Source organism: Pomacea canaliculata, linkage group LG1 (assembly GCF_003073045.1).
Source record: "Pomacea canaliculata isolate SZHN2017 linkage group LG1, ASM307304v1, whole genome shotgun sequence".
NCBI lineage: Eukaryota > Metazoa > Mollusca > Gastropoda > Architaenioglossa > Ampullariidae > Pomacea > Pomacea canaliculata.
In genome coordinates this window covers 6,252,526-6,540,883 of record NC_037590.1, presented here as the reverse complement: position 1 = coordinate 6,540,883, position 288,358 = coordinate 6,252,526, and the positions used below count along the sequence as shown (strand labels likewise).

General features: G+C 39.5%; 11 protein-coding genes and 2 long non-coding RNA genes across 36 annotated transcripts; 9 read left to right on the top strand and 4 right to left on the bottom strand.

Annotated features, from left to right (window-relative positions):
* Nucleotides 1–58,340: 58,340 nt before the first annotated feature.
* Nucleotides 58,341–91,025, top strand: LOC112563964. Of its 8 annotated transcripts, none has more exons than XM_025238491.1 (6): nucleotides 58,341–58,623; nucleotides 58,945–59,104; nucleotides 74,217–74,313; nucleotides 75,659–76,373; nucleotides 76,794–77,000; nucleotides 79,950–91,025. In XM_025238491.1, exons 4-6 carry the CDS (start codon nucleotides 75,780–75,782, stop codon nucleotides 82,113–82,115), a joined length of 2,967 nt encoding a protein of 988 aa, XP_025094276.1. In that variant the 5' UTR covers nucleotides 58,341–58,623; nucleotides 58,945–59,104; nucleotides 74,217–74,313; nucleotides 75,659–75,779; the 3' UTR covers nucleotides 82,116–91,025. The 8 variants fall into 8 exon arrangements, with proteins under 8 accessions (XP_025094276.1, XP_025094253.1, XP_025094235.1 ...); XM_025238468.1 differs by having other exon boundaries at nucleotides 58,341–58,797; XM_025238450.1 differs by having other exon boundaries at nucleotides 58,341–58,845.
* A 3,169-nt stretch (nucleotides 91,026–94,194) lies between these two features.
* LOC112563375 (solute carrier family 15 member 2-like) lies at nucleotides 94,195–114,327 on the top strand. Of its 3 annotated transcripts, none has more exons than XM_025237309.1 (24): nucleotides 94,195–94,433; nucleotides 95,177–95,272; nucleotides 96,692–96,757; nucleotides 99,053–99,123; nucleotides 99,409–99,502; nucleotides 99,909–100,050; nucleotides 100,756–100,833; nucleotides 101,056–101,155; nucleotides 101,469–101,559; nucleotides 102,021–102,098; nucleotides 102,648–102,730; nucleotides 103,607–103,690; nucleotides 104,140–104,229; nucleotides 104,611–104,655; nucleotides 105,932–106,056; nucleotides 106,682–106,763; nucleotides 107,734–107,856; nucleotides 108,389–108,538; nucleotides 109,116–109,162; nucleotides 109,614–109,751; nucleotides 111,180–111,315; nucleotides 111,792–111,923; nucleotides 112,337–112,444; nucleotides 112,707–114,327. In XM_025237309.1, exons 2-24 carry the CDS (start codon nucleotides 95,209–95,211, stop codon nucleotides 112,890–112,892), a joined length of 2,313 nt encoding a protein of 770 aa, XP_025093094.1. In that variant the 5' UTR covers nucleotides 94,195–94,433; nucleotides 95,177–95,208; the 3' UTR covers nucleotides 112,893–114,327. The 3 variants fall into 3 exon arrangements, with proteins under 3 accessions (XP_025093094.1, XP_025093112.1, XP_025093104.1); XM_025237327.1 differs by having other exon boundaries at nucleotides 96,653–96,757; XM_025237319.1 differs by lacking the exon at nucleotides 96,692–96,757.
* On the bottom strand, nucleotides 114,325–123,514 carry LOC112553505 (nicotinamidase-like). The gene is made up of 8 exons (XM_025220784.1): nucleotides 123,260–123,514; nucleotides 120,648–120,777; nucleotides 119,836–119,995; nucleotides 119,061–119,085; nucleotides 118,583–118,793; nucleotides 117,175–117,328; nucleotides 116,207–116,293; nucleotides 114,325–116,014 (listed from the first exon to the last, which is right to left on the bottom strand). Exons 1-8 carry the CDS (start codon nucleotides 123,274–123,276, stop codon nucleotides 115,881–115,883), a joined length of 918 nt encoding a protein of 305 aa, XP_025076569.1. The 5' UTR covers nucleotides 123,277–123,514; the 3' UTR covers nucleotides 114,325–115,880.
* Nucleotides 123,515–127,668: 4,154 nt separating this feature from the next.
* Nucleotides 127,669–135,648, bottom strand: LOC112557234. The gene is made up of 5 exons (XR_003097923.1): nucleotides 135,522–135,648; nucleotides 135,183–135,282; nucleotides 131,354–131,496; nucleotides 130,335–130,471; nucleotides 127,669–129,515 (listed from the first exon to the last, which is right to left on the bottom strand). It is a non-coding gene; the product is annotated as an uncharacterized LOC112557234 (long non-coding RNA).
* LOC112557221 (cleavage and polyadenylation specificity factor subunit 6-like) lies at nucleotides 135,567–154,245 on the top strand. 2 transcript variants are annotated; one of them, XM_025226954.1, is made up of 8 exons: nucleotides 135,569–135,865; nucleotides 139,484–139,714; nucleotides 141,050–141,203; nucleotides 141,983–142,143; nucleotides 143,247–143,300; nucleotides 146,418–146,462; nucleotides 149,165–149,614; nucleotides 150,076–154,245. In XM_025226954.1, coding segments are annotated over exons 1-8 (1,164 nt in total). In that variant the 5' UTR covers nucleotides 135,569–135,798; the 3' UTR covers nucleotides 150,078–154,245. The 2 variants fall into 2 exon arrangements, with proteins under 2 accessions (XP_025082747.1, XP_025082739.1); XM_025226962.1 differs by lacking the exon at nucleotides 143,247–143,300 and having other exon boundaries at nucleotides 135,567–135,865.
* A 546-nt stretch (nucleotides 154,246–154,791) lies between these two features.
* LOC112557213 (pleckstrin homology domain-containing family A member 8-like) lies at nucleotides 154,792–167,781 on the top strand. Of its 2 annotated transcripts, none has more exons than XM_025226941.1 (12): nucleotides 154,792–154,939; nucleotides 155,714–155,830; nucleotides 156,504–156,662; nucleotides 156,794–156,936; nucleotides 157,204–157,344; nucleotides 158,134–158,174; nucleotides 160,215–160,610; nucleotides 161,366–161,451; nucleotides 161,827–161,885; nucleotides 162,549–162,688; nucleotides 162,992–163,124; nucleotides 163,600–167,781. In XM_025226941.1, exons 1-12 carry the CDS (start codon nucleotides 154,900–154,902, stop codon nucleotides 163,795–163,797), a joined length of 1,653 nt encoding a protein of 550 aa, XP_025082726.1. In that variant the 5' UTR covers nucleotides 154,792–154,899; the 3' UTR covers nucleotides 163,798–167,781. The 2 variants fall into 2 exon arrangements, with proteins under 2 accessions (XP_025082726.1, XP_025082717.1); XM_025226932.1 differs by having other exon boundaries at nucleotides 157,201–157,344.
* Nucleotides 167,782–179,109: 11,328 nt separating this feature from the next.
* Nucleotides 179,110–187,714, top strand: LOC112553498 (platelet binding protein GspB-like). The gene is made up of 9 exons (XM_025220775.1): nucleotides 179,110–180,041; nucleotides 181,427–181,489; nucleotides 182,553–182,989; nucleotides 183,210–183,214; nucleotides 183,306–183,831; nucleotides 184,635–184,859; nucleotides 185,281–185,412; nucleotides 185,772–187,613; nucleotides 187,679–187,714. Exons 1-9 carry the CDS (start codon nucleotides 180,008–180,010, stop codon nucleotides 187,712–187,714), a joined length of 3,300 nt encoding a protein of 1,099 aa, XP_025076560.1. The 5' UTR covers nucleotides 179,110–180,007.
* Nucleotides 187,715–189,092: 1,378 nt separating this feature from the next.
* Nucleotides 189,093–195,470, top strand: LOC112573449. Its single transcript, XM_025253836.1, has 8 exons — nucleotides 189,093–189,143; nucleotides 189,521–189,556; nucleotides 190,163–190,329; nucleotides 190,978–191,144; nucleotides 191,789–191,956; nucleotides 192,155–192,233; nucleotides 192,885–193,004; nucleotides 193,246–195,470. The coding sequence occupies exons 4-8, from the start codon at nucleotides 190,996–190,998 to the stop codon at nucleotides 193,291–193,293; spliced, it is 564 nt and encodes a 187-aa protein (XP_025109621.1). The 5' UTR covers nucleotides 189,093–189,143; nucleotides 189,521–189,556; nucleotides 190,163–190,329; nucleotides 190,978–190,995; the 3' UTR covers nucleotides 193,294–195,470.
* A 2,439-nt stretch (nucleotides 195,471–197,909) lies between these two features.
* On the bottom strand, nucleotides 197,910–208,539 carry LOC112573302 (A-agglutinin anchorage subunit-like). 3 transcript variants are annotated; one of them, XM_025253543.1, is made up of 14 exons: nucleotides 207,855–208,538; nucleotides 206,121–206,196; nucleotides 204,354–205,223; nucleotides 204,026–204,290; nucleotides 203,198–203,283; nucleotides 202,747–202,802; nucleotides 202,226–202,243; nucleotides 201,469–201,650; nucleotides 201,011–201,182; nucleotides 200,486–200,674; nucleotides 199,944–200,025; nucleotides 199,459–199,602; nucleotides 198,594–198,647; nucleotides 197,910–198,424 (listed from the first exon to the last, which is right to left on the bottom strand). In XM_025253543.1, the coding sequence occupies exons 3-13, from the start codon at nucleotides 204,990–204,992 to the stop codon at nucleotides 198,597–198,599; spliced, it is 1,884 nt and encodes a 627-aa protein (XP_025109328.1). In that variant the 5' UTR covers nucleotides 204,993–205,223; nucleotides 206,121–206,196; nucleotides 207,855–208,538; the 3' UTR covers nucleotides 197,910–198,424; nucleotides 198,594–198,596. The 3 variants fall into 3 exon arrangements, with proteins under 3 accessions (XP_025109328.1, XP_025109337.1, XP_025109320.1); XM_025253552.1 differs by having other exon boundaries at nucleotides 204,026–204,255; nucleotides 204,364–205,223; nucleotides 207,855–208,537; XM_025253535.1 differs by having other exon boundaries at nucleotides 204,026–205,223; nucleotides 207,855–208,539.
* A 361-nt stretch (nucleotides 208,540–208,900) lies between these two features.
* Nucleotides 208,901–212,411, top strand: LOC112567616. Of its 2 annotated transcripts, none has more exons than XR_003099847.1 (2): nucleotides 208,901–209,840; nucleotides 212,277–212,411. It is a non-coding gene; the product is annotated as an uncharacterized LOC112567616 (long non-coding RNA). The 2 variants fall into 2 exon arrangements; XR_003099848.1 differs by lacking the exon at nucleotides 208,901–209,840 and adding an exon at nucleotides 210,026–211,110.
* Nucleotides 212,412–220,159: 7,748 nt separating this feature from the next.
* LOC112556233 (fatty acid desaturase 2-like) lies at nucleotides 220,160–245,410 on the top strand. 8 transcript variants are annotated; one of them, XM_025225239.1, is made up of 15 exons: nucleotides 220,160–220,408; nucleotides 223,485–223,734; nucleotides 227,702–227,854; nucleotides 229,221–229,373; nucleotides 231,865–232,011; nucleotides 232,221–232,367; nucleotides 234,704–234,808; nucleotides 239,303–239,362; nucleotides 239,928–239,993; nucleotides 240,248–240,308; nucleotides 240,636–240,712; nucleotides 241,060–241,154; nucleotides 241,661–241,837; nucleotides 242,157–242,282; nucleotides 242,765–245,410. In XM_025225239.1, the coding sequence occupies exons 3-15, from the start codon at nucleotides 227,816–227,818 to the stop codon at nucleotides 242,823–242,825; spliced, it is 1,314 nt and encodes a 437-aa protein (XP_025081024.1). In that variant the 5' UTR covers nucleotides 220,160–220,408; nucleotides 223,485–223,734; nucleotides 227,702–227,815; the 3' UTR covers nucleotides 242,826–245,410. The 8 variants fall into 8 exon arrangements, with proteins under 8 accessions (XP_025081024.1, XP_025081195.1, XP_025080938.1 ...); XM_025225581.1 differs by lacking the exons at nucleotides 220,160–220,408; nucleotides 223,485–223,734 and adding an exon at nucleotides 226,029–226,301 and having other exon boundaries at nucleotides 242,765–242,869; nucleotides 243,942–245,410; XM_025225410.1 differs by lacking the exon at nucleotides 223,485–223,734 and having other exon boundaries at nucleotides 220,160–220,403.
* Nucleotides 245,411–246,826: 1,416 nt separating this feature from the next.
* LOC112556592 (cyclin-Y-like protein 1) lies at nucleotides 246,827–258,484 on the bottom strand. The gene is made up of 8 exons (XM_025225781.1): nucleotides 257,833–258,484; nucleotides 255,909–255,986; nucleotides 255,037–255,095; nucleotides 254,439–254,654; nucleotides 253,454–253,573; nucleotides 252,608–252,774; nucleotides 252,096–252,258; nucleotides 246,827–251,610 (listed from the first exon to the last, which is right to left on the bottom strand). Exons 1-8 carry the CDS (start codon nucleotides 258,032–258,034, stop codon nucleotides 251,488–251,490), a joined length of 1,128 nt encoding a protein of 375 aa, XP_025081566.1. The 5' UTR covers nucleotides 258,035–258,484; the 3' UTR covers nucleotides 246,827–251,487.
* A 72-nt stretch (nucleotides 258,485–258,556) lies between these two features.
* LOC112556098 (ubiquitin carboxyl-terminal hydrolase 37-like) lies at nucleotides 258,557–277,349 on the top strand. 3 transcript variants are annotated; one of them, XM_025224978.1, is made up of 21 exons: nucleotides 258,557–258,685; nucleotides 259,370–259,549; nucleotides 260,840–260,990; nucleotides 261,309–261,510; nucleotides 262,373–262,447; nucleotides 262,856–262,984; nucleotides 263,185–263,331; nucleotides 263,695–263,829; nucleotides 264,037–264,166; nucleotides 265,040–265,332; nucleotides 265,897–265,962; nucleotides 266,515–266,646; nucleotides 267,042–267,203; nucleotides 269,103–269,162; nucleotides 270,258–270,402; nucleotides 270,627–270,804; nucleotides 271,628–272,824; nucleotides 273,271–273,407; nucleotides 273,609–273,678; nucleotides 274,119–274,257; nucleotides 275,447–277,349. In XM_025224978.1, exons 2-21 carry the CDS (start codon nucleotides 259,385–259,387, stop codon nucleotides 275,508–275,510), a joined length of 3,777 nt encoding a protein of 1,258 aa, XP_025080763.1. In that variant the 5' UTR covers nucleotides 258,557–258,685; nucleotides 259,370–259,384; the 3' UTR covers nucleotides 275,511–277,349. The 3 variants fall into 3 exon arrangements, with proteins under 3 accessions (XP_025080763.1, XP_025080589.1, XP_025080677.1); XM_025224804.1 differs by having other exon boundaries at nucleotides 270,258–270,411; XM_025224892.1 differs by having other exon boundaries at nucleotides 258,585–258,685; nucleotides 259,373–259,549; nucleotides 270,258–270,411.
* Nucleotides 277,350–288,358: the final 11,009 nt, after the last annotated feature.

The following is a 288,358-nucleotide window of genomic DNA, read 5'->3' as shown; positions in this document are numbered from 1 at the left end:
ATCAAATAGCTTATGTTGGATAATGAATGTTAAGACTTCTTTGGGGTTCATGTTAGGCTTGGGAAATCTTCTAGCCACAACCTGTAATTCAGAACAGAGTTCCTCCGCTTCAATGTCTTTGCTGTCTCTGTGCATTAGTGCCTTTGCCAAGACCTCGCAAGATAGTAGAATGTCCTTCCTTGGTTTTTCAGAAATGCTTTGGATATCATAAAGAAATCCAAACAATGCACTGTGCTCCTGAATCTGTTTAAATCTGTCTTCAATGAACGCAGTTCAAACAAGAAAGCTAGGCTGAAATATCACCAGCAATGATTGCGGCGGTCTGTCTCAGAACTCAACTCGCTTGTGATGTGATAAAGACCACCAGACTGTCACGGACCCGTTTGTGCAATGAACAGTTTTGCAAAAAGTTACACCAGCGCTATCGCAACCCGTTGCATCCACACAATCAAAATAAGCACTATAAGAAATAAGGAAATGAAATTAATGTAAAGAAAGACATAAATCGTGTTAATAAAATATATACAGCTATGTCACAGTGTATAAAATTCATGCGAACTTATCTTTACAAACTCTCATGAAGTGGCTGTAGACAGTAGCTCTGTTCAGTCTGGCAGGCTAAATGCAGTTCACAACCTTTACTGACTCAGCTGAGGAAGGATGATAGCTCCAAGCACCCGAACAGACGATTACAAAGTCAATTCAAACAGCAGCACGAGATGTCTGCAGCCACTCAGAAAAGGTTTGTACATCGTCCAGTGAGTTTTAAGTTCAAAGTTACAACTACCTCTTCCCCACTCTGGCTGTCCAGCCCTGGTAATGTGATCTGACTTTCTTTACAGTAGTAGAGATTTATCTCTACCCTTCTCCACCACCCCACTGAGGTCCTTTCAATCTTTCTCATCTCTCTTTCTTCTCTCACGGACAACTATCAAGTGACATCGCACCACCTTCTTTGTCCAGTCTTCTAGTCTGATCCGACTGGTCATTAACTGTGACAGATTTATCGCTGCCTGTGGGCCTGTCCACCTATAGCACCTCCATCGGCAAGTGCTTTCAATGGTTCTCTTCTTTCTCATCTTACAGACAAACTAACAAGTAAAAGCGAACTGACTACATGCTTGCTGCTTAAAAATAGTAGAAAAGTGGTTTTCTACAAGAACTCATTACGACCAGAGGCGTTAGAACCCAGAAGTGTCAAAGAATGGCTTACTAAAATTAAATCTTTTTCGAGAATTTGCTGCAGATTTGATTAATAACTTATAAGTAAGAACTACTTTTTGTCAAGAAAAGGTACGTCTGTTTTTCAATTGCAGGCGTGCATCAAACACACATGGATGCTTGCATGCCTCCCAAATCAGACCTACACTTATGAGTAGGGGATTTCAAACACTCGTGTAAAAGGTTTTATGGAGTGCACACTGATGGAGACAAGAAATGTGTAGCACCTTGCTCTGGTCTTATTTTGCTGTGTGGTCTAAAACTCAAGCTATCACAGCTTCCAGCCTCTAGACCACCCTGATAGCAGCTACTTTGTTCCCATCCAAAGTCACACCACAGTCACACCTCACAGGTGGGCGGGGAGCAAGGTCTGTCAAGAGAGAGTCTTCTGGACGCTAACAATGCAAAGTTGTAAATCATGGTGTCAGGGCAGCTCCCCAAACACAAGCCAGTGATCAACACTGCGTGGTGTCCAGCACAGGGTTTGTTGAAAACAAGAGAAGTATGTAGACTGTAGGTCTTAGTACGCATTATCTCTTAATAACCAATTTCAAATATTCTGTCAATGGAGCATAACAACAAGCTAGCCATTCAAACTGTAGACAAACAGATGCACTCTTAGATAATTAAAATAAACATTACAAATTGACAACGAAATTAAGCGTAATACACCAATCGAACAGAAATTTAATAATTAATAAGAAAGTTAAATATTCACGACCATGAGTCACAACAGTAAGTACAAGACTATAGGCCATCAGTGTCAGTAAATAGATATGCTATAAACTTCAAATGGCTCTACCTTGATGTTTGTCTGCTAAAGACTTTAATACTCTTATTAATTAAGAACGCGTTGGTGACATTAGCTAAGTTCCTTCGGGTTGAAAGTTCGTAAGTGTAAAGAATACTGAGCATAAAACTGTTGTCATAACCACAGAGAAACTCGCGTAGCAAACTCAAGTCAGTGTTGTTGTCCCTGATATCAGCTGCAGTGTTTTCAATGCATAAGTGTGGAACCTCTTCAATAGTAAGATAGAGGAAAGAAAGGTGAGCTTGGAATTAGTGGAATGTGGTCCACTCCATCCTAGGGGTCCGCACTGAGCCCCATCCACCAACCAGCCCCTCTATTGTCTATTCTCCGCCCTCTTCTTCCCCGCTGGTTAGCTGGTCACTTCAAGTGCGCCCTGTAATAATGGGCTTTCCTGTACTACATCACTACATGAACTGAGAAACTTGGTGGTGAAGTCAACCTACAAGCAGAGGAAAAGGTGCCTTCCACCAACGCCGCCCCTCTCAGCGCCCCTCTAACCGCCCTTCCCAGCCCCTCTCCCGCCCTCTACTTGCCTGCCGGTTAGCTGTGGTCACTGCAGGTGCGCCCTGGGATAAGGCGATAATGGGGTTTTCCTGTCATACATGTACTGAGAAACTAGCGTGGTGGTCAGTCTACAAGCAGAGGAAAAGTGTCCTGCTAATATCATTTTGTGAAAATGACATTTTTCCCTAAAATTATTCATTAAAAAAAAAAAAAAAACAGCAGGCCATTTTTTTCCGCCCCCCCTCGGTCGCTGCGCCCTAGGCGATTGCCTAGTTCGCCTAATAGGTAGAACCGGGCCTGACCCTACTTTCAAATATAGAAATGTAACCAGTAAATTCTTTTAGTCTTTAGGTTTCGCTAAAGATTTTTTCTACCGATTTCAGAAACATTTTAATCTATTAAAAAAAATCTTTGTGCTTTTATTATATTTGAGCAAGATATTTATTGTGCATTCAGCTCTTCAACAAAACTTTTACTCCTTCAGTGATTAATAATGGAAGAAATCACATTATTTTCTGTATATAGGTAATGTCAACAAGGTAAACATTGTTTAATACTTTCTAATCCATTTCCGTTTGACGGTACTATATGATGAATAGCACCTACATACTAAGTAAGGAGGTGTACACGTAAACCAGTGCATTTCAGAGAAAAGTTAGAGAGAACAAAGGGTTCCCGCCATCCTCTGGAGATATTAACAAAAAGAAGGGTGTGAGGACTAGCTAAGTTTAAAACTTTTGAAGAACATCACTTCACGGTATTTATCAATGACGCCTCTGTAATTGTTTTTTCTCCATCTCACCCAGAACTGAAACCAGATTACTCGCTCGAGTTGTCTGCTCTGAAGCTTGCACGTCCCTTGGAAGACAGGAAGGACTAATTGAGACAGGTGCCAAGCCCCTCACACCTCGTCACCTGCATCAAAAGGAGCCTGTCCTCTCTGCTGTTTGATGCCGTCGACAGAAGGCGATTCTTGTAGGGAGGGGGAGACTGTGAGGGAGGTGACCAGGCGGCTCTGCGCATGCGTAATGTATGCACGCCACACGAGACGTGACGTCGCTGTGCATCCGAAGCCTTGTGATTAAGCAAATTTAAAGGACATTGTGGCCGTTAATTTCGGTTGATTCAGCGGTCAACGAGCATCGTCTTCCCCTTGTCTCGAGTCGCGAGCTTCTGACGTCAGTCTAGAGGCTAGCGTGGAATTTTTTTTTTTTTTTTTTTTTTTTTTTGCGTTTTCTTTCTCATCCTCTCTCTCTCCTTCCCTCTCTCTCTCTCTCTTGATCAGTATTCTGAAATCTCGGGCAGTTACTACTTCCGTCGCCTACTGCGCCAGTTACCTAGTTTGAGCAGAAAGACAGCCCACCTGCCAGGTTCACTGTTTCTTATGCCCACTTCAACGTTTCCTGGTATAATCTGTAATTTTGTTTGTTCAACGTGAATTTTTAACCTGCTGCTTCTTATTAAACTTTGTACCTTTCTTCAGTGCACACTCTTTCTTCCTTCTTTGATTCAACACCGCTTTCGCTCTTCAAGAATTATTTCCAGTGAATCTTAGTGATAGGTTTTTTGAAACCTATACTGAGTGCGGCTTTCATCTTTCATCACGGTCTCATGCAAACTTCTTGCAGCAATGACAACAGTAACAACAAACATGTAACGCCACTCCAGCACAGGTGTGCTTGTCCATTATATCAGCTATAAAATGTGTTGTCAAGCAACTTTGGTCAGATTATCAGAGAGAACGTTACAAGAACTTTGTGGTAATTAAAAGAAGAAGGATGTAGTGCAAAGTATTTTGTTTCACCCAGTCTGAAGTTTTCCTTCTGCAGGACAACACAAGGTAGCACTGTGACCTCCTCACTCGGCCATCACTAAGTATTGTAAGGTAAAGGTCGTCCCATGACCATTTTCATGTCTTTTAGAGACTTCACTTTTCTCATCTCCTCTCCTATCCTGTCTTACCTTCCCCAACCCTCTATGGTGTCAGGTACCCATAGTGCCAGCTGGGTCGACTTGGGGATGTAAGCTGCGCGACACGGGCATCGAACTGGGGAGAGAACACAACGTTTGTGTCTGGAAGGCAGGTGGCGAATTAATTTATTCATTACCCTGCAGAATCAGAAGCGAAAATCTGCCAGGTCTTACGATCTGCTGGCTGAACTGCTGTCAAGCCGAGTGGAACGGACGACCAGCGAATAGCTTACAGTACTTCTTGGTTCTCGCTAATAATGAGTTATGGCGATCAGACAATGCAATGAAGGTGATTGATACTCGGGTGGGGAAGAGAAGTTAGAAAGTTGAAAGAGTTCAAAGAAGCAGAGGATTTATGCAAATTGCTAAGTCTTTCTTTTTTTTCCATCTCTGCTTTGGTTACCATCACCCTGTTCCCCCTTACCCTCCGTTTACGTCACATATGAAAATTTCTCACTCTTTCCATCCTTACCAGAAATAGTCATTCTCTTGTTTTTTCGTCCCTTAAAATATCATCTCCCGCTCTTGTCATTAGAGCAGCTCTTTCATTCATTATAACGACCACTCTCCACGTAAAAATCTTCTCACTCAACTTTTTAAGACCCATAGGATGTAACTCTTCGCAGTTCAAGGAGTGAAAACTCAGTACTCATCGTGCACTTCTAGTTTCTGCAGACATTTTATTGGCTTTTCTCCAAAGAATTTAACATTTTCTGTTAAAGTCGGACGATATGAATATCAGACCAATACGTGCCAGACCCAGACGTGTCATGTAATATGCTGTTCTAAAGAATAACAGAAGGGTTTTATTATCGTAGTTGGGTACAAAGGGCTTAAAATAAAATATTCTCGAGGTCTGAGTGAGAACGTGACGATATCGGAACTTGCGAGCACTCAGAGATTCATCGTCGTTCTTCTATGTCCCGCCGCGGCCTCTAAATGGCACATGTCTCATTAAAGTATGATTAAATATTCAAGATTATTCAGCGATTGAGGAATGAGAATCGGGATTATGTGTGGTTTGTATATTTTTATAGTATGGATTTCGAGACGGATGAATGAAAAATCTTGATTATGTGGCTTAATGTGATGAAACTTTCAGGGGGTACACGCCCATTTGCACCTTGTAAAAAATATTAGTTAATTATTAGTTAGCATTACACTGAAGCAAGATGCCTCTTAAGGGTCGAGTTTAAATTAAGATCATAGAACTGTGGACTAATCACTACCAAGTTGCAAGTTCTTTCCAAGAAATGCATAGGGCCCACGTGCATGACCCCGTGTTAAGATAGGAAAAGCGTATTGTCGTATCCAAAGTCCTTCGTCTAGGAAGCTTACATTACGACCTGGATGGTCGAAAAAGCAATCGTTTTATTGTTGGCGAGAGAGGACTCGCGTGTCCTTAGTGAGCGTAGTTTGGAGACACCGTGACAATGAACTGCAGCAAACTTTCTTACTAGTTTCTATGAGAAGTTCCAGACTCTTTTTTTAATTTTTTTTTATCAGACGATGCGAGAAGTTATATGTCTGGACAGACGACACCAGACTGTACACACCAGGGTCATACACGGAAAGAAAGTCAATGCTTTTTCTACATCCTACATACATAGCCTCACAGACTATATAGCCGCCATTAAATTTTTACAAAACGCGGGAGTTTTTTTGTTTTTTTTAAATTTGAGAAAAGGACACGTGGAATTGATCTAAATAGTAACGGGGACATGACTAAAGACAGCACCCAGTGCTAGCGCTTAGTTCACATGCTAATTAGGCATTGCCCAATCAGAGATCCTACTTTTGTGACGTCACAAGAAATGTGGCCTTGACCTCTTTCCGTTACCCAGCCTCACGAACGGCAGCAGAGTTCTCTCAAGTTCTTAAAATTTATGTCCTGTGCTAAATTTATCTCAATACTTCGAAGAAAAGAAAACGTTTTATATAGGTAACTCCGTAGTCAGACTAACCTGTAAAGGAAGTTGTCTGCGCTTACTGGCGTGGAAAGCAATCAGCTGCTGAAAAGGCAAAGATAGTATGAGAAGGATCTGTCATTATTCAATAGCTTACAACTTTGTATTTTTCCACTTAGAAAGTGTGCTATTACTGATCAAACGTCTCCTTGTCTCATTAGTTCTGAAAGGTTACCTTGATAGTTCCCGATGTCCTCCCAGCTGACTCGCACATAGAAGTGGAATGACTTTTGCATGCCTGTATAGAAAAATAACCCATTCGTGCAATTGCACTCATATTAACATGCTGATTGTGTTTGAGACAGACAGTTGGATCAAGGTACTCGTCTATGTCATCATCATCACAGTATTTCTCTGTGTCACTTTACCAGACAGACGCACAAACGCACGCATGAGCCATTGACCAAACATAAAGTCGATGTAGTGGCGGCGGTGAAACTTAAGACCAGTCTTAAATGATCAAGGCCAACAAATGACAACAAAGACTAATTTCTGCCCCCGCCCATTCTTGTTCATGCAGTCAACAAGCCTCAGGCCGTGGGCGTTCACAGTAGATATATTCACATAGATACACACAACACACGTGGAAGACAGGGCTTCGATCTTAATTAGGGTTTGTGCGCGTGTCTGCGTGCAGGAGAAAATTGTTTATTTACCTAAATGTATTATAACTACTTTGTTAAATAAGACATCAAAACAATGACAGCAGCACACAGCGTACATAAAAACTTATCCTATCTGCTTATGTCCAAGTAACATAAGTCTTACCTTCATTCCGATCATGTGTCACTTGTTTATTGGTTATCTTAGTCCAAGCTCTTGTCTAACTAGAACATGTAGAATTGTAGATACTAACATGTAGACATACCCAAACAAATCTTCACTTATATAGAGAGTTGTTGTCCTGCTCCATTTTCATCGCACATCATGAGAATATCAGGTAGCTTCTGAGATTTTTCCTCCGCCCCTCTTGTCTGACCTCCCAACTTTTCATTGCAGTGTGGAGAGGGAGGGATGGGTAGGGAGGGGGAGGAGAAATGGTACAGGAAGAAAGCAAATCACAAAGTTCAACTTCAAAATGAAAAAAAAAAGCTGAAAAAGGTGAGAAGGCACTAAAGAGGTTAACGTTTGTGGAATTATATCTTTGTTGGCTTTTTTTAAGAGAGAAAATAAGCGATCAGTTTTCGGATTGAAGTTGGGGTTGTTTTTTTTTTTCTTAGATGCCCACAGCAAGCTGTGAATGTTTGCTGATTTGTAGACCATGATCTGACATTTAAGACGAACGATTTTTTACAAATCTTAAGTTGAGTACAAACTGGTTTTGTCTGATTAACTTGACTACTACGAGGTGTGTAAATTGTCGCAAAAAAATAAAAAATAAAAAATAAAATAACCCAAAGGAGCTAAACTCTTTTTGGTGAGGCCACAGAGAACAAGGTTATTTTTGTAAAGTTGCTGTGTACTTTAGATGCTTCAGAGAAAGAACAGCTTTGAACTTTAAAGGATTCGTGTAATCGGACACTGATAAACAAGTAAACAGGACAGATAGCAAGCTGACAGACCAAGCGATAAACATAAAAGTGGTGAAATACTTTGTAAAAAGAAGCTATCACCTGGATTACTCTTTTTAAATTTCTTTGCCATGTTGTTTTAAATGTATGCAGACACAAGATATCTATATTATTTTAGTAAAATATTTTACAATCTGTGTGTAAACGTACGCACATAGAGGCAGCAAAATAGAAATCAGTAGATAACAACACATAAGAGAGATAAATGATACACATGAAACATGGACAAATGGACTGGGATTATTAGAAACCTTTTCCGAGAATATTTGAGTGAAAGAGTATGGGATGATGGTGTAAGGTCAGAGTTGACACTAGGTGATGATGGGTGAGCAACTGATAAGCACACAGTGCAGCGCAGCTGAATAATGTTACATGCATATCACATGAATATGGATAGATACACAAATAATTTGCTTATTTTTTTCACAGCTGTTTCAGTTGTGCGGACAATGACACCGAATTTTATTCTCAGTGATTTTATCACATAGTGGGTTTCCTGTATTTTTTTTATATTTTCATACTGCATGGCTCATTTTTAGCTCTGGCTTCGTCGACTGGCTCTTTGTAAATGTTCTTATTCTTACTTTGCTCCGGGGCAGGATTTCAAAAAGTTAAATATCTTATTCATACGAAAAAATATGTTCCCGATATGAACATCTAATTCTGTAGAATACATGAGGAGACTTTACATAAAAGTGAAGATGAGACACGGGAAGGAGAGGGGAGCTCATTCAATCCTGCCTACCACGGCTTATCGTTCTTGCTCTACAGCTTGGATCTCATGGCGATAGGAGCAAGCTCAGTTCTAGGTTTTCATTACACTATATTAAAGGTCTTGAATGTTGCAATTTTTAAAAATATCACTCTATACTAAGGTATTATTTTCCCAAATGTGAATAAATAACACTCCTCCATTCTCGTTTATACTCTTCATCATACATAGAGAGAGCAAACTCATGACGTCACCATTGTCCATAGATAGACTAATATCTAATGTCTCGCACTGTAGTAGACCTTTACGGGTGTTCTTATCTGTCGAATAGAGTTGGCCATACCACGTGACTAAAATTTGCATATCGCAAAACTACCAGACAGAGTCGCATCTTGAAAAGTCCGGTCCACAAGCGTCCTTTAAAATAAATTATCTTTATTATCACAATCTATGTGTTCTCTGCACTACCAGGATTCAACTGGTAACTGCTTGTCCTCATTCCTTTTACCCCAGTGACGTACAACGGGGCGACAACCTCTTTGACTTATCGAAAAAAAAACATCTGTCTCTTGTGGTGATTAGGATGATATCTTTCTATAGCCATGTGGGTGACGGAGGCAAGAAAGGAAGATGTGGTAGATGTTGTGTCGGTGAGGATGACAGGTGGTAGTGGTGGTAGTGATGATGGTTGGTGAGAAGGACCTAACGTGTGGGTCCCACACTTCACCTCCCCCACCTCCCCGAGCATTGGTAACATCCCTCCTTCATCCCTCCTCTTCTCCAAAATCTTTACTTGCAGGTGAATCAATGTCTCAAGCCGCTGACGCCACTCGAACACGTAGGAGTTCCCTCCCTCTCCAGGATTTCTCAGGTGTAGGAGGCCAGGATGCAGAGTGCAGGGTGGCAGTCGGGAACACCTTGGTGTGGGCGTGTTATTAATGACTTCTCCCGCCACGGCTTTGCAATGAGTTCTTGACATTCAAGCATCGTTAATTATCTGAGACCGGGGCTTGCTCCATACAGTTCGCAACTTTTCCCTTTTCTTCTTCTTCTTGAGAACATCCAGTTGTTGATATATGTTATAAAAAAATGGTGTGTTATTTTTGAAATTTGAAATATCTTTTGTGCCGCGCCAGGTCAGGAAGGCTAAGAGCTTAAACATGCCCTGAACTGGCATCTTCTTGGCTTCTTGGGAAATGGCATGGTGAGGTTTATGATTATGTTTTGTCGTTGCTTTGTCAAGGCTTAAGAAATTAATAATAATTTTTTTTAAAAATATGATGTATACATATGGTGTCTTTTTGTTCTGAGTTAATAGTATCTTTATGCCTCTATGAGTTGGTTTTACAATTTTTTGTCTGTGTGTAAGTGTGTATAAGAAAGAGGGTTTCGTCTGTAGATTATTTAAACCTGTGTCTTCTCGAATCTACAATGGAAGTCAAAGTGTTTTCTTAACAGCTGTGTCGACCCATGATTTAAAGAGTTTTATTGCGATTCTGTCAAAATTTAAGGCAGTTGCTGTGATGTTAATACCCGCACACCACAGCACACGTCCCACCCCAGTAAATTCAGCAGCTTGGCCGGCCATCACCTTCACCTGACTTTACCATCGACTGGTGCATGCTGGGACCTGGCCTCGGGGCCTACCACCCACAGAGTAGCATGGTGAGTTAGAGTATTCGGTATGACTTATCTATGCAAAAAATACTTGTCTTGTGTAAGGCTATTATGATCTCCCGTTCATTACCTTTAACCTTTACCTAATTAGGTGTTGTATGTACCTGCAATGCCAGTTCCACTGTGATTGCGTCAGCGATAGTTTTATTTTGGGTTAGTTACTTTGCTGTAAGTCTATAAATATTGTATTCTCTTTGCAACTTCAAAGCTAATGTTTCGCGAACAATATACAAATACATCATGCACTTGGAAAAAAGTTAGGTTTGACCTAGTTCGAGTTTACGTAATCTCCACTTTAAAGATCATTATTCTGATTATTGAAGAGGAAAAAAAGGTCTTAATGTGGCTTGGTCAGTTTTTTGACCAGGTGGTATTTAACTCCGTGAAAAGTTTGCTAAAAGGCAGTTGTGATGGCAATAAAGAACCAAAAATGCAGCAAAGCTTGGATTCTTTCGTCTGGCTCGACGATAAGAAATTTTGCGAGCGGGTGGTTTGACAACGCACGGGGTCAGGTGGGCCTGCACTGGTTTGTCCTTTTTAAAACTGGAGAGACCTTATGAGTTTCATGACTGCGAAAGAGGATACCTTTTCTTGTTTTCTTGGACTCGATATTTTTGTGAGATGGGCATGTTAAATGCACAGAGGCGTGCATGCGTGCACATGTGGGTGTTTGACGGGCCCCCAAAGCAAACGCCCGCCGGGAGGATGGATGATGCTCGGGTTACACCTGCGTGGCGAGCGCTTCTGACTCCAAATGCCATCGGTTCGTCGCTGCTCTCGAGAGAATCACCTGAACGACATCGAGATCGATGATGATGACAGAGAAAAGACGCCTCCACCAGAGGCTTTCGTTGGTGTCAGCACCTGTGTCTGGGTGCGCGGGCGGAGCATGTGTGTCGAGTTGTAAACAAACCCAAGTGTTAATGGTCTGGTAGGTAGGTAGCAGTATTTTTATCTAACGACTTGGTAAAGGTCAGGGCGAGACATTGTTTCCTAAAATATGGATGAATGTTCCCCTCTTGTTCTCGAGAAAACACGCCTTCAAACTCGTGACTGTAAGTTTGTACAGAGACAGGAATAATAATAATAATGAAGGTTGCTCGAAGAGTACCATGTCCTTAAAAACTCGCAAACAAAAAAAACAACAAAAAAAAAAACAACAAATAAACAAACAAAAACAACAACAACAACAACAACAACAACAACAAAACCAACAAAACTGAAACATTCAAGGACTGTTCAGGCACAAGAACAGTATAAGACAGTGAAAAACATGACCACAAATGTTTTAATTCTAATAATGATGATGCATTTGTCGGTTTGTAGGGAAGTGAGTTCAGACGGTTGGAGTAATGAAGACGGGATATTAGCAGGTCATCCTAGAGACTGAGCGAACGCACTCACAGTCGGATTAAAAAAAAAGTCACAAAAGCATTTTGTCCCAGCTCTCTCCTCGGAGGTAGTCTTGAGAACTATCCACGTATGATCTTGATGCCTTTGATGTTGAATTATTTAGGTGCATGGTGATGTTTGAATATGTGCATCTCTAAGATGGAGATATGCAAATAAGAAAGGCAGGGCAATCATCAGGGTTTGGAAAAATAATATTATCCACTTCTGTTGAGTATTATTTAGTTATCATCAGAAAAAGTTGTATTCCACTAGGTCTTTAAATTATAAAACAGTGATTGCGCTAAACATGCATGAAGTTTTCTTGTTTCTTATTTGAATTGAAGTGTAATGCTAAGCTACTCCTGGCCTTTGAGGCGAAATTGCCATTTCCTTCTGACCTCATGTCAACCAGAGATTCGCTGAGACTGCGTTTCTTGAAACGAAAAACTGGCAGAGTTGGAAAAACATCAAAAGACGTGTTTGGGCAGTAAATTCAACGAACAAAAAAATGATCGGGGAGCTTCCTGGAACCGAACTCGTCAACTCAAGATGGCGGTGTGGGTGGAATTTAAAGCCGGCAAGAAAAAGCCGAGGTGTTAGACGGGAAGAAGCTGTGATGTCACCAACTGGTCTGTCGGGTGATTTTAGACAGGAATTCACTCCAAAGTCATCCAGTGAAGTATAGTGTCAGGTCTGAGACAAGTAGCTGTATCGTCTTCAACTGAAGAAATGAATCTACGGCTGTGAAAAATTCACTTGATAGCATAACCTAAGTAGTATGGAAGGACAGGTGTGAATACAAAAATATGGGGAGGACTGAGTGGGAGAAAGAGAAGGTACGTGTTTTGCATTCTTTTTTGGCCTAGCGGGTTTGTACTTATTTGTTAATTGTGATTTTGTATTGATGAGTTTCTTTGTGGGCGTATTTATGTACTTTGTGTGAGCACGCACTCCGTGTATGTTTTGGGCTTCAAGACTACAGGAAACTGTTCATACTGTCTGATTAACACAAAACAAATCAAGAAAATTCTTTCAGATTAACCGGAAGACTAAAGACTGACATGAAAAAAAAAAGCAGACTGTTCTCAGGTTGATCGAGAAACTTTGCCTTCAGGAAAACCGAACACCAGTCGCGTGACCTTTTTATTAACTTTCCTTTTTTCCTTCCCTCTTTCCAACATCCCTCACCCAACAAATTTGTTCTTGACCTCTTTACAATAATTCCCCCCCCAGCCACCAAAACGATAGGTGTCATACCCTAGTATACCCTTTGATACTATGCATCTGTGTTTCTGTTTCACTTTGTCCCTGACACTTTGTCCTCCTCCCGTCTCTCTCTCTCCCCCTATCCTTGTTAACGCTCCTAACCCTCTAAATGACCAAAGTTCCCCAAGTACAGCAGCTGAAGGTCAGGTCGTCTCCCTTGCTGGAGGGCGTTGTCGACCCTTAGTTGTCGCTAATGCCTTACATAATCAGCAGGCTCACCTAGACGACGTTGCTCGCAGCTGTTTGGATCAACAACGATGACCTAACAGGTCAGAAGCTTTACACCAGCAATAACAACGACCACAAATGTCAAATATTGCCATCGATGAGGGCCGAGGTCTTCGAAAACAACTCACTCTTGGTGTATGTCCTTTATTTTGCCCACCGATAACAACTTGCCCCCGCTTTATGGATACGGCACCAAACAGAACCAACAGGTGTCACGTGACAGGTAAAAGCTCTTGCGAAGGCGGTCACATGTCGTACACGCCCGTTTGAGCACGTTCTAGTACTTTCAAAATCTGCCGCGGTGTTCTATGACATGACATATAGGACACAGTTGTGACCCCTGGGGCATGACCTCGCCTGAAAGGCGAAAAGAGAGGAGGGCTGACACCGACTCTTAAGCTCGAGTGGTTTCCGGGCAAAGTCTTGGGTTATTTTAGTCGCCATACTCTTGTCACGAGTGCTGCTGGTAGCAGGACTGTGTCTACAGTTTATGTATGTATGACTGGACCTTGCAAGTCTGTGGGCTTGTCCCTCACCGACTTTGTCCTTTGCCCTTGATATACAAATACAAGTCATTAGGACCTGGAGGTGTCACTGATACTTTATAGTCACCGCCGCTTTCCTTTCGTTTCCTGCAGACTATGGTGCATACTTCTGGGTGTTCTTTTTGGGCATTTGCCTTGATGTTGAAAATTCTCTACACCCACCATCGCAACAGCTGCCCCGCCCTCACCAACGTGTTCGTGTTTTTCTCTCTTTCCTTAAATATCCTGGCCTCGCTCGTCTTTGGTTTCTCTGGCGATTCAACAAAAGAGAAGAACAGGAAATAACTCATCACTGTCCTCTGCACGATTTTATTGCAAACTTGCATTGTTGTTGTTGTTGTTTAATAAACACGATGCAACCTGCCGACAATTTTTTTTTCCTTGATGTCTTCGTCAGCCGAGTGGTATGCAGTGACCAGGATCTGTTTGTTGTAACAGACAGCCACAACCTCTAAGCCCATTGGTTGGCTGTGACCCGATGTCACTTCAGAACCATCTAAGATGATTACATTTTGTCTGTATTTCTCATCACAATTTAATAAAATCTAGCATTTAAAATATACACACACACACACACACACACACACACACACACACACACACACACACACGCACTCGCGCGCGTCGAGGGCTTACAGATTATGTAAAACTAAATAAAATTTGCAATTTTAAACACATTGTAAAATCGAGGAATGTAAATCAGTTTGATATCAGCAAGTCAAGGATCTTCTGACACAAGAAAAGTGAACAGTGAGCCCAGCAGATCATTTTGCTGGTTCACGGATTTACTGATGCCACAAGGAAACACTGGGGTTCGTTCCTCGCCCATCCCACCTCACTTGTGCTCAAAGCACACAAAGCGAAAAAGCTTCTATGACTCCAACCTGCAGACGAACCTCGATTTCCTGTGACTGTTTTTGGGAACATGTTACCCATATTTCTAGGTAAAGGACAAATTCACCGACATTGCTGAAAAATTGTCCCGGTTCGGCTTTGAAAATCTTAATAAATTTGTAGGATTAACTGCATCTTGTAACCGTATTTTTCATCCTTGACGGTCCTTCCTTTATCGTGGATTGAATATTGTAGTTCTATAGGTATAGAATGCATTTTACAATGCATTTAATGTTATAATTATTGTATACAGAACGAGGCTTTAGACATGTCAAAGGTCAGCCATTGGGAACCGTCATACATCATCGTCGCTTGACGACACATTCACTAAGTTTCTACACTTGTATAACGGGAGATGGCGGGGTTGGGTTTTTTTTCCTCTGAAAGATAGATCGAACACCACAGGAAGTGACGATGAATTTATTTATGATTTTATGATAGTATCTAACTGCTGAAGATCTTGCTGTACTTGCTAATAAAAACTATCAAAAGGACGTTGACGTTTGTCTTCAGCTGGAAGTGGAACAGGTCTTATCAATATTCGGTATGTCGATATTGAGCATGGCTGTTATGGATGATTGAGTTCTTGTGGTAATCTGTCTTGATGAGGGTGCTTAGTAGTTGGTAGGCTGTTTGACTGTCACCTCGTACCTTTCCTTTCATTTGTTCCGTTGCTGGCTGTCAATCCAATGTCCCCTAGCTGTCTACGTCCCTTTCTTGATCGCACTTTTCACTTCTTTGAACTTGGAATGTGTTTCGGGTTTGCTTTTTCTTTTTAAGGCCTTTCTGTGGTCACAGAGGTCTAGGATGTCGTTCATGACCTAGGTTTGTTTCTCCTTTCATCTACGCCCTAACACTTCCTAAGCCGTTGACAGCAGCACCCCTTTGATGTTTCCAGCGAGGGTGTTTAAATCACAGTCCACAAGGTCAGTGAGGCGACTTTACTCCAGCTGTGGCCTTAAATACTTCTGTAATGTGAGGGATATTTTGTGTAACATTTTTTTCTCACCATATAAATGGATAAGCTTTTTGTAGGACCCTTCAGTTTTTAACTTTAGATTAGATAGCTTGAGATACCATGTGGTTGTCTCTTTCCGCCATTTCACTTGATGTGGGAAGTGCTCGACAGTTACCATTTCCTATCCTACCACAACCCTAAGCAAGGTAAAATAGCCCCACTGTCTTGTGGGTAATCTTGAGAGATATAAAAGCTAAGGGAGTACGGGCCAGAGCCCATTGCTTACTTGTTGGTGACCAGGCCCACTCGTGGGTTGTAGTTCACTTGGAGAGAAAGATGGCCACCACCAAGTGTACTGGCAGGACCATGGACGTTCACCGCAAACATCATGCGATCGGGCGAGACCCGGATCAACATCAACCGCTCTGCCTGCCGGAGGGTTCCAGGGTGTAGATGGCCAAAAAATGCGACTGGAACCAAAGAGAATATAAGTTGAGAGAAGAAACATCCATTGGTATGGAACGTACACACATTATGGCAACAAGGAACAACTCACCCGTGAGCTAGAACGGTACAGGTGGAACCGACGGAGGTCAGGTGGTCAGGATTTGGGGAGACAGACAGATAAAACAAAGAACAGAAGAGACATAGAAATGAAGACAAAAACTGTAAAGCTTTGTGTGATGAGAGGAGTGCAGTTTAAGCCACAGGAAGTAAGGATTATCAAGATGCAAGAAAGGCGTTCTATGGCTGTCATTTGTCTAAGTGTTAGCCGAGAAATGTGGAACTTGAGAACACCTTAAAGGGCAGAGTCAGGGGATATTTTGCAAAAAAAATATATATATATATTCCATTCCAAACGTCTGTAAAATAACGAAAGGTCACATTTCTTAAACAGCTTAAACAGGTTTCGTAGCAGGATTTTCTCGAAGAAACAAGAAGACAGTACTCAAAGGTCTTGCAGGGAGTTCTTTGGAATGGGCGAGAAACTTTTTTTTTAATCGATTTTGATATCTCACCATCTTTACTTTTAAAAAATGCAACAGCAGCTGAGTAGATACAACATTATCGAAAACATGTAAATATATTAGAGATGGAGAACCTTTTTTTCTAAGAGGGCCATCTAGATAATTATCATTTGTGGGCCATACAAAAATTAATTATTGATTAATTAGCCTACAATACTTGGTGAAGCTTCCTTGGCAGGGCCAGACCAAATGATGTTCAGATGTTCTCCACCCTTGATATATATATATATTTTGATATTTTGTCGACTTAAGTATGTTTTAAAACTATTTTATATAAACCGTCCTAAAAACTAAGCCAGACCTAAAACGTATTTCTGTTGAATAACTACCAGCACACTACTAAGATTTTGTTGCAGACGACCTTAAGTTAATAGAATCTGTTTACAGAGATTGTCCGTGGAGAAAGTTTACAAAACGAACTTAAGGATTTGGATTAAAGAATTGAGCAATGTTGCAATGACTGTGACAATCGTTCAGAAAGATGAGCACACAGGCTTCTGTCGGCAAGACTTCTTTCACTTCAAGCCTCAACCTCATGACACTAGAGGAAGTACTAGCGTGTTTACATCATTATTATTGTTGTTGTTGTTGTTGTTGTTGTTGTTGTTGTTGTTGTTGTTCTTTTTCTTATTGAAACTATCCACTTCCCCTCTCATGAATATATTCAATAATGATCACCAGAACCATTTTGTATTATATATAATACTAAGAAGTAAATTAAATAAGTATTCTAGTGCATTAGAAAAGAGCAACAAATAATCGCCAGATCTCAGAAGTGAGTTTGATGACATGATCATCAGATATCTACATATACTAACCAGTATTGACTGCATTTTCATCCGATGCTATTTAATATTGACTACAAGACCATCGGATACTTATTATTAATTCTGCAAATATTCGAGAATCCCACACACCCTGTTTTCATTGTCATTGAGTCTAAAATGTAACTATACCAGGGCGGGGGTAGCGAGTATAAAATACATCGACAGTTCATGTTTGCTTTAACTTACCTCCTTCTCCCCTCCCACGTGTCTGCACAACCCTTTAATCAGGTTCACAGAAAAACTTTTTTTTTTCGTCAAGTCAGGATTGCCTTTTTTGTCCGCCCCCAAGCAGCACCCGTATCCCAGGCGGAGCTTGTCCCAGGTAATTACGCGATTGTTCGATTGTCTCCGCTGCACGCGCCGCCTTGAGACAGGAGCACACGGTGCTCGCGCACTTAAAGGGCGAGGTGCACCCCGAGTGTTACCCTCATCCTTTTGAACCACCCGCCAGCTGGGACCTCCGTAACGGCGGCTTGGCTACCCACCAGACACTAGGTACGTGGCAGGGGAGGGTCCCTCCTCCTCCACCCCACCAAACTTCTCCCTTTTGTCTGCATGTGTTGGTCGGGCAGACTTTTTGAACCCCAGCGCATGAGTGAGTGCGTGGATGGGTGAGGGTGTATAAATGACAGATTGTGCGTTCATGCATGCTTTTGTGTGTGTGCGTGCACACATGAGTGAGAGACAGGAATTTAAGCTATTGCAGAATACATTTATATCAGCCCCTGGTGGCTGTGGCTGCGGGGAGGTGGTGGTTGTAGTTGTGACTGTGTTGTAGTTGTAGTAGACTGTGACTGAGTGGAGGTTCACAAATATCATCAACAGCAGTGGAGAATGAATTAAGCTTTGAGTGCTGGTAGTTAGGGCGCAGAAATCACTCCTGTCTCGACACCATCAAGCTGCTGACGATGGCTTTGGCTAATCAGTAATCAAAGCACAAAAAGAACTCATTTCGCCTCACACTCATTCTATCGACGGTGGCACATTCACTATTTCTGCTACAAGCTATTGCCAAAGTTTCTGCTGCTTTCATTCAATGACTTTATTTAAAAATTCTTTGATTATTTTGCTTTATTATTGACGAGACAAGGAGAGACTGCACTCGTGTCTCTATCGGGGTAGAGGGGGAAGAGGGCGTGTTTGCGTGTGGAGGGAGATGGGAACTGAGGGAGAGATCATTTATATTATTTTAGGAAAAAAACGCGATATCGTGAGTATGGCGACAATCAATAGCCAAATCTCTTTCCTAATTTTTTTTTTCCAGTGACAAGCAGAATGCTTGTCTCACAAACCTGGCTGGTTTTCGATGCTTGGTCCTCGACTAAATGTCAGACATATTCATACACCTCATGTAAATCTTTTTACTACAAAATAAACTTGCTCCTTTTTCTTGAGTTAAGGCCTGGCGGCGATGATATCTTGTTTTTCAACCTAACAAATCCTCAACTCTTTTGATAGTCTTTCCTTTCCGCGTGGCGAGGCGCAATGGCTGCTCGTTCAGGATGGACTCACGCATGCATGAAGACAGCCGACGGTTGACCGACAAAACTAAACTGTGTCAAGGTCGGAGAATGCACCCTAGCCCCATCCTGTGAGTGAGGCTGGAATTTCCCGGAACGCCATAATATAGTTGCTGGAAACGTGATGCTGTGATTGCGTGATGCCAGAGCCTCTCACAGCCGCAAAATACAGGAGGGCGATGGGCTCAGCCTCCCGGCGATCGCCATGGTTGTGCCACGATCGTGAGGCGTCGAGGAGGAGGCTTTGGTGAGGAAAAAAATAATAAACAAAATGTGTGTGTGTGTGTGCGCATGCGTGACCGTGTCCAAGAAGCAGCAAGGGCAACGCTCTTCCTGTGCGGGTGCCGCGGTGGCGTGCCATCGAGTGACGTCACTAACCCTGTCCGGCAGGCTTTGACTTCCGGTTCTATTGTTCCGGAACAACGCTGAAAGTGGGTCTCCGTGCCCTGCAGCAAGCAGCTGACAAGGTAAAACGCTCACATTGTTTCCAGAAATCTGGATGACCAGGTTCTAAACACAAAAAGACTTCAGAAAACGGAACGTCGATGTTGCATTTGTATATACAAGAGCTGCTCGTAGATGGTACCCACCCCTTCCCTCTACTCCCTGAACGTTCATGGTGTTTCTAGTCAGTCCGACCTTAACCGTGAAAAATGTCCGAGGGCGCAAAGGTTGTCAGTAACAGCAGGATTGTGGGTCATGGGTTGCAGTCTCCTTTCCGGCTAACATAATTTCTGATCGCAAAACTAGATTGTGTCCCAGGGGTACAGCTTCATGTTCTCACGCTCAGTAAAACTCCGACATCAAAACCTGACCGATAAATGTTTATCTATCGTTTGATCTAAACAAGAAAAGTGCAAACAGCAAAGTTACAGCATGGCGAAACACTTACACTTAAAGGAAAAGGCAAGTGAAAGGTCTGTTGGGTTGAAATTATATTCAGACATTCTGAATCTTTTCTGCTCAAACTTTCGGGCTGCAAAGCAATCCCATCTGAAACTCAGCGATGAAGTGGTGCAAAGAGGCTGTTAGTTTTGTTACCATGGCATTAAAGCCATCATGCATTAATATCAGTTTCAGAAGTGAGTTTATCCAAACGCTGGCATCGTGAATCTGGCGATGGTGCCATACAATCACAAACTTGTATTACTGGATTGCTGGCAGACGATTTTTTTTTCCAGTTAACTGCTAAAACGAGGCATTAGACGACAAAGCTTCCGGTTTATTCACATTCTTTGTGTACGCTTGCCGAGACTAACAGCGGAACACTTCCCAAGAGGCTGAGCGTTGGTCTTGGCAAACAGACAGCAGTCCACCTAAACACGTCCATCGTACAATTTTAAACCCGTCTACAATGAGGAACAGCTGAGAGAAGTGGAGACAGAGTTGCTTTTTCTTGTCACGTGGTACCTGCTACATAACAATTTTTTTGTACTTTCAATATGAGAACAAAATACCGCGGTCTTTGAGAAAGAGCCCACAGTTATGTCTTGGACACGACGGTTAGTAAGCTTCCCGTTTGAAAGTCGAAATTTACAGCAAAAACTATTCTGAACGCCAACACTATATATTGTTATAACTATATAACTATAGTTTGCTTGTCAACTCACTTGCCTTTCCCTTTAAGCACCAGGAACCTGCATCACAATATCCACAATGCAGTCATGACTGATAACAGTTCATATTTTCATCATGTGAAAAAAGAGGGGAAACAATAGCATGGGGATGCCCTTGAGGACTAATATTTAACCCCGGGCATAGGTAGCCGAGCACGAAAGGTTTGCACACAAAACAATCAAGCCAGAAGCCTGCTCAATGCATATGTATGAGCATGAGTAGCTATTTTTGTCCATCATTTCGGTAACATAATTCCTTCGAGGAATATCCATTTCTTGTGGATGGAAAGCGTTTGCATGCAGACTTTGTCCGCGTTCACCGGGCGGTTATTTCGATATCCTAGTGGGAGCCGGTAATTTAATAGATGGCACCGATTCCGTTAACGAACGCCTGGCGCCCCGGATCTGTGGTGAAGATTTTGCGAGTTGCGAGGGCTTTCATGTAGATAAATCGTCGAAGTCCTGGCGAGGTCGATATTCCCCGAGAGTATTGTGGGGGCGGAAGAACAAGGGGCGCGGCGGTTATCTCCCTTGTCCGCATCTATCGCTGCATGGGAGGAACATGCAACCAGAAATGGGGGATCTAATTGCTTCCTCCCACTCATTCCTCTCAGCGGGCCGTTAGCAGATGAGAGAGGGTTAATTTTGTTTCATTGGGTCCATATCCGTAATCACCTGCTACCCACGTCTGACTGATGGTTGGTTTGAATTCACGTGGGACCAGTCTGGCTCCGGTGTGTCGATTGTGATGAGGTGGACTGAGTTTTTGTCAATGATGTGCAATGAAGGGTTGGTTGTCTTGCCAAAACTTGTTAACGATAAAATTTTTAAAAGTTACAGAATTTCACAAATATAAGCACATCCTATGTTTGCTTGCTGTTTATGTGTATCTGCTGCTGACTTTCATCAGTGTCTGCTGAAATTATTTTCTATCGTTCCCCCTTCCCCAACCCTACCCATTCTCTCATCACACATACAAACACACGACTGTACTCGTAAGAAGGTGCATCAGCCTACTTTCTATGCCTACAGAAAAGTTTGCAGGCCTGTATTCTAAAAAAAATGGAAGTGTTCGCCGAGATTTTGTGAAAGACTGTTGTGCTGGACTTCAGTAAACCATTTGACTTGTATTTCTTTTGCGTCCCTTGTATACCTTGAAGGAAGAATGTTTCATCAATCAGTCGTTCACGTTCTTCAGTGTCCAGGAAGGACATTAGCATGAATTTTCATTTTACAATGAAACCATCGTAAAATGAAGTGAACTGAGTCAATCAAGGTTCATATGATTGTCATCTACTTCTTTCAAAGATGCGCGTGTAAGACTACTGAGCATTCTTGAACTTATTTACGCCAGTCTGACGCTCACAAAGATGTAAGACTGAGACCTCAGAGAGCAAGTTAGTCACGACAGTCTGACGTTCCCCATTCGACAACTGACCGAACATATGTTAACGGATTCTCTCGTTAGTCTGAAGTTCTTAAGGGTGTAAGACTGAGACAAAAGAGGATCAGGTCAACCCCCCCTATGACGTCTTCGTGTCATACTGATGTTCCCAAAAGAAAAGTAAGTTTGAGAGTATTCAACCAAGCTGAATTGTTGTCGCGTCAGTCTGGCGTTCCTAAAAACGTCAGGCTGGAGGCAACAGATCAGTCAACCAGTCTTTGACCGCAGTCTTGGCCGCGGAGGACTGGAAACATCCAGTCTTGAGAAATGTCTTTCGTGGCTGGCACGACCAGCGGCACTTTGCGGCACCAACAGCCAGCAAAAGCATCAGCAGCTTCTAGTTTATGTATTTTTTTTTCTTTTTGCCGGCAATATGAACAGCAGTCGCGCGCGACGGATCGACAGCGCCACCACGAGACAGCAGACAGACAAGCAGTGACGACCGCTGGCGACCAAGCGACGACTGCCGCAGGTTGTCAGCCGCAGCAGCAGCAGCAGCAGCTCGTTAGAACCAGCACGCGGTGTCGCCGCGGCCTGCGTCACGCCAAGAAAAAAAAAATGTACGTGGAATAGGGGTAGGGGAGGGTGGTTGGAGGGGGAGGGGGAGGCCCTACGCTTAATGACTGTCGCTATAAAATGGCGGGAAGCAGAACCGTGTCACGCACACACGGCCTTGCGGAGCTGAGGGCACGCGTTTCTCGATGGACAGCAGTCTGTTCAGCACGTGCGGCTCGTGATTACGGGAAATAGAAAAAAGGGGCGTCGTTCCCATCACAATTTTTGTTTTGAAATGTGAACTCCCCCCTCTCCCATTTGTGACCTTCATTCTACGTCATTCCACTACCACCACCACAACCTTCTCAAGCCTCTTTGCACTGTTATACTGAGCGGATAAAGAGTGGAACACTTGGACAGACAGGTTCCCGAAATGGAACAAACGTACAGCAACTGTGGAAGGAAGTTTCAGGGAAGGACACTATTCCAAAATATTTGAGATCCACTCTCTGAGAAGGGCGACTTCGTCACGGTTTTAACTAACTAACATTGAAGGAAACCTCGTCCAGAATCACTTTTCACGTCTGACGTGGCAAGTCTCTGCTGTGTTATCGCCATCTTCTTCACCATCTGACAGAAGAACACCTTCGAACTTAAGAAAGGTACGTCCTGTACATATTTTATTTGTGTTGTTCTGAGATGTTGTTACTGTCGTTTTATTCAGACGTTTTAGTCCATGCGGGTCAGATGTACAAGCCTGTTGCTCGCTGAAGATGCTTTGTTTGGGTTAAGGGCTAAAAGGTCACACCGAGTTGAGAGAAGCTCATGAGGAAACCAGTAGAGTGGTGGTTAATAACTGAAGTGGGAGACCCTGAGTTCAGATCTCGTCTCTCTGCACGTGATACCTGTTCACGGGGCTGGTCATCGGGGTTTTGTTTCGGGTACTTCGGGTTTCTCCTGGCTCCCTCTCCGCTTATCATAAAAGCAATTTCCCGTCAACCAACCAGAAAAGGTCATTGTTGGTCTCTGTTCTAATAGACATCGTTTGTAAACCTTTTGTACACGGTAAGCAAGACGTGAACTAGTTGAGGGACATGGTGACTCTCTTGTAAGAACACATGAACACGGTTGATTTCCCATTCCCGTCTGGTGGCGCAGTGGTAGCACATGTCACCAGTACAGTGAGGGTTGGCTGTCCTGGGTTCAGCTCTCGTCTTCGGCACACTGTTTTTTCTCTGCATGTAGCATCTGTTTACATGATTGGCTCCTTGCCGTGAAAAAGCCTCGGTTGCTGGCTCGACGGCAAACACCAATGTCCTCCCACCCACCTTCTCCCTCTCTCGGATATGTGATTGTGTGTTTGCATTCCTAATATACTTCCAGTTAGAGTATAAATGCATGATGGCTATACATAAACTGTTTGTACCTGGTGAACGCAGATATATTCCTTGAACGGAACGAAAATATTCATTCTTACATGTTAGTTTCTATGTTCAACTTTGCTTTGTTAATACTATGCTTGAATCGCCGCCATGCCATATTAAGTAAGTTAATGACATTCAAGGTATCCAGTATCAAGTATCTCTCTCTCTCATATCTGCAACATGTTTAGAGAAAACTAGGGACTGTCTATCCATTTAACGGTTTTCTAAAATATAGAATGTATGGTTAAGCACAAACATAAGCACACTTGACAGACACCTTGTCCAGTATACCCACTCCTTGTGTTTTTATATATTTTTCCCCCTTGCTTCCTTTTCCTTTCTTTGTCGTTCTGCTTTCCATATTATCAAAGGTTGACCTCCAGATATAAGTCTTTTCACTTACGATGTCACAGAGTTTATTTTGTCTTGCATCCTTGATGGCGCATACTAACACCATATGATTTTCTGACTGGTTTTTGTGACAGCGTCTTCATCGATCTGCTTGATTTAATTTTTTTTTCATCCTAATTTCTTGTAAAAATTCTTATTTTATAGACAAATTTCAACAACCAGACCAGGAATAATAGTAAAGAGTGAGATAAAGACTCGTTCAAGGAATGAAAAAAATAAGGCCAAACCATCATCCTAAGGGTGGAAGCGACTCAGGGACGTTCTTATTGACGAGGCCCATATGCATCACTAGACTGCTTGACAAAGACCATTGGCCTAGATAACCTGGACCACTGACGACTTTTTGCCCATTGGCCTAGATAACCTGGCCCACTGGCCCACTGACGACTTTTTGCCCATTGGCCTAGATAACCTGGCCCACTGGCCCACTGACGACGTTTGGCCCACTGGCCTAGTTAACGATCTGTCCCGACGGTCCGCTTTGACGATCCTTGGCAGAGGGCCAAGCCTTTGTCCTCGCCCAACCCACGCCATCTGAATGGAAGAATTACATGATGTGAGTCATTTAACTCTGTGTATATGTCGAGCACAGCCGAACACATCCACGCACTCATCCATGCACGCACACAGACGCGCACGCGCACACACGCAGACTCACGTGCAAAGTTCCTCAGTCGGATACACAAGCGCGCAAACGTTTACATCATGCAAGCCCCCAGTTCATTCATCTTTTCTCTTGACGAGCAGGTTACGAGACTTGGATGAGTCTTGCGAAGAGAAACAATTGTCATCCTCTCTAACAATCAGTTTAAATTAGAGCCCGGATGACTTCTAACTTGACTGTCATGCTGTTGCAGAAGAAAAACTTTCCACGTGAACGACTTCTGTTGCGACAAGAGAGTCGTCACGCAGGAAATATTGACAGACTTAACAAGTCTCAGCTTTTTTTTTCAGACACCTATTTCCATACGATGACATATGCAAAGTCAAGTGTGACCTGCGACCTACCTTTGTCCGCCTGTTGCGGGATTGCGACACGTGACCTGATGTAGACTGTCCGTGGATTGCAGTCAATTGACCAGATGCTGATGACCACCGATGCTCTATCTCGCGTTCACCAGCATCGATGAAAAGAAAACATTCCGACCATCCATCCGTCGTCTGCGGCGGGGATGGGGGATAGGGGGCGGTGTCGCGAATGACGCAGCTGTCGGAGTCTGGATCGGGGTGGGGAGTGAGGGGAGATGATGGGAGGGAGGTAGGAGAGCATGGGAGGGAAAGTGTAGGACTGGCGCCCAGCATGCGATGTGAAGGTCAAGGTAGGGTTTTGCATTTTCACGATCGAGACGCACGTGCGCCGCGTGTTGTACGTCGTCTCCAGTGCGTGCGCAGGTGCTTGCAGGTCGAGAAAACGTTCTTGTGTGTTCACGCGTGTGTGTACCTGTGCGTTTGTGAGTGCAAGATTGTATGTATTTGCAAGCACGTGTATGTGGCAACGCGTGCACAGGTGCACAAATGTGTGTATATGTTTCTGTACAGGTTTGTCTGTGCGTACGTATGTATGTCGCACGGCAGACGGAGCTAAAGGTTCGTACCCCCTACTGATATTCTAAACTGCTCTTTAGAACAATGGCGCTGACCTTTCAGTCATCGCAACTCTCACGTTGTCGACAATCGTTCACCGTTGGAGAGGTAAGAGGCCGGGGGAGGGACAGCTTACTGTCGTTCGTCAGCAAAAATATGCAAAGTGACGTAATCACTGCATTTTTCTTTCTTTCTCTCATTCTCGCTCACACTTTCTCATTCCACCAATCTCTCACTTGCTACCTCTCTTCTCCTCACGCTCTTTTTCTTCGATATTTTTCTCTTTCTCGCAGTCTCTTTCTCTCATTCTGTCCGCCGTTCTCTCGTCGTCTTTCTCTCACACTTTTTATTTCTCGATTTTATTCTCTCTTTCTTCCCCTCTTCCACATCTTCTCTATCTCCATCTTACTTCGTCTTTCTCAATCTGCAAGTGTGTGTGTGTGTCAGAGAGAGAGAGAGAGTACCGGTATGACAGAACGGGTCAATGGTTGTCCAGATTCCAGGCGCTTTGAAAGCCTTGATGAAACCTGCATCCCAGGTCACGACGGACGGTGTCATCCTCATCCAGTGTGACGAAGCCCTAGCAGTCCGGCTCAGCCTCGCGGTCTCCTTCTTCAACGTCACAGCACGTGACAAGTGAGGCTTTCTTAATGACCATCTCCTCGCACGATGAAACCCGTCCAAAAAGGCAGAGCAAAAATATAAATCCCCTCTGTGTAATAAACAGTGAAGCGAAAGACAAACACAGTCCATTCAAGGAGGGGATAGGGAACCTTGACAGTCCCAGGAGGGATTGGGGAACGTTGACGGTCTGTGTTTAACTGCAGGTCAACTGCCGACCAGTCTTCTCCTAGGAAACAGTGGGAGGGAAGCGACATGAAACCTTTTACACTATCTTTGCTTATTTTGCTATTTTTTAAAACCACAGACATATTGCTGCTTGGACTTCAGGGATTACTTTTATGCAATATTTTATAATATTACTGAACTTTTTCTTGGGGTGATCCAAGCAGTTCCAACACGCGTTTTTCAGGAATGATATGATTTTGCCGGGCATATCTCATGTGGTAACCTGACAGTGGGACACAAAAGTCTGCCACTATTAAAGTCTAGACTCAAAATTTCAACGCCTCCGCACCCAGAGAAACTGAAGTAATGAGGAGATTTTGTTAATTATTCAGCGCATGCGTACTGCACATCATCGGTGGTTAAAACGGAAGTGGGGGGGAGGCAGTTTATGAGCCACTCAGTTACCTTTACCGAGACATACGAACGTAAAGATGTAGGTGGTAAAGATGATGGTTGTTTCATAAGCTGTTGCAGCGCTAACTTTAGAAAAAAAGTCCAGAGAAAAGTTAGTTTTATTTGCTTTCCTGATGGCAAATGGCTAAAAACTCGGAAGACGAAATGTATGGTGGCGAGGAAAACAGTATGAGGTCGAAATTACACATCAGGATTTCAGATAAATGACCCTTGTTTGATCAGCTATATTACATCGTGGGCATGAAAGTCAGTGAAAACATACAAGCATCACCGAGACGAACAAAACAACCGCCTACAGTGTAACTACAACATCTTGGACAGAAGTAGCAAGGAAGAGATCATGTTGCAGCATCGGGCATTGATTGCAAAATAACACCTTGTGAAGACAGCCTTGTAAGTAATAAATTATCACTGTTTCAAAATATACTTTAATAAATATCCAGGAAGATGTCACGCAATAAATATTTTTGTGACAGAAACAAACACTTGCTGAGACAGAGAAATGTGTAGGGCTACTTTACTTACTGTCTTTAAATTTCACCGTGCTGTGATTGCCAAACTCACCAAAAACATATACAGAAAAAAATATATTACTTTTATGACAAATTTTGTTATCAGTCCCCCCCCCCCTCTCTCTCTCTCACACACACAGGTGAAAAGTAGTTTTTTTTTCCTAGCATTATGTAAGTACATTTAAGTGCATAAAGGTACTGCACAAAAATAAAAAATGTCAGCTAATTAATGTTGTTTTAAACTAGTTGCTTATTAAAAGCCCTTACATCTATTATTGTTCATCCCGACGAGTACCACCTGTGTAACATGCTGTATATTCGGTTTGACAAGCAGTCGTTGAAGAAGTCACGTGACGTACCTGGACTGGAACAGCGCTCGGTATCCGTGTCGCCGGCAAAGAGAATCGTCTCTGGCGTGGCTGGTGGACAGACCTGGGGACGTGACAACAACAACAGCAGACAGTTGGACGTGGCACTACGAGATGACACTCATCGGCATGCTGCTACTTTCCGGTTTAGACCTGCTACTCATCTTACCACCAGCATGAACTCGCAACGTGGAAAGACTGAGACGTGAGAAGAATGTTTGATACAAGAGCAGATGTAACAAGTGCCAGAGCTAATCTGAAGTACGTGTGTATGTTAGAGTGAATGGTGGATGTAACGGGAGCTTGTGAAAGTATTGATAGACTGATAATGCACTGTGTCCTCCTTTAGATGAACCAAATTCTTGTATTTCGCAAAATTTGTACGTTTAATAAATCCTTCCTTGTATTTTGGTTCGCACGTGGTCAAGTCTTTTGTTCTGGGAGGGAACAGGGGTGGGGACTTGTGAGCCGCCTGCTGTAATTCTTAAGTGAATGGTGTGTGTACCACTGGGGTATTTTGTTAACCTTAGTGGTCAGAATTATGTTGTAACCGTTACTCACGTGCCCAGTTCCCCGGGGCCAATGTCTCGCATTTGACGAGAGAATGCGGAACCCTGTATACCTCCCAGGAATCGTTTAACCTTACATTACAGTCAATCTAAGAGTAACTGTATATAAATCCAATGCCAAATTATCTTTATTAATCGTGTTCATGAAATTATTGTGTCTGTCAAAGGTAACACACAACGTAACAAAACATCAAATGTCTACATTTCAATTCTAGCTCTCTAGTCATATAACCTTATAGATAAATGTCAAGAGACTGTCCTCCTTTCGGTAGCCGCCTAATCTATGCAAGAGAAAGAGGTGAACTCGGGTAGACCTTTAACCTTCTCAATGTTTTACTTTATTTTCAATACTGTACTTAACGTCGGTGTAGAAGATAAAACGGCAATCTACACCCTACCTGTGATTTTTCCTAGCTGTGATCGTCTTTCTGCTACCTGATTCGTTCCTTTGTTCGCGTATATATGCAAAAAGGAACCAAAAGAAGCGATAATTTAAATGCACTGTTTACCTAGTGATCTCCCCTTTAATTTCACCCAAAAAGGTCCCCCTGTCCACAGGGTACCTCCTTAGATGATAGTTGGTGTACACTAGAATCGATTCGCATGTTCCAGTTGAGATTTTTAAACATATACAGATGTTATAGTCACCGGAGGAGCAAGTATATAAAAATATTTATTTCACAAGCGAAATCTATACCTGTTCCTGTCTGCCTCTCCCCACAAATCTTTAGAACAACAATTAATTGAGCTTTCACGTCCTCCGTGTTTGTGTCGCCTACGCAAACAGATCGCAGCCAGGGTGCGTGGGAGATTTAAATTTTGTTGCTGTTGTCACGAAGCGCGTGCTTCTCCTCTTTCTCTTCTTTTTTATATTTCTTCTTTCATCCATTTATTTCTTTCCTTAATCCCTTCTTTCCTTTCTTCTTTGTCTTTCATCCCGCCTAACAGCCTGAGCGTGTACACCGAGTCCAAATGCAAGACTCTTCTTCCAGAGCCACTGCAAAAGGTCACTCGAGCAGGTCAGCAAGAGATGAAGAGAGCCTCGGCGATGACGCAACAGGTCCAGCAGTTTTTCTTCTTTCCTTCTTTCATGCAACTCTTGTGTCTCCATCAAGTGTTGGCTTCAGTTGACCACCGCGTCTCCTCCGTGCTTGTCTCTTCGTTGCCTTCCTTGACGCCGGCATCTTGAAACTCAGAAGGGGTTGGGGAGGATGAAGATGGAAGAGAAGAGAGCCACCTGCACTAGCCTGACCTCAATCCTTCTGCGATAGATCGATAATTTGGGGTGGGTTGGGGGTGACGAGGGTTGTCTTTAAATCGAAACAGATCGCGGCGCTTGACGTAAACGAGACGTCAGTGACGTAGATGCATAGCCATCCTTTTACAAGACCTCCGCATCTCTCGGCTTTTTATTGGGAGGGCGAACTGGGCTGGAAGGGGGTTGTAACCAGGGCAGAAGGCTACTGGAGAAAAAAAAATTGCAAAGTTTACGGTGCGTGTGTGTGTGTGTGTGTGCGTCACGTGACGTGTGTATGCTCTTGAGAAAAGCGTGCGTACGTTTACTTGATTATGCGTTTGTCTATTTGAAGAACGTACAAAATGTAGTTTAATAATGCATGCATGCGTACGCCTGGTTGTGTATGTGTATTTGCTAAAGATTGTGCGTTGGTGTATGCGTGCGTGATTGAAAAAGCGCGTGCGAGCTTGTGGTTGGAGTCAAAGCACTCGCTCCAGAAAGAGGCTGTGAGTATTTCGGAAATTGGGCCTGCGTGGGTGAACGGTCTCGTGAATACTGACCCCAAACTTCGATTCCCTTGCACTTGGATTATTTGCCGAAAGTTCAAGACCGCCCACGGCCTATTTGGTGGATTTAGACGACCTGCTAACCTCGATTGTGGATACATTCATATTGGAATCTTGTGTTCAGCTCTCATCAGATTTCTTCCTTCTTCTCGAGTGTTTATTTTGGGAGAGAAGAAGGAAGTACCACCTCTTGGACAAAATTTAACCGACTCCATGAACAGCAAAGCGCTTCAGAGGGTCAATTAATTGCTCCTTCAATCGACCAGTGATGTTTCTGTACATTCATCACAAACGAGAGTTCCATCACTGGACGATATTTTCTAGGTTCTGTAGAAAATACTTGTTTATTTGTCACGAGGCACCAAACGCTGTGGTTTGGTTTTCTTGCTGTTATGTGCTGACGGAGCACGCGATTTAAAAAATAAATTAACTAAAAGGACTAATTATAAAATCTCTTGTGCAGGATCTTGAAAACTGCAGGACATGTCTCAACGTTCTCAACACGTAGTGCCTGTTGTCTCAATTTTCCAGAAAACTTTCTACTGAATGCAATGAACACCTCTCTGTGGTTAAAGATATTCAGACCTCTGCCGTTGAGAGAGAAAGAAGAAATCTAAGAGATGAAAAAAAAAAGTGGTAGCCGATTTATGATTTGGTCGAAAACCTCGAGCGAAAGACTGAGCTCAGAAATAACCTCGTAAGCGGAAAGTCGATGGTGGGACGAGTCTGGGAAGGTTTCACGCCATCAACTAAGAATGTATCAAAGAAGCCAAGCATCCGGCACTGTAAACAAGTGCTACATGCAGAAAAACAACAGCTTGCGCGCTGTGAAATCTGAACACGGAACAGTTGACCATTCGATGGGTAGACCACAGTCTTTCGGACAAACTTACTAGGGCGTCTTGAATACTTAAAGAACAGTTGGACAGTTTGGACAAGTAGTTAGGGATACGACCATGACGGCGACAGAAGCAGGTGCAGATTCCGGAGAATTGTTTTGTTTGTTTTCTTGCCTTGCTTGTAGATGTTTAACTCGGTGTCAACACACAGGGTTTTATCAGGGCGATAAATGGCAGAGAAGCGGAGAATCGTTTTTAGAAACAGACGGCACATCGTCTCACTCAATCCTGTACGAGCAAACCCACTGTTTCCAAGGCAACGATGTCAACACAACGATTCACCACACAGTGCTACTTGATTTTTAACATCCCTCTTCCAGTATCCAACACGTACTTCCCTCCACTACCCAACCCTCTCCCCACCCTACAAAAAAAACCACCACCACCACCACGGTTACCCGGAGAAACTGAAGATAAATACCTCCGTCTTCAGAATTCACCGTATTATGTTTACCTTCAGGGCATCGCCCGCTTTTTCTACCACCCATTACCTACTGGGTCACGTGAGGCAGTGGCGTCATTGAGTCTTTCTTTGCGTCATGGGGTGTCATCTCCATCGACGAGTCTCGGCCGTGACGTAACGGTAACGTCACGGGCGCCCAAGATGGCTTATTATTTTTGTAGGTTTCGCAGAGCTCGGCGCCACCAGTATCGAAAAACAGATCCATAGCAGCTCGCTGGCAATAAAATGGCAATTATGTAAGCTGAAAAATACTCCTTCCCCGACCAAAAAAAAAGGGTTGGGGTCCCTGGTTTTTTTTTCTGCCGGAGATTTATTGTTCGTCACACGACTGGTGCTTCACTCGGCAGAACAAACACCTTGTCAGTGTAACAAACTCCGTTACAGTCAGGATGTATTTTTAGTAACGTTGGAGAGACTGCATTTGCTTAAATTGCGAAGTTTCTATCTCGAGGGATTGGCGTTAGGAACGCAAAGCCAAGGGTTAACCGGGGTAAAACCAAGTATTGTCAAAGGACAGGAGAGCAAAAGATTTGCCGGTCTGTGGCTGAATGATGGCGGGTACACGAGAGCAGGGATATAAATAGCAAAAAATGTTGTATCAGCTGTCTTTTCCGGGTGGGGTTAGGGGACAGAGGAGCAAAGACGCAGATTTGTAGACGAAAAACAATCCCCCAAAAGGGCGATGATAAAAGCATTTGTGTGCGCTTGAAGACAATGGCTTTAGAGGTTTAGAATTTCCTAATGGACAACACCACAATAATGCAGTCTAAGTCTTTATCATTAGAGGTGGAGCACAGGGCTGTGTTACTACCCTGCAGGTAGTCATTTTGCTTTCACTAACAGAAAATCTCCTCGACGACACTGCATTATCTACCGTGACTGTGCTCTCATTTAAATGTAGGTATGCAATGATAACAAAGGGAATTTATTTAAAGTTTCTACCTTATAAAGTCCCAGTGCACCTTACAATAAAAAGGCAAATTGAGAAAGAAACAAATATTTATATAACATACAGACAAACCAAAACATGAAGGTAAACCAACGACACATCAACAAACATAACAAGACAATAAAACACAAAACATGCCGGGACAGCTCAACATAAATAAGGACCGGCAAACAGTGTCAGCAGAAAAAAGAGGGTTTTGAACATGAAACTGGGAGAAAATACAGAGCAGACACAGTGTACACGAGCTCAAGACTCCACAAGGTAACGCACGTTTCAACAGCGATAGAGAAGACCTACAAAATCACGTGACTGTTCATTCCGACTCTAACACGACGTAGCAGTACAAACGTGACGTAAGTTGAATCAAAACAAATTCACTCAGCACCTGCAAAAAAAGAGATGAGAGAGGTACACCTACGCTGCTCGCACATAGATAAAAAAGCCAAACAGCGATAAGACGAGGTAGATGTGACCGTTAGACAAGGAAGTGGTCCTAAAATTCCCCCACCCAAAAAAAAAAAAAAACCCCAAAAAAAAAAACAACGGAGTGCGGACATAGATAAACAATCCACAAGATAACAGAAGCACACGTCAGCCAGTAGACACACGCCGTGAAGGAGACCTATCCTCATTCCTCTCGGCTGTGGTTTTGTCGACAATAAAAAGTGGTGGTCACAGTTGTAAATATAATCGAAACTCTTCTAAATTTTGAGTCCCACAGCTTATTAATCTAAGACCAGTAAACTGGTCCATCGTGACTAGGGCCCGATGTGCAAACAAGATTTGAGCAGGTTGTGCCGGATGAACTGCACGCCACCTAATCCCTGTTAACCCGTAGCAGTCAGCTAGAGTGTTTCTCCCTGTCCATACCCGCCATCTACCCGCTATTGAATCCTTTACACGTCCACTGAATACGCACCTCTTCCGTAAACATCACTCCTAACAACCTTTCCCATAATGCTAGTCCTTTGTCACATCCTTCCTTTTGTAATATCATGTTACTCTCAGCTCTTGTTCTTGTTAGTCGGTTCATCTTTGTGTTTTCTGTATTTCATTTTATTCTTCGTTTTAGAATGCTGTTTATTATTTTATAGTTCATATGTTATTTATTTGTCTTCCTGTCCCTCGTATGCTGTCCATGTTTCGTTCTTGTTCTTAAGTGTTAAGATCATGCTCCTTAGGAGTGAGTGCGCGCTTTACAAATTTTACATTTATTTTTATTATTTCCAAACTATGAACCTATTTAGCTGATTGCTATAGTCATTAGCCATCCAGCTAACGTCCGAGAAATTCATTCAACGTTGAGAGTTTTACGAAGGCAAGTTCTGCTGAAAGTGGAAACTTTTTTTCTAAAACCGACGAGATTCTACTTTGTTGGCTCTTTTGTTTCTTGCTTTGTTTTGTGTTTTTGTTGTTGGTGTTTTTGTTTTTTGTTGTTGCTTTTTTGTTGTTTTTGCTGCTTTAAGAGGAATTAAACAATTAGCCATCATCAAAAAGAAAGAATTTACTATTTTGTGTGTTGTCAGTTTTAAAGAAGTAATCCTCAGCCATTAATTTTGCTTGTTCTGATCGTGCTAGAAATCAAACCAGACATAATAAAAATAAAAGCCATGGAGAAAGTGTGTCGTGTGGTCTACATAGCTTTGACTTCACCTCAAACTTTAAAAGAATTCATGACCTTTCTGGTGAAAAGGCAACCACTCCGCCACAAGGTGAAGGTCCGTGCAGAACTGCACAGATTGGTGCTTCTTTGTGACGGAGAGATGGACCGTGGGCATAAACCAATGCCATGAACTCTACAAGAACTGTTACACCACGTGACCTGTGTGTGTGTGTGCACGTTCGTGCGTTAGGCCGGCAGCAACCAGAATCAGTTTCTCTTGTTCCAGATTTTTCCCTCGCAACCATCATGTAGTCATTCAGTAACAGACTGCATCTAACCCAGAATTTTGCGGTTAGGCAAAACTTTCGTTTTTTGAAAAAAAAAAAAAAAATCTGTCTCTGGCAGTTAGTAAACGTAAAGGTTATCTGCACCTCAACTCCGAGTTCGCAAGGTGTTTTTTTTTTAATTTTCCTCCTATTGCCATAGACGCTTCTCCAGTGAAAAGCGAGCTTCCGGTGCTTTCCGCGAGACAATCGCGCTAATGTCGCCAGCACCAGCCGAGAGTCGTGATGACGTCAATGGGCAGCCAAGCCGCGCAAAACACGTGACATGAAACAGCGTCGTGATTTGATGTTCTCCCGCGTTTCCGCTTCCCAGCGGTGCCAGAGACTAGCAGCATCTTTCGCGACCTCCTTTTCCATTCTCTCTCTCCCTCCCCCCACTCTCACACCTCCTCCCTTGCCGGTGATCATCGACAGCAGGAGAGGAGGAACAGCTGGCTCCACCACGTTACGCTGGAGGTAGGCTAGGGGGTGGGGTAAGGGAGGGAAGCGCTGCTGTTGACATCTTCATACTAACATCAACTTCCAGTATTTTTACTGCCGGGGGTATGCAAGAGTGGGGTGAGGACCTTGCAATGTTTATTGCAGTGGGTTATACTTTATCAGCGCAGACACAACAACAATGACCAACACACAAACACGAGGGTCGTTCATAAAGTTCTAAGCCTCAAGAGAAGAGCCATGGCTGAATATTTTTGTTGTAGCAACACGCTACTACTTCTTATAAAACTGGAAAAACTAATAAAGATTTCTGTTTTAATTTGTGTGCGGGTGAGGCCCTTAAAAATGTGAAAGATAGTGCGACAAAGCTAAGAATGGACAAAATAGACCCAAGCAAAGAAGTGTCTTCAAAAGAAAGGTATGACACGCAAGGAAATCCATGAGGACATGGTACAGACACTTGTAACCCTTCCTATGTAACTGTGAAGACGTGGGCTGATGATTTCAAGAGAGGCAGGGTCGGTACAAAAGATGGACCTCGGTCAGGTCGTCCAAAACCTTAACCACTGATGATCAAGTTGATGCCCTTCACCGTTTGGTTTTGATGACAGACGTCTTACTGTCCAGCAGATACCTAAGTCCATAGGCATTCGTTCTGATTCAATCCACACTGTTTTAACTGATTTGGGGGATTAGCAAGCTGTCTGCAAGATGGGTCCCTAGAATGCTGACGTCGCAAAGGTTTGACATTTCCAGGACACTACTGACTCACTTTCAGGTTACCCGAGAATTTCTATCGCTGATTAGTAACTCAAAATGAAACCTGAGTTCATCACTTTGCACCTGAATCAAAGATTCGAAGCAAACAGTCGACACACTGTCGTTCTACATCCCCGAAGAAATTCAAGCAGGTATCATCGGTTGGCAAGGTGATAGCTTCTGCTTTTTGTGATTCTGTAGCCGTAATCATGAAAGACTACCTGGAGGAGGGAAAAAGTATTAATGGAGAGAATTAACACACCTTAAGGAAGCAGTCAAGTTGAAACCCAGAGGGTAGCTGAGGGCAGATGTGCTCTTGCTCCAGGATAGCTTGACCATTCACTCTGTCAGGTGGCAGTAGGAGAAACAGCCAACCCTGGCTTTGAATTGATACCTCATCCCCAATCAGACATCTCCATCTGACTTTTACCTGTTTCCTAAACTAAAATTCCACCTACGTGGTCGCCATTTTGGAAACAATGATGTGGTCATATGTGGTGTGGAGGATATTTTGTTGGTCCAGGACGCCACCTTCTTCCATTATGGAATTGCAATGCTTGAGCATCGTTGGATCAAGTGCATTGATGTCAAGAGGGACTAATTGTGAAAAACTGTCTTGTCCGCTATTTCCGGCATTTAGATCGAGCTGAGTGGAGTAAAATTACTGAACAAATAAGCTGAATGGAAGCACGTGGACATTAACCAAATGAACATCAGGGTATGCATTACTCCGGTCAGTAGTTACACCCGTATCAATGGCCACCGCTGTAACTGTACAAAATACTCAGGGTCTCTATATCTTCAGTCATCCTCTCTAGTCTGTCTCCAGGACACGCAACAGTTCCTGTCCGTACCTATCCCTGGGGTAGCGTTACTTCCCAATCATGACTACCTCGGAGTTTCCTTGGAATAAAACCCAGACCCTCTAGCCACCCCTACGCACCAAAGGGTAAAAGACAATAATTTTACAACCCTTAATTTTAAAAGCCCTCGCGTCTTGGTGTCGGGTACAAACTCTGCAAACATGTCGGGTGGTTGAGTCCTCGGATTAAGAGCCAGCGTCTCGTTATTAACCCCGGGGGCAAGGCATGCATGGTCCATGTGTGCTCCTGGAAAGCTTAAGGGCATCCATGCTGCTGCTGCTGCTGCGGGAACCGAACTGCGTGTAGTGGTCGCCCCTCGCCTGACTTCGATCAGCTGGGAGACGAAAAGGGTCAAGGACGGTGGGAGGAGGAGGGAGGAGTGGGTGATCGATGACGTAGGTGGACCCTGATATTTCTCCGCGGAGTGTTGTGTCTGCTCGCCTCTGCTTGTTCGTGTCTTTCTTATTTCTCTCTTTTTTCTTTCTTGTTTTTGTTGTTTTCTGGAATTGTTGTCCTGTTGTTGTTTGCTTGCTTTTTCTTTGTTTTGTTGTTGATGTTCTTCAACCATATAATCTTTGCCGCCTTTAAGTCACAGTTTTGTTTTTAAAAAGTCGCACACTTTATTTTCTTCGGTGGATTTTCAAGATGTACAGATTTAATAATTTAACTTTTTCTGTCGGGTGTCTTGTGAGTTTTGAGGTACATGGGTGGGTAGGCAGCGCGAACTGACAGATGGAGGATCATGCAACACCTGATTGAGAATGTGTTTAAGCACGCTCCACCTGAAATGCCAGAAGCCGGGTTTGCAAACTGTCTCTAAACTTGTTTTTGCTTCACAACTTGTAATTTTTGTCGTGACAGCCACAGCTCCTCCTCACCACTGACACTGCATCACCGTCTGTCACGTCAATCATTGCATACCTGCCTCTCTGCCCTTCTACACATCGATCTCTCTGTCGAATGGATGTTTCTCCATCTTTCTCTCTCTCTCATCAATATGTCCTCTCGCCTATGCTGAGTACATCACCGCATTACATCCTGGGTAGGAAAGAGATCACCGGGGTAGTCACATACCTACAAAGAAGTGCAGACAAAAAAGACCTTGACATAATTATCGGTTAAGGAAGCGTCCTCATAACTCCCGGTACTGACGTCACGAGTCTCCTGCCCCTCAGAAAGACGATACGATTGTTTACCTTTCTTCCGGCCATTGGCTGCTTTTTGTGCCACGTGAGACGTGCCTAGTACGTCATTGGCTCAGATTATCGGAAGGCCGCATCCTTGAACCCGGCTGACTGTTTAGCTGAGTCAGTCTTAGAAAAACGCCGATCGGAGCTTGCTGGTCCTGCTGCGACTGCAGACCGACGGGCCCGTTATCTCCTGCCATCGACCGGCCGGCTGGCCGGCCAGCAGGGCGACAGATCGATAGCGTGCATAGAAGGTGTGTCTGGACTTCGAGCCTGGCGTGCGTAAGCCTGATCGCTTTGATTTTTTCCCCTCCTCCTTTGTTCCTCGCCGGCTCTCGTTTTTTCAATGAAGGTAACCCATTTGTTGTTGGCGATGCCACGGCGGTGTGAACCTCCACGCATTTATGTAGTCAAAGGGATGTAAGGTAATCAAAAGAAGTATACATGTAAAGGATATTTACCAAATATTCATTTACATGGAACAACTGAGTTGGTTGGAAGGTGGGTGGGATGAGGGAATGATTGATTGAATATCGCCAGAACTAAGTTACTCGAAGGAGAAGTAAAGGAAATGAACAAACACAAACAGATGAAGGCAGCACGGGTAGGCGCCGACGTCAGATCAACACCGGTGTTTGTCTGCTGGTGGAGGGCCCCACACTTGGTGTCGCAATCCCTGTTTACCTTGCGGTACAGGTGAGCGCCGCCATCACTTCAATTGACGCATGACTTGCCAGACAGTTATTTATATCCAGGCAGGAGCCAGAAGTCACAAAGTCAAAGAGTTTGATTTCGAAATGTTTAATGGCTAAGAAGCTGACACGTGGTTTCCTTTTCTCTTACACACACACACACGTCTTCTCGTCGTCCTCGTCTTTTTGAAACCCACGCTCGTCGTATTAGCGAAATGTCACGATGACGACCTGTCGAGTTCTTGGTGACAACCGGCAAATGTCAAGGTCACGTGATCTCTACGTCACGAACATCATACTATTTGCACATTTTCAACATATCACGACAGGAAAAAAATATCTACAGACTGAACATAAAAGAGTTTAATTCACCGCGGTTGATGTGAATGACAGTTCGTATTTTCTTTCCCTGAACGTTAAAGAAAAAAATTAAAAGCCTCACAAGTTTTATAGGACATGTAATATTATTTACAGGGGAAAAAGTGAAAGCACAAGAACACAGCCAAACTCAGCGCAAGGAAAAGTTATTACAAACTATTGCAATGATGATACATGTCGGGTGGTTTTTTAAAATTTTATTTCAGGCGAGACATTATCTGTTACACGCAACACCCTACATTCAAATGTGGTTTTTTTTAGGACTCACGTGGCGAAAAGAGTGCTGTCTGAACTGCAATGAAACTTTGAAACATTGGCAAAGAAAGATCACGAGAAAGTAAGTCCATTGAGTGAATCCATTGACGCGCCTTGACCAAAGCTTGTTTTCGCTCGGTCCAGTTTGCTACTACAGACAACTGGCCATGGATGGCTTACCTGTTTGTCTAGAATACCAAATAAAGCAAAGCCGTCTTCTCTCTCTCCTCTCTATTTCTATAAGTGTGGCACAGCAGTTAACCCTCGTATCTACATTTCGCGATCCGACGGCAAGAAAAATGGACTCATTGGGCATCGCGCAAGCTTTCGAGCCGGCGGCGGTGTTCAAAGGTCATCCAGTCACGTGTCGCTATGACGAAATCACGTGCAGGTGGCTTGGCTTTTCGCTAAAGTGCAGTCCGCAAACGCAGCGAGCTTAAAATCGAATTTCTGATAGTGGAAATGGATAACTCTGGATGAAAGTGCTCTCCCCTGTCTGTGCTTAGAACTAGTATCCGGGTGGCCGGTTGTTATACCTCTGGGTATTACTCTTTCGTGTAAATGCGCCTCCTGATCCTTTCCTCAAGATGTAAGTGCATTTCAAAAAGAATGATTTCCCAAAAGTCTTTGCATGCGACGCAGAGGAACTGTTAATTGAATCGAAGAGATGATCAGATGTTAATTCATTTGTGATCCACGGATTGGCGCGCCACACTACTTCACTGTGTGATGTGAATCGAGGGCGCAAGAGATCGAATGTCATCGAAGCTTTGGCAAAGTCACAGGTAAACAGTGGTTTGGGGGCCAAAGTACTTTTACAAGGGAAATAATGGGTAATTCGAAGATTTGAGGCTTCGGCACTTTGCTTGGTTAATAACCTTTGATCTCGGGTTCGTCTTTCTTACATGGACATACGTACAAATCGCGCATCAACAGATTCTCTTTCTTTTTTTTCTCTTTATCTTTCTCTTTCTCTCTCTCTCACACACACATGTTCGAGTGCATAGAAGCTTTCGCAGACAAAATTCCGACAGTCTTGTGACAAAACCTTCCTTGGATGTTTGTTTGGAGCTATGTGACGATGACCTGTTCCATACATATATGTTACTATGTACATAGAATAATCACCTGTTGCCAGTCTAACTGAGGTCACAAAGGACTATTTCCTGACATCCATCGCCGTGTGGGGCTTCCTTGTGCAGGAGAGGACACCATTGTTGTCTGCGTCTCATCTCTCCTGTCTAAACTATAATTTAGTGTTGCTGTCTCTGCCTACACTTCCCTGTAATTTAGCCTTGTTGTCTTCGTCTTATCACCAGCCTGCATACACCTCACTGTAATTTGTTGTCTTCGTCTCCTGGGTAACCTGGCTGCAAAACAAGATGTCACCGTTCTCATATTTCCGTATCAAAATTCAAACTAAAAGATTGACCCAGACGGCGCAACTACGTCAAACGAAACACGTGATTCAGGAGTACTATTATCATTTAGCAGGAAAGCTGTGATTGGATTTCATCGAAGTCAGATTTTTCACGTGAAGTCACGTTGCAGTCTCACTGAAGAAAGATCGTGGACTCCGCGAAGCGCTGCACTTAGACTCACAGCCCTCAAGATGTGTTTTCGTGCTTCTTGAGAGGCTGTTATTATTGTTATCGTTGTTCATAACTACTATTACAAACTGTACCTGTTGATTGCATGATGAAAACAAATTTTATTTACCCTGGCTAGCAGTAAAGTCCCCATTCAACTGGGTTTTGAATCATACCGGAAGTTACGTCAACGAGCATGCGAAGTAAACAATACTGTTCGGCTCAATGAAAATTGGTGACATATGTTTTACGGTTAGGTTTGTATGATTATGGGCTTAGGTTTAAAGTTTAGAGATTTTAAGTATAAACTTACGACACATCAGTTCAGAACGACTTCCCTGTGACCCTGTCCTGACCCTGAGCGTACATCACGTGTGTCTGTAATTTATGAGTAATGTCTGTAATGTATGAGTGGGTGTGCTGTAGAAATGAGCGTGTCTGTTGTATGTGAATATGGTGCATGGTTGTTGATTTAGTCTGTGTGTTATTTATATAAAGCGCTCTGAGCAAATCTTTGGAAAAGACCTATTATTATTATTAAATGAACTGCTCCAAAGATTATTACACGCTCGTCTTTTTTATTGTCTTTTCACTCAACATAATTATACACATCGGTTATAAACATAACAGTAACATGTCAATATTTACAGTATTTACAGTATTTACAGTAGCTGTTCTATAAAATTATAATGCGAAGTATACTACTCATAAAATGCCGGGACACTAGCACTATACCGCTCCATAAAATGTTTCTAGCAACAATAAAAGCAGGTCAGCGGCGACCTTGTCGAGGGATAATTAAGTAATCACCGAGGAGGAGTGAGTAGGTTGGGCGTAAGATCAATGTTGTCTGTACGTCTCGACCGTTACAGCGCGCTGAGCAAATGTTGCCTCCCAGGAGTAGGTTTGCCGGAGGACATTAGGGCCGGTGTAGGTGGGCTGAAGCAGCAGTCAGCCACCCGACTGCACACAATGCGCAGGCAGCACCGATACGGGTCGTGTCGTGTGGGCAGGGGATGTAATCGAAGGCCGCCCTCCCCCTCTCCTACCCCCGACCGTGCGACACGGTTGGCTGGCGTGGGCTCCGCAGTGGGCAGGAGTGGCAAGTCCTTGATTTTTCAGAAAGCGGGGATGGGGTAGGAACTGGGTCAATAGGTCAGGGAGTGTCGATCAAACTCCTTCAGATCAAACTCCTCCGCATTTTTTTAAGTTGATTGTCGGTTCGTTTTATTATTATCATCATCATCATCATCATCATCATCATCATCATCATCATCATCATCATCATTATTATTATTATTATTATTATTATTATTATTATTATTAAAGAGTTCCGGACTATGTAAGCACAGAAGGACGGCGCCCAGCTTCCTTCATCCGAGTCAAAAGCAGGTACTCATTTCTGCTAAGCAGATTCTGGGTGAGGAGGAAGGGAGGGCTAGATTTTCAGGTGCAGGCAGGCTTCGAGCTATTGCCAGACTGCTTCAAGTAAGCGGATCACTGGCATCCGAACCTAGAGACATACCGGTGCGATACCCGTGTGGCTCAGTCGACCCAGCTGTCGAGAATGGGTATGTGACTCCATAGACTAGAGGGATGGAGAAGGTAAGACAGTGAGGGAGAGCAGATGGCGCTCCTCAACTTAAAAAATGGGGAAGGGGAATGTTAGGGGAGTCTTTACGATTTTCAACCTCCTACTTTACAGTCAAGCGCTACAGACGTTGCTAGTCTGGGTGTTTCTCTGATTTTTTTATTTTTCTATGATCAGCTGCTGACCTGTCGGGTTAGGCGTCTTTGATTTGTTCAATATCCAGCGATGATGTTTAAATGTCTTCGCAACCATCCACAATTCTGGCCGAGCTTTATGTTCGTTATGACAATTTAGTCGTGGTAGACTAATGACAAAACCTTTTGGGGGACAATACTGGGAGACCTTGGGGCTGTACTCACTTTGCCACTGGATGAATCGATCAGTTTGTCCGAATTCCTTCGCCCACAATCGATGACCGCTGAGGCCAACTGTGCAAAAGTGCGCAAGCCCTGTGAGCAGTCACTTCTGGAACTGCTAAGAGCCTCCTCGCACGCAATTTTTTTTTTAAAACGAAAGGAACCTTCTGGAACTCGACTTCTTCCTAAAGTTCTTTCAGTACATCTTTCTTTTTCTCGCTTTGCTTTCCTTCTGTCTTATTTTCTGGAGGTATTTGGGGATGGGTGGGCTGGAGGAAAATCGGTTCCGCATCACTTCCGGAAAAGATGTCATATCAAACACGTAGCTAATAAACCCAGAATTTTGTGTTTGCCATCTACATTCCAGTTGCTATGAAGATTGCTTGTTTCATGTGGAGTGTCTAGAACATATGAAGCACACACATGCAATGATGCAGACACCAGCTCAAATATCACTTTAAACAGCGCTTCTTCTCTGCTTCTCGACCCTTATCCTGCACCAGAATTTCAACCATCCAGCTGTGGATTATCTGTGATGAGCGTTTGCCAAGTTCAAGCATTCTCGGGTGTGTAGGATATCCAAGGCGGGGTTAATACGTGCGTTACCTCCTGGGGCGTGACATAATGAGAAACGTTTGAACGCACCTGCACCGGGTTCTTGGCGGTGCCACGGGGGTTAACTGGAGGCAGGTGTTTGGCTGGGTGTATGGGAATATCGCGAACAGAAGAACTAACGAGGGAGCGTCTCCTCGTCAACGTCTTCCAGACGTGCAGGTGGCAAGTCTGCGCATGCGTCATACCCGGCTGCACGAATGGTACCCGAATGTGTAAAGTTAGGGCGGACGAGGGTAGGGGTATGGAGTCTGCGACTTCACGAAAAACTAAACAACTTGCTGACGTCGGCAAGAAGAGTCGGTTGTCTGTTGTTTGCAGTTGATGACGCTCGTTTGGCGCATGCGCAGGGGACAGATCTGCCAGAGCAGAGTGGCATCAACAAGGCGTCAGATGTCTGCGAGAAACTGGTTGAATTTAGTGTCAACACTTTATTGTCAACATTTTATTGTCAACACTTTGTTGTCAACATTTTATTGTCAACACTGAGTCTGCGGTTGACCACTTCATTTTGGAAGCATGTTTAAAATTGAGAAGGCAGTTAAAAGGCAAACAGCTGGAGTGACAAGCAAAAAACGTGTTTAATAGTTTCCGAAGGTGATTAATTATGTATCAGTTACTGCTTAATGGCTTTGTTATGTCAAACAGAGAACTCTTTCTCATTGACACACTTATTTTCTCTTCTCTCTCTCTCACACACAGAGTCAATGTCTGCTCTCTTTATAACTGCGACTGCGTGGCTTTGGTTGTTGATATTGTTTAGAAGAGCGTGTTTACAAGCAATATTTTAAAATAATCTCCTTCATCTATTTTTTTTTAATCTGTATTACTATTTTTATCCATCTCTCCATTCAACGTCCATCATTTGTAAAAACTAAGAGATCAGAACGAAATCCCAGAATTTGCTTTTTGTTAGTCATTTTCCTTCGTGTCAGCTAACTGTTGACATTTCATGAACATCCTGGATGATAACTTTCATCCAATGAGATAAGGAATGAACGATTTTTCACCCGCTTCGGAAAAGAAAACTACGAATAATTGAATCAACTACTGTAATCAACCAGAAATTCTATGATGTAACAAAAACAGTTGTAGACTCAATAAACAGTGGATTTTTAAGACACAATAGAAAGAAAAGCAATGTTTTTCGTCAGCAAGCCTTTTTTAAATCGTTGTTATTGATATTCTTCGAGTCTTGTTTACTCAAATGCCTTTCTGTGGTTTTGGTGGGGTTTTTTTCTTTCTTTTTCTTTTTTTTTTTTTTTTTTTTTTTGTTTGTTTGTTTTGTTTTGTTTTTTTTTTTTTTTTTGCTTTTTACTCTTTCCTTGAATAGTTATATAGTTGTTAACCTTTCAAAACACAGAGGTAGTTATTTTCTTGTCTCTGTACTTTCAAATAGCTATATTGGCATATCGCTCGAATAGTTGTGAAAAAAATTAATGAATATTGTTTTGAAAGGGATCGTACTGAGAGGTGCGTGCGTGCGTGTGTATGTGTGTGTGTGTGTGAGAGAGAGAGAGAGAAAAGACAAGAGAATTCGGGAGTGTGAACATTATTCTTCCTGCTGACGTAAGCTACATAAAGTTAAACTGTTGAAAATGCCAACTGTGGCGGGGAAGAAAGATGTGATGATGAAGTGGTAATTGCAGGATGTTTTATAGAAGTAGTTGCACAGATCGCCCTGTGAGAGACACCGAGCGTTGGTCTTTGATGGCAGCAAGCACCTGGCTGACACCTGTTGCTGGTGCTGCTGGTGATGCTGTTGACAAGCTCTCTTCGACTCCTGGCTTCGTGGTCAGAAATAGACTCCACATGACACCGTGCCGCACCGAGGTGTAAAAAATATTGTACTGCGTGAGTGTATTTGATCATGCCGCCTTCAGGTATCACCTGCTGCTGGTGTTGGTGGAATGAACTGAATGGTCTCTGTGGACAAAGCTACCCCGCGACCTTCTCTCAATGGAGTGTGTGTGAGAGAGAAAGAGAGACTGAGTGAAAAATTCAAGCCAACGCCTTATTTTATTTCTCGGTATGCATGTGAGAGAGAGTGAAAGAAAAAATTGCATGTTTGTGTGCGTGCGTGCTTAAACACATGTGTGCGTGTGTCCATGAAAGGACCTTAGGCAAGGTTGACACCATGCTGAGTTTTAAAGCTTCCCATCAACCCGTATATTTCCACCTCACTCTCTTAACAAAAGCCAAATAAATAAGATAAAATAAAATCTGACTCCTTACTTATGCTTGTCCACACAGTTACCCATTTTCCGCAGGTCGGGTATAGCGGCTAAAGTCTCGTGCCACTCTCGCCGGTTTCTCGTCTTCTCGCTGCAGGACATGTCCGGTAAATCGGCGAGAAAGCTTTCAGAGAGCAGTAACCTGTCCTACACCTCAGTCTGCACTCTGATGAGACTCATGCTGTGCATTATGTTCACCCAACATTTTAAAGTGCAGTTTTAAAAAGTGTTCATCACTGTTTGGAGAAAGTCGAACTGTGCTTTCCGTCTTTCACTTTTGCAATAATAGGTTAGCTCAATATTGATTTTCATTTTGATTTATTAAAAATATCAAAAAGAGCATTATCAGACAGCAGCACGTGATTTTATCCACCTCCATTTCTTTCTTTTTTTAAGCACATTGGTTAAAACGCTTGGAATGTAAATAAACCCAGAAAGAAAACTACTGATCAACAACCTGATATAAGTTTTCATATTTTCTTCTTTCCTTTTTTTCTTTATTCTCTACTTCTTTCTTTCTGTGGTACTTCGTTTATTGATTTATTTGTCACTGACTTTTTACTTCCTTGTTACTTGCTACGCCCACGTCCCGCCACCTTTATTGAGAAGGAATCAATTTTAAAATAAAAAGTGGTTTTAAAAGGTGTTGTGACTGTTGCCATTTCAAGCTCTAAGGCAACTTAAAGGGGAAAATGGTAAGCAATCTCGCCAGTACAAAAATAGCATCACAGACATCTGAAAGTAAAGAAACAAGATGGAATTAAATATAGTGCTGTAATGTCCCCGTCTATGCACTAGAGCGCCCCCGTACACACACGCATGCACGCTAAAAAAATCTCGTATGCTTTATAATAAATGATGTCAGTCGGCACGATAGTCACGTGGCAGGTTATCGGCCGCCTGTACCTGTGTCTGTGTGACGGTGAGCACGAGGTAAGGTGGGACGTGTAACCGAACAGTGTGTTCATCAAGGAATAAGCGTTTTCAGGATTTACCTGGAGGGTGGGAAGTGGACACGGACCAGCAGAGGAGGTCCCCACCCCCAACCTGTTGGCTTTTTCCTGAGGATGACCACAGGAAGTTAAATTTTGTCCCCATCAGCCCGAGCCTGTCTCACCAGCAGCAGCTGCCATGGATGACTAGAAGTAGAAGCTTTGTCTCCGTCCGCCGGGTGTAGTGGTGGCGGAGCACCTGGAGCAGCGCTGACCTCAGATGGGGTCATCCAGTGCAAGACGATAATCCAGGTGTAGGTGTGCGTGGTTGTGTGACGAGCGAATAAATATATTCCATGACTCCACAAACTTATTCTGGCTACTTCGAAACTGTCTCGATTAATCTTCTCGGATATACGGACATAGTTCCGAAAAGTAAGCATCGCCAAGGGTGCGTTTTGACATTTCTGACATTTTGTTTATACTGGAAAGAAATTTGGAATCTATTTGATTTGGAAGGAGTAAGAGGAAATGAGTGAGTGATAAAGTAAAGATTTGAAATACGAATGCGAGGAGAGATTACTGAGATTTGTATTTTGTACATTGTATTTTGAAAAGTCCTGGGGTCTGCCTCTTCTCAACCAACAAAAAAGAAACTCCCGATAATACAGAAGGAGAATACAATCGACATGTCTTTGTAGTTTGTTGAGTGAAAGAACACGTGTGGACACAGTGTTTGCATGTATGCGACATTGTGTTCTTAATTTTATAATCGCACTTTGAAGTTATGACAACAAGTACTATGACCGGACTCACTCGCCATGCTCATTTTTATTTAGTGTTTAGCATTACCTTGAAGCTTGAAAACAAAAAGCCATTCAGACAATTTCCTTTAGCTTATGGGCGCGCTCACACCACATCTGATTATTTGGAGAGTCGGAAACAATTTGTAAGTCTAGCAGGATACAGGTGTGGAGAATTAATCACTGTCGACAGATTACAGATTATGGAAGGTTCCGGCTGCAGCACTTGGAGCAGAGTGTTGATAGAGAGATGTAACTTTTCAGAGATGGTCCTTTTTAAGCATCTTTTCTACTGGATTCTGTCTTATCACGTGATCGATCACGTAGAAACGGTAGCGAGAGGTAACCCACACATCCTTTCTCGTTTGGGCATGCGCAGTGGCTGATCTGCTCCATGATTAAATTTACACCCACCTTTATCAACAATTTTCTCTCTGAAATAAAAACTGCTTTTGTTTGTTTACATTTATAATTCGATCTTATTATCTAAACAGATACTTAGCGTCAGACCTTAAACAGCTTTGTGATGGCTTGGTCTACACTCTACAGGAAGATTAGTTTGCTGAAATCGAACTATTATCCATAATTCTATACTCTTTTGTTCTGTCTTCTTTACTACTGACCAGCCCAAACCCCTAAATCTCGCACATGTGTGTGTCGATCAAAAGCAAACAGAATACTCTCTGACCTACATTGGGGCGATAACTACTTATGTCAATTAGTCGGTGCTTATCTGGCTCGAGAGGAAAGTTCAAAGTCAGGATTAAAGTAAGTTGTGGAGTAGAAGGCCGAGCTTGAAGGGCTATATCTACACTTCCTGATGCCTATACTTAATCATTCTTCTACCCTCCTACATCTCGCCCCGACTCCACCCCCTCCTTCACTTCTCACGCCCAGATGTGTGTATGTTTGAGATGTACAGCTGAGCGAGGGCCCGCTAGGAAATTCCGTTACATATAGCTCACCCTGTGGCCTACTTACATCGTATGGAGACTGCCAAGGGCTGGTGTGCATGTACAGTGCAAAGTCGGGCTTAAGCCAAGTTTCTCGGCTTTGCTCCCAAACATTGCCGCTAGCTGGAGTATATGTTAGGTCTTGAAAATGTCGGCAGTCTCAAGTGGCAAGTCGACTATTGAGGCCAGACTTAGCAAAGTCGGTCTGCAATAGAGACTAGCTGCTTTAAGTTTGTAAGACCTTACATGCACACCTGCTTAGTAAACAGCGAAATGAGTAAGTATTGAAGGCCACCAAGCTGTCCTTGGCCTTAGCCCTTGACCCGTCCTTTGAGCCTACACGAGGTAAGTAAATGATTCTGTGTAGGCACAGAATTTTAAGTTGGTTCCTTCCTCCACCATCCCCCACCATCCTCCACCATCCGCACCATCCCCCACCACTATCACCGCTCCTTGGAAGCTAAGACATCTGGAACAGTCTATGAGTCTGTGAATGATTTTTTAATGGGATTAACAGTTAATAATTAACAGTTAACAGTCGGCTGTTTGTTTTTGCGCCGTCACCATATTCAAGATACATAAAGATGACTAATAAAGCGATAGCATTATAAGATACGAGATATCCTTGACTTCACTGCACTGGTAACGATCAACTACCACAGCTTCACCGAACTACCTTGACTTTTTTATTTTTATCCAGGGATAACAACAATAAGCCATGCCATCAGCTTTTAATTCCACTTTAGCTGCTCGTCGTGGCAAAGGACAAAACACTGAGCGCTCACCTGCCCACAGAAAACCCTTCACTCACTATTTTAGGGAGTCAAACAAATTTCACATTTGACGCTTCGTCTGTGAAATGATTATTTAAATGCTTCATGATGCCAAACATGGTGAGTCTCTGAGCAAAGTGAGGGGAAAGCGGTTACATTAACCCTCCTCACACGCCTGACTAAACTTCGGAAATGATAGCCGCTCGACGGAAATTGCGTGTTGAGGACTTGCTCTGAAATATTCTCGACATGAATGCTTTCATGTTTGGATAAAATTAAGGTTCCGTTGACTCTTTTTTCCATTTTTAAATGCAGGTCATGTTTATGCGATGTTTTTTTCATAAACCAATGCCATAATTTGCATTCTCGGATGTAATAAAACTCACAGACTATACTTTAGCAGGAGTTTAGGCAACAAAATTGGCAAGTGTGTGTTGGTTGCTACTTGCTTTCGAAATAATCGAAATAATTACACAAATTTGTTATAATGTTTCCATGATATCAGTGACAGAGAGGGCAATCAAAAGTTTGACTGCTGGAAAGTAATTAATTTTGCTGCAAATAAGTTCTGCGAGGTAAAACAAGAGAAGTAGCAGACCCACACATTAATATACACTCCGTTCAGACTAGAGGACATATTGTGAATGTCTTCTATTTTGTGGTGTTCTAATATGAAAGTCTTCATTTTAAGAAATCCAATCAATCTTCGTAGTTTTTTGTTTCTTTTATTTAAATGATGCTCAAGTCTTTAACCAACACTTTAACAACCTACGAGTAAAGAAAATTGTGTCTTTGAGTATAGAGTTACCTGATCCCCTCTCTTCTTCCTGTTTCTGTGTGATTGGCTGATTTTCTTATGTCCCCTACATTTTTTGATTTTCCTGTGAAACAATAACTACTCTGGAAATGTTTTATTTTAGACTTTTCGCCAGTACCATGTTACCATGTTACCAGACAAACAACATAATAGTCGCAGGATATTTATTTTAGTTACTGTGCAGCAAAACAGTGATACTCTCTTCCCTTTCGTATCTGCCCCTACCCACCATAGACTTCTTTAAATGTGAGCTAAAATGACATGTCTTCCATGACTGTTTCTTCTGACAGCAGTCTACCTAATGCTAGTCCATCTATTATCCCTTTCTCTGACTATTTTTTGTCTATTGACTCTGTCCGCCTGCTCGTCTCCCTCTGCAGATGTACGAAACTCATTCTCAGTCAATACTGTTTGTGACCTGATTCTTCTGTGCTTACTATGCTTGTCTTGTATTACTTGTCAGTACTGTTGTTCATCCTTCTGTCTGTCTGTCTGTCTGTCTGTCTGTCTGTCTGTCTGTCTGTCTGTCTGTCTGTCGTCCGTCTGTCTGTCTGTGTTGTCCATGTCTTGTTTTTGTCGAAAGCGTTGAGAGCATGCTCCTTCATGAGCGTGACCATGCGCTATATAAATTGTACATTTTATTATTATTTTTCCCTGCCATTGTCGTATTATAAAATGATTCGACTCACGATAAAGGCAAGCAACTTTTCACATTTCGTGTTATGAAACGATCGATGCGACTAAAGCTGTGCTACAGAAGTTAATTATTAATTAATAAATAATTACAAAAAACTTAAATAGCAAATGCCCATTGCTTGGTTAAAAAAAACTCAATCTGCTTAATCAAAAGAGTACAACATAAACATATCAAACGGGAGAGTTAAGATACGATTGTCTTGTGGAGTAAAAGGTCAAAGGTTGCCAGTTTTTGTGCCTTCAGCCTTGCGTCACTATTTCACAATTCAAGACTTCAGTCACATTTCAGACCTGCATGCCATGAAAGCAATGCTGGCATCTGGTGATCTTACAAAATTACTGGTGCATTCAGGTGTAGGGCCACGTGACAGCCTTTCACGAAACAGCGCTGCTGTACTGTGTGACCAAATGGAAGTCCTCCTCCCTCGTGAGTTCACATCTCGTGATGGCACGTGGGCAGCATCCTCCCTGTGTTTGAGGCACACCACGTCATACGGCGCCCACACCCGGCTAGCCTCCCGAGTAAAAGCTATGCAGGCGAAAAGGGTATTTAGTCGTTTCTGCTTCTTTGATCTGTCAAGGGGAAAAAAGAAAAAAAAAAAGAAAATAAAAAAACACGCTCCTCCTCCTCCTCCGCCAGTCTGAAAACTTAAACTAAAATATCAGTTAGCATCGCACTCGCAGTAAAGGGTTTGTGCGGGCTTCTAATGACACCGGAGACACCTTGCGTGTGTGTGTATGTGTGTGCGTATGTGTGTGCGTGTGTGTGTATGTGTGTGTGTGTGTGTGATGAAACTAAGAGATGGCGTAGGTCTTAAAAGCATGCCTGCCTGCCCTTTGCTGTCTCTGGCCCACGGCGTATCTATCGTATCGACAGGAGGAGGAGGAGGCGGACTCTAGATGAATAGTCAGGTCTGGTGGCCTACGCACCCTGTTATTTTTTAATATTTTGTCTGTTAGTCCTCGATTTATATAGTATACTTTTTAAATTCTTGTGCTAATTTATCTTGAGCTACGTGGCTCTAAAGTAATAAGGTATAGTCTTTAAAAATCGTTTAGTTTAATTAACATTTTTTTTTTGAAGAAACAAATTCTGCACCTAAGACAGTAAAATGTTTAATTTATATTCCCCAACCTTATTTTCTTCTAATAATTTTGGGTTTGATGAGTTCTTCCTCTGTGCAACTGAAATTTGCCATGGCGCATGCGCAGTGGTGTTGACTGCCGGTGTACCTTGCGGAGAGGCAGAGTAAAAGATGAGTAGGCTTGCAACGGCTTAACAGCGTGTTGATGAGCATTTCCGAGGGCTTGCGACCGATATTGTCAACAGTGCTCTTCGGTGATGCCTGTTTATGTCCACACTCTTCGGAAATCGCCAGACGAAGGACCGGAACACCGTCTGTACACTGCTGTGTGTTTCTACCTTCTCGCCAAGACATCCATAGACTGCAACGGTAACTGAATACCTTTGTCGACATTGTTTCGTATGTAATGTATTTAACGCATTGGAATTCGATTAATGGATTTAGATATTTTTATGCTTGATGATTGTTAGTATATAAAAACAAAATTCAAGGTAACAAGTAAAACTAAGGGAGGAAATCGGAAGAGACTTGATTAAGAAAATGAGTTGTGGGTTTTTACGATGTCGCATTTATTAGAAAAACATAATGTCAGAGGAATTAGGTTGTGGCAAGAATAAGTTACAACGACCGCCTCTGTGCGTGTGTGTCAATTTTCTGAATCAATGGTCGTTCTTATTCGTTCTTCTTTCTTCTTCGTACAGTTCTATTAGGAGATTTTGCTTGAAAAGCAGAGGCAGGGGTTTTCTCTTTCTGTATGTCTTGACAAACTTTCAAAGAGAGGAGTTTCAGACTGTATACTTGTTTCTCGATGCCCATACTTACTCTTCGTGATTATCTCATGATGTGAACCTTCGCCTCGTGTATCATTAATCATCTCTTTATTTTCATTTATGTTTGTACCGTCTGATGTTTCCCATTTCTCTCCTAACATCATACACTAAATGGTTCTAGATTGTTTGCAAGAACACTTACATAGTGCTTGCGGGATTTTTTTAAAGCTGACTTGTTTCACGTTATTTTCCTTTGTTTCGAGTTATTTGTTTTGTGCTTGAGTTGTTCTGCTGTCCCTCGTCATATTGTACTGAGCCCCTTTCAACTCATTTTTCTTCTTTTAATATAACATTTAGACAGTTATTTATTGTTTATACTGGTTATTTATAGAGCGTGTACTCTGTAAGATTTCTCTCCAAACTCGTGTTGAAGGCGCTGTGGAAGGTCGAAACCCGGGCTATCACTTTTGGAGATGGATTTCCGTGTCTGCATTTAAACTCTGAAACAGCGCATTAACTTTTTGTTTCTGTGTTTTTATAACTATTTTCAGGCTACCTGTCGAAGCTTTCGCACCTGACAGTCCATTTTCACGTACTTACGAATCACTGCCCCGTGTTTTAATTTCAGAACTTGGGGACCCCTCCACAACCTTGCACTTTAAATGACATACTTCTTGCTGTTGCTATCCTATTTCAACGGCGACAAATACAATTTAAAGCACTTGAAATTGTGTTTTGTTTGATCAGCGAGACCCAGTTGGAGTAGATTTTAAAGGCTTCCTACATTTTTATCGTGTTTCATCCTCTAATGACGATAGTGGGTTTCTCTGTCCTTGACACACCCACGGTTAATAGAATCTAATATCAGTACAGTGGAGGCAGAAGGCACGGTGAATACATATCAAATAAAGTAGTCAGAGAGTTGTTATTTTGTAATGTCTATATACTTTATCGATCAGTAAAATTTTATTGGAGCACCGGCTGGTTGAATTAATTATCTAGATTGCGTGCTCCCGTCCTAACGGTCCCTTAATGGTCATCTGGTGCTCTATGAACATCGCCCTCCATTTCCCTCCTTCCGATACTGCCTTTAAAAAAAATCAGCCTCAGACATTAGTTTTGATGTTTAAGCATGTGTGTACGAGAATAAACCATAAAGACCTCAGCTCCGGAACAAATGTCAGAATAAAAGATTCATAGTCATTTTCCCTTTCCTGTTTTCGTTGTCCTTCTCGCACAGGTTGTCTGGTTACGGACCCTTATTAAGTGAGTGACCGATGATGTATTATGGTCATGATATATTTTGTTAAAAGTTCTGTTTTAAGCACATACATGTGTGTCAGGACTAAGAGAAACACCATAGGCCAAAAAAATTTCTTCGGGATATTTGTAATGTGCTTATTATTTTGTTTTCGTAGAGGATACCAGTGTCAATAATAGAACTTCCAGTAAAGAGAGCATTAGAAGCAATAGGAGGCATACAGGAGTGAAACATAGATGAACAAACAAGTTTAGGAAAATTAGGAAATCTTTATGCATCATTCGAGCATCTTTGTCGATTATTTGGTTTTAAAAATAGTTTACTGTTTGTGGTCTACAAAAGTTAGTCGCTTACATTTCCTTGCATTACGCAATGTGTGAGGACCCATACCGAGACAGTCATGTAGAGGAGAGTGACAATAAGCATAAAAGAATAGGTCACTTCATACTAATGAATAAAACGGGGGAGAAGGTGTAGAAACTGCGTTTGTGTCGACAGAATTGGGGGTAGCTTGTAATCAGCAGCTGATATTTGCTCTGGATACGGTGGTCACTAAGGAGGAAATCGTTAAAAGCAGACGACAGCAGTCTCCCATATCAGCGGAACCCAAGTGTAAACATGACAGTGAGCGAACGCGGTTATCTGTCATAAACGGAGTCCCATGGGTCCTGTTTCCCAATGAAAAGTGTTTGTGACCTGCCTGCTGATGGTGTAATATATCAATTCACGCAAGTCTCTCAGAGAGCAGACTGAATGGTTAGCTGATCAAGTAAAATATTAATACGACCAACCCCTGCGCAGGGGCGCTGTTTAGTGTCGGTAAAAATGAAGTGTAACCAGCCGTCTTGGATAGAATAGAGGAACGGGGGTGCCTTCATGAACACCTCCTCTCCCATCCCCTCCAACAAAGTTCTTCCACCCTGCGTGCGTGCATCCGAATGTATTTTCGGTCCTGATAAATCTGAATAAAGATGAGCTGCTATAGAAATATTTCAAAGGATGAGTGACGTGGGTGGGATGAGGGGGGTGACCGGAGGGAGAGGGTGGTGGGGAAAGGGGGCAGGCTTGAGATAGGCGATAAAAAATACTGGTTCATGGCATGCGACACATCATTCTGGCTATAAGACACACCATTCTTGCCAAGAGACACACCATTCTTGTCACGAGGCACTCAATTCTTGCTCAGGATGGACCACGTCCTTGTCTTTTGTTTTACTCGGCGTGAGCTGTGTGTACGGTCGCTTGAATGGCCCCCGCCGTCAGCTGAACTCCTCCACGTGCTTGTAGCAGATGACATGTGTTGATACACTACTCATAGAGAAAATGCCTATAATATGTCTTTCACACCTATGAACTGTGCTTTCTGAGAGACTCTTTCAGGAACAAATAATGCAGAAAATGTTAGAGATAGAAATCTTGATTGCTTCTGCGGTTGGATACCGTGGACAGCTGACCATATCAGCCAAAACTTGGACCATGGAGACAAACTAGACACTGTCTAGAAAAAGATCTTTAACTGTAGAGGCCGCAATGTGTTTCACTTTCGCAACTGACTCCTACCATTAATATTATGACCATAATTGTCATATACTATTATCATAAACGTTGGAAACAGGTAGTGATCCTCTGACCAGTATAGAACATGTTCCTTTAGCTGGCCCCATCACTATCCTGTGTCTCCGACCTAGAAGATCAAACACCTGAGCACATCCTCCAGAAGCCTCCTTCCAGAGATGCAGCATGGCCAACGAATAAACCATTCATAGAGGGCTCTATAGAAGGAAGGTAGGACTTGGAGGACATTGTGTCATTAGTTTGGCTTATAATTTAGCAAACAAAAATTCTTCCTTTCGATCTCTCCCTTGGACGGACACACCATCCTCTCCTTCTTCTCCATCTCACCCTTCCTCGACCCCAAACCTATAAATATCGCCGTATGCTGTAGGTCTTCCAGACTGAAGTACAGCTTCCGTACGACAGGTATCTCTATTGTCCAGAACTGGTACTTCAGACCTTTGTGTAGATGGCAGTCTTGCCCCAGATGATCAGTTGTCGGGTTGCCAGACTGCCAAACGAAGAATGAGACTGTTTGACGTCAGACACCAAGCTCGCGCACCTGGCTCCTGGGGTCAGTGACTGGCAGGAGTGTCCTCAAGTGTAATTACTGGAAATCCCGCCGTATCATTTGGGGCGCCATCTGGCGAGGACTTGCAAGCCGGTCACTGAGCAATGGCCTCTGGAACGCAACGTTGTGGAAAGGTCGTTTTGAAGTGATTCGTCATCGCCGACCGATCCCCCAAGACTCGACAATTATTATAATGCATTCAATAAATAAGCTTAATAAACATTATTCGTAATTAAGAGGTCGGTAAGGAACTCCGTGCCCCGACATTCACAATAGCAAGGTGTGATTGGGAAGTCCACTTGCGCCACTGCAGTTACTGTGTCTCTGTAACAGCTGACTCTTAGCTTCATTGCTCCGTGTGGATGAATTTGACCATGATGTTCCCACCCGTCCTCACAACTCCATCTCAAAATTTCAGTCCCTATGGGTTATTGGCTATAATATGCTACTGTCAAAATTTGCGGAATTGGAAAACTTCACTTCATGACAATTCTTAACCGGGCAAAGGGTCGAAAGGTCAAACGTTCGAAGTACCCGACAGTCCCATTGCCAAATAAGCTGGTAATGCACTGACAAACAAGTTTTTAACTTAGCATGTTGGCCAAAACTCTAATGTTGACCCCCTGAACCATGAGTTTCTGTGACCTTTGCAAACTCGCTAAACTTGGTCAAAGGTTCGATGACATCTGACCGATTAAGAAAACTCATAGGAAGTGCATGTCACCTGCTCGGTGTACACAGCTCGGGGCCCATCCCATCGACGAAATTAAAATATGATAGCGAGCACCAGGCCAGCAGAATTACTATCTGTGAGCAATATGCAGTGCAGTAAATGTGTCCAGTGGTTTGCGAAAACCTAAATATTTATGTGATTGGAAGTAGCTGTGGTTTATTGGCTGTGATTTATTGTTATTGTTATTATTATCATTACTATTATTTGCTGTTTTGTATTATTTTATGCTGTGTGCAGGAACTTGTGGGCAGTAATATTAAATACATGCTTCTGTCCAGCTTCAGTTTCAGATCTTAACTTTGGAGTCTTTTCTTTGCAGTGATATACATCGTTATGACATCACACCTAGTAAACAGAGGACTTTTCAAATGAAAATACTTCATAATTGTTTCTAAGAATATATTAGAGTGCAAGATTATTTTCAACTTATCTGGTTTCATTCATTGCAGCATTTGATTTGACATTTCCAAGGAAAAAAAAATTAAAATAATTATATTGTCACCTGCTGACCAGAACCCAGTCAGGACAGTGACGTAGTTGTAATGCCACAATTATCATCAAGCTAGTTATTTGGAGAGGTCACAGCACGAATTGTTTGTCCAGGGAAAGATTTCTTCAATAACTGTCAACTTGGGAAGCTGCCATTTCACATGAGAAAAGTTTAATTCAATTCAGTAATTGTCATTAGTGGTAAAAGAAGAGGAAAAGACAGACAGACAGTTCCGCCACACCAGCTCCGCCACATTTTGAGTAGGTCTGTCACCATTGGTGACCGGGTATATCTGTCTGCGGGTGGTCAATGACAAATTTGTTCTTATCTCACAGATAGTACCTATGCTCAAATACTTCTGACCCTAATATTTTGTTTATCATATCGTCCAAACGTTTTTCATTCACTTTCCCTGTTCTTATCTCTTGGTATTTTTCTGCTTACTCTAAAGAATTATTCTTACTATTGAAAACCTTGTCCACAAACTAGATCACATTGATCTCGCCAGACCAGCGCTGCGTTTCGACCTGTACCCTCTTTTTCCACCCTGACATGCACAGCAGTGCTGATGCTGATGCTGACCGGCCGCCATTGATTGATGTTTCGGGGGTGGGAGGAACTGGCTGGGTAACAATTTACAGAATGAAAAGGATGGGTGCAGAAACTATGACACACACATACACCAAGCTCCACACACACACACAGCCGACCCCTGCCATCCTGCCACTAAGTAGTCTCTCTCTCTCTGACGCTTGTGTCCAGCGTGTTCATTAGGGAGGATCGATCAACTCAACCATGCCCTCCTTTAGCGCCGATGATAGCTCCAGCGTGCAATGAAAAAAGTCGGTCGCCGAACTCTTAGTCACACAGCAGGTCGGCAAGCGGAACGCTGGATGAACGCAGTTTCTAAACATGCACTTAATATTTGGGCAAGCATGCTCAGAAGTGTGCGTCCAACTGACGCAGGAGTACCCGTGATTTATTAAACACTTAGTGTTTGTACACAAAAACCAGCCAAAAGATTTTCTAAACGCAGACGACATGGCCGTGACCTAACGTGACCTAACTTGACCTGTGACCTGAAACTAGATCCGCCCTCACCAAGCCGACTTGAGATGAAAAGTGGGTCACTAGGCAGAGTTAGAGCGTGCAAGAAGGAAGTACACTCTTCAACAACAAAAAAATGCATGGTTAACAAGAAGAAAATAATGATTGCGACGCTCTCCTCGCGCCTATGATCTTTGATGCACAGCTTTGCTGTGCTGCAGTAGTCCTACCATATACACTCGCCCTCGATCGCGAAGCTTGGCGAGGACCTATTGTCGATGTGACGTCAGCACATTGCGTAAATGGATTGCCTGGAAACGGGAGGGGAATATCGATCAAAATAAGGTATCCTGGCCAAGAGAGTCTCATCGAGGTCACAGAATTGACATAATCGTATTATTGAATAGTTTTGATTTTCGCGAGGACCAGTGGATGTCTTCTCCCCGATTCAGTAACTACGAAAATGTGGCTTGCCATTAAAGTGTCAGACGTCTGCCAATCTGACAAACATGGCTGAAGGTGCGTGGGTGGGGGGCGAAATTTGAAACACATTCTGGAGTGTCTGAAGTGAGTAAGAAATTTAATATTGCTTTGACGTGGAAGGAAAATTTGTTAGCTTCCTTAATCGGTAATATGTTTGCTTAGCAGGTCTGTTTTGTGTTCTAGCGGCTCGAACGCTGGCGATGACTGAGGTGTTGAGCTTCATCGGAGAAAATAGCTCTCAGCTGAGCAGACGTGAGGCCTGAAGGCATGCTGTCATTTGCATACGTGCGCTCCTCTTTCATCGATTCACGGACTTTTGAGCACTTCCAAAATTTACTAAAAGGTAAGGAGCATTTGTCCTTTTAACTTTTCTTCAACTTGTATTTCATCGAAAATGCATGACAGAGTTTGCGAGCCTTGGCAAGACACGCATGAGTCATGACGTGCGTGTGTGTATCAGTGTGTGTGTGTTTGTGGCGACAACCGCAACCTCGTGCTCTTTGAAGTATGCCGAGCCGTGGGTGGGGGTTTTCCCGCCTCAGGTTTTTCAGCCGGGCAGAACTTTCCTTCCGTATGACAGCTTCACAGCACTACTTCATTCGTGGAGAGTGCAACCAGTGTTTTTATTTTGCAAAAAAGTCACATTTTGGAAAAAGTGCTGTTTAAGCCTAAACTGCCATACTGATCATAGATAAACCAGAGAAAAGAAATGTCGACCTTATTTTTCTATCCACAGATTAATGTCAGAATTCAAGCAAGTGTTATCAGAAAGTATTTTTTTCTATATTAACCAGATTTGTGACATCTGCACTGAGATCATTTTAAATGTGCTTGTGTGCATTTAATGTTTGATTCAGGTGGGTTGTCATACACTAAATATTTATTAGATGATTATATATATATAAGGTATTGCAAATCAAGCTCAAAATGAAAAATTATAATTATCAATCCTGAGTTATGGAAATAAAATTCAGTTTTTGCAACAGATTTCCCTAGTCATATAAAACTTAAGCAGCACATGAAATAGGTCAGAAATAATGTTTACAAGTGTTTCATATTATCTAGACAGTTATATATCTTAACTGAGCTGTATGATGAGAGCAACAAGTCAATGAAAAATCTGTTGATTCAGAAATGACCTGTCTTACACAAGAATAATAAAGAAAGCTTAAATTTTACTAGAGTGAAAGTAGAGAAAGAAAAATGCCTGTGGCTTAATTGAAAGATGCTTGCCAGTTGTGTTTTTAACTCATACATCATTGATCTACTGCACAGAAGGCATTGGCAGTTTGTATAAATACATATCTCAGTAAATGTTTAATATATTACTACTAGCACTAGTTGTTTTGAAACAACTGTAAGTACTTTTGCTCACTATTTGCTTACAAATAAAAAGAACAAAATTTGTAACTGACTTTAAGTTTAAAGGTTTAAAAAAAGTATAGCAATAAAAAAGTTATATGTGATAGTCTATAAGATTAAACCCTTAAAGTTTTCAGATGGGATTACTAAAATTATGTTTTTATTGCTAAAAAAGCCCAACAGTCTTAAAATAGGGAGAGCATTGTTTTCGTTTTCTGTTTTATTGAATTGGAACATTTTATTCCATGTGGCCTGATGTTTCAACACTTATAAAATAGCAAAATAAACATAAAAGTAGGAGAGATGCTAATAAAATTGATTTAATTTAACATCGCATTTGTATTAAAGGTTTGACTTGCTATATTAAATCCTTGTTATGCACATAGGTAAAAATACTGGTGGGCATCACTGAAAAGATACAGAAAAGATTTGTGTGTAGGTAGATACAATTGTCATATGTCCATGATCTGTAAATTTCCTATTTTCAAAATACATAAACTATTTTCTCAGACCTTTTCATTTTGATGCAAGGGGTTAGGGGGAGGAGAGACATCTTTAAGGGTGTTTGATCCCACCGATCCATATTATCAGTCTTGAAGTGCACAATTTGATGCTGTTCTTTTGGACTGAAATTTGTATTGTTCACATACTCGAGAGGCTCAGTTAGATTAAACACATAGGGTGTGCATGTGTGTGTGTGTCATGGGGTTAATATGTTAAAGGTAGTTGGGATGTAGATCTTTTCTGATCGATCTGTTAACAATGTCTCGTTACATCACTTTGATATGATAGTTTATTCAAAGGATAGACATGCTGCACCTAGTGTTTCAGGCAGATTCCAGATTAGTGCATGTGATTGTGAATTGGTGGCAGCTGTAGAATGGTGTATATGTTTCTGTAATGTTTGTCAAATTTGTTATGTTGCATTGTTGGTTGTTTAATGATTTCGTTCGTGATATATTGGCAGATGTAAGTTTATTCTGTTTGCCAACTACTGCATTATTGCATCTTTTGCTTAAGGATATTTCATCTGCTTTCTAATCAATGTTGTGTTTGTGATTGCTATAGAGTTACAAACTGCTGCTTTCAATATCAGATGCTGTTAGACTGCTGTACATGATTCCACAGTGACCTTTCTACAATATTATTTGCATCTAATACTGCATGGTAATAAACTCTAGTACCATGAAGGCTGTTTGTTCTTGTGTTCTTTGACCAAGGTTTATTTACCATGCATCATTTTCTCATCACAGAACATTTGTTTCTCCCTTTGTGAATCAAGGAGTTTACATAACTCTCTAGTTAGGGGAAGGAGCTTTAGTCCACAGTTTCTTGATGTGAGAGGCTGACCTTTATTGTGCTAACACAAGCACTTGTAAGAATAGCATTTGCATTTTTTCCGTTGATTGCTGATGTTTTCAGTGTTGTAATTGCTTTATGGATGTAATCGCTAGACCTAGTAGCAATCTACTTGTAGTCTTTTGTCCTGGATAATGATCATGGAGGTATTTGTGCAAAGTGGAACCCAGGACATGACATCAGCATAGGTCATACTTAACCTCAGTAAACCTCGCCATCCTCCTTTGTGGTTAGCTGCCTGTCTGACCATGCCCAGCACCAAAGTCTTCCAACAGCGACAGTTTCACCAGCAGAGGGCTCACAGTGCTGGACAAGAAGGTTCAGTCACCGGCTGTAGCATGTAGTCGATATGCTGCGCTGATCGGTAATCAGTGAATGAAAAATTAGGCTCGTCTCTACACGGCGCGTGAAATGTCTGAGAGAAAGGGTGAATGGGTTGGTGCGCATGCTGGCATGCACACAGCACCATTCAGCATGCGCGTGCAGGTCATCGCATTTTTGAGGGTCGTTTAGAAGTCTAGCGCCGGACAAGGTGAGGGGTGGGGTGGGTCAGCGCAGGTCTGGAGTCGGTGGGGGAGACGATTGATCAGAAAAATCAATATCGGGCACTGACAACCTCTGATCTGACCTGGCGTTTGTAAACAGAGAGCTAGGATAAAGTGGCGGTAAAAGGAAAAGAGGAAAGCGTTTTTCCTTTAAATTTCTGTCACCTGGCTGTCAAGGAAGTGTTGGAGGTTTGGATCTTGGGGGTGCTATGTGACTGTTTCGGAAATTAAGTACAGCCTCAGACCTATGAGTGGGTCTTTTTTAACACATAAAAATATAAGGAGTAGGAAGAGTAAAAGTAAGGAAGGACTTGTGGCTTTCCTTGTGTAGCTCAGCGTGCAGGGAGGAGAGCGCCGGAAGAAGACAGGGCGGGGCGCGGTCTGACGCGACGGCAGAGTATTGGCAGACGGCAAAAGGTTAAGCAGTGCGATGAAGAAAGGCGGAGACGTGCGCGGCGATAACAGTTGCAATGTTGGTACTGACTGCTGTGGCCATCTCTACCAAGGGTGTGTATATATATTAGGTGTGGGAGGCGGCGCCATTGCGGGAGGTTCATTTGCCTGCAGGGACTGAACCTTTTTTTTTTTTCTTTTGCAAAGCGAAGTAGCCATCTTAGCCACTCACTTGAAAAAAAGCGCTGGCATAAAAAAAAATTGCGCAACCACTCCTTGAGTAGGCAAGTTGAGTGGAAGGCAAGTTGTTCGGCACAAAACCCATTCGTCTGTGAGCACAGTCCGGTTCTCACGTAGGCGCACGTGCATACATAACTGTGGTCGTAGTGTACGTTTGTCTTCAAAAACTGAATTTTGAAATATTCAGTAGAATAAAAGTAAACATAGATAATTAGTAAAGATATAAACGTTTTAGATATATGCATATGCTGCGTCCAAATAACTTTTGTTCGTAAAGGATTGCATTGTGTTGGCTGTCGCTGTATTGTATGGACTGGAATTATGCATTTTTATTGTTTGTGCCCAGTCGACTGGTGTTTTTCTGTGGTGCATCCTGTAGGCGCTTTTGTATTATGTTTATTCTGACTGGTCGTAAGTTCAGCAGATGGTTGTAGCTGAGTTGGTGGGGACTGACGGGGATAGGGTTGCTGCATGTTGTAGCTGCGCAGGTGCCTTGATCATTGGATGCGTTGGCTTTACGTGCGCTCTCTGTGGTCACCATTTACTGCATTGTGCATTCGTGCTGGAGGGGGGGGGAGATCGTGTGTTTATGTGGGTGGGTGTTGTAGGAAGGGGGAGGAAGCCTTTGTCCTTGTCCCTCGCTGTGTCGCGTTGGTAAAAAAGCTGTTAGAAGCCTTTTTGCACTGGGAGTACAGCGGGCAGGGCTGTCGCAACATCACGCTCTCTGCCGGTGACGTCAAGAACCCTTTAACTGGGTCGTCTCCACCCTCACCTCCACCTACCCCACCCCCCTCTACTCGCCTCACTCAAAGGTTGAGACGGTCAACACTGCTAGGGCCCTCCCATTCATGCAATCTTAGACACTTGCCGAGAGAAAGCTGCTGGTTTGTGCTTGTAGAAACCTTTTTGTGCTGAAACGCGCTTTGTTCTGTTATTTTTTTCTTCTTGTGATTCATAAATCTGTCACGTGTGCGGCAAGGTGGGGTGGGGTGGTGCGATTTGGCCCACATAATAGCAGTAAACACACAATATTTCGATTTTAGTGTGTGTTAAATCTTAACAAGTATCTTAGAAAGGGGGCGGTAGTGCCGAATTCTGGCGAAACAAACCAAGTTTCTTTATAGTATTTCTGGTTTCGGAGAGATAACCGGAAGTTCATTGTCGCCAACTCTTTGTTGTAAGCATTTCCTAATAAACCGGAAGGCCACTCCCTTTCATATATATTGACCTACACAGCATGCTTATTCCCAAAATCAACAATCGTCCGCTGTCCAGACACGACCCTGGAGGTCACAAAAAAATGGTTGTTTATGGGTTCACCCTGGCTATGGGAATAAAAGAACGCTAGACCACGGAAGTCACAGTAAAAGAAGTGTTTTGATGATAGGCCATGGATTTCACAATAGCAAAAGAATAGTAAAAAAATCTCAAATGTTACTGGGTGTGGTGTAGAGTTGGGGTAGGGTGGGTCCATATTGTGTGTCGGGTTTATTTTCATAGGCACTCTGTTGTTGGAACATTACAGTATACCGCTCTCTCAAATATTTTATTACTAGATTTTAAGACAACAACAGTAAACGATGTTTCAGGCAATTGTTTGGAAGAATTAACAATGTGCAAGCGAGTAATTGCTTACAGTTCTGTCGGGTTTTCTGGCGTGAATGCGGCCTCATTTCACGCCCATAGTTTCATCATGTAGTCTGCCTTGAATAAGGTCACATTTTATGGGAACAGGTTTCCGCGATGAGTTTTGGGGGCCGTGGCGCAGATTCATTTCCTACATTTCCTGTCTAATAAACGATTGCACTGTGGTCAGTGGAAGAACGGAACAGTGAAGACAGACTGTGCGACCCAACGGATCTCGTGGGAACAGCTGCTTTGTTGCCCCTGCATTGGGTGGAGCAGTGGAAGTGGAGACCGGATGGACCGAAACCTTATTTGAGCAGGAAAACAACAGTCTGCCGTCAAAATTGCCAGTACTAGCGATGGAAGTTTTGATGATTGGCTGAAAGAGCTTACAATCCATTGCGATCTTTTGTGACATTTGTTTACCTTTTTTTTCCCCTTCCCCTTCCCACCATTTTTTTTTTTTTTTATAAGCGCGGTTCTTAGGTCTTGCTGATGGAGCAGCTTCTGCTTCTCTCCTATCTCATTCCCCCTCTCAGCCTTCGTCACTTCCCGGATAGTTTGCTCGAAATTTCTCTCACTGCTGGATGCGTAAGAGCACATCTGTCGTTCGTCACACGTCAGCTGAGTATGGATTTTGTGGGGGAAAAAAAAGAATAGACATTTGCAGAAAGGGTGCCATTTTGCTGCATGCTACATAGCACAGGGTGGGTGGAAGGGGATGAACCACTCCCTTACGGCGCTGTTTCTAATGGAGGGAGATATGGAGTAGGTGTGCGAGGGGAGGGAGGTCAAGGCTAAGAGGACGACGACTTTTTTTCAATCTGATCTTGGCGACTGACCTGTTGCTCTACGCAAACACGAACAGACGAATACGGTTGCTTCTTAAAGACCTACCCGACCAGTGACACATATCACGCCCTAAACACTCCTTTCATTTCATATCAGTGCCTCGAACATGAAATCGCAAGAAGAAACACGAATACCGAGAAATTAAATAAAAACGATTTCTTCGCCTGTTTGGGCCCGAAGTGTGACATCAGTACCGGAGGCATCATGGCTGACCACAGCATGGCTGGTGCAAGTTGCCCAGAAAATACCAAGTCCCAAAAGCCTTAGGGCAGATAATGTCTTGTTTAAATCCACTGTAAAACATAGTGACGAAATGAGTGTCCCATATGTTCTCTAAGGATTCATCGTTGAGAAGACAGTAGATGAACTTTGTGTAGAGCTGACTACACTGCGCCTACACAGTCCTCTGTCGTCTGTAAAGGCCACTTTCCTCCTGGGTGTTACCCAGTTATGTATATGGTGAAGAAACAAGAGGGTTTTGAGACTTTGTAAAAGCTATTTCTTACCCCTAACTCACTGGACACTGGCGAGTTACTGAGTAATTCTCAAGTGCTCGTGGAGTGACCAGAGATCGCATGACACCTACAGTCGCAGGCAGGGACAACTGTGTTTAGCAATGTGTGTGGACCTCCATTCTGTGCTTTGCTCGCACCAAGCAAGAATAATCGAACTTTGTTACCCACCCACCCCAGTCTCACTCTCAAACTCTCAAATCCCTTCAACAGTAGGTGTGGCAGGAGAGAGAAGTGTGTGGATGTGGGTGTGTAACCTTTTAACCTTCTCTATTTATGTCTTTATATGATTATATTTTAATTATACGAGTGTGTAAGAATACAGGTGACTGTGTCTGATATATAGGCTTTTGACATGTTTGCAGTCTGATGTACACAGACATTTTAAAAGTTCAGCCTTCATGTTTTTCAACCTCGGTATATGATATACAGCCGCACTGAGTGGGTTCTTGCACCCTTGCACTCTTCCCGACAGCTCGTAAAGTCGATTTTGCCTTGATCGTAAACTCACCATGCCGTGGATGCCACGGCTTAGACAAACTTTCTATCATAGCTGCTGTGCAGTTACAAAAGATTAACCGTATCTTAAAATATTCTTTGCCTTTCCGAATATCAAATAGCTGACGTCCTACAGAAGAGTAAAAGTAAGCAGAGATCGTCACCCTGACTTCCCTTCATTCCTGAAAAAATGAGGTGAGAAAGGAACCCTCCACAAACTGAGACAGAACTATGTTTTCATCGTATTTAAGTTTTAGCCACATTTTCAGTTTTATGTCAGTCGTTTGAACAAGAGAAGGAGAGAGATGATGAAAGGAAATTGGAAGAGAACAACGTTGAAGTTTAAACTGGGTGTGTAACCCATGCCACCCCACCAAAAGTGATAATCGACTAATAAATAGAGGCATTTAAATTTAAATAAATTTAACTGGCCAGTGGTTAGAAAAGGTTTCCATTTTCATAAAATGTAGCAGAGGTAGAGGAGACACTGGTCGTCTCTTACAAAAAGAGTGGTATAATTTTAAAAGTAATGTGTGGGTGTGTGTGATTATGTTTCTCCTTTTCACAATTAGATTTCTATTTTAGGATCGCACATGTTTCTTGCTGAACATTTTTGTGTGCTGTACTGCTATATATAGGTAAGCTTTGTCAATCTGTTCACCCTTTCGCGACAAATAGGTCAGAGGTATGATTTTTCCGCTGTATTCAAAAGCTGAATATTGCGTTGACTTTCATTAACGGTTATGGCTCTCCCAGCCGCCGTCCCTCATTGTACAGGTCCTCTTTCATTGCATTATTTTTTATTTTTTTAGAGAGAGAGAGTAGGGTTTGTGTGTTTTCGCATGTTAGGGGAAAGAACTGTAATTTATAGCTTCCTGAATGCGTTTCATGAAACTTATACCGTTGGACCACGGACTGATAGGTGGACTGCTGTCTGTCTGCCGAGACCAACGCTTAGCCTCTTGCGAAGTTCTCCGCTGTTAGTCTCAGCGAGCCTTAACAATAAATGTGACTAAACCGGAAGCTTTGTGTACACCTGCCTCGTTTTAGTACTTAACTGGAAAAAAAAATCGTCTGCCAGCAGTCCAGTAATACAAGATTGTAGTTGGACTCGTGCAGTCCGTAGTAAACTCTCCGTTGGAAGTCAGCGTGACACATCTGGAATCGCAAAAATAACTGTAAACGTAGATTATAGTTTTATTTATACTGGTTTATTTTAAGAATGGCTGACATGCCGTATTCGCTTGCAATAAAAGAAGCGACTACATGTAGTTCCCACGCAATCGGGAGTCTAATGGGGAGTTAATTCGAGAAGCCCAGCGCCACAATAACAGGGCGACTGAATTCCAGTTAACAAGATTAAATTAAAGCGAGAGAGCAGTTTGCGGACTTTTTTTTAGTGCGTTGTCATTCTACTCAGGTTTTGGTCTCTCGCCACGTGGCGAAAAAAAAAGAGCAATTGAGGAAGGATTAATAGGATGGTTGTAATGGGTGAGGGGAAAACCTGAAACGGGAACTGAAATGTCCGCAAGCCGCGCGCGCACACACACAGCTCGACATCCAGTGCAAGAAGCAATCGAAGTTATATATATATACACATGTAAAATAAAATGAAAAGACGAATATACTAAAATAGAACGACATCTCCATTCCCAGAACATCCTATTCTCTCAGCCTCGTTTCGGGTAGCGTGGGGGTATCATCGACTCACCATTGAACCTGTCCCAAAAGATTTCTGGGACAGTCGCCTCCTACGGTGACGGGACCAGTTGTCCCGGGTGTGTGAGCAGGGGAGGGGTCAGATGGTCACAAGGAGGAGTGCCCACGCGCACACGCACGCATGCGGCGTCGCGCCCCTGTCTGTTGTGTGCTGCCGTGTGCCTGACTTGTTCGCTGCCAGACGTGCGCCAGGTGTGCCGGATCGAATCGCCAGCGTCTTGCAAGACCGAAAGGTTAAAGGTCACGTTTACTCTCTCGTTCTCGCACACGCGCGTGCGTGTGTGTATGCAGTCAGCCTACACTGTCTTTTTTTTTTTAATCAAGCCCTTCCCCTTATTCTGGAGTAAGGTGCATAACTTGTAACATCTTATCCATTTTATCTGCATTGATTTGCATCTTCTAGCGCGCGCGGTATCAGGCACTCGGTTCGCTGCTCCTACACACCTTCGCGCACAGAAAGAGCGAGCGAAAGAGTGGGTGTGGGGAGGGAGATAAAGAGCTAAGTCTCAGAGTGGCTCAGGAAACACCTTTTCGAAAGAGCACAGGTGGTTTATGACTGAGGAAATGGTTGCACGTAGTGTTGATAGAAAGTGTTCTAAAGGCTGTGTGTTCGTATCTCATCGCAGGTCGGCGCGACGCGTGTAAAATGTTTCCCTGCTCGCGCCGGTGTACATTGGGAGATTACCAAGTCTCTTCCCCAACATGACAGTTTTCTCCATCAGGTACTTACAAAACAAGAAATGTGGAGTTGGTGTGATGGAGCGGAGCACATTCAAAACATCAAACGCTGGTTTACAAGGTACTTCTTATTCCTTCCCCCTCTTCCTTCATGGTTTGTTTCTTGTCTTACATCGTTGATTGGAACGTTTTATCTCACAGTTGTCGCCGCGTGTCTGGAGTCGAAGACTGCATTTGGTGGTGCTGCCCACGGCTGGTGAGGTTGGCTACAAAGCAGAGGGCCAATGCCGGACCGAAACCAGCGCCATGTGGGAGTTGAACGTAGGAGTGTATTTGCGTCACTGAGCTGTTTTGCTTAGTCAGGGCTGTGAGTGTGGAGAGGGTTAAATTTTGTAGGTCTGCGTATCGCACGCGGTCTGCGTGCCCGCCTGGATGTGCGCGCCTGCATGCGCGTGCGTGTGTGTGTGTGTATTGATTGTTGGTAATTGGCGGAGGTATAAAGTGGTGCTGGCCAGTGGCCCTGGCGTGGCAGTGAGCCAACTAGAGCGGGAAGCCAGTGCGGGACCCCGATGGCTCACAAGAACGGCGGGCGCGGCGTTTGCCGCACGGCAGCGCGGCGGCCAGCACCTACACTGTGCATACACGCACATGTCTGATCATTGTCGTCGTGCCCCTCCGGGGTGGTGTCGTAGTGTGGAGGGAGCCTGGTTCGCTGGCACTTCTCGTCGCCTTCTCTTCACACTTGCTCGCTTCCTTAACGACGCATGGGATCCAGTCTTGACGGATGTGGTCAGTCGTGGGTCTTAAGTGCATTTGTACCGGAAGTGTCCTGTACAGGTTGGTATGTCTAAGTCTAAAGACGAATCTGTGTTAGCTCAGAGCTACAACCGTGTGTCTGTTGGGGGAGGTGTGTGTGTCTGTTGGGGGAGGTGTGTGTGTTAGAGGCTAATAATAGGCAGTTGTACTCCAGCGACCGTTCATATCTGATACAGACTATTATTACACCCTTGTCTGCACTCACCTCGCAACAAGTGTTACGTGGTGGGCGTGTTGTTGTTATTGTTGTTGATGATGATGTACTCACTTCGCAACAAGTGTTACGTGGTGGGCGTGTTGTTATTGTTGTTGATGATGTTGCGGGGGCATTAGTTAAGGTGTGTCGGGCTTAGGCTTTTGGCATTTTCAGAAGTTGGCTGACCCGCAGATCAGGTACTACTGATTCGTTCAAAGCTCGCCGTAGTAAAAATAAGGTTCCTTTTTTTCTTGGACCCAGCTGTTCGTAACATTAAAAGAATGTAAGATGTTGAGGGGTAAAAGACAGGAAAAAATATCTAAAAGACGAACCGACAGGCCGGCAGACATAAAGTTTCTGCTTTCGTCAGCACTACCAATATGGACAAACGACGCCCTCGAAAGTCGGTAGAGAAGCGCTGCACAAGGAAAAACAGCGGTTATCGGCGCAAACGACTGAGGACAGGTGACACTACCCTAGAGTTAATCTGTCAGTCGCCGTGCTTCGCCGATACCCGCTACGTGGACCACTGGCGCGCGCGCTCTGAACATTAGGAGTGAGGCGAGAAGCCCTCGGCGTCGTGTTGTGACTGCAGTGCTAGAGGCTGGAAGTGGGTTACTACTAGATTCACTACAGCTGCACTGCACCCACCGCCGGGGGAGGGGAGGTAGGACGCGTGACCTCGGGGGCAGATGGGCGCTTTCCAGGGCTTTGTGCAGCACTGAGGCATATACATTTTTTTAAAGGACGGTTTGGGTAAGGAAAGCCGTGAGTATACAACGGAGTGTCGGCAGCCGCACACCCAGCGCCATAAATTAGCATCAAGAGTTGATGGAGGTGACTTCTTCACTTGGCTCGCACCCTGACGTGCGTGGGGAGCGTCGGTGGAATGCGCGTCACTGCACGCTGCACGCACTCGCCTGGCGAGGTCACCCGCTTCCTTCTTGTTGGCTTTGGGACTTGCTTCACAACGGCGGCGTTGGTGGCAACTTTGTTCAGAGGCCGACAAACAGCCACGGTTAGTTTGTTTGGAGAAAGCAAAGTGGGCACGTGCAAATGTCTGTGCATGGGTTCGCGTGCGACGTATGTGTATGTGTAAGCACACGCGCATGTATATGTGTATGAGTAAAGGTAGAAGCCATGTGTGCTTCTTCACCATTGGTAACTGCACGTGCTTTTTAGCAATGCTGTCAGAGGTCTAGTTTTTGCGGATGTTTTCACAGTATGACCTGCCTAACTTCACGGACACTAGTGTGGGTTCGGTCTTCAATCCCTCCCCTCTCTCCCCGAACCTTACTCTGTCGTCTCACGCGCTTGCTCTGGTAGTCGTGCATAGAAACGAACATGGATACACTTTGAATGGGTTCAACTTGACTATGATGCCTAAGGTTGTTTTTTCCGAGCCCTTTGTCCCAGCAAGCGAGGTAACGATCGAGAATAAGATCCAATAGCAAGGGAGAGAAATGATACGCCCAAGGGCAATGCACTCTTAAAGAGCAGCTCAGACTTCTGGCTACGCACTTGGTAGTTTCTGCTCGACATCAGACAACAATTTTGGCACCTCACTCTCCGCACGGCAGAAAACGAGCGTGAAGTTTTTACTTATTATTTCTTATGAATGCTTCTCGTACACAGACCAAGGAGGAATCTTAGCCGGCTTCCACGAGCTCTCATTTTTACGGGAGGGGGAGGGTATATTGGCGGGGGAGAGATGCGAAAATAATGGGGGTGGGTGGGAAGACTAGCAGTGAAGAGGAAAGGGGGATGGAGGGACTGGAAGGTGGGTTACGATCCTCCATGCCTTCTAAAGGGTGGTGCCGGCGTGGATCTTCCTGGATCTTGTCAAAAGTAGGTTGAGAGGTGGTCCTGAGGAGATCGAGACAAGACGATCCTCGGTAGCGAGCGAGAGAGAGGCGGCTCGTTGTTGTTACGTGTTGGCGTTATTCAGGCCTCCCTCCAGCAGACGCAGACCCCGTTTCGAGCCGTGCCGAGGGTACAAGGCGAGCAGTTGCGAGCAGATTACGGAGGGGGCCGAGTGCAAGGTGGAAGGCTGCAGTTAACGTTCCTTGGCAATGGGAAAGTGGGTAAGTAGGTCAGGCGCCAGCTGTTGGGGCTCTAAGACCCGCGTACCGTGGAGAGCGGCTATCGATAATACATGAGTAGACTTTCCAGTCAGGTGGGTGTGAAGTTCATGCAGCAGTTAAGACTTTCTCGCCAGGTCCAGCACTATGGTTGCTTTTAAAAAAATGTTTTATTAGGTAGAGGCTCGTGTAAAGATTGATCGTACATGACTCATGCTGACGCCTTGTGTACTGAGACAGCTGATCGAATACCTGGGTGGGGTTTGCAGTTTATCGCCTACTGTTATCCCCTACTGTTATCCCACCACCACCGCAATCCCCACCGCTGCTCTCGTGCTGTGCAGTGAAATTTGTCGGCCACCCACAGCTGTCTAGTTCTGTTCATAAATGTGGGCGTTGGTAAAAATTAGTTTGTAGAGAGGAGGAAGCGCAGGGTCACCCACTCTTTGTGTCCTGCACGTTCGTCACATCTCGTGGCACTGGTTCTCGTTAAAAAGTTGGATTTGTTTTTAGTCAACACTTTGACTTTATTGTTTGCGATAGTGCTAGCTTATCCTCACTCATTTCCTTTGTCGTTCACCGTTTTTAGTATGCTTTGAAGATTTGTATTTGTTTTATAGTACGAGCTGTTGTTGCTAAGTTCTGTCGCTCTTCGTTTGCTTTATTACTTTTGTTTCTTTGTTTCGCGCTTCACTTCGCATAGTTTGTTACTAAGTTTATGTGAAACCACAGTTAAAATGCATCATCGAAAGTACGTGCACTCCCAGAGAGATTGTTGTGTTTACCAAAATTTAAATCGTGAAGAGAAGTTAAAAATGGTAACCTAGCGTGTACGGGAAGTAGCTCTCTCTCTCTCAAGATATAGATATATAATTTCTTTCATTTGTTCACACTAAACGCTTGAGCGTGCATTCCAAAATTTTGTGGTATACATAATTCTGGTTGGGTGGCTGTCTGCTTGAGGTGTGACGAGGGAGGAGTGGTTTATGAAGGGTTTATCTACTTCAGCATAGCTAAAGGCCGCTTCCAAAGCAAAAAGCCAGCTGCGAGTCGGGCACATCTTGTTATTTACCTTTAGCCAGACCTTGGCATTGCCTGTTTCCGGCCTCTGCTACCAGACCCGTTTCTTATCCAGATTTTATGCCAGTTTGTCATCGACAGCTTTGAGCAGATGCTTCCCACAACAGAAAAAAAAATGCACCGTAGAGTTTGTATCAACGGTGTCAGACGATGTCGTGCGGCTGGAGGTCCGTTTGTCCACCCCACACCGCACTTGGGCCCGATCACAGGCACACAAGACAGGCCGCCGCGCTTCCCTGGGCCCGATCACGGACACACAGATGGCAAAGCAGGCCGGTCAGGGCTGGCGACCTTTCTTCATTCATGCGGCCACTCCTGCGTGGAATGTGCACACTTCCTCGTAATGCAGCCGCCACCGAGGCAGGCTGCAGCAGCAGCAGCAGAGAGATCGATCGATCGGAGCCGAGACCTGGTCGCGTCTTCCTAGCGCGATGCACGAGCCAAGCAGCCTTTCATTCGTCAGCGCACTGCGTCGTTCATTCATTCGCTCCTGTTCATTCATTCAGTTATTCATTCACATCTTTTTGTTCTTGAATGCTTGCTCGTACTCAGTTCACGCACGCTCGCCCGCACGCACGTGCAAACACACACGCATGCTCGCCCGGCCACTTTGCTGACCAAGACCCTGTAATCGTGCGCCTCTTACCACCCCTCTCCCCCGACCCCCACCACCCGTGGAACGCTCGTGCCCGTGTGAATGATTTTAATGTACACAGTGCGAGTATCTGTAATGTGTGCGAGCAGTGAAAAGAAAAATCACGAAGATCGATAACTGCCTGTGAACACAGTAAACATTGGGTGATCCTTCCCCCGACAACCTTCCCAAACGAACCGCGAATTAAACATGTGGTAGCAGGTGATGTAAGACCAACCACGCCCTTTTAAGTGTTACCTGTGTGCTCCTGGCCACTCCTGCCAGAAGATGTGGTAGAGTCTTTTATCCATAAAAAATAATAATGCCTTTTATTATTTCTGTTATATTTTTTACATTCAGTGCAAAAACATTTTTCATATGTGTTCTTTTCTCACCAACTGGAACTTGATACAGCTGTTACAGGGGAGGGCTAGGGGAAAGATTTACCCCCTCCCCTGTGTGTTTTTTGCTAGTATTCTAAAATTGATCAACTTGTACTTCCTTGATGGTCTGTTAAGATCAGATGACAAAACACAGGACTATCAAAGCTGAATATCACTGATCAGATAATTCATGCATTAGTTGTCCCCCCACCCACTGCATGAGTCAGATGGTTTATAATGCAATGAAAATACTCAGGGGAACCACCACAAGTACAGTTTACAAGGTGAAAACTAGATCCAAGGAATTTTGATGAACTAGCCTCTCATATGCACAGCTATACCAGAGAAAAAGTGAACAATAGAACAAAAGTGGATCGATTACTACTCAGCTTGACACTTCTCACCAACATCACTATATAGCAAGTTGTGGAAGGACTTTTGTCTACTTTGCCTTGACAACCAGTTTTCTATCTTCTTCCAGGAATAGTTTTGGCCAAGCAATGACTTTCACATATATGGGGCTCATACAGCTGTTTTGTTCCTCATGGAGCAGAGCTGTACGTCCTAGTCATTTTGAGGTGAGTTTCTATCATTCATAGTGGAGAAATCAAAACATAGCATTAGTGCTTTTTTTAAAGTTTTTGCCTGCTACTGTGAGTTCTCCTTTTCCATGGCAACCTCTGTGTAAATTCATTATATTTTTTCATGTTTTTATGGTTTCTTGGTGTATTTATGGGTCTGTGGTTCTGCTGTCTTTACCAAGAAGCATTTTTTGACTTCATGCTTTATTCTTGTTCAGTCAGTAGTTTCAGTTTCCACTAAAGTGTGGATTTTTAAAAACTTTTTTTGCTGTGCTTTTAAAGATGTTCCAGAAATAACAACAGCACCCTTTGAACTTTCTTCCTCTCCCGTCCAGTTCTTCATTGCTGCCGTGACAAAGTGTCTTGCTATATGTGCGTGCAAATACACCTTTACTGACGTACATGCTGGCATTTACATAATCTTCAGTACTCATTAATTCTGTGTGCTAACAGATAAAAGTTGCACATAGTGGAAGAGCTATGTTGTCTTTTGCTATTACTCCATTTCTGTACAGTTTTGTTTTGCAGAATGAAGAAGCCTTCTCTTTTGCTTCCTTGTTTGCCAGTCCTTTGCTTGCTGCTTCCCCTGTAGGTAGCATGAAATATTGGGTAAAATTGACTAGAATTTCTTAACATGTGCCATACCAGGCATATACTATGTTGTTTGACTTTATGCCAAAGGAAAATATTGGGCTTTCTAGAAAGATCATGCTGACATAAAAAAGACTGGCTGAAGCAGTTATTTGCAGCATTGCTGAGCTGAGAGGATGGAATATCTTCAATGCAGATGCAAGCTGGCAAAGGGGATGATCAACATGGTACATACACAATGTGTCAAACAAATTGGCACCAGCTTTCTGGACATTGGATGAGCTTCTACTGTTTGAGATGTATTGTTAGGATAAGGTTTTGTGAATGACAGATGTGTTAAATAAGAAGATAAGCAATCTAATTCTGGATTAATAATCCCTCTCTGTTCACAATATTAGTCATCAGAAATGTGTACTCACCTGTGCACAGAAAGAGGTAAAACCTGTGACATCATGTCGGAACGTGCCTCGTTAATATGGAGCAAGCTTTCTTGATGGCTGTAGCTTTGACCATGTGAACATATCCCTGACCTCTTCGATTAAAACTTTTCTATGCATGTCAATGTCTGAAGGTTTTTAAATTGTGAACAGAATGGTATGATGTGCTCAGGCTTTGGGAATTAGTATCTTGTGACAAGCTTAACCTAGCCATTAAAAAGAAAAAAAATTTGTCCGATGAAAGTATTTCAATTCTGTTAAGCATGTTATACTGGTTTCAGGTTCAGCTGACCATGTCTAATTTTGTTTTGCAGGCATTAAGTCAGGGACTGTAAACATCATGTTTTTCTCCATGAAGACTTCCCAGTCTGTGGCCTCTTCTCCCTGCAAGGCTGAGGTTAAGGGACCGCTGAGCTGGCCAAGCCACCTTCAACCATGATGGGGCGCCACCCACAGGGCTCCTCACAGCATCAGCTTCACTCTGATATAGCACACGACAAGGTTGTCCCACAAGGCCTGGAGGATTTTCGACTTCCAGAACAGCAGCAAAATTCTCAGATTCAGCAAGAAGGTGCAAGGAAAGATGTGTTGACTTTTCCTTTGCAGCATTATCAACATTCTGAGACCTTTATGCAAGTGCAGTGTGAACAGCAAAAAGACTACCATATACCAGAGGGCCAACTTCATGGACATTTTCACTTGTCAGCATCACATACGAGAGTCTCCCATTCAGGCTACCACGAACATCCACTTCCCTGTAAGGCATCAGTCCACCAGCAGGAGGTGAGACATCAACATCAACTAGAGCCACACCACCAGCTGCAACATCAGCAGCAACTCTACTCAAAACCAGCTGTTGAAACTCTTGCATCACAGCAACACCACCAGGCTGAACAGGCTCAGACCTATCAGCCTCAACACCAGCAGCGAGGGGAGAGTGTGACTCCCCAGATAGCTTTTCCCCATCAAACCAAGTCTGAATCAGACTACAACCTCTCCGCCATGCTAGACAAGAAGCCCACTCTGCAGGTAAGGATTGGAAACAGGTTAAGAGTTTCGGTGGGTTTTTTTTTTTGTTTTTTTTTTTTTTATTATTACTATTTGGAGGGGGGTAATTTTGGGAGGGATGTAGATTTTGGGGTTGTGGCATGCTGAAGTTACATATTGGAATAAGTTTCTCACTAATCCTACAGTAAGAAATTTGCATCACACTAATGCTTTGATAGTACAATAGACCAGCATTTTAATAGACCAACACTTCAAGCCTAACATGCAAAAGTACCAGCAGCAGATTTTGAAATGGATGAAGCTTAGTAGGAAATTCATTGGAAGACTGCAGTCAGCATTTGCTGTATTTATATAACAAGAGAAAATATATGCATTTAGAGTAGATGCTGACTTTTACCACACTATCGCATGTCAGTTTATTTGTCCCTTGTGTGTATTCAGGTTATGACTGATTCCCACTCACCAGCAAGTCCAGGCACCACAAGTTCTCCTCACTTCGTTTTTCCTGACATGCACAGCTCTTCACCATCAGGACAATACAGCTCAGTTCCTTTCATGTCTCCCATCAAGCGAGAGGTGAAATGGGAGACAGGCACTCCCCCACGGTCATCTGAAACAGATCCAGTGTTTCCATTTGGTGTTCAGCAGGTAAGCTTGAAGGAAAACGAGTTCAATATAAATTGAATAAAAACCTGTAAAAATTGTTATGTTGAGCAGTATAACTGCAAAACTAGTTTATCCTATAAGTGAAGTGTAAGAATAAAATTCTTGATATTTTTAAGTGATATGGATCATAAGAATATAATGAATTAGCTTTTCAAAATTAGAGCAAATAATGTTATTCTGTCTACAAGTTGCAAGTACTCAAAACGTTTCTCATTTGAAAGGTCAAACAAATTTGTGTTGTCATGTCATACCCTGAATACTCTCGACTAACAAAAGCATCTGGTTTCATCTTCATGTAGACTTCACCTTTTCATCATTACTACAATAACATTACACAAGCATAGCAATAAATCCACATGTGTTTTCTCCAAATACAAATTTTTAAAAGATCAACATTTTTCATTGCAAATTAACAGATGAACCACTCACATTTTACTCTTGTGTGTGGAAAACCACCAGCGCTTAAGAAGGTAGCCATAAGAAAAGTTATGAAGCAGCATGGAATTAGCGACCACAGTGACGTCACCCCTACCACAGGCTAACTGCTGCCTACATAACTACAGAAAAGCAAAGTTGAGATTGCTTCCTGAGCTTACTGACTGTTACACAAAATCTTCACTGTCAACAAGCAGTCAGTTCCATGATAGACATGGCATGATCACAAATCATAACAATCCAAAGAGCTAAATGGATTTATATGACCTAATGCCAGACACTCACAGCTGAAAGCAGACTTGGAACACATAAAGACATTTTGCTCAGTCCACCTGGAAAGAAAAGATAGCCTCCTTACACATAGAAAAAGACACTTAAAAGTTAGGGTGTTTGACCAAGTTGCTGAACAAAGACAACCCAGAGCTGCATCACCCTTCAGACTAGTGATGTCTTTGCCAAGGCAGAGAACACAGCACCACTCTCAAGCAGCTCACGGAAGTCATATCAGGTCCGTACTTTCAACCACCACAGATGGAAACTTCAACCCTGGCATGTGTGGTGTTCTGGGCTATCAAGAGCTAGATGAAATGCTGAAGAAACTGAAAAAGATTTCATATCACAATGAAGTCGCAGATGAGATGCTAGCACACCACAGCTCGAGGCCAACCAAAAAAAAATGGTTTTACTTGCCATCTTTAGTCAACTCTGGTAGACTGGCCAAGTTCCACCAAGGTAGAAAGAAGCCCATGTTACACGAATACCAAAGGAAGAGAATAATATGCAGAAACCATCCAGCTAGCAGTCAGTCTCCTACACTGCATTGAAAATTGAGCCGATCATCAACAGAAGACTTCTCCCACACCTCGAGTTAAGATCACCATTTGCCACAACCCAGTCTGGCTATTGGCAATATTTGTTTAGTTTTGTCCTTGCTACTCCTTGAAGAGCACAGGGCCACAACAATACCTTTCCAGAAGACCTGGTTTTGGGCAGCCCCCCTCAATTTGGCCCATGTAGTTCCTGTGTCTTTTGCCTCAGACGCTATAGTGTTCTTTTCCAAGTCTGCTTTGACCTCCCAACTATCCTTTTTTCCTAAGGGTTCAAGTCAAGTGTCTGCCTGGCAATGGTGTCAGCTGGTTTGCATAGGGTGTGTTCTATCCAGCCCCACGTGCTTCCTGATGTCTTGGCTAGTGGCATTCGGGTTAGTGTTTTCCCCCCACAGAAGGATAATATTAGAGATCATTTCGGGCCATCTAATTCCCATGATATGATGAAAGCATTGGTTGGAAAAGGTCTGGAGCCTGCTGTTGATGGTTTTGTCACTCTCCAGGTTTCAGAACCATACAGTAGGACTGCCTATTGGCGCATTGCAGCACCAAAAGAAAACTCAGCTAGCCCTTCAGATAACTGAAGATGCCTTCCAATAGCAGAGCAAAGTCCTTGCAGTCTTCCTTGACCTGTCCTGTGCTTTTAACACTGGAAAGAGGGGCTGCTTAAACTGTAGGTGGCAGGCATTCAAGGCAACATGGTTAGATGGCTGCATCAATTTAACAGAAAGCAAGAGAGTGTGAGTAGACACAAAGAATTCAACAAGCTTACAGAGGGCATTTAACAAGGTGGGATTGTCTCCCCAACCCTCTTTCCTGTCTACATAAATGACATAACAACCACAGTGCCAAGGAATGTCTCAAACAACCCACTTGCAGATGACTTTGCAGTATAGACACCACAATGCACTGTATTCTAAACATAATATATGGTCAGCAAATGAATAGAAAAATAGGGACTAAATTTCAATGTGTGTCTTAGAAGCTCTTGAAACAAACCAGAAATCTGTCTCGAATTTTAATTTAAAAGAAAATGCTGGGAGTCAATGAATATGGGGTGATACTCTAGCATCCTAAAGTCTACAACGAAGCCAGTGACCTGTCTTTGAGTAATCCTCAACCATATAAAGCACTGCCTAAAGGACACAGAATTTTGTTTTAAAAGAAGTTTTACTTGCATTTTAACATCAAATATATTTTGCATAGTTGGTTAATGCTAGGTGAGACTTAGTTATAACAGTGTTTGTTCTATATTTTCCTCATATTAATAAAGAGGCATTTTTGTCTTATGGCTGTACAAGAACTGCTAAGCTTGCTGAACAAAGGGAGATGATTTATACCTGACCGTTGGTAGATGACCACCATGCACCCAAAAACATCATATGTTGAATGTTTGCTGAATTCATTTTAACTGCCAAGCCTAATGCATTTGTAAAACCCATAACTTAAGAAAAAGAACATCTTAAAGCTGTAATAAGCAGTTTGCATGACAGAAGGAGATGAATGCGACTTTTCCAGGTTAAAATAGAAAATCGTGGATAAGACACTGACCCAGATAAGAATGCTTGTTAACTGTTAACATTTTGCTGATCCAAAGACATAGTAGAATGTGATGATTTTGTTAACAGTGAGTTGATTAATAAATATTTACTCCGTATGCCTATTTCAGCATCATCGAGAGAGAATGCGTATGCTAAGTGGTGACACAGACCACAGTGAGACTCTGGTGGACTCGGAGACAGGTTCAAGCATTCTTGAAGACAGCAGCAGCAGTAGGGAACAGTCTCCCTTCTCTGCCATGGCTGAATCTCTTTCCCTCAGATCACCATCTGATCTTTCCCCATCCCCATTGGCAAGGAGGCCGCTGGAACGACAAGCCATGGTGGTTGTGTCAGAAGATGAAGATCTGGGAGAGGATTTCTGTGGTAGTGGAGGGAGTAACAGCAGGGTTTGCAACACCTGTCCTGGGCAGTTGACTGCTGGTGAGATCCATCACCCATCAAAGTTCAAGAAACGCCTTCATGATCGCTATGTGTCTAGCATGAAGGATCATCTGCATCTCAAAGACAAGGTCAAAGAGGAAATAGGAGAAAGATGCTTTACACCTGGTGATGCGGGAGAAGGAGAGGGTCATCCTCCGGACAATAAGAGGATGGTTTCCAAACTAGAACGAGCTGACAGTCCCTATGCTTCAGAGAGCTCCTTGCCTAAAAGCCCTCGCCGATCTTCATCTGACACGGACAATGTGAGAAAGGATGCTCCAGAGATGGGAGCAAGCAGTGCAGATGAAAGTGATGTCTTTTTGGAACCAACCATGAGGGTTCGCAAGTCCAAGCCCCCATCTCTGCATCAAAGGGAGCCCTTAGACCTGTCAAGGGGTACTTGCTTTTCTCCAAGTTTTCGTTCAGGATCAGTTTCAAGTCCTTTGATAGAACAAGAACACCTAAGTCCAGCCTCAACCTCATCTAAACATTACTCTCCAGTGTTCAGGTCTCCTCATCGCCTCCCATATTCACCTCATGGCTTGTTGTCTCCCCAGTCTCAGTCTCCACTCTGCTCTGTGCCAGAAGGAGGTCGAATCTTCAATTTTAACGTGCCTAGTCCTCTGGAGGGTGTGCACTCAGACTCAGACCTGATCTCTCCCAGTCCCGTGTCTCCACGTTTCTTCACCTTTCCGCCTCAGCCTTCACTAATAAATCCCGAAGTCAATCGCCTGGCTGTATCCCCCAGAGCTTTACCACCTCCATTCTCCTCTGTACACAGCAAGACACTAGGAAGCAGTAGTGCGAGTGTGGAAACAAAATGGGGAGATCCACAAGGGTTTTATGGGAAACGATCACTTTCTGAATCAGACATGACTTACCTTTGCCCAGTATGTGGGCAGGTTTTTCCTACTAATGACAATCTTGCCAAACATATGGCAAAACACCTGCCCACAGAGACCATACGAGCAGGGGATAACAACAAGGTACATTACTGCAAAGTGTGCAACCGATCATTTTCACGTTCTGATATGCTGACCAGACACATGCGTTTACATACAGGGCTGAAGCCCTATGAGTGTGCAGACTGTGGACAGGTTTTCAGTCGCAGTGATCACCTCAACACCCATAAACGTACACACACCGGGGAGAAACCATATCGGTGCCCACAGTGTCCATATGCTGCCTGTCGGCGAGACATGATCACACGCCACATGCGCACTCATGCCAAACGGTCGTCTCGGCGTGGGCGCTACCTTTCTGTTCCAGATGAAGGTGAGCCTCACAGAGGAGGCTCAGTGTCAAGCACAGAGACAACCGACTCTCAAGACTTTTCTGTGGGACACACCTGCTCTGTCTCATCTGTGGACAGCGTAGAATCTGAATCTCTGCCCTCTGTTCGCCATTCTTACATTGGTAGTGCTAGCATAGACAGCCTGCTTTCACCAGACCCTGAAATGATGATGTCTCCCTCTAGTCGCAAGACCTCAGAGGATCTGGAGGAAGGTATGGAAGGAGAAGTTGGACAAGAAAGCACTGACCAAGGTTCCACTCACTACGACCGCTTCATGCGCTATCGCAAAGCTCGTAACTGGTCCACAACTAGCCTTGAGAGTATTGATTCAGAAGAGGCCTTGTACATTCGAGAATCGCTTGGCGATGATCCTTTCCATGATTCAGACCGACCTGGAGGCCTTGACATGGGCAGCGTCAGTGGAGACAAGATGAGAAGCATTATAGGGGAGACCACCCATAGTTCAGCTCCTAGAGACATGGTGGGGTTGGAGGCAGAGAGTTTACAGAAATGCTTCATCAGCCAGGAAGTGAAGGGCAGCAGCACCAGTAGCAGCTAGCAGCCAACAGGACGCTCTGCCACCCCTCTTTTTGATTTTTTTCCTCCAGTCATTGTCCATCCTTCAGAGAACATTACTAGTTGGTGAATCCATCAGTACCCACTACCATTGTCAACAAAAGTGACTTTTGTTCTTGTTATTTCTTAACAGAGTTGAACTGAGGTATTCGTTTAAAGTGTTTTCGCTGTGAACGCATTCAATCATGCTATGCTAAACGAGGCCTATTGTTAACGTAAGTAATTTTTTTGTTGTGGGTTTTTTTTCAATTTGGCAAATGCACTTTTCATCTTAAGCTATATAATTGTTGCATTTTAAGCCGTGGTTCATTCAGACTTAAAAGGTCTTATTATCCAAGAAGAAGATGCCTTAAAAATTGGTTTTAAAAAAATACCATAGGTTTTTAAGGCATGTTTCACCAGCTTGTCAGATACTGGTGATTCCATAGCCTATGTTGTTGTACAGACATTTGCTACTTTTCTTTTTACACATTTCCTGGCAATCTGCTCCATTTCTTGTACAAGAAAATCAGCATCATTATAAGTGCAGGGGTAAGAGAGATTGTATGTTAAGACAGGGAAGTTATTGTCCACTGGAATACAGTTACTAACCTGCTGGAGATATGTACAACCTTTTGTACTGTTTACTGATCTGCAGGCAGTTGACCATGTCTGGTCTTTGTGATGCATTTGACAGTGCTGAATTTCCTCGCATACTTAGCCCTAACATGTTCAGATTCATGTCCATTCACCTATCAAACCTCGTGATGAAGTTTCCGTCTGAATTTTTATGATGGTTTTTAGTTCTCATGGCATTTATTATGGTTTGAAGTTTCTAAACATGAATTTTGTGGTAATATTCTAAGAAAAACGTTTTATCAGTGTCTTATATGCACACCTGCTAGCCTAATATCGGACAGGATATAACTGGCTATATCTGGGCAAAATCCCTTGATTCAGCACAACAGGTGGATTAGGTTTCTACTTTAAGTCATTTAAGCAAAGTTCTATTTACAAATATTTCTCCTTGACTGCCTTCTCTTTTCCCTTGTCCTTACTGCACAAACTGTACAAGAGCCTACTTTATACCGGTGATAAGAAAAGGATTGTACTGGTTGAAACACTTGTGTTTGTCTAAGAGTGATCTTTAATGTGTACTTATAGGCAAATATTATACTTTCAAATTGACTCATGTTAATTCATGGGCTGAATTTGCTTATGCACTTTTTTAGGGAAATGCTTGAACAGGGGATAGGAGTGTTATTTTTGTCTGCTGTCAAATCACCAAAGAGTAAGAAAAAAGAGCTGCTGATATTTAACTTACCATATAGACATTTAGAATAACAGTGTACCACACATAGTGAAGGGTGTCAAGAGATAGGAGGCACAGAATCAGTTTCATTTGCTACAACTAAGTGTAGCATTAGTTTATGACAATGACCAACATTATTAATTCCAGTGTGCAGTTATACTTTGTAAGTGAGCTCAGATCCAAAAATAAGCAAAATAAGTTCTAGTTACAAGATATTGACAAGGACAAGATATTCACACAGCTTGTAATTTATAACACTGGTTGGACCACATAACAAAACTATTGTACAAATATGACTAGTTTTTAAAGTATCTGAAGATCAGTTATCTGTCACAGGAAAGAGAATCCAAGTGCATCAGCAACTGTCAATATTGCAGAGATTAAAAGTTGTAAAGGTTTCTTCTTTACACTGGTTCACCAACCATGATGAAGGGAAGATATAGCAGATTACCTGTTCTTGTAAGCCCAATACAGTATTATGAGTGTTGTATGCTAGGTCTGATTTTTTTTTTAAAGCCAAAACAAAGCTCTTTTTGACATTGTACCGGTGACTCATTCTTTAAACAACTTTTTAAATTCTGGGTTTTAAAGTTGATACCTTTTTCAGCAGTTTTGCAATGCTGGTATGTTTGTACAGTCCAGTTTTTGGAGAACCAACAAAGTACAGTTTATTCCTCAAGCACATGATGCTACTTAATGGAGTTCTTTTTTTCCTGATGGAAAGAGCAAAATGAAATGCTTGGAAATGTTCTACTGCTCATTTGGCAACTCATTACTTTGCATCATGTACTAGCATTTACTGTGTGAGCAGGAAAGATGGCAGGCCTGCATCAGGTCAGTACTGCACAGCAGCACTCAGACCCCATCTTGTTTTTGTGGAGGTGGGGGGGGGGAGTAGCTGCATCTGCGTTGTGCAAGTAAGGGCAATAGTGACTGGTCTGTTTCTTGCTGCTCTTTTTAGAGTGATTGACATTGTCTGGACATTTAAGTATGCAGACATTGTTCAGTAACTTGTGGTAATGGCTTCTTGCATGTATGTGAGAAAGAGAGAGACTGCGTGAAAGAGGGCAGTAATAAATACTCTGTTGTAAAATTATTATTATTTTTGAATTGGTGAACCAAGTAAGAAGAGAGATTGAAAGATGAAATTGTCTAATTGGAGCTGTTCAGTGCCTGTCATACAATATAAGCAGGGTGCTAAGAATATGAAGAGTGGTATCCTTTTGCAGGTTTCTTACTTGAGTGCAGGGAATGTATTTTGCTGGTTTTTCATCTGCTGGGTTGAGGCGTTGTCATCAACATGGAATGCTGCAGTATAATATACTGTATAAACTCATTGCTAAGATCAAGTACAAAGGTCTTTTACTTGTGCTTATACAACATGATAGAAATAGGCTATATCTCTTAGGAAGCCTTCAGCATTCACATACATTGAGATAAAATGGAAAATCTATCACTTTTGTGGCCTAAATAAACCTAGTCACTATCCATGTGTACTCTACATCTTCACCCTAGGCTGCAGGATATCAGTGCAACATAATGTTTGAGGAATGATTTCTAAAAGAGGTTAAAACTGTGAACATTATTAGTTCTGCTTTTTTGACATAAGTCTTGTGGGCAGTTGAACTTGTACTGCGAGATGGAATTGGAAAATGCAATAAGTTTCTTTTGCAGGAGACAAATTCAGAACTTGGGTGTTACCATCCCTGTCTTGGTAGTATGCACTGTATCACTATACCACCAGACCCTCTGACCACAAACAGAGGAGACAATAATAGTAGAATTAGACAACTGAGAAGGAATATGTGAATAATAAAATGAATACCTACCTAAACTGAAGAAGTGGGGCTAAATACAATACTTGTATAAAATAAAAAATTGCAAATTTCAAAATAACAGCATAAAGACTGCAGTAATGAACCCGGTGTATGAATGAAAAATAACTAGCCCGGTGATAATTTTGAATGTAATTGACAAAGTTGTGTTTGTTGTTGTTGAGGCTGAAGATGCTTTTGCTGTGCTTTTTTGGAATATATGCCATCGGTGAACTTGAATTTTATGTAAAGAATATTCTTTTTGATATATTTTGGCTTGGAGCATACACCGATGTCTTTAAGCTAGGACCAGCAGGGTTGACAAATTACCATTTCCAAACACTAATTGTGTTCTGTAGTGCTTGATAAAATTCATGAAATACAGTTTTATTTTTTAGCCTTATGTAACAGTGAGTTTAACTAGGAATAAAACAAGCTGTTGCTGAATCAGTTCCTCACTAAAGTAATTTTTGAATATTTCTCGCCTCTCCATGTCTTATATTCCTCTCCATTTTTACTGCTCTCTCAGAACATTACAGCATCCACCTGTATTCTGTTGCCAATATCAGAACTTTCTGCCTTTGTTTTTCATGCTGAAGGTTTATCGCAGTTACTGCAAAACAGCAGTAGTTGATGAAGACAGCATCGTACTTGTAGCCTTGAAGTAGGCAGCTTCTTAGACTGTTACATTCAATCCGCCTTTGTATCCAGCAAAAAATGTGTGTTTTCTGAGAATATTGTAGCAGTATGTAGATTTATTTTTGGAAGTGTTGTATGGTTACTGTTATGAGAGATATGCAAAACTGCAAACCCCATGTTTCTGTGGTCTGTTTATATAGGTGAAACACACCTGCTTTGCTCACACTGCTCTGCACGCTGTGTCCACTTGTTCTCTAGTTAATTTGTCTTGTCCTCATCAATTTGAATTGATATGTCACATTTGCATGTAGCATTTACTTGCAAAGGAATATCTATAAACACATTCATGAGCATGCAGACAGCCACATATGTCCTCATTTAATTATGCATTTTAACTATCTTAACATAATCAGATTGTTGTCCAGATGTGACCTCTAGGCTGTCCTGTTGTCACATGTCGTGATAAATCCTTAAAACTGGAAAATTTAAGAATGGAACTTGATGCGACTGAACAGTGCACAAAATGGAAAGGCCAGAGGTTGTTGCTAGGTGCAGGTCTCTTTCCAAAACCCTCTTTTCCTGGATTTTCCCAGAATGTTTGAGGGAGGTTCAAATGTTGTACAGTCAGAGTGGAAAGCTATCTAAAGCTGTGCTAAATCCGGTGTTTAAGAATAAACAATTGGAGGTACATGTGTTTGCAGTATTGGTTAACAGACTAACATCAACTGCATGATTGTGTGTGCATGCATGTTTGCATGGGTCCCCATGCATGTGCTTCTATGTTGAAGAAAAAAAGGAGAACAGGCTGTGAATGTTTGAAGGGAACCATGTTGCGGGTTGATCTAATGGATTCCAAGGATGTATATCACTACTCATTTACAGAGGCGACAGCTTTAATATTCTTCATGTTTGCAGTAGCTACATGAAGTTGGTAATGATCTTTCTTAGATTCTTTGTTGATTTACTCATTATAGATTGAGTGAAAGGTAGAAAGATTTATCTTCTGTGAGTGATGACAAGGTCTGAATCGTCTGTGATATGCTTGTAAAGTTTTCTTACTGTCTTAATTCCCTTTCATTGCCTGTTGAGGGATGATTCCCCGACACAAGCATGTTACATTAACATAAAGCTTCTAACATTTATGCTCAAATTGTTTCCACATTGAGTGCCCAGTCATGCATGGATTTCTTTGTCCTCACGAAAGGCGTGGATTTTTTTTTTTTGAAGTGGACCTCTTGTCAAGGCACATGAGTGTTACATGTTCAGATGCTCACTGGTACAGATTGTGATAAGTTTTGTTATTTGAAATAAAACACTAAAAGGTTGGATGTGATGGATTCATTTGCTATGGGGGATTTTTTGTCATGAGCTCATTCGCCAAATTCTGTAGTTAGGAGTCCTTTTATGATAATATTTTCATGTGATTTCTGAACATCACCTCCATGTCTGTTGGCCTAGGTTGGTCCTTGATATCTTCTGCACACACTGTGCATTCTTTGCTCATAAAATGAAAGCAATAATCACTTCGGGGATTACAGTTTCAGAGCATAGGCTGCTTGAAATGCAGTAAATGGAATGTAAGTTTTGTGACAGGCCTAGAATTTTGAAGTATGCTCCTTTTTTTTTTTTTTTAAAAAAAAACAAAAAAAGGTCTTTAAACATTTGGTAAATGATGATAAAAATATTCAGATGCTTTGTACGTGTATTTTTATGATAAAGTGAATAGATGCTGATGAGTAAGAGCTTCTTTGCTGCCTTAAAACTGGATACATCAGTCATGTGCATGTGAGTTGGACAGAAACTTTTTGTCTCAGATCTTTTATGACTATTTCTGGATTAAAACTCAGCTGCAGCTGGTTAGAGCCTTTGGAGGATGTTGCACTTAGATAAGAATCAAATATAAAGTATCATCTTAAAGAAAAAGTTTTACTGTAATGATCAATATCAGCTTCATCTTTCATCTACATTAAAAAAATGAAAAGTATTAGCAAAAGCTTAGGACTTAAAACCAGCAGAAATGTTCATTTTCAATTTACTGATAAATGTGCAAATATATCAGGAACTAAGAAGTAGTTTGTAGGTTCTGCAACCTGATGGTTAGTGCTCTCACCTTTCAGAACAGGTTGCTAGTTCAAGACCTGATAAAACCTGTGGCTGGAAAATTTCCCCTTAATGCTGTTCTTAACCAAATAAATATGGATAGACATTTGAACAAGTTTGATTTTTTTTTTTTAATTTATGAAACTTGTAAAGTGCACTGATACCATGAAAACATTTTGAGCTACTAGGAAGTGATTATGTCATTTTAAAAATGTGAGTTAAGTAGCCGCTTGAAACCACTTGAAGAGGCAGCTGGACAGAACAGAAGGGGAGAGCGTTCCAAGAATACTTGGTCAAATGTTTGTCCATATTAGTCGGATTTAAATTACAGCTCTGAATAAGTTCTATCCAGCATGTGGGTGCATGATTTATCAGGGACAGTGGAAGCAAAGAATTTGATTCTGCTTTCCATGTGTCATTTCCTTGACACAGTAAACCACTTACAACTGTCTCTTTGGCCATTAGGCAATTGTAGCCTTGTTTTCTTTTTTAAGAGTGCACAAGAGATTGTAAATAAAGAATATGGCACATAATATCTTTTTGAGTTCAACATCAAGGAACTTTTGGTTACATTCACAGATATCTTTTCATGCAAGACTAGTATATCACCTAATTAGGCACAAAGGCAGTAGCACAAACCATCATAAAACTTACACTTGAAAAATTGGTAAGTAGTAACATTTTAAGTGCCCATTTCATAAAGTTGGCGGCCTTAGTTTGAAAGGGAAATGGTTAGTGATAATGCTGACCACACAGTCCTTTATAGATAACGATATAGCAAACTGAGACTGCTAGTAGTGCCCACTGCATGCTTGTGAGTTATTTTCCTTTGTCTCCAGATGTCTGTATTTGAAATTATTGAAAAATAAAAAAGAAACTAGGCTGAAAACTGTATGCTGCATTTTGTTTAAACTTCATTTCCCCCACACCACCACCACCCCTAATCACACCTATTTGGATGACTTTTAGTTTCAGCATGTGAACAAAGCTTGTATTCAGTAAAGCAAGTTTTTGATCTGAAAATTATTTTAAAGAGCCTCCCAAAGAATTTGCATTTGATTTGAGAGTTACAAGTTTCCAGATACTTTAGGTTGGTTTTGTGAAAACTTTTTAATGTTTCTGAGAAAGTTTTTTTTTTTTTTTTAAAGTGTTGCCTTTAATGATGTGTCATTGAGAATAAGTCATGCAACATGATGATCATGCCCAAAGCCAGGAGGACACACTTGTTGATCGTTCTGCTTTTTGTATCTGGGTAGGCATGTGCAATGTTTATGATAAGGGATCCTAGTTGAATGCCTGTCTGAAATAGTGGTGGATGAAGTGCGTGCTGTGTTTTCTGCATGTTTGCATTCTTTTGGCAGGGACTTTGTTGCTGTGCTGTCTGGTTCAAAAGCCTCTAGACATGTACAAATGAAACAAATCTTTCTGTTCTTTCTTTTCACAAGTATAAACCTCTTTGGTAGCCAATATAAAAAGCTTGCGCCAAGCTTCAAATGTTCACTGTTATGTGTTGATAGTTGCATATCTCACTATATTTGTTTGTGAATACATCATAAAAAGCAGCAGTAGTGTTTCTTATCCTTATTAAAGCGGATGTGTTTATAGAATCAGTGAAACTTCCTTTGATAAGCCTCTTGGGTTTTTATTGTTCAATGGTTCACTTGCTTGTTTGCAATCATAGCAATACAGTGCATTATCCAGTGTTTCTTTTTGTGCATTGAGTATTTGTACTTGTTACCATTAGTAACACTTATAGCTTGGTAAAGATACTTGATTATTGGCAAAGTTGGACTGGCTTTGGTGTGTATTTTAGTTGTCTGCAATGTTTAGTCTGGTAAGCACATTTGTTACCTATTATATACTAAATGTAAATCTGTTACAGTGCATTCACCATGTCTGCTTGCAATGATGGTTTTTGCTTGTGTTCCATTCCAGGAGGGAGGAGTGGTCATTTTGAATTCAAATTCTGTAACTCCCACTTTCCATCCTTTGAATCTACATTTTAAGTTTGAAAAGTTTGTAGATATTTGAAGATTAATGAGCAAAGCTTTCCAAATATGATTACTGCTGCTTTTAGATTTTAGAAAGTGTTTTGAACACTCCATTTGTCTGATCACTGTAAACTGACATACTCAAGTTTGTATGCATCCATCATAGTCTTGAAATCTGTACAGCACATCAATTTATATTTTTGTATTTTTACAAATACTTATCAGAAACTAGCCCTTTAAGGAACTGCAGAATTTATTTCAACAGCACACTCAGATCATTTGTGTAAACATCACGATTTATCTCAAGATTTCCTTTGCCAGACCTTCAAGTCTGGGTAGTGTGGTATTTCCGGGGTAGTTATTTCTGGATTTGCATGCATGTGTAGATCCTTAGAATTAGACTAATATGTATGAAACGGGGAAAACAAAGAAAATATTGCATGATAATTTCCACTACCTGGCTGTGCATTCATTTTTGTCCATGATGCACAGACATGCAGCTTAATGGCTCTGAAGCCATTTAAAAGATGGTGCATATTTGCACATTAATAATCATTTTGAGGACTTCTTAGATAGGTCATATAAAATGTGTTTATAAAAAAATATTTTGTTCATTCCTCATTTGCAGATGTAACTTTATGTCATCAAATGATGAATGTTTTTACTCTACAATTTTTATCTTTGTTGACCCTATAAGCACCGGGTGGGCATGTTGTTGTAAACAATTAATGTATACAATAAAGTGAAGTGACAATTTTTTAAAACTACCTTCCAAAAAAAAAAAAACACATAAATGTAATGCTTTTGGGTACAGTTATCACTTGCACCTGAGTTTAAACCCCTTTAAAGCATTTGATACTTGTACATGTCTTTTTTTATGGTGGATGTAAAAAAAAAAAAAACAATGGTCAGTTTGATCATCGTAATGTCATTGTTGTCTGGTGATTTGGATACCAGAGCTGTTGTTATTTGTAATGCAGTCTCATTCACTGTGACGTAAAGGCAGGTGTTCAGTCTTGAATCTTGAATTAAAAAAAGAAAAGAAATCATTAACAAAAGCTGTCTAACTGCTAATTTGAATGGTGTTATGTCAGTATTATTTCTTCTATTTTGTGTTGGGATTTTTTTTACATAGTTTTTAACCTGCAAAGCATAGAAAATACAATTATTATTGTGACAGACCTACGGAAGTACAACATACCAGAACCAGCACCTAAAAACGTACGAAGGTTTCCAAAATTGCTCCCTTCACTGGAACATTAAGAAAAAACCAAAATCATCGACTCTGCTGGGTCCCCTGCCATTACAGAGAAAGAGCTGGAGGCGAGACGTCACGTCCTCTGCTTTCTCCAGTCGATACCCAAATCCGACACTTCAAAATCAAATACTAAATTTGGCACAACTTTCTTACATTGTAACACCCCACCACCATAAGTATGTAGCAATATGAATCGTTGAAGCGAGGCATGCGAAGAGAATGTACTGAACCTAACAAGAAATAAAATACTACAAAGTTAAATTTAACAGTTGATAAACAAATGAAACGTTTAGGTTCAAGTTATTATAGCTTGCAAGCGATGTGGATAGTGGACTATTTTTGTTTGATATCCCTGCGCGAGTGGGTGTTTGATCGTCTGCTAAAGAGTAAATACAGGTCAAATTTAAATAAAAACAACATGAAAAAGCTAAACACATACAACTCACGCTTTATTATTGGTTTTGATTTAGTAAAATACCACGAAAATGTCTGCTAATTCATTCAACAACACTAGAAGATCCATAGTTTCTACGCATGAGCATGCCTCGCTTCAACGATTCATATTGCTACATAGGCAGAGGTATGCAAAACAGTGACGTCACTCGATCTCAGTCGCCCACCATCCTGCTCCACACTCGACCCTAATCTAAACCGATGAAGAAAAAAACAACCTAAACTATCGCTTTCACGCGGTTCGTTCAGGGTACACAAGTCTGCGCCTCAATCCGTACCCACTTTTGAAAAACCGACCTTCGCTCCCATCTAGTCAAATAGCATCAGCCGGAGATGGCTGCCTGACAAAGCTTGAAGAAATATTGTTTTTACGGAAGTGACTTGCCATATGGCGGAAATGACCCATAGACTCCTGCGCGTGCGCACTTCAAGTTGACGGCTCAGCCCAGCTGCTGAAGCATGGCAGAGAAGAAACAGCTGTACTTGTCCAAAGAGTGGCCCATTAAATGGATGCAATCTCTTGTAACAGCAAACAGTGCCATAAATACATAACCATTAGCCTAATCAGCCATCCAAACTAAGTCATGCTTAAAGACCAATCTGATTTGTTTGAGGTGGGTGTTTTTTTTTTAAAAGATATCGGTAGACATAAATTTAAGGCGTTATGAAACTTTAAGCTGTATAAATGTTAACCTCCACATCCGTTATTATAATTATTAATCATCCAGTAACAAAATACGCGATTCGCACCTGGGATCAGCAAGCACCTTTCACAACGTTTCAACAGCAGTCAACACTAAACAGAGAGAATGATCGATCGAGCGACATTTCGGATTATTCGGACACTTAAAATCTGCATTTGTCGAGCTATATAGTAGCAGTTTTTCAGAACCGGAGGACACTATATATTCCACAAATAAAACGGGTACATGTCTGAGCCCGAGAGTTCCTTATAGTTTCTAACACATCGGAGGCACACCGCGATTATATGGTGATGGCGACCACGAACGACTCTCGCATTAATATCTCCAAAAAAACGTGCGAAACGCATTTGGCAGCTGTGTGGCTGGAATGGTGCATGGAAAGGATGAGGAGCAACGATGCAATCAACCAGGGCTTCTGCTTACGCAAAAAAATTGCGTACAGTACGCATTAAAAGTTCGGAGGACACCTTCAATTTTCGTCAATGGGGTCCCCTTCAAATTTGGGCGAAGAACAGGAACCCCTTAAAAATCTGAAGAAGGGGTCCCTGGGACCCCAAAGAATTTAGCCTTAGCAGAAGCCCTGCGGCTGCAATCAATTATTTGAAACAATTCTCTGCTCGAAGAAGAATGCTCCAGTTTGTGATTGAACTCACTGAAGTAATTTTGCGATGGTGATCATAGTTATAGGCGCTTTAATTGTTCTATCCGTCAGTCTAAGTCTCTCTTGTGCTCTTAAGCAGGCGTTCAGTACAGCGTCTGGCCTTCCTTGCGTTTCTCATTCAGAAGTGAGCCAGGGAGCAGAGGGGCGATAAATGATGCAGCGGGTGGTGAGAGGAGCGTGGCAGTCACGCCGAGAACGAATTAAGTCTCTCATTGCAGACAGTGACTAAATCATGTTTTCACTACCAATTTCAAGGCAAAGATGTCAGGTCTGAAGACACTTAGACCGATGCAAGCCAAGTTCCGAGATGTTATTGTTTGCTTTACAGGACCAGGCTTATCCATTTGAAGATGGAAGGATACGGGGAAGCGGTCAGATATAGCAGAACATCTGAAATAGAAAGGTTGTTTATAAAGCGCTAGATAGGTCTTCTCGCACTATCAACCAGTCTAGATTATATATGGTTCCAAATCATGAATTTGGTTCCAATTGAGTGTCGGGTGTTTAATCAGCTGCACTATATCCGTGACAGAATGGATGCAGGGGCGGCCTTCGGCATGTGCAAGCTGTGCCCTTACACTTACAGGGCCGCCACGCCAATATATAAAATAGAAAGAGAAAAAAACAATACAGCTGACGGCAATATGGCCGTAAAACACTGTTTCTTGTTAATAAGTATGCTGTATTTATCAATGTTGCTAGATTTGGAGCAGTATAAGCTATATATAGGTATAGTATATTAATCCCCGGCCGCTCCAGGTGTTTGGACGATATGAGTCATAATTAAGTTCAAGTCACCAAGTATGACGAAAAAAAGATGAAGATGTATACTGATCGAGGAGCTTTGTAAACTAGTCATAGAAAACAGAGTCAGATACCTATATAGACTCAAATAAAGTACATATATAGCTATCTTAATGTTTATATATGATGTACTTCAATTCGTTTCGGGGTGTTTTTTTGTTTTTTTGGGTTTTTTTTTTGTGTGAAGTAAATTAAAGTAAAGATTTTTGTAAGTAAAAAAAAACTAAAGTGAATGGAATTTTAAAAGTAAAAAAAAATATTAAAACCTTCATGCTGTGTTAATATTATATTGTAAGCTTCTAATTTATTTTTGTTGTTCACGGAACGGAACACTGTCAAGGGAGATAACAAAATCCCAGTGTGTACAGGGAAGGGAGGCTATCAGCACCCTGTGCTATCTTCGCTATCACTAAAGTAACGGTATCTTCTTAGTTAAGAGCACAACCTACGTTCATTGCTTGCTTCAGTTGCTTCTACATTTCGTTTATCATTGTGCAAGGAACATTATAGCATTGTAGTGTGGAAAGCATAACGATTTCTTCGAAATGGAAAGCTACCATATGTGAACATCTGTCATTAGTATTTAGTAAGTTATTTTGCTACAAATGTGTTCCTGGTGCTTGTTTTCCACTAACGTGTTTTTACATTCAGAATAAATGTTATTTAATCAAAATAATGAATTTAAAAGAACTAGACTCCATACGCTATTCATAGTTTAGTTTTTGGGGTTTTTTGTGTTAATGTCAGTAAAGTTTTTTAACAAATGGAGTTTTGCTTGAGTGTTTAACGATTATAAGATAAGACTTTATTCCAGAGGGTAATTCGAGGCAGCTCAATAAAAAAGCACAAAAAAATAACACAATATGTTACCACAATATGTTACCACAACATATTTGTATCCGCCAGACTCATTATACGTTCATGGTTCAGATAGCTCCATTCATTTTGCTTTTCATCACTTTTTAAGTTGAGAGTAAATCCAACTGGAGTGCGTTTAAACGTGATACACTTCATTAGTTACAGGACAGCATCTGTTTCAACCCTTTTTTTTCAATTTAATGCTTCATAAGGAAGATAAATATTTTCTGCACCTTGGCTCTAAAATAATTACATACTATCTTCCACAAAACCTGATCCTAAAATAGCTGATGTTAGTGATATGTAACTAGATTTTATTTATTTTTTTTTAAAGAACATTGTGTTATCTTTTGAACATCCTTGCAACTGAGCAGTTAAACTGTACCTATATGGTCTCCCTCAATAGGCATACATATACATACACATGCTTGTGATTACTAATTTTGATTGACTATACATTACACCTTTCAGATTGCCAAAAGAGTGTTTATAATTCAAGGAAGATGAATAGTGGAAACTATGGCGCCACAGAAGGTCAGAATAACTCTCAAAGCTTTGAAAAAAAAGGTGAGTTCAAGATTGTTTCTTTTGTTTTTCCACTGTCTTTTCATGATCATGTCAAGGTTTTATTAAAGAATTTTTTAATACTAAACAATACTTAATGACTGAAAGGGGGTTGGTGTATATAAAGAAAAATACTTGCCTAATGACTGGTCATGCTCAGTCCATCATCTTCATATTGGCTGCTAGAAAACGTGCTTTTTAGACTCACAGCTAATATGACAGTCATCTTACAAACTTTTAATTTATTTTTTTTTTCTTTTGGTTATTATCTGCTTAGCAAGGTTAGTGTTATTTGCTGTTGGTTTGTACTCAGAATATGTGTGCAAGCTGCAGGACTAATTTACTGCAAAGAAACTTTTTTTTTCTATTGTTATACAAATTTTGTCTTGTTAAACATTAAACTTTATGACTTTACGTATCCCAGAAGGTAATTAAAATTTAATTAAAGTGATAATAAACTATATTTAAATAAAAACAAATACTTATCCCAGAGGGTAATTAAAAAGTAATTAATGTAATGATATAATATTTAAATAAAAGCTATGAAATGAAATATAAGTATATATAGCAATTAACTACATATATTGAATATAACAATACACTTCATTTTTTTTTTGCCTCTGTTCCCCTTATGTTGTGACAACTCCGTTGTAACAGGTCATGGCTACTGGTCTGTGCATATCACCATCATTAAAGTTAGTTTGTAAAGACCTCTGCTTTATGCTGTTTCAAACACGATTAGACAGAGAAAGAAGACAATATTATTAATAATAAAGAGTATTTGAAAATATGCATATCCCTGCTGAACAATGAGTTCAGTGGACTGGACCAAAAAAAGAGAGTACAATACAAAGATAAAGAAAAGGGAAAGTGGGATCATCTTGTGAAAAGAGAGAACAGTAGAGGGCTTAAGTTGACCATTCAGCCTTGTGATTTCACAGTCCAAGAATTCAGAAAAAGTGCTGTTCTGACCTGCATTCTGTGAAAACAATGTCATTATCATATGATAATATTAAAAAGTGATGTAGGTATGTAGTGGACTGTGTACTCCAAGAAGGATAGTGTCTTCATACAGCATCAACCATAATTTGTTGCCCATATATATAGGCAAAGATGTACAGTTTGAAATGCAGTCTCAGTCTTATTAAGCCTTTAACAGTTTTTTTTATCATGAGCTTATTTCATTTTTATTGTGTGAACTATTAATTGTGGCTGTATGTTTTGGATTCAATATTTTGTCTTGAAAGCATAAGTGATTTCTCACGATGCTTTTTGTTTGTTGTTGGTTTCTGTTTTTAATCTAAGAAAAATTTGCAAAGGAAGAGATTTCACTCTGAGGGGGATTACTTTGTTGATTTTTAAGTGTTATATTTCATGCCTCAGTTCTTCTCTCCTCTTAATGCTGCTTGGATTGCGATCTAGCCAAGATGTTGGAAAGTGATCAGGATGAAGATGTACTTTTTGATGTTCCTGGCAGGCAGGGGGAAGGTGGGTGTTCAAAAATTCCTTTTCACTCCACCACAGGTGGCTTAATGTCAGCCATCACCCCTATTCCATCTCATGGCTTGCTGTGGGGAGGAATGTACACCTGTTGAGTTGTGTGTGTACACGTGTGAGTGCGTGAGACAGATATTGTTCAGCTTATTGTGTCTGCATGCGTTGAGCTTGCTGCTTGCAGGGGCTATAAAATGCTTTTATTATTATTATGATTACTGTTGAGAGTGCCTTAATAGTTGCATGTTTAAGAGCAGACCTGGGCAAACGCCGACCCGCGGGCCGGATCCGGCCCGCTTCCTGTCTCTGACCGGCCCGCCCGCTGGCCCGCCCGCTGGCCTGCCCGCTGGCCCGCCCGCCAGTATATATACTATGTATACAGTATTGGGTAACACTGAGTTAACTATATTAGTCCGGCCCTCTAGAACCATCCCAGTTTCTCATGCGGCCCCTTGGGAAAATTAATTGCCCACCCCTGTTCAAGAGTATTGTTTTGTCCCCAATTTATTGTGCGTATTGGTTTGTTATGGTGATGCTAATTAAGTTTGTTGAATTTTTGAATTTCTCTTAATTACTTGAGCTCAATGTAATTTTTCCTGGCCTTTTTCCATATTTTAAAAAAAGTTTTATGCTTTGAATCAAGAGATAACTGAAGGGTCAATCTGAGAATGTGGGAAGGTAATTTGTATGGGTGATTAATGTGAGCTAAAGTTGATGTAAGAGAATGCACACCTGCACAGATACATTGATGTGTGAATTTAAGACCACGGTTCTCAACCAGTGGTATGCGTACCCATTGTGGTACGGCAAGGGTTTGCAGGGGTACGCAGCGACATAAATAAGCACACACCATCATGAAGATAAGTTCTTTTACGAGCGAACTTACTTGCAAGAGGTACCCACGGAATACATTCACCCTTTGGAGGGTACAGTCAGGAAGAAGGTTGAAAATCTCTGATTTAATCTCTGAAATTCTATTTTGTTGAGATGATGATGATGATGATGATGATGGTTATATGATGAGTCTGTATTTTTTAGTTATTATCTGTATTTGTACGCCAAAGGAACTTGGGGAAAAAAGAGTGCACCCACTTTCAGATGTGAATCCACCTATGCATGCGTTTCCCTTCCTTACCCATATAGCTCAGAATGAAGATTAATATTTGCCCTTTAATGTCATATAAGCGTCTCTATCAAAATTAACTTAAGCTTTCAATGTTTAATGTCATGGTTTGCTTATTGTATGAAAAGAATCACTGGTGTATCTTTATCTCTGCTGTTGTCATTAAAATTAACAATAAATGTGCTATTTTATATTGTATCTACATTCTAATGCAGACTTTGTTTTAAAAAGGCAAAATTAATTGTTAATGCATTAATAAACTAATTATGAACCCTAAAGCATCTTGATGGTCATATTTTTTAAAGATAACTGTATCTAGGCTTGTCTAATCTGATTGGAATGTCCTAACTGATGCTTTGATTTTAACACCTAAGGTATAGGGTTAAAGCTGTCATTAAAATTTAAGTTTTCCAAATATTAATCTATGTGTTGCTCACATTTGTATTCGATGCCTACCTCGAAAAGGTGTGTGCTCGTGCTCTTTCATGTAAAGTGCTTTGAGGCTTGTTTCAAGTGATGTAAATGTTGCTGTAGTTGTTTCCCTAGCATTGTTTACATGTGTATTGTTCTGTTTGCCATTTTGACCCACTTTTGTTTAATTGTCTGATATTGATTTTGTGCATCATGTGGTGTCCATTTTTGTCAGTTATCTTTTATTTCGTTTAGTTCTTTTGTCAGATATGAGGTTATACTACAGGTAGGGTAATGTAATACATGTAATATTGCACTATGCAAGCTCTCATGGTGATTTTATTTTAAAAATAACAGGAAGACACCAGCATAACTGGATATTTGTGATAGCAACATACTTATTATAAGTGAATAAAGTAAGGTAATGCCATAACCTCTTTTAGGTCGTTGGGGATAGGATGGGGATAAAGGGTATTATAAATAACACTTTTCTCTAAGCCAGATTTTTGTGAGGGCAGTGCTAATGTCCTCATCCTCTCTCTGCTTTTATCTTTTTCCATCCCACTACAAAATAAGATACCCAGTCACAAAAGCTAAGTTGACTGCACCATACAGGTATTGAACCAGTTATGTGCCTCCAGCTTCAGACGTCAGTGCTCTAAGCAGTTGGCTGCTGCTTCCTCTGTAAGTGAATACACTACATTTATTTGTACAGTTGTGACATTTGCTTATTAATGATGCTAATTTGTCAACAGATGAACATTTACTTAGGAGCCCAAAAGTCAGCGAAAAGAAAGCTGGAGCTAGACCTGTGCAAAAAATCAAAGTATGTGTAACTGCTTCTTATCTTCTAATATTACAGTCAATTTTATATAAGCTTTTTTTAAATTCATTCAAAATTATGAAGCTTTGCATTTTATATTTTTTCCTTTACAGCAGGTGTGCATGTGTGTGTGTTTGCTGACCTAATTGTGTATTCCAGTCAGTACGCATAATAGCATATGGTGATGCACTGTAGCATGAAGTATTACAGAAACATAATTTGTGTCCTGCTTTGTATCATTTGTATACTATGGTATGTTTGAGTTTTATCAAATCAATTTTTTTTCAGAACTTCTTTAACAGAAAGTCTCAATACCCGACCAGTGTTTTCTTCATCTTAGGTACAGAGTTTTGTGAAAGATTTAGCTACTATGGGCTGAGAAGTAAGTATTTTACACAAGAAATACAGATTTATTTCTACCTTTAAAAAAAATAAGGACTCTTCGTGTGCATATGGGCATGCATGTACACACATGCACATAATCATTTCTTTATATAGACTGATCTTTATCTGCACTTTCAGATGACCTACTTTAAATCTTCTTTCCACCTAGGTTGTACATTTTTGTGTATCAACAGTAAGTTCTCTGGCATAGGGTGTAAATGCTGACTAAAAACATACAACTGTGTCACTGGGTTTCAGTGGTGATTCTAAATTCCTGGTGCTGTATAACACTGTAATCTGATAGCTTGCTATAGTCTTATGATAGCTGCTTGACCGTCTGTTTTGGAACTTGAGGAAATAAAGAGAATTCCCTTTAAAGCTGATTTCTCTTTGATCTTCCTCAGGCATTCTGGTACTGTATCTAACACAGTGGCTTGGTATGGGCAAAAATGCGGCCACAGCCATGTTTCATACCTTCAGCTTTTTTGCCTACTTCTCTCCCATATTTGGGGCAGTCATTGCTGACAGCTTTCTAGGCAGATACAGGTTAGTAAAGCAGTTAGTTCACATCACATGATGTCCTAGTCAAATACAGGATGATAAAGCAGTTTACATCATTTGATGTCCTAGGTTAATTAAGGAATTAGTTCATATTACATGTAAATAAATAGGTAAACTACCATATTTCTTTTGTATTATCTATGCTACTATTGTCTGTTAGGTTGGTTACAGGAAATAATCCTTGGAAAAGTAATATTCTGTATATGTATAAGGGCTGTGGAGGTGCAAGAGAGAGTGAGTGTGTTTGGTAAGGAATATGTGTGGGTGCTGGCATATAATGATATTTCTCTGCCTACATTTCAAGGCAAAAGCAAGTGTACTTATATATTGAAAGCATGTGTAGTGAATTTTAGAACATGGCTGTATCAGAATTGCTGCTTTATTGAAGTGATTTACAACCATTTTGCAAGTTTTAAAAGTGTGTGCTTTTTTTATGTTGTATCATTATCTGTTTCAGAACTGTTCTGGAAACTTAAAATGCGTATTGATTTGGCTTAGTTAATGTCCTTTTTAGGATCATTTAGCATATCTAAACTTTAGCACTGACTAATTCTAGTCATGCTGAAATCAGTTCTATGGCCATTTTGTATGTTTATCAAGGTATGATATAGATGATGTTAGTGTCTGTCTCTGGTTCTCTCAGTACATTTCAGCAGGGTATCCTCTGCTTTCTGTGATTATCTTTTCCAGGACCATTCTGTACATTTCAGCAGTGTATGGTTTGGGATGCACCATTTTATCACTCACAGCTTTGCCACCACCAGAAGTGTGAGCATTCATTTTTGTGTGTGTGTGTGTTTCTACGAAGGAGAGAAAAAGCAATATATATATATCTACATATTTTAGCAGAATTTTAAAATAATTTTGTTATCTATACATTTTTTGTAAGGACACAATTCAAACAGTAAAAGCAATGGGGTTGTTGATGAGTTTGTAGGATTTCAGATTTTTTTCTTATACATGGTTGAATCTGTTTCTGTTATGTCACAGACCTGGTCCAGTTATAGGACTACTACTCATCTCTCTGGGCACTGGTGGCATCAAGCCATGTGTAGTAACTTTTGGAGGTGACCAGTTCACCAGTGACCAGGTAAAAAAATTAAGAAAACTTCAACTTTGGCAGCTTATCGTTAATGTAATATGTGAAGAGAGAATATTAACAGGTCCTGTTCATATGAAAACAGCATCTCAGATTAATCTATGGTAGAATCATGTCTGACAGTGTATCAGGGAAGTAGTCAAAGGAAATCCCTGCCAAAAAGTGTGCTACTTTAAAAAAAACAATACTTTGACAGCATCACTAACACACTATGTAGAGTTTTGATTAGATCTGATTGTGAATTGTCTTAATGTTACTAATCCTCATTTTACTTAAACTGACACAGTGAATGTTACTCCTATAGGTGAAGCTGCGCAACACATTTTTCTCAATATTTTATTTAATGATCAACCTTGGAAGTGTTATATCGACTCTTATCACTCCAATTCTTAGAGGTGAGTTTTTGCAATTTAAATGTTTCTTTAAAATTAGGTTTACTTTTTCTAATAACTTTTTATGTCAACAAAATTGATTCACCATCAATTATTGCAATAAGATCAATGGTAAAAATTGCATCATAATTTTGTTGTTAAAGAGCAATGATTTAATCCAATATTTATTTAACCATTCTGTTGATTCAGTCAGAGATATCCTCACAAATTTTCCTGAATCAAAGTGCAAAACAGTAATCATATTAGAGGTAACATTTTCAGGTCTATCTTTTTATGTACTTTTTTGTATTTTACCAGTTCAGCTCTGTTTGTTTATTTATTCATTTATTTTGTTGGCATGCTCCTGTGTAATCATTAAATTCAGTTTCTACCGCTCTGCCTTTTGTCAGTGATCTCTTACATTTAAGAGGATAAAAATGTGTCTTGTTGTAATTATATAACAGTGTATATTTTACCTCTTTCAGCGGATGTGCATTGCATTCAAGACAGTTGTTACCCTCTTGCATTTGCTGTGCCTGCATTACTTATGTTTATATCTGTTGGTGAGTGAGTTTTCCTTTTCTAATACCTAATTGTGCTAGAAGGCAGAATTTATATAGGTGAAAACTAGGTGAATACTGTTCAGTTTTAAATAGTTCAGCCTTTATTTTTGTTACAACTGACATTTTTTATTTTGATTTGTGGAACACACTTTTGGGACATTCTTGTAACTTTAGTATTAGCAGTAAAGATGAGTTCACATTTATCCAGAAAAAGCATAAAAGGAATGCATCATTAAAATAATGCATACTTTCTGTTAGTTTCTTTTCATCTATAATACATTTTAATATGTTTGTACTGTTAATTTTCTGAATTTATACTATTTAATTAAATCATGTTCTCAGAGTCAGCAATTTACAATTACTTGAGTATGGAAGCCTAAAAGAGCTAACTTTGACTAAAATTGTAAAGGGGACATCATGTCCCTCTTCTGCTTAAAAAAGGCTGATATATATATATGGAGGTAAAATTGGGAGAGGGGCATTATATCCCTCTATTATTAAGTACTTGAACAGTGTATTGAATGTGGTATCATGTCTTTCTGCTGGCAGTAATATTTTTTGCTGGGCGACACCAGTACAAACATGTTCCACCAACTGGAAGTCTTTTCACAAAAGTGTTCAAGTGCATCCTGGTAAGCTGTGTATTGATGATCTTATTTCATCTTAGGTCTTTTTATGAAAGTGGTCAAGTGCAATCTGGTATGATATATAGCAACAGGCTTATTCCATCTTTTGTCTTGATAGTAACAATGTTCAAATGCAGAAACTTGAAGGCATGAATAGAAAAGCTAAGAAAAAAATGCTGAAAAGCACTGCTGGTAAAAAAAAAATTTGCAAGATGTTGTTTTTAACCTCCTTAGTGTGGCATTTTTTCCCTGGGGACAAAAATATTTCAAAAATAGTGCTACAATCCATGGCAGCAGAACACTGCTTCAAGTGGTATTCCTATTGCTAAACTTGAGGCCAAATCTCTGAGTTATGATCAAGGTTAAGCATTTTGATGTAAACTTTTTTATCACAGGTAATGCTAAGCGTTAATGTTAAGTTGAGAATCAGTGAAAAAACATATTTACTGGTTATATTGACGCAGTCTAGTAATGCAGTGGTAAACCATGGATAAGTTTATAATGTCTTGGGTTCAAATCTTGTCTCAGGACTTTATCTTTCTCCTTCTTATGAATTCAGAATCTCTGTTAGCTAGACGCATTTTTTACCATGAAATCAGCTAAGCCACCTTGTATGAGTGGCTGCAGATGCTGCCTCCATGATTATAGCTAGTTCTGATGAGCTGAATACACAGTCTATATGTTTTGTGTTTGTGATGTTAAAAGGCTTATGTATCACAGTAGTACAGGCTGGTTGGTTGGCTGGGATGTGCTTCCAGCTAGCTGGAGGGGGAAGAATAGTGAAAGAGGAGGACATTGACATACCCAGAGAAGACTACCAATTGCCAACCTTGTAAAGTTACTAGTGTCACTTTGACTATAATACTGCTGTATTATTTCCAGCATGGCATCCAAATGAAATGCAAGTACAGCAAGTATCAGGAAGGAAAAAACCATTGGCTGGAGTATGCAGGAGATAAATATGAGGTTTGAGTTTTTTTAGAGGTTTTTTTTTTTTCGGAAAAGAGAAATTTGCATGTTAAAAAGTTAGTGACAGCCATCCTGGTGTTTGGTAATGATAATGGTGGTGATAATGTAGACAGTTATAGCTGTGCCTTTGAGTACTTTTGGTAATGGCTCTTCCATGCCCCTTAGTGGCTGTCATTCTAGTATTTAGTATACATGCAGATCCTGCTGCATGCACCTGATAGTAGCCTTATTGGCCTGATTTTAAATGCATCTACATTGAGAAACTCCTTCAGCTACATGATCGTGGAAAGAGACCTACCAAGAAGCTGGTGTTCACAGAGGGTTCCAGCAATTTATTGCAAGATGATAACATATTTAAATGGCATAATTATCATCATTATTCTATGAAACATTGCAATATGCGCTTGTAAAAATCATTACTGCTAACATACTTCTGTGTTTTCCAGATGTCATTTATAGAAGATGTGAAACGGTTGTTGAATGTTCTATGGCTGTTTCTACCTCTGCCTATATTCTGGGCTCTCTATAATCAGCAAGTAAGATTTTGCCAATGTTTGAGCAAAGTATATTTTCATTTTTGATTTACTTTGATGTTTTTGTGCTTCTGGGCTACCTTGTAATAAGTTTTCAAAAGAATGCTTGGATTCCTTTCACAAATACACTTTTGTAGGTTGAAATAAACATGGAAAGATTTTTTATATTTTAAGATAAGAAAAAAGGTGAAGCCATAACTTTGAGAGGCTGATGAAGAGAAATAGGCATCTGGTTAGATTATATAGTCTGTACTCATGAAAACTTCTATAAGTATTATGCAGTACTAATAAATAAAGAGAATGGCATCCTTTATCGTTCATACTGCACCTCCCTCAGTGGTAGTGTGTGAGGAGACTAAAACCTTTAAGGACAATATTTGGCAGGGTTCCAGATGGACTTTGCAAGCAGCAGAGCTGGATGGCAGGATGGTAAGCCTGAAAACATACATAAACCTTTCATGCTCATTTCCTGCTATTAATATGAATTAAATTACCTTTAGATTTCAAAATGTGCATGGTGCCTGTCTACCATGTCACTTTCTGTAATAGGGTACAGCTGCACTGGTATGCAAATCCTCATATCAAGCTGAATTTTATTGCATACATAAATGTTACTTTGTAATACAGCCATCCTTTCAGCAATAATTTGTGAATGATTGTCATTTCAGATTATCAGCAACTTCACGGCTGTTTTATATTTATTCACAATACAGATTGTCATATTTATTCTCAATGCAGATTGTCAATATACTGTTGCTGCCAGTCTGCACCTGTACGAGGGATGTTCCATTTCCACCTGAATCAGTATTTTAAGCGCTTTCAACGAGTTCAGACCATGTGGACCTAATAGTGATTTTTCTGGGTGTTTACGTCTGGGTGTTTCCATGTTTTTTTTCATAATTTTTCCCCTTCTATTTTTCCCAGGATGGGGAAGAGAAGTAAGTCGATGCATGCTCCACCAAGTGATTCACCAGCACTGTCAACTCATGACTTTCAAGTGAACAACTGTCACGGACTGGTTTTGGTGATTTGGCAGTGGTCATTTCAGCTGTAATGACGAACATTATGAATCAAGGCCTAGAACATCAAGAGATCCAGACAATGCTGACATAGTTCGTGAATTCCTGGAAAGTGATGGCCACGCGACCATCATGGAGATGGAGCTGGGAATTCCTTCTACAAGTATTCACAGTATCAGCCATCACAATTAGGGCACAATGTAGTCAGCTCACTGGATGCCAAGGTTGCTGGTGGACCAGCAAAAGAAAACATGTGGACTAGTGGAAGGAATTCTTGGAACATTAATCATGGGCATTCTCCTGGCTTCAGGCTCAGGTATAGAATGTTGATTTTACAATATGGACCCTGAAACCAAGGCCCAGTCCATGATTTGGTCATTGCTGGAGTGAGGAAACAGCTAAATTGATGCCAAAATCGACATTTTTGAAGTGTTTTCAAAAATGGATCCATAAGGCCAGAAAATACATTGCCATTGGCAGCGACTATGTTGAAAATGTTTAAAAAGAGTTGAAGAATAAGAAAAAATTTTTAAAAATGTCTCCAGGTTCATTTTATTGCCAGTTCCGGGCGGAGGTGGAACATCCCTTGTACATGTGCAGACTGGCAGTATACAGTTTACATGTGTAGATTGGCAGTATACAGTATACATGTGCAGTTTTGTTTCTTTTCTCCAATATTATTCTAGGGAGCTCTGGGAAGACTGAAGCCAGACCAGCTACAGGCACTAAATCCCTTGCTTATAATCCTTCTGATTCCAGTTTTTGAAAAAATGGTTTATCCTTTATTGGAATCTTGCCGCATCCCAAACAGGTAGGCTAGAACACTCCCACCAGTTTTGTTTGTTTGTTGGTTTTTTTTTTCTGGGTTTTTTTTTGTGTTCTGTTTTGGTTGTTCTCCACTTTATTTTCACCAATTTGAAAACATGTGATCTTTCTTAGCAAAGCTAGACACAGCTTTGCTTTGGGTGCTCTGAATAGGAATTGGTAATTGTAAAGGCAGACAGTTCACTTTCAAGTGATACAGCATTGAATTGCCATGGCCTAGCTCTATAACTTACATAAGGCAGTAACTAAGATAAATATGATATTTTAATATTACAGCAAATAATAAAAAATTAATTTCCAGTGGAGACCATCCATGAACATTTATTTCTCTCTGATCTCAAAATTTATGGAATATATATGGAGTATATATATCTACTCGTTATGAGCAAATTGCTTATTAATGCTGACATTTGTTCTATGTTTTTTTTTTTTAGCAATATTACTTTAAGGTTAAACTCATTCATAATAAGAAAAAGTTTTTAAAAGTAATTTTTAAATTGACGTACGTATTAAAAGTTTTTCAATTTCTGGACCTTAGAAAGGCATGATTTGAGGAAAAGGGGAATGAATACCAGAGAATATGATAGGGTTCTCTTATCTTCTTTTTGCAGCCAATTACAACGCATGGCAGCAGGCATGACATTTGTTACCATTTCATTTTGTCTGGCAGGACTGGTGCAGATTAAAATTGATGTGAGTGATTGCATGTAACTCTTGAGTTGTGATGCTGGAGATACTGTATGTCACATTAGCATCAGTACAGGTGTAACACTAGCACTGATACATTTCATAAGAGCATTCTGTAAACTGTTTCATATAAATACATGTAGCAGGATTGTTGATTATATAAGTCACTCAGTCACAGTTTATGAAAGGATACGTAGGAGAAAGAACCACGATTAATTTTAAAAAAACATTTGCATTAAGTGCAAACTCTTCTTAATAATAATAATCATATTATGCCAACTGTCACACCAAGTCTGGACTTTTCAGTATTGTCTTTCATACCAAGATTTATTTTTCTTCATTCTGTCTATTCACCATTCTCATAGAGAGCAAGCACTTCCAGCTTGTATGCTTTAAATCAGTTGAAACACTTGTATCCTTAAATAAATGCTTGTGTAATATTTTGACATTTTAATATGAGATTTAATATGAGATTCGTTGTTATCAAAAAGGAAAAGCCAGACTACCAGCATCACCATGCACAGATGGAGATCAACAATACATATCATTACTGTACAGTTTACATTGTGAAGGCTTCGGCCACTGGGAGAGTTGAAACCAGATATTAATCAAGCATTTTGCATACAAATGAGTTTGAGCTCTTTCTGTGCAAGGTGATGTCTGTAGGTAAGCATCTCAAGACTGGAATGGAAGTATGCACCCAAATTTGGGTAAACAAAATCTTGTGCCGAGCTTTTCTGAATCACTAGAAAAGAATTTTGTACCCCACTAGTCCTTTGTAGTTGAATACATGGCCCACAGAAAAGGCAGGTATTAAAATACTATGGGTTTTTTTCTCACTGCATTTGTTTAGGGGCAGAGGGTAGCACAAAGTGGAGTTGTTTTTATTGTTGTTGTTTTTTTAATCAATGTTGTTTATTAGGTAAACATAAATTTACTCATAGCATCCAATTCACATCCTGTAAACCTGTAACAGGACTTAAAAGACACACCTTTGTCAGGAAATGCTGGCTACACCATTCTCAATGCAGCTGACTGTCCCATCCATATTGATGGTACCCCATCACCATTCTTCTCTGGCACCATACATCCTCTTCAGGTTTGTGTCAACCCATGGAAAAGATTGCACCAAGAAAGTACATCTGATCATAAATGATGCTGCATTTGGCAAGCATGCTGTATAGTTCGTAAATTATGAAAATGCTAAAGTTTTGCACAGTTTTAGTAAAGATACAGTGTCTAGTAAAAATACAAAAATATTTTATTTCCCATTCAAATAGATTTGTAGCAATCAAGTGCAATGTGACTGTTATTAATATTTGAATGTGTAGACTGCTGTTTGCATGAGTTATGCTTAGTATATATAGGTCATAATTCAAAATTTACAGTGCACATTGTCTAAAACTATGCAAAGTACATCATACCATGCAAGCAAGTGTGTATATGTGTGTTGTTTAACACGTTTCCACTCAAAGATATGTACCTATTCAAAGCAAATATTACTTCATATTCATTCAGAAAGATTTGTTGTTTATGTAATGTTTTCAGAGGTGATGAAGACCCACAAATGTAAAAGATTGAACAAGAAAAAAATAATGTTCTATTTTTTCCTCTTTTTTTTTTTTGCACAGGCATCACCTTACCAGCTGACTAGTGCAGGCCAAAAGGAAGTATCACTTAGCTGTGAAGATCAGACACAGTCTTTTTCAGTCAACATGGAGCCAAACAAATCTTGGCGCTTGATTTTGACTGGAACTAATAATTCCTTGTCTTTAAGAAAAGTATGTGGTCGGCCACATGTCTGGGAGTTTGATCAATAATCCATAGGCTTTAGAAGTGGTGGGAAGTTTGACCACCTGTTTTCAGTGCAATAGTTTTATGATAAGTTCATAATTTAGAAATAATTTTTGCTTAGTCCAGAAATAATATAAATTTGTGTATTCTTTGGATGGTGTGGGATTATTACAAGTTAATTTTTTTTTTGTTATGAAAATGTTTATTTTGTTGTCTTAAGTATAGCAAGCTGAATGTGTATTGTGTGTGAACATGAAGAATGTTTTCTTTTGGGCTGGGATCAGATGAATTGTGATACCTGAGCACTGTTTCACTATCACTTACAATTTTACTTTGTAGAGATGTTTGAAAAAAGATATGTCAGAGAACTGCTGAATGAGATTATCGTTGCAGTAGGTGGGGAATATAAATATTGTTGCCTGAGTCTTCCATTCTTTTTTTTTAATAGATAAATTAATTACTTCTTAATGGTAATTTACAAAGCTCATTGTCTGAGTATTATTTATAGATCAGAATGAAAATATAACTTCTTCAGGCTTCAAAAAATGGAAAATTTGTTTTCAGTTTGAAGACAGAAGGCAAAAGAGCTCAGATGGACAAGCTCTTGTGAGGTAGGTGGCATTAAATATCCATACCAATAGTCATTTAATATTTCATAAAAGTGAGACCTGCTTGTTCCCCACCACACTATTTTAAACTCACTGCTGAATATATAACTATTTGGGAAAAATTTGTATAATAATCATGTAAACATAGTCACATTTAATAGTGTGTCTCAAATGTTTCCTCCATCTGTTGGTGCTAACTTCTATTTATGAAATTGCCATGCACAGATAGGAAAGATGTGAAAAAGCACTCACTAACACATTTTTTTAAATTAAAGACAAGCTTGAAAAGACAGTTCAGCAAGCTAACATGGTGCTAGATCTTTGTAAGTGTACATCAGGTAATGAATGGGATGAAAAACAAGATATCATTTTTCTTTAGTGAAACATTGCGAAGAGTTTTGGTCAGAAAAAGAATACAAGACTGATTAAGCTTTTTTGTCTCCTTTTGCATCAGCGTTGCAGACTTTTCTCATTTGAGCCATACTTGGTATGATGTTCACATTGTGCCCACCAGTAACTCAAAGGCCAGATATGTCAATTTCAACATCTCCATGAACAACGCGACAGAATTTCAGGAGCTGGAACCAGGAGAGTATGTAATAATCACTTAAACAAAGCAGCAGTGGAAGGGAGAGGTTGATAATTGTACAGAATTACACCATTTGTCCAGCTTCCACCAAATTTATCATTTCTTCTTTGACTGTGCCAGATGACATGACAATAGGAGATAAAGGATGCACTAACTCTTTAACCATCTAAAAGTTGTCTCCCTGATTGTATGCTAGCATGCGCCTGGCGGGCAGAACATTCTGCTAGTAAGGTAAGCAACTGCCCTGTAACTGTAAAAGATCAAATCCAAGGCCAGTCCACCAGTTTTTTCCCGACCAACACTCTACCCAAACAGCAGGGAGGTCAGAAGGGCCTTGATGTCACGTCATCTGGTATGTCTCGAAGAAAGAATTCACTCTCAAAATTTTTTCTTTGACTGTACCAGATGACATGACCGTATGACAGTAAAGATCAGGTGGAGGGAAGAAACAACCACCTGAGAAGCAGGAGGTGGCCTGTTGCGCGGTATTTATCAGCCACAATAGTGCAAGAGAACCAGGGTGTGTAAAAGGTTTCTCAACAAACAAAAACAACCAAATCAAGCATCTGATCACTGCAGAAAAACTTACATTGAAAAACAAGCGCAAAGGCTGACGTCTTGGGCGCACAAACACGAAGCAACTGAGATACCAGCAAAGAAAGACGACGCAGGTATCAAGGACACCACTAAGAACTGGACAACAAGGCTTGAGGAAACCGTAATACAGCTGGATGAAAGCATTGTGCACAATTCCCTTCATAAACCACGAACAACAGGAACTCCAGACCAGATATGATCATGAATACTTAAAACCGACATCATTTCAGAGAAACTAAAAAATCCTATGGCAGCAGGAAGCCTTCAAACCCCTTCAGTAGTTACATCCCTCATTGCCCACTGATCTCCAGTCTGGTCTCCAACCACATTTAGCAATGATAGCCAGTCAGGAGACAAGATAACTTGTGCAGTGTTAGGTACCTTTGCTGATAAAACATAATGAATGCTCTTTTCTTACTCTGTTCCATGAGCATTACTTCTTACACCACCAACCATAAAATTAATAACAAGAAGAAAACTCAGAACAAGTACAGTGTAAGAAGCCACATGAATGCTTTTGCCATCAAGATTTTATTCAAAAGAAAATTATTTATGATCGCAAAAACACCTAAATTTATGTTCATGTGTGTGTGTGCACAGTTAGTAGCTTCTTGAATTTGATGCATTATAAGAATAATTAATTTTATCTTTTTTTTCCTGATTCAGAAGGCTTTTGAAAGTAAAAGGATGGGGCTCAGGGATGCAAGCAAGTGGTATTATTTGTTTTTGTGTGGACATAGTCATCATTCATGCCACCATCTCACTCTGGTGGTGCTAATCTGTTTTGAGTTATTTTTTGTTGTTATATCTTTCTTAATTGTTTTTACTGGCTAGTTATGATGTAGCTCTACCTGCAAAGGACCATGAGGGCCACATCACATGGAAGAAGTCTGGACAGCCATTTACTTTAGGCAGTGGAGGAGTGTACACAGTTGTTCTTCTTGACACTGTTTATGGAGAGTCTGCTAACGTGAGTGCTTTAGTTAATCATCAGTTACTTTAGGAGGCACATTTCAGTGCTTGCTGTAGCCAGCTAGCATGTGTATGAAGGCATAAGTGATGGGATGATGTACATGAACTTCATATTTTACACCTACTAGTGTGCAGCATCACACCTGCTTGTTCATGTTTGCTTGTGTACACACACGCACACACATATTTTAGTTTCCTGAAGCAAGTAAACAAATATCTTTCATATCAGTGTGTCTTGGTATGTAATGAAGAAAGCCATGTTGATATATGTGTTCTGTTTATAACAAAAACATAAATTTAAAAGTCCGGACTGTGTAAACTGTAATGAACTGTCCATTACCATATGGTACCCTGTGAGAGACATGCATGTGCCACCAGTCATCAAAAATTCTCATGAAAGTAACAAGAAGTAGTTCTAAATTATAAAAGACAAATTAAAGATATTGATGACTGTTTTACTCCTGTTGCTAACAGGTGAGCGTGATAGTGTTCATGACGGTGCAGGAGAATTCCTTGTCTATGTTCTACATGGTACCTCAGTATATTGTCATCACAGTTGGGGAAATTATGTTCTCCATCTCAGGCCTTGGATTTGCCTATGCACAGGTAATTTATGAGAATAATTAAAAAAAAAAACAACCAGAAATTAAAAAGAAGGGTTACAGATTATATTGATCACCTTAACTGAGCTGAGGATAAAAGTCATGCTAGTTTTTATCTGTTCTTTATCTCCAACTGGAAGCTAATAAGACTTAAAATTTTGCAGATCTGACTCTTTTATTGCAGAGCTGAATATCAATATTTTAAGCTGTTTTTGCATGACATATTTTGTTAAATTGGAAAGCTATGACTAAAACTTTTTTATGCATGTGGGCCGCTGTGACTATGCCTCAATAGATCAATGTACAATCATTGTAGATTATAGTCTTTGAGCAATTTCTCTTTTGCAAAGAAGTACACGATACAAAAACCACATTGCCAAGTGCAGTGTTTGCACCATAATGTTGTGGTTATGACAGGCCCCTCAGTCCATGCGATCAGTGGTGCAGGCAGCATGGTTACTGACCACTGCCTTTGGTGATTTAATTGTGGTCATTGTGGCTGAGGTCAGACTTCTGCCAAACCAGGTGAGTGGTGGCAGAGTTAGCTGCTCTTTTCTGAAATATTCATTTGTTGCTTTTGCATGCTTTTGTGAAATGCTCAAGTAGGTGCAGAATGACAGAAGCACTTATGTTTCTAGTTTTTTTCTTTAGCCCTAGCACAGAATGTGTCTCTGATTTTCGTAAAAGATTATTATTTGTCACTTGCAGGAAACCTGAATTTAAGTGGATTGGTATATGTTGTCAGTTTTGAAACCTATAACATGTTGTGTTTTATTTCTGTCAACAGATGTCTGAATTCTTTCTGTTTGCTGGACTTCTGTTAGTGGATGTGGTTATTTTCACTATCATGGCTGCTTTTTACAAATGTGTCAAAATGGAGGACGAAGCAGTCGTTGTAAATAAAACTGCAGATGATACAGGCTTGATCAATTCATCGTTCAACGAAGAGATGCCTCTTCAGGATAAAGATTAACAGAGTTTTGATTGGCTGCAGTTCATTCTACCTTCATATAGCAGATCTCAAACCCTACCTCTATCACAGAGAACTAGCACATCCATGAGACAAGTGCAGATCAAATGATCTGAACCATTGTCAAAAGTTGCTCCTTAGTGCCTCAAGAGGAGACACTGAGGGCTTCCAACTCCAGGGCAATGTTCTTATTTTAAAGAAACTGTCACTGCATTACTCCTTATTGGGAAATGAGGTGATTTTGTTATTATTATTAAGGAAATCAGGCTCTTACCCTGTTGAAATTTTCATGTTTATAAAATGGTGGATCTGATTATTTTGCATTCCACTGTTGCATTGCATGGATGATCACATTTAGAGATACATTGGTGTTCAAGTAAATACTGACTCAATGCAAAATGTGCACCTATATAATAAGATAAAAATGTATATTTCTAAAGACAATCCTTAAAGCCAAACAGTCCAGCCATAAAGAAAATGTGAGAATGAACGTTTATGGGGAGTTGTTTGTTCAGTATATATATACTTATCTTCAAAGTAGATACTTTATTATCCTGTGATCTCGGTGACCAGTGCTCTTTATAAAATTTTATGATTTTTATTTCTTACTAAGAAAACTAATCGTTGCAAGCACACTTAGATAAGATTATGATATGCTCTTTTCTCATTATAAATATTAATTATATTAAAAATTATAATTATTATATTTGCCTTCAAAATAGCTGAACCAAGGTGTGGTCTAATATCTAATATGTGTAATTTTATTATGTTTATATATAGATAGATATGTACATGTGTGGTATCATGGAGAAAATTGGAGAGGAGGGAAAATTCAACTCAAAAACTTAATCTCACACCTCTTTAAAAGCACAATGATAATAATTCAAAATTACATTCCTTATACTGTGTTCTACCAGTTTTATACCATGTGATATTTCTGTTGACTTTACATGTGTTATGTTGTGCAACATCTGCACTGCAAATACTTGTTAAAGATCCAAAGCTTTTTATTTTTTTTAATGTGGACTTAGTGGGTTTATTTTCCTGTTTTTCAGGAAACTGTCCAACTTTGCAATCAAGCTCATAAATTCTTGAAGCCACTAACTTTTTAAATGATTAATATTTTGCTTGCTTACCTTGGATCTTGTACTGTTTTAAACTGAAATCTGATTGTTATTGATGTATAAAAAAGATTTTTAGCCTACTATAATTGGGTTAATATGCTTCATCTTATATTTTTCCCTTGTATATAGATTTAATAAATTATTTGTGACTGTACATGCATAATTATCTGTATACTGTCTACTTCTTTATAGGTGTCATTTTATGAATAATTTCATTATGTCAGTCCTGTGTTCAGAATAAAATTTGAGGTATGTGTGCAATTTGATAAGGCAAGCCTTCACCAGACCAATAAAGCACATGTACTTCAACATTATGAGAAAGATTTTACTGTCTTGTTGCTGTACATGATGCCAATGTGTTAGTGTGATAAACTTGACAGGTTGGCTATTTTGATAATATATGCATCATATATACCAGATACATCGCATGCCTACATACAACATATACAAATGTTAATAACATATTGATGCTACCAGCCGATATAATCAAAAACACGAGGCAGAAAACCCTGCAAAAAACTGGCAGACAGTTAAAGTAGTAATAATAATAATCATGGGAACTTATGTTGCGTAGATAGATCGCACTCTCTGAACAAATAATGATAAATGAAAGATAACAGTCAGTGGACAGTGAGGTACGTAAAGACAAACTGAACAACATGATGAGGTACAACAGTAGAACATAAAGAAGAGGGGGAAGGGAAGGGGATTGGTCTTTTACGCCGAGCCAACAACTAAGGCTATATCATGGCAAGGTAGCCAGCACTGTAAACAGACCCACATGCAGAGAAAGAACCTCATGCCCGAGACGAGAGCTGAACCCAGGACAGCCTACCCTCACTGTGTTGGGCGATAACCATTGCGCCACCAGAATGCCCTAAGGTATGAAGGGATATAGAAACTATAAACAGTGTAAGATGGAGTCGTTAGCATGACAGTATTGCCAGGGAGTTAAGAATAGAAATTCAGGGATAGTCTGAGTGCGAATGTGATGTGGAAGAAAGTTCCATTACTTAGCAGCACAGAGGAAGGACATCCATTGTACGTATGGGACTGTCTTTATGGGAGGGATAGAATGATGGAGTCCCCTGACTTCTTCAGGTCATTAGGGAGTGAGTTGTTAGTGACCTCACTTTAATCAAGGCCAGCTTTGTGAGGGTGGTGCCTATCCTCTCCCCCTCGCTGCCTTTCTCTCCACATCCCTCTTGGCTTTCAACATAGCAGTTGCATTAACAGTCCCTCCTGGGGTGAGGGCAGATTTTTTTTTTTTTTTTGCAGATCCCAGGAAAGACTTTTTGAGTTACCTAGTTTCTTTACCTTAATTAAACAGTTGGTGCTCAGTAAAATGAGAAGCAGCTTTCTGTTCCCCAAATCTTAAGATGAACAGTTCAGTTGATAACAACACCATGAGAGTCTGGTACAAAATGTGCTAGGTGGAATCATAATTTGCTCTTGCAAACCCTTGATATCAAACAAAATAATTATTTTCAAATAAAGTTTAAAGTGGAATGATCACTAGGTCACTAGGAATTCAGGACAACAAACTTTGGTGAGACAGAAGCTGAACCAACAGGATTTAGCATGCTCTCCAAAGGCCACCATCTCAACCTGCTTTGTCATCTTTGTATTATACACATAATCACTAGTCTCACTCTTGTCATCATGTGGGGTGCCCCATAAATCAAAGACAAATACTGTATAAACCTGCGAAACTCAAATATCACAGATTTGATTATTACAGTCTGCTGATCTGGGTTGGTACTGAAAAATCTGTCGCACATTATTAGCTAGTGCTAACTCCAGTTCACTAAAATTACTTTGTGTCTTTCTTTGGAGGCAGCCAATGAAATTCAGTAGCTTTTGACAATTATGCCACAATGAAACTGACTGTAATGCAGACAGCAGCAGCCATCAGCAGAATAATGTCTAGAGTGTAGGAGCCACCTTCACTGGTATCTTGCAAGGCCCCCTCAAGGTCTCCTGACTGAACCAGTTCTATTCCTGAAGAAAAAACATAAAGAAAGAAAATATCACACATTTTTTAAAGCAAACAGCATATAGGTACGTGAACACATGTCTGTTTGAGGAAATCCCAACAGAATACAAGCATTCATAAAATAAAGTTTTATGGTAGGAATGTGTGCCAGAAGTGTACTAACACAAACCAGATCAAGCAATAATACATCAGCTAACCTGCTTTTTTCATGTCCTCCATGGCAGCAATTTGTGAATCTGGTGCGACTCCTCTGCAGGCATCTAACACTGTGAAGACTTTGTAACCTGCAACAGGAAGGCAGTTACATAATGATTTTTTCAAGTAAGCCAGTGGCTTAAGCACCATGCCATTTTGAACGTTGTTATGCTGTAGTCATCCACATTGAAGACAATCATTTAAAGCATAACAACAGCTCTTAAACACTTTGGAGCCATCTAGGAAGTTTTAAATTTAAAGCAAGAAGCTACCCTCATGTGCTCTGAAATACTGCCTTATTGCTGAAAGCATTTCTAAAAGTACTATTTTGAACACTATTATCAGTTTTGTATGAGCCCTGTGCATATTGGTTATCTGAAAAAATTTTTAATATCATCTATCTGGATAAAATCTCCTCCTATATGCCTTACATTAAAGGGTTTTAATTGTAATGATAAAAGTCTTTTCTTTTCTTGTATATCGATCTCTTAAAACACTTTAAGAGTCTGGATGTGTGCGTATGCACTCTTCTATGGCAAATATTGTTCACCATGCAGCTAGATGACCATTTATGACACTCTTGCAATCTGGAAATATCCTGTTGTAGAACATCGATCATGATTTAGCAGCAAGTTATACATTTCACTCGCCAAGGGGTTAGAGAACATCTTAACGGCGTGCCGGTTTGATACCTGTGTAATTCAACAAACGTCTCACAGTTGACCCAGCTGCCGGAAATGGGTTCCTGACTATAAAGGGTTGGTAAAGGTAAGGCAAAGAGGGAGAGGAGATGAAAACCATGATGACCTTTTCAACATTTACAAGATCATTTTTCCTCTTCTCTCACCACTTTCAGTTTTATTACACTTAATTACTACTTCCAGATTTTAAAAAAACTCAGTGACACTATATATGTTATACTTCTCCAAAGACGCTGGCAAGATTATACACTCTTCGATCATAACTTTACCTAATTTTACTGCATCCTTAGATGTAAAATAAACGCAATAGTCCAGTGCCAATCCTGCCACAACCACCAGGCGAATGCCATGATTTTTCAAAATGTTGTGCAGTGGAGTCTGTCGAAATTCCCCGTTGTCATTAAATGCTGAATAGGAATCTATCTGCAAAAGAAAAGGAAAAAAGCTACTAAAGTAAAAAAAGACAGATCAAACTGAAATAGTTTCGCAGACTAAACTACTGCACTCTCAGTCTATACCAGTAACTAAAAAGTAGTTTTTTTAACACACTTTTATTTAACTCACTCTGCCTGTCATCAATTTATTTTTCACCCACTTTCCATCGTTCTATAGGTATGACGTTTTCACAAGCTATTTATTTCATGACAGTACAATATTAAATTATTTCCAGCAGTCAATAAGTAGTACTTTTTTAAATTACTATTTTCTTCAGAAAAGTAACATTTCAAGAAATGTAACTCTGCAGACTTCATTCCTCTTTTCGCGTGCAATAGTTGCTTCCCTTAGATCATTACACTTTTTAGAAAAAAAAATTGGTTCGGGTACGTATGTTGTATCAAAGGGCAGAAAAACAATGTAAACAGCAGGTTTTTCAAAGAAAATAATGCGTAATATATGCAAGTCATTACACTTAGCCTCTCACTTTCAGGTGTCTTTCTTATATTTCATGTGGTGTAATGTGTTAAACCAATCCATTAGCTTAAGGATAACTTAATTATGACAAATATTCATAATCTGTTTGAATTAAAAAGGAAGAATAAATTCACCAAAATATCAGATAAATAGATAAAACAAATTTTAAAAATCTAAAAGATTTAAAATAAAATAATTTAAAACAATAAAATTATTAAAAACCACACTTTTATTTGAAATGCCCTAAAAAGGGTAAAATAATTGTTACCTTAGGTTTCGGGATTTTTTAATAACTTAAAATGTAAAAGTGTGAGAGCACTCTTGGATATGTTTCTAAGAGTAAAGAATACATGAACAGATTATATAAAAGAATTATAGTCTTTATTTCCTAAATTGTTATAGCCATTCTAAACTATACATAATATATTCTTGAAAAGTATATTTTAAAAGATACAGCTAAGCTGTCACTCCAAGTCTTTCAGTTTGTACGATCAAATACAAGAAAAAATGGCTTCAGTCGTGTTTGTTGTTTGCATGTGTGTGTGTGTGTGATACTTCGTCCCGAAACAGCACAACTATATGTAGCGTGTCGCACCATCGACTGATGGATGCACAGGACGCCGCTAGGTTGTTAGCTGGATGGTTAACGGCTAGTATAGTCAGTTACATTAGTCTGAGGACGTGTTGTATAATGTCGCTGACAAGTGAAAGTATAAGAATGAGCAATCGTTCGTCTTGATTTCGATCATAACATGATAACATTACCTCGCAGGTGTCTCCCTTCCTGATTACAATGTCGGTGTCTTTTCTTGTCAAAAGCGATGAAATCTTTGAAGATGTAGGACCTGAAGTGATGTTTTGCACACAGTGGTCGGGCCACAAGGTTTGAGTGACTTTGCGCTGCTTGTTTACATCAACTGTACTGCAGTCTACTGTAGGCAATGGACTGGAAACACGGTTCCTTTGCAAAGCCGTCCTGCCATCAAGCCATCGTCATCATCATCAATTTTATACATCTTTCTCTTTCAAATAGATAGTGGTTTCTTTGTTTTCCCATCCACTCCCATATAATCCACCTCTTTATACTTTGTGTCTATGACACGTAATGTAAGGGGTATTAGGTACAGTTGATGAACGGAGACTCGTAAAGCCTTAAAACTTTACCCTCGACTGCTCCGCTATCCACGCCGACATATAACTGCGCTATGCACCTTTACTAAATTGCTAATTAATTACTTCACACCAGCTTGAGTCCCCAGCGCACATCCCTAATAAACAAACACAACGCAATTTAGTGAAAACTAATTATTAATAACAAAAGAATATCTAGACTTTACACAAATCATCAACATAAGCGCTGTAAGAAGATGTAAATCCAAATGTAAATTTCCTTTCTTGGCTAGTTATCTAGGTTGTCCCGTTGATCCTATCTTTCTACCGCTAGTCCAGGTATCTAGTGAGCTTTAAGAGCCCTATCAACAACTACGCACACATCATACTCCACACTCGTTCACGTACACATTACCGCACTCTCTACATCCCACTTAGCATTGTCCTTGCTGCGTGGAATAGAATGGTTTCTGATGGTATGGCACACAGTTGTCCTTTGTTGTTTCGAGCCATTGTCCTTGCTACACAGAAGACCCTCCCGATACGACGCAGAAGAGATGGTGGTCTACTGACCGTTGATCTTCCTTGTCTGGAACCTTGTACCAAAACACTAAAAGTGCTTCGTAAGGAGCTGAGACGAGCGTTCACGCATACCGTCCCCTTGACACTCTGTTTTAAGAGATAGCTGCACTTCTCTTGGAAAGTCTATATACTATGTCTCTTGTCCGGTTGTGGTTGACTGGTAATAGCAGACAGCGCTTGATGACGAAGACTTGATTTTTCAAAGTCTCTCTCTCTCTCGCCCTGATGCGTGTGGTCCAAGAGTTCGGTGGCAAAGCACCGATTCAGGGTTACCCCTGAGAATAGAGATGTTTGCCGTGCAGAAAGTAGCGGTGAGCTGTACTTACCCTTATCGTCGTACGTCAGGCTGATTTGCGACATGGGGTCCGCACCGACATGCTGGGAAGCGAAGGACACGTGGTTTGGGCAATGCCAGTCCTGGCTCAGTATCACTAGCGAAAACTTGTCTTCGTAGTCATGGCGCAACTTGTTGATAACAGGAATGACCTGCAGAAACATAAACAGTGGTTGCTTTTAATTCACCTCGAGGGTATGTGATCAGAGTGCAGGGACATCAGCTGTAAAAGAACGATGAGAGCTGTAACTGTTCTTTTTGGTTAGATAATCGCCATTTGTATGCGTGCGTGTCTCCAGCATACCCTACTTTTCCATGCATATTTATTTGTTTACTGCTGTTTGAAATGTTTGTATTTTAAAACATGGCGACGGTTGCTGAATGGTTTACACACTACCTTCACCAACAGAAGATTCTTCGATCGAAGAGAAGGGAAAACCCACCAAGTGGCAAAGACAGCGATAACAGAGTAATCAATAAGAGGGCAATGATCCCCTATACTATAGTCTGGTCGTCGCTCCTCGGCGTAACAAGGTCAAGAAGTCTGGCAAAGCTCATCGCCATGAACACCGAGCATAAAGGATGACTGGGAAAGGCAAGACAGAAAACCGCATCTTTAAATGATCTGACCTTTGACACATCGATCGCTCCAAGCGCCGGTCGATTGGAGAGATTTTGCGCTAAAGTCCACGCAGACCCCAGTACGACCTCTAAACTGATGATGATGATGATGATGATGATGATGATGATGATGATGATGATGATGATGACGACGACGACGACGATGATGATGTGTGAGCGTACCTGGTGTCCATCCTTGACCGCCAGGCTTCCCCCCGGCAGGAAGCAGTCCTGCACATCGATGATAAGAAGTGCCGCTTTCTCGCCGCGGATCTGGGCGCCGATGAGACACGTCAGCACCGCGACTACCACCCTGCAACAACAACCACAGCAAACGTCGATGACAGACGATTTCATGTACAGCTCCACGAGAGAGGCAGCTAGACGAAATCAAGGGTCGGTGTAAAATGAGCGATTAAAGCTGAGCAAACAGATATCACGGCAAAGCTGCCGGGGTCACGACCTCAGCTTTTTGTCCAGGATAGTATTTCTGAGCTTTACAACTTTACATTGTGGAGGTGCAGGCCAGCATTTATTTCCTCCATATGCTGGATCAGTACAGCTTGCAGCAGGGATCACCAACCTTTTTGACACTGACAGCTATTTCTACTGAGTTATACGAGGAAATACTCGTTAGATACATATTGAGTAACATACAGGATATTTAGTTTAGACAGGCGAGGTATCAACATGCCCCGAGGGCGACACACGTGGTCCATGAGAGTGACCCTGACTTAGAGGTTAGGTTCAACTTTTGGTGGCTGTTTACACAACAGCGCACACGGTACATTATCTTCGAGGTTAAATTTAACTTTTGGTGGCTATTTACAGGACATTGCACGTGCAGAAAAAGTCACCCTCCCTCACAAATTAAAAAAAAAAAAGCTGTCGATTGATTGTAGCAATATGCAAGTTTCTAAATTTATGTTCAGTGGTTTTCACATACGTATTTGTTGTAGGTCTGCAGAGTGGTTAGTCGGAAAGATAGTGACACTAGTTTTAGATACAAGGGCTACATTCACAGAAAGAACAGCGTGGGACAGACGTGACCCGAACCACGGGCATTCAGTCCTCACTGTACCGATGGCACGTGCTTAGCAGTCGTGTCACCAGATAAAATCAGCGGATGCCGAAGCTGCATGTTATCAACCAAATGAATCGTCCCTTTATTCTATTCAAAAATAAATAAAAGCTTTATATATAATTCATAGTACAATTACTCGGACAACTAGGATTTTTTTGTTTCAGAACAAAACATCCTAATTTAACAGAGAAGCGAATACAACTGACACGGAACACATGGCAGCCAAGGAGACGATGTAGATGATTTTTTTACCCGAGATTATCAAGATTTGTTAGCTACTCAACCATAATTAGCCAGTAAGCCTTTCAATCTCCGGGCCAGTCAGGTTTTATACACACTTCGTTCGCTTTTATCCCTTGAGCCTGGGCCTAATTGGAAAGCTGGAGAATCTGCTTTGGATGAAGACCTTTAATTGAAACCAGATTCTACGAAATAAAAACGGAAAGCGATAAAGAGTTAATGTCGGGCCGGCAAACAAGTTATTTATACATTTGGGGTTATCAGGAGGAAAGAGTTTTGTTAATAAGCGAACAATGCACAACACACCGAGTGAGGAAATGGATGATTCTGGGCTAATACAAACAACAGCAAATAAGTTTGTTTATACACGAACTAATTCAGTCATCTAACACATATACCAACCTATCCTTCCAGATATAGACACTCATGGGTTGCCAGCGTGAACTCAGGCACACCCACAGTGAATCAAGCAGTTCGTGAGGAACAGATTTCATCAATAAAAAAAAAAACGCATTTTAAAAAGAATCCAATTTAAACAGCCCTTTGTTATCCAGAAAAAAATACAATTGATTCTTTGTTAACGTGAAACTTTGACTTCATGAAAAGCGAGATTCGAAAATAAACATTGTAACTAGCGGGTAAACACTTGGGAGTGTATAACAACAGGACAGGTTGTATCATCATCTGGACAAGGACGTGGTGCAGCTGCCGGGTTAGTTAAAGGATAGATAAATAAACTGATTAAAACAAAATCAGCCATTTCGACCAACACAATCTGGACATTGTTAAGAAAAAAATTCAGCATGGAATGACGAACTGTGCGTCCAGAAAAAAAAAAAAAAAATGCAGTGCACCAAACTACCGAGTCCTATTTCCGTTATTGGCTGTTTACACTTTACGGGATGTTTATTTAAACTCTGACCCTCCACCCACTGACGTATCTAGCTTTTTGCCTATGCACCCTCCAGCAGCATGACAAATGTCATTACAGTTAAGCACCTAAAAGGACACGGGCAAAGGTCACCAGACCTGTTTTATTATCAAGTGAAGCCCTGCTAGCATTCTCACATCGCTCACTCTTGTAGACACAAGTTCGACGAGTGATTTTTTGTTAAAAAAAAGAGCAAATCTTCATAATCTAACATACAGTACGTGCTGGTCTATGGTGTTATTGACTTTGTTAGAGCAAAATAATCCAAATGTTTTCTCTTTTTAGCAATTTTATTATTATCTATAGCATCCTAATTTGGTGAGGTCTGTAATCAAATTCTTGGCTACATGCAACAAAAGTCATGATGTTATCTGTGCGTTGACGAGTAGTTCTCCGATAATTTTTATCTGAATTCTTGAAAAAAAAAAAACCTGAAACGATATCGTACAGGAAGAATTAAGTTTTTTTTTTCTCCTTCCATCCTCCTCTGCGATATGAAAACATTACGAACAGAAACTGTTGAAAGCAAAAGTGTGCGACTCACCCCAAGAGGACATTCGCAACGCCTGCCATGATGAGTATAGTAAGCAGGAGACTAAGGTGAAGCGGTTGGGCACACCATCAGTGACATGTTGATGACATCATGACTGGCAAACGCAGTCCCGAAAAAACGAGCGTCTTAAGTTTAAACTGTTTGCGCAGACTCGCATGCCAGGGTGCAATCATACGGGTAGATACACTCAAAACAGATACGTATCGACACAGCAGGCTTACGGGGAGTAACTGAATGTTTTGAAGAAAGTAGCAGGGCAGAAGCTCCGAACTCTCTATCATATCTTTAACGAGATATTTCGGTTGCTCTATATTCCTCAGCAGATGTGCAAATAGATGGTCTCTGTAATATGTAAACTCTAAGAACATAACAAGCCAATAACACACAAATGTAATTCCCTTCAGGACACAAAGCACTTGTCCGTCTATTTCTCAAACATGCACAGGCACGAGCACAGTAAATTTCGTACACTGAGCTGTACACTTGTTGAATAAAATCTCTAAAAAAAAAATATAGAAATGTAAATGATCAACACTCACTGGAAAACGGAGGACTACTCGACCTCAGCTGTCTTTTCCTGTTGTAGGGATATCCAACCAGAAATAGTATAGTTTATAGGTGTATATCTATATGTGTGTATACATGCATTATGAACTCCTGGCTCTTTTAGTTTCCACGTCAGGGGTAAGAGTCCGCAATAACTGACAGCGTAACAAAGCCCTCGTATTTACAGGAGAATATCATTACCCAATAAAACTTAAAGATTTCTCTTTCGTTTTTTTTTTGCAAGCCAAGGCGGTCCAGAGGTCAACATGACCGTAGTCCAGCGGCTCTCAACCTTTTACTTGTGACGCCCCCCTGACGAACAAAGGTACGTCCGGGCGCCCCCCTTAGCCGGCAATGTAAGCTAATTTCACTAATACCGGTATAAGAAACTTTTAAAAGATGACCACCTTCGCGCCCCCCTTGTAAGCACGTCGCGCCCCCTGGGGGGGGGGGGCGCCCCACAGGTTGAGAACCGCTGCCGTAGTCTCACGAGGTCACAATTATGAGTTTGCTACCTCATATTTTATGCCGAATCAGCCAGTAAGTACCCCTTCCGGAAACATGCACCACCTACAGAAAGTACGGAGGTGAGATCTGAACCCGGGATACACGATCCTCGGGGACTTAGCAAAGATCCACTTCACTGCTGCACTCTAAGCGGTACAGCATATTTTGGAAGCGCAAAGTTCTGATGATATAACAATACTTTATTTGCGCTGGACTTAGGCACCCCTTCGTCTTTTCCGGTTTTCATTTATCCAGTGAGTCTCCGAGCTAAAGTGGTAATTGTATTTGAGATGCCAGGCAGTAGCCAGGCCATTCAAGGTTACCCAGAAGTACACGCAAGTTGTTTACTTTTAATTCAGGAAATGCTAGTGACTGTGCATGTCACAGCAATGTGCCGTAAATAGCAAAGAAGAATAGTCTGCAGTTAAATGAGCTACTTACCCATTTAAAACTTCTCCTTCCTCTCCCTACCAGTAATATCCCATACATGATTGTGATCATTGCGAAAAAAAAAGGTCTGTTAGAGTGAAGTGTCAGAAACGCGAGACATACAACACCCAGACTTACACTACATGCTCTTTCATTCCACAAAAGACAGAACATCTCTACGAGAACTTCCCGGTTTTTTTAAAAATATCGTGGTCACCCAAAACACGTGACTCTTGTTTATTTTTTGACCGATATTACCGCTTCGTACTTTAGACCTAGACCCTAGGCCTAGACAATCAAGACTTGGCTCATGTCAGAGTTGATTCTAGTTCAGAGCAAAGAAACCGGAGGATGCCTGTGCCTAATTCAAGCTTCTACACATCGGACACGCGGAGTGTCAACGCTGCTCAACTACGTCCTTGGTGCCAGATGCTTTTTCCCCTACTGAACAAATAACCCCTTCGTTCTCGAGATACACTCCTTCAAACATCACCATGCATAAAGAGCTAGCTCGTGACGTCACATTTGTACACAGATACTCTTCATTAACATATAGTCTCAATATTTTATTGGCTGAGGCCTTGAAAACGGAAACGTATCCACGAGCAACCCTGACCTTTTTCTAAGTATATTTATGTTCGTACGAAAATGGGAAGATGGTATTCTCCCAGACTTTAGGACACATTATTTTTCACTGAGCTTTTCCCAGCCATTTAAAAAAAATAATGCTTTCCACTAGACCTTTAAACAGTTCGTGACTTCGAACAGAGATGGCCACAAACATTCACGACAAAGGAAGAAATCCAGGTCACCCCAAAACACCCCACACGAACCCTTAAAAAAGTGCAACGACCCGAGGTGCCAATCAGTTGAAACGAAAGTCAGAAGGCTGTGGCTTGGTGTTCTACGAGGATAACTACCTTTATCTTTATCCTTCTTTCCTCTTCCAGCCGTTATCCACACTCACGGAGAGCTTCAGGCACGTCCACACGGAGTGATAACGAGTTTATCTTTCGGTTGACGTGGAGCCAGGCTGACAAGATCCACGTGGAGAGTGAGTTCAAGGGCCTACCACCACATTTCAATATTTGTACTAACTTGATCCTGTCAGCAGTTCTGTATGCATTCCTACCCCGTCATCTTGCCACCATCTGTTCAACATAACTGTTTACTGAAGTCAAAGTACAATTCCACATGTACAACGAGCTTTCAAATACGAACTTTGCGCATCGTAGTTCTTACAAATAAATCGTACTTTAGATGATTGCAAATGTTATTATGTACAAAAGACTACATTTTAAGTATAGTACACTCGGACTTCACCGGGATCCGTGACACAGACGCAGGTAGTTACAAGTTAAACTAAGCAAACACGTGACTGAGCGCTTGTAATACTTCATTTCAACATCGCAAACGCTATTGTAACCTCAAATTCCAGAAAGTTCCACTAGAGCACATGGGAATCTCACTGCTCTGTTTGGGTGTTGGTGCTCTCCGTCTAATTAGCATAATACGAGATCATGTCAACAAAATGGCGACGCGACCAACTCTGTAAACAGGTGCCACGAAAATAAGTGCGCCGGCGATGAGGATTTGAAACCACCACCTGTGGGTCTCACTGCGACTTGATGACAGATGCATTACTGCTGGCAAGGCCTCGGATCTCACAATGGGGGTGATAGGAAGAAAGAGGAAATATTTGTAGTCGGGTTGACTCCAAACACTGTTCTCACATCCCATCGGCGGCAAACAGCGCCAATCACATGCTGCGTTTCCTAGCAACAACAGAGTTTTCCGTATAGTACTGTGATGGTTGATTCCAAACCAAGTTTTGACAAAATAATCCCCTCGTTGCAGAAACGGAGCTCGGCGTGACGAACCTCCAACTGAGTAAATCACGCTCGTGCACATTAATGTCAGGACTCACGACAGCACCAAAGATTTGTCACTCAAGCAAAAACAGGAGCTACAGCAGCTTTAAATTAATAATAAATTTCATATTCCCCATGTGGTGATGTTGTTGGTGATGTTGTTGTGGTTCCATACGAGTTTTTCAGTCTTACTCTAACCATGTGCCTTTCAACCCTTAGTTCGTCCCAGTAGTTCAGAAGTGCATTTCACAGGGTATTTTTCACCTGTGTATATCACCTGTATATATTTTTGTCTGTCAGCATCATGTTTAACTCATTAGGTTATCTCTGCTGACCTTCGCCATGTTATTTTTGGCAGGCCAAGTTTTCACTTGTCATTAGCTGTCTAATGAAGGATTATTTTGGGTTGTGCCTCTGGTTTCATTCTTCTTTTTTGATTATGGTTGTCAGATTTGTGCAGCTGGTTCTTTTAAAGATTTCTTCAATAGTATTTATTATGTTGGGCCAAAATAGTTTGAACAATTTCCTCAAACATTTGGTTTGGAAGGTCTCTGGTTTCTGCCCCTTTTTAGTTAATGTTGTCTTATATTTATTTGTATTCAAGCTCTATGTACATTTATCCACAATCTGTATGAGAAAATTGTATGGGTGAACTGCTATTTGTGTGTAGTGTCGATTTCTTCATATGAATCAAGGTTGAATGAATAAAATTAATGTCTATAATGTCTCATGTCTATAATGTAACTCCGGTATTTGTAATGTAACAGCAGTACATAAAACGTAACAGCAGTACATAACAACAGTACGGTACACAGGTGGCAGCGAGAGATAAAACGCAACAGCAAAAAATACAATATATCCCGTTTAATATCACAAAACAATGACAAATATACAACAGCGGTACCTACACTGTAACCAGAGTATCTCAAACGTTACAATGGCAAATATGATGTAACGTTTGTAACGGCATCAAATACGACATACAGCAACATGTAAATGACCACCTCGACCACTCTTGGTTGAGTCTCACGAACTTCCCCCCCCCCCCCCCCCACACACACACACATCCAACATACCTACTCTATTCCATACATTAAAAAGGCTCATAATTTTTTACAGCTTCCATGTAATGTGTGCGCGCGTGTGTCTTTTGCGCACTCCTGAGATGATTTAGGTGCGTCTTCTATCGTATGCACGTGATATGTGTAACTCCACCTTTAATTAGATGTCTGTGCCTTTATCAGAATTTTAAAAAAAATTTAAGGGTCATCAGAGATGGAGGTCCCTTCTAGTATCTCCATTGTACAAGGAACAGAAGCGATTGTCTAGGCTCTTGAGCTGCATGTTTAAAAAATTCCATTGGGCTATGGAACAGAATTTCTCGGAAATTCCGTATTGCTCCAACTTAAAATTCACGTATAATCTTGCAGAAAGATTATACAAACTTCCAGAAAAGCCAAAATGTTACACTGCTCTTTTAGCCCCCATGACAGGAAAGAACTGTACACGCCATCTGCCAATAGGCCTTTTTATTTAAAAAGATCTCTTTTTTAAGAAACTGCCTAAATGAATTCACTTCCTGTCCCCTGTACCATGGTAAGGTTGGTAAGGGGGTCCTCTTTGAAGCTAGCATCGTGAAGGCAGAAACTTCCAGACGCGAAGTCACTTCATTTGCGGAACAAATTTAATCTACATTTAATCTGCATAGCCCCGCGTGATGGGTGGATGTGTACTCTGCTGCCCAAGAAAGTGTTTCAGTCAGATTTCAGATCCCAAGCTTCAGGAAGAAAAAATGTAAGTCATCTCATTGTGATCCCAGTATGTAATTACCTCCTCATTTGAAGATCCGTAGGGGGCCGTGAGAAGATCCAGTATCGTGATGGTATACCACTCGTTTCTCACCATTGAAAAGAGCATCTAAAGGTACTAAGTTCATATCCCGGCTCATGGACATGTATTTCTCTTTGGATTTGACACCGCGTGTCGTCGGTTTTCTCTTGGTTAGTTTGGTTTCCTTCCCATTTATTTGTTGTCCTCCGTGAGTTATATTCTGCCAAATATCTCTATCACTGGTTTCCTCCCTCATCATGCTTACTTCCCTTAATTCTGGCCCTCTCTCCACTTTCCCGCCTATTTTCTAATAAATCTCTTGGTTTACACAAGAAAGTAAACTTGGCGAGATACTCTGGGAAAAACCTCCTGTACCGGAGCTGTGATATTTACGTCTACGAACTACAAAAGTGGCGTTCAAAACCTTTTGTTTATCAACATCCCACGGCGTTGAGTAAAACAGGATCGTCTCAGACCAGGATAACGGGATGCTAATGGATATTCGTCTGCTTCACTGATACACATCACGAGCAACATATAAATATAGCTACGTGTGTCTCTCTTTTTTTTTTTTTTTTAAACATGCCAGAAAAACGGAAAGGATATATCATACTAAACAAATTAGAACGGTATTCATATTTGTTTTATGTGTTGTTGCGGGTCGTACGTCTGGGAGTAGGAGTACAGCAGAGTGCAATAACTTTCCAGGGACTGAGGGTTGAATTTTGGAAAAGGCCAATGGACGAGCTCTGCCCAGTTCCCGTGATCCGTATTGCCATCGCTTTTTTCATCCACGAACATCATTATGCATTATTCATTATCATCACCCCGTTAATTGGTTCCAGGCAGACTAGGAGCAAGCTAGGGATTATCAAGTATAGTGAAAAGAGAAGCTTCGGACGTCAGACAAAGAAAATATTCTTTCTCTATCACACACACACAGATGTGCGCGTGCTATTTTGCTCTTTTGTCTCACCTGAATTTCATCTCCACTTGCAGCCTGTCTCCTGTTTATGTAAATTGCATTCTCTACTCAGGACTGGTATCCTCCTTCATTTACCTGTACAGGTTATAGACACGTCATCAATTCTCGTGATTCTGAAACTATTGCAACATATGCTACAACTGTCGATCAGCTGAAAACTATTTTAAAAGAATCGTCATAATCCATGCAAGCTTATTAAAACAACTTGTCTGAATTTCGAAAACGATACCAGTTAAACTGATGCTGTGGATTTAGCCATGGCAATTAAAAAAACAAAAAATGAAACTTGACTGTAAAAGTACGCCATAGCTACTTGGCGCTACGCAACGCAATTGCGTAGGAATATTACTACACACGTGCGCAATGTAAACATACACGCGGACGATGATTAAAACTGAGCGTTTGAATTTAAGGTGTCATAAGGTCAGTTCGCACATCATAAACTCGATCTTAAGCCTAATAAAATCTTAAGCAATGTAGTGATATATGCATGAAGTTAGCTTCATTTGGCTACAGCTACCTGCGCTGACCTACTTACAAACGCGGATGTGTTGGTATACGTACGCATGCATAGTCAAAAATAGCCATGAAGTCATCTCAGATCTGAGTCGCTTATTAGTGCATTTTATACACACTTGCACATTAACTGGAATATTTTCATCTTTCACACACACACACACTCAGTTATTGTGAAAACAGATGTATCGACTAGTATTATTTCCATGTCCTATATCTGATCTCTTGATTATCTATGTTATTTTGATATGAAAAACTTCGAGTGTCGAACAGGGAGAAAATTTCTATTAAAAGGCAATAATACCTGTAAGAAATATGTAAAATATGATGAACGAATAAACAGAGTAGCGATTGATAACAACCAATAAAATACTGCACCTCATGTCTTTCTTCTCCATTCCGCTGATTTCTTTTTTCTCTCCCCTTTGTTTTCCTCAGAGGTTGGTACAATGTACCGATGAGATCAAAATTTCTGTTTTGCTCGCAGAGCATGCAATGTCCGAAGCAGTTCATTTCTGCTTGAACAAGCAAAAATATTAAAGTCTGTAGCAACCTACAAATACAATGGTGTTGACATGTAGTTTAAAATAAGGACAATCGATTACATGAGAGTGAGAATCGATGTATAACAGATCAGATAGTCTCTCGACTCATGTGAACTCGCGGGTGTAAGTGTGCGTGTGTTGATGTATTATACTTTATTCCATATAGCAGACTTAAGTAAATTTACTGTGGCTGCCGGATTGCTCGGACATGACAAGAATAAATAAATATAAAGAGATGTGGCTAAACCATTGTAAAGCCACCAGCATGCACAAAACCACATACATCGATCGTGTACTTTGGACGCCGTTCATCAAAACTGAAAGCGACAACAGTACAGTAATAACTGCAGTTCCCATAGCAACACCGTCCACGAGTCAGAGCCGAGAGTTGCGCCATCCTTGCTCTGTGCAGCCTGGAAGCATGTGCTATAGGCAATGAAATCCAATAATCGCTTGATATCCTATTTATTCTGTTGTTTGTTTCTAAATATTACCGGACTCAACTTTCTTCAAAATTACGGTGGCAAACAAGCAAGAAACTAACTTTGTGAGGACTGCAACAATAATGGCTAGGCTAAAAAGTAATTGGTACACCAATAGCTTTGCTTAAATATACAGACTAGTTTTCATTCTGCTAATACTCGCAATACAGATATTCGAGAACAAAGGCTTAGCGATTTCATGCAGAATTTTTTGCTTGGAACATGTAATCATGTAAATTCCTGTTAGGTCTTCACAAACTATTTCGGGCGACAATAGCGTTTTGCCCCTTGACCCGGCGGTACAGCACTCGACAGGGCGGACATCCAGACTAGTACATGTGGTAATCTTTAGTTTTTAGCATAACTTTACCTCCGTGACTAATCAGGATCATCGTTCGAACCTCACGTAGGCAGGGGTATGACCAGTCAAGTTATGCTGAAAGTGATCTGGAATCCCCTTACTCCGGCCTCGGAGGAGCTGTTGGAAGACCGGATTCTGGACAGGCATGAGACCTGTTGAAAAATACCATAATTTTATCGACGCCAAGAAGGCTTTCGATAGAGAATGACATGAGGAACTAGGAATATGCTACAGACATTCAACGCGTATGAATGCCTTCAAAGAACTGTACAACAGCTCCAGGAGCTCGGTATTCTTCAACAACCAAGTGGGGAAGCTCTTCGATCCTGGGCTGCGGTGCATAGGCGGTCTTAACTTTTCGTCTTGCTTAACTCGCTTTTCGTCTTGGCTAAGTTCGCAGTCTCAAGCCTGTTGCATGAGCGATCTCAGCCCCTTGCTTAGCTGAGAACCGGGTCAGGTCAGCGCGGCGGTCGAGGTCGGCGATATAAATAAATTCGTTTGGGAGCGGCCTTGCCAACCGTATATTCCACCAATGAAAACTGCGCCACAGCGATGGTGCCGAGCCGCGAAATTCGTCTGCGCACCATTACTGAAACGAAGTAGGGATGTGCGACAGCGAAATATTAGTCTAATCGAGGAGGTTACCAGGGAGAAGAAGAGGCTTTACCAGAAAAAAGAAAAGATGAAATAAGAAAGATATGAGCGGATTTAAGATCTTCCATAATTTCATTTCGATGTCGTCAGAAACATCCATCAGCGGACAGGGTGCCACCAGAAACACCCGTGATGAAAGGAGAAAGTGATAAATATTTTGGTAGATGATTTCAGAGAACTGATGGAAGGCATAAACATCGAAGGTTGGTCTTTTTGTTTACCTGTGTAGACTTTTTTTTTTACGTCTGTGTCATCCGCAGAAAAAGCTCTAGATACCGAGAGAATGCAAATGCAAAGCCTATAGTCAGCACACAACAGCCAGTTTGAAAATAAGTATTTCCATCCGAAATACATTTATTTAAAATAACTAGATACATTTCTGATTTAGTTTTTGTTACAGGTGGTGAATCATTTAATATGCTGGTTCCTCCAGAAGTTTTTCATGATAGGGGAGAGTAATAAAATAATAATATTGACATATATAGGAGGTGCAATATAGAACACTCCAGTTCAATCTTCTAATTCAACAATGGAGATGCTTTTGCTAGAAGTATATGCAGATTTATTATTTTCATGCATAACAAACAACAATGAATTGAACATTTCAGATGATGATGTTTTCAAATGGGAAATTTTAAAAATGTACTTTATATCACAGATATTCCTGATGGTATTTTTGAACAAAACATGAAATATTAAGGAAAAGCCACCAAGGTTTTTGTACTTTAGAGAGGGCAGCTACATATAATTTTCCACAGCTGGCTTAAAATTATAAATTGTTTAATTCAAGTGCCAAACACAGACTATGACATAATTTGGGAGATGTACACAGCAGGTTTGTCTTTACATCCACAGTCAGTTTGGACATTTAACAAGTTTTAACTACAAGTCTAATGCATGTTACAGTACCAGTGTTCTACAGTTTAGATTCCAGTAGACACTGATCAGCTTCTGAATGACAGATTTGCAGTGTCTACATTCTTAAACAGTTGCAAATAAGATGTTATGAAGTTCTGAAATGGCTACACCTGAGTCCAGCGAAAAGTGCTAAATATTAACTCTAAAGAGAGAAACATGTCCTTCACAATCCTACTAGCAGCATGTAGTAAATATCAACATAACTGCTTTTTACTAGTTACTTGGCATCACAAAGAATAACAAGCAACACAATAATCTATTTATATAGAAACCTTACACAGAAGAGTAATTCAAACAATACCTTTACGTAACCTAATGCGATGGTAAGTACTCAGTGCTCCCAAGTAGAAGTGTCATGAATCAATTGTTCTAAGAAACATTTCTTTCGCGCAGCATCAAGACCACACAGAGAGCCACACAGCAATATTCAAAGCCATCAAAGCGGCTTAGGCCTAGACAGCTGCACATTTCTGAAAAAATCTTTTTGACTGTCAGATAAAACACACAAGGTGATGTACCAAGCAGCCAGAATTCCATCCGTCAACTGGGTCACCCGAAGAAAGCAAAATACCTGATGATACAAAAGAATGCACAACAAAGATAAGAGAACGAAAAACTTTGTAGCTCCAGGACAGTGAACTTGAATCTTGTTAAAAAAGAATTGCAATTCATGGAAATCAAAATAAATCTGGCACAGGCTGAGGTAACAAATACTAGACGGAAAAACAGATGGAAATGGATTGGTAATGCCAGCTGCTGAAAGTGTTCACCAACTGATTGGGGTGGATGTTGCTATTCAGCCAAAGTCAAATTGAATAATAATGTGACTATTCAGTTAGAAATTATGACAGCACAATGGAACACATGATGATTTTTGCTGTTTTGGCAGGGATGTATCTGAAGTCACAAATATATTCTGAAGCATATGATATTAAAGGGGAGGAGTTCTTTCCTTGTCTGCATTTAAAAAAAGGGAAACTAAGCCAGTCCCTCAGCGGTAGCCACTGTCTCCCATATTCATCCCATGTCAATGCCGTCAGCCACTACAACTTGCATTATGCTTGTAGCATAAAATTGTAATGCCACCATCACCTGCAAAAGACATAGGAAATATTATTGACCTCAATGATTTATATATTTTAGTATTCACATCTAAACAAAACTGTCCATTTTTAGTTAAAAAGGACGATGATAACATTAACCTATTATGATTATCTATCTCTTGAGCCACATGCTTACAACTTGAGACATACTGCAAGGAACTGCCTGTCAAATTGATAAACATGTATTAAATCAAACTATATAAGAGATTCTGGGTGCTCTGCTACTTTATTCTGTGTTGTTTTACTTAAATACAATGCCATCAATTTTTTAATAATGTTTACATACTCTAAAACAACACTCGGAGCACAGTGGATGGGCCAGAATTGTGCGTGCTCATATAACCCAAGTACAGCAAACTGAAATTTTTTGGATTATTGCTGTCACCAGAGTGAAAGTAGAAAATTTTTATTACTTTTATTGCAAAGTTCAAGTTTTTCCTTTCCAAATATGTATAAGTTTTGTGGTCTCATGTTTACTTGAGAGCAGCAATAATAACAACAAACATCACCCACTGTCGTCAACACCGTTTTAAGTTCTACGCCATTGTTTTATTGTGTAACTATATTTTGATGTCATTCTAATATTATTAAATATTTTTAACGTAATGCTGTCAATTACACTTATTAATTATATATTTATATAGTGGTGGTGACTGTAGTCTTACCTGCAACAAAGGCGGAATAGAGTCTTTTCGTTGAAAATGATGGTCGAAATCATTTTCCACTGTTATGTTCGCTCGACGGAATCAAAAACGATGAAACAAATCGACGTCATACATTTCAAATGGATTTGATCGATCCCTGAAGTAGTCAAAAATCTGTATTTGTCAATGGTATACGCAGGGCAACTCAGTAAACAACACGATCAAGCGCCACTGTTACTACGAAAGCCGCCGTACGGTCATGCGTAAGCAGCGTGTCGCGGCTAAGCAAGGAGTTAAGCCTGGGGGGGACCAGTCTTAAATTTTAAGACTAAGACCGCTTGCTTAGCGAGTTGAGACCGCCCATGCACCGCGCTTAGCAGGCGTCTTAGGTTAAGACAGCGTGCTTGGCTTAACTGCGGTCTTAACTCGAGTTAAGACCGCCTATGCACCGCAGCCCTGGAGGAGGTTGTCCAAGGCGGTCGGAGCCGATGCAAGCAACAGAAAATCTTGGTGACTAACCTGAAGAACTGGGGTCTTCTCTCGCATGACCGGCCCCACTGGTATGAGTTCACACGTGCTGCGTCCCGTTGACTTTTCCCTACGACTGATACCTCCGGTACTAGTTAAAGGATGAGAAGAAGGAAAGAGAAGATCATAAAGTTGCGGCCTCGGCAATATACATCCCACCACATTCTCCCAACAAACCAAAATTTCTTAAAATCGAGACTCAGGAACATATGTATATGAGTCGTAAAAATTATTTTTAAAATGTGCTCTTTGTTAAAACGCGGAGCTTTGTCAGAACTCTGGTTGAACGTACGCGCATAAATATCGATACTACTCGGTAATATTTCTTACTTTCTTCGTCTCTATACCCGCTTCTCTCTCTCTCCGAGCCGCGAACACACACACAGAGTGCGCACGCGTCAAGATAATCATACGTTTTGCTATGGATAGACAGGATTTCTCGTAATCGATTTGTAGCCACAAACTGCATACTCTAGCAAGAAGAAGTAGGTTAGCTGGTGCTCGTCCATTATTACGTGTGCTGCGGTCGCTCCCAGCAGATCGTTGAGCAGACGATAGATACTGCTGCTGCAGAAACTAGTTTACGACATCCCGACTGACTTCAAACATGGCGGTACTTTCTACGAAGAAAATGCAGGTTTTCTTGGGCGTGATTCTTGTGATACTACTCATTGGTAAGTTTTCTTTTCTCCTTTTTTTTGTATTTTGAAAATCTAATGATTTTACACGGGACAGGGCGATGTCTAGAAACTAGTTTACTCTGAATATCATTCATTCGATGCGGTGGTAGTTTGCTTTATATATGCTATGCTTTCTGGGGTTTTTTGTGGTTTTTTTTTTACAAGATAATTGATGTAGACTTTTTTTTAAAACCTCTGCGCTGGTCAGCGTATTCTATATTTTATTCCCTATCAACCAGATACAAAATTATCTGTATAATAAAACATAAATTTTGCAGCTAACGATAGTATTATGCTAAGTAAGTGTACCTTGTTCTTGTTGCACTATTTTCTGACTTACTTGGGTGACGTTGAATAATCCTAGCTGTAGTGGTGAAACTAACAAGTGATGCATCTAAACATCTGGCAGAAGTCACAGAGTGTAAAGTTATGAAGTAAAAGTAGGCTTCGCAGTAGCAAGAATATTCCTCATTCACCACCAACCCCCCTCTTAAAAAAAAAAGTCGCATATTAACATGTGGGAGTGAAATCTGAAACAAATCTTTACTCGGGTGGCACGCGACGCTGCGAGCCTTAGATGCCAGGCCTACTTTTAAATGGTGGAGACACACGCACTCTCAAAGTTCAGTAGCCCCATCACTAGCATATTGAAGGTAGTATTTAATAGCACACATCTCCAGGTCCCACTCTCCCCTTTTCAGTCTGCTCAAGGATGATAGAAAAAAAAGTTATAGCAGCTCTTCAGCTGTGTGGAAGCATGAACTATGCACAAGCAACATTGGGTTTTTTATTCATTTGTGTTTTCTTTAAAAACTAAAATCAGCTCCTACAAGAGCCTTTCCTGCTCCTGTAGGATATGCTCGATGGTTCTACATCTCCAGGGAGCACATGGAGGGGACATTAGATGTAGCTGCTGATTTAGGTGGACCTTTAGTCTGTTATGCCCTGCCCTGAGATGGAAGGTGATCACCTGGTCTGATGTGGACAGACAATGGTAGCTGTCTGCTGGTTGGGGTGGTTTGTGCAGAACCTTAATGAAAATCTTCCTCTCTATTGGGGTGATATTGTTTTCATCCTGCTTGTCTTCAACCCCAAATTTTACTGTTCTGTCAGCCTGCACATTGCCTTTAATACCACACTGTGAGGGTATCCACTGCAGTACCATTTTTAGGCAGCTCATAATTTTCTTGCATATATCACTGTTCATCATTGAGTGTGAAATGGGAAATTATGGTAGAGATGGCAAGGCGTTTCTGTCTCTTCGTAGGAATAAAGATTGTTAGAGGGGCCTAGTTCTCTACTTCTGCAGGAAGTCATTTCTGGTGTTGTCTCTGCAGTTCCTGTATCTCTCTCTTTGTCATGAAGCTTGATCTTTTAAGTCTGCAAGAAGACAGCTTTTTTTCTTTTTTTTCTGCCAATGAGCATTCTTCGGAATGGATCGACTTATTATTATTACAGCTGTCTTTGTCCAGTGTGGGTAAGTAGCATGCATAGCTGCAGATAAATTTGTCTTTTTCATTGTTAACAGCACTTTGTGAAGTTCTGTGACATTTACTTAATTAAAAATAGATTACTTGCATTGACCATGGTATGCAAAGCAGCATGACTGCACAGTTACAACTTGGCATCTCAAAATAAATGACTCTAAGACACTGTGTAAAAGAAAATTAGAAAAGGAGAGTGCATATCCCACTTCCTTGTGAAAATTTGGGGTCCATTTGTTTTTCTATCAACTCAATCTGCTCAACTCCAGTCCCTCTATTTGTTGGATCATATACAATATCTTTGTTCAAGCACTTAACATGGCATCATACATGTCGCCTGGATTTTTTTGTTTATAGCAATTTCATTTCTAATTTGTATTGTTGCATGATACTTTCAGTTATGGCTGACATTTTATGATATTTATGACTCGCATTCCAAATCCAGTGCATTGCTAGGGAAATATTTGAGCTGTTTATTTTCATTAAGAATATCAAGAGAAACAGCAGCCATAAAAAAATTGTTAAAAACAACATGAAAAGATTGACACTAATATGAAACAGCAAGCTTTACACAAACAGGCTTATCTGTCAATTTGTCTGTGGGCTACAGCAGCAGCATATACTTGTTTTTAAGATCCCTAATAAAAAAAAAAATTCTCTCTGTGTGCTAGTTATAGCAATCTGAGTGTGCACTTTATCTTTTTCTTCCTTACGTCCCCAGGCTATTATAACTATAAGGAACATAAATAGCTTTTATAATTTAAAAAATGTTATGCCAGAGTTTATCTGCTTTTATCTACTATTTTTTCACTGATGGGCTAAAACTTTTAGCAAAGGTAAATTTCTGCAATTATAAGTGATAATATGGTGTTTTTTTGTCTTCACCAAAAGTTATTTAAAAAATGGTCAGTGTTAGGTATTACCAGCAAAACCCAAAAGAGTTTATTTTTTTTAATAAAAATTAGTGCTTTTATCTACTATTTTTTCACTGATGGGCTAAAACTTTTAGCAAAGGTAAATTTCTGCAATTATAAGTGATAATATGGTGTTTTTTTGTCTTCACCAAAAGTTATTTAAAAAATGGTCAGTGTTAGGTATTACCAGCAAAACCCAAAAGAGTTTATTTTTTTTAATAAAAATTAGTGCTTTTCCACTTTCTTGAAATGGAACATTTACTGTAGATCTGCTTAGTAACAGGTGTTTACAGTGTGGTGCTTTCACATGTAGTGTTTATAAAGATAATTGCAAATAATTATTTTGAATGTTAAGAAAGTAGCAAATTTGTTTATCAGAAACATATGCGTACACATTACTGAAAAGCAAATCCAGAATAAATCTGTTAACTTTAATAATATAATAATATAATATTTTCATAAGCATGAAAAATCCTTTAGTTCAATCAGGGCTTCTGCTTACGCAAAAAATTGCGTACCGTATGCATTAAAAGTTCGGAGGACCCCTTCAATTTTGGGGCGAAGAACAGATACAAAATTGGGTAAGTGTAGTGTCTGACATCGTAGCCCAATTTATTGTCGTCTGCTACAAGGTGAGAGTTACTTCCCTTGCACTGAGTTTTTGCCCTTTACCGGGAAGAGTTCCATTAACCTATTTCATTAACCTACGAAGGAGTTCCTGGGACCCCAAAGAATTTAGCCTTAGCAGAAGCCCTGTCAATGATACTATTTTTGATAAAACTTTAGCCATTTGTCACCATGATTTTCTCACTCAGTCCACCTGATTGAAAATGGTAGTTATTGTTTCATTACAAAAGTACTGCAAACTATTTTGTTTAGTTATTTTAGGTTTCACTCATTTCTTGGGCAACAGTCTACTGACTAGATGGTTTGTAGACATTTCTGTAATCAAACATGTTTACAGTTATTGGGCATTTTGAATTTTGACATTTTGCTAGCTGAAATTGAAACAAATTAGATTTCTGAATTGATTGTAATAAAGAAAAGTAAAACCTTACAGCTTGATATTTAAATGCTTGTAGTAAAAATACTAATGCATGTGTCTCCCACTCTCCCTCACCCACCCACTTCACCTACAAAAATGAGTTGTAAATACATACATTTGGCACATTTTATTGAAATTTCTGAATCAGCATACATTTCTTTGTGTTCAGTTCCCAATGCACAAAGCCGTCGAAGTGGTAGCAGTCGGAGCAGCAGAGCAGGCCGGGTCTTTTCTGTACGAAGAACTGGGACTAACCGACTCCCAGTATACACAAGTGGGCATGTAAGAAAGGGCACAAGTCCTTTTACTAGCAACACATTTCATATGGCTCTTGCGGCAGGTACCATCTATGGAAGTGTTCGCTATATGAGAAGCCCGCGCTTTCGTCAACGAGATTACGGTAAGTTCATGTGTTCAGAAAAATGTGTACTTCATTGAGACACGGACATGTATTTCAATAATTAGAAATACATTTGCTTAGTTTTTATGTAAAGTTTACAAATATTTAAGTACCAATAAATGGAATATCATTTTAATAAGGCTCAGTAATGCAGGTGAATTAGTTATGTATGCCATTAATTTTCCTTAGGTAACTGATCCCTGGCTTAATTATTAGGCTGCTAGTAGTTTGTAAAAATTGTTAACATCACTTATCCAGTATACTTTACAAAACAATTATCTATGAATGCTTTGTTGTTGTTCCTTATAGCATCTGAGGTTAAAACCTAAACAAACCAGGTGCTCTAGTGTTTAATATATACAAATATAATCACAGCTTATAGATAAGACTACACTTAAAAAATGTTAAGTGAAAGATACTGTAATCATAGTGTGCACGGGCGTTTTTCTGCACGGATTCAGTCCTTCAATCATATTGATGCATTTATGAAGAGCATGGCAAATAAACAATTTTTGGCTCTTACGTATGCTATTTTCAGGCTGTACAATAATTTTTATTGTATATTGATGTGATATCATAAAGAGAGAAAACTAATCTAGTCCAGTTTATTACAATTTAAATGTCATTATTTTATTACATTTTTAATGACTAAATATTCACCTGATGTGAACGGAATATTTAACATGGCATATTTGCAAAAGTATGCTTTTGTACAGTTTTGCTATTAAATGACTTTGTTTTAAAAAAATGTATAGTGTGTTCTGATTGGTTCTTTACTATTTGTGTGAAACCTCCTGTTTAAATTGTTCTTTAAAGCAGAACTTGAGCACAGAATTGTTAGACATATTCTGACAAGCTAATTTTTTCAGTCATCAACCCTCAGTATAAAAATAAAATATTTCCCTTTCAAAATATAGCATTTGCCTTAATGCATTCACTCAGCATTGATCCTTGCATGAAGGCGTACTTGAAGTAAATGAAGGGAATTTTTTTATTTTTTTTTACTCTTCTGTTTGTGCTCTTTAATTTTCTTGTTATTTCTTTGTAGATCTGTAGTGCATGTACTTTGAGAAAATTTATTTCTCAATGTAAATGCAAACAAGTGCACATACAAAGTATGAAGCACATGCAAACTGAGACCATTCAGGGTGGATGAAAATAATTGCCACCTTGAAACTAGATAAAAGTAGATCTTAAAAAATAGATCAAAACTTCTGTTTTTGAACATGTATAGTTTCTCTCTTTTAATGGGCCCTTTTTAACTGTGCACAGTGCTAAAGTGTCTAACCTGAAATCTCACTATTTTCTTCACACTTGGAAATTGATATTTTGCAGTACCTCCCATTTGTAGAAACGATTTTTACAAGCCTCCAAACAGTTCACGAGTGTATGGCTATTTCATATGCCCACTTGACGATCAACCAGAAAACTACACCTGGTGCTGTGGACCAAGCAACCAAGAGTTCTGCTGTCATGCAAATTACTATGGGTGAGTTAAAATCTAACCTGAATCCTAAATTATTTACAATCATTGATTGAGATCATGACAAGATATTCATTGTTTCCCATCCATAAAATGTGTTTTCAGAGCCCCTAGTTACAATGGTTGGGGGTTTTCAAATGTTAGAAGCGTTTAGACCTACCCTGCCTTCCCATAACAACGTGTTAGAGGTTTTATTGAGCGCTAGCCAATAAAAAGAGGTACACATCAATAGACATGCATTAATATTATTGTGCTGATCTTTAATGTCAGGAAATTGTTTTAATATTGTCTAACTCTTATGCATGTTAAACTGTTGCTGAAATTTAATATAAAGTTGAACGATGAAAAAAATATATATATATCGATATATCAAGCTTTTACAAAACATCTTATATGATGAGACCTCCAGCCTAAACTGTTCTACTTTTTGAGACTCACAACACTAAATCTATATTTTTTGACCCCATTGCTAGTGCTAACTAGGTCAGGATGGCTGTTCTGAAGGAATCAGCCAATTTTTGTTATGAAATAAATTCATTTTAGCCAACTGCTACACATTAGCCATCCAAATTGCATCCAGTTATGTGCTGCCAACCTGTTTGTAGATCTTAAAAAGTTCATGTTTTCTTTTATTTTTCAGATTTTTATCCCACTTTTTTTATGGGTGAGTGGGGGGATTGAACAATTATCATTGCTAGGCTTACATTGTGTTTTGCAGATGAAAGTGTAAGCAGTTCTAAAATGTGAGCTTGCTGATGTTTCCTTTTTTCAAAAATTGTTTGCAGACGCCAGCCTGGAGGCACTTCTAGTGGCACATCACCATTTATTATTGTTGGTCTCATAGTTGCTGTCATTGTGGTGATAGCTATTGCTGTTACTTGCTACAAAAAGAGGAAAGCTGGAAGAAAACTTTTAAAGAGTTTCTCCAAAAAGTCCAGCTCACATGGTTTGTCTTTTCAATTTTTTTTTCAGCCAGTTCCTTGATAACCTATTTACATCCACGTGATGAAAACAGGGTGATCAGAGATTTTGTGATAATACATTGAAGCATGCTAGTAATAATAAAAAAAGAAGAAGATTAAGGAAGTAAACTCACCTAAGTGGAGAAAGTAAACTGTTTGAAATAACGGATAAACTAAAAATAAAAAGATGCTGAGGCATTATACGTAGATTTAAAAGGGCTTTTGAAATAGTAGTGTTTTTCACACTTAAGTATAGCACATAAAATGTTTACAACATCATATATTTAACCTATCTAAAATTTAGGCATAATGCAGCAGTGAATTCTGCAACCTATATACTAGATTGCTCACATTGCAACTTGGTGGACCTCCAGGACTGCAGACTGAAAAGAAGAGCATCAACTTCAGTCAGTAATCAACACCGAAGGCATTGCCAGTGACCCTTCTCTAGTAACTCCCATGACTCTGCCCCTTTTGACCATATTCCTCACATCACCATCTCCCCAATGTGTGAATTGCCTATACTCTCATACACAATATAAAAGTAAACAACTTAGGAATCATGTAATAACTTATCAAATGAAGTGTGTGTGATTCTGGTATGGTAACATTTATTTCCCCTTTTTTAGTGGGGGTTTTTGTGGGGAGAGGGGGAACAGGCAGTGAATGTAAGCATTTGTACCTCAAGGTGAACAGCATCAAAATTAAGTGCCAAGGAATGCCTAGCTTGTAAAGCTGTACTGCATGTCATCAATTTGTCCACCTTTGTTTAGTCATAGTAATATTTGTGTTTGTCATAGTCATGACTGGGATCTAACATACTACAAATGCCTGACTACCTGCATGTCTTTGGTCTTAAGCAGAACTAGTAGTGAATGCAAAATGCTTTTGAAGTAGTAGTTTTGTTAAAGTTAAACTGAAACAAAAAGTGCATGTGGGATGTTTTGCATTGTATGATTTTCAACAGACTTTAATATCTGAGTTGCAAACACGAATTTTAATTGTAAAGTATCTTTTGGTCCTGTGTCTGGTGTATTGCATGATTTTGTGTCTTGTGTGCTCTATTGTTTTAACATTTTTATAACAGGAGGTGCCACTGAATTGACAGATCCTCAGTTGGCTGTGCCACTTAAAGAATATGGTATTGTTTACTCTTATGCTTTTTTACATAGCTTGTGGAAATGTAGCAGTCAATTAATCTGGTGGATTATGAAAATATTATAATTATCCAAAAACATTAATAGCATCTTTGCTTTAAAGGTTGAAAAAAACTTATTTGATTATTCATGTAGAAGCAGATCTTTGTCCCAGAAGATAATATACAATTTGGGTGCAATGTTTTATTTTTCGTTTTTTTGGATTGTATTTACATTTTTTTCTGAAGCCTTCTCATTTCATTTATAAGACAGTGTTTTAGGTCCATTTCCATATCTCATTTTTTTAAATTACGCTCCCTATCCAACAGCGTGCACGTTTTCTCTCTGTACTTAGTCATTTCTTTCCATAGCCTCCATTTGTCTATTAAAGTCTGTAATCCTAGTGAGCAATCTTTTAAGCAATTCTTCTGATCTCTGATGCTAGAAAAAATGTCTGAACGTTTATTGTAATAATATAATTTTGCAATTATTTGGTTGTACAATATGGTTGTGCATTGCCTAATGACAGAGATACATTCTGAGACTGCATGGTTAGGCTTCTTCAAGTCCCATTAAGTCAAACACATATGAACAGAGGTCATTTTCTATCGTCCCATCAACTTGGAACTTATTACCCATCAGTCTTCATTACCATGATTCTTTAACCACCTTTAAGTCCAAACTTAAGGCATACTTTTTCAGAATCAATGACTTAAGTCCAGACCTATCATGGCATAATGTGTGTCTTTTTACTTTTTACTTTTTACTCCTAAAGCAGTCCACACAATGCTAGTCCTTTTCACCCTCCCTTTCCACTTTTGATACTTTCCTACTTGTCTTCCTCTACATAATCACGATTTTCTCAGGTCTTGTTACTCGGTGCCTCTGTGTGTTTTCAATACTTGTCTACTATTTGTTGTCGATACTGTTGTTTATTCCTCCGTCCCTTGTATGCTGTCCATGTTGTCCATGTCTCATTCCTGTTGTAAGTGCTAAAAGCATGCTCCATAGGAGTGTGAATATGTGCTCTATAAATCTTCATTATTTATTATTATTATGGGTGTCTTTATTGTATGAATACGTGTTTGTGTGGATGTTAGCATGTAAATTTATTTTTAGAATTAGTCTGTTTGAAGTTTGTCTTTTTTTGTGAAATTAATCACTCAATCACTGATATGTAGACAGTTTTTGATGTAGCGGTTGAGTGTTCTGTTGCGCAGTGGATTGCTGTTTTCTGACTTTCAATGCACTTCATTTACATTCAAGCACTTTGCTACAACACTCACACATGTTCATTCACAAAATCAATAAAATTTATATATATAAAACATAAAAATGTAATTTAAATGTAAGATGCAGTAGAACAGTACATATATACAGTAATCGACTATACATACACTGAGTCAGCAAACAACAGCTTTCTTACATCTCCTAGAGATGAACTTCCAGTTGCTAGCACTCAGATTAGAAAGTTTCTTGTTAACAACACCTTGCCAGCGGACCCGGTTTTGGGCAGCCCCTTCAGTTGGGACCATGTGGTTCCAACGTCCTTTGCCTCACTTTCTACTGTTCTTTTCCAAGTCTACTTTGGTCTCCCAACTCTCCTCTTCTCCTGAGGATTCCAGTCAAGTGCCTGCTTGGCAATGGTGTCAGCTGGTTTGCGCAGGGTGTCCTATTTGCACCTTTTGATGTCTTAGCTAGTGGCTTTCTGGTTCGTTCTTTTCCACAGGCTGAGATCTTTTCAGGTCATCTTATTTCCAGAATATGGTGTAGGCATCGGTTTGTAAAGGTCTGCAGCTTGTTGTTGATGATGATGTTTGTCACTCTCCAGGTTTCAGAACCATACCGTAGGACTGCCTTCACATTGGTGTTGAAGATTCAGGTCTTACTGCAGAAGGATAATGCTTGGGAGTTTCAGATGGGGCTTAGGCTGTTGAAAGCATGCCTGGCCTTGTTGATGCAGCTTTTGGTGTCATCATCCGCTCCACCATCCTTGTTGACAATGCTCCCCAGATACGTGAAGCGGTCTGTTTCCAGGATGTTCTCTCCTTGAAGTTGGATTGGGAGTTCCTACTTGTTGTTGATTCTCATCACTTCAGTCTTCTTTCTGTTGACCTTTAAGCCAGTATTCTCTGTTTCCTCTGCTAGCTTACTCAGTTTGGTTTGTGCATGTTGTTACCGTTGAGATATGAGACTAATGTCATCTATAAGTACCTGGTCCTCTAGCTGTTTGGTAAAGATCCGCTGGATACCTGTGTTGTCTTGCACATAATCCAGTCTATGACCATTAGGAAGATTGTTGGTGATAATATGCAACCCTGTCTTACGCCTGTCTTCATTATGAAAGGTTTAGTGAGTTTGCCGTTGTGAATAACTTGGCAGGATGAGTCTTCGTGCAACCTCTGAATAATGTTTATGAGCTTAGGTGGAATGCCATAGTGGATCATCAGCCTCAGATGACTGTCCTTTCTACACTGTCGAATGCCTTCTCAAAGTCCACAAAAGTTATATAGAGGGAGGACTGCCATTTAATAGACTGCTCAATGATGATATGGAGGATAGCAATGTGGTCAGTGCATGACCTGTCCTGACGAAACCCTGTTTGTTCTGGTCTCACGCAAAGTGACCAGTTTCTCCTTGTCCAAGGCACTCTTCCTACATGTGGGTGTCCCTGGTCACCCTTTGATATTGGGTTGATTCCTCAGAAAGTGATAAATTCTCTCTTGAAGCCCATTTGCATTTTTCTGCCTGTAGGTAGGAAAGTGATACTAATGGTGGTATCAAGAAACTGATGCTGTTTGTTATCTTAGTCCCCTTTGTATCTCTCTGCCTCTTGGTGGGAGTGATACTGTTGGTGGTCTTAGCAACTTAACAGAAAAGACTTTTTTCTACAATTGACCTACACATTGCTTGGCTGTGCATGACTGTAGTTAAAATTTTATGAGAATTTTATGGAAATGCTGAACAACAGTATAGAGTGTTATCAAATAAATGTTTAGTGCTTATTTATATTTTTTAATCCATGAATGACCTCTTAAGTTATTAAGTAGTACCGGCACTACTTAATAACATATAGGAAATACATATCTTTCATTGAATGACATAGAAATTTTTGTCTACAGAACCCCCTCCGGCATATCCAGAACAAGGTGCACCCATGCCTTATGGTCAGTATATTTGGTTCACCAAATAAAACTTTTATTTAGAGGATTTCATGAAGGGTTACTTTGGGAGATGATGTCATTGTGTTTTTACAACATTTAGGTAATGAAATATATAATTTGATTTGCCTGCATGCTGTCATATTCCTTTTGTTAACTCATGAGTTCTGCTTACAAAATATGCAAATCATCTTGTGCCCTTTCTTGTGTGCATTTCAAAGACTGTGATTTCAGTAAATCAAAACATTTTAATGTTTCCTCCTGATCATGCTGATTGGTATTTGAGGTCTTTTGTAATCTGAAATTCTATGTGTATATGTACGATTGGAGTAAACGATGGTCAAGCAGAAGTGGCAGAAAATGTTTTCTTAGAACAATTGACCCAAGTTCTCTTGCTAGAGGTCAACAGTACTTAGTCCATCTTGAGGACCAAGGGTTTCTGAGAGAGCTTACTGCAGGTTATACGCTGTACTGGTCGGAAAAGAGAGCGGGCTGGTGAGCATCGGCTTTATGATCTTCCCTTCCCAGCAAGCTGCGAAGCATCCCAGTGAGCTATTGGGATCGCCTTGCGTTAGAAAGTGATATCCCTTTGCCTAAGTGGCTGAAGGGGACCAGCTCTTTGTCCTTTTGTCTCATCTGTGGATTTATGTTGAGTTTTGCTTTCTCCTACTCATCTGTGATGTTTGTTGCACCGTTCGCCTCTGGATTTTTCTTCAGTGCTTGTGCTGCGTCATTTCTTACTATAGACATCTTACACTCACGGTTTCTCTCTCCTGTTCTTCCATCTTGCTTTGGATTGTTTACTGTACTGGATTTTGTGCCTTCTTTACTGACACTTTTGGTTGTTCTAGCATTGTGGACGATTCAGCGATGTCATCTGGTGATAAGAGGTGTGTGTGTCATCCTGCATCTTGCTCCCTGCGTGTCACTGACTGCTGTGCCTTAGCTTCTTCAGTGCTAGAACTTTGCCCTGCTCTCAACTGTGTTGCCTTAAAACTTCAAATTCCATCTGAACTCAGGGCTGTTGAGAGCCAGCAAGGGCCCTGGAGCAGATGAGTTGCTAAAGACAGACGAAAGTAATGTCAGACAAATCAGTAGCAAGGCATTGTACTTATTCCTATTCTTAGCTAACTCTCCACCAGTATCAGCCTTAAGACGTCACCTCCCGCTGGCAGAAAACAAGGTGAAGGTCACTCTCAACATCAGTGAGTCATCAGAAGTGGTCCACCTCAGCCTAGTACAAGATGACAGCCAGTAGAGTTTATCAAGTGAATGGCACGTGGAATGAATGAGTTGTGGTGACGATTGGTTCTGCATACAGGTATTGCGTACCTACAGCCAGACCACAAAAGTGAAAACTTGCATGCCAACACATGATCAGAAATAGAGAGGATGCATGATGTCTTCCTGAGTATTTGCTGATGACAAAAGGCTTCCAAATCCCTTTGCCTGGTTCCGGTGATCTTGGAACAGATACTAATAAAGGAGATTAGGCTGTTCCTGTTCCCTAGGGAGAGGCTGTGGAACCAAGAGATGAAAGAAAAAGTGATGAAACTTTTGATGAAGGACTCATAGAACCGAGTGAGGAGGATGATGATGATGATGATGATGATGTAGTTTTGTAGCGCGCTAGTATCCGCATCACAAAGATGCGCTCAATGCGTGGTGATCCCAGCAGGATGACAGCTGACAGAGAAAGATCTGAGTTTCTGTAGGAGGTACAGATGTTAACTCTTACGAAGGATCTTGTTGGTGTTAATGTCCCATTTAAGCTTGTTATCAAAGATAGTACCTAGATATTTGTAGTCGACTGACTACCTCGATGGCATCATCATGGATAATACTGATGACTGCTTTAGCCCTGTTCTTCCGAAAGTCGAAAATCATTTCCTTAGTCTTTGAGGCATTTAAGACAAGAAAGTGTTCGTCACACCATATATCCTCAAGATGTTCACTGTCATACAAAAGAGACAGTAAGGCAGTGTCATCAGCAAATTTTACAAGAAAGCTCCTATCAGTAGTGCTTCTGCAACTGTTTGTATACAGTAGTGGAGAAAAGCAGCAGTCTTGATGGGAACATGTACAGATGACAACATGATCTGAGAGAAGACCATTAACAGAAACTCTCTGTTGCCTGTTTGATAGTCTGGTTCATGACACTCCATAACTACAATCACAGGAGACACCTTATTGTAAACAATGGCACCTAGACTATATCCTGTTTGCCAAAAGGTTGCAAAAGATAGTCTGCACACTAGCGTTTTGTCAAGTACAGACTGTTGTTCTGATCACCACCTTGTCAGGACTTTAGTTAAATGAACATTATGTACATTTGAAGCATTTTGAAATGTCTAATTACTACTCTGTTCAACTAATGTTCAGTTTTCTGATTGATTCCTTCCATGTATACACATTTGAAACACATTAGCCCCTTTCCACTCATTTTTATCTGATCTGTTATGGGATATGTTTAGTGGCCTCATTAGTTTAGAGAAATTCATAAAATAAATATTAGTCATACATTATCAGCATCCACTTGTGCAAAAGACAGTAAGGAAAATTATTTGTAGTTTGCTAACAGTTGGGTTAAGAAACAAATGTAAATTCCTCTGCATTGAATGTATACTGTTGTTATTTCAGATGCCAGAAAGAGCTGCTCGCTTAAGGCAGCAGATTTTTTGCAGATTTTTTTGTTTTATAAATTGCAGGTGAGACTAAGTCTGGCTATCCACCCTCTGATGTGCAATACCCCATGCAGCCAGGAACCTGTCCACCTGCAGGCCCATATCCTCCACCTGGCCCCTACCCCGCTCCCACAGACCCCTATCCTGCTCCCACCGGCCCCTATCCTGCTCCCACCGGCCCCTATCCTGCTCCCACTGGCCCCTATCCTGCTCCTGCAGGTCCCTATCCTGCTCCTGCAGGTCCTTATCCTCCATCTGCAGAGCCCTATCCTCAAGAAACTCCAGGCACAGCGCCTTACCCCTTAGCCCCTGACTCTTACCCTCCCCAAACTCCTTCTTGTCCATCTGATGAAGCAGACGCTGCTTCTGTACCTTATGGCACAGCTCCATATCCAGCAGGACCTGCAGGTACTCCTCAGCCTCCAAGTTCTGGACAGTTTGGAGGTTATGGAACCCAGCACGGATACAGCTCATGTAAGTGTTGCTGTGATTTGTGAAAGTATAGTTAGTGGTGAGTGACCTGGATGGGAAGACTGCCCCTTAACCTTTTTCAACCACTAGGGAGTGAACATTTAGAGACCACACTTTTCTTGTAGCCAGCTTTTTATGAAGGCATCGTTCATCTCCTTGCTGCTGCCTTACCTTCCCCAATCCTTTATGAAGGCAGGTACCCATTTCCAAATTGCTTTCAGGTTTGGATGCCAGTTCTCTAAACCCTGGGCTTCTCCAATTTTTTTTTTTTTTTTTTTTATACAGTTTGCATCATGACTTAACACTTCAAAAGTTTCTTTTGTGTGTGTAAAAAAAAGAGAAGAAGAGAGCATGCTAATGAATGCACACACATACACAGCTATGCTTTTTCAAAGAACAAGCATTGCAAACAAACAGTACTTGTTTAGATATCATGGAAACTGAAATTTTCCTCCTCTTTTCAGGATCATCCAGACATGGACAAGATACTTGTTTCCAGCATTGTAAAACAAACTGGACACTAGTTTTCAACTTTTTGAAGTTTGAATATCTTTCATTACAGGGTATTAATTTGAAATTCTTTTTTAATGCATATAACTATTTAAAGAAATTAAAGTGTTAACATTTTCTTGGTAATTTTGTGTAGACGCTTTCAATAAATTTTTAAAAATGAACAAAAATCTTGCCTAGAATACAAATTTCATTCCTTTCTTTCAGCTGTAAATATTTTTCTTATTTTTATTTTCCTTGTCTTCTAATATGCTTAAAAGATATGACTGCCTTTTAAAGAAAAATATTTTTAGTGAGCTTTCAGTATATATATAATGCTAAAGTTTCTGATAAATTGTAAATTGCAAGACTTTTTAAAGACCTTTTGGACAAATCTAGTACTGTAATTATTGATGGCATATTGTTTCACTTAAGGAAATTTTTTGTAGATTTTTTTCTGTTATGTTATGTATGCAGAATATTACTTATGTACAAAAGTATATTGTTTGCTACACCTGTGATATTTGTGCAGTTAACATTTTTAATGCTACCAGTGAGATTTCACACAAAACCAAGGGTTTTTTTGTTTGTTTGGTTAGTTGGGTTTTTTTTTGTTTTTTTTTTTGTTTGTTTGTTTCGTTTTAGCCGGTACAGATTTACAAAAGTTTTGAAGCTTCTCTTGTGATAACATTTCTTTTTTTAACATGGCCTATATAAATTAAAGTTTTCAATTATACATACAGTGCTTTGTTGTGAATTGGGAGGAAAAGGGTTTTGTTTTAGGCTAGGATGCCAAATGCTTGATAGGACATGGTACTTTAAAGCAGACATGATTTTTGCATTGTTCTATTTTTTATGATTATTGTGTAATTTTTACAACACAAAATACTGAAACTCCACAGGTATATATTTTGAGTGATGTTCTTTATGATCTTGTAGGCATTAAGTCATTTTTTTACCCTATTTAGTGTCCTTTAGGACCAAGAAATGCCTTTCAAAAACTCTAGAATATTTACCTCATAAACTATAAGACTGAAGAAGTGTTCTGTTTTGTGCAATGTCTCATATGACTTAGCATTTTTGGTCACAGAAAAGATGATGCATGGAAAAAAACATGGTATAGGAAACACATTTTTGTCAAATCCAAGACTGATTAGAGCTTTTTTTCTGCAACATTATCTGAAGCTCCACAGTTTAAATTTTCTTTGCAGAAGTGTGTTCATTGCATCAGATTAAAATACTGCCCACATTTACTCTGTCTTGTAATTGTTTTGAATTGTTCATTCCCCTATTTAAATAATTTTTCTGTATTGACGTTGATTTTTCAAAAGTGTTCTCATTAAAAGTACCTCCTCTTTATCATGCTGTTGGTGTTCTGCTTGTATAGTAACTTTTGCTTATGAGTCTCATGAGTTTTTTTTTTTTTTTTTAACATTTTAGATCAGTGCCCTTGTATGCTAATATAAAAAGTCTGCATGAAAGTTCTCTGAATGCTACTTTTATAGTTGCCTTGTTTTCTAAAACCAATGTAAACAAAGTTCTTGTATAAATTTTGTGGGGGTTTTTACCCTTAAAATGTCCTCACTTTTTGCTGTTTCAAAGCTAAATGTTTTGTATATGTTACATGTTTTGACTAACAGATTTTTAAAACTGGGTATTTCTTGCATAAGATTTATAACACTAGTGTACTATATGTTTTCCATGTATAAATGGCAGCTTTTGTTTTAAAATTTATTGCTCATCTATAAAAGTAGGTTAGAAGGTATGAAATGGTGGAATGCTTAGAGCACTTGAGTAGTACTTAATGCAGAATAGCAGTTTGGATTTCCTTTAAGTCTTGTTATTGTTTCATTTTTTCAGGTTTTTTTTTTTTAAAAAGCATAATTGTTTTAAAAAAAACTCAAATCTTAAAAATATCTGATGAGTGAGCAAAATGGTCACAACTATTTGAGATCTTTGTATTTTTGTTGTTTTGCATACTTTGAATTCAACTGGAAGCTCACTTCTTGGCTGTAATGACACGTGATATTTTGAAAAAGAGTAAAGTGAAAAAGAGTATACATTTGTTTTTGATGCTGTAAACATTTAGTGCATCAAATTCTTCCTGATGGAATGAAGTCTTCAAGGATGAAGCAGTATTTTCATTTGCTTTTTATCCTGTGGGCATCAATGTGGAATTTGCATGTCATTACAGTGTGAAAGATAATTCTAATGCTGTTGCTGTTGGATTTCGCAAGATCAGAGATGTAAAAGTAAGTTTTCCATTGCTTTGTGGCATCTGAAAACAGGTTCTTGTAAACACAGTGATGAGATATTTATGTTGTATTAATGTGTATGCATGTAATGATCTTTAGCACACAAATGAAAGGGTATTTTGCTATTTAATCATTATTAAATAAAATGATTTACAGATATTATTTTTATAACATTAACCTGACTTGGTTTTTATGTCTTCACTGAAAGAAATTGATTAGACAGGGTTTATTTTTTGCAGTCTTTTTTAAGAAAAAAGTGGTGCCTGTTATTTGTACAGATTATATGCTTTTCTTTTGATGTTTAGTTGACCTGTTGGTTGATTTTAAAAAATGAGGGTATGGGTGTCAGTATATAGAAACTATTTTCCATATGGCCAGTATTGTTCAACTCTTTACTTTCTAGACTTTCCATTTTTACAATTACAGTTACATAATTTGTGCAAGTGACTAGTTAAAGACACAAATAAACTGAAAAGGCATTTCTCTTGTTTTTTGTCTTTTAGCTAGTCACTTGAACAAATCATGTAGTTTTCTTCTTTCATTTGCACAATGGTGTTTTTGTATTTTCCTCATTTTCTGTTCTGCATTCATTGCTATTCAAGAATTGCAGCATATTCATTTGTTACAATGAGCTATCACTTTTGTATTTTAATGTTCCATCCTGGACTGTTTATTTTATGCAAGAATTATTGATAAAGTTTAGAAATGCTTCACTTAGTGGAAGAAGCACAGGAACAGGGCATTCACTAGACTAGGACTGATATTAGCTGCATGAGTTCATTATAATTTCTCTGTTGGGGTTCCTTCATGTTTTGTGATTCTTCTTAACTGAAATATTAATTTGTAAGTAATAATTTTAAATAAGGGTACCTTAGTTATTTACATTTTCCTGAAGCTTGGTAAGCCAATGTGCAGTCAGGCAAAAATACAGTAGAATATTACAATGTTCATAGACTTTGTCTTTTATTTAAAAGCCCACAAAAAAACATGCTCTAAATTTATCTTACAGGGACAAAAAAATCTAGGCCCATTACAGATGCTTAAAGTTGTCTAAGTTCTGTTTTGGCTTGTGAAAGGATACTTATAGCTAATTTCAAAAATACATTTGATGCACCATTGATAGTACTTTATTAAATTCTTTTTTATTTTTAAGTAACGATAGTTCACTGGTGATGGTTTTTTGGTAGTTTTTTTTTAAAGTCTTTCATATTTTGGACAAACAATGTAGTTTAAAGAAGCTCCAACTTGGTATATATTTTTAATGCTACAATTCTTGTAAACTTATTGATGGTGATAAACATTAAAATTTATGAACTTACTAAAGAGAGGGGTACAGATCTTGTCAGTTAATGTAACGGTGAGCTTTAACATTATAATTAATGTTTTAACTCTTGTATTTCAAGAACTAAACAGCTATAAGAAGACTTGTTGATCTCGTGCCACCCACACCACCTTTCACCTAACATCAGTGCTGGATGGGTGTGGAAAGGGGGAAGGCTATACTGAAAATAGTTTGTATCAGTTATGTTTTTGAAGGCAACAAAATTTTTCATCAGAAGCTAGATCAGATATTTTCTGTGATTTTTTTTTAAAAATTCAGAATACCTATACAAATAAATAGTAGGAAAAAAACAGTACATGTAGACAGAAGTTTTTTTGTGTGCTACCAATGGCATATTTATGTACACAATTAACCTGTTGTATTATGCAGCTTAATTGTTAGTTGTTAATAACTATTAAAGCTATGTGTGTAGTGCATGAATATTTAATGGGATGTGTTGTGCATTCAATCTGATTATTGACATAATGTGTTTTGTAACATGGCTATTATTGGTGAAAATTTAACAGTTTCTGCCTACATTGTTTCGAAATAAAAAATTGAAAAAAAAAGTTTTAAATGCTTTTATTGCTATTGAAAGAATCCATTCTTTCAGACTGTCTCAATTTGTTTTTTCTTTTTTTTTTTTCCAAAGTATTCTTTTATTCAAAGGCGGGAGAAATAAGTTAAATATGGCTATCCAGGTATGTATACAGGTTACCACTACAACGATTAATTCTGATATTAAAATTGTTTTACAATCCTCGGGTAAATGGATATACATGTAACATATGATGTGTGCAGAGAAATACTGGCTCGAATATTTGTGGCTTTTAAATATATAATTTGACCCAAGTGTGAGCATTCCTAATCTGAGTGAAACGGAACCATTGCAATTACATCCCAGATTACATGACTGACCCAAAAAGGTCATTATCAGTTTTGGGAGTAAGGACAACGTAATGCAGATGCTATTTAAAAAAATTTTCAAACTGCCGATAACGACCCTTTCTCCAAAGATTTGCACTGCTGCAATACTAGTCCATGTGATACGAGAACAAATTCTATACAAAGCATATAATTTAATTATCCTGGGAACAGATTGTTTATATTATGATGAATTACGATGGCACAGAGTTTTATTGAAAATAGGCTTGTTCGACGATATTCGAAAATAAGGCCGTAAACATCAGGCTGAATCTACTTGTTGACGTTTGACAACAAACATGGAAGGCGTGTTATGGAAGTGGACAAATTATTTGTCAGGTAGGTGTGTCTGTGTTTTTGTGGATTTATTTATTAGCTGAAGGTTTCTTTATTTTGTTCGCTTAAAAAATATTAAGTAAAATCTACATGGTTCATATTGATGCTAATTTTGCTTTCATTGAAGCGGTGCGTTTAGCCGTCTGCAACCGACAATGGCAGTTTTGTCATTATTTTTCATCTTTTACAAAACTCATTCTGATTCATCACATCGACACCTGATATAAACATTATGTATAATAAAAAAATTAAATTTATCAGGCAATAGAGACAAGCTTGATGTGTTTAATAGCTGCAATTATAATTATTGAACTATTTGTTGCCGCACACAATATCGATATGCATATTCAAATTCCAGTTTATTTTCAACACTATGTATATGTACAACACTAGCGTACGTGAAGCTAGAAAGATACGCTAGACAACGAGGATTCTGATCTTACATTACCTTTCCCTTCCTGACTGCATCTATTTATCTTGACCTTACAACACTTGTGCAAAATAGTCACTTACCAGTTATACATAATTATATTTTATATTAATTTCAGTGATTTTGTTCATAGGCAAATAGTATGGCTCGTGAATATTTGTAAGCTTTTAAATTTGAAATCACATTTAAAAGTATATTTCTTTAATTTTTAGGCTCACATATGATTGCCCCAAAAATATGCATATGCACGCACAGTGTAGAAGATACACTAGGGTGCAGACATGCATTTGCATGGACATAAATTTACGAAAATTGTTAATACAAAACATTTGCTTTCCTCAATTCAGGTTGGCAGCCTAGGTGGTTTGTTCTTGAATCTGGTGTGCTGTCATATTATAAGTCACAGGAAGATGTTAACAATGGATGCAAAGGCTCAATCAAGATGAGTGCATGTGACATCAAAGGTAGCGACAAGGCATCACAAATCTTAATTATCTTCTTGCACATAGAATTTAAAGTTGAATCAGCCCACAATGCACACAATAATCACACTTGAGATTTATTAGCATAAATAAAAGGAATTTGAAAGAGATCCTTTCTGCATATTCTTATGCATTAGTTCACAGACGTTTTGATCTTTACAGAACTTATTTTTCTCTTCATGGTTCATTTTCATCAAAAAATCATTTTTCAGTACCTTTTATCACTAATATAATATTACTGAAAATATTGCCTCATTTCTTGCAAAAGCACACGACCTTTAATGGGGGTAGGTTTTTTTTTTTTTTATAAGGAAGAGGTTGAAGAGGACATTACAAATTAGACTTGAAAACTAGTTACCACTACAATGTATAAACTGTGTAAGTGTTTGCTTAAGTAGTATTCAGACAATACTTAATGGCAATACAAATGTACTCATGCAGTAACTTTATTTTTTTTAATTATATAACATTCAATTACTATTGCTTCTAAAGCAATATCCTTGAAGAAAACTCAGATTCAAAGTGTTAAATCATAAACATGCTGAAAACTTGAACTTTTCTCCCACTTTCAGTTAAGATCAAAGCCACTTTTATTTCGACAGGGACTATATCATTCAGTTGCATTTTGATATTCATACTACACTGTATGCAACAGTGCATCCAACAGACAATACGCGTTTGGATCTCATCATTCCTGGAGAACAGCACTACTATGTCAAGGCTGCACAGCCACAAGAACGGCAATCCTGGCTTATAGCTCTAGGATCCGCCAAAGCCACATATGGGCAACCTCCTAATCAGGAACCTTCTGGAGGTATGTTTAAAAATCATGGATTTTTTTTTTTTATAACACATTTAGTATAGATTGTAATATAAAAGTACAGTTTCGCAAGGATATTAAATCTTTTTTTTGTCTGAGCAGCAGCTATTTCTTTGAATCTACAGGAGGGGATTCTGCAGGGGATACTGTGCGTGCCAAGAAATCAGAGCTGCGACTATACTGTGACTTACTGATGCAGCAGGTACACTCTGTGAAACAAAGCATCACACAAAAGGACAGTGAAAAAGTATGGGTGCCAGATTTTGAGGTAAGGTTTTATTAGGTAATGATGACAGCTATTTGGATATCAAGAGATTAAAAAAAAAATTATTTCCTAAAACTCTTTTGCGTAAATCTGCAATATCATTCTTGAAAAAAAATTGGCTATACCTGAAGATGTTTGAGCATGTTTATGAGTGGAAATCTTTCCCAAAATAATGATGCAAAGAATCAGTTAGAAGTGGCTTATCTATGAATTGTACCTGCAGATTTAAAAGAATAATAAATCTGTAATTTTGTTCTGGCCATGAAGAAGCTGAACGAGGCTACATCACTCCTGAGTGCAACATGTGATACATTTATTCAGACTTTGGATGAGGTTATGAAGATTGTACATGACGTGACACATGTCACTGAGATTGTTCATCCTTCTTCACCTAAGAGGCTGTCTTCTGCTGTGAGTTCCACAGATCCATAATATTTAAGATTTGATTACATGTGTTAATGTGTTCTTGTTACTGAGGGGTCTGTACTAGCAAGGTGCCACCTAAGATATATTGTATCATTTCAGTAAGAGTAGTTACTTGTTTGTTTTACATTGTGTGCAGATTTTCTGCAAATTTTCAGGGCAGTGAACATCCATGCCATTCATACCTTATTATTTTACTTGCTATTAGCTTTGGAGAAAAAAAAATAATGCATTCTTATACAGTGGATGTCATTTCCTGGCTCTCCCTGTACTTAACTGTCATGAAGATTATTGCCAGTAGGAACTAGAATGAATTGCACATATTCTTTTTAAAAATATTTATAGCTCACTGAATTTTCAATTTAAAATGATGTCTAAGTGTATCTAACATAAAAACATTTTAAAATCCTGGTAATTGATCCACCCTACCTCATTGCATATCCCCTCTAGAATAACATTTTAATTCAAACAGATCAGGAAAAAGTTTCCTTTTTATAGAACAGAGAACAACTATGTAGCATGCTTACAAGGGCTAAGCTGTTTTTCAGCTCCAGGTGTTTTGATCTGTGAAATTTAATATATGTTCCTTCTTATAAATATTGGACATTTGTTTATTGTGTACACTATCACTCAGATATGTTCCTATGAATATGGTTCATACAGTTAGATTAGCTGTTCAGTATTTAATCTGCGTCAAAGTATGAACAGTTTGATACAAGTCTGGCTGATGATGGCTAAATCTTAGATTCTTATAGTAATGTGATGATCTGTGTGCAGAGTTCAAGATTAGCAGTTTCCCGGTCCGATTCCCAGGAAATGTGAGATGGAGTTTTTATCTCCATGTTCTGATTTTATTAATTTTCTTATCAGTTGAAACATGATAAAGATTTTTTAAAACAGAAATTTCTTGTTTTAACTATTCCAGACCAAAATAAAATTTCAAGGGGGTCAACATTTTACGTATTTAAAATTTTTTTTTAGCTGATTGAATGGTTCAAAGATATTATCCATCACTTAACTGGCTAGAGAGCAGGCTGCATTCTATCATTTTTTTTTTTTCGTTTGGTCTTGTTTGAGGTTGTCATTTTTGCACTGGACTTGGTGTGTGTTTTGATGTGCCTGCACTGTGCATTTGGAATATGGTGTCTGTCACTTGCACTCTATAGTGGTGTTCAGACGAGATAATAATGAAACACAGCAACACTTAAATTTAAAGATAAATATATTTTTCAAAAACTCAAAACTTTCAAGCCACAAATAATTAGATTATACATTGAAAAAGAAGAAATCTTAACTCCTTAATTAACACATAGTCCAAACACTCTAACAGTTCCCTTTCCAGTCAAATTTCCAATGTTCATTCACTTCCAACAACAGTCCCTCACAAAGCGTCCACTTCAAAAGAACACATAAATGGTCTCCACTTCTGCCAGTGTCTTTCCCGTAGCTCGGTATAATCCAACCACCAACAACTGACAAACACAAAGTGGATAGCCAGAAGTAGATATAAAAGTAAAACAAAAACCTGCCCAGTCTTTAAAATCAATATTTCACTTACGAAAGCATTCCTCCCAACCAATAATCTTCTTTCAGCTATTTACCTCATACAGAAAAAAAATCATAATCACCATGGCTCAGCAGGTTTCAGTTTCCTTTGACCTTTGTTGATATTTGGAATTTTTGTGTGTATTACAGTTCATTTTTCATACAATTGGGACTCATGCTATGTGTGGAATGTACTGTTTTGGAGACTGCATTTTTCTAATAGTTGTATCTTCCTGCTTGTGACTGATATGTAGGCTGCAGATTATGGTTTTGCTGTGTGTTGACATTGTCCTTCTTCAGTGTGATGCACACATTCTGCTACATACCTATATTTTTAATGTTGTCATCAGATAATAGCTTTGCTTTTATGGAATGCTGATAGGAATTATACCTCTCAAGTTTTGGAATGTGAAATAGTAATGCAAGACTGAATGGTGAACTCTGGTCATCTATTGTTCCTTCATTCTACCAGATAATCCCACACTCATTTGTCTGTTTTTGTATCTTTATGTTATACTTTTTCTTGTTGTTGTTTGGCATCCCATTGAGCTTGTTGCTCAGAAGGCAAATGCACTTTGTCAAGTGCCCTTTTATTAATAGTATGAAGTTTACATAATTATTAAGCACACACCTTTAAGGTAGACATAAATAAATATCAATAAATCAATAACATAAAGTTGTTCATTGTTGGTGCACATATGACTGTCAGGAGATCACATCAACACAGGTGCAGTGAATGAAATAGATGAAGCAGGATTGTAGACGAGATAAGAGAATCAAGTCCCACGCTTGTTGGCTCATGTAGATCCAAAATCTAAAGCAGCGGGGGAAGGAGGGGGGTGAGGGTGAGGACTATTGCAAGCAAAGTGGATTGTACATAGAGCAGAAAGTGTTAAATACCTGCAGCTTAGTGATGATTGAAATCAGCAAACAAAAATTCAGTGTGCCAATGCATCAAATGTGACTTCATGAACATGCATGCATGCAACACACAAATATGCATACAGCACAGTTCCTACACACACACTAATGTGGTTGTCGAAATATGCTTTTCATCAGTTCCTCAATACTGCTTGAAAAGGACAAAAAGAATAAATACTGTAGTCTACATGGCAGTATCTCTGTCCTAGGATTCAGCTACGTTTTTGCAGCCACACCCACTGCATGGAAATGTATACTAGAAAATATGTAAACTGTACACAGGTGTTGGATCTTGTCCTAAAATAGAATAAAATTAAAAATAAAAATTAGATTTTCATTCAATATTAAATATTGTTCAGAATGATGTCATAGTGGCATTGTGTTGTCTTCAGATCAGTCAGAAGTAGACTGCCCTCTACCAGCTCTCTTGAGGGACCCAGCCTGATTCGAAGTCGAAGGAAGTCTTCAGCTGAAGGTGACAGTGTACATTCTGATTCTGCCGTGTCCGAACCTTCATCAACACTGATTTCTTCAAGCCATGTTGGATCTTGCAAAGACTCACCTCGAATCAATCACACAGCAGCTGAAAGAGAAAGGGGCTTTGAGGCTGGGGTTAAGATTAATCCTGGACCGTCTGTCGGAAATTGTAGTCATGGGATTGAGAATGGGACAGAAGGCAGTGGGAGACCAGCAGTTGATGCCAAGAGTGACGATGGGGAAGGTTCTGATGATTTTAAGGATGCTATAGATGTAAGGACTCCTACTTTTTTCTCTGCAATGTCAACAAGGTAAGTTGCATAAAAGTAGAATCCGTGTTATTGCTGATTTATTGTCATTTATCAAAGTACATGTACATCTATTTTTTGAAGCAAAAGCTACAACTTTTGAATGTAAGTGTATACAATACCCTTCCAGGTGTGACCATTCAAAAGAAATCTACTTATTATGGTTTCATAATGACAGGCATGACTAGTTGTAGCTAAAGGAAAGCCATTGGAGAAGAATTATGCAAAGTGGATTTTCTGGGTTCATTGGCTTCATATTTGCAATGAAACATCAAAGTGACTAAAGTTCTTGGCCTTGGAAACTGGCATTCTTCATGCTTCCTTTATTACTTTTGCCTTTGAAGCTTTTAATCTAACTGGCTGTTTTTTCATAGTCCATTTGTTTTCCATTAGTGCTACTTTTTCTGTTTATTCAGTTGTATATTGTTGTTGGAATTTTGTTTTTCTGTTTCGTTTTGTCAGTCATTTATATGTCTGTTGAGAGGCAGACAAATAACCAACTTTATTAATCCCAATAGCATTTATAACTCGGAAAGTAAGTTACAAGAAAAGGCAAGTGATGCATCTTGGCATAACACAAAAACACAATATTACATCTAAAACCATTCTTAGGGCATACACCATCACACATACACACAGAGCTGACATTTTTTCTATGGCTTAATAGCTGGATTTGCTGAGGGTAGAGGTAATTTTCATCATCCTTTTTTCAATTTTCTTGCAAATTGCTAAAGAATAAATCCTTATCTGCTTTCTAGCTTTGCTAATGTCAGACTGTTGGATGACAATGGTGTTCCAGTGCAGCCTTTTTTGGATGCCTGCAAGGAACTAGTGCCGATATTTGGTAAGTTTATGTATGAACCTGCACTTTACTTGCACTGTGTGGTGTAGTTATCAGTCTGGTCACTATTACAGTATTAGTATGCATTACTGTTGATCTAATAAGTGTGGTTACTGTTAGCATGTATGACTAATATCTTCAGTGTGGATTTTTCATTGAATAATCTTGTAAAGGATCCTAATGTTTTGTCTTTATTTCTTGATGTATAACTGCAATCTGAGTGGACTGTGTCATTATTCTTTGTGGAAGATGGCTGGTGAAACAGTGGTGTCAGTTATGAGGATAGTCTGTTTCATGTAGCTGATTAAGAAGGCAACATCTTAAAATTATTGTTTCTTTATTAGTATTTTTAACAGTTTCCTTGGCTTTTGTTTTTAGATAAACTGAATAGTACTGCTTTTGCTCCTGTCAAAATGGATTTCTCTGGCAATATTCGCGTAAGTATTTGCATTTTAAATGTTACTGACTAAACTTTCCAGTGTTGTTTCAAGATGAAGTCTCGATTAAGGAATTAAGAATCTTGTTTATTTTGTTAGGCATTCACAAGAACATAAGAAAATGTGAAGTGTTGTGTATTTAGTTTGGCCTTCCCCTCATTTTCAAGCTTCACAAAAATAGAACATATCTGTTAACAGTCTCCTGTACACATTTCATTTTGTTATCCTTGCAGACAGTAGTTCTGTTAAAAAAAAAATAGTCTGAAACATTCAAATAACCAGTCACAATAGCATAACACATTACCATACCTTAACATGCACTTCACCAAATATTCCTCAGTAACAGTAACAACTTTTCTCTCTCATATACACACACTCACACAAACTTTGTCTCACACAATACACTGTCCCTGTGTGTGTCTCTCTCACACAAGCATACTTTCTCTTTGTCTCTGTCCTCCTCCCTTGCTCCTTCCCTTTCTTTGAGACAAATTCACTCTTTCACACACACATCTGTTGTAGATAAGTCCATAGCTATGTACCAGTGTTAGCTTTAGAGTAGAAGCAAAGTAGTATTTGTAAACTACAATAAAGATGCTGAATGCATGTTAGGTGCTCAAGAAGACTCATTTCTCTGTCCTCCTCCCACTCTTTTTTATTTAGAAGATCCAGCAAAAGCATTTGAGTAGTGCAGGCTCAGCTGCAGGTTTTCTATCACTGCAGTCAATGGTGCTAAGTGAAGTCAGGTTACGACAGCACACCAACTCAAACTCAGCAACTGTTGCTCTCTGCTGGTTGAAAAGGTAGGCATTAGCCATTTGATACAAACCTTGATATGGGTGCATACACTGCTAATGTGTGATACTTGGTCAAGCTGTTACACTACCCTTTCATATATTTTAACATGGCAGCATAGCGCAGCAAGAGTGAGTGAAAGCAAGCATATTTGCATGCTAATAATAAAGTTGTTTTTTTTCTGCAGCCATGTAGATATGATAATATAATTATCATAAGATACAATATGTTTAGAGTTCTGAAACTCAAAAGTTCATGTTGTTGTTTTTTTTAAACTGCATCAGCCTTGTTTCTATTTTCTTTTATAACAGAGGATTGGAGTTCATACGTGAATTTCTTCGTGAAATCTGCTCAGGAGGACCAGATTTGTCAGAATGCGCTTCTAATGCCTATGGCCGAACTCTAAAGAAATATCATGGTTGGGTCGTCAGGGGGGTGTTTGCCGTAAGTTTCATTCACACCTGATAACTATGAGTGAGGATAAGCATGCATATTCAAATGTTTTACCTGCTTGTAGCATGATTTGCCTTTGGTACACCTCAGTATTCATTTTGAAACATTGATACAGTTTAAATGCAATATGTAAGAAATTTTTCTAATTATGATTGACAAATCATTTATGGTTGATTTTGATGCTACATCATTTTGTTGATGATGGAGAACATAATTCTGCAATGAAACACGGCATATATTTAGCCAAAGTAAAGATAGATGATGGCAACAGTTATTATACTGCAGTAGTTGCCAGTTTACCAGGTAATACATAACTAGTGTAATGTCCATGCTGAGTAATCAGTTTACCAGGGACATATGATTTCTCTGAGGTCTATATTGCAGTAGTTATCAGGTGATACCTGGATTTCTTTGGAGGTTTTTTATCCTTTCCTACCCTTTCCTTTTTATTGATATATTTTCTCAGGTTGCCGTGAAAGCATTGCCATACCGTGATGAGTTCCTGTGCCACTTGGCTGCGGAAGAAATCGATACAGTTGATGAGAGCTTCCTGTCGTCACTGATGAATGACATGGAAGTTTATCTGCAGCACATGAATAACATCATTCTTGTCATCAGCCAGTTTTACACAGCCCACAATCTAGATGTTGAAGAGCAAGTCTAGGACCAGACACATCCCTCAAGCTTTATACAAGCTCAAGAAATGCCTTGACTGCATTCCTGCTCAGCCATACTTGTATTCACATTTGTAGTCATTAAAATATTTGCTCTGTTTTGTGGATCAGGTAACTGTGGGTTCTTGTTGAGTACAGGTGTGAATTAACATGTTAATCTCTTTACAGAGTATTTATTCTTAGAAAGTTATTGTAAGCTGTCTATATAAAGACAGTTGTTGTTTGCAATATCTGCTTCTTTCTAGTTGAGAAGTAGTATTGTCAGTTGTCAAAAATGCCTAAAGCTGATTCCCATTCCTCTCTTTTTGTAAGAAAATATTAATTATTTAAGCAATCTTTTGCTCATTTTGTGATTCAAGCATAACACATTCAGTGATAAATGCCTCAAGCAATGTTTATTTTGGTGTATGCCTTGTAATAAATGATGTTAATACATGTTTGAGTGATCTCTGTTTGAATGATCATCATCGGGGAATACTGGACAGCAGCACATGAGGAAAGAAAATGAAAAGTGGGGAATAATACCTGGCAAGAAGTAAATGGAGGAAACTTCACTTTACACTACCTTGAGAAAGCAAAAGGTGGATCTTTTTGTAACCTTAATATTAAGCTAATTCAAGATTCAAGAATTACAAACTGATGTGGTGACTGAACAAGGGAAAAAATTATCCTTTTCTACAGTCAGCTCTGCCTAGATATGTTTATTAACTACTGAATTAAAAATAGTACAATAGTTCTCAGTGCAAGCATAACCAGAGATGTGAGTGAATTGTCATTAGAAAACATGCACTAAGTGTTTGCGTTTGTACACAAACACATGGCATAGAGAACATGATTTTGACTACACAGAAAATTGGCAGAGACAGCAATTTGTTTTATGTATGTGGTGACTTTTATTAGTAATTTATTTGGTAGTAAAATTATTTGACATGGCATTCCATGTAAGTATATTTTTTGTTATGCCTAGTTAGTTTATTCCTTTTTACCCCTCGAGGAGCATAGGGCTGTAACAACGCCTCGCCAGTGGAACCGGTTTTGGGAAGCCTGTTTATGGCTATGCCTACTTAAACACTAAAGTTTCTGTTATTCTAAAACATTAAAGAAAATTAATAATTGAAGTTAAAGGTTCATGCGACAGAATGAAAGTTTAGCATAGTAATCCAGGGCCAGTACAACAACCCTTAAAGACTCGTTAAATATTTGCAAAAAAGAATGTTCATAGAAATATATGTTTAAATACAGCTAGAAACCTGTTTCCTGTTTCTTTCCTTCTTTCTAAATTTAAACTAATTTTTTTTATTGCATTATAAATTCTATTTGATTAAAACAAATTTTATTTTGGGCATAAGCGTGATGCCATTGATGAATGACATGCTGTGTATTTATTGGTCTGAAATTGTTAAAAGACAGGTATCAAACTTTTTTTTAAGAGTATTTATTGGAAGTTCCAATTTAGCTTTTTTACCACATAAATTATTCTTTATATCATAGTCATTTCCAATACCATTTGCTCTTGTGCTTTGATGAAAGCATTTCCGAAGACCAGATATGGCTGCCCATTAGAAGGGCATTTTTTTGGTGTTGTTTGCTGCTGATGTTAACAATTTTATTGAAAGTCTGCACTGATACATTTCATCATTCCTGTTGTGATCTTTATTATAGAGAAAATTCTCAGTGGTGCTATTCATTCATGTTGCAAACAATTGATGTTCCATTGATAAAGATCATTGTCTGCGCCTGAGCACTTCATTTGACATCATTTCTGGTGGCTTCAAGGCAGATGGGGTGGGGTGTCTATTCATATGCACTAGTCTGAATCCATTTAGATATTTCTATGTGTTTTAGGAGGAACTGCAGGTTAGAAGGTGAACAGTATGTATAGCTGTGGTGGGAAAGAAGTGAATAGTATATGCATATGTAAATTTGCCTAGTGTCATTCATTAAACAAAAGATGCTTGTCTCAGTTTTCATAGAGGGAATTTTATTGTATGTGTTGGCAGAGGTAAGGGAAAGGAAATTGAGGTATTTGTGTAAAACAAGAAATTTTCCAAACTTTAGAAAACAACTTTTAGACTTTATTATAATCAGTTTGAATGCCAAATTATGCAAAGAAAGAATATCAAGTCTAAGACGAGATCAGGACAGCCAGTCCTCACTGTATTGGTGACAGGCATTAAGTGTTGTGCCAACGGACCGCCATATTACTCTATTATTATTATTTTTATTTTTTGCATTTCATATTCTCATACAGGCTCAGCTGTATTTTTGGTATCCAGAGCTATCCAAATATGGAACTATAATGAAAGGTTTTGACTTTATGTACTGTACCACTGGTTGACAGTGTCATTTCATATATATATATCATGAATATTTCATGGCAGTATAGTTGTCACAGTAAGAATTGCTTTGGGAACCAACATTGTAGTCTATGTCTAGTGTAACTAGCATTGTGTTATTTGGTTTTCTTTTTTTCAAGAAAAGCATCCTGGTGAAGTCATTGTCAAATTTATGAAGTCAGAGTTAATGTGGCATAGTACTATGGTTGTTCCATGTGTCAGAAATGGAAAAGAACAGTATTTGTTTCATTTCTGGACTGTGATGTACTTAAACAGTTAATACTCAGTGTATCTCTTTAATTCCTTTTTGCTCCTTTTTAAAAAATATCTAATGTCTTATTTCTTTTTGTAATGCAGCACCAATTAACTGCCAGGTAGTTTTTTGAAGAAATGAGTGCATTCATGTATTTTTTGTATTTAAGTCTTGAGTGCATAGGCGTTTGTGCTGATTAATAGACTATTTGGCTTGCTATAAGTCTGTGTGAAGTAATTATTCACAGCTTAGTTAGCCTAGCAGAATATTTTGATTTGTTTCACAGAAGGAAGGGGTTGATTCCAGTCAGTAAATGTTGGTACAGAAACCATTGACTACCCACATAATTATTTAGGATATTTTTACATCAGTTGTCAGATGAGAACTTTTTTCCAGCACAAACTAGTCAGACATCTACTTTTGTACCTCCACCAATGCTCAGCATAAAGATGTTTTTTTACATTGGACAGGTTTTGTGTCTGTTTCCATTTCACTCCATGTATCGCTTCCTTTTTTTCTTGTAACTCACTGCCACTTTCTCACTCTTGCGGTCTGTTTTATATCAATCTATTACATTGCTTTTTAGGTCAGTAATTTGAGTGATGTGCTACCTGTTGTAGCAATTTAGCAATTTTAGCCGACAATTTAACGAGACAAGCTCTGGGCTGGAACCCACAGGGGAGGCGTAAAGTTGGGAGACCCAGACAGACGTGGAGGAGATCAGTCCACAGAGAGGCAGAGACTGATGGCATGACATGGTTTCCAACTGGAAAGGGATGCCCAGGACCGGGTCCGATGGCGGAGTGTGGTTGCGGCCCTATGCTCCACTGGGGGCGTATAGAGAAGAAGAGCTACCTTACCTGTTGTATATCATTATCAGTCACAAGACAGATGACCGACGACAGTGTCCTTCATTAGTCCAGCACATTTACCAGCCACATGACAGATGACCAAAGACACTGCCCTTTAATAGTCCAGCACATTTGGAGTAGGTCTTTTATCTAGCACACCAGAATGTAAATTACCCCATTCCTCGAAGTCCCGACGTTAAAGGACTAGTGGGGTACAACTGTATTTTAGTAACTGGATAAAGCTCAGTGCACAATACTTTTCCCTAAATCTGGGTGAATGTCCCCACTCTGTTGAGATACACGCTTACAAACATGTTAACGTCATAGACATTTGGAATGATTGTGGATACGTTTAGGTTGTTGAGGCCTCAGCCAGTGGGAGAGTATAATTACGCTTATTTGTGTACAACTGGGACATCGCGGGTTTCACGTGCTTTCGTGCTCAGTGATATTTGTGGTCATGGGAGGAATTCACCCAGATTTGAGGAAGTTGTATTTTTGAGTTTTAACCAAGTTATTAAAAAAACTTTAGCATTCCACTTAACCTTTAATATGTAAATATTGTGTGTGCCACATGTCCTGGGTGTTCTATTAGTTAAGGGTGTGTACAAGAGGAAGAAATTATTGAAATATTGTACAGGCTTACTTATTTTATGAGATACCGCAACGTTATCATTATTATTGATATCCTACAGTATACCCCGATAGGTGTAAATCGTTTGCGTTACAACTGATAAGAGGGATCACAATAATGAAGTCGCCTTTTTATTTTTGGTAGGACGTTTATAGAAGGTTTATAATGCTATTTTCAATGTGAATGATAAAAAAAATCAGTTTTGCACCGTAGATTGCATAATAATGAGTATTTGCAATGGCTTTGCTTGATATAAGTGGGATGAGGCTGCCGGAGATGATCAGAATTTTCAAGAGCTTTATAGGTACCAAGCCCAAGGTCAAAATGTAAAATTCGCTTAATTACCCTTTGCAATACATTTCTTCAGCATCTGTGGATAAAAATGGAAGGTGTAAATTTGCATACGACGAGGACTGGTGGACTGTATCGAACTAAAAGATGCTTACAGCACTGACCAAGGCTACAACTACTTTCCTCTGCAATCTCGGTGACAGAACGTTGTGGGCAAGTTCCTGGATTGAAATTCGCTGCCATACCTTTTGTGACCAAAAGGCCGCCCAAAGGTGGAGAAGCAGGTCTCATGGGGTACCTAGAGCGGGTTGACGATTGGCGACCTGGTTGAGGATGACCTGATGCACAAAAGATTTAAAACGGCACAATGAAGCCAGGGCAGATTTCTCACATGATGAGAGAGTTACATTTTTACGGCAGGAACTACACATGCTACTGGACATAGTATAATGCAGCTTAGAGGTTCACAGGAGGAAAATCTGTTGGTCACAAGAGAGTGCATGCAGTCAAAGTTAAAAGTCACACGAAATTTTCTACTTTATGACAATATAACATTTTTTGGATGTTTGTTATGTACACTCGAATTTTATCACTGCAGAAGGTGAGGGCTACTCAGTCTCACATAAATGCCAAAATTAATGTTAAAAATACATGTGAAAGAAATGAATCATGTAAATGTGCTGAAATCTGTGAGGAAAAAAATGTTTCAGTTCAACAGCCAGTAGATGTTCTTGTTCAGTAAAGAGTTTGTATTGGAGTAATTTTCCTGATGCCATGTTTTAAACGTGGGAAATGCTAGAAATGGCGCTTGAAGTATCGGCTTAATATGCAGCCGTCTGTAATGCCACTGATCCATGGACAATGTTTGCTACTTACTTGTAATGTCACATTTTTCAGCAGACTTGACAGTTTGCACAAATTTAAATCATTCCATTGCATAATTAAATTGTAAAAATTTATATTTTACACAGATCCATGACAGTTGAAGCATGTCTCGACAGTTTATGAATTGAACTTTAAAGCCAGTCCTCTGTCAGTTGTTTGATCATGTCTGTAAGATGCCTTTTTTGCAAAAGACTTTTAGTTTCATCGGTTGTGCTAACGACTCTTTCGTAGCTTCCTCGAAAACTTTCAAGCGCAACGTTATTGATAAGGCGTAATATGTTTATTTTAATTTATTTATCTGGGACGATGGTCGATATCTGTTGACTGTATTCTGATTTTCTTTTTGGAGGGATTACTAAAGGTCGCGTTGAATTTATTTTTGGCTAGTCAGTTTGTGTGAACTTGCGTGCGATGTGCGTGGGCCGTGTATATGTGTCCGCACGTGCGACGACGATGATGATCGATGATGATGTTTTTGTCGCATCACACCTAATATTGCAGTTAGTGTATTGCAACACACACACACACACAGGGGTGGATGAAACCAGAGAAAATCCGTGCCGATCAACCCAGTAATCAGGTGTCGCAATCAATCCAACTTTATGAGGCCACAAAGGCAGTTACAGGTAGTTCTGATGCTAGCAATGTACAGATAAGTATAGATATATGCACGTTGACTACAGTAAATAAATTCCCTCTCACTATATACACACATAAACAGATACAAGCAACAACAATAGATACAGATGGTGACCTTAGGTCACCTCAGGCTAGCACATCACGGCCAGTAGAGTTCATCAAGTGAATGGCACGTGGAATGAATGAGTTGGGGGACGATTGGTTCTGCCTACAGACATCGAATATCTGAGAACTCACATCCCAACACATGAGCAGGAATAGTGAGGATACGAGATGCCTTCCTAAGGATTTGCTGAGGACATACGGCTGCCTGGTCCCGGTGATCTGGGAACAGATATTAACAAGGGGAGACAAGACTGCTTCTGTTTCCTAGGGAGAGGTTGTGGAACCAAGAGGGGAAAGAAAAACTGACGAGAGAGGTATGTCGGAGCGAAGACATCCGGTTCAATATGTCCTCATCCTCCTTGTACGTCAGTCGATTTCTCGGTTTTGCAGACTTTCTGTTCTTCGACATTCTACTTCCCTACCGCAAGCAGGGAATAAGTGGTAGAGAATAGGAAAGTAAGTCTGTGTTATTGTAACACTGTTTCCCTATGTTGTACTGTTTGTACTGTACTTGTTCTTTGTACTTCACTGCCAGCTGTGTGCCCTCGTCCCTTCAACTAGTTCAACGGCATCATGCACCAGCTGCGTACTTCAGCTGTTATCCGTTATCCTCGCCATTATCAGTCAACCTTCACAACATCACTTCCTCCCTTCGAGCTGACCTTAATTGTCTTTCAGTGTATTGTACAATAAATTTCATTATTGATAATAACAATAATTATAGAAAAAAAGCTCAGACTCTTCGAAATTTCGTTAGTCTACCCAGAGCTAACCCACGCTAAGCCATGATGAATATTTTACTGAACCCACTGTGGTTATAGGACATGGGAAAGAATGTTTAGAATTAATTGTGATCTAATCGTTAAACTATGATGAAACACGTGGCTGTAATGAATTGACAGCAATCCATTTTACTCAGTCCCTGTGTCATGGGAAAATTCCTTCCACAAGAAAACAAAATCTTGTTATAGTAAATGATGCCACTTGAGATAAATCTTTGGATTTGTGAACAGCAATTACTTTGTGTTATGTTAGAATGAAATAACGATACAAGAGCAGTTTGATTTCCAGGTTTTGTTGTGCATACAAACCCTGGCACCCAGTCCATTACCTTTCTAGTTCTATCCCCTTGCTACATGAGTTCTCTCCCTTACGAAGTCAGTGGTTGTAGTCGTCCGATAATCGATGTCATCCGTTGCTGGTTGTGATAAATGTGTTTCTCGACCCACAGTTGATTATAAACACTTGTAACAAGATCACTGTTATAATTTATTATCTACTCAACACAGTTTGTTGTCGACATTTGAGTGCGTACCAGTGATAACGTGATCGATGTATATCTCGTCAACAACAGGGTCTTTATCAATGTCTTGTTGATGTCTTTTATCACAATGGTGTCCATGATCTTGATTTAGACAAAACAGTTTCGTTTTGGTTTTTGCTTAAGCGAGATAGTGCAGCATATTTTTCATTATCAGATCTTGAAAACAGCTCAGCAACAGAGTTAGAGTTATGTTAATGAGTAGTTTGTAAATGTAGTCGTTATTTGGTGGACGTCGTTCTCTGATAACTTCCGGTTCACATAGTACAGACCCATGATGATTGTGTTCGAGCAGGACTCCAGAAAGAAAATGATTAAATCAATTGTTAATAATTTACTTCACTCATTAATAATTGATTATAATTATTAATTCAATTCTAAACTCTCTTCGTTTTTTTTTTCTAAATTGCAACACTAAAGAACATGAGGCGTTATACTTATAAGCTGACAACACCCTTGTAATTTATTACATAGTTTAAAACTTCAAGTCCCCCTTTCCCCCCCAAAAAAATAAAGAGTGCATGTAGCGACCTTCAGTTGTGATTGTGAATAAGCAGCAAGAGCCACCCTCGACTCACAAGCGTGTGACGTTGTTCCTGAAACTCTATCGCAAGGAGAGATACCCTCACACGGAGAGGGAGAGAAACCTTCGCATTCTCCACACCCTAACCACCTTTCCGTCCCCCTTCCACACACACACATAGGCACTCACCTGTACTCACCTTTTCCCCACCCCACCCTCCACCTTACTACCTGAGGCCCAGCCACAAATACACGGTTGCGCACCCGCTTATTGCTGATTTGCCAATGTCCCACCCGGCAGTGAGGTATAAACACGCGAAGCGGGGCTAAAATTACATTGTCACATCGTTTTTCTTGTAAGTGGAGGGCTAACCTTCATCTGGTTGCCGGTACGTACCTTAGCGCTGCACCCCGTGGGTAAACAGGTGGGGTACACACTGCACGAACACTTCGAGCACGCCAGGTAAGTCCTTTTTGGCGGATTTTTGAAATTTTTTCATGCATATTACTTAAATTTTCTATAATCAAGCAATAAAAATAGACAAAGCAAACGGGAAGTGTTTACTGCCGTCGTCAAATTTTATGTGATAACTAGACTTGAGTGCAGTGGAATGAATGCGATAAAATGTTTCAATAAAACAATAGAGCTCTGTGATAACTGGACAGTTGACAGACGGTTCATGCAACGAAATCGACTTTTCTGAAGTAAAATTAAATTTTGTGAACTAGAAGTTAATACAAAATATTTTAAAGAACAATTCTTATTGTGCGCTTAGGTGAAAAGTACAAGGGTTACAGCAAGGAGTTCCGTTGCCTCTCTGTCAGTCACCGAAAAAAATATGAAGATCCGGAATCGTTATTTTCTCGGAAACCGAAATAATTTGTTTTAATTAGCCTGAAACTTGACAAGTAACCATGGCTTCTAGGCAAGAATAAATTATCCGGAAACCTTTTTCTTATCCCAAGTATGACTAAACATTGTTTTTCCAGTAAAGCTTTGTAATTGAGATAATTTTAAAGGACTAGACTAGTGTCTCTCCTTCGGTGACAAAAGGACCTTTATTATGCTGGAGGCCCAAAGAACATCAGACATGTCAAACAAACATCAAACTAACCTTATTATTATCTGTCATTTTCGAAGTCAGGCAGAAGGAAACCAAGGAAACACCTAGTCTTGCCTATAATTATTCCTTCAGCCTAGCTACCGTTGGGTAGTTAGAACTAAAACCTACCCACAGCAGCACTTGCAACCCAAGCTGTGATTAGTCCGTGTCTCGCTGACATTTTTTGGGGACGGTTTTTGACAGGAAAATATTTAATCGTCTGAAAAAATCTAAACGAAACAGTGACAGCAGGAACAAGAGCATGTTTTGCTTTAGGTCCTGTAAGGTAGAACTCGTCAAGTAATATCTCGGGTTTCTTCGCTCTCTATCGTCAGATCACGAGATTCTCCGCCCTTTATTGTTTCACATGGCGACAAATAACAAAATCAAGTCTTTCAGGACATGAAGTAAATAAACATCAGCTGTGTTTATCTTGAAATCTAATTCAGAATAAATATCAGTGTTGACAGTTGGGTCCACCGCAACCAAACCCGCCGTGCGCGTGCTGCTGCTTCAATACATAATGATTCATGAGGCAGTCACTTGGTGGTCGATGTATAATCACAATGACAAGGCTGAGTGCTGGTCTGTTAATGCCATGTCTTGTTCAGGTTTATTGACCACTTCTGAGCTTTCTCCACAGCTCTTGGCCTCTTTTTGGCTTTTATGGATGGATGTATTGATCACTATTGTATTGACCAAAGTATTGGACTGACCATAGTGCCTGAGTTAGAAATCCAGTTTGCTTGTGTAGTGCTAAGAATACACTTTATATTACACATTTTATTTTTCCTGGTGTTGGGACTTTGTCTTTCTGTGGCACTAAGTAACCCGTGTGTACACACATGTGTGAATATTGCAAAAAGAATGCGCGTGTATTGTGTGTGTGTGTGTGTGCGCGCGCGCGCGTTTGATGATAAAACCAGAGCGAAAAACACTAATGACTTCACACCATATGCTGCAGTTAATTATAATTATCTTCATACCTCTGCTGGTGGTGGTAGTTTGAGGAGTAAGCATAAGGATAAGGTTACACAGATAAACAGGTAGACATGCACACATACGCACGCACACCTCGAACTCACGTGCACACACTTCTCTCTCTCTCTCTCTTCTGACAGACAGACAGACATCTGGTGTAACTCTTCACCTTGACAGGTCGTCTTTCAAACTAACGCCGATCGGAATTCACCTGACTTTGAGGTAACGGTCAGCTCCTAATCCGTGCCCACCTTTGTCACGTCTGGCGCTTTGAATGGCACCTACCCTGTTGTATTGCTTTCTGTCAGTTGGCAGCGATCCACCCGCTCCTCCTTGGGTCGTGGAGGTGGGGTGTGGTCTCTGTTTCACAAGGCTCGATCTTGACATACCATCGATTACAATCCTCTTCAATCCGTGTTTCTGTGACAATGCTTTACTAGTAAATCTGTCCTTGATTCCCCGCGCGTGATTTACGTAGTGACCCTTGTGTGGTCCCCCACTGAGTGGGGTCGGAACTCTTGAAAACCTATCTACAAGGTTGAAAAACATTGCATTGAAAAGGGCATAACATGTTCCTAACTCTATACTTGAAAATTCTTTCATTATGTGCTTAGTTCATTCTTTGTGAGCCCGGTTTTCATACTTTATTCTGACAAAAGAAGTAACAGTGGAATTTACTGTTGTGAATGTACTAGAAGAAGTTTGTAACATAGTCTTCATAAAAAGTCAAACTTTGATCCACTTGCGTCAGACGATTAAGTACAAAACAGCACTCTGTGTGTTTGCTGATTTTTAACACAAACCTTCCACCTATACACTCTAGGCTACATTATCATGACCGCTACATGCATCATTTGACCGCTACAGAAACAACAGAAGGACAAATGGAAAACATGTGTTCTAAATCATCTTCCATTGCATGTTCTGATTTATGAGAGAAAAAAAACTCATCACTAGAAATGTCTTGCAACCATTCTGTCCTGTGCTAAATGACCTGTTCATTATCTCCGCCATCCAACTCAGAAACTGAAGAATTTTATTTATCAGAATCTGAATGTGGCATCCCAAGTGTAGTCACTTAATCAGAACAATACAGGAGATGGTGATCTTGCCTACAAATTACGGGTATATCTTTCAAAAAAATAAATAAATAAAACTTGACTCTGGCCAGTTTACCACACACAGTTCGTTTATGCATGAATATGTATCCCCTGGATGGCTCGCAGACGATTTATTTCAATTAGCTCCTAGAACGAGACTATCGACAGAACAGCTTCCGGTTTAGCAAACGACGACAATGGCTATATCAGCAGAGTCTGCGAGAGTAACAACAATAAATAAACAGTCAGGAGGTGGTTTATAATGTTACGTGGAAGGATGCTACTATGCAAGTGTCAAATATTTGCGTGTACCTTTATTATTATTATTTGGCTTCCGCGGTCAGGTGTATCGAAAGAGCAAGACGAGTGGGTAGCGGCTCTCATTCATGTCTAGGCCATTCAGACATATGCTTAAATCTGTTGAGAGCCAAGCTTTGTTTGAAACGGAAGTCTGACTGTCTATTGCTCGCCGAGACTAGCAGCGGAGAACTTCACGTTAGTCTCGGCATACAGTCAGCCATCCACTTGTACATGTCCGTAGTTAATGCACATCATCCGACATAAAACATTCCAACATGAGGACGGGGTATACTACTGTAAGAGGAAATTCTTGGTAAGATAATCTACCACTGCCTACCAGAGTCTGAAATATGACCCCTGCCCATGTCATCAACTAAGCCCCTGGCATCAAGTGTTAGTGGAAATTTATTTTAGTAACATCCTCCTTCGCTGGGTTGTGTCTGACTTTGAAGACCTTTGAACCTGACTGAACGTTTCAGGCGCAGTGTGTTTATCTACTCTCTCCCTCCCCCGTCTCTCTTTCAGACACTCACGCACACATGTACTCATACACCACAGAAATAAAGAAATGGAGGAAGGAGGGGAGGGAAAATAACTCCTCTCTCTTCAACCCCAGGCTGATACACCTGCTTACCTATGAAGTCAAATATTTTTTTTCCTTGACTTTGTAGTCGTCAGGGTCATAAGCTTATAGTCTTACCCACCCACGGCGAACAGATGACTGCACTCGTGTTGACGGGCTCTTGCAGAATTTTCAAGAGGGTCCAAGGACAAGAGGAGACTATTCCTCTGCTCCAAGTTTCTCCTTCTCTCACCCACTTGTGACGTGTTCATAAACCACTTCAAGACGGAGGGTGTGTCTAAAACTTTCTGTTACCTCCTTTTAGTCATGGGCGTGAGCCTACACTCAATAAAGAGGTCTCACTTTCTTTTCTCTCTTCAAATGCAGGACCTCATATATATATATACTGACATATGTACATGAAAACACTCGTGCACATGCATAAACCTGTGTTTGGTGAGCATGTGAGAATGCCTATACAAGGATACACATATACACATTGACACACCAGGAACAAGAGAGAGACACACACCTAGGAGCAAGCCGACTCGGGTTACAGACCGTTACAGTCAGGGCCGAGCCCCAGGACAGACGACTGTCTGGCCCCTTGTACTTTAATGGTAAATTATTTTACCATCATATAATAATAGGCTAACAATTCGACTGTCAATCTCTACATGTCGTTCAGTATGTAGTATAGACTGCAAGCAGGACAAGTACCCTAGGACCTACATCACTACTTGAACAAAAAGTTGATTGCACGTCCGTGGTTATTAAAGGAGGGAAATGGCGTTAAAGGATCAAGCTTGAAGTACTCTACTCCATAGAAACAATCCCCAGAGTGAAGAATGTTGGATCAACAACCATGTCACAAAACTGGGCAGATTAGAGAAACGGCTGGATCATAAAGACAGTCCAATGTTCATTTCCAACAGGCTATTGCAGGTGTGATAAAGGTGGTTATTAGCTGTACATACAGTACAATGCAACAGCCTGTTTCAGGTGTGATCAAGGTGGTTATTAGCTGTACATACAGTACAAGGAACAGTGTCGGGCAATACACAAACACATCATTGTCCGCTCGAGTAATATAGGTCCATACAATACCTGGTGCACCCATTGCCTTAACATTACAGAAGTTGTGCTTTGCTAGCTTTATGATTAGCAAAAAGTTTGATAATACAGTCGATTGTTCTTGCGAACCAGTCCTCCATTACCGATACTCATGAGCTGACTTAACGATCGCAGCCCACCCTTGACCCCAACACGTTTTTACTCTTATTACTCTGATCAGAATGCTGACAGAACCGTCTTGTTGGCAATGAGCAAAAGATTCTAAGAATCACTGTGAAGTTTCATACAATAACCACTTTTGAAGTTCTCTCTCTCTCTTCAATACCTCTACTGATTGTCTTCTCTCCATCCCAACACTGCGTCAACACATCCCTCTTTTTTTTTTTTTTTTTTTTTTTTTTTCAGTTTTCAATCGAATTCGTTTTTGATGCTGTGCTTTTCGTCAAGTGCACTAAGCTCACTGCCATGGAAGGAAATGTGCTATTATATTAGTGTTTTATACTTATACGTGTATGTTAAAGGCTGAAGAGGAAGAGCCGAAGACGTTAATGACTGAACAAGTCTTCGTCGAGTGTCGTTAATACCCTTATTATTTTTTTAAAGTTTTTTTTACCAGCTTACACGGCAAACGAGGCAAACGCAAAAGCACCAATCGAAAGCCCCTTCCTACATTTCCTTCATTTATTTCTTTATTTCTTCACATACACACAGATGTGACACGCAAACACATATCTGAACTGAACTGCCGCCTTCAGACTCTTTAAAGTAGAATTTTGATGTTTAACATATTTTATCTGAACTGTAATAGTACATAGAAATAAAGTTATGCAATACCAATATTGTGATTTTACCGGCTAAGGACTATAATGCTATATTTATGAGTTTTTCTTCAAACTTCATTGTCGTCAATATGAGATGCTTGCTATAGGTTCATTGACACTAAAGTTCCTGCTTTATCAAATGCTATTTGCCAATAAACAGAAAATCATAGAAATAATATAAAAAAAAAATTACTGTACTTACCAAACAAAGTGCAGCGTACCTCGGCTTTTCGAGTGTGACGAACAGGAGAGTACTGTGTGAGAAAAGATATAGTATAAGTAGCTATCTCTATTGTCCCACCGTCTAAACTTTCTTGGGTCCAAGGACTCCAAGCTAAAGAGAGAGGAAAATCAAGTGTCCTGGTCAAACACTCGGCGACTTGACTGCTGACTCGTCTAAATAGCTCATAAAGATGTCGGTCTTTACCTCCAAACCCCGACCATTTAGTTCCCCCATGAAATCCCATCCCATCGAGTCTTTCAGAAACTATCCCCCTTCTCTTCTTGTCAGGTGGGCAACAATGCATTCCGGCCCATGGGTGGAAGTTGCTGTCACCTCAGTCACTGGCTTCTAAACCAAAACAGAGGCAACATAATCTGCCTGTACCTGGATTGTGGGTGTCAAGAAAAGGAACAGTTTAATAAAAATAAAGCTAACATTTGTGCCATATATATAAACTTTCTCCTCCCTTCTTCATCGTCAACTATACGTTACACGAAGCTCCTTAAAAACGACATTCAGATGGTGTGACCTGAGATGGGGGTCAGACTGACGACATAGCACACCGGCAATGATCTGTGTGTATGTGTGTCTTGATACCTCTCTCTGTGTGTGTTAATATCTATTTTAATGTCTTGTTGACTGCCTGTCATCTTAGGATGTTAGAGACTTCTATGCCAACCACACTCTGGGTTTGGACAGTTATTAATAACCACATTAGTCTCATTTTTGAGGAGACGGACGTATTAAGTTTCTAAACGAGTGTTTGTGAAAAACCAGACGAGAAAACTCGAGCTCCACGGGTGTGAGCGAGGCTGTCAGTTAGTTAAAAGAGACTTTAGAAACATCACATGTTTATGGGGTGGGCAGAAACAGGAGACAAAAGCTGTGGGGAGAACGGGAAGGTAGCATTGTGAATTAAAATTATGTGTAAGGCTGGGTGTGGGGTGGGCAGATGAGAAATTTGAGGCTGGGCTGGCAAAGTGCAGATCATCCCCTGCATGACACGTTTGTAACACAGTGTTGACGATGTCGCTGTGTAGGGTGTAACAAAGGATTTCTAGAAGGGTACCCGGTCATTGTTTAAATCACCTTCCTGGTTTGTCAACATGGCATGGCCACCGTTCTTATCTCATCACTTCTTCAGCACTCATGTCACATTGGCTGAAAGACAAAATGGCGGATTTCTCTTTCTCCCTCACTACCACCTCCCCTTGCTGAGGTCCTTTCGTAGTTTCGATAAAAAATTTCAGAAACCGTAAGATAAAACGGTCAAAAAGTCATTTGTCCAAGGGCATGTTTCGATAATATATAATGGCACTCTCAAGTGATAAAGGAGCGAGAAAGGTGGAGGAAGGGGAGCACGAGAAGGGACAGTCACGTGACAGGAACGTGTCAGGAGGTTTGCAAACAGTTTTAGGCTGGAGTGGTTGACCATTCGGTACACACCCATGATAGTGGGGACGTGCACTTTGTCTTTCATCTGTCACATGACCTTCCTCGTCAACGTCATAAAACCATCTCCAACGGTCTCGGCTTGATAATGATTTCTCATGATGACCGCGTGCAACTATAGGCTGAGCAGCAATTCACATCGCCATAAAATAAAAAAATCATAACAGCTCCACTAGTCCCATCATAAATGGAGGGCCTTATACGTGGAAAGAGATGCAAACGCTTATTTTTCAACAAACTCAGTTCATATTTCACTATTATAGCTTTCTGTAGTCTATCTTCCATCAGCCAGACTCTTGTTGTGTGCGTAGATGCCATTTTGATGAGGAGGGCACGTGATTCAGGTCGACGATCACAGATAGGCATCGGACGTGCTCAACAGAAGGAATGCGGGACTAAATTTTTTTTTTCTGTCTCCGCTTGAGGGTGTGCCACCCGAATACCACGGAACACGATGAAGTGATTTTTACCCTGGGTGTGGTGGGTGTGGTGGGTGAGGGTGCGGGAGGACGGCGCCAAGCACGAGGAGGTATGAGGAACTGTCGCTCGACCTGTGACCTCGCTCACGCTACGTACCCGGATTTGGACCTGGGGTGTGTGTGTGTGGCAGTGGCTGTCCGGTCAGCGGGTGGGGTCTAGGTAGGGGTCGGGGGTTGAAAGGAATTGCTATATCATGAGAACGTAGATGGAGTCCGGGTGTTCGTGAAAGTGTTCAGTGCGGATGCTCCACCTCCACCTTCTGGCTGAATGAACTGCTTTTCTTGTGGGTTTCGAAAAAGAGGTGAGAGTTATCCCCGTCAATTGGTGGACTTTCTTTGCTGATTATTTATTTCGTTCGTTTATTCTGTCTTTCTTTCGTGCTTTGACTTTCTTTATTATTGTTTCTTTAGTTCTTTCTTTGTTTTGTTCTTTGGTTTATTTTTTCGGGGGTTTTTTGATTGACTTTTTTGGTTGATTTTTTTCTCTCAATGATTCCTTTTTGCCCTTCTTTCTTTTGTTGCATTTTTTCTTTCCATTTCTTTTTTTTCTGAAGTCTTTATTTCGTTTATTTTTCTTTCGTGAGTTTTTTTAAAATTTTTTTTTTTTATCTTTCTTTTTTTTTTTGACAATTCTAACCCTGAATCTTTCTTTGTTTTGCTCTTTGATTTATTTGTTTTTCTTTCTTTTGTTGATTTGTCTGTCTTTTTTGGTGGTGGGGTTATTGATTTTTGTTCCGGTTTCTATTATTGCGCATTTGTTAATCGTTGTAGGTTTTTTTATTTGTTCATTCCTTTATCCCCTCCCCTCGCCTTTTTTGTTTGTTCTTTGGGTGTTGTTTTTTTTTTTTTCATCTCTATATGTTCAACCCTGGCTTAATGCGCTTGAGTATAGCCAAATAGCACTGTCACCTTTGAACCTGCGAGTGTAAAACTCTTTCACCCACCAAGTGATTTATCAGGACAGGTAGAACGCTGACGGAGGAAAAGGGTAGGCTCGGTCTTAGACACAGTGAACCACTCAACATTTTATTTCTTCTGCGTCACAAGGCTTCGGAACTTTACCTTTGCCTTTACCAATATCCCTGTACAGCTAATTATGAGTGTGAATGTATGTGCTGTTGTTTCATTCAACGTAAATGACAAAAGAAAAAAAAAAGAGAGAACACTGTGGCATTGTTACAGTTTCCCCCGTAGCGACTTCAATTAACCGCTAGTAACTCCGCCTCGCGCTCCACCCAAAAGGTCGACAGTAGACAAACATGGTTTCTTCTTGAACAAACTCTTGTCCCTGGCATGTAACTTTGCCAGATATTTTTATTTGTCCACACCAAATGGATAAGGAGGATGTATCCAGTGGCAAAAACGACCCAAAAAACATAAAATCAAAGTCCAGTGACAGACGAAGACGAGAAGAGAGCAGTCCCCTCAAGCTGTTACTTGTCTCCTCCTAAGTCTGTCAGGGAATTTCACACTGGGAGCTGCACACCCCCCTACATTCCCCATAACATCTCACTACAGATGTACAATAAATGAGCATGTTGCTGCTAGACAGGTTGTGTTGTTTGCTCTGAGTCAGATGGTCTACTCAGTCGCAGTCTGACAGGTCATGAAGTCATTATAGAAGGTGGAGCGTCTAGCGAGCTACATTGATGTTGACAGTCACATATTTATTATGTTATGTCATCAGGGTGCGGTGTTCCGCAAAGAAAAACCATGACATCTTTTCGACTCTTCGTCCTGCTGGGGATAGGTAAGTGTAATATCCTTAATCGTCTGATGACTAGAGTTCAGTCTGTACATTTTTCTCGATCGAGAGAGAGAGACAGAAAGAAGAGAGCGCGAATTTGTTTTCTTTTCTTGTTTTCTTGTCCATTTTTCCAGTTTTCTTTCGTGTTTGTCCGAATTTTCTTTCCCCTAGTTTTTTTTTACTTTACTTTCGTTCTCTCTATTTCTTTTTCCCATCCTATCCCCATTGTTTTTAATTTTCATTTGCATTTCACGATCAGACCAGTCTCACAGTGTGCACCCAACCTGTTCATAACGTAATATGGATTACTCCCCTTATCGTGACGTTATATGTGAGATAACGGTGGATTACGCCCCTTCATCTTAGGGTTATCTGGGATTTCCTTCGACTCCAATATTTTGTCCTTTCCTTTCTCTTTTTTCCACAAAGCTTACGTTCACTTAAATATACAAAAGTGCAGAGCTTTGCCCTTTTCAAAACTAAATCCAGCTTTAGTTTGCGTTAAGTGACGAAATAAATATTTTTTTTCTTTTCGAGAAATACATGATGTCCTTCCACTAGTCAGTGTAGTTGTAACGAAGCCTCCTTCGTCCTCTCAACCGCCTGTTTCATGTGTCTCTGATAAAGTGAATAAATACACTAGTGACGTTTACTTCTTTCAAATGCAAACGCTTGTGTGTTCTGCCTGTCTTCATCATTTGCTGGCTGGCTGGTCTGCTGGATGCACAGCTAGTTGTACAAATGTTGACTTGAAAGCCTCGCACTTTTACATAATAGTCAAGTCTCCGTTAAAGCTAATATATTCCAAACCATCGTAGTAACAACCATTGTAGATTTTGTCTAAACTATATGTAAGTGTTCTAACTACAGTGGTATGTGTTAATGCTTCATAATGTAATGTTACTGACCACATATATATATATGAGCAGCTTTAAATGCTTTAATGAAAACGATTCTTCAGTCAGAAACGTCAATGATTAAATCCGATAACCATAAACAAAAATATTTTTAAAAACTTTTACTGTCTGCAAATAAGATGTAGGCAAAATTTCTCATTGTCTTGCAGTAATTACAGGAACGTCGTCCACTTCTACAACACTTACTTCATCAGAGGCATCGTCAACATCAACAGTATCTAGTACTTCAGAAGCTCCTTCAACATCAACAGTACCTAGTACTTCAGAAGCTCCTTCAACATCCACAGTACCTAGTACTTCACAGGCATCGTCAACATCAATAGTACCTAGCACTTCAGAAGCTTCCGTAACATCAACAGTACCTACTACTTCAGACGCATCATCAACATCAACAGTACCTAGTACTTCAGAGGCATCATCAACATCAACAGTACCTAGTACTTCAGAGGCATCATCAACATCAACAGTACCTAGTACTTCACAGGCATCGTCAACATCAATAGTACCTAGCACTTCAGAAGCTTCCGTAACATCAACAGTACCTAGTACTTCAGAGGCATCATCAACATCAACAGTACCTAGTACTTCAGAGCATCTCAACATCAACAGTACTAGTACTTCACAGGCATCCAACATCAACTACCTAGTACTTCAGAAGCTTCCTCAACATCAACAGTTAGTACTTCAGAGGCATCCTCAACATCAACAGTACCTAGTACTTGCAATCAACATCAACAGTACCTAGTATCACAGGCATCTCAACATCAACAAGTACCTAGTACTTCAGAGGCATATCAACTCAACAGTACTAGTACTTCACAGGCATCGTACTTCAGAAGCTTCCAATCACATCAACAGTAATAGTACTTCAGAAGGCTTCATCAACATCAACAGTAACCTAGTACTTTACAGACATCGTCAACATCAACGCTACCTAGTACTTCAGAAGCTTCCTCAACATCAACAGTACCTAGTACTTCAGAAGCATCATCAACATCAACAGTACCTAGTACTTCAGAAGCAATCTCAACATCAACAGTACCTAGTACTTCACAGGCATCGTCAACATCAACGCTACCTAGCACTTCAGAAGCTTCCTCAACATCAACAGTAACTAGTACTTCACAGGCAGTGTCAACATCAATAGTACCTAGTACTTCAGAAGCTTCCTCAACATCAACAGTACCTAGTACTTCACAGGCATCGTCAACATCAACGCTACCTAGTACTTCAGAAGCTTCCTCAACATCAACAGTACCTAGTACTTCAGAGGCATCATCAACATCAACAGTACCTAGTACTTCAGAGGCATCATCAACATCAACAGTACCTAGTACTTCACAGGCATCGTCAACATCAACGTACCTAGACTTCAGAAGCTTCCTCACATCAACAGTACCTAGTACTTCAGAGGCAATCACATCAACAGTACCTAGTCTTCACAGGCATCGTCAACATCAACGTACCTTAGTACTTCAGAATCAACATCAACAGTACTAGTACTTTCACAGGCATCATCAAACAGTACCTAGTACTTCACAGGCATGTCAACATCAATACCTAGTACTTCAGAAGCTTCCTCAACATCACAGTACCTAGTACTTCACAGGCATCGTCATACAGTACCCGAGTATTCAGAAGTCAACATCAACAGTACCTAGTACTTTCAGAGCTTCCTCAACATCAACAGTCTAGTACTCAGGCACACATCACGTACCTAGTACTTCGCTTCCAACATCAACAGTACTAGTACTTCAGAAGCTTCCTCAACATCAACAGTACTAGTACTTCACAGGCATCATCAACATCAACAGTACTAGTACTTCACAGGCATCGTCACATCAACGCTACCTAGTACTTCAGACACTTCCTCAACATCAACAGTACCTAGTACTTCAGAGGCATCGTCACATCAACAGTACTAGTATTCAGCAGGCATCTCAACATCAACGCTTACCTAGTACTTCAGAAGCTTCTCAACATCACAGTACTAGTACTTCACAGGCATCGTCAACATCGACAGTACCTAGTACTTCACAGCAGCGTCAACATTACCGTAGTACTTTCAGACAGCTTCCCTCAACATCAACAGTACCTAGTACTTCACAGGCATCGTCAACATCAACGCTACCTAGTCAGAAGTATCCTCAACATCAACAGTACCTAGTACTTCACAGGCATCGTCAACATCAACAGTACCTAGTACTTCAAAGCATCCTCAACATCAACAGTACCTAGTACTTCAGAGGCATCCTCAACAACAGTACCTAGTACTTCACACATCGTCAACATCAACAGTACTAACTTCACAGGCATCCTCAACATCAAACGCTACTAGTACTTCAGAAGCTTCCTCAACATCAACAGTACCTAGTACTTCACAGGCATCGTCAACATCAACAGTACCTAGTACTTCACAGGCATCCTCAACATCAACAGTACCTAGTACTTCAGAAGCATCCTCAACATCAACAGTACCTAGTACTTCACAGGATTCGTCAACATCAACAGTACCTAGTACTTCACAGGCATCGTCAACATCAACAGTACCTACTACTTCACGAATCCTCAACATCAACAGTACCTAGTACTTCACAGGCATCGTCAACATCAACAGTACCTAGTACTTCACAGGCATCCTCAACATCAACAGTACCTAGTACTTCACAGGCATCGTCAACATCAACAGTACCTACTACTTCAGACACATCCTCAACATCAACAGTACCTAGTACTTCACAGGCATCGTCAACATCAACAGTACCTACTACTTCAGACACATCCTCAACATCAACAGTACCTAGTACTTCACAGGCATCGTCAACATACCAACGTACCTAGTACTTCAGAAGCATCCTCAACATCAACAGTACCTAGTACTTCACAGGCATCGTCAACATCGACAGTACTAGTACTTCAGAAGCTTCCTCAACATCAACAGTACCTAGTACTTCAGAAGGCATCTCAACATCAACAGTACCTAGTACTTCAGAAGCATCCTCAACATCAACAGTACCTAGTACTTCACAGGCATCCTCAACATCAACGCTACCTAGTACTTCAGAAGCTTCCTCAACATCAACAGTACCTAGTACTTCACAGGCATCGTCAACATCAACAGTACCTAGTACTTCACAGACAGCGTCAACATCAACGCTACCTAGTACCTTTAAGAAGCTTCCTCAACATCAACAGTACCTAGTACTTCGCAGGCATCATCAACATCAACGCTACCTAGTATTTCAGAAGCTTCCTCAACATCAACAGTACCTAGTACTTCAGAGGCATCCTCAACATCAACAGTACCTAGTACTTCGCAGGCATCCTCAACATCAACGCTACCTAGTACTTCAGAGGCATCCTCAACATCAACAGTACCTAGTACTTCAGAAGCTTCCTCAACATCGACAGTACCTAGTACTTCACAGGCATCCTCAACATCAACAGTACCTAGTACTTCACAGGCATCATCAACATCAACGCTACCTAGTACTTCACAGGCATCCTCAACATCAACAGTACCTAGTACTTCAGAAGCTTCCTCAACATCGACAGTACCTAGTACTTCACAGGCATCCTCAACATCAACAGTACCTAGTACTTCACAGGCATCATCAACATCAACGCTACCTAGCACTTCAGAAGCTTCCTCAACATCAACAGTACCTAGTACTTCTCAGGCAGCGTCAACATCAATGCTAACTAGTACTTCAGAAGCTTCCTCAACATCAACAGTACCTAGTACTTCACAGTCATCGTCATCATCAACAGTACCTAGTACTTCAGACGCTTCCTCAACATCAACAGTACCTAGTACTTCACAGGCATCGTCAACATCAACAGTACCTAGTACTTCAGAAACTTCCTCAACATCAACAGTACCTAGTACTTCACAGGCATCGTCAACATCACCAATAGTTAGTACTTCAGAGGCATCCTCAACATCAACAGTACCTAGTACTTCACAGGCAGCGTCAACATCGACAGTACCTAGTACTTCAGAAGCTTCCTCAACATCAACAGTACCTAGTACTTCACAGGCATCGTCATCATCACCAGCAGTTAGTGCTTCACAGGCATCGTCAACATCTACAGTACCTAGTTCCTCAGTTTCATCCACAACATCAACAGTACCTAGTTCCTCAGTTTCATTGTCATCATCAACAGCACAAAGTACTTCAGAAGCATCGTCAACAGCAACAATATCTAGTTCCTCAGTTTCATCGTCAGCACCAACAATATCAACAGTATCTAGTTTCTCAGTTTCATCCTCAACATCAACAGTTCCTAGTTCCTCAGTTTCATCGTCAGCATCAACAGGACCAAGTACTTCCGAGGCATCGTCAACATCAACAGTACCTGGTACTTCAGCCACAACATCAACATTAGCTGGTTCCTCAGTTTCATCTTCAACATCTACAGCTCCTAGTTCCTCAGTTTCATCGTCATCATCAACAGCACAAAGTACCTCAGAAGCATCGTCAACATCAACAGTGCCTGGTACTTCAGCCACAGCATCAACAGTACCTAGTTCCTCAGTTTCATTGTCAACATCAACAGGACCAAGTACTTCCGAGGTATCGTCAACATCTACAGTACCTAGTTCCTCAGTTTCATCCTCAACATCAACAGTACCTAGTTCTTCAGTTTCATCCTCAACATCAACAGTACCTAGTTCTTCAGTTTCATCCTCAACATCAACAGTGCCTGGTACTTTAGTTTCATCCTCAACATCAACAGCTCCTAGTTCTTCAGTTTCATCGTCAGCACCAACAATATCAACAGTACCTAGTTCCTCAGTTTCATTGTCAACATCAACAGGACCAAGTACTTCCGAGGCATCGTCAACATCTACAGTACCTAGTTCCTCAGTATCATCAGCACCAACAATATCAACAGTACCTAGTTCTTCAGTTTCATCCTCAACATTAACAGTACCTAGTTCTTCAGTTTCATCCTCAACATCAACAGTACCTAGTTCTTCAGTTTCATCCTCAACATCAACAGTGCCTAGTTCTTCAGTTTCATCGTCAGCACCAACAATATCAACAGTACCTAGTTCCTCGGTTTCATCTTCAACATCAACAGCTCCTAGTTCTTCAGTTTCATCCTCAACATCAACAGTGCCTAGTTCTTCAGTTTCATCCTCAACATCAACATTGCCTAGTTCTTCAGTTTCATCCTCAACATCAACAGTTCCTAGTTCCTCAGTTTCATCCTCAACATCAACATTGCCTAGTTCTTCAGTTTCATCCTCAACATCAACAGTTCCTAGTTCCTCAGTTTCATCCTCAACATCAACAGTGCCTAGTACTTCAGTTTCATCCTCAACATCAACAGTTCCTAGTTCCTCAGTTTCATCATCAACATCAACAGTGCCTGGTACTTCAGTTTCATCCTCAACATCAACAGTTCCTAGTTCCTCAGTTTCATCCTCAACATCAACAGTTCCTAGCACATCAGTGATAACGTCATCGACTACCACAACACCAGTTTCTTCAACAAAGTATCCCGTGAGACCTCCTAAATTAGGTATGTTTCTCATTTTGTTAATGTTATTGATAAAGAGGAGTTACAAACACAGAAAAGTTGAAAATAATTGTTTTAAAATGTTCTTTTGTTACCTTGATGTTAATCGGTTGAAATTCAATCTTTTAAACATAAAATATCTTTTTACTCCGAAGTTGACACTTGATAAATCAAACCTCCTTGCTTCACTTCGCCTTACCAGATGAAAATTCTTCACGCTTTCTTTATTCCGTTATTATGGTAGGTGCGTAGACTATGTAGATATATGTAAAGATGAGTTGACCGAAACCTATTTGAGAGTGGGCAAAGTTTTCTTTTTGTAGACAGGTCTCAAAATTCTTAACTATGAAACCAACTGGTAACATATTAACGACTCATATCATGACCACACAACAATCCTAGTGAAAATGAGATAGAAAATGCGTACAATGTGTTGTTCACTTAACCGAAATTTCTGTGAAAAGCGAAGAATTCGTTCACTGGCCATTCAGAAGTTTGGGGTGTGGCAGAACTGCGGACAGATGCTCGTCCGTCACATAAATTAAATTTCAATTAAATTAACGTAAGTAAAATTTTAAAAAATATTCAAAGAAAGTATACTTCGTTTAGTAAACAGTCCGGTCCAAAGAGGTCCGAGGGCCATACTTTGCCCACTCCTGATTAGTGTGAACAGTAGACTAGCATGGGTGAGGAAAGGTCGCCAAACCTGTTTGAATATTACACTGCTTATCTTACTTAACTGGTGCTTTGCTTTATCTGATTTGTGGAAATGTCTGGAGACTAAATAATAAAGAAACATACTTTGGTTAGTCCTAAAAGTTGTTTCATATAACAACACCATCTCTGCAGAACCTAACGCGCCTGGTTTTCTTTTTCAGATAATGCAGTTTTCATCTTCTCATTTGACTTTACTTTGAAAGTCGGCGCTTATATAGACAATCTAAAATCTGAGGTAAATCTTCATAATCTTTTCCCGATACTTTTACACTGTTCAGTCGTCTATAATGTGCTGAGATTAATCGTAGCAAGAAATTGTGTAATATGAAATTTAGTCACAAGACATTGGTTAGTGTTATTTCTACAAGCATGTTCTCAACAGTGCCAAAGCTAAAGAAATTTATGTGTTTTATTTTTGTTTTATTTATTTTTTTGTATTTTTACAGCTCACAAGTTTCTTCCAGAATGTGAAGGGGATTTCTTGGCATAGAATTGTAAGGAACTGTTTCTACTGTTTAACTGTTATCTGTCAACCTATTTCATAGTTATTATTGACTCACTAATTATTGTCTTGTTATTATTATTAAAGCATCTTTCCTTAGTTATGAATATGAACAAATTAAGCACCATGCAGTTTGTGCTGCTTCAAATTAAATTCATTGATAACCTTTTGTAGCTCTGAGTTATTTATGTGATATAAGCATGCCGAGAAGAGAACTGTGACATGACTGACAGTGAGGAGAGATGGCATTGAAATTCGCAATTAGCAGAATCTTGTATATTTTGAGTGCAGTCAATGATGTGTGCAATTTTTTGTTGTTGATAGTTAAACAGATAGCAGATGTTTGCATGATGAATATTTCTGTTTCAGAGTGTTGAAGTCTTCAAGCAGGAGAAAGCGTGACATGTAAGTGCCTTATTTGGAAAGACATGGCGTAGAAACTCTAGAATATCAAAGACAAGGAGAGAATTTGATTGTTTTGAACTTGTTTTCGACGACTTCAACACTCTTATATCTCTGGTTATCATTCTTCGATGTTAAAAAAATGCTTTACCTAAGAAGGAAAAAGTGAAATCTTCTTCCTAATAAAAATTCTACATAATTGACAGATAAATAATAATAATAATAATAATAATAATAATAATAATAATAATAATAATAATAATAATAATAATAATAATAATAATAATAATAATAATACAGACGCTTTTAAGAATATGAATTCTCATATTGTTCTGGGCGGTCTGGCTGGTACAATGCCTATCACCACAGCCGTCACGATTGGTTGCCCTAGGTTCATGTTTCGTCATGGGCACGCTGTTTTTTCTCAGCATACAGCATCTGTTTACAGAGCTGGCTGCTTTGCTGTGATATAGCCTTAGTTGCTGGTTGGGAGTAAAATACCAGTTCCCTGTTAGCCTCATTGATGTCACGTGTGAAGATAGATTAATCCAAATGAACTTTTCATAACAAATGATCACATTGTGCGTGCGTCTTTTTTTCCTTTAATAGCAGTCCTCCAGGAACCACTTTCACATCTAAGGTCATACTTGGGGCTGAAAACGTTACAAATTCCAACGACACGGTAAACCAGCTCAACAACACGATGGATAACATAAGCACTACACTCGCCTCCCAGATAGACGTGCCCCCGACCTACAATCAAGGGCTTGAAGCACGTGAGTTGTCTTCTGAAAGGCCTGTTGCTGACTAATCCGTTTCTATGCTACTGCTTTCTGTTATCACACTTTTCCCATCACGCTCTGTTTGATATCTTGATCTTCCTAAGTTATTCATGTAATACTAAAAGTTATTCTTGTAAAAAGAATAGTTATTCCTATAATAAGGAAAGGTAAAATGCAGAACAGCTGCTGGATAAGCAGGAGTTGCCCAGCTACAGATCCGAACCAGAGACCTTTGACTGCACACCACTGGGCTACGACGCCTCTTATACAAACAATAGAATGTCTGGAAATGATAATTTTATAATAACACGCACTTTGCTTCTATATTGCTATTATTGCTCAGGTTGTTCAGTTCACAATTATTTCTGTTTGAAAAGTATGTTATTAGCAGAGAATTCAACGTGAACAGTGGCACACTGTTAAGTTCAGTTTACAAATTTACAGACAGTCCTTCTTTAACTCGTAAATTCTAATTAATTTGTTTCATTTGTCGGTTCCTCTCTATGGCTTTCATTCACACGTTCATCACTCTAGATCCGTTATTATTGTATTCTGTGTTTTTACATGTCCACAACGACTTTTGTCCAACTGAAATGCAGGTTTGACTATCTATAGTCGACATCTTCATTTCTGTCAACACAGTGCGGATGTCGATACAAGATGCTTGCAAGGCAGTGGGGCAGGTTTGTGATGACTTCCAGGTTTGCCAGGACAACACGTGTTTTCACAAGTGCGAGTTCGCTGGGTGCGGAGACCACGGGACAGTGCAAGCTTGTGACCAACGGCTCTGAAATACAAACAACTTGCGAGTAAGCCTGACTGGCATCATTCTGCACATGTCACATAGACCTAGAAGAAATGGAATCGAACCCTTCCCCCTCACACTTTTCCACCCTGCTTTAATCCCTGCAAGGGCTTTTAAATATATTGTTTGATCAGTTCGTGGTGATGGTGTGTGCTGTGACCATGAGATTGGACCCTTCACTTCAGAGTAGCATGATCAGTCCCTCATATTGCCGGTTCTTTGAGATATATTTGTAACTACCAGATTATAGAATTTGTTTCTGTGGGTGGGTAGGCGGCTATTGTTCTTGTTTCTTTGTGTGTGGTGCGTGTGAGCTGATTTATTTTGATGTGGGTGAGGATATTTTGGTGTGTTTATGGTACTTATTTCAGTTTGTTTTTTTATTGTTTGTTCCCATTCCTAAGGCAGTTTAGGCAGAATAATGTTTCACCTATAGCTTTGCTGAAATGTCCCTACTAAACCGATTGCAATCCAATTTTATTCATTTTTGTCGACGAATAAAAATCGTTAGAATGTCATCATAGTAAGTTCCAAACTCTCTGTCTCCTGATGCTACAACAGCTGTGACCTGGTGTTTGCCAGTACTCTGATAACAATCATGATGTTTTGATGATAATAATCTATCCTCCACCATCCCCCAACTATTAGGTGTGTTCCGGACGATGCTTTCTACTACCGCGGGGAGAAGTGTGATGATAAATTTCTGAAGGAGAGGTGGATCGGGGCCATCGCAGGGGCCGTAGGTGGGGTGTTGCTGCTGCTCCTGGTGGTGATGGCTTTCTGTCTGTGCCGCCGCCGTAACAAGATGGACAGTTCGTAAGTATCCACCCATCACACACACACACGCGCGCACAAATAAACAAAATAGTTCTTCTTTATCATCTCTACGTTTTTAAGAGATATGTGTGCGATTGTGCATATACTTAAACAAAACAAAAGGACCCCTTCTCCCCACCTACACACACACAAACGCGAGTTATTCATCTGGTCTGAAGTCTCATTCTCGTTGCGCAGGTATGATACAACTTCGGAAGGCGGCGGGGCCTTCATGCCAATCAGATACTTCAGCAACTACAAAAACGCGGCCTTTGAGGTGAGAACAGCAGGTGAAACACTCGCCAACTCTCCACACACATCGTTGGTCGGTGATATTTCCACTGCATTCTTGTACTCGAGATACCTGCCTCACTCACACCACCTGTAGACACTGTTGTATATATATCTACCTGTAGTTCTTCCTGTGACACCACCTGCAGCATGTGACATTCATCTTGACACTACATGCATCTAGTGACACAGTTTTATCAGTCTTGACACTCCCGACCTCATGATATGTCAACGACCTCCCATCATTCATGTCATTACTTGTGACACTAACATACACCCTGACATAGTACCTCGTGACGCCGCCTGTTATTCGTGACACTCCTTGTATTTCATTTCACAGTTTCTCGTGGCTCACCTTTTTTTTGCGACACTTCCCTTACCTCCTGAACCTCGTGACACGTCCTGTACGGTCATGTGACACTCCATACACTCCAGTCCTCCATCATTCTTCCTCTACTTCGTGACACTTGCTCCCTTCTCACCTTGCGATTCTGTATTATTTCGTAGCACTGACCATGTCCAGAGCTATTGTTGTTTAGTGACTTGTGCTGTCATCTACATCTCAGAAATCTGGACCTCATTGCTTGTGTCAATACCTATCCCTACATGTTGTTTGTTGTCACTGCGTGCATTTCAGGGTGAAAGGTTGGAGTCTGTCAACACAAATGAAAATCCCTATTCCCATTACGACTTCCCATCGCCGAATACGTCTGGAACTCCTTGGATCCCTGGGGATCCCATAACATCAACCACTAATGTAAGGAAACAGGTGTAAATATACAATAATAATTATCACAGGTGTAAAGCATACCAATACTGATTGCATGTGTAAACATACAATTAACTGATTATTTTACCAAAAAAACAAGAAGTGAATGAGTCACGGAGTTCTAGTGAGAACATGTGTGCGTGTGTGCAACCCAACAATAACAAAATTCTGCTTCAAGACAAGTTAACATTCCAGATTTTTTTTACTGACATAAATTCTTTCTTTGCAGTTTGTCATCAAAAGACCAACATTTTCACTACAAGGCGCGGGAAACTAAAGGAGTGAGTGTGATTCACAGCTGGTTTTTCTCAATCGTCTCCATGTATCGATGAAGGGGCTGAGTGTATTGCCTTTCATCCTGGAGTGTATTGATACAAGGTATTGTTCTTCGAGATGCCTTATTAAAAGATCTCATTTGATTCCTCTTCATCTCTGTGGGGTATTTATGCAAGAGTTGGTTCAACTCAAAAGGAGTTTGAGTCTTCATCCTGTCCATCAGAAAGAGGAACTAAAGATGGTTTGCACAGAGCAGCTCTGAGAAGTAAGTGATACCAAGTGCTACATCGTATTCCACATACACAGGTCTTCTTGCAAACCATTCTTCTACACTCATTGAACATTATTTTGTCGAAAGGTGAAGTGCTGAGTTGAAAATTTTCCGACAACTTTCGAAATCATTTTTATTTTTGAGATTTCTACAATTGGCTGAACTTTCTCATGAGGATCGTGATGTTCGAGCAATCCTGTCTCCATAACCCTCAATCCACAGCTGAAATATTTGGAGAGAGTGGTTGGACTGTGGAGTTTCTTCGAGAGAGACAAAAGCTGCCTTCAAGATGACTGGACCTGTCTCCTCTTAAAGGAGACTGCAGCACGAGACCTTACTGCCCTTAAAGGAGACTGCAACACGAGACCTTACTGCCTTAAATGAGACTGCAACACGGACGTTTGCTTTTCATTATTAGTGATGAAAATATCTCTGGATGAAGTGAGGCATTTCCCAGTCATTTGTTTCAGAGTGCCTTACACGTGTAAATCTGCTCTGTCTTTCATTGCTGAAGGCTGCAAATATTTTTGCAATGTGTACAGACATTTCACCTCTGCCTTATCCATGCCATCAAGCAACGCTGATTTACTGGATGATAAATGTTTCAGCATTATTCCTTAACCTAAAGCTGCGAGAGCTTGGGTCTTTTTTAAATATATTTCCTAAAAACTATGTAGAGGGATGTATCGCTTGTTTAATTCCAGGCCTAACATTACTGAAAAACTGTGTAATATTGTATGTGATATGTATGGATATATATATGGATAGATGATGGACTAATAATAAAAGGATCAATGGCAATCATTTGCTCACATGGTCAAAGATGTCCAGCGAACAAATTCAACATGGACAATCATTCCTTCTGTCTACAATCATGGATATAATTTTGACTCTCTTGTGACGAGTTGAAGTGAAATGTGTTTTGTTGTTCACAAGTGCAGCTTTTCTTGGCGGTTATGAAGGCTGTCAAAAGTTAATTTAATTTTATGGTCTTCAAAATGAATTTATGATGAACATTTTAATAATGTAAAGAAACACTTTAATGAATGATCCAAGGCAGTTGTTTGTTCTCGTCAGACTTTTATGAAGTGCTTTTGTCTTTAATAGTTTAAATGGTCTTCCAGATGAACTGTTGATTGAAGCTTTAAAATGAGGTATTTGTGTTGTTACCCATGAAGTCGCGAGCTTTTCGTAAAGATTTATTTCCAAAGAAAGAAAACTACTTTTTTAAAATAATATAATTGGTATTAACAAATACTACTACTATGACATGGTTGAACTTTTTTGTGTGGCTGAAATAATGAAATGCATGATTCTAAGTCATTTGTGTAGTCGTTAGCTCACTATCTCTCTCACTCTGCACACACACACACGCAAAAGAGAGAGAGAGAGAGATTTTAAAGAATGAATGGAATGCAGTTTACACACTGCCTGGTCCTCAAAGACCAAATTTACCCGATGAAGAAGCCCACGACCATCATTTCCACATTTCCCTGGTGTGTAAGTATTCTTTCTCCTGTAAAATCCAAAGAGCATTTTTTGCAATGTTTTCGTGAAGATTTCCATGTTTGCTAGACCCTCAATGGTCTCCATGCAGGACCATGGACCACAAGGCAATGATGTCGACTTTTCATTTGATTAGAAGCCTACCGCGGGCGGTCGAGTTTCTAATGTCAATATTTTTATGCCACTTATCTTCCTTCAGGTCAATCTGGTTTGTATAGTCAGACACTATATGTTAATATATATATATGGTTGCTGCCCTATGTCATAGGACACAGGACTAAAATTTGTGTACCTTTGTACGGAAAGACAGAATTAAGTGCAGCTGACATAAATTAATATAAAATAAATTTTATTACTCTTAACTTGCGTATAGAAAAAATAAAATATATTTATAAATTATCCTTATTTTCTCTGTTGTATGTCGACAGCTGACTGTGAGGTTTTTGTCATAGACTGTTATTAATACTGTACTTGAGAGATTCTTGTGTTTGCTAGTCGTCAGTATTATTGTGTACAGTCCACCATTTGTGAGTAGGATGACACGACACAGCTCTGCTCCCTTCAGGCTGCACATCAAATCTTCCTTTTTAACTGCTCAGGGGTCATATGTGGCTCTGTTAATATATTTGTGACCCACCACTAAATAATCCCTGACTTGAAAATGTTGTATCATTGAAAGCTACAAGTTCTGAGCTTTCTTTGAGACTAAAATTATCCTTCTAATAAAAGTTTCCTTAGACATGTACTTTTAATAGTTTACAATGATGAAACAAATCAAGCGACATCATTTCAAATTACAAAAATAAAAAAAGCATTGAATATTTGTAAGTTTTTACTACATTAATTACCGCTAGTAAAGCAAACGGCAGTGGAAGAAGTGTTATAGGTGCCCGAGACGGGATTTGAACCCAGGACTTCCAGTCCTCACTGCAGTGTTGCTGGACCGGCCCAAAAGATGGAGTGAGGGGTAATAAGGAAAAGAAGAGAAAATCAGGGAGGAGAATGACATTATCCAGCTCTTTAATTTTATTGAATTTTTTTTTAACGACTGCTGCTGTTGACTTGTTATTTACTGCCCTTCCCCTACCCCTACACACCTTATTTGTCAAATATTTCTAACATCAGCTTCATTCCTGTGTTTCAAACCAACAAGCATAACGAGGGCGGACACTCCCGATGAAGTCTGTCGCCACGTGAGACACGTTCCTCGTGTTTTCTCATCAGACGCTCCCAACCTGTGAGGACCTGGAGACTTGATTTATATCTTCCTGTTGTTGTCAATGTGGAGTTGCCTAGACTCACAGAAATGTACCTGCGCAAAACTATTTAAACAGCATGATGTATGTATAGAGCTAAGTAGTAAACAGCATGGAGACAGCGCCCTACAAACACGAACCTTGTGGAATTTTCCAGGAAATATTCTAAGCAGGCTTCTGATTGACAATCGGACCTACCCCTCTTTCTACCACCATCCTCCTTCTCTCCCATAACCGCTGTTTGTCTCTGTGTACCTGCCTTCATGTAACCGATAATTTGTTTAGGTTGTGTCCATGTATCCGCCTCCCTCCACTCCAAAAATAAAAGAGGACGTGCAAATAGTTGGGAATGGGTGAGAGAAGAACATTCCCACCAGCTGTGAGGAATGAATGGAAGGAGGACGTGAAATTATGAATATTTAGCGAGATGTTTGCCAACAGTTGTAAACAAACCGTGTTTTCGAGCAATGGCGTCTGCGTGGCACACTTTCCAGTCGACACAGATTGTGGTTACGGGTACCTGATTCTGTACAGGGTTGGGGAAGGTAGGGTAGCGAGGGAGAGGAGAGAGTCTCACAAAAACATGACCTGGAGGAACACGATGCCTCTAACCTCTCACTCCCCGACGACAGAAAGTTTACAGGACTTGCCTTTAATTTGTCAATCTCTATTACCTACAACCTCTGGTACCTCCAACTGTCTGTCGGGTACTCTACAGGTAATGTGAGACGATGTCAGAATATGCACAAGAAACTGAAATCAAGATATTTGAGAACCATCGTTTAGACAAACCTTGAAAATTATTTTTTTAAACTCAACCGAAGAAGAAAACAAAATCCAATAAGCGGCTATTGTACCCCTGACCTCTGACCCGCGAGGCTTGCAATGAATGGCAGTCAATAAACAGAATAAACACTGCGCTTGAAGCTTATCTGAAATCAAACAGGACGTGCACTTTGATTTTTATTTTCTGTAAATCAGTATTTTTCTTTTTATTATCAGAAATTCACTAGTGTTTATCACCCGACACACGGCTACTTTACTGCGATGTCGGTAAATAAAAGCAATGTCCTCCTTTGAGAAAAGAAGGACGATAAAGGACACTCAACAAAAATGTTTTTGTTTGTCGGATAGATGTGCAGAAGAGCTCGTCTCTTTTAGTTTTAAGAATAGAGAGCAATAAAGTACATTCTGTATAAAAGTTTGTTTGTCAGATAAATGTGAAGAAAAGTTCTTGTTTTTTTCCCCTTTATAAATTTCATGATATCTACATCGGGAGGGTAAGGGGAGGTGTGAGGTTATTGCTGTTATCATCACACCCTGTTTACTGCCGGTCCTAGTTTGAATTTGTTTAATGCTTAGATAAATAATTACCACTGTGTGTATGTGTGAAACATGGGTTGGGCTTGACACATTATTTACTATAGAATTGTTCACTTATTTATTGCAGGCAGGTGCGTTCATTAAGTTCGATTTCTTTTTTTCTTGTCCTCTCTCATATCCTCTCCTTCTCAAATGCATGCATGTGGAGGAAAAAATCAAAGATATCACATTAAAGTAAATAAAGAACGCTACAAAAAACACTTCAAAAATAAAATCTTTATTGCTTTATTTCATATTTTAAATAGTCTCAACTCGTTATCTCGTAAACCTCACCTCTCTCCACACTTTGTGACAATAAATTTCCATCAAACTTACAACCACCCTTTCCCTAGTTGTGGATCATACACCCTCTTTATATCGCCACCCTCGCCTCTCGCCAAAAAGCTGTGTTGGACGGATGGCGGCGAGTTCACGAACTGGACTATATATATACATATATCACCAATATGCCATAGATCATCTTTCGTGTTTAATTGTTTTTACTTTCTGATTTCATAACCTTAGATGTAATATTATTTACAATTCTCCTTTTGAGAAAGTCAACTTGGATATGTGACGGCTCGAAGGACAAATCTTGATGTTTCAGTTGGATTACCTAACTGAGAATTTTTACAATCAGCTATAAACCACTTCTTGTCAGTTTGAAGACTGCCGACAATCATAAATGTAACGGTCGGTGGGTTGTCACAGATTTTCCCTCAGTCTCGTGTGTAGCCTGAAACCATAGGAGATAGACATTTTTACTTTGTGACATGGTGCACAGGTGGTGTGTGTGTTTATTTGTTAAATATATCTGTATGTGGGTGGATGCTTGAGTGTGTGTGTGCTCCTGTTTGTATATTTGAGAGCTGAAGTTCGTGTTTTCCAGAACGTGTGTGACCTTACCATTCACTCGGAATTGGCAGGCTCAGAAGACACCTGAGGTCTCTTTATCGAAAACTGGAACCAAGCAACAATAGAACAGTGAATTAAGGACTGTAATAAATGTCACCTGTAAAGTGCCCTTCACCGTATTTACTGTCAACAAAAAAATACATGGACGCTTCGTGTGTCACAAGGTGACATCTTGGGCTCTCTGTTTATTGGTCTTAATGCTCGCACCTATTTTTTCTGATGGTGCGTGTTTGAGTTCCCTCTCCCTCCCTTTATCTTCTATTTTTATTTCTTAATAATCTCATTTGTTTCTTTTTCTTTTTGATCATCGCCAATATGCTTTCCGTTGTCCTACGTCAACCGTTCAGCAACCGATTTGTTTAACAGAATGACAGTTAGTCTGTATCAGCTCCTGTGACGCTGATTCAAAAACATCAGAGCAGAAGAGTTTTTTTTTTGTTTGTTTGTTTTGGGTTTTGTTTGTTTGTTCGTTGTTTTTATTTTTGGTTGTTGTTTGTTTGTTTTTTTTTGGGGGGGGGTGGTTTTTTTTGGGAAGATTGAAACAGTTTTAACGTAAAACGACGATGGATATTTATCGGAAATTTTGCATTGAAGTTCAACGTTGTAGAACAACTGCACGGCAGAAAGATGTAGTGTTCTCATTACGTTTCGAAAGTTTTGAGAAGGTCAAGTGAACCCGCGTGAAGAGTTCATGAAGCTGTGTCAAGGACATGAAACTAGAGGCTAGGACACAAGATGGACAAAGGTGGGGCTGTGGGTGATGTTTATACGGGAATTGCTTTTGTTTTGTTGTGGTTTTTTTTTAGCTTTTTTTGTTTTATTTATTATTATTATTTTATCTTTGCCCTCTCCTCACCTTTCTTTCACTGCTGAGATGAGGAAATGACGACAAATCCGCCTCGCGCAGCCTGACGTCATAACTGTCACGTGACCTGTCTCTAGGCAACGCACGGAAGTCGTACACTGCAGGGTCTATTTCTCTGTAGGCCATGTAGTGAGGCTAACAAACAAACAAACAAAATACTTCTTCAACTGACGCGAGAACGAGAAGCTGCGCTTCTGACATCTGGCTCTTGTCTTGTTGATGGTAGACATGTCAGTCGTTGTGTTAGTCGTCCTGTCTGCTTGTCTTTGTTTCTTTTTTTCTTTCTTAGCTCTTCTTGCAGCTCTTCACAATGATATTTGTATTACTTATAGAAAGAATGGATAAGAGTACGTGGCCATTTACAAATATATGTTGCATGCCAGTTGTTTGTTTGTTTGTTTGTTTGTTTATTTGTTTGTTTGTTTATTTGTTTGTTTGTTTGTTTGTGCCTGCGGACCAGACATTAAAGAACTCACCTCGTAGCCGTGGTTAGAGTACACTGGGTTGTGCTTTGTGGGAAGGCTTTTGTAGGACCACGACTCTGTCTGGTCCAGAGGACTGCACAAGAGTAACACGAGGCTTTAAACAACAACACGAGCTTTTATACAGAACATCACACAGTAATACATACATAATGTTAGGAATGAGGGTTAGCTTGTCAGAGAGCGTGTATTAGTGTAGGAGTTACAGAAAGCATGAGTACGAGTGTGAGTAGTAGCAAGGCAATCCCCAAACTCCTTCCTGACCGATTGTGCCAGTGAGTGAACGATTTAATGATTCAGGATACAGGACAGGAAGACCACGTGCAGATGTTGTGTTGTTTATTGACTCAATGTTTGTGTGGTGTAGACGTCTACTCTCATTACTGACACATATAGAATTATATCAAATAGCTTCAATTCATCTGAAGGCACAATACGAGTGACTAACTTAAGTACACCCTTGGTGGCCTATACTTTTACATATTTTATGCATTCTTTCAATCACAGACACCAACAACAAACATTTGTCAGCTCACATCAGCTCGTCGCGAGGTGATCGCACGGACTTGCGGTTGACCTGTCGACACAGGCAGACCACCACCACGACCAGCACCAGCAGCAGGACACCAAAGACGCTGACGGCAATGGCCGCCACGTACTGCTCCTTCATGACGGCGCGCTCGCAAGCAACGCCCTCGTAGTTGAACGGGTTCTGCGATGTGCACCTGGTTACCGTGAGGACAAACAAGGAACAAGATTACTGAATCATTTATTTATTCATTTACTTCAAAAGAGAGCTATGAATTGAAGTCCAGACTGAACTTTCACACCCCCTTGCTCGCCCTGTAGACCCACAACTTTGTCCATGCAGCAGGTGCACAGATGACAGTTCGCCGTCAGGCCAGTAGATGACCGCCAGGTAGCAGTCAGCTAACCTGTACTAACTTCATCAACACCTTAGCTGACTGCTATCACTGCCATCCACCGAGCTGCACGCGGCTGACCGTGCCACCTGGCCCTTCATCTGCCAGAAAAGGTGGACATTAATTTTGTTGACATACTGGCATTTGGTGGACACTTTGTTGTCGAAGACGTGGACGTAGCACTGGCCGTGGCCCCCGCAGTACGTGTCTTCACACAGATGCTGGCAAACGCCTCCACTACAGGTGTACTCCACTCCACAGAGTCCCTTGGTTTTCTGGCTGTTGCACACGTCACTCGTCAAGGCTGCGACTGAAGGAGAGAACAACATTGATGTTGTCATCAGCTTCCGAGTCTGACTTTTTAAAAACTCATTCTACGTTTTCTCCTGTTCTGAAAGCTGGCTTAACTTCGTTCATTTCAAATAAACTTCTGTTAAACACTAAAAAGCAAAATAAATATTGGGGCGCGTGAACTAAAAACAAAACACCAGAGAAAACAAAAAAAACAAATCACTTTATCTGAAAAGGTTTCAAGGGAGGGAGCGAGGACAAATAGAGACATAAAGTAAGGTAGGCTATAAACACGAGAGACTTACACGATGCGATCTGTTCTTGGTTGATATCGAGGTTGTAACTATAGTTCTTGAAAATGTTTTCCGAGTTCTGCATGGCTGTCTTGAGATTCTCCTGGAGGACATTCTTGTCGACTTTGTAAAGGTCTTTGGCCTTAAACTTTGCTTCGATGTTTATTCCCTCTGAGCTTCGTGCGTGGCGCCGTCTAGAAAACAAAATGGTGGCCGGCGATGTTCATCTTTTGTGCAGCTTTGGTAAAGGGGAAGATGGATGAACGAATATACTGATCACTGGTGCCCCCACCGCAACAAAAAGGCAAATAATGTTATCATCTAGTTAAAGAGAAATAGCAGTGACCGATTTAATAGTAACACATTTTCTTCTGTTGGACAAAGTGTTTGCACTGCAGAACTGAGCACGATTGTGTTTATTGACAGAAGACAACCATCCTGTCACTGATTATTTCAGCAGGAAATTAGAGTCTTAAAAAATGATGTTTATCTTATTCTTGAATAAAATGTCGTGGCGTGTTTTCGAAGACCAGCATAAACAGATTATTTTTCAAACAATTCGCCATAATTCCTTACAATTTTAAAATGCAAGTGACAATTATTATTATACAAAGAGCAATATTTTTATGAAGTAACCGAGTTATTTGTTTATATTCTGGAAAGTATTGTGGAGCTGAATGGACAAAGGAATGTGCTATGTGTAAGCATCAACGCTGTGACCTGTACACTCCTCCTGAATCCTTAAAGAGTAGATGGATGATATACTCACTTTCTCTCGTAGAGGTTGCTGCAGACAAACATGATAATAAGAGCCAATTAGTTTGTTGTATCGAGTACCGACACATGTCAATAGGTGTTCACTCGTTACACGAACATGTATGCAGGTCAACAAAACAACACGCGCATGTATCCCAAGCTCCACAAACATAACAGCACCTTCATCAATGAGAGCATCAAAGTGTTCTGATAAATAAATAGAGGGGTTTGGGCTTTAAAGAAAACAAGAGCATTACGCAGAAAGGAAAACCTTTAAATAGTTTTTCTTTCTTTCTCTTTCTCGTTCTCTATATATATCTCTATCTGATTCAAAGGCCCTTGACTAATATATTAATCTATCTCTTTTTCTTTTATTCTTTTATTGCTCGTTCTCTCATTTTGCCTTGTGTTGTTTGATTCCTTCTATGTGTTATTATGCCTTTCTTTCGTTTCAAATAATGTCTTCTCAATTCACGTGTCTCTCTCTTCTTTCTCTCTCACGCACACACAGAGAACAGCCTTAGTATGCCTTACCCCTGTATTCGTACTTCGTCAAATCCGACTACATTTTTCCTGAAAATATCGCCAATCTGTAAATAACAAATCTCCCATAAAGAAAACAATTTTTAAATGAATGTACTCTAATGACTTTTTGTTTGCTTAAACGTCCATCGGAAGTTAGTAATTCGTAATTAATGAGATTGCTAATAGATTATACTGAGTAATCTACATCATACAAAATAGTTTGACACCGGTATGAATGCTCTTTACAAATATCACAACATGGGCTTATGTTATATGGCATAACACCTGTCACTAAACTGTTATATTGTAAGTAAAGAAGTTTAACATCAAGTATTGTCTCCAGTTTGAACACATTGTTGATTGTTTTCTGTAACAGGTGTCGCACACACCTCAACTCTATACGAAATTTTTTGCGAAGACTTTTGTTTAAGACTAATAATGAGGAGAAGAATGTAATTACCTTTTCTTTCAGATTTGTTATCCAGATTAGGGAGAAATTTGCTGGATTACCTTCAATACTGAATGTAAATATGAACAGAGCGCCCTCTGAAAAAAATGGCAAAGACAAACATAACTGCTTTGCTTCATTCTTATGTCTTTCGTTCAGTCCCAGATGGAACCAAAACTGGTTTCCTTTTAGGAATGAATACTACCAGTATTGGTAGACTGTATGATTGGATTTGTTTGTGGATTACCAACACCTGCCCTGACGTGTCTCTTAAGTGATCAATAAACAAAACTTCGAAATGTCATTTTTGACCATAGTCAGTAGCAGTAAGAAAACACGCTGTTCATTAGTTAATTGTTTCTGTCAGTTTTTCTTTCTTTTTTAATTTGTTTGTTTTGTTGTTGTTGTTGTTGTTGTTGTTGTTGTTCCTTCTTTATTTTCTTTTTACTTCCCTTTGTTTGTTTGTTCTTTTTTTCTTTTTGGGAGAGTCAAATATACCAACCAAGCTATCTTCATCTTGACTTATATTCGCATCCTAAAACCAATACCACCAACAATATAACAAGAAAGGATTTCATAAATAATAAACGGAACATTGTATCATGTAACAATCTCATACTGTGCAGTTTGCAAACTGTTTTTGCTTGTTTGTTGTTTGTTTGAAGCTCGGGCTGTTCTTTGTATTAAGTATTGCTCTCGTTGCTATGCAGGGAAATGCACTTTATAAGTGCCGAAAACAGCTGCTGAATCGGTGTAAAACCTTCATCCCCCAGCCGCCCACCCCTCACACCCGTACACAGACGAGGGTGTTAATTGTACGAGCTAGTAATATTCACTTACCGAGGTCAGGGGCCTGCGTGGGATACTGGTATGATGGTGGTGACGTGCTTGGTGACGTGGAGGTGACTGCAGACGTCACTGTGGACTGACTGCTTGATGACGGAGTAGCTGGGCCGCTGGTGGTCATGTCAGCAGTCATGCTTGATGACGGTGTTGTAGCTGCAGGGGTGGTGCTGTCGTAAACTGAACTGGTTGGTGTTGGTGCTATGTCGGTAGTGGTAGTGGTAGTGCTGTCGTAAGTAGAACTGCTTGGTGACGGTGTTATATCGGTAGTGGCAGTGGTAGTGGTAGTGCTGTCATAGGCTGAACTGCTTTGTGATGGTATTATATCGGTAGTGGTAGTGGTAGTGCTGTCGTAAGTAGAACTGCTTGGTGACGGTGTTATATCGGTAGTAGTAGTGGTAGTAGTAGTGGTAGTGCTGTCATAGGCTGAACTGCTTTGTGATGGTGTTATATCGGTAGTGGTAGTGGTAGTGGTAGTGCTGTCGTAAACTGAACCGCTTGGTGTTGGTGCTATGTCGGTAGCGGTAGTGGTAGTGGTAGTGCTGTCGTGAACTGAACTGCTTGGTGACGGTGTTATAGAGGCAGTGTTGGTGTTGTCGTAAGTATAACTGCTTGGTGATGGTGCTATATTCGTAGTAGTAGTGGTAGTGCTATCGTAAGTAGAACTTGGTGACGATGTTACATCAGTAGTGGTAGTAGTAGTAGTAGTGCTGTCGTAATCAGTGTCACTTGCAGATGATGAGCTAAGAAGCAATATGGCGCTTGGACAATATGGCGACAGGGCCATCAGTAGAGCTTGCTGATGGCAGGATACCAGAGACAGAAGTGTCCTGACCATCAGACTGGCTTGATGGCGAGGTAACAGGACTACCAGTCTCCACAACAACAGAATAACTTTTAAAAATGGAGTCATTGAAAATGTTGTTTCCCCAACATCAAAGTCACTCGATAAAGATGGAGTCATTGAAAAGAGTGGTGTCTCAACAGAACTTGATGACGATGACAGGATTGAAGAACGATAGCTTCATCACCAGATGTGTCGCTTGTTGACAGCGTAGAGGCAACTGGGAGGCCTTCACTTCATCACCAACTGACGATGGGGTAAAGGTGACTGAAGGTCCTGATGCTTCTAATGAAGTAATCTCATTGGTTGATGACACTGGGACATTGATTACAAGTATGGAGGTCAATACCACTGCAATCAGCAATCAACAAACATTGACAGTTCTCTGTGATGTAAAAACTGATAAATTGTGTAAATCTTGAGGTTTTACTTGTGATTTGTAATTCATTAAAAAAAAACCACATTTTGTAATATATATATATAAAACACTCTTTTTCGCCTATTTCCTTTCTCTCTCACCTCTTTAATCATTCGTCTAAGAAACAGAGAAAGAGAGAGAGAGAGAGAACAGACACAAGTAATATATTAGTCTCATAGACGGTAGGGAGGCTTCGATAGAGGGACGAGCAAAGTGTGCTCAGGTATTATACTGGAATCCATAGAATATGTAAATACTGTAATGTCAAAAGTCAAAAGAAGTTAATAACTTTGTCATATGTCAAAGTTTGCGTAAAATCTTAAAATTTCGGAAAACTGATACAAAAAAAAATAGTGAAAAGAAATGAAGATTACTCTCAGAAGAGCCGACAAAATGCCAGGACAAAATTTTAAGGAAATGACACCAGAAGGAACTTTCAGAAGTGGGAAAGGCCGTCGTCAGGTGACAATAAAGAACGTTATCAGGACAGGAAACTATACAAACGAACCCGGAAGATAAGAAAATGAACGGTTAAGATGAAAAGTATTAACATTATTTCACTACCGTCAAACATAGGACAGCAAAGGCAAAATGAACATTGTTTCACTTGCACCAGACACAGTAAAGGAGCAAAGTGGAGATTATTTCACTTGCATCAAACACAGTGAAGGAGTCAAAGCGAAAATGGACATTCAGCCTCAGTTCGGTTTCCGAGATAAATCAAGAAACGACTCGAAGATAGAAAATTATTCAACAAAAATAAATAACATTTACGTAGAAACTCTTAAATAGTAACTAGTGAATTATTTGCCAGTTAAATATCGTCTTACCCACAGAGAGCTTCAGTCGGTGGGTCATGTTCGCTAGTTGCTGTTGTTGTTGCAGTCCAGGCAGTCTGTACAGCTCCTGATAAGACACGAACAAACCCTGCAATAAATTTCACACACTCCACCCCAACCTCGCTAACTTGACTTTAAGTCTGTGACAGAACACAGAGCCGGCCACTAACCACCTGACCTGATTTTACACGTCTGTCCGTCCGTCCGTCCGTCCGTCCGTCCGTCCGTCCGTCTGTGAATAAAGAATTTTCATTTTCATCCTCTCTCTCTCTCTCTTATTTTTTTAAAACAGACTAGAATATTTAAATCACAATCTCTGACCAATGGCTGGTGCACTTATATATATATACTTTTTTTCTAGCTCTGGTATATTTTCTTTTGTCTCCTCTCTTTGTGACCATTGCTATCGCATTATTGTCTTGTTTGGAGTCCTTACCTCTTTAGGAGAACTCGATACAATAAAGAACATTGTTTATTTTATCACTGTCAATTGGATCACTTGCCATTCTCTATCATCTAGCTAGTAGTCGATTGATTTGTTCCTTTTCGTTCTCTGAATTAATCTTAATATATAAAAGTTTTGTATGCATACATGACAGGAGCAAGTTTTACATTTTATTACCCTATATTTTTAATGTGGTATTGTATTTATTATTTGTAGGCTTAAATGCTTGTGCTCTTCAAAGGAGGGTGGTTGTGTTCTTTTTGTACCTTGCCTTGTCTGTTTTATGTTCTTCTGTGAAAAATAAGAGAGATAGAGGGGTTATATGTTGGACAAGAGCCAGTTACTTTTATCTCAAGCATTCTCATACCTTCCAAAGCTTGTCAACCGTAGGTCTATCTAGCTGTACACCTGCACTTTTTACTGTTAATGAAGGACAATGTATCATGTTCCGTGAATTTTACTGCTAATCCTTGCACGAGTACCTAGATACCACTAATTCATGAAAAAAAATCTGAGCGAAGTATAAAAGAAAATGTGAAACCGTCCTCTGCACTGGTCCTAAAGCTTACAAACAATATCCGATGTCTGCTCCTGAACAAAGAAGAGTGCTTTCACAGCAATAATTTCTGGTCGACAAGTATCTCTTATACTCAAGAGATTAGTCTACTTGACACAGAAAGACATAACGAACATGAAAGGGGTGTAGACTAACACCAACATTTAACTCAGTGAAACCTTTACAGCGTGTGCATGTGTGTTGGTGTGTGTGTATAAAAATTATTTTCAAATGACTGGGCTTAATTTATAGCAGGATATCGATGCCCCACATCAGATATATCATTGTATTTATTTCTCTGTTATTTTAACTTTTCTCTCAGTTCAGGTCCTGTTAAGTTTTCTCAACTTTATCACATTATTAAATTTTATAAATAATTAAACGGTCGATGAAGCGAGGTCGCACGTGCTGCTGCAAGAAACGTCTTCAAAACGTGTTTTACACCAGCATCAAGAACAGCACAATGAAAACCGTTTCAAAAACCGTTACAAGCTTAAATTCTGTGAGTTCACGCGCTTGTATATTATGTAAAGTTGCTAGAGTCTGCGAAAATTTTAAAAATACCGCGAGAAACAGAGAATACTGTAACAACACAAAACACTCAAAACATGTCTGAAAACGTGTTTGCGATGTACACGAGACATCAGACAAACTGTTTAGGCAAACATCGTGGGTGAGTAGCCTTTCATCCTTGACACAGACCATTGGAAGAAACTGTACTAACCTTTCTTTGATCCTCCCTGTCGCCAGTCCAGAAGCCACGGTCTGTTGGAAGCAGATATAATAACTTGATATTGAAGACCACGTTAGTTCTGTGAGCACCAACAGGACCACAGTATTCCTTTCACTGATTTTGCTTTATCAACAGGTAAAGTCTCGCTTTCCCCACTCACCCTCCCCTCACTTTCAGATAAGGTTCCCGACAAAACCGTTATCTGTGAGCTCGTTTACTGTGTTACCTGTTCGTCTATTAACCCAGACAAGTTGATAGAATTTTTTGTCGAGAACAAAATAATAATGCTTTCTTTCAGCAAGACTTGGTCGGCTTTTGCCCAAACCAGGATATGCGTAGTAATATTGACCGTTGTACGGGTGTGGTCAGAGAATATAATTATAATATGAACGGGTTGAGGCTTCAGATTTAGAACGGGTGTCGTCAATGTTGTCCATAATCAGAACGAGGCTGGTGATAGTTCTACCCACGCGTGCTGCTGAATACAAAGCAAGAATCGGTTTTGTCGGGAGGGATGAGGGGTGGTTACATGACGAATCAGTGGAATGTTCAAGCCTGTAGCACTTTCCACTCTGGTCGTCGAAGTAGTTTGCACTTTGTGTCTGTGTAGGTTGGTCCGTACATCCGCATGCTCGGGTCTGCGTGCGTGTGTGTGTGTGTGTGAGTGTGTGTTGTTGTTGTTTTTTTTTTTTCTCCCTCCACCAAATTAGACGGTAATTTCTCCATGAACCGACACTAATTATAAAAAACATGACGTCCACAGCAAATCAGATGTGCTTTGTCATATAAAAGCAGCTCCCTCTCTCCTGTCACCTCTCTAATCCGGCAGAGCTACATTTGACAGGCGTTTTATTCCCCAAATATTAATTTCTGCGCATATTTATATCTAGTCATGCAGCAACTTGCTACAAACAAACAAAAAACGTTCAAACCCCGAGCCAATCATAGCTCGCCTCACTTAACGATTTTTTCCTTCTGCGTCACACAATCGTCGTTTGTTTACGTTTGTTGTTGTGAGCTGCCAGCAGGGTAAAGGACAGAGAAAACACGGGCTGTTTATTTGAATAGCTGCTTGTCGTGGTGGCAATGGTGGCGGAGGGGATGGTTGTTTCTGATGACTTCATTATGACTATGTTTGCTATCAGTTTCTCTCACAACAGTTGTGACGAGCTCCCTGTAACAGGGATCGGGTGCTCACCCGAGGGCGTGAGGTACCGATATGACGCAGTAACGATTGACGGTCATTACACGTATCCACACTCCCGGCTTTTCAGGGTGCACCAACCCTTATCTGTATCATTTATTCTGTGATTGATCCGTTCGCCCGTCTGTCAGCTCGTGCTACTTGACGTGTCAGAACAGTATGTGGTACCCCACCCTTTTGAGTGTACTTGCTATTCTTGTGTGTTATTGCCTTCCAGAGCCACACCCTCGTCGACTTTATTGGATTATTATGTGCTTGAGTATTTTTATATTCTTAAAGTATTAGGTACATATTTTTAATTGTTTGTTGGGGTTTTTTATTTCTTTTATTTATTTTATTTTTTTTTTTTTTGTGCTTTTCTTTCATTTTTTTCTTCTTTCCTTTTTAAGTTGTAGGCACAAACAAAACATGCAATTAAGTTTAACACCCCTTCAACACGTATGTCAATATTTGTCTACAGAAGAGCAAGGACTATCCATAATGCAATGTGCATTAGTAGTTGGTGATCACAGTATTTTCGTCGTTTTGACAAGAGATGCTTGCCCACCAAGCTGTAACTCAGCAGTTGGATGACAGGGCTGCCACCATCTTGAGCCGCAAGCCAAGCATTGGGGGTCCTGCACGTGCGGCTACAGAAGCCAGTAAAAGCCACCAGCCAGACCCCCCACAAACGGTTGGTCGTGTAGAAGCCTGGTGACAGAGGAATGTTTACATGTAAAGCCCTCCATTGACAGCAGATGGAACAGATATGATCAGCTTTTGTTCTACTTCGTGTGAGTTAAGTTCACTCACCCCTGGTGTTTCAGTCAGAAGGTTCCCGTAAATAATGCTTCATTTAGTTTTGTTTTGCTATGTTCTTGGTCTGGTTTGGTTTGGTTCTTTGCTAAATTGTTTTTTTTAACTGCCTCTAAAAACTTCGATTTCAATGAACTGTTTATTTTGGTCGTATATGTATTTATGTGTATGTTCGTGTGCCTGCCTGTGGGTGTATGTGGAAGTTTGGGTGAGCCTTGGGAAAAAAACTGTGTATTTACCTTTATAGTGTTTTATGGAAGGCAGTCCAGCAGATAGACGGGCAAACAGACAAACTCACAGACTGCTGGGAAGATATACAGACGGGCAGACATTAATTATACGAACGCATTTGCCTCAAAGCCCACAACATAATGGAGGTCTTGGACGTGGCGATCAGAAACCTGTTCATTTACAGGGACCTTATCAATGACCAAGCGCCGAGGAGCGCGTAAATAACCCTGACACATTTATTTATTCCACTCAAGTGGTTGACTCACGGCCGCTCACTCTCAGACATGCGCACACACCTCACTCGCCCCCACCGGCTAAATTTGGGTGCGTATAAATTGCCGTACCCGGACATCTACCCACATAGCGAGCTTGTCGGAGCTCCGAGAGAGGTGGATAACAACCTTGACCACGCGTCACACCTGTAGCCCCCGGAGCTGTCTCCCCCACAACCCCCCGGGGCTACCCTCTTTCGGACACGCAGTTATTTGCTTTGCACCTGCCACCTACCTGCTTTAGCATTAGTTGCTGAGTCGGCGTTACACCCTATACTGTCTACCCTCACCCCTTCCCATGTTTTCATCTCCCCCAGGCCTATTTGTTTTTCTTTCATCAGTTCATCTTTGCTGGCGTCTTTTCGAAATTTCTTTAATGTCGTCCCGCGTTTTGATGTTAACAATCATCGAGGTACATCAAAACAGAGTCGACACGGTGAGATCACGAACTTGTGTACATCCGTGGTGAGATCCCTTGCCACAGGTGTTTCGCTTCGCTTTCCCGGAAATTTAGATGTTAAAAATAAGTCGAGAAGTAGTTCAGATGAAATACGAATTCCTCGGGTCACGTGAGTCTGTTTGCACTGGTTAGCGTTTCCCTCTCTCAAACCGAAATTAAGGAACTAATTGGAGAGTTATCAGCACAATCTTTCCTCTTCTGTCTCAAAGGAACAAAACAGCTTCTTAAGCTGACAGGTGTTGTGGAGAGAAAAATGACTTGGCATGAGAGAAAGGTCACCGCCGGGTACGACCCTTTTATAAAAAAAAAAGGCCTATGGCAGGGTGACCTGCAAGAGCTAGTAATAATTTATATTAAAGTCTGAATACCTTTGTAAAGCAATATTTTAGGGTCTTCCCTTTAACATTTGAATTTTAGATATTTGTTGACAGTAGGTGGTGACACGTGAGAAATGACGTTTGGGATTTAATGTGTTGAAACTGGTTATGAATTTTAAGCAGTAAGAAAACAAAACACCCTCCACCCTACTTTGGAAAAACAGCGCGCGCACACACACAGAAGAAACAACTACAATGTAATAATAGTGTCATATCAACTGATCATTTCCAAATTTCCATTACTGCTTTGGTGCCTGCTTTCGTGTAAAAGTTCTTTGAACGAGAAACTTATTGAAGCCTTTCTACAGATCATGCATTCTGGCTCAGTCTGACTTAAAGATACCAAATTTTCATTTGAAATAACACCTTGCAGCTCAAGGTCCTGGATGATGCAGCGTCGTTTGACCTCGGGTTATACATCTTTGTTCTTTGTTGTTCTGTCGTCATGTTAAGACACTGTGATAACAAATATTTCTTTGGGGAATAGCTGTATGTGACAGTAGCAGGACTAAGTATGAGCGAGTTTTAAACGTGTACTCTCGCCCTCCCATATCCTCCCTTCCCCATCTCTTCTGGTTCCCCTCCTCTAGTTACCCTTCTCTGTGTGTGTGAGACTTTGTTCGTCTGTTACGCAATCTGTAGCATAGCCGACTCTCGAATACACGAAAACAAACGCGGCTGAGTAGGGACGAGCGAAAAACGAACAATCAGGTACTGTACTTTAGAAACTCTCGGGTAGTGTTTCACCCCTGTTGAATGGAAGACATTGTGTAGACAAAGTAGGTGGCATTAGCGCGGCCTTCTCACTAACGCAACAAGGTCCGGGACCGGAAGTTCAGTAAAGACCTCTTGGTAGGCGCATGCGCAAACCGAGGTAGCCGAGACCACACCTCCGGGTCTAATTATAGACGTCATGCGGCTCATCGTTACGACGAAGAGAGATTAACAGTATCACTGTCTTTTGCCAAATGCTGGGACATCGTAATCCGGTGTACAATGAGAATGCTTTAGGTGTTGACTAGAATTTCAAGTATGTATAAGAATTGCAAGATAATGAATGTCATCTGTTTTCAGGAAGTACTGCCACAGATCTTGCTGCTGAGGATGAGGACAGATGTTTCTGCGAGTCAACACACTACAAAAACGACCAAAAAGCGTTTCTGACGTAGAAGTTCAAATATTAATCGATAAAGCAATATAAACGCTCAACATCGCTGTTTTCTTTGTATAATGGTGTAATGAATGATAGCAAAAGTTGTTAAGTAACGAATGTGATGTAATAATACTAATAGCAACAATAATAACAGCAACTGGTCGAGGCACAATAAAGGTCGTCAATTCTGGAACCGGGTAAGTATGGGCGATCATGAAGTAGTCGAGAAAATGCATCGAGCAGGAGGCAACAAGGATGAAGAACATTTAAAAGGGGGGTGATTTGAAAAATCGAGTAAATTTAGAGGAAAAAATACCGAACAGATACTTTTTAAAAAGTCATAGGAAAAAAAAATCTCCCGGATGTAGATTACTGCCTGGTGTCTCAAAACTACTTTAAAATCCGGGTTTAGCCACCCACACTGGAGAGCAAAGGCTGAAGGTAGAGCCTTCTGTGTAGTGTCTTATTGCAGGAAAATATTACTTCCTTCATCTGCTTGTTTTGAAACCAATCAATTTTGATTATAATACAGAAATTCAACAACCTACCCATCCCACCACAAAATTATTTATCAGCTTATATACACAACAATGGACGAGACTTGCTCTCTATAAGTCATACCATTTCATTATTGTTCGACTAACAAATATTTCGTCAAGAAATAGGGCAAGAAAACAATTCCCTAATTTTCTTATTCCACATGAGAAGCATCTTCTCAAACACAGAAAGCAGCTAAGTTTGAAAATGTATCGATGTAATTTTTAGTATACAATGTATTAATAAGCAACTCACTTGTTTCCCTTATTTTGTTGTTTAAAGACTACCATGTCAACAGATAGGCGTGCATACGTGTGCGTGTGCATGTGTGTGTGTTTTTTCAGGAGGTGATAGAAACTTAATATTGAGACACAAAAATATGAAGCTTAATTTCTTCATCCTGAAAGAAAACAAATATATATTCCGATTATTTTCCACTCGTTCTTATAAAAACCAATCTGAATATAATGAGAATACTTTCATTTCGCTTATAAGTACAGTGCACAAAAAACGCAAAATATTCTTTGTTGGTAGTTTTTTTTTGACAAGACAAGTTGCTTCAGACACGGTCTAGGGGAGGCTAGTGTGTCCAGACTGGCAGATCATGGCTGCTTACCTCCCTTACAATACGGTCTCCACTATGGTATTTCCAAATCGACCACAGTGTATACCTCCCCCCCCCCCCCCCCAAAAAAAAAAAAAAAAAGATACAAAATCTTACACTAATTTTGGTTTCAAAAGTTGTACTAGGGCTTATTTTGGAGATGTCTTGTTTTTTATGTACCAAAAAATCTTCATTTATTCTAATACGTTCATGTTATCTTCTGGAACGTCGTAATAACTTCCAAACCCTGAATTTCTTGCGAGTTCATTTATACATAGGCAGATATACCTCTCGTCCAAAGGCACCCGTTTGGAAATTTATGAATCATTATATTTATATTATCATTTATTTTAGGCAATAGTTTAACAATATCAATTATTTATATATTGATATAACTACTTTATAACTCAATATGTCCGTCGATCGTGTTTCAACGTCTAGCTGACGATCTTAAGGCTTATTTTGGCTGATATCACGAACATCCTTAAAAAAATCACTTTAGGGCTTATTTTCAGGTTTGGTTTTCTTTTCGGGCAAATACGGTATTTTTAGGTGTGTTTGATTGTAATAGATTACTTATATATACTTAGCTACTTTGATTTGTAGCAAACTTTAATGAACTAAACGGGTCTGTTAATCACTTTTCGTGATTGAGGCAGGTTTTCTTTTTTTAAATTTGACATTTTTATTTATTTATTACATGAAGGGTGTGGAGAAATTGCAACTATGCAAAATAAACAGTTCACCCAAACAAAGCTTGAATACACGTACTCAGATAAAAGTTAAATAAGAGGAAATACAAGGAAATACAAAACTGTGTTACATGAGAAATGAAAGCATAACAACGATACTAATAGTGGCTAAGATAGTAATAACTTTTGTACAGCATTACCATGAGTTAACTAATGACATTTAGAAAAGGTACCACAAATAATACTAATAAAATTCATTAATGCTTTTTAGTGGAGCAAAACAGACTATTAAATTTAACTGCATTCGAGTGTTTAAAGTAAAATTTAGGATTTGGACTTTTTCTTTCATTCTTGAACTCATCACATAACTAGAATATGTAGTGAAATTCGTCTCCAATATCACTGGCTTTACCGGTCAGTACAGTGTCACTAATGGGAGGTAAGCCGCCTCTCCTTCCTTAACTACAGGTACATGGCTTAAACCCCTTGTACCATCCACTTCCCTGCAAAGAAGCGAGAAAGTAGCTGACGCTGTGGTCATAGCAACTCCCTATTTGGTTTATGTGCCTGACTGATTTGATAAATCTAGAGATAAAAGTACATATGTGTCTGTACCTGATTATTGAAAGCTTATAAAATGTATACTCGTAACACTAAACAATATACTTAGCAATGTTAAAAAGTCGAAACCTGTATTGTTGCTACGTACGGCTTCTTGTAAATCCAACTTTCATCTGAAAATTTAAAACTATTCGTTGTGTGAAAAAAAATGTTTGTAACATGTAATATTCAACAGCTGTGTCGTTACTACTGTCCCTTTACGTCTGTGCACACATATGTGCATAACGGGGTATGTAGAGGGTATTCGTCATCCATATCCCTTGCTTTTGTGGTGAAATCACCACTGGGTGAAAGCACTTTATCATCAAAGTGTTTGAATACTTGTGCTCCTACGTGCATCTGTGCACGTAAACCATCGAACTCTGACCCTGCGCTGGCCCCACTTCACCCCACAGCCGTAGTGGCGTCAGAGGACGTAACATGACCTCCCTGCTCTTGGACACAGTGCGACCTGATCTCAGTCACGACTTTGCCCACCACGATGTTCTCATCACGGGTCTCCCGCATGTCTCGGTGGCCCACAGTGCTATTCATCTTTGTCACCCCTTGATTTTTGCTCTGCGCTACCTTCCCTATCGCCAGACTTTAAAGTCACGTCGCCAGCGTTATCGACAACGCCCACTGCTTGCATAAAGACATCACCAATAGCATCAACAATAACAATAAAAACTATTTTTTTTACAGTTTATTTTCCCATGTGCATGCGCTGTACAAAAGTCTACAAACGAACCGACCGTCAAACATACAAGAAATGTGTCAGCAAACAGACGACTTCACGGTCAAACATGAACTGATTGCCTGGACGAGGATGACTAACACAGGAGTGAGCGGAGTAGTCCACCTGGTTATGCAAGATACTTTTTTAAGATTCGAATTATGGGGTCTGATTTGTCCCGCGAACACAGCTCGAAGTGAAGGGGGCAGAGAATTTCAAATAGTGGACCCTGAGAAGGAGAAGCATTTGCCGATAATTGTTTTCTCGTCTGATATCTGGGACAAACAAACCGAAGAGACCGACTCGGGTGGTAAAGTGTCAGTAACTCAGACAAGTTTATTGGGGCGAGGTCATGAAGACGATGATTTACGTCTATCGAACGGTGTTCGTCAGTTCAAAGAACATCGAAAAAAGATTAAAATGTCAGCTTTACAGATAGATATTGTGTGTACACTTTGCTTTCAAATGCTGCGTAGGCAACTCGGAAGAAGGAAAGATAATGGCAGTCTCTGGAAGTGATTATGATCGTGGATGTGGTTGGCAATCCCATTATTATGCTTCAGCTACATTTGCTGTCTCTAACCTAAGGGACATATCGCACAAGCACAGGCGTCAAGTGTGAGACTCAAGCGCCGGCGTAGTTGTCAAGTCCCTTTACAGGTGCTGCCTCTCAACTGACGATCATTGGACATAAACGTCAGTGTCGGTGTCAGAAAGGGTTCTGGGTAGAGGGGTTCAGTTGGACAAATAACGAAGGGAAGTTGTGGAAGTATCGCGCACTAGCGGCACTACCTGTCCTTCACACTGTGCTTCAGGTGCATTTTATGCCTGCAGTTTATAGCACATATAATTTAAATGTTTGTTTCCTTCTACTGAACACATTCTTGACCTTGTGTTCTGATAAGATGTTATGTCCTTCCCACATCTTTTTATTCCCGCTACCATATATATGCACCCATAGATTAGGAATGTAGTTAAACGCTTACGCATTACCAATAGTCGTTTGAATTCCTTTTCCTTTTACGAGCAAGTTGTAATTCTCAATGACATCTGGACATTCTTAGCCAATTAGACACAGTCTATTTATATATACATGGAGTTAAAGCGTGAAAGAGTGCATGGCTTAGAGTCAATAAACTGAAGACACAACAGACTATAAAGTTGTGCATCTCTTCTTCTCGATGTTGATAGTTAAGCCGGAAGAAGGTGTGCTTTGGCCTCGTTCTAGAAGTTAACGCGGGGAAAATGCAAGGCGTGCAGCAGCAATATACGTCCGTTTTCAAACGAAGATTCACTATTCTCAGTGAATCAAGATTCTTGGAGTAAATATTTTACATCGCAGTGTATGTGCATAAATATGTGCAATGAATGAATTAATGAACGGAGAACGTGGTAAGACACAGTCGAAGGAGCATTGTAATTCATGGAGGCCGGAAGGTTTTAATAATTCTTTCTTCATGACACCTGACAGGTGTACTCCGTTTCCTCAAGCCCTAGTTATGAATCAAAAGTCGTTTCTCCAGGGCAACATGGGAAAAGCGTCTTGTTATCGTAGTAAAAATCCGATGCTCAGATCCTGCGGACATTGCTTTATGTTTATTTACCCCAGAGCATCTTTGCCATGTTTTGTAACTACAGCTTCAGGGGTAAAAAAACATCTACAGGATCAGGACATCGTTTTATTAACTAGGGAAGCAAGACATTTGCCCTTGATTTCCCCGTGTCGCCCCTGAGCAGTACATTTATCCTTGCTGTAGGGTTTCCGGTGATGCTCGTAGGACACCGTGTTTTTAAATCCTTTTAATGGTTTAGAGAAAGAAGACAAGCCAGTCTACTGAACTTCTCTCTACTGCACTGCACCCAGTCTCGCTTGTCTGTTCTTTCTTCGTACCCCACCCCTTCTTTCGTTTTCTGCCCGTACAAGTCACCCAGGGTGTAAACAACACTTACATGAGTCTGATCACGTAGTCGACAAGGGTGTCTTTAATTTAATCTCCACAATAAGCTGGAAAATAAACTGCAGCGAAATCCCAGTTTAACCCACTCAAGGGAGGATGCTGGCCGTCATCACATCACTCAGTAACCCAGTGATGCTGTGACTCGATTACAGAAGCTTACACCTGCACAGTGCACATGAATGACAGTGGCCTACCCCTGAACCCTGCAAAAGGTCGAGTGGTGTCATGCACGCCTTGTGCAAGTCACTAACTCAAAAGAAGTGAAGCCAGTTCTGTCGACGAGGGTTGGAAATGTCGATCCGAAACCCAGCGTGAAGGCCAAGGTGCATGCCAGACATGGCTGAGACTGTTGGCGTGTGTGGTTTGGGGGAGAGAGGAAGAGAAGAATGGAATTCTTCGCCGCACGTCATCCAGGGTCCGGGTACACTGTACCCGATATTATTAAACTGTAAATGTTTTATCAGCACTCTGACGTTTTAACCATGCAGCTGAAGGCAAAGAAGAGTATTGAGCACCCAGCCTCCAGATCTTCCAGACACATTCAGCAGACAAGCAAGACAAAAGAAATAAATAAAAATAGCGGGTGGTCTGGGAATACTCAACGTACTGTTCGAGCCTTCCTACAGCCTCGTGCAATGCTTTGCTTCCACCTGATTGACGAGTGCCCGTGTGCATGTACTCAACTTAATGTACAAAGTGTTGTGGAGCCTGTATGCATGTCTTCTGCTTACTGCCGCAGCCTCTGAAACACAGAGATGTCCGTGTCTCTGTGATTACTGCAACAGCCGGTATGTTTTAGTGCATGTATACTGCTTATTGTACTAGCTGATGTCGAGCTCGTGTTCAGTTGATCTACCCTGGTGCATCCAACAGACAAAGAATCTTCGTTTCCCTGTCTCGTGATATCGTAGTTCACTCACCTCCAAAAGTAAGACAATTCCCCAAGCATCTGCGTATTTTTTGTGTTTTTATATAACTTAATTACAAATAGCAGCTCGATAAAGTCATAACCTTGACCCTAGCTTAGGGATAAGATAAAGAGAGTAAACAACTGGAAGTTTGACCCTGACCTACAGATATTTTGACCGATCAGCATCTGTATTCATTAATTCCGCCGTGGCTGTGGCAAGAGCCCAGGATTACTCATCCCTGTGTGTATAGCACGAGCCACTAAGTTTACTGTCCATCCATTCACCCACCTTCGGGAAAAAAGTCATATGATCGACTGACTGTTACATAATTATGATAAAATCAACAGGAGAGTTCGTCAGGGAGGACCTGTTGTTTGGGGACATCAGCCATGAAGTCTAGTTCCTTCCTAATTTGAGATGATTGTCATTAGCTTTGATAACTTGAAAACCGACACTGACAGATTACCTGCAGACATGATTTATAAGACAGGAGATTTTCTGAACACATCCCATTCTGATTGTACTGGTGACCAAACACTAAGTCCTCTCTAGATAATCTGATAATACTGTGATCTGCTTCCTCTTGCAAGAAGGTTCGTTCGGGAAAGCTTTCTTAGCACTCGACCATAAAAAGTATCGCTGGTTCGAGACCTGCTAAGGCCTATGACTAGAAAACTCCCTCTGTCCACCCAGCTCTCCAGCAGAAATGAGAATCTACCCAGGGACGGAAAATGCACTGGTAGAAGTCTGAACCTGCCTTTACCACAACCACCGAAGCTTATTGAAGACTTCTTAATGTCAATTCAAAGTCCATGTCGTTGAACGGGTCGAGCTGACAGTTGTAGGACGACCTGTGTAAATACTTGCAAAGCTTAAATGGCAGCGCTGTTGGTTGAGCCTACATTCGTATATTTACAAGCGATAATTCAAGAGCTGTTGCTCCTTTACAGCAGTTGAAGCTCGGCTTTCGGTTAGCATTGAATACTAATTGGAGGAAGCCTTAATTTGCATACTCAATAAAAGATTTGTTCGTTTGCGCACAAATCGACCGACGGCCTATAATTAATACCAGACCTCACGAGCTCGACGAAGGAAGATGTGAATTACCATAGCAACTGAACTTTGCAGCCTCCTGCAATGACGTTGCAGCTTTACCCGCATGAACACTTGATTAAAAGGCCAAGTCTGGTACAAGCCTCTGTGCACTTTGCATCTCCAACTTTAGTCTGTTAGAAGACGAAAACAACACAGGTGACGTGGAATCATGTAGCTGTGACCTCGTACAGGTAGGTCACACACAACAGCCCATTCAAAGGGTCACGTGGCTGAGCAGCGACTCAGTGTGGCACAAAAATCAAGGGTTCATTGTCGAACCTGTTTGCTTTTCCACTTCAACCACGCCCTCCACGACCTATCTGCCCTCCCTCCTCGTTTGAGTGCTGTTCTTTACCCGTCTGTTCATTTTAATTTTGTAAATGGTGCCTCTCTTTTTTTGTTCACCTCTCGAAGCATTAATTCATGGAAGTGAGAATTTTTGTTGCATAAAAATGAAGTAAAGAAGGCTTTGTACCCCGTTAGTAATTATTTTGATGAATGGATACACAAGCCTGAAGATACAAAGATAAAGTGAATATTAATCAGAAATATCACCTGAAGGCCTGCTTTCGTGCCGTAAAACAACTCAGGTGATTTGTACGACAAAGGGCTGTAGGAGATACCCGCTTTTGGACAATGGCGTACGTGGGTACGTAACTAGGAAGAAGAGCGACGGTCGTCAGGAGAGCTCGGGTGCACGCAGGCGCAGCGTGATACAAGAGTGACAAACGGGTAGATCAGGTAGTGCGGTCCATATCGGTGCACAGTTGTCTTTGATCTGGATGTCCTCGAGGGATGCTCGGAGGGAGACTGTAGTCTGCACTCTTGCACGTGCTTTCTTTTCGACAACCTTCGCGTGCGCGTGTGTGTGTGTGTGGTTCAGCAGTGCACGGTCTCGTCTCTCCAGGCAACCAGGTGGGGTGAGTCTGAACTCTTTCGATCAATACTGTGTCGGCCTTACATCAAAGGGTAATAAATGTTAGTTTGGAGGGGAGACAAAGTTTTAATTAAAGCTATGTCGACTATACACGAGGTCCTCCGATGTTGAGCGCGTGTCACGAAGACAGCGTGGATTGGGGATTGTAGGTTCAAACCCTCCCCTCCGACATTCATTTTTTTCTTTGCTGTGCAGCATCTATTTACAAGGGAAGGCTACCTCGTTGAATTAATTGCTACCAACAATGTCGGTCATACATCAGAGTTTTCGGTCAAGGTATTGATATGGTCAAACATATAAGATGAATAGGAATATGCTTTGATTGAGGCATACATTAAAATGGCAGCACGTTAAGAATGAAAGTTGAGGAAACAATCTTTAGGGTTCTGTGGGAAAAACGAACTGCGGTATTTCAAAGTGCTCGATAAACAATATGTAATCAATGGAATGAGAAAATTGTACTTTCGCACTGGACTGTGCTCTGTGGCTGAAGTATGCCTGTGCTTCCAGTGCAAATGTTCACGCACACGTGTCAGATATCTGATTACCTGGTCTTGATCGTTTGTGCTGAAGACTAAAGGTGACTAACCCTACCTGTGCACCGTTATCGATGTGCCTTCTTCACTCGCGGTCGTCCATGACCCAGGTGTTCAAACTTGTGGTACGGGTACCGCTACTGGTACGCAAAGGTAAGACGGGTGGTACGCGAGCACCATGACTACGTCCTAGACTAGTGCATATAGGGTAGATTTGGGAGGTGGTACTCGGTGAATTCGAATTTTCGAAAATGGGAGTAGAATAACAGATGTTGAAATATCTCTAAAGACTAAATCGAGAACAATCGGGTTAGTACTACAGTTGTCCCGAGTTCATAAAAGAACATAACCGCACAGATCAAGAGCCGTTGCCATACCCAGTGGACTGGTCTGAGGATTGTAAAATCGAAACTCAGAAGTAGTTTCACTCTTTCTGAACAGCAACTGGAGAAGAAATCGGCTAATAAATTATTTTCGAGTAGGTAAGTGCGCAACGGTGTCAATCAAAGGTCACATACAGGGAACTGTTGACTTTTGGGAGTTCGGTATTAATGGAGGATCAGTATAATATTCTAAGAGCAGAAACTCACCCCCCATCTCCCACGCCACAAGAAATTTCCTTTACAAAGGATGTTTCCTTGATTCTACTCCTTGGGATAGTAGTGTTGCTCTTTCTTCTCTCAGATTTCGCCTCCCATGTTCAGTGAGTCGGCAGACGTGTGCAATGTAAAAATGACATAACAAAGGTGTAGAGCAAGTAAAAATAAGTCAAACTCATGCACTCGTCAGACTGTCGTTATAATTAAATGCTAACTGCCAACACTGAGGATGATAGTGATTGAAGCCTATGTGTTGTAGTCTTAGCTGCTCGCATGCCTGGTTTCCGAAGTTAGCTCGGTTGGTGCTATTTTGTTTCCACGGTTATAACTTCTCAGCCTGTAATTCTTCCTTCGCCTTGATTAACCAGTAAATCTGCAATTATACGAAAAGATTCGTGCAGCCGACAGGCTAATTAGACACAACTACTGAAATTACATTTTATTTGTCTCGCAACAGTGAGCTCAGTAGTAGACTTACACTACAAATTAATTACTACCTAGTCTACGAATAGAACCACAGTAGAAGGTGCATCGAAAGTCTGCACTATGAAAGTCGGTTAGAAGTGTTGACAACAATAATGCACCAGATACACACCAAACGGGGCAAAAAATTAGTTCTTCGCAAGCTAACAATCGGACGATAAGACCTCAATTGTTTCTACTTCTACTTACACCAATTTTTAACCCCTGTATCTGATCCGCTACCTTCTTTTCCATCATTGCTTTATATCATTGTGTTGATAAAGCTACCATGAGCAGATCAGGGTACATGAACTCCGCCATCAGCTGTTGTCGTGCACTTGAACTTTTGTTGCGTCTAAAAATTCGGTTTGTGAAATAGCTGGCGAGCAGGCTTGGTAGGCCGCTGTTTTCGAAAAACATATTTTTCTGGGCTGTAGGCCGAGGTGAGCTGCTGTCGTGGGACACGTTACATGCGACGATCGCGAGCGCAGCTAGGCGATGACGTCAAAGAGCAATGAACGTCTCTGACGTCACCATTGACTGTGCTGACGTGTGTTTAAGTAACGCAACCCACTAGCCCTACCTTGTGTCACTTCACCACACAACCGGTGTTTACCTCCGACTAGACGAGCCTAGGGGTATGGCCCGGTCCTCCCTTGTATCACTTTATCAGGCGACGAAAAAAAAAATAACGATGCATTATACAGTCATTTTAATGTTATAATTAACTCAGAAAGTCTAGCGACAAAGTTAGGTAAACTACGGCTCTCTGTGCAATATCCTTAAAGAGACTGAACTCATTTTGTGTTTTCACCCAAGTTCTTTTTTTAAAATGCCAATCTCCGTTTAGACTGACCATATTAATCGCTGATAAAAATCCAGTAACGACATATCGACTTGCTAATTATATTTACAAAATAATGGAACAAATAAATAAAGACTTGTCACAACAGCCTCTAATTACCTTTTGTATTTTGTACCGCCATCCCTTTTTGGCTGTGCTTTGCTGATTATATACGCTTCTTATCCTTATTTAAATGTGTATCACATATACCTCTTCTGTTTAATTCACTTAAGATGTATCTGATCGAATATGCTAGTATTGTATAAACTGTACTGTCATCCCTTTGATGTGGGCCGATGGGCTAATCAATAAAAATATTAGTTTCGTTCGCTTTCTCTCTGACATGAGAGGAGGAAGGTTGAATGAGTTGCTTCACAGCCTCTGTCACAGTAGAGTAGTGAGTCAGCACGGCGACGGGGGCCAAGCCGCACATGTTAACTGAATAATCAAGATTCTAGAAATGTCATCACAAGACAATATAATTAACCATCACCGGCCAGAGCTTTACTTCCCAGGGAGACGAGGCAGGTGCCAGGACATGTAGGGGTAGCACAGACTGTCTTCACATAAAGGTGCGGTAATCACATTTTGTAATTCTTTTAATTTTGTTACTTTCAGTGGTGATGTATTTGGCTCTAGTAAATGATGCGAAGAACTGGACCCTAGTCCTAGGAGAAATTGTTGACCCAAGATTTAGAAAGACAGAAAGAAGAAGTTATGGTATTCGTCCCCAAGAGGCAGCGCCAGTGTCTGTTCCCTGAGGAGCGTCTTTTGCAGATATTCGTGGAACACGCACGTGTGTATATTTATGTACCCAGGCAACATCAGTCTCCAGTGACTGCAACAAAGTGTATCGTCAGAACAGCCTGTAAGAACTATACGAGTGCAACGTGTGTTCTTTATAATCACGCATTTCAAGTGTGCGTTTGTCTAAGATAAACTCCCGTAGTTTTTTATTTGTAAGATGGTTAATCTCCAGCGTTGCATTTTTATTTTATAGTTAAAACTGATTGCTGATAATGACTTTTAATAACAATAATAACAAGGAAATAATAACAAGTATGTACGTGCTCAATGCCATCGTATGCCTACCTGTAAATAGTACACGTCAGCAATGCGTCCGCGACATTAATTAGCGTGGATTCAGCCGTTTGTTTTCTGGAATTCTATTTTCGATCTATAGCTGGATTCCTAACCAGGGGATACGTATGACCAACAGTATTGCATATATCCCTCCCTACTCTGAAATAATAATATGAAAGAGAAATCTTTGAACTTTATCTGGAAGACAATTATTATTAAACTTAAATAAGTTCTCTCGTATTTTCTGCAAGCGGGCAAATGTACATGTACGCATACCTAATTTATTTGCTACAAAGAAGACTGTTTGCTGTTTCAGCAAGCGTGTGTGAATTGTGATCTGAACTGTAATTATGCGGATTTGAATTGTGGCTATGATGCCGGGTCTAGCTGGTGTTGATCTGTATGGCGGGTATGATGTGCCATGGTGTTATTGGTTTTTTGATGAAGTCTTCGATTGTTATAGTTAGAAGGAAAAAAACTCTCTACGAGCTGCTATTTCCCCAATTCTGAGTGAATACCCCCACACACACACTTTTACGTTCTCGAGATCAACAACACAGACATCAAGAATGTTCACAGATACGTTTACGTTGTCAAGATTTTAACCATAGGCAGGGCTTCTGCTAAGGCTAAATTCTTGGGGTCCCAGGGACCTCTTCTTCAGATTTTTAAGTTCTTCGTGAAGGGACCCCATTGAAGAAAATTCTTTTAATGCGTAACGCAATTTTTTGCGTAAGCAGAAGCCCTGATAGGAACAGCTGGAGCCATATGTCAATGGGGGGCTTATCTGAGTACAAACGTGACGTCACGAATTTGACCTATTTCTGGTGATGGACGGAGATTATGTGTCCAGAAGTGGGGATATGATATCTGACAGTCAACAGAAAAAAATCTACCCCATCCTCGCTATCGTCCCCTCCATCCACATAAATCACGACCACCGCCCACCCCAAAGAAAATCTGCCATACGCTCAGTTAGGTCAATCACAAATGTAAGGACGATTAGCATCAGCTAGCATTTAGGATCTGCAGCGTAATTATATAAGCTTTCAAAAATAAAGGAAATAACAAAAGTAGTGTTGCATCGACAGTGCTGGCAGTTACCGTCTGCACTTTGTCTTAATTGTACATACGTTTGTATGGATTCCTTTAATTATACCTCATTAAATTAAAGTTTTTAAAAATTGGGAATGATGAGGAGTAGCTAGAAGAATGAGGAAGAGAAATAAATCACGTAGCAAGATTTACTCAGTCGTTGCAATGTAACTTTGACCAGACGTGATTCTGAGGAGGTGATGGTCACATTCTCTACGGATTGTGGCCTTGACACCTGACCTCGAGAAAAAGATTGAAGGCTTCGAGATCAAGTGCTTCCGGAGACTTCTAAACATTTCGTGGCCTGAACACCTTGGCCTGTTCACGTGAAACCCATTCAGAATTAATCAAGGATGAATTTCCGTCAATGCTACGGATCGAGTTACATATGTAAGGGCAGATAAGTGCACCTGTACTATCACCTGATACCCAACTGATGACGTCACCATCGTAAGACCGTTACTCCTAAGCATCCTTCAACTGTCACCAGATCTATGTCGTGAGAAATGATAAAAAATATTGGATGATTCAGCTCAGTTGTCATCGTGACAGTGTAATGTTGTCACCACCACTACCCTCCATACCATCAAACATATTAATTCTCCATCGACACCGTTTGTTGGAGCTATAACCACGCGGATATATATATCAGGAATATTCTTATGGGAAACATCATAGATTATTTGGTTGGTGTGCTTTTCATCCTAGAGTGTTTTTCTTTTTAAAACCCATAATAACACGTTGCTGTTAAACTAGACAGTACTACCATAGAAGACAGATTGACAGCAGAGAATGGTTTTACGCGGAGACACATCATCTACGTGAACAGAGATGAGAAAAATGCTACCTTCAGTCCAATAACCTTCACGCTGTTAGGTAACTATCTGAGGTCATGGGGTCGCGTGATTCAGGTGTGTTGGGTGGGTGGGCGGGTGGATGGATGGACGGATCGGCGAAGTGAGAAACACGTGTGGCGGGATTCTGCAGCGAAGAGCGAGGCTAGTCCGGTATAGCAGACGATTCAACGTGGTCAGGAAATGGGCAACAGCCATTGGTTCAATAGATCAGCTGACTCCCTCGGCGAATGGGGCCCTAGAACATGATGAATCAAAAACTAACCAGTGTGCAAAGTCTCGCCTTATTCAATATACATGTTCAATTTGGTGGGCACGAGCAGGACACTGTGGTACGGACGCCGGTAGAGTGGTGCTAACGCTGAAAGCAAATGCATGGTTCTATAATCAACAGTTTGTACATGTAAGTAAACATTACATTACGATTATTTAAAAATAAATGTGTAGGCGATTTGTTTTGAAGAAATTTGGCCGCGCCGAAATGAGTGGCATGCGTGTCATTCGTTGACACCGTGGACTCAATGGGGTGATTATTAGTGACTGACTCCCCCAACCTGCTGTTTGGGTAAAACATTAAATGCGTTCTTACTTCTGTTTTTTTCAGCTGAAACGGTTCAGTGTCTAAGATAAAGGATAAAATTCCCGGGTTCAAAGTTATAAAATGTGCAAGAGTCACATAACCCCATAGCATTCTGGGGAAAAATAAGAAGGGGTGACCTGAAGAGATGGGACTGTGAAGGAAAATTTCAAAGTCGCATTTACTGTTAAATGAATTGAGGTTTATTAACTCAGTATCAGTGTGTGTAACATTTAAAACCATTTTTTTCACTAAACGTTTCTTTTAATAAACCATAGATATAGGCATCTCTTGTATGCTATCGGCATGGTGCTTTCTTTGTTAGTGACAAAATGTTACGTAACACGCGATCTGGCATTACACAGATGATTTCAGTAAATATTCAAAGTTTTCTATAATATATCAGTATATCAAAGCGCATAGTGCGTTCAACGGGTTCATTTTGATACGAGCGAAGTAAAAAAAATCGTGTTTTTTTGCTCTCGTGTCTTGTGCATTGTGGGAGAAAATGGACCATGTGGAACGAGCCTGAGCGTGGGCTCCCTGCTGGGATGCAAAGCAAATCGTACTTCGTCTGTTTCTCTCATGATGCACATATGGATGGGTTTTTGTTTTATGAAAGTGTTCTGGTATATTTGTAAGTGAGCTGTTATTTACAGGTCAATGTGGCTAAATTCAGTAGTGGGCATTCACCATAAGTCAGAACCATTTTCATTGTATAGAACTAGCAAAAGACAGGTTTTAGAAGATTAATTTCCCCATTATGAAACAACTGGAAAAGATGTTAATGCCATTTGCTTTTCACTGTAGGGTTAGGAATATCCTAAGAAATTATTACACTGTTCTAAACTCCTTTAAAATGTCAGGTTGTTGCCTAAAGTGTTTTTTAAGTTATATTTTTATCATACATTAAATTTACAAATGATATCTTAGATATGAATGCTACCTTAAATTTTTCTAAATATGTTTATAGGAAAACATTAGTGATAGTGATAACAATAAAACTTTTCCCCATCACTGTTTTTGATTGTAGTAATGTTTTGCTTCATTATCTGTATGTCTACTGTTAGGGCTGTAGCCTTGTGAGTAATTTGACCAATGCCTTTCTCTCCCCATCAACACACAAACAAACAAGGCATTTTTATAATATGTAATGTTTCCATATGACTGATCTTTTGTAATTTTATACTTCTGACTGGATGTGAATGCTGCACTTATGTTTGTAGGCAAAAGGGATTCACAAGGAACTGGACAGGTGCTGGTGTATAAGACGAGGAGTGACATACAGTGTAGAAGGGTCACACAATAGAAGTGACCATTAAACACACTTCTGAACAGCCATGGGCCGGGGTGGACAAGGGGAAAAGGAAGAGAAAGAGGTATATTTATATATGTAGCTTTCTGCCTTTGATAATAATCACTTAGATTATGTCACAACCAGGGCCGTGCTTAGGGGCAGACGGACGAGGCATCTGCCTAGGGCCCCGCGCTTTTGATTGATATGGTAACTAGGCATATGGAAAACCGAGTGATTGTGGCGTGAGGGCCCCGCACATGCCCTTTGCCTCGGGCCCCGCGGGGGCTAAGAACGGGCCTGGTCACAACACACTTTAACTTGGAAGTGTTTCAAATGCCACAACTGGTGCTTGGGGCCTATAAGCTGTTGCCTCTGTTTCTCATAACAGTAGATTTTTAAAAAAGAAAGTAAAATTAATTTTTAAAAATCTTTATCTTGGACACTTAGTAAGAAAGTATGCACTTGTGGCTTTTTCCTTCATAATGATAATTGTGTGTGCTATTTCTGTTAACACGTAAAAACCTTGAATAATTTTTATTTGCAGGGATTTGCTTTATAATTATTTAAAATGGTTTTGGGAGGATTTAGTCAAGAAGAAGTTTGGAAGGTCACTGCATATGTTAATTCATATGTGTTTTTATTAGTAATGTGCTTTTAAGCAATATTTAAGCTATTTATGGTAGTGGTGTCTCAAAGCCAGCTTAGTGACCAGACGACAGTTAATAATGACATTGTATTAGACAGATTGCCATAATTGTTAAGTCTGTTATGTATAGTATGTTGCTTGTGTATATGTAGGTGGCTTAAATCTTGAAATATTTCTGTGATTGCATGTGTTGTACACGAATGTCTCGTAAAGACTTTTTTTTTTCAAATGAAAATGATAGAAATCATTAATAGTAATTGTTAACAAACACAAACTATATAATGGCTGTTTATTGAAAATGCTAGCACGTAGTGAATTCTCTGTAATCTCCTAAGGCCATAGTTATAATGTCTGTATAAAATGCTAGATAAGATGAACCTGGTATATTCCTGTATATAATGATTGTTTTCTTTTGTGTTGCCCCCAAACTAATATATAAATGAGAGGCAGGAGTGAAAGTGGAGGTTTGTTTACATGGTTGTGTGTGTGAGAGAGAGAGATGAAGAAAAACATATGAGTACAGGAAAGAGAAAAGGTGAGAGTAAGTTTGGGAGTCTTATTGTAATATTCAGGTAAATTGTAGATTTGTATTTAAGGGATTGTACTGTAATGTGGAATAATAAAAAAATAATGAGAATTTATATAGTGCCTTTCCAAAGATTTGCTTATGGTGCTTTACATAAATCATACATAGACTAAACCACCATGCACCCATATACGCTTATTGCATGCAAGATTTTTTTCTTTTCAAACAGTTCAAGGGCTGTATTAATAGCAGTGCATTTGGTGTTGCTTTGTGTAGGTGAAGGTGTACAGCTGGAATGAAGTTCGAGAGCACAGTGGCAATGATAAATGGCTGGTCATTGATGGTCAAGTCTACAACATTACAGACTGGGTCAGGAAGCATCCTGGAGGAAGTAGAGTCATCTCCCATTATGCTGGTCAGGATGCAACGGTAAATTATATGTGATGGTTCTGCAGGTGAACCTATATTTGGAGGTTGCTTGATGTTGGAGCAGTTTGATTCTGTTGGCATAATTATTTTATGTGTGCAAACTTATGTGAATAGTATAACTGAAAACTGCAGTTCATTGTCATTTTTGTGTAATACAAATCATAGAAAAAAAAATCACTGACCTCCATATACTATAAATATTTAAGCAATAGAGTGTCAGACACTGCTTATATTTGTTCGAGTTTGTTGTTTATTTTACATTTCCAATGATGCTTTCTTTCTTGATCTGTGTTTTTCTTTTTCTCTCTCTTCTTAGTCTTGGTGAGTGTCAAAAGAACTATGTCCTCCGTCCATACTAATACTGGATGGTCATCATTGACCTTTCAGTTTCGCTCATGGACTAAAGGAAATATCTTTCTATTTCACTGCCTGTCATTTTAAGGCTGTCAGTTCGCATGGAAAGAGACAAGTGGAAGATGGGAGCTTTGCAAGCGTGTACAAACACCTTTCGGGTGTTCACTATTTTAGTCAGCAAGAACTTCTTGAGTTTTAGTATTTAAAATCTTACAAACCATGCAAGCATTCTCTCAGAATCCATCCATTCATTCTGTTCTTCCTCACTTTTAAGTTGCACTCAAGTTCATTTTTGTAAGTACAGGGTGGGTGTACTGTATATAAGTGTCTGTCACAGATTTTTGTCAGTGATTTTGTGTGGTGAACTTCTGTTAAGTATTGTAATACTATTGTTGTTTTTTTTTAGAAGTATTAGTAACAGCAGCTTGCTATCTTGATGACGGATAAAAGTATGTGTTGATAGGTGTGTCTTAGGACAACATTCCTTAATGTAAAGCATGGTATTTTAAATTTTTCCTTTACACAGATTTAACATGATGCACATTCCAGCAGCAGTATTTGGATATCAAGGGTGGCAAAAAGTGATTGCCTAGCATGAACTGGGGATTATGCACAGCTTTGTGATCTGTGCATGTCTGTTTACATGTCTCTTGACACGTCTGTTAACATGTTTAACCACCTGTCTGTTTGCTAGTGGACAGCAAATTATCACCTAATGTCATCAACAGGTTCGGAGGCTTAAAGCAAAACACCATATCATGTAAACATGAGCTCCTAAGGTCACAGAAACAAACTTCTCTTAGTAAAGATCCCAAAACATGGGGAAGGAAACTGAAGTACACAAAATGGGGGGAAGGGGATATGCAATCAGTTTTTAATTTCATTAAAACAATAATGGTGACAAAAAAAGTTTGAAGGAAGGAGGTTTAATGAAAAAATTATATATTACTTTCATAGCTCATTTAAATGAACTAGATGTGCCAGCACTAAAAATGTTTGTTGTGTAGGGTAAAGATAGGGAAAGAAGTTTTGCCTGTCAATGCTAATATTGGATTATCATACTTGACCTTTCAGTTTTGCTCATTGACTGAAAAAAGACTTTTTTTTCACAGCCTGCTTTTTGTGGCTGTCAGTTAGCATTGGAAAGAGACAAGCGGAGAAAATGTAATCACTCACAATAGGTCTTTATCTTATTGGCTATCCAGGCAGTGAAAGTTTATGGTTCACCATTACTTGGGCAAATCCCAACCATTTCTGCTAGCAGCTGCTGGGTGGGCAGGGGAAGTTTTCTGTCCACCCATTTCACTCATTGATTGCTTGTCCATGCTAATATTGGATATAATCATACTTGACCATCCAGTTTCGCTCATGGACTAAAGAAAACATCTTTCATTTTCACTGCCTGCCTTTTGTGGTTGTCAGTTCGCATGGAAAGAGATAAGCACATCACCTTGCCTCACTGTTTTAGACTGACACACAAGTGACAAGTGCCTCTTTGCAGTTTAGCAAAATTAAGTGGCACATATTGATAATGAATGAAAAGTATGAACATGAAAGAGTAGGTTTATATTGCCATTAATTATCAGTATCTGACAAAAATATGAGTGATGTGCTCAGATTGATATTTAAGTGAACTAGATATTGTGGCACCGAAATGTATTTGAGCTTATGGGGAGGAATCGGGAACACGTTTTTAGAAGTCTTCCCTGTCCATGCTAATATTGGATAGTCATATTTGACAGTCCAGTTTCGCTCATGGACTAAAGAAAACATCTTTCATTTTCACTGCCTGCCTTTTGTGGCTATCAGTTCGCATGGAAAGACACATGATGGTTGATGGAAACCTGTCTGTCTGATCTTATGCACCCTGAATCTGTAAATTGATTTAATTAAAAAAAGCAACTGATAAGCATGAATGTTGTTTGTAGCCGATTGATGTAAAAGATGCCCTATTTTGTACTGATGCTGTATGTTGTATGTGGAGTGAGAAAGAAAGCAGGTTTTAGTTGTATTGATGTGTTGCAGGCTGCTGTTGGACATGTTAGCTGTAGATATATTTTCATCTTAGTGGCTGAGGACTGCATAGTAAAAGTTTATGTGGTGTCAGCAGTTTTCACACATCTGGTTTTCTGTGCAGGATGCTTTCCGTGCATTTCACAATGACCTTAAGGCTGTTCAGAAATACCTGAAGCCCATCCATTTGGGTTCTGTTAAACCAGAGGAGCAGCAAGTGCAAGCAATCGACAGAGACTTTCGGGAACTCAGGAAAACCGCAGAGAAAATGGTAGGGTTTTTTTTTTTTTTGTTTGTTTTTTTTTAAATTAAGATCTGCAATTGGGTGGAAGAAAAAGAAATGTTCAACTTTGTAGATGCTTATTGTTTAAGTTATTTATTTTTTAATAATACTTCTGGTGAGGTTTTTTTGTGTTCATTTATATGATAATCAATTTAATGATGACACCAAAAGTAGTATCTGGGATGTTATTTTTGCAGGATCTGTTCAGGCCTAGCTACGCTTTCTTCTTCATACATCTGGCACACATCATAGCTTTCGAAGTTTTAGGCTACCTAGTCATGAAACAGTTCGGAACTGGGTGGATTCCTTATCTCATCACTCTTCTCTGTTGTACAATTGTGCAGGTAAGGTATTGTTGCTGTTTCCCCAGCATGTTTATCGATGTCTTTTTCACTTTGTCGCATTCAAAATAAGATTATTTGTTGCAAATCACCATGCAAAGACTTGTCATGACTCGTTACTTCACTATTTATATATATATTTTGTCTAAGTAACTGAAAAAGAAAAATCATTTCAGTGTGTTTAGATCATTTTGTCTTGTGCCTGATGACAATGTTTATTACTGCAAAGCATGATCTCATGTACATTTTTCTCATGTTAATGATGCTAATGGTAGTAATTGATTTAAAACATACCTATCTTCACAATGGAAGCTCCAAATGCAGCAAAACGGTAACTATAAGGCATGTAGGAAAATAAGGACGGGTAAGTGAAAGAAAAATACAGAAGAAAAATTAAAACAGGGTTCCCAGGTCCTTACAAGGTCCTTACAAGTCCTTACATATTGAATTTTCGCCGTAAGGCCTTATAAGTCCTTATATTTGCCATGTGGTCCTTACAAATTCTCACACAGGTCCTTACATTTTCTCTGTGACCCTTACAAGTCCTTATATCGATAAAATATTACCACAAATTTATTTTCGGAGTCGACTTTGGCGCAAAATACCGACTATTTTTCGCCACATGTTTGGTCTACACATTTGTACAACACTAGTTGCCCTTCCGTATTCGCAAAAAACACTCTTTTTTCAAAAGGACTTTAGAAACTTACTCTTTCTTGACCTTGATCTTCTAGTACTTCTGTGCATAGCTCTATTTCTCTCTCTCTCTCTTCCCGTTAGAGTGTGTGTGCGAGAGAGAGACATGAACTGACTTTTGTATTACACCAAAGAATGGCTTTCAGGTTTTGCAATTATTATTACTTAGATTTCTAGAAAACTTGGAACATTAATGGTGTATGTTAGCGCGCTAAGGACACTTTTTAAGTTATCTAATCTAAATATGGCAGACAGGCATCAAAATTAACTCTTTGATTATTTATTACTAGAAATACATGTATTTGAGAACATAGAGAAGACCACAGATTCATAAATAATACATCTTTCCGACCATACAAGAGAAAAACTTAAGCATTGATGACTGTCACTTAGGTCCTTACGAATGCATGAAAGGTCCTTACTTGGCACCATCCCTGTCCCTGGGAACCCTGTTAAAAGATTAAAATATCAGCTAACTTGTGTATCTTCTCTTCTGACTTGCTTGACAGATCAAGTGCAGTTTTGAGATTTGGCTTAATTCCAACATATTATAACCATGCAAATTTCCACATGCATACGACAATAAAAGTGACAGTATAAAATTGCTGTTACTTGATGCAACCAGCATTAAGCAATACAGTTTTCTACTTGATAATAATGGCCAGGAAAGTCATTTGATCATGTTTTTTCTCTTGCTGGCTCGTTGACAATACTGTCACTGACTGACCAACATCTGTCACTGATTGACATGACTGCTTGCCTAGGCAGAATGCATCTGTCACCTTACTCGAGCTAAGACGTTACCTGCTCCTTTGTCTCAAGATTACCTGGTAATTTGCAAGGGGATCTGATAATCTTCGAATTTTTATTGAGCTGTTCTGTGCTTCTGTCATTGGCTGCATGAAGTGGGAAATGAAGACCATTGCTGTGGCTTATTTTGATTCTTTTTTTTTTTTCTTTTTTTTTTTAAATTTCTCAGGGAAGTATTAACTTATACTTATAAAATAAGGCACAGCCTGAATAGATGTAAAGATAACTTGCTTAAATAAGACAGCTTATAAAATAGAGGCACGTGTAAAACAAATACATGAAGTAAACATTTTAAATGTAATGTAAATAAATGTAAACTAATTCAATATATAAACTAATAGTAGTGGTAATAAGGGATACAGGGATCACGTTAAATGTAAATTAGAGGATTTGTGGGTGGTCATTGTTTTTCCTCTTTAATCAATATTTTCTCAGATTTCTGAAATGAAAGTTTATATTGTGATTGCCAGTGTGAGCATAGTTTTTAAAAATTAAAAACATGGTAGTCAATAATAAAATTATGTCAGAGAGTCAAGCCAGTGTTTTTCTTCCAAGCACACTGTCATTTCCACTGAAGCTCTCCTTGGAATGTCGCTGGTGTTGCTTGGTCTTAAAGCAGTATAAACAGCAGAATGATCAACAGCTGAGGGAGGGGAGACCACCAGATTTACACATTTCTTGTCTCCCCCCCCCCCCCCCCGCCGATGGGTTATATTTTGATGACACAACAGGCGATTAGGCAAGTCTGTTTAGAGCTGCTACAGAGAAAGGGAGGTAACCAATTCCTTGAAATCTTTTTATACAGAAGTTTGAAGTGTGTTTTTACTTTGTAGGCCCAATCAGCATGGCTTCAGCATGACTTCGGACACTTGTCAGTCTTTAAGAATATGTTCAAACTGGATCAACTGCTTCACTATTTTACCATGGGATTTCTTAAGGTAAAACTGGTGCCTGCAAGCACTCATTTAGTGGCTTTCAGGAACGGCTTGCATGCTTTGTGTGCTATGTCAGACAGCAGCGCATATTAAACTCCTCCTTTCATCTAGACCGAGTTGGAGACACAGCAAAACCAGCTTCTTGTCCACTGTCCTGTGCTGGTGCAGTATTAAATGTAGTTCCCATGCCTGTGTGACCATTGTCTCCACATGCTTTTATTACAGGCTCAGACTGGTTGGCTTCAACACGACTTTGGCCATTTATCTGTTTTTAAAAAATCCAAATGGGACCACTTCTTCCACTATCTTACTGTCGGATTTCTCAAGGTAAAACCTTGTTGTGGTGCAGGATTCTTGCTTGACCAGACATGCTTATATACTCCCGTTTGAATAAATATTGGCTTCATTTTATTGTGAAACTTCCTAGCAATTTTTTTTCAGAAATCTTTTGTGTGTTTTGCATGTTTCTCTATTTTCACATTTAAGTTTTAGTATTAGAGAATCACAGATACCTATAAACCGGTCTGCAGTTGTATGCAACTATCAGAGACTTAGTGGGTTGAATGGCTATAAATCTTTGTTTACAACTTGCAGTACAAGAGCACATTCATTAAGCTGACATTTGAATAAACTATGGCTTAGATGGGTTTTTTAACATTCCAAAAAGTCATAGCATTAGAGGTATGCAACGTTTCATGTTGCATTTATCTGTATAATAAGAGTGGGTTTAGTGAATATTCAGCAGGGAGGGCTATATTCATAACATTTAAATGTGCCCTGCAAATGTGTTTTTACTAGCTTCTTTGAACCCACCGAGAACAAATTTTAAATTAATGGGCACACTATATAAAACAACTATTTTGAACCCTTGCAAATGAGATATTGTGAAATGGCACTTTTGTACCCCATAAATTCCTCCTAAGCTGGCAAGCTAGCTGTCCCTCATGATACAATAAGTTATTGTGAAATACAGTAGTATTCCATTGGCACATGCGATATGAATGCCATATATTTTGTAACAACTCGGTTTTAACTGTTGTAAGATTGATGGAAGAAAGTGACAGCAGACGTGATGCTAGGAAAATGCTCTTGTGCAAGCTATCTTAAATGTTTCCTTGTCTGCAGACCTACCTTAACTCTCCTTTTTCCCCCCCACTAATGTGTATCTTCTTCACCATTTCAGGCTTTTAATTTGCCTGACCAACTGGATGTGTCTGTGGATATGTAATCGGAACAGACCACTAACAATACCTAAATTTTGCATGCTGCTTTAAAGAAAATGCTTGAAAATCTGTTTGGTGCATGAACTGTGTGTTGGTTGCATGTTTTCTTAAGCATGACATTCTCAGCTAACCCTTATTATTTTAATTTTTAAGTCCCTTACCTTACCAATTTACACAAAGCATGCTTACAGTGTTCAAAAAAAAGGCAGCATTTAGGAATAATGAATTCACTTTAAGAATGCTGCTTTTTACTTCAGATGTACCTGGAAAATAAATTCTAATAAGTTACAAGACTGTTCATTAGTCAGTGCATAATATGCTTTTTTTATTTGCAATTTTGCAAGAGTCATGCTAATATTGAGATGATTGCTGGTTCTGAAATAGTACTACCAGTTTCTGAAAATAAGGAGATAATTTAATAATAATTCAATTTGTTTAGCACATTTCCCCATTAGGATGCAAAACACTGTTCTTTAATGATTATAAACAAACTGACAGTTAAATGATATGGCAAAGAAAACAATTGCATATGAATGATGCTTAGCAAACATGGACAAAGATGAGAAGTGAACTGAAGAGTTCACTGGATTATGAAAGGTGGGTCTGAAAGAGGTGAATTTAAGGCTGGACGAAGTATTCAAGTGAAGATATAGGGGCAGAGAATTTCAAACAGAATAAGAGCATCTGCCAAATTTCTATTCTGAAAGACTGCGTTGAAGTGAGATTCGTGAGGTAATGATGCATCAAGTAAAATTAAGAAATCAAATGGTCTTATAAAGAAAGATGCTTACCACAAAGTAAATGTAAAAGACTTTTTAAATTACATGGTGTCAGTTTTGTCTTTTTCTACATTAAATATCTATAGATGTGGTGATTCTTGCTGCAATGAAATCATAGTGTAGTAACAAGTTTTGTCCTGTAAGAACCCTTACCTTCTGAATGTTGAAGAAAAGGCAGCTGAGTGGTGGATTGCTTAAATGTCCTAAAAGCAGGTTGAAGATACGTGATGGTTATATTTTAAAAAAGAAGAAGAAATTTGAGAACACTACAAAAGTCTCTAGATATTATGTATTACCATAAGGCAACTAAAATTCTACTGGAGATCAATGCCTAAAGTTATTTGGAGGAAAAGAGAAGGATGAGTCACTGTATTGTTAAATGCCAGTAATTTTCTTTAAGCAGAATATGCAGGTGTTGCTCATGATGCCATGCTATTTACCATGCAGCAAAAAAAAAAACCCACAGCAGCCCTCACTGAGCTGACATCTACATTTGGGTTAGCATGTTCTTCACTGACTTTCCTGTGAGGGTCAACTTAGTCTCAGCAGCCAACTTAGAAGCACAATTATACAGAAGAATATTTGGATCTCTCAAAATGGCCATTTCACCAGTAGGGAAGAGCAAAATAGAGTCAAACAAACTATTGGACCCTGTGAAGACTTGGTTACAGAAAGCAAACTGAACATTGCATGGGCATATCTCAAATGTCCCAAGAAGCAACAAGTAGAAATGGGCAGGCAACACCCAAGACTGGCATTCAACACTACAGTAACTTAACAAAACCTGAGCAGAAAACTGTTCTGTTTGTGAAATATGGGCCTTTGAATAGTTCTGTTTTTATGTGACTTTTGGGAGGATCCGCATGAGAGCTTAATTTCGTGTTTAACTTGGGTTCACCTTTAAAAACATTATATTTTGTTGAACTCTAGTTTGATCCTCCTGCTAATTAGTTTACCTCAAGTCAGTAAAAGAAATATGTTTTTGTGTGTAACTATTAAAATCCAACAAAAATAGAGCTAAGTAGCTGGGAATGCATGATGGCCTTGCTTTTGTCTGTGTACCTCTTCAGAGTTCAGTTCAGCTGCCGTAATCCTATCATTTCTATATAAGTGATGCTATAAATGTTAGATTTGATACTAGTGACTCACTTTGTGTATAATTTTATTTTCTTAATTTGCTCCTCTCCTTTAACATTGCTTGGGTGTAATAATTTGTTGTGTGGAAGAAAATGAACCCATTTGGAACTTGAGTTTTGTGATCAAATCCAGAGAAATACTAGTTAGTTTTGTCTTGTAAAGCTGTACCAGAGAGCCAGAAATATATCACGTCCTAGTGTGTGCGGATAATAAGCCCTTTAGTGTGCATGAAGAGACAAAGCTCATCTGCTTGCGGGAATGCTTATTTCAACAGTATGTCCCCATATTGTTAAAACTGTCATATTGCTGTTGTATAATAATCATAAAGTTTTTTGTTTGGGATTTTTTTTCAAAGTTTCACAACAGTGTCCCTATAGTCTATTAACCATTTGTAAACTATTGCAGAAATGGTTAAGAACTTATAAAATTGTTAAACTTAGTTGTCATGAAGTCTTCCAAGATGTTTTAGATTTATTTTACATTTTGGAATTTTATGCTGCTAGTCACAAGCGTGAAGAATAAATCACTTCGAAAGCTTTTCTCATCTGCCAGTATTTCTAACCTGATTTAGGTTCCATAGGAAGAGGTATAACTGGATAAGTTGTGCTTCTAAAGATTATAATCCTGTGTATTAAACTAATCCAAAATGTACCCAGTGGAAAAGAGCATTCATGTACGTTAAAGTAAATTTGCTTTTTAGCAAATAGTGCCTTAGTCATAGCATCTGTACTTGAATAATTAAGTACTTTTTAATAGTCAGATTTCCTAGTTTGGTTCATGGAGAACTCTGGAAAAAAAAGCCTGTGTGTATTTTGAAGGAAGTGGAGATGTTACATGGGTTTTGTTATGGGAGAGGGGTAGGTTGCTAAGGTTTATGTTAATTTTTTTTAAGTTTTTGTATACAGGGGAGTAAAAGGGTTGAACACTTTGTTGTAACAATATTTGTACAGTTTTTGCATTTTTGTTTTATTCATTGCCATTTTTTTCTTTTAGGATTACTATTGATAGGAAATATTTCACAATAACCTTGGATAAAGCAGTTAGGGTTTTGTTTTTTGATTTTTTATTTTTTTTTTATTTTTGCTTGGTTTAAAAGGCTCAATGTAAATTAAAGCAATGCGTGAGAATGTACACATTTGCTGAGGAGGTGGTGTGAGAATTCAGACAAGACAAGAAAGTATTGCTGATGTTTTAGTTCCGTGCACATTTTTCATAAAATATGCATTTTTGTGATGTAAACAAGTTATGCTATATCTAAATTGTTCTTGGTAATTATGAGAGGTATTATAACTGATATATTTTGGTAATGATGGGAAAGGTGCCTGAGAGATGTTCTTATAATGTTAGTCCTTTTGCAGGGTGCCTCTCCACACTGGTGGAACCATATGCACTATCAGCACCACGCCAAACCTAATGTGGTAAATACTATTGCAGACAGTTGCTATCCCTCATAAATTTGATTTGTGCAGTGTTCTGTATGCCTGTATTACAGATCTTACCACCTCCATGGGCCTTAATGATGAAGTGAGGGTAAGGGATTGCCCAGGGGCAACAAGGGGAATTCAAGGACAAGCATCTTATTTCTGAAGTTATAAATGGGTGTTTAGACCTCATGGACACTACTTCATTTTTCTTTACCCTAGGACAACTTTGCAACTGCTTTACAACTTCGGCTCCTGGGGTAAAATGACTTCTGCAGGGTCGGAACACAGCTTTATAATTTTAGAAACAAGATGCTTGTCTTCGAATTCCCCATGTTGCCCCAGGGCAACGCCTTATCCTCGCTTTGTAACAATGGCCAGAGGTGATAAGAACACTGTGTGAGTCCACAACGACAAAAATAAAAACATGAATAGGTTAACATGAAATATTATTTATGTTTTTCATCATCGTATTCAGAGGGCATTTTATATGCTGTCACTTCAGCAAATAGAGATTGTAGAAACTTGTAAAAACATTTCTTAACAGAAATTTTCATTGCAGATTGACAAAGATCCAGATGTTCGAGTGGAAGCACTTTTTGTCATTGGCAAGCAAATGCCTGTGAAGGTTAGGAGGATTTCTTGTCAGTTTTTATATGATTGGGGATGAAAGTAAGTTTTTTGTATTGAACATTATATTGACGCACTGGAGAAAATGGAAATACTTAAGTCTGTGATATAAATGTTCTGAAACAGCCATTTGAGTTCCTGAGCTTTTGTGACACTTTGATTATTGTTGGTTTTTTATGAACAGTATCTTTTCCACCCTACTCAATAAAATCACTAAACTACTTTATTCAAAGCTTAAAATGACATTTGCAGATTGCTAAGTCCAAGAAAAAGAGCATGCCGTATAACTGGCAACATCACTACTTCTTCATTGGTATGTATTTTGATACTGGTGTTATATGAAAGTAGAATTGTTCCTTATATGGCTTATTATCTGTTTAGTGTGGTCTGGTGACAGCAATATTGATGGATTGTATGATCAGAATTGGTTCCAGCATGTTTTCTTTGAGGGTGTGGTTATACTACTTCATTTTGTTCTCACATTGTTCTGGAACCTCAGTTTAAATTGGCATAATGCACAGACAGCTACAGATGTTGAAAGCATGATATTTTATTGTACATTTGAGGTGAAGGTGAAATGGGTACAGGAAGGAATATGTTTTAATTATTTTAAAATATTTTCTCTATTTTCAATTTTCAGTTGGACCGCCTCTTTTATTTCCTGTATACTTCCAGTATATGCTATTACGACATATATTCACGAGGAAGTTATGGCTGGTATGTAGCAATTTATATTTTAAAAGGAAATAAGATCTTTTATAGTGAATAGAACTAATTAACAGTGTACAAATGCAAATTCTACAGCCTTTTGTATAGTGAATTTCAAGATAAAACATCGAGAAAAAGTTGCCTCACTTGGTTATATAGAAAGTTTGATTTTGAATTGTTGGAATTTTATAATCACACAAGCATTGTCATTTTCTTTTGTTACACTGTGGGTTATGTAAATGCTTAAAAGTGAATAGTAAATATGTTTACTCAGCTAAGTGAAATGCCATCAACCATATTTGTTATCTTGAAACTGTTCCACCATCATTGAGACCTGTTATTTTGATTACACACAGGATCTTGTGGTTGTGGCAATGTTCTTTGCACGTCTTTTCATCCTATATTTTCCTATGCTGGGTTGGGGCGTCATTCCCTTTTATTTCACTGTGAGGTAAGTGAATCTGCATACAAAATGTCCTAGTGGTTTTGCTGGTTTTTGTTGGTGTTTTAAAAATTATTATTAGTTTTAAGAATTTTTTTAATGAGGATTCAAGCAACAGATAGCGTTTTTAAAAATGACCCAATCAGATTATCAACTATCCTGTTAGTTTCCACCACCAAAATAGCTCGTGCAGCTTGCAAATTCTAACATGCTGGACCTTACATGTAACTACAGTTGTCATGCCACCTCTGCTGTATGTTAACATAATCATAATCAATGTTAAACAGTAAATCGCAATGTCAAGAGACCTTCAGCATGAAGCAGATTTGGAAAACAAGGGTTTATGGTACTGTCTACACCCTATGACTGGGCAGCAACTTTTTAATATTAGATGTTATTAAAAACTAAGTTCATTTAAGAACACTTATTGTTCTGCTTACTGTTGAAATTAAAAAGTATGTTATTAGTAATAAAGTATCACAGAGAGCTATAAGACAACACACATTTATATGCAGGTGTCTTGAGAGCCACTGGTTCACGTGGGTTGCACAGTCCAACCACGTTCCAATGGATGTGAAGGCCGACGAGGCTGAGCCTTGGTTAAAGCTGCAGATGCATGCAACCTGTAATGTGGAGCGCTCGCTGTTCAATGACTGGTTTACAGGGCACCTCAACTTTCAGATAGAACACCAGTGAGCATAAAACTAGCTTGTCTATCTTTTGTATATGTCAACAGTGTGTATGCTACGTTTATGGAGGATTAAAAAGGAAATCATAAGGTCTGCATGAGATCTCCCCGTACATGCAATATGCTTGTGTTCTTTAAGATCTTTCACATAAGTAACCATCTTAAAAGTTTGGATTCAAACTCAGTGGTTGTTTAAGAAAAGAGGCAGCTAGAGAATTAAAATTTTGGAAAAGCTTAGTTTTATAGGGAAAATCTCTTAGAGATAATTAAGCTTTCTGAACTTAACAGCTTCTGTTTACAGCTTCTGCTGTGTTTCTTTTCAGTCTTTTTCCTACCATGCCCCGTCATAACCTTTACAAAATTGCACCACTCGTCAAGTCATTGTGTGAAAAGCATGGAGTGAGTTACCAAGTTAAGAGTCTTTATGGCGCCTTTGCTGATATTGTAAAGTAAGTAAAATATTTCTTTTGAAGTTAACACCTCTTTATAAATTTATATCTTGTTTTTATAAGATAAGGTGTTTTTGTTTTGTTTTGGAGTTTTTTTGTTTGTTTTTTTTTTTTTAGAGATCAGTTCTTGTGTCACTTTCACAGGCTTTACATTGCCACTCTATTTATAACAATAATAATAGTAAATACGTAATTTGTATAACGCATGCTCACGCTTGTAAGAAGTGTGCTCTTAATGCTTGAGACAGCGAGATATGGACAACATATAAAAGAAAAGAAGGGATGAACAACAAAACTGATGACTAATAAAAGATAACTAAAGAGAATACAAATAAGAATGAGGGAACATGAACTAGAATGTTGAGATTCAGCAGAGACAGACGAGTAAGGAAGCCTCAATGAACAGAAAAGTGCGAGGAGGGAAGGGGGTAAAAAAGGAGTAGCATTTTGTAGATGTTTTTAGGAGTGTTTGTGTTTTGCAGAACTTTGCGTCATTCTGGAGAGCTGTGGTATTCCACATATAAAGCTTTCCATTCTTCCTAAAGGTGACGGTTCACGACCTTCTGCAGTCATCATCTTCTTAAATGGTATCCTCATTTCTTCAGTGGTAGTAACCTGGTAATCCTCACAAACTTGTATGGGAATTACCCTTGATAAACCAGATTTTGTGTGCATAGTAAAGAGCATGTGAAATAATGACTTACAAACTTCACGTGAAAAATTTGTCTGCTGTCAACATTACTGCAATCAAAATTGTTTTTGGATTATGTAAGAGTTGTTTGTATTCTGTAGTCAAAAAGATGCAGCATAACACATGGAATCTAAGTCATGTTTCTGCCAGCTGTTGGTCATCTGTTTTATAAATCATCATGCAGAGCCTAAGAACTGTCTTTATACCTATTTTGCATCTCTGATTGATGAAAGGTTTAAATTTTTTACAGTTTTATGGAGCAAAGCTTTACATGTATGCATTACTGCAGTTGTTACACTATTTCCCCCACTATTCTCTTTCACTATCATTCAAGGATGCTTCATAGTCATTTATTCTGCTTTTAGTCAACCTTCTGCAGTTCCACCTCCAACTTAACCGTTTTCGTACCCCTAACAACCCCTCCCCCTTTGTAAAATAAGTAGAACAGTGTTCTGCAAGACCATGACACTATTGAGCAAATGTTTGTGTAGATCTTTGTATGTTTGCTTAATGTAGCTTGAGAGTGTGCTTCTAATGCCTGTTCATTCTTCCTTTAGATGTTTTGGAGGTTTTCTTTCTGAAGTACTCAGTTAATATAATAGTTACCATGTTTTTATTTTCTACAGGTGTATGTACTATACCAGCAGTTGTTTAAAATATGGAATCTTGTTTGATGCATTATTTGTTGCTAAAAGGATTGTCCCTATTTTGTAAAATGAAAATTGATTTGGACTTGAATTTTGTAGATGAAGTTAAGCTAGTTATTGGTGAATTTGTGCGAGATTTCTTATGTTTGCCATTATGACTTTTTCATGATGGCTTCTGAGTGGGAAATGGGAAGGAGTCAGTTGCGTAGAGGGTGACTGTAATTTATAACTAGAGAGTTGTTTTTATATTTATAGCACTTGTTTGTATCATGTGCAAGTGTGATAATGGCATTGTAATTTAGCCTGTTTGTGTCATTTCAGTTTTATGACCAGGTGGAGGGTGAAGAAATTTCCTTACTTGTGGATCCTCCAGCAGAATTTTGTTTGTGTGTGTTGGAGGTAATAGGTTTTTGAAAGCTGCAGGTCAGCAGCCAAACTAGAGCTAGATGCAAACTAGAGGAGAAAAGTAAAGTACCAAAGGGTTTGCATTAGTTACTCAAAATATGTGCCAACCACTGAGCTATTTCTGTCAAGTTGTGGTGCAGTGTTCAACCTTCTGAATGCAGATTGCACCTTTTAATTTCACCATTTCTATCTAACGGGGCAACAGGAATTAATAGAAGCCTATACTTGACAGCCTGTGTGCAATTTTCCCTGTGCTGTCCCTGAACTAATCTGTGTGAAGATGGGAATTAAAAAATGTGACATTTTTCTTCCTTTTAGTCAATTACTGTCAAGTAAAAAAGACCGCATTTGTCTCAAGTGTTGAAAAAGTACAAACAATTTAGCAACTAAATGTTAAAGAGGTCTCAGTTGCTTAAATAGTCATGCAGTTATTAACATCCAGACCACTCTGTGGTCTCCAAAATAATCTGTTCACAGGAAAGTTGACAGCAGTGTTAATAAAGCATTGATGGGTTGGATTCTAACAATATTTCCCTACAAATGGTTGAGGCTAATGTTTTATTATTTTGTATCAAATTTCAAGATGGGTAGCTTTTGTGGTGGTTATTTTCAATTTATGAAATTGACAGAATATGCCACATTTTTGGCTACAGACATTTAAACAAATTGTTACATCCCATGCAGTTTGATCTACGAATTAAAATGAGAAAGGTCACACACAATATAATTAGTTTTTTCATATGTAGCAGAATTATATTTTATTGAATTATTCTTATTGGATGAGGTCAAGCAACAAATTGTTAAAAACAAATCTTTTCGCTTTATATCGAATAAAAAGTGCTGTGAAATAGCAGTGACATGCCACCATTCACGTCTTGCTGTTATTTTTATTGTAAAACAACAGCCTTGCCTTCCAAAAATACCAAACTAGGATGTGCAGTTACCAGCAAGTTGCCTGTAAACTCTGTGTGTCCACGACAAAAAGGAATCCATTTTTGTTCCACCTATTGTAAGATTGGCTCAAGTTTAGACTAAGCTACCCTTCTGACTTGCCATGGAGAGAACTAGACACCATTCTACACCTGTGTCCGTCTGGTTGCATATTGATAAGACTGGGCAGTATTTATTGTATATTTTTGTCTACATGGCAATCTATCCATAAGGTATAATTTTGCAAACCTTTTATTTCTGGCAAAAGCACACTAAGGCAAGTGAACGCAGTATTGTAAATATTTTTGGGGTTTTGTTTTTGTTTTTTTTTTAGTGAAAAATATGATTGTTGGCATAAGAATAACATGTTTCATTGATTTAAAAAAAAGTGTGTTACCGATTTCCATCGTGACCTTTGCAGATTTAGTGATCAATAAACAGCCAAGTAAATGTCATCTTTTGAGATAGTCTTGCAATGGAAAGGAATATGCTAAGAATTCTTAATGGTATTTAGAATGTGGTGAAGTGCTTTGTGGGGAATATCTGAAATACCATTCTCATTGTATCTCACCCTTTATTTTATGTTTGTCCCCAAAACAGGGAGGATGATGTGTGTTTTGGATTTTTTTCCCCTATATATATATACTCCATGAATGTGGTGTTGCTTTACATGCCTGGCCATTGCAGATTCTTTATATTCTTGCATCAACATTTTTTTTCCCAATGTAGAATCATGAGGTGAAAGCATTTTCTCAATCGACCAACCTACACTAAAGCAAAATATTCTGATGTGATGTCAGTTTAGTGACTTTTTTTTTTTTTTTAAAGCATGGTCGGCTTGGCAATGCAGCATACCAAGCTTGTTTATGTAAGGTATGTGGCACAAAATATTTTGTTGGATGTGAGTAGTGTGTAACAGGTGAGACTGAAACTGGGGTGGTTTTTTTTGTTTTTTTTTTTGTTGTTTGTTTGGTTTTTTTGGTTGATCCAGAACATAAGATGAGAATTGTGTATAATATCTTGGACCATAAAGAACATTATTTGTTGATGTATAACATGCAAAAGTTTAGAGAAATGTCCCTAAAATAACCTTGTACACACTTTTTTAAAAAAAGTCAACATGAATATAAATATAGGGCTTAGTGCTATTCAAAGTCACAAATGTTGAAAATGAACAGCAAAACTAACTGTACATTACTTACACACCATTCCTCATTCATTGCGCCTATCTTTAGCTACTGTTTGGTAAGAACAATTCGCAATCCATTTGTGTTCAAAAGTTCTATTTGTAAACAAGCAAAAAGAATGCTATGGGCATCTCTGCGATAGCAAATTTCAAAACTCAAAGGAATAGAGATGCAGAATTTATACTTTATATTTTTTGGAGAGGTGAACATTTTAAATTTGTTTTGTTTTTGTTTTTTTTTTTACTTTCTCAATACTAAAGTATTTTCATATGCTTTGTCCCACCTTGAAGTACAAAAACAGCAGGTAATCGTTACAAATTTTTACCATTCTTTCTCACAAATGAAGTTGCTATCAAAAAAAAATTCATAAATCTATTCTTAGTAAAATTATTGTGTTGCAGTTTTGACCATATCTGCATGCTGATTAAAATATGTGCTAAAAATTCTGAGTCTTAATTGCTGAATCAGTAAAAATAAATTATTTGGCTGCAAGATAGTTTGCGTGTTAGTCTCAAAAGTAATCACCTATTAAAGAGAACTTAACATTTATTTAAAAAGAGTCCCCTAACATTTATTTAAAAAGAGTCCACTAAAACTATTGTGATGAACTTGCATACTGGTGTTGGTTTCTTACTCCTGTACATACATTCTAATGTTGGTTACACATCCATGCATAATGCTAAGTGAAGTTTATTTATATTTTATTTTTTACAACACAAAGTACCACAGTTGAAATCTGTAAACACAGTTATTCCAATGTGTCGCAAACATTAACACTTGTCTGTACAACTGAAATACTTTTTCAATTTATACATGTTGACTATATTAGCACAAGACTAAGACATGTGCATGATGCACAGAAGCCAAACTCTATTAATGCCTGAAAATATCTTTTGAAAGACTATTCTGAAATTATATGCAATCCAGCCTCAACAAATGTCAAGCCTGTATATATAAGTTCTGGCATGATTCTGGTAAAACAAGTACTGCTCGTGTCTTCTAAATTTTGATAATAAAAGCCCCACAATATTTGCCAATTAAAAAGCTGGCTGTGCATGTGGGAGAGAACAACTGCTTAGGACATAAATAATATAAAAGACACAACAACCCACAGATTCTTGGCAATTTTTCAAACATGCCAACTGAAAGGCATGTTGGATTGAGAGTGAGGTGGAAAGTTCATTTTAAAAAAAAAAACAAAAGTCTTCCATATTGGAAACATCAGATGCACTCAAGATTTCTCTTTTAAGAATAAAACTGAATATACACTGAAAAACCAGCTTCTATTATAATTTGAGGTATATTCTGGACACTGAAACTACTATTGCAAGCGGAAGACCTCTGTTTGTTCTCAATCTGTACAAGAAAAATATGCTGACATGAAGATGAGCTGGAGAAACAACACTGATTGCACAGAATTTGTCATACATTTCAAGTTGCTCATTGTCAATAGGTTGGGAGACCCAGGGGTTTTAAGATTAACTTGTTTATAAATATGCTTTCTGAAGACAGTTGTCTAAATATGAAATATTAAATCTCTAGTAAATTTTTTTACAAATCCTTACAATATTTTTCATCTTTCATGATTGAGACATAAAGCTTACAGCTACAAATCCAGAACACCATACCATGGAAGCAAACAGCTACACGTGATATTCATGTTGCACTAATAATTCCTACTGGTTTACGAAAGCAAAATTATTCACACATCTCAAATCGGTAGCTCCTTTTTTGTTTTTTAACGTTTGAAGCTAACCCAGTAAGTCAAATTTCTTTCTTTGTTATAAATTTTCATAGCCCAACCAAGGATGTGTAGAGGTGGATTGCTGTCTGCCAAGACCAACGCTTAGCCTCTTGTGAAGTGATCCGCTGGTAGTCCCGGCGAGCGATAACAAAGAATGTGAATAAACTTGAAGCGTTCTTGTCTCATGCCTCATTTTAGCAGTTAACTGAAAAAAAATCGTCTGCCAGCAGTCCAGGGATATTAGTTCGTGGCCCAACAAATTAGTTCAGTGTCCAATGCACAATGTCAATTTGTTTTTTAACAAAAGATAGTCCCATGATCTTTAGGTAATAGGAGAATTTAGAGATCCCTCTTGTCTCTGGACCAGCTATTTTATGAAAATACAATCTTAAAATATAACAAAAAACTAAGTATATTACAAACATCAAACTCTCCAAAACTAAACTAAAAGCATGGATGAAAACATCTGAAGGAGTCCTGTCACAAGTTATTCCAGTACAGTGTAATAAATATATTACCTGTGGCATCAATTTGCCGATAAAAACTTAAATAGTTTTCAACTGACTGCATGTCCTAAAAAATGTTACTTCAAGTTTACCAGCTTTTGAGACGAGGGTAAACATTCAATTGCCACTCAGTAAGGACACCAACAGCATCGGTAAAACTAACAGGATCAATGGAGTCTGTTTTCTAGGCTCCCACCTTGTTACCAGTCTCACCTTTTACAATCATAAGCAGCATTTTCAGAAGTACACATTTTCACTTGGAAGAAATTCTCCCCAGGTGAAGCAAACTCGCACCTCAGGATGCGAACAGTATGGTTCACTACTTTTGACTGGCAATAAGGTTAGACAATTTTGCAAATGACAAAAGAGACTGGCCATATAGACCACATAACTGGAAAAATAACCATTACAATGTAGACACCAGGACCACATCATGAGTCTACCGTATCTACTTGAGGTAGTAACTCAGTCATACTAATAAAGGCTGTGAGTTCCACTAGTATATGTACATCACATGTAAACCACCTTGAGTTTTTTTCAGATACTATTTCTTTTGTTTTTATTAAAATATAGGTTTAGAAAAATGAGACAAAAATACAACCTACCGAATAATACTAACTGCAGATCAATTGTACAAATATCAAATAGAAACAATACAAACATCGTTACTGGGAGGAAAAAACTCACTATATTGTATTACAAGAGTTTTGTGGACATAAAGCATTTGTTATGAATCTGTCAAATATAGTTCCCCAATAACATTTTAGTTTTGCTACTTTCTATATGCTGTTCTCTTGTCCCATTATGGAAAGTTTTAGTCATCTTTATCACCCTGGCTCTCTCAGGTGGGTGGTCCAGTGGTGCAATGGTTAATGCATCAATACAAAGACTAGCTATTGCAAGTATTAGATTTTGTCTTTGGCATGCTGTTATTTCTCTGCATGCTGCCCTTGCTTACAGTGCTGGCTGCTTTGCCATGATAAAATCTTAGTTGCTGTAAAACACCCGTTTCCTCCTCCTCTCTCAGGCAAAGACTTATTAACTATAGACACAATTATTTGATGACCTTTGGCAAGTCTTTATGTTGCCATATATTTGAAAATATGAGTCTGATTAAGAGGTCTTGAAAGTCAGGTGAACACTAACTATTGCTTGGGACCTAAGATTTCTCCATCAACAGAGTGTCAGCAAGTTATTTCTAGTCCAGTTACTCAAGTTTACTAAAGTTATTTTTTCTTTCTGCTGATTTTGTCTCAAAAGATATCCACGACTCTTCTTGTGACAGCCTTTAAACCTCAGGTTTGTCTGTTCCTTCATTCAGTACATCACTATGTGATGGATCCATCAACGAACTGGTCAATTGTTGCAGGCTATTTAAGGCATATGTTTTAAAGCTTGGGGAAGTATTTTACAAAGTGTGCCTGCAAAGATGAACTTTTTTTGGTAGGACCTGCTTTCTGCAAAGTAACAGTTTCAACTTTGAACTTTGTTGAGTGCTTTTCCATTTGAATGGCACGTCCATTTTTCTGCCTGATAAAAACATTTTCACTTTTTTGTCCTTCAAGAGCCTCTTTCTCTGAACCATCTGAGAAAGAAAGGGTGCAGTGATTTGTAGGGTAGGTCTAATGAAATATTGTCATTTTCATTGCCACAGGATATTCCAATAGACATGTTTTGGGCAGGAGTGGGCAACAGACATTTTGGGCAGGGGTGGGAAGGAATATGAAGTTGCCATGTCAGTGTGTTTTAATCCCATTTTTGCAATATGAAGGAAATTAAAGGCCATAGGGCACTCTCCCTACACTGTGTCCCAGTGGTGTCAACCCAACATTAGAAACACTGCTTTATGCTGATGTCAAAACTGCATCTGACCTCTTCATTCTATTATCAAACCTCACAACTGCATCTAATCATCTTCATCCTGACATTGTCATTATGCCAACCCTTCAGTAGAAACAAAATGACATTTTAGCCACTTTATCTCAATGTTCCATATCACAATGGTATCTTAGCCAGTTAATTCCAATATCAGACTGTGTTATTATGATGTTTATATCTCACAATATTGGTCATTGTCAAATGCTTTTGGTCTTTTTACCTACCTGTATAAAAAGATACCATATAAATTTCTTCATGTAGCGAAAGCCAAATAACCTGAAAGCTACCTTCATAATATGATGTACCTTCTGACAAATAAAGCCACTTTACAAAAGAAAAATCAATTTATTTGTTAAAAAAGCATTCCTTTTCAAATAAGCTAATGAACAGATAAACAGAAAAATGTCTAAAGATTTATTTAGAATGCTTATCCTCCAGCACTACCTAAGGCAGCAAATATCAATGCTATCCCTACACATGCACAAATATGCATAAACATTAATCGATATTAAAAACAATGGACAATGTACCTGAACAGATCTTAAGCTGCATGCATAATTTCTCACCACCAAGCCTTACAATTTCAAATGCTCAAGTCCCTAATAGCAGTTATTATAAAACGATAAAAAAGAAGACATATGGAACTGAGCGAAAAGTTATCACAATGATGATGGTGACAAAAATGAAGGAGTTAATTAATAACAGATTTCAGAATCCTAACATGTAGATTGACTCTTCCAGACATGAACTTCTTCTATCCCACACCAAAACATGAAGGGTCACATAGTTTAAGTTTTTTTGTTGCATCACCATTCTTTCTCTTGCATTTCATGAGATACAGCAGCATGCTGTAAGTTTTGAAAAACAAGTTTTCTTTTTCAGCCTACGTTAATAAAAGGCAGTAAATTAAGTATCAGAAGTGAAAACATTCTGTTCATTGTTCATGAAAAGTGTCTCAGATGAAAACACACATTAGAAGTTACATTATATCCAGATTTCTGCTTCATAATGCCTTTCTTCTCACCGTCAAATGGCACAGACTGTACAGAAGCTTAGCTGTGAGCAACTTTTGGCCTCGCAGTGACTACATCTTGGGCGATCACAAAGTACTACAGTTAGAATGTCACAGTTTCTGGGTCCCACATCAGCATGCAGTAATGTGACTAGATCCATATTGCTAGCACACAAGTGCTTGTCGCTGCTAGCACCCAGTAGTGTCAAGACAGAATCGCCCTGGAATTGTGATGATTTCTGTTGACAAACCCATCGAGACTGTAGGAGCGGTGAGTACGTGACTTGTGCCAGAACTGCATTTTGTCATCACATACGCTTGACATTGCCTGCAACAACAGAAACATGGACATATGATGAAAACAAAACTAAAAGTTGTAAAGCTTCAATTCTGCATCTGACTGCCGAAATTCTGTAACAATGATTTTTTCATATTATACAGTCCTTCCTTAAATTTTTACTAAAGGATGATAATGTTATAGTGATTAAAGTAATATTCTCACGGTGACCAACCTCAGCTATGTTGCAAGTTAAACATCAAGAACACTTAAATTACGGCAATAGAATGTCTTTACGTTTTATGCAGTTCCAAATAAACAAGAATGAAGAGAAAAAAAAAAAAATCAGCCAAATTAAGCTGAAGTGCAAATATGCAGCATTTATGTCTCCTATTTTCTAAAAGCTCCCTCTTCACCATTTCCCAACACTTTGTATGTGTGTGTGTAAAATTACTCTCCCTTCAAAATGTTCCATTCAATGTTAACACATTTCTTTAAGACAAGATAATCTTACAGACTGGAAAAAAAGGACATACTTCCAGCTTCAGGGCACGATCCTTTGTGAGTGGCTGTGGTGGAATAACCAAATCATGAGCGTCTGCCAACGAACGTAAATGAAAGTAATACTTGGCATAAACACTCGAGGGGACATTTATGTTAAACTGCAGCAGCTCCAGGACTTGACGCTCAAGCTCATTCCTGAAATAAAGTTAGAATCATTCAATGATAACAAACTCCACAAAATCTTTCATTATATACAAGCTGTTCAATCAATGTCTGACTAGATCACAAAGTAATTCAACTTCAAAATTTAAGTATCAATAACTCATAACAATGGGATTTCATACATGTGAAAATGCTCTTATCCTTCAGTTTAAAAAAAATGTGTGTATGTGTAAATGTGTCAAAGTGAAGCCGTTTAAATTCAATTCATATGCTAAAAAGCTGAAAAAATTATTCTTCACATGGTGAAAAAAAGCACGAAACTGGAAGTGGATAAGTAATGAATTTTTTTTAAAAAGTAGAACAAAAAGCACAGAACACTAACATGTCATCCACCTGAATATCCTTCAGAATTTGGCAGAAATCAACATTCCACACAGCCTGGTCATCCCACACTTTAGAAGCAAGGATGATGGCACCCAGCACAAGGCGTTTCCAGTTGCCAGGATGGATGTCAATCTCAGCATAGGTCAGCAGCCGTTCTAAGTACACCTTGTGGCAGCATGGAAATCATGGTTTTGTTGAAAATTTAACCATCTCAGAGATGTACCAACTTATTCAGTTGGTATGAATAGTCATAGGGAAAAAGAAGGGAATATTTTTATCTAAAGTGCTCCTCCCCTTCCCCACTTTTCTCTTGAAAAGGAAGGTATTTCTATCAAAATTCTCAAACTTCCCTGAAAATAACTGTAAATATCACCCACAAGACACATCTACTATGCCAAGTGACAATGTAGTCATAAATTACTAAAATGACAAAGTTATCATTTACTCTAAAACCACATCAAACTTCGCCTCCAACTATCGGGCTAGATAATCTCCAGTATGTATAATTAACATTGCCATTAATTTGAATTCTAAGTTCTGACATCACTAAAGGATGCAGCCACAATGTGGCATGTTTACAAAGCTTTGGCTTAGTAGTGAACCTACAAAAGCAGTGTCCCAACATTTTGTATTGTTCCAGAAAATAGTATCACAATCTCTATCCAAAACACAGGTGAAATTGCCAACATTCTGAGATTTGTATCTTGTGATTTCTAGAGTTATTCTTTCAGATTTTAGAAATTACTATCTAGTTGGTATCTTATGCTGAATTAAAACCCAGTAATATAAAGGTTAACACGTACACTGCTTAAAATCTAAAAAAGTAAAACCTCTCTTTACTGACCAATGTAACAATTGCACACTCAGCTGTCAACTGAGCAGCATTAAACAAGTTCCGTACAAAACGATAGATCAGTTTGTGTTCAGGATCGCGATGACTGTAGTCCTCAGGAACAAGCTCTTTCTGCAAACATGATGTTGAGAACCAATTGTCATTTGAAAAAAAATTTCTATTTGAAGAAAAAAAATTAAAGATGCAAACTGACTTGACTGAGAACTGTAGAAAACAGCATTTTTCACAAATGTACACCGAACTCCAGTCTTTGTGGGGAAATGCACTCTACAAATTCAATTATTATTATTAAATCTTGATGATTAACCCAGTTCTGATCCTGAGATACAAGCCTACAAAATAGCATGTGCAAAAAGATATAAAAACTGCAACATTACAAAAATCCATGGATAGAATTGAATCTTTGTACATGATGATAATCCTTGGAGCATATCTCAAGAAATCAAAAGAGAATTCACCCAGATTTTGAGATATTATTTGCAAAAAGCTTTCTGCCCAGCCAATGAAAACTAATGTTCTAGTACAGTGGTTCTAAAAGTATTTCGGACCGCGGACCACTTTACTTAAGTAAAAATTATGGCGGACCACCAAGGCCTAAAAATCACTCTGTACTATGAATTTCACATTTAAATTGCCGCATTTGTTTCATTACAATTCAAAACTAAATATCCTTTTGTGACAATAATATAGCAATAAGTCGACACAAAACTACCTCATTATTTGTAATTAAAATGTTAATGCGAGGAATGCATCATTTTAAACATCACTTTGCTGACATATGACGACTGTCAGCCGCGGACCACCTGACCACACTTTGAGAACCACTGTTCTAGTAGACCTTGAGGCATTAACAATTTTATCAAACATTAAATTTTATAATGCTGGACATAAATGTAAAACTACCATTAACAAAGAGAAAAGCTCATCGAATAACTGTCAAAATTTTAAAGTCTATCGGGAAAAGAAGGTTCCTCACAGACAATGGGTGCAGCTTTTCATCAAATATTTCCATAACATGGCTTTCAAGTAGTCCTGATTTCCCAGCATTTCTATCACGGTTACGTATATGAAAGTAGATTGCCAGAGCTACTGTTTTGATTGTACTCTTCAGGTTGGGTTGAGACACCGTAGAGTCATCAATAAAGATTGTGGAACAAGAGCTGAACTTCTTCAAATGCCCATATTCATCTACCTGCAGAAGAAAAACAACAAATTTTATTTTCCTGAAACTATTAATAAGTTAGATACAACAGTGAGATCCTGCTTTCCCACCCAGATTTTATACATTTCAGTAGCAAACAGATAATATGGACTTCTCAACACCTATTACCTATTAGCCTCCTAAATATATCCTTCGCATACACTGGTTTTTAACATTTTCGCCTGTAAATTATTATTACCTACAACATAAAGACTTTTCCCCACTAAAATAATATTAAACTTACTTGTATGTTTCAGGCATGATCAACTTCAAACCAGAAGTCTTAAAGGAAAATCAACCAAGAACTTTAAAGAAAACAACATAAGAAAGAAATCTATCCCAAGTTTATAACTGTTACCTTAAATGAACTTACAAATTGAGGACGTCCTTCAGAACTTATTACCAACTGACTGCGTCGTCTCAGTTTATTATCTGAAGAAAATATTACATTCATTGACATAATATTTTCATTCACAAAGTAGCACTTTTGTTTAAGAAATTACCTTGTTATGTGCATTAAGGGCTAACATCCTGTCTCTTAAAAAAAAATCTCCCCTGTACATACAGCTCGAGACAATTTATCACATACAGCTAACAATATTATTGTACAATCAGTGGAAGAATGCTTAGCCATAACTGTTATTTTAAAGTAAATCTATGCTAACAATTTCAATACATCACTATACCAGTCCTAGTCAGGTAACACTGAGCAAAAACTACAAATGAAGTACATGTTGTTAATCTTAATGTGTAAGGAAAAGTGCATGCTCACAGAAATGAGGTAAAACATTCATTGTCTGATCTTTTTAAAAGCAAAATACTGTAAATTTTGGTCTATTGAGCACACCTGTATGTAAGCCACATCCACTTTTTTTTTTTTTTTAAATCTCTACTTTTTACACAAATAAGCCTTGTTGGTTTATAAGCTGCAAATACATACAACTTGAAACCTGCATCATAGAAATTTCATCTCGTTTTCAGCATGATGAGGGTGTGTCTTTTAGCAACTGATCTGAATGCTTCAATTATATCCGGCTTTGATTCGTTAACACTTTAGTGTGGAGCTCATAGAAAATTTAACCGAAATCTGAAAAATCTCCAAACAAGCTGCATTGTTTAGGGCTGGGGGAAAAAGTCACAGGTTACAGTCCGAAATTTACAGTAATAATAATAAAATAAATAAAAATATGATATAAAAATATTTAGATAATGATGACAGTAATAAGGAAGATATTTCACACTCACTTTTCTGAACCTCACTTTCAGACTTTGTTGAAAAGAGAGGTATTGCCTTTGGGTTGTTTGAAGGATCAATATCCATTTCTGTGAAAAAAAAAGGAGATAAACACTTATAAAATTAATAGAATTTTGGAAAAGCTTGAACATTTTACATTTTCAGCAACAGTCCTGCTAACAATGCACTGTGTAAGTGAGAAGACCAATGATCCCCCTTTTACACAAAGCTGCCTTTCGTGTCTAGTCCTGGGTCTGTTATATCACACCAAGATTTGTATAAAAACAAACATTGGCCATAATTTTAAGCACATTAATTCTGGGTCTAAATAGTAAATGAAACATACTATAGTATGCGTACAAGTGTCTCTTTTTAATTATTCACAATATTATTAGTTGTAATATTATAGTACACTCTGAAAGAAAAATATGTTGATTTAAAGGATGCCAAATCTTACATTTATAAACATATTATAACTCATATGCTTGACCTGGAGAAAATTTGATGTTTCAAGCTTAAACAGGCTCATTACATAAGCACATTGAATTTTTTTACCAAAAAGTACATTTGTAAGATTAGTTTCAACATTAAGTCACACATTTTTCCAGGGCTATAATATTAGTAACAGCCCTATGATCCACTAGGGGCTGATAAGAAACAAGAAGAAGAATATTAATAAGTAAATGTTTCATGTGGTACACTTTGTAAAAATGTTGAAATGAGAAGTATGATGCACATCTACTTCATTCAAATAATGCCCAAATACCATTCCAGTACCAAATGCAACTATCTTGTATGTTATTCACTTATTAAATCCATCCTTTATATAACTCTATATGCAATCTAAACAGCTCTTTACAATACTGTGCTGCTTATATACTATTGATAAGTTACACAGAAACAAAATAACTTTTATGTCCTATTTTTTTAATTTTTATAAAATTCTTACATGTACATTTCAACATTTATACCAAATAAGTGAATCTGCTTTCTTGTCTATGATGCATAATACTGACTGTACAAACTCTTAAGTTGACTTTTCATAAGATAATAGATATTGTATGTAAAAGTGAAGTGACTATCTTATGTTTTAAGTAACTACACACTAAGACAAAATAGCATGCTTGAATTATTTGAAGGCACTATCTCTTAAGCTTATGTTATTTAAAACCCTTGATGCATCTACAAAGATATATCATATTTGTAGCAGCATTTTTCGGTCCTTTATCTCGGCAGTATACCCTACTGCATTGTTGGACTGACTGAAACCTGGTGAGATCTAGATCTATGAATGTGGCATAGATGACATTTACAATGACTTTAGATATTATACTGTGATTTGTTTTAGGTAGCTGAGTTTAATTTACACAGAAGTAATTTGGGCGGCTCATGTCTACTGTTTAGGTTGGAGTAATCTGGAGTAGATGACTATTAGTTTGAGTTGCATTTGCATCTATGACAGGAAAACTTGCATTGTTTATCCAGCAGACATGGGTATTTGTCCTATTTATCAGGTAAGGTAGATCTAGCAGGTGACAGTTAACTGCTTCTTTAACCACTAGTACTAAGATAACTTTACATAGATTCTTAAGAAGAAAACAGTACATGTGATAACAAAACCAAATTTTCTACAAACGCTAGATACACATCAATTCTTGGATGCTTGCTTACTCAAACCAAAAGACTGATAAAAGAGCCTAAATTTGTAAGGTCCTGCTTAAAATGTTGATAATAATTTGGTTCAAAAGATACTGGGATTAAAATAATGTATTTTTAACCTAGTGGATGAAATCTGTAATGAAAACTGCAACTGTTTTTGAAAAAAAAAATGCTTTCACATTAACACCCTACTTAACCCTAAACGCGACACAAGGTTCAAAGTGTTCATGTCCCCATGACAAATGGAAAGCAAACAATCGTCATGATGTCTCTTACCTTCTGGTTCACGCTCACTAATATGTTGAGGCACGACTGAAAGTGAGATATTGCTTTGTTGTTGTTGCAGTCCATGGCCTAGCTCTCCAAGATGTTGACCCTGAACTTCTACCTCCGACCGCGACGGCTGATAATTTTCTGCAGTTTTCTTGCCGTGACTCTTAGGGCTGTGGTAAATACAGCAAGACTGTTTGTTCCCCATCCTTTTAATGTCCAGGTCTTTCACCAAACACACGAATCCTGGGAAGAGAGACTACACCCAGCAATTTTTTTTCAGAACATTTCACATCACCCATACGGGTGTTATATGCATGACAGTATAATCGATAAAGATTACATGACTGTTACAATATCCCGCTGCTCAGAGAAATCTGCCACTTTTCAAAAGCCTTGACAGGGTATCGATCTCATTTTGACAACAAGAACAAAGAGTCTGCTACGGTGCTCGTTCAGAAGGTACGGCGCCTGATGCTCCACAAACCATACCAGTCCACACCCCTACTTTCATCGCAATGTCAAGATATTTTCTCGTAAATCAGTTTTCATAGTCCCAAAACCCTATTTCTTAAGTGAAGTCAGACACAAGTTTCTCTTTCCAAAATATTTTATCTTGTCCATAAAGGTACTTGCACCCGGTCTGGAAGCGGAAACGAGGGCTACAATAACACAACTTTTCGTTACAAGCACGTGGATTGGCCAAGAAGGAAAAAAGAAGACAACTTCCGGTAGAATTACCCCGCGAAAGTTTGTCTGCAAGATGGCGGTGTTCGTGTGTATGTTTTGAAATATGGAGTACGTCTTCCGTTCCTGGATAGTTCGCAGGACGATTTACATATAATTTTTAAAACAGCAGGTAAACAGTTTAATGTTTTGAGTTATTGTTTCCTCATTCTTTTGTGGGCAGGGAAGATGTATTGGCAGGAATTTATGCACGAGATCACTGACGACCTATAAAGTAAAACTAAGTAACACCTGTTTTCAGTTTGAACAAATTTATTGCTTTGCCATAATCGTACTGTTGGCACGGTTTTAGTGACGATGATCGTGAAACAGAGTTAGAAATCAAACGTTGTCTTCTTTTTGTCTCAACAGCTAAGATAGATTTCTAGGCTTACAGTAATTTATGCCATATTTTAATATTTTAGTCTGTGTGATAACAACACTATGAATATATGATTGATTGCATAACAAATATTAGCACAAGTGTGTTTAAGGGAAGAAAATGAAAGACAGGTGTGTGATCTGAAGCATTGCTAATAATGTATCAAAGACAATTTTGCAGCGAAGTAAACGGCTAGAAGGAATAGAATAGTGCTTTCGGAATGTTCGAAAATTCGGTTTGAATGAACTAAAAACACGGTTAGCATTCGCTCTAGTGTCAGATGAATGTGACATTCGTATATATTGCAGTCTTTAATGTGCAGTGTAAAATGCTAAAATCAAAGTTCTTGCACATTTTGTGGATATCATACTGCAGTGTTAAATGGCAATATTAAACTGCAAGTGTCAACGTTATACCCTCCTTTTATTTATTTAGAAGAAAAGGGACATCATGCTACCTCCCAAGAGATATAGTGGAGAATTTAAGTACCTGGGCTTCAGAAGCAACAGTAATGATTGGAAAAGGGGCTTTATTGTCTTGGAAGAATCAGAAGGAATTCTGTACTTGAAGACACATTTGGATGCAAATCCACAAAGGGTCTACAAGCAGTCTGAGGTAAATAATCACACACACGCACAAAACAAACAAGCAAAATCAGGGTTAGGGTTTATTTGCCTTTGTGCTAATTATCATTTTTATGTCTTTCTTTAATTTTTTAAGTATAATATATTAAATATAATAAATCAGTATTATCCTATCAGCAATAGAAATTATACACACATTCAGTGATAGGGGTGAAGCAACCTTTATGACAATGACAATGACCAACTTTATTTGTCCCAGTAGGCATTTTGAACATGGGAAGGTGTTCTAGTCCCAAAAATGAAAGTTAAAAAATTGTTACAAGATGCAGCATTAAAAAAGGTGTCAGCAAGTGGAAAATATGAGCAAATGAGAAAGATATGGGCAAATGACAATAATATAAATATACTTAAGTCAAGGCCATTCATATGCACACCTACAATATCACATACACACACCACTGACAATTCATCTGAGATTGAGCAGCTGGACTTCAGATGGCACAAATGATTTCAGGTGCCTATTGCTTTTACATATAGACATGGCATAACATTTACCTGAGCTTAGTAATACAAATTCTCTTGTAAGTACATGTTCAGGTATTGACTAAATGCGGGAAGCTTTCCTTACTATTTGTTGGTCACAGAAAGAAACTAAGTCCCATTGTCTGATACCAATTATCTTAGAACAGGTGTGGACAATACTGTTTAGAGTATTCCTATCATGGACAGAGAGATTGTGAAACTAGCATACAAATGAAAAAGATAAAAGACTCAATAAATGACTGGTAGAAATAGCCTAAGATTGCTTGACTAACTGAAAAATTATTTAGCTTACGCAGAAGGTAAATTCTTTGTTGGCCATGTTTAATAATGTGTTTTTGTGTTTAAATGGCAATTAAAAACAGTCCCCAAGTATCTGAAAGAGTTAACAGTTTTAACAGGTTTACTGTGTATCATACTGGGCTCAACAAAATCTTTAATTCTCCTAAAGTCTATATTTATTTCTTTTGTTTAGCTAATATGTTTCAGTTACAAAACAATGCCATTTTGTATGATGCATTTGTAATACATCTGTATTACTATAACTGTATAAACAGTTACAGTAAGTATATCTCTTGCTTAATATGAAGAAGCAAAAGAAATATTGAAATAGATGAAATTGAAAAGACAAGAGAATGAGAATATTTCCTCATGTCCATGTAAAGTATAAAATTAACCAAAAGGTGGAACCTGACCTAAATTGGTTATTTATTAGGGTCATTTATGCAGAACAAAAATCATTATTTAATTTTACAAATGTTGTTCTATTTTTTCCCCCCAGATCAGTGTTGAAAATGTCAAAGAATGCAGCTTAAAATCATCTCGAGTCATCATTGGCTTTAAATCAGACCTAATCTTGCATTTTCGGCAGTCGATTAGTGATCCAAACAGATTGGAAGATGACGTTAACAGGATTCTTCACAGTCTCTCGGGTAATCCTCTTTTTGAAAAACTGTTTTTCAGTGGAAAGCATTATATCACTAGTATTTTGTCCAAGTTTGATGAAAACAGTGGTCTTCTGACTTATGAAATCGTTTATCGTTTCATTGCCCTAGAATGAAAAAAATTACTTGATTTCCAGTTGTTAATGCTCTGTGATAGGTTTGAGTACTTTCTTATTTGTCCAGCAACTGCATTTTGACATTATGCACAAAAATGCTTATGCTTTGTATCATGTGTAGTCTGGCCATCGGGCAAGAAAAGGTTGGGCACCACTAATTTAGATTTACTTCTTTTTCATGTCTCCACAGCTAATGGCAAGCTGTTGGGAAGAAATCGTGCTGAAGTTGGGTGCTCTATGCCCCCTCCCCAAAACAGAATCCATCAGAGTCCCAGTCATGTGCGCAGTCACTCACATGATAAAGAAGCTAAATCTCTTTCGGATCAGCGTGTTCCTGTGAGCATTCCAACACCTGACAGCAGTCCAGGAACCTCTCCTTTGCGGTTTACAAGGTAAGTCATCCTCGCAGTCTTGGCATAGGCCGCAGTTATAGATGTCTTTAAACATTTCTAGAGTGCTGCTCATTTGTTCAGACTGCAAAAATTTAAATCATGACTTGACACACATTTTTCATTAGATTTAGATAAAGTCTATTTTTTTAAAATATAGTAGAAGATTTAATGAGGTTGGTCTTATATTAGCAAAATAAACCTACTCGAAATTTAATCATTTTTAAATTTGATGTCAGAAGAAGTGAGAACAGGATTGCACTAGAGAGAGAGAAAAAAAATGAGGGAAAAGGAAAGAAAGATCAACCAACAGTGAAGAAAATCTTTGACAACCCTGTGCAATTTGTATTTTCTGTGATACCCAGTTGTATTTATTGACTTATTTCTTTAAGTATGCTTTTATTTCATGCCTAAATGCACTCTAAAGGTTTTGTTTGTTTATTCACACTTTCTATACACCAAGGGATGATGTGCTGCATAACATATCTTGCTCTATTCAGCCAACAGTATTTTCAAAAATGTTTACAATGAGTTAAAAAAAGAAAGAATTAAAAGTGGGATTACAAAGGTATAGCTTAATACAAAAGCGTTGCTGAGATCACAAGCGACAAGGGTTTCATTTTTTTTTTTAAGTTGGTTTCTTATTTATTTATTTTTATTTTATTTTATTTTTTTTGCAGATTTCTATTTATGTGTAATCTGCAGTTACTTATCCAGTAAAGGGAGACATTAGTAACACTAGCTTGTTAACATATATGTGGATGTGATTTCTTTAGGTACACATTAAAACATGTCCTGTTGCACATTAGTTTCTTCATAAATATTCATGTTGTAAAGTTTTTGTTTTCAACAAACTTATTTTCAGTATGAAGGAGAATAGAAGGTCATGCCAGGAAAAATCTCAAAAACTTGATGAAGAAAGCAAGGAGAATCAATTCAGGTATGAGTTCATCTTTAAACTTTTAAGTCTAAAATAAGCGAGAGAAACATTTTTTTAACATATTATCTACCATAATTCTAGACCTGCCACATAATGTTTAACACATCTTGTTGCACAGGAAGGCACGTGATGGTAATAGATGTCTTGAAGATAATAATAGTGCATATGTAAACACTGATTAATATTTTAAATAGGTGATGTCATTATCTATTTAAATTTAATGTTAAAGTGACAGATTACTAATATATATATATACTTTATCGTTGCTTTTGTTTTTTCCTCTTTCCTGCATCATGTTTACTTTTGGAGAAAAAGAAGAAACTCCTATACACTTCTATACTTTTCTTTAAACAAGTCTAAAATATTTGATGAAAATCTTAGTTTGAGCATCAAAAGTGATGTTTTCAGGGGACCTATAAGTACAGAAACAGACAGGCAAGGCAAGAAAGCAGAAAGATTGCCATTGCAGGTGTCAAGTTCCAGTTTTTATGGAAGTACTACTGCTTCTTTACATACAACTTTTAAAAAAATTGCAAGGTGAGTCATAGGATTTAAACTTAGAATAAGAGACAAATAAAAAAATGGTTATAGGAAACCCTCTATTTTTGGCCTGGGAGATATATATATATCACTAAAAAATGTGTCAGAACAGAATTTTGTCCTGTGTACAGATACTTGCATGCATTCAGTTTGTTCACTCTTTAATTTACATGAGAAAGTTTTTTCTTTATTTACAGGAGAACTCCTAATCTAATAAATTCCTCTCCAAGTCCAGCACCATTTTCAGAAAACAAAACCCAGCTTGGTGCTAATGTTACTTATTCTTGGAACAAGCCTAATCTGTCATCATACAGTAGCAAAGAGAACACACCTGAACTTCATGGGTAAGGTGCCACAGTGCATACTTTTCCATGAAACTAATTCTCTGCCCTGAATACAAAAATGTTGCAGTGTCAAGAAAGTACCCATGATGCTTAAAAACTGAAATACGTTAGATAAAGCTACTGGGTATTGTTTTTATTTGTTAAAACACTAAAAGGACATCAACTTCAGTTTCAGTCGAGATCAACTCCATTTAATTTCAGTGGTTACTGTTGATAATAAATTCCAGTATCCTGAAACAGTATTTTTCTGTTCTTCTTGCTTATAATAGAGATGTCACTTTATGTCTTTTTTGCAGATGTGTGGTGGTGTTCAATGCTGTCTTTTTATTTGGCTGTTAACTGTGTCTGTGTTTGTCCAAACAGATTTGCCAACATTGGAAATACTTGCTACATGAATGCTATCCTACAGTCTTTATTCAGCCTAGACACTTTTGCTACTGACCTCACAGCTTCATGCAGAGCCCACAACCGAGTTCTCTTCAACGGATCTCTTGCAGTGTAAGGCTGTTTAAAGTGGGGTTTTTTCCCCTCATATTTTGGGTTAGCTATTTTTGAGAGAGTATGTTAAAATTATTTTATATTCTCCATATTATTCTTCTTTTATGTTCTCCTTGCCTTGGAAATCATACTAAAAGAGGGTTATTTAGTAAGATGCAACCTGTGTCAAAATTAGGCTTAATTCGGCTTTTGGTCTATCTGCTTTAGTGCCATGACCAAGCTTTTGTACGGCCGAAGAAAGCCACAGTTGGTTGAGATGCAGAAAACAGAGCTGCTGCGAAATGTCAAGAGGGCAATATCATCCACAGCAAAGCGCTTCTCAGGCAGCCAGCAGCATGTAAGCCTTTGTTTAGTTTGCCAAAAGATTTTTAACTTATGGTTTACATCAAAACTTTTTATTTTTCTTTTCCTTGTACTTTACCAGATGACATTACTATATAGAGACCACCCTGGAAGCTAACTTTCAAGGTCCGCCATCAACCATATTTTCGCTTTTAAATATAAAACTTTAACCATCAGAGTTAAAGTTTTAACTTAATTCATAGCCTTTGTTTAATTGTGGTCTTTGCAGGGACCACAACACACTTTTTTAACACACTACTTTTATATTATTTTCCCTTTTTAGTCAGGTCATTTTGTTTAGTGGTTGTAATATTGTATCACCTTCAGGTCTTGTTTTTTTTTTTTTGTTTTTTTTTTTTGACATTTAAAAAATGTGACTTTCTCATTATTATGTAACCTTAGTTGATAGTATGGTATAAAGCACAAACAGCAAGCCCAGATATCTTTTTCTATTGTAAATGTTTTTCACAAAGGGATAAAAAATGCATCAATGTTGCTCGTAACAAAGTAGAAATTTACTGTCTTAAAAATATTGTTGAACATTTATATTCCCTAGTTAGGAATTTACATTTTTTTATATTTGTCTTTTATCTGTTATCAGTGTTGTTATTTATTCTTCCATCATTGACATGTTGTTTGCTTGTTCTTCTGTCCCTTGTATTTGCTTATGTCTTATTCTTGTTCTTAAGCACTAAGAGGATGCTCCTTGTGAGTGTGAGCATGTGTTATATAAATTTTGCATTTAATAATATTATTATGTATAAATCAAAAACTTTCTTTAAAAATATTCAATAGAGCATAAAACTCAAGAAAAAAAATTAAATGTTATAAATATGTACTCATCATATTGTGATTTCATCATTATCAGGATGCACATGAGTTCCTTGGTCAGGTGCTTGATCAGCTAAAAGAAGAAATGATTAAGGCCTCCAAAACATCAGATGTAAATGGCGACTGTCATCTTGCTATTAATATGGCAGACACAGCCAGTGTAACACCTACTGCTACACCAGTGAAAGACAAAACATCACCACCAAACAACAGACGCGATGCTGCTGAGACCCCAGAATCAGTCATTAAAAAACATCCAAACCTTCTGATAGCCAACCCTACTTTGGCCAACTTTGAGTTTGAAGTTGTTCATAGTATTGAATGTCTAAGGTGAGACTAAGATGCATTGTCTGTCTTATTCCCTTATGGGGCCCTAGTTATGAAATAGGGGAAATTCGTTACCCTGGGGCAACATCGGAAACTTGAAGACAAGTGCTTTGTTTCCAAAGTTATAAAGTGGTATCCAGATCTCGCATTTGTTGGTTTACTCCTGGAACTGTAGTTATAAAGCAGTGACAAAGGTGTTGTAAGAAAAAGAAACATGAAGTAGTGTCTCTGGGTCTGAACATTGCTTTATAACTTCAGAAACAAGACACTGTTCCTTTTCACCATTTTATCCTGGGAAAACAACTTACTCTCACTTCATAAATAGTGCCCTTGTAATGTGGGGTTGTTTTTTTTTTGTTGTTTTTTGTAGAGGGTTGGATCTTGGTGTAAATTTTTACTTGTTTGTCAGTAGTCAAGCGGCAGAGTAGGAGAACATATTATTCCTCACTCTACTGCCAAATGTTTTGCACCGTTTCTGGCATTCAAATTGCTACCATACACATTTTTTATTACACTCACTGATGATATTAAGTAGTCATTTCACATCTTTTTTTTCTGATTTCACAGTTGTGAAGAGGTTGTACATAAAGCTGAGCAGTTTAATGATTTATCAGTCGATATACCATCTAGTTGGTGAGTATTCTTTCTCATTTATTACTGAATAGCTGCATAAGTATTTTCTAATATTTTCTCTCACTCACACAAAGACGCACATACAACGAAGAGAAAAGTTATAGTTTGTAACTATATAAGCACAATGTCCAATTTCCAAATCAAGAACTTAGAAAAATATTCAGTTTCTATCCTATCATCAGAAATCTCTTATCAACCATACAATCTGTGTGGTTAGTACCACCTCCAACTTAACACCAGACTAACCCAACAACCACCAAAATACCTCTACAGTACTTCCCCCAAGCCAAGTTTAAGTGTCACCCTTAAAGTGAATTTTAAGCAAAATACCTAAAACTGACAACAGTGAATAAACTCTTCAGTTTCTTATAAAGATTTGTACATGCACATCTTCAGCTTTTAATGATCGCATTATCATTCTTTTACCAGCTTTAGATTTTCAATTGTATTCTGTGTCAGTCGAGAGTAATTTCAGTACTTCAAACACTTTTTATAAAATTTATTTTGATGAAAGGTTAACTTTCTTTTGGCTAATCCACATGACTGTTTCAGTGTTTCTGGGGCTCAAATATCACTTCAGGATGCACTCAGCGTCTTCTTCCAGAAAGAAACAATAGAGTATACGTGTGAAAAATGTGGACACAAAAAGGCAGATGTGTCTCACAAATTTAGTAAGGTGCCAAGGTAGGCAAGTTTCCTGTTAAATATTCTAATTTTTGTCAGGGGCATTATTGTTTTTGACTCAATTTTCAACATTTGGAAAGAAGATACTTATTGTTACATTTTCTTCTTAGTTTTAAAAGATATCTGCACAAAGAGTGTTGCATAAAAGATCACACAAATGTAGCCAGATATTTGATAGTGTGAGTGGTTAAAGATCTTTTAGGTACCTGCATAGGGGGGATTTTGGTGCCCCATACCTAAGGAAAAAAATGCTACTTACATAATTTGTTTTTTATTTTCTCCTGGAAGTTTAAAATTATAAAAATTGCTTGAAGTTGCCTTAAGCTTTAGGTAAATGCTTTGATTAAGTACCACATTAAGCCAAATGTTTAGGATCTTGACCTTTGTTGATGCAGAGTGCTGATACTTCATCTGAAGCGCTACACATATGATGCTGGCATGTCACAAAATAGCAAAATGCGACAGCAGATACACATCCCTCAGTTCATATCCTTGTGGGATCACTGTGACCAGACCACTCAACCACACATGCCCTTTGCCTGTGTGACAACTAGCAGGTTGCTTATTCATTTTGATTTGATTCTGATTGGTATGGTCACGATCACCATGGTTATTGTTATCATCGCCATCATCATCATCATCATCATCATCATCATCACCAATCAGTCATCAACAATATGACTTTTCTACAAACAAATACAAATGGTATCTTTGCTAATACCATCACCATTAACATAAATACCTTTCCTATATTTGTCCTAAGAAAATGAGGGTATCTCGTCACGGTTGGTGACCTATGTCAACATCCAATCAGCATTTAGCAGCTTTCTTACTAGGGAGCACGGGGGAGAGGGGAAGCTTATGTGCATGGCTTGGTTTGTAGGATTCTTTCATTGTGGGCATCTTCTATGAGCTTAACAATTTCAGCTTCCTTAACATCGAGAGAGATCAATTTAAAATCAAAGAGAAATTCTGAGCCACTTTCACTGTTATCTGCTCTTGCCAAAATAGTAATTTTTAGGTATTGGGTAGAGGAAACAAAGCAAATTGATGAAAGTGAAGCATGACTTAGTCTGCTTAACGTGTGAAAGTCTTGCACAGTCTGTCTGTGTCTGACTCTTCCACATTTAACTGCGTGCTGGCAAAGAGGACATTTGTCAGCTGCTACTATCAACACCTCTCTTCCCCAGTGAGGAGAAGTACACAGAAGGGGTGGAGCATTGTTTTCACTCATTTCAACCAAAGATGTGCAGTAGCTTCTTCATGAGCAGCATATTTATTGGTTAGCACAACTAAAATCCTAATTTAATAATTATATGGGCTTTTAATAAATAGAAAGCTTAAAACAACAATAACAATATACTTAAATGATATGGAGACAGGCTTATCTGATGCAAAGAAAATTCTTCTCTCTTTTGTGTGTATGTGGTTGATGGGGATGTAGAAGGGTCATTTGTCAAAGCTGTAACAAAAATTATTTCTTCTTTATTGTTCTCTCTCTATATATATATAGAGGATCTGGTAAGCATATCACAATGAAATTTAAAGACAATAGGCACGTTTCTGTTTCTCCAACGATTCATTCCTGTTACAAAATATTGTGTAACAGCTTAATGAATATTATTAATACATTTATTAAAATATGTCTTGTTCCCTCCTCCCACTGTTATTTTGGAATTAATGCCTGACAGTGCAGCACACATCTTTTACTTTACTTTTCTCCAAGCCTTGCAAAGAAGTTCGAGTTGCCACTGTAGGCAGTTGCTTTGCTTGTCGCAGGGACACTTATGCTCTCACTTTTATACCCACTATGTAATATCAGGATCCAGCTGATTAAGCATGTCGTTTGTGTGAAAATCCTAATACAAAACGTCAGCTGCATACTGTTGAGTTTGCTGTCAGCACAAAGTTCTGTCTTCATATATCATACAACATAGTTTTTAATCATTTGCTATCTGTAAGACATATAATATTAATTTTTCTCCTGCCATTTTAAGATTTACTGTTGCGGCAATTTATATCGTTTTCACTCTTTCTCTTTACACTGTCTTTATAAAAGCAGCTGAATAGCTCAACCCCACATCCACTTTACCCACCGACCCCCGCATACTGCCCTCGTACCTAGATTTAACACTTCCTTTTGTACATTTTCAGTTAATGTGATTCATTTATCTTAATTGTCATTTTCAACTTGTTTCCAGGAAGGAACATTTGATAGCTAGAAGGTTATTCTAGGTAGCTTTTATTTTATAAGTTAAAGCAATAAATTATGGCTTTCTTTTTACATTCAACATTTTTTAAATTTAAGTCAGAGCATTCTGAAGATAGACTTTACCTTGATGTGACTTTGTCATTTATTTTATGTTTACTTTTACTAACTGTCCACTTTTTATCGCTAAACGAAGAGTTTCTGTGACAAATGGTTTTGTTAATTCTTGTGCTTTTGTGTGTCTCAGTCCATCCAAGCTGTCATCAGACTCGAGCTATAAAAGGCGCAAGCCTCCACATCTGGCACAGTATGGGTCATTCTTGTCTAATAACTGAAATACAGTTATATATTACTGTGTATTAAAGGTTAAATTTAAAAATAAGATTTATTTGTTCTCTCTAAAGTGTTTTTGGTTTTTCCTGTTTCTGATCCCTTATTTCTATTTTTTTTTCTGCATCACTACCAACCATCTCTTCTTCAGATACAATTCAGAGTTTATCCATCCATAAAATGCAAGGGATTTTCAGACTGCCATTTTAAATTCTTGGGGGCTTACAGAACCCCCATATAAAATTACTGGAGATCTTATCACTTGCAAAGTACAGATGTATGTACATTTGTTAATATCATTGCAATCTTGCTTCTTGATATCAAGAAACTGTTTTAATTATTACTGTCATGTTTTATGCATGGTAAACTTTATCACTGACATTTGATTGCAAAGAATGACAAAATAGCAGCTTCCACATGTCTGGTTTATTTACAAAATATCGTAAAAAGATCGTAGATCTAAACTATTTTACATCTTCAGATTCCTGATGCCAAATTTTTTTTTTTGAAGACTGTCTTGGCAAATCTACTTTATGGGATTTGGCTTTCTCTTACATGATAGGAAACGCTACAGCTGTTCTTTTTGGCCAAAAATGTTAAGCACAAAATAGAGGTTATGCTTCTTATTCAGGTCTTCAATTTAGGTTAAAGTAAAATAATAATGGAACTACAAATGAAAGATTTTGTTATGTGCTCCCCATAATTTTATCAGGATCTTTTAAGTACCTTTAGACATGTTTGCCTTAGCCAGTATATTGCCTTGCTTGTCTTTTAAAATGCTTTAATTATTTAAAAAGTTTTTTTTCTTATTTAAATTGTGTCAGCCATTGACTGTTAAATGTGCATTATACCCAACCAGTTATTTTCATTTGCAATTGCTGTTTAAATCTTTTTTTATCAGATGCATCGAGCAAAGGTTAAAAGCAAAAAGTGACCCCAAATCTTCAGTCATTTCAAAGGATCAGATTTTTTTTGTTTTTGACAAGTATAAAATATAATCTGTCTTAAGCCAAGTTTTGCTTTAAACTCAATTTTAGTCAAAGAAATTGCATAGTATTTTAATTGTTTACAGAAGCGTTGATGAGCAGCCAAATCTGAAAGTGCGTCGTCTTTTTGGTGATGAACCAAACAGCAGGCATTGTAGTTTGGCTGGAGACGAGCAACAAACCAAGAGTCTAGCCAGTCATGACAAGAAAGGACTTGAACATAACAACTTTGTAAGCCAGGTTAATACAAATGTGTGAGAAGTGTATTTCACCATGAAAGATGCTTGTGAATATTACCAGGAAAGAGCTGTAGCTCATGTAACAGAATGTTCACTTTTTGTTTCGTGGAACTTTAAAAATATGATTTTTTTTTTTAGTTAGTAACTCTAGACTAATGGGTAAAACAATTTTTAAAAGACACCATTTGACAGTTAATTGTATAATGAAATGTGCAGATTGACTTGCTAGATGAGGAAGAGAAACAACTGAAGCAGGCTTTGGCCCTGAGTCTCAAGGAGGTCAGCCCTCTAGGCTTTGACCACAGCTACACCACTGGCAGCATCAATGTTGAAGAGGATGCCAACAACAATGCTGCCTGGAATACAGTTCATGCTGAGATGGACACAACTGCAGGTAACTTAGCACTGAATTGTTATTCTCTTATCATGCCTAATGTAATGGGAGCTTTATATTATGATTGGAGTTTACAACTGTGGTAAGGCTTTTCACGTAGCAGGTCCTGAAGAAAAAACATGTATGAAAAAGATAATCTGTCAGACCATGTGTAAAGTTTTTTTTTTAAAACATATATATATATGCACCTCATGTAGTTCTCACCCTTATCCTCATGGCTTTCGGATTTATTTTCTCTTATCATTAGCCCCTCCCTAAGCAGAAAGTGGCCAATTAAATATTGTATGTCTTGAAGCTATTGTCAATTCGCTGTTTTTGAACACACTAAACAAAGAAGAGAACATATGGCTAAGTAGAATGTTTGGGGTTTTTTTTATAATTATTTTGTTTCTGTAGGTTCTTGACAGAAGAATTTTAATTTTGTGCATTGGTACCTCTTTTTGCCTAAATGTTTCCTGCACTTTTCAAATCAGTTCACTTGCCCTATTTCACATGGATTTGCTACAGTAAATTTCATGTACTTTTTAAAATGATTTGTATTTGTAATCTTGATGTAGATCATGGATTTTTTTTTTCATCTGATTATTCAAAGGGTTTTGAAGGTTATATCAAAAGTGTGGAGTGCCTCTGGCTTTGAGCCACATTCAGGGGAGAAAATCTCAAACTGTCAAATGTGAAGGCTTGACTAAAGCTGTCTTCATTGAATAATAAAAAATAATATTTTGTTTTGAATTTATGGTTGCTAGTCAGTAAATAAATAATTGTTCCAATTATACTATGCTGGCTGTGGTGACAGAAAGAAGTGTATGTTTTATTTGTCCAGATATTGCAGAATCAGATCTGGAGAAGATGACACTGGATCAGCAAATTGCAATAGCAATCAATCGAAGTCTTGCTTCACCTTCCTCATGCATAAATGTAGTCTCCCCCTCAGAACACTTCACCCCCTCCTCATCACCACCGCTGTCTGCTCAAGCACCTCAGGAATGCTTGGTTTCTCAAGATAAATTGTATACAAGGAAGTCAAAAGACTGCAGCAAGAATTACATTCAGGCCCTCAATCCTAAAGACACCCAGATATCTTCTCTTTTGCTGTCACAAAGGCAAAAGAGCACCGAAAACATCAGGGAGGGATCTCAGGAAACAGAGGAATTTGATGGAAGATTAACATACAAAACCAGCACGCCAAGCACTGCTAAATTGTTTGAATCAGACAAACCTAGAGACTCTACCAGGGACACTATACACAAAACTATTGTCTCAAAGGTCATTGATTCTGCCAAGTCAACAGGTGCTACAAAATCTCTGAGTGGCTCTAGTATTGAAGGAGGTCCGGATGATATTTTTTGGGATGCTGATGCTGAGTGGACTAACTCTGGATCACCGTCTAAAGAAGGATCAAGACTGAATGCTGGTGTGTTTCAAGGTCACAGAAGTGTTAATATTCAAGATGGTTTTTTGACTGGGACATCAGAAAACTCATCAAAGTTTAGTGAAAGTTCTGATGGCCATAAAGCTTCAGGGAGTGAAAATGTGGCAGAAGAAAACAATCAGGACAGACTTGACAAATCTCCATTGTCATCCAAATTGCCTTCAATAGCATGCTTCCGAGGTTCTTTGTTATCCATTCTTGATCAGACAGGAACATCTGCTGCAACCTTACAAAAGTCAGACGCAAACTCTAATAAAGCTTCAGATTGTAAAAATGTATGTCAATATCCTAGAGTAAAAAGACTAAAAAGTGAGGTGATTGAAAGTCGCTCAAGTTGGCCTTTGGAAAACCATATTCTTAAAGAGTCTGGTGCCTTGGAAGCAAGTGCAGTTTTGTCCACAGTTGAAGAAAAATCCAGTATGGATGGAAGACATTCTGATATTTCTTTAGAAAATGTTGCCTGCATTTCTAAGGTCAGAGAGGATAGGTCACACGATAGGAGAGAATGTTGTATGGTGGCTGGTGAACCACTCATTACAAATCATGAGGAGTCATCTGTACCAGGCTTCTTAGCTTCAGTGCAGAAGGGTAAGTCATATGTTAATTATAAATGTCCAGAACACTAAAATCATTTTTATTAATGTTAATAGATTCGTCCGCCATACTTTTATTTCTGTTCCCATTACATTGCATGCTTGAAATATAAAATGACAGTGGTTTATTGATTTAGAAAACATTTCAGATTTCTTTCATGATTGCTGAATAATTTGTACATTTTTGGTAAATTAATCCTTGTCAAATTTTTACATTCCACTGGTGCATATAGTGAGAAGACTAGTAAAATATCAGACCAGCCTTCAAATGTACATGATACAAATCAATTATGCATAGATAACAGCTTCAATACTTTTTTTTATGGTGGGGGGCTGGTTTTAAAACAGGAAGAACAAAGATACAGTCAAACAAAGAGAGTCCACCTATTACTCTATAGTAAGGTTTGTGTGGGTTTTTTTTCAATCTTTGTTTTTGAATAGCCAAGCAGAAAGAAGTCATGGAGGAGAAAGAGAATATTCTACCTCATGACAACAGCCTTCCATGTCAGACATTACAACTGGATAACAATCTGGAGGATAAGATTGCTGAGCATAAGGCCAAAGTTTCAGAAATGGAAGTAAGATTGCCCTACCTACCTCTTATGGTTTGACAATTGTTGCCAAAATGTTTGCAAAAGTCTGATTGTTCAAACGAACTTAAAGTGATGCTATGAAAAGTCGCCATGTTTTATTTTGTGTATTTGTTTAGAACTTGTAGATTTAGTTTATGACTTTATTGTGTCAGTGCAGTCACATTTTATGCACTTGTCTGTTATCAGAGAGGAATACTACCTTACACATACAGGCTAGTCAGTGTTGTTAATCATCTGGGAGATATGTCTGATTCAGGTAATAAGATTTTTGTACATTTATTTTATTCCTGTCTGTAATTACTTTATTGTGTGCATCAGTTTGGGTGCTAAGAACGTTGTGTTAGATTTGTAGGTGGTAATGCTTAGTGTATGCCTTGGTTGATGCTGACTGTGCACGTGGAGTTCTTGCAGCATGTTCAAGACTGATGGGGTTTTAATACTTGGTTGCTAATTCTCTTCAAGTGTAATCAACAGTGATTGATCTTTCTTAGGTTTTAATTTTACTTGTACAATCATCTTTCAGAATTAACAAAATGAATGAGCTGTTAAGTTTCCATAGCCCAGTCTGATTTAAATATTTACACAGGCTTATCTTCATTGTGTTGACAGTACGCTGTAAAATGTATTTTCTGTAACTGAAGTTCTGGATTATAATCGATGCTGTCATATTTAACCTTTGGGCTTATTTTTCTTTAGGACATTATGTTTGTGATGCCTTTGATATGAAGAAGCAGGCTTGGTTTAGTTATGATGACAGCAAGGTTAGCTGTACTACAGAGTCAGAGGTTTTAACCAGCAGGTCCAGAAGCGGCTACATTTTCTTCTACTTGAACAAGTAAGATTTTTTTAATTCCCCTATTTTTTAAATTTTAATATATACAGTGATACCTCGGTTCTCGAATATAATTCGTTCCGGGAGGACGGTCGAGAACCAAATTGTTCGAGAACCGAAGCAATGAAACCCAAAGGAAATAATGGAAACTGGATTAATTCGTTCCAAGCCCCAGAAAATGCCTATTTACTGGCCTAATTTGTATATAATATGTAGAAAAACATGAGTCTCAACAAGAAATAAGAAATAAAAGTGTATTTATTAAAACAAAAACAAAAAAAAAAAAAAAAAAAAAATCAAAAATGTACTGTACAGTACAGTAAATTGTGTTTCATTTACTGTACCTGTACCAAACTTTATGGCAGGAGGGAATGAATGTGGAGGGAGGAGGGAAGGGGGATGGTTATTGTCACTGATGACGCAAGCAAGGCGCGATGGGCCGAATGAACGCCATTCGGCTCAACTCGGCTCATCTCGGACGTTCGGATGTTCGAGTTCCAAATATTTGTTCGGATTCCAAGACAAAATTTTCTCGAATTTCCTGGTCGAATACCGATTTGGTCGAAAGTCAAGGCGTTCGAGAACCGAGGTATCACTGTATACTCATTTTACATGTTATATAATGTATATAATACACATGCTTGTACATAAACTGTTTTTAATTTAGCTTAGAGTTCATTAGAAAACTTTTTACTATTTCCTGGATGCTATGGTTCAGCTGGATACTTTAGACTTGCAGTTGTTCATGCTAGTTTTCATCGCTTTTTGTCCTGAAAAGCAAAATTTATAAAAGTGTGTACATGTAAAGGTTTGGGTTTCTGTCACCTACCTAAAGAAAACATGTTAAAGGCTATTTAGCTTTAACATGTCTCAGCATTTTTCCATGAGCTGTTCAAATCATTAGCATAAATGGAAAAAGAAAAGTGCCGTCCTTAAATTCTTTATTTAATATAGAAATTTGGATGGCACTGGCTAGCAGAATGATTACATTCATTTATATGCAACATATACAGTATTTTGTTCATTATCACACTTTGTAAATCTGTTTTAATTTAAGCTTTTTGTGGTCTTGCCCATCCAACATGCACTATCAAATCCCTCTCTCCATCTTTCACTTGCTCCCACATTGTCTTAGTGGACTATTTCATGCTTTTACAGCAGGGTAATTATTTTGTTGGGGTTTTTTTTTCAGGGATATCTATGAAGAATTCTTCAGCATGGGTACCAAGAGCAATGAACTTGCGCAGAAAAGATAATCTATTATAGTCTTGAAAGAGTACTATATGCTTTGCAGAAACATGCTGTCATATATGCAATTGGTGTGTGTTTGAAAAAGAGAATGAGATAGAAAAAGAGGAGTATGCTTGTGTTACCTGTAGTTTAAGAATGCTATACTGAAGGTGGATTGTCACAATATTGTATGCTGGAAAGAGAATACTTGTGGCATTGCAATATGTAAGAATATACAAAACTTCATATGATAAACTGCTTAATGAATGCTTTCATCTTCCATTAAGAAAGTCACTTATATGTCTCTCTTAAAACATATTTTGTTTTAACCTTTCCAATATCATATGAAGTTTATTAAATTATTCAAGGATATTTATTTGTTTTTGTAAATTATGAATACCATGTTATCTGTGTTTGCACAGACTTTTTACTGGTTTATTTCCAGTAGAATTGTAAGATTGTTTAAACTCTGGATATCATTCTTTTGTAGAACTTTTTTTTTTCTCCTCCCACACTTTGCTTTCCTTCTCTCTCTTGCTCAACCACACATGCATTGCATTGTCTTGTGGCATTTGTAATGTAAGTATCTATCTTAACCAGTATAATGCACGGTAATTTTATAACAAGGAAAGCAAATTTCCATTGCTAAAATATTGGCATTTCTCTGCGCTAATGGATGTATTTCTAAAGGTGCTTTAGCAGTGTCTTACAGATAACTTAAAATAATTGGTTCTTTAACAGCAATTACACAAATTACCTTAGCATACATGTTCTTGGTACTCTTATCTCCTTTATTTCTGTCCGGTATTGGTGAATAATAGCTTTTTTGGATTCATCAAATACCTCTGAACTTTACTGATAAAAAACACGATATCCTGGTCGAGAGCAAAATTTATAAACCAATAATAAACTTGACTTTCACTGGTTAAGTACCCAGATTAAACTAGAAACAAGACTTGTTTGACTAACCACTAACTGATTAGTCTGAATGAGTGCAGACAGGATTAATTTTCAGACTTATTTGCCTGCTTGGTCATTTCATCAGTTATGCCAGCTGGTGCATATCTGGATAAGCTTTGATGTATTTAGTGGGGAATAGTGGCATTTCAAGCAGAATTTTCTCTAAATAAGATTTTTTTTTAAAAAGTATTTCAGGGCTTCTTGCGCCCTTGCTTTTACTTTATGAGCGCCAGTTTGTTTTTCTAAGTTTCCATTGAAAGCATTGTTGTCTAAAGCTATCACCAGCAGGACGGCATAAATAGGTTTGTTGCTTGAGAAGGAAACATTGCCTGAGTTTATTTAACTAACTACCGTGACAGCATTAACTATTTTTAATTTTGTTAACCAGATGGTAAGCGAAAGAAACGGAGTGCATTGTACATAATGTATTTTTTTTCCTAAGACAACTAACAGTAAACACATGAACAAAAATCTAATTCCAGGCATGAACGCAACAAAGAACATTGTTCTTGTTCAGATTTATTTTAGAGTGAACATCACACTTTAGTGGCTTATCTTTATTGTGTTTAAAAAAGATTCTTGCTGATTGATAATGATTGAATAATTGAGTGCACAAGCAAGAGAGGGTATTTGTGTGGATGAAGGAGAGAAAATTATAGTTTATAGAAAACATTGTCTTAAGAAGTGCCATTTTTCCAGTAAAACCATGCAGATTTGGGGGCAACACTTTTCACACTGCCCATATTGCACACTGATTGCAAATTTCTTGACATTTTATTTGCAAATATTATAAAGATAAGTATTACTGTATGTAGTTAATAGCTGCACGATGATTTCTATATTGTTTTAAAAAACTGTTCTGTTTTGTTGTGCAATGAGGAATAAATAATACACTTTTGTCACACTTTTTATTGTGCTCCAGGAGTGTTATTCTAGATCCCACATTGAATTTATGTACACATATGTTTCAAACTGGAATAGTTGCCCTAGGTACTTTGCAGTTTGTCTTTTTTATAGATGTTGAAGAAAATAATGGGTCCTCTTGCTGTCCAGCAGTAAACTGTAAACTGCTCATTTCCAAAATAGGACCTTCTCTGTGACATATGTTTATAAGGCTGGACTAGCTTCCCATAATGTAGCCTTAGTTGCTGACAATCCCAACACTCTAATGGAGGCATCAAAAGGTCATTGGGTGACTTAATGTGGTTACTCAGCTGAAGACTATCCAGACATATTACTTTTTTTTTCTCCCATGTTGTAACTGTAGTTGTCCTTTTGCTTGAATGTGGATGGGTCAGGTTGTTTTCCTGGAGATAAAACTCTTTATGTTTATCACACATCCCAGACCTATAATGTCTGGCCTTAGTTTTGCACTTGCAGCTACCTTTATAAAGCTTGCTAGGAGATAAATTGGAAGACGTCCATGGCATGAACCAGTGTCATTTGATTGATCACATTGTAAACCTTTATCAAAAACCTAGAGACTTCTTTCATGGTCCCATTCCAAAGCAGTTAAAGCTGTAAAAATGTATTTACAGAATTTATCTGTTCTTTGTATGAAACAGATTTATAAAAGCGTCTCGTGTCTGATTTTAAGAAGGCAGGTTCTAAGCCGATACCTATTTTTTTTTTTTTTTTAGAACTTCCATAAAGATCACAAAGGGGACTGACGTAGCCATTTTGTAAAGCATACAACTTCTGAAAGAAGGACGTGTACTAACATCTTTGCTAGAAGATCCGCCGTCGAAATACTCGTAATTTAGGGAAATGAACTCTACACGCACGTGCATTAGGAGCACCTAATCGCGGGGAGAATGGTGATGGTAGACAACAACGAGGAATATCCCGGAAACAGGCTGAAAAATGTTAGCCGTTTGTCGTTTAATGGACAGCCTTTGATGCTGAGTAAAACAGACAGGAGGCTTGTAATTCGACTTGAAAAGAGATTTAACTGCTTTGTCGAGCAGTTTTGTTTTTTTTTTTCCTTTCTCTCTTTCTACCCCACTTCCGTGTCTGCTGGGGTAAGAGGGAGGTACTGTCTCCAGTCATTGGCTGAGCGCTCAAAACCGTCCTTGACCCAGCTGACAATAAAATCGGAGATAACGAGCTGCCAGCGATTTCAGTCCAAAAACAAAAAATGTAGCGCTCATTAGTCTCAGATTGTAGCTTCCTTTGTCGAGTACTTTGCTGTGTCCTTGTTAGAAGAAAAGCCTTGAAATACTGTTTTGTTGAAATGATTTTGTTTCACAACAAACGTTCTCTAAATATCTCATGATGCCAAGTACGAGTCCTTAGGTAAGAAGGAGGATAAGTTTGGGAATCGAGAATAAACAAATTAAAGACCTAGTGGGATGCTTTGTTTGTTTGTTTTGTAACGCCTGGGAAAAGACCGGTGGGAGATACTAAAATCCGGGCGAATACCCACTTTGTTCTCGAAATACACGGGGAAAAAATACACAGAAAAAATTGTTTTTGCCCTCACGTGACCTAAAGAACGCGATCCCAGCTTTCTCATTGGCTGTAGCTTTGACAACGTCAACGTATCCGTGTACAATGCTGACGTCGGTGTTGCTGACATTTTGTGCATGGCGATGCATGTACATGTAGGCGAATATCTCCAGAGTGGAAGGGAGCTAGCTATTCACTCTGATTTTGGGGGCTGGTATCTTGCACTAAGCTTTATCCTGTTACATTAGCTTCATTAAAAGAATCGTGACGTGGAACCATTCGGCTAGTCTTTTGCAATGTCTGGTAAAATTCCATGGAAAAATGCTGGCAGAGAGAATTAACCTGTCTGTACGTTTGTTCGATATTTCCAGTCAAAAAAAAAAAACAAAAACAAAAAAAAAAGTCAGGGAATTGAGACGGGACGAATCGGGAATAAAAAGCTTGACTGCACGTACAACTGGCATTCGGTTCCATTAACAATACCCTTTGAAACACGTTTTATCTTAAAAGGATGGGCTGTAATGATCGTGAGGATTTTGGCGATAAATATTGGTTTTTGTCGGTACTAAGAGGTTGATGTCATCAAGCAGCTGTAAACTTCTAAATCCAGCTGTGAAAACAATGCGAGAGCGAAGGACTGTACGTTGAGAAGGAGGGAAGAGAAGACTGTGTACTACTCAGGCAAAATTGAGAGCATAATATGTATCACGAATATTATACAATTAAGATGTATTTAACATCCAATTGGAGTGTTAGCTTCCATGGAGGTATTCGTATTTTTTATGTATTTCTGTTGGAGACGGCATCAACCAACCTGCATCCTTGTCTGGATCAGTCTGTACTGCAACAGCATATATCGATATATAGTGATCTTGGCGTTTGCCTCGTGTGGTCTAACGTGTTCAGCCATTACTATTTTTAACTCATCCATATGTCTGGGCTTTTTTTTAAACATTCACAGTATATACACCATCCTTCGCTTTTTTTCTATTGGTTTTTTTTCCCCACTCTTACCACATGCCTGAAAAATTCTCAGAGAGGCTAGTAACAGCGTTTTCTTACTCATTTCTCTTTTTATTCTTTCTCTCTCTCTCAATCTCTCTCGCGCACATACATTTACACAGGTTTTGATTTATCAATATGCATACAGATGACCCGTGCTGAAAATTTAAATAGAACAATCACCCTGGTATTTATAAAGACGGCGCTAAACACTCTTTCCTCCTCCTCCTCCTCCTCCTCCCCTCCTCCCCTCTCTCTTTCTCTCATTCACTAAAATAAATCCCACAATTCAAGAGTGATTGATTGACATGATTATTTGCACCAGCCGATCGGCGAGCCCTTCAGACACAGCACGGCTCCTGTGGTTTGACATCGTGCATCTGATGGAGGACTTGGGGATTTCTGCCACGTTTGCTGTTGCTGTCGCAGGCGCACCCTATCCTCAGTCCCTTTGTACGCGACCTCGATTTTAACTAAAGAGCAAGGGTAGGTGGGGTGGGGAGGAAGACGGCAGTTTGTGTAAGTAAACGGTAGCGTTCGAAAGTTGTCTTCTGCCAGCGTCAGAAGGTGCACGAAGTACAGGTGAAAAAATAACCCTTACGTCATCGGGAATCGCATTTGCGCTCGAAGTCGGGTGAAGGGGTACTTCACATTTTAATAATAACCTGAGCCTGGTGTTTGACATGCAGCAGTCTTCAGTCTGACATTTCAGTGTCTTAGCGTGTTTAAAAGTGCATGTCTGAGGTCATTTTATACAGATATATGACCCTTCTGTAACTTTGTTGTTGTTGGTGGTGGTGGTAGTGGTGGTGGTGCTGCTGCTGTTGTTTATTTTTCTGCACTGTGTTTTGAAATTCCAAGAAAAATTAGTTTGCTGTTTGACTGCTGAATATGCTATCTCAGGATTGAGAAAAGGATATATAGCCTGAGCTGTATACAAACAAAAAAAGTGCGTAGGTATATTTTTGTAAAGGATCGGTATCAGGTAAACAATGACCGAGGCCTGTGTAAAGGAAGTATTCGTAGGATCTGCTCAATCATTGACATGAAACATTAAGATCCGTCAGTGTAAAGTTCAAAGTACATGAATGTGACACTATCATAAACCGAAGATGTATCCTACAGGCAATAGTGGTTTTAATGATAAGGGCCAACTTTTACAAAACTAATCCCTATTGATGAATACTCAAAATTGTATGTTCATGTAGTTAATCGACTTAAAGCATTGTAGCAGATGTTCCAGTGGTAGCGATCGACTGCTTTGAAATTATAAATTCAAATCCTCTGTTTACTAGAGGCACGTGCGAGTCCGCGAGCGAGAGAGACTTATGAATCGGTACACAAACTATAGTTCGGAATGTGCCTGGGGAGTCGTGGAAAGTTACATCAATAAACAGCCTGAGGATGCTCTGAATGTTTTCAGCCATGTTTTTAGATGTAATGTTCTCAGTGTTGTGCTCAGGGACGCGCGACGATGTGTACCCTTTAGTGATGTGTTTTTGTCAGTGTAGGACTTGCCGGTTCACTGCATGCGTCGCTGGATTTAAAGTCGACTGATTTAGCCAAACCTGTGTAAACTAACACCAATCTCGCCTTTCTTAATGTCACATTAAAAAAAAAGTACCATAACGAGAAGGGTCAGAAAAAAATAAAGAGTTGATATAATAGTCTCCCTCCCTCTGTCTCTTCACCCCAACTCCCTCTGTATGTGTGAATCTCTCTTCCCGTTCCTAACCCTCGAACTTGTAAGTTAATCCTACGTTTAAAAAGAAAAATCGCCATTGGCTTGTGTGCACGAGAGATATTGGAAATGAGACTCAAGTTATAAGTCTCAAATGACAAGTCTACTGTTTAAACAAAACAGTAAAGTCGGCCGACTATTTTAGACATTTGCAAGACCTCATATACAACGCAAACAACATCCCTCTTACCTCTGAAGTAAGAGGCATCTGTTACCTCCCCATCAGCCTGTTGACAGAGGCACCCGATGGTGCAGTTTGCTACTACGGAGATAATAATAATAATAACTTAATGCGCAGCATCACGACCAAGATAAATCGCACTCTCTACGCAGACCACTAATGATAAATGAAAAATAACAGCCAGTGGACAGTGAGGTACGTAATTAGACACACCGAACAACATAAAGATGATGTACAAGTGTAGAACATAAAGCAATGGAGGAAGGTATCAAGGGATGTAGATACTATAAACAGTGAGTGTAAGATGGAGTCGTTATATGATGGTTAGCATGACAGACAGTATTGCCAGGGGGTTACTAGTAATTCAAGGATAGTACTTTGTGAACAGATATGTTTTCAGAAAGTGTTTCAATATAGCCTTGGAGTCCGAGTGGCAAATGTGATGTGGAAGAGAGTTCCACTGCTTAGCAGCACAGAGGGAGGACGTCCGTTGTCCATATGTTTTTTTCTTTGTGGGAGGGAGGACAGAATGCAAGAGTCTGATGAGGAGCGAAGGTTTGGGGCAGGAATGTGGTCTGTGTGGACAGACAAGATTCCAGTAAAGTAGTGGGGAAGGAGCCTTCAAAGAATCCAAAGCATAGAGTTGAGAGCTTGTAGTCTATTCTAGCTTGATAAGAAATAATAATGCTCGTGGGATCGGATGTCATTTCGAGACACTGTGGGCGATACCTGTTCACAGGACATATACCGTCTTTCAAGGAATTTTTTTTTCGGGTAACCTTTTCTCCATAGACAGAAATTACTGCTAAGTGAAGCACTTCATTGTCCATGATCTTTTATCAGGCTAGCTGTCAGGACGAATAACGTGTAGTGTCCTTTAAGTCCTATTTGGTTCCACGCATTGAGAGTTCTTTGAAGTGAAGTTCCCGTTAGCAGCGCCTCGTCTCTCTTCGCCCAGGGAGCATCTCTCAGTTGCTTTCGAAACACGCTTTTTTCTCATGATAGTATAGGACTCCCCAATCAAATAAAACAACCATCCTGGGACACCCTTTTCCCCATATATCCTGACAATTTAGGAAAATGGGATCTGTTGACAGAACAACGGCCAGTCTTTCGGGGAAAGAAAAGTTCAACATTATATTATTTATTCCGGGTGCGTTTTACACGTGTTGGCAGTTGAGCAACGCACGATAGCTGTGTTCTTGTCGCCTGGTGAAATTCGAGTCTGTGGGGGGTGAAAGTTGTCAGTTGGTTGATGTGTGAGGTGTACACTAAGGTTGCGAGGATGACAGGTTCCAGGCTTACCCGGACCGCCTAAAAAGCAAACAATTTCGTGCTATTTTATGTTGAACCATGCAGTGGGTTACCACCCTCTGTGCTGGGCTGTAGAGCGTCATTTCATTTTCTTCACCTTTTTTTTTTTTCATTATCATGACCTAGGTTGTTTTATACCGAGTCCCACCCCACTCTCTCCCTTCCGATTTTCTATTTCGCGGGTGCACTCCCACCCCTTTTTTTCTCGCCTTGATCTATTCTCGCTAACTCTTTCTCACTCTCTCGGCCCAAAGACACGCACATGCACACACACTACAAATTCCCAGCTAAAGGTCGGCATGTCCCTCTCCTTTAAATACTTACCCTTAAAACTAACCCAACCCTCACCCCTAAACCCAAATATAAAACTGACCAACACCCTTCTTGGTCCCCAATTAACGGCACACACACACAACCATCTGTACTTGTTGGTTTTTTTTCCTTCTTCTTTTTCTTCTTCTTCACTGGAGTGAAACCAGTGGAGTTTTTATGTTGAGTCACATGAGCTTCCTTAGACGTTGACCTACATGCACTTCTACCTTATTTTTCATTTTGCCTTACTTCTTTTTTAATTTTATTTCTACACCGGCCCTAGTTCATGTTCTCTTTATTTTTTTTAAACAAGTTTTTTTGGGGGGTGAGCAGGCCCCGTATGCACGTAGACCGCAGAAAGAGGTTTAAACGGGTGTAGCGCTGATCAGGCAGGCAAGTACAGAAAATGTTCTACTTCTACTACCTGTCTCTATCGAGGGTCGCTACCTCACACACCTGCTTGATGGATGGGCTAAGTTCAACACTGATCACACTGACACGTACATGGCGTAGACAAACCTTTTGTCTGTTCTCCCTACCGACCCCTTCACCCCTCACCCTCCACGCGCGCACTTTTTTTCACCGAGACGACTAGGGGGGTACTGCTGCCTTGATTCCCTAGGTCATCTAATCTTGCTGGGAGGAGACATTATTTAGCTTGCAGCACTCCTGAATGTGACCTAGACTCTTTATATTCCGGCGAGACCTGTCGAAGCTTAAAGTTAAATACAATTTTGTAATCAACTGAGCGTAAATGGAAAGAATTGTCTTTGGGTCTCAAGCAATTTTATTTTTTTTTATTTACATGTGGTGCTTCACCAATGCCATATATTACTACTAATAATAAGCGCATTTTATAGAGCCTTTCTCCAGCAACACAAAGCTCTTAATTACAGTTATAAACATTTACTTGGATAGAGTGCTTCTTTGTCAAAAAGACAAAGTCGGTGCACTGGAAGAGAAAATAACTGTCAAATGGAGAAACAAGGAAGAAGCGGTGATGTAAGACAATAGCACACAATGTGGCAAGAGCCACTTCCTCTTAAAAGGAAAGCAGGAAGATCCATCCAGGTGGAGGTCAGCGGGAAGAATACGATGCAGAGAACAACGCAAGCAAAAATAATGACTAGGTTAGTGCAAGATACTATCTCCCGAAATGTCGGTGAACCCAACCCATGTACCCTATCTCATTTTCAAAATACACAACTACAAAGATCATCATCCAAAGAGGTCAACAACAGAGGCCTCGGGAGTGTACATGAATACGCTTCCATCGTCAAGCCAATGAAAGATCTGGGAGAGGGGAGGGATTGGTGTTTAATGCCGAGCCAGCAACTAAGACTATATTTCACGGAAAGACATCCAGCCCTGAAAACAGATGCCACATGCAGAGAAAAAACAGCGTGCCCGAGACGAAAACTGAACCCAGGACAGCCAACAGGTGCTAACCCTTGCGCCACAGGGCCTCCTATGAAAGAGCTGGGACCATAATTATGTTAATTAGGACAAATCTGTGACCAAAGGTGACCTCGATCTGGAGTCTGACCTCTTGCTTTTGATAGTAATGTTTGTAGGCGCGTGTATCTCGAGAACGAAAGGGGTATTCACTCAGCTTTGGGGTAACAGTATCTTGCACTGAACTTTAACCGGTCATTAAAATAAATTGTACCCCACTAGACCTTTAAGTCCTCGCTGTGGTCTTCGTCCCTCTTTAGTGCTGATGTTTACACAGGCACAGGGCGGGTACGCTCGCACTGACCCCAGGCTTCTTTTCTACCTTGCAGTGGTGCATTCGGGTCATTCATGAAAAGCCCCATTTTACCGAAAAAAATTAAAGGTGAATAATCATTTACTTCAGTGACGGATTTAGGTTTTAGGAAACTCATCTGGTTTCTTTCTCATAAAGAAAATTGTACAAAGAACGGTTACGGGCAAGCTGACGATGCTGATCTCTCATCTGGAGGCGATGATTATGGCGATGTGGAGAGAGAGAGAGAAGTTGAGATAGTTCCTGCATCTTCCTGCGGCTGGCCATGTCTGTCGTGAGATAGTAAGGGGGATGGTTGTGCATGTGTGGCATGGGAAATCTTCCTGGGTTTCATGGTCGACAGGATTTCTGATACAAGCATACCTACCGTACCTGTGGTGACTGCGATCGAGTCTTTTGCTTCTTCCACCATCACCCTGTCCGACTCTCATCCCTACTCTTTCTTCATTTCGCTATCCGGCTTGAGAAGTGGAAAGTGTTTCAACACAAGATTTTTAACATACCGTCTGACAATACAGTCACTGAGTCGACCTCGTTTCTAAAAGTGATTCGGATAACGACTATATGGATAACCGCATTATTCTCATGGAGATAATTCATTCTTCATTCCGTTATATTCAAATAACCCTGCCAAAGTTTCCCAAATAACACTTTCAGACTTTACAACACTTATATATCTATCCACCAGTAATGTATACACAGACATACGACAAAAAAAATTAACTTTCAGTAAACCGAAGTTTTAATATACATGTATACAATCAAAATGGCCAATATACTTGACCATAATAACATATATTACAGCTATCTATTACTTGATGCATACAGAACACAACTATTGATCCCTGACAGGGATATATTCCAAGTTGGTGTATATTACATTTTCAACCGGGTTGGACTGGAAATTTAACAAAAAGGACGAAGAACTCCACAAATGTAAAGTGACTAGACGAATTCAATTACAGCCAGACTGTTTAAATACGCTTTTACACGCTAATGGGGAAAAAGTATAAAGAAGTAATGACTAGGAAACTAGATGTTATGGCAGGTTTTAAAATGTCATCATGAAAAGAGATCTGCTTCGGGGCCAGAATTTTTTTTTTTTTTTTTTTGCCAGAAAATTGTTTTCACTGACAAAAGAAGGGAGGGGTTGGGTTGAAAGCTGTCTGGTTCTGCACTACATTTTTTTTTATAACAGCGACGAGAAGTCAGCGAGGCAGAACCATTGACGTCAGAAGGTTTGCCGCTGAAATCCATGAACCCTCGAATATGTTCCGAGTTGTGGACTTCAACCTGAGGTCAGCGATCACATAGTTCACTGGGACGTCCTGCTCTCTCCCCTCGTCAATTTGTATTTATCCTCCCCATCCATATACATGCACCTGTTTTTGTCATATCATTTAATCCTAAATCCGATAGCTTGTGCCGCCACTCTTTTCCATCTGTTTTTAGACATAACTGGCAATAAACAACAATAAACAACAACAACAACAACAAAATGTAACCGTCGGCATTTACTTCATCAGCATCGCTTCTCGCGGCTCTATACACGAGCCTTGCTGCGATTCATGTTACTTCCACGAAGGTGTATGTTATATAGAGAAGTTATTTTAAAGCATAGCCCCTGAAGTTTTAAATGCAGTGTCCTTCAATGTACTAAGCACTGGCAATAATTAGACAACCCATTGAAATGCCTGCCAACAGTGAATCGCATCCAAGTGTCTCTCATTTAAAACAAAAAAGAAAACAAGTTAACGATTAATACATGTTAATGTAAATCGCTCGTGACTGCAGAATGCCTGCGCTCTATTATTAATCTGTTCGCATCATTGTAAAGGTAAATAATGCGGTTGCCTTGTTAAAGCCTTGTTTGAGAAGCTATTCAGACCAGGCTTGCCTCGACTTGCCCTAGCTATCCTTTGGGTTGTTTCCATTTCCCGTCCAATTCTCTACCTATCTTTTCTGCCCACCCTCCCCTTCAAAAAACACACGCACACACTCACATACACGCAAACACACACACACACATACACGCACACACTCACATACACGCAAACACACTCACATACACGCAAACACACACACACACATACACGCACACACTCACATACACGCAAACACACTCACATACACGCAAACACACACACATACACGCGTACACTCACATACACACAAACACACACACAATATGTACTAACAGTAGGCATTATGGAGCCTTGCAGGTCTGTACAAAGCAGGTAAGGCGAAAACTTGTTGAAGAGAGGGCAATGACTTTCATTGTCTCGTGTACACCATCGATCGTACAGGTACCTGCTCACACAGGTGTAGTCATACGTACGTAGCCTGTTAAATGCTACGCCAGTAGCAGCAGGAACAAAAACATCACTGGCTCATTAAATAGACAAATTTCGATCCTTTCTCTTTTTGGCACACACACACACGCTTCTGACTTATGGAGAGGCACAAAAAGGAACACATTTATCACATGGCCCTTAATGTGTACTGTAATTAACCAAGTCAGACCTGCTTGCTGCCGCTCAGCACAGGTATCTGTAGTGAACTTAGCTGAACTTAGCTGCAGCATCCGTTCAGTCTCCCACCCCCACTGTAGACGATCAATGTAGGTCACAAGGGACTAAATTGAACTGATAACCATCGTCTGATGAGCGTTGGAAAAAGCCTTTACGATGTTCTCGGTCGTCTTTCGTTACCATCTGCAGCATCAGCAGGTCATCTTCTCCGCGTGGGAAGTGGAATTTCTTGCATGCTTAAACCATCCACCGTTCCTTCGTTTCTTTCGCACTCTTTCATTTTGTGACATATTTAACATGTTTCTAAAACAGCAACACGTTCAGCAGTTGATTAAACCAACAATACTCAAACACCACTGTCCAACCAATCAGTCGCTCATACTTTCAAACGTTCACAGCAACGGAGAGAACAAAGACAAAAAAGGAATAGTGGAGGTGTCACAGATTGGAGGAGATAGTTTTCTTTGAAAGATTTTTTTTTTTTGGGGGGGGGGGCGTGTAGTGTCTAAATGTCAGACAGAGACAGGACCGACTGCTATTCGCTTAATTACATTAGATTTTATCAACGTTCTCTAGCTTTGCCTTCCTCCTACCTTTTTATCCTGAATGCTCAGCCT

Bases quoted from the DNA above. Each gene is read 5' to 3' on its own strand.
- LOC112563964 (XM_025238491.1), top strand. From the start codon at position 75,780: ATGATGGGGCGCCACCCACAGGGCTCCTCACAGCATCAGCTTCACTCT. The intron at 76,374-76,793 runs GTAAGGATTGGA...GTGTGTATTCAG, and splicing joins ACAAGAAGCCCACTCTGCAG to GTTATGACTGATTCCCACTC. The intron at 77,001-79,949 runs GTAAGCTTGAAG...TGCCTATTTCAG, and splicing joins TTCCATTTGGTGTTCAGCAG to CATCATCGAGAGAGAATGCG.
- LOC112563375 (XM_025237309.1), top strand. From the start codon at position 95,209: ATGAATAGTGGAAACTATGGCGCCACAGAAGGTCAGAATAACTCTCAA. The intron at 109,163-109,613 runs GTAGGTGGCATT...CTTTTGCATCAG, and splicing joins GATGGACAAGCTCTTGTGAG to CGTTGCAGACTTTTCTCATT. The intron at 109,752-111,179 runs GTATGTAATAAT...TTTACTGGCTAG, and splicing joins CAGGAGCTGGAACCAGGAGA to TTATGATGTAGCTCTACCTG.
- LOC112553505 (XM_025220784.1), bottom strand. The intron at 119,996-120,647 runs GTACGCTCACAC...ATGTTTCTGCAG, and splicing joins CGGTCAAGGATGGACACCAG to GTCATTCCTGTTATCAACAA. The intron at 117,329-118,582 runs GTAATGTTATCA...TTTCTTTTGCAG, and splicing joins GGAAGGGAGACACCTGCGAG to ATAGATTCCTATTCAGCATT.
- LOC112557221 (XM_025226954.1), top strand. From the start codon at position 135,799: ATGGCGGTACTTTCTACGAAGAAAATGCAGGTTTTCTTGGGCGTGATT. The intron at 135,866-139,483 runs GTAAGTTTTCTT...CTTTGTGTTCAG, and splicing joins TCTTGTGATACTACTCATTG to TTCCCAATGCACAAAGCCGT. The intron at 143,301-146,417 runs GTATTGTTTACT...TTTTGTCTACAG, and splicing joins TGTGCCACTTAAAGAATATG to AACCCCCTCCGGCATATCCA.
- LOC112557213 (XM_025226932.1), top strand. From the start codon at position 154,900: ATGGAAGGCGTGTTATGGAAGTGGACAAATTATTTGTCAG. The intron at 154,940-155,713 runs GTAGGTGTGTCT...TCCTCAATTCAG, and splicing joins GTGGACAAATTATTTGTCAG to GTTGGCAGCCTAGGTGGTTT. The intron at 160,611-161,365 runs GTAAGTTGCATA...TCTGCTTTCTAG, and splicing joins TTCTCTGCAATGTCAACAAG to CTTTGCTAATGTCAGACTGT.
- LOC112553498 (XM_025220775.1), top strand. From the start codon at position 180,008: ATGAACTGCTTTTCTTGTGGGTTTCGAAAAAGAG. The intron at 181,490-182,552 runs GTAAGTGTAATA...ATTGTCTTGCAG, and splicing joins CTTCGTCCTGCTGGGGATAG to TAATTACAGGAACGTCGTCC. The intron at 183,832-184,634 runs GTACCTAGTCTT...CAACATCAACAG, and splicing joins CAGAGGCAATCACATCAACA to TACCTAGTACTTCAGAGGCA.
- LOC112573449 (XM_025253836.1), top strand. From the start codon at position 190,996: ATGCTTGCAAGGCAGTGGGGCAGGTTTGTGATGACTTCCAGGTTTGCC. The intron at 191,957-192,154 runs GTAAGTATCCAC...CTCGTTGCGCAG, and splicing joins CGTAACAAGATGGACAGTTC to GTATGATACAACTTCGGAAG. The intron at 192,234-192,884 runs GTGAGAACAGCA...CGTGCATTTCAG, and splicing joins ACAAAAACGCGGCCTTTGAG to GGTGAAAGGTTGGAGTCTGT.
- LOC112573302 (XM_025253535.1), bottom strand. From the start codon at position 204,992: ATGACTCCATCTTTATCGAGTGACTTTGATGTTGGGGAAACAACATTT. The intron at 202,803-203,197 runs GTAATTACATTC...TGTTATTTACAG, and splicing joins TAACAAATCTGAAAGAAAAG to ATTGGCGATATTTTCAGGAA. The intron at 200,675-201,010 runs GTATGTCAACAA...CACGGTAACCAG, and splicing joins AAAGTGTCCACCAAATGCCA to GTGCACATCGCAGAACCCGT.
- LOC112556233 (XM_025225410.1), top strand. From the start codon at position 227,816: ATGGGCCGGGGTGGACAAGGGGAAAAGGAAGAGAAAGAG. The intron at 239,363-239,927 runs GTAAATACTATT...TTTTCATTGCAG, and splicing joins ACCACGCCAAACCTAATGTG to ATTGACAAAGATCCAGATGT. The intron at 240,713-241,059 runs GTATGTAGCAAT...GATTACACACAG, and splicing joins TCACGAGGAAGTTATGGCTG to GATCTTGTGGTTGTGGCAAT.
- LOC112556592 (XM_025225781.1), bottom strand. From the start codon at position 258,034: ATGGGGAACAAACAGTCTTGCTGTATTTACCACAGCCCTAAGAGTCAC. The intron at 252,775-253,453 runs GTCAGTAAAGAG...TGCTGCCACAAG, and splicing joins AGTGTGCAATTGTTACATTG to GTGTACTTAGAACGGCTGCT. The intron at 252,259-252,607 runs GTTAGTGTTCTG...ACTTTATTTCAG, and splicing joins GATATTCAGGTGGATGACAT to GAATGAGCTTGAGCGTCAAG.
- LOC112556098 (XM_025224804.1), top strand. From the start codon at position 259,385: ATGCTACCTCCCAAGAGATATAGTGGAGAATTTAAGTACCTGGGCTTC. The intron at 262,985-263,184 runs GTGAGTCATAGG...CTTTATTTACAG, and splicing joins ACTTTTAAAAAAATTGCAAG to GAGAACTCCTAATCTAATAA. The intron at 273,679-274,118 runs GTAATAAGATTT...ATTTTTCTTTAG, and splicing joins GGGAGATATGTCTGATTCAG to GACATTATGTTTGTGATGCC.